General features: G+C 44.2%; 5 protein-coding genes and 1 long non-coding RNA gene across 16 annotated transcripts in view; 3 read left to right on the top strand and 3 right to left on the bottom strand.

Moving 5' to 3' along the window:
* Window positions 1–4,012, bottom strand: part of LOC142585185 (putative helicase MOV-10) — a 91,554-nt gene extending 87,542 nt beyond the window's left edge. The window contains exons 1-2 of one of the 2 annotated variants that reach the window (XM_075695744.1): window positions 3,846–4,012; window positions 3,400–3,531 (exon numbers count right to left, since the gene is read on the bottom strand). In XM_075695744.1, the coding sequence (XP_075551859.1) occupies window positions 3,400–3,527 (128 nt within the window). In that variant the 5' untranslated portion in view covers window positions 3,528–3,531; window positions 3,846–4,012. Of the gene's footprint in view, window positions 1–3,399; window positions 3,532–3,845 lie in introns of those variants that run through there. The other variant, XM_075695753.1, reaches the window with a different exon arrangement.
* Window positions 4,013–4,263: 251 nt separating this feature from the next.
* LOC142585213 (uncharacterized) lies at window positions 4,264–7,526 on the top strand. Its single transcript, XR_012829055.1, has 2 exons — window positions 4,264–4,506; window positions 7,364–7,526. It is a non-coding gene; the product is annotated as an uncharacterized LOC142585213 (long non-coding RNA).
* Window positions 7,527–44,965: 37,439 nt separating this feature from the next.
* Window positions 44,966–53,510, bottom strand: LOC142585216 (uncharacterized). 6 transcript variants are annotated; one of them, XM_075695804.1, is made up of 8 exons: window positions 53,255–53,491; window positions 53,129–53,173; window positions 51,825–51,866; window positions 51,638–51,708; window positions 51,426–51,491; window positions 51,231–51,302; window positions 47,917–48,121; window positions 44,966–47,162 (listed from the first exon to the last, which is right to left on the bottom strand). In XM_075695804.1, the coding sequence occupies exons 3-8, from the start codon at window positions 51,836–51,838 to the stop codon at window positions 47,150–47,152; spliced, it is 441 nt and encodes a 146-aa protein (XP_075551919.1). In that variant the 5' UTR covers window positions 51,839–51,866; window positions 53,129–53,173; window positions 53,255–53,491; the 3' UTR covers window positions 44,966–47,149. The 6 variants fall into 6 exon arrangements, with proteins under 6 accessions (XP_075551919.1, XP_075551908.1, XP_075551927.1 ...); XM_075695820.1 differs by lacking the exon at window positions 44,966–47,162 and adding an exon at window positions 52,184–52,252 and having other exon boundaries at window positions 48,034–48,121; window positions 53,255–53,496; XM_075695793.1 differs by having other exon boundaries at window positions 53,129–53,495.
* Window positions 53,511–58,342: 4,832 nt separating this feature from the next.
* Snapin (SNAP associated protein) lies at window positions 58,343–73,143 on the top strand. The gene is made up of 4 exons (XM_075695876.1): window positions 58,343–58,560; window positions 59,849–59,895; window positions 60,714–60,832; window positions 72,977–73,143. The coding sequence occupies exons 1-4, from the start codon at window positions 58,415–58,417 to the stop codon at window positions 73,070–73,072; spliced, it is 408 nt and encodes a 135-aa protein (XP_075551991.1). The 5' UTR covers window positions 58,343–58,414; the 3' UTR covers window positions 73,073–73,143.
* Window positions 73,144–81,119: 7,976 nt separating this feature from the next.
* GABA-B-R1 (gamma-aminobutyric acid type B receptor subunit 1) lies at window positions 81,120–202,255 on the bottom strand. Of its 4 annotated transcripts, XR_012829060.1 has the most exons (19): window positions 201,631–202,254; window positions 201,136–201,270; window positions 195,720–195,890; window positions 194,494–194,595; window positions 194,328–194,393; window positions 161,911–162,102; window positions 155,396–155,653; window positions 153,515–153,578; window positions 153,360–153,437; window positions 147,839–147,989; window positions 137,705–137,837; window positions 133,380–133,487; window positions 131,811–132,030; window positions 130,004–130,131; window positions 125,722–125,850; window positions 119,045–119,182; window positions 116,875–117,603; window positions 116,045–116,260; window positions 113,644–114,785 (listed from the first exon to the last, which is right to left on the bottom strand). XR_012829060.1 is itself a non-coding variant. In XM_075695846.1 (17 exons), exons 1-17 carry the CDS (start codon window positions 201,913–201,915, stop codon window positions 99,498–99,500), a joined length of 2,616 nt encoding a protein of 871 aa, XP_075551961.1. In that variant the 5' UTR covers window positions 201,916–202,255; the 3' UTR covers window positions 81,120–99,497. The 4 variants fall into 4 exon arrangements, 3 of the variants coding, with proteins under 3 accessions (XP_075551961.1, XP_075551967.1, XP_075551977.1); XM_075695846.1 differs by lacking the exons at window positions 113,644–114,785; window positions 116,045–116,260; window positions 116,875–117,603 and adding an exon at window positions 81,120–99,755 and having other exon boundaries at window positions 201,631–202,255; XM_075695852.1 differs by lacking the exons at window positions 113,644–114,785; window positions 116,045–116,260; window positions 116,875–117,603; window positions 119,045–119,182 and adding an exon at window positions 122,822–122,947 and having other exon boundaries at window positions 201,631–202,255.
* A 13,532-nt stretch (window positions 202,256–215,787) lies between these two features.
* Window positions 215,788–223,047, top strand: LOC142585269 (calcium load-activated calcium channel). 2 transcript variants are annotated; one of them, XM_075695896.1, is made up of 7 exons: window positions 215,788–215,906; window positions 216,048–216,125; window positions 216,265–216,324; window positions 216,402–216,448; window positions 216,526–216,593; window positions 222,036–222,180; window positions 222,901–223,047. In XM_075695896.1, exons 1-7 carry the CDS (start codon window positions 215,846–215,848, stop codon window positions 222,994–222,996), a joined length of 555 nt encoding a protein of 184 aa, XP_075552011.1. In that variant the 5' UTR covers window positions 215,788–215,845; the 3' UTR covers window positions 222,997–223,047. The 2 variants fall into 2 exon arrangements, with proteins under 2 accessions (XP_075552011.1, XP_075552020.1); XM_075695905.1 differs by lacking the exon at window positions 215,788–215,906 and adding an exon at window positions 215,946–215,968.
* Window positions 223,048–225,621: the final 2,574 nt, after the last annotated feature.

Genomic DNA, 225,621 nt, shown 5'->3' on the forward strand with positions numbered 1-225,621 from the left:
TTCTGTGATTGGCTGGCGGAGTCGCAGAGTCCGCGCGGTCTGTGTGCCTTTGTTGCCAACTGTTTTTTTTTTTTTAGTTTTATCTTACTAGAACCTGCGCTCATCACCACTGGTCGCGTATGCTGTCTCAAGGTAGAAGTGCATTGGCGCCCATACGATGTCTTCATTCCGTTTCTCGTTAACACGCATCCTGGCCAATGAAGCAGACGAGGTCTTGTATGCAACAGACGGCGGAGGCGAGAGACGCTTGACGGAATAATCGTACGCTTTGAGCTAGATGCTTTAACTGCAGAAGAAAACAGGTTTGCTTTATCAAGAACGTTAGGTTCAGTGCCTCCCTTTCAGTTGCTTAGGCGAAACGTAAAGTTTTCGTCACGTTACTACAGCGGCTAGATGGGCCCATCTATAGCCACCGTAACGTGACGAAAGAAAACGGGACCATCAGCGCCATTTTGTAAGCGTCGCGCCTACGTTACGCCTCAAAGAAAATAGAATGTCCAAAATAGAGCTACGGTGGCCGTAATACAGCCATAGCGTGTTTCATGCCGTGGTTACAGCGTACAACTTCATGAACCCGATCGCGACTGGAGATGAAAAAATTCTGATAAAAGTGTTCCAGGGAGTTTTCCGCGTTAGCGCTGTATGATTGGACTGTGACCGTAAATGCGATCTTATGACGCTTAACCAAGTGCTTGAATTTATCTCAACGTTACTAGAATCAGCTCGATCCGTCCCTAAAATATACTGATAGTGACAGTCGAATACATTTATTAGTGCAATAGTAAAACAATGGCCTACTTACTTACCGACAACGGCTTATCAGAGTAATAATGATCTAACTGTAATAGTTGGTGTATAGGAGGCGTCCTGCGTTGGTAGTTCAGTATTTAAATACCCATACAGAAAGAGCGTTGACTCACAATGGCGGAAAAGAACTAGGAAGCTAACCAGTAAATATGCCAGACACGAGGACGGAGAAAGACAGAGCATTAAACGACAGGTTAAAAACGCGTAAGGTAAAAATTGGATAAATTCAATGGAAAAGAAGCATAGTGCGGAACTATATCGATACTGGAAACAGCAAATCAGGAAGGAAGCGTTTTATGATAACTCAAGAGACAGTGCCCTACTCTTTGAAGCTAGGCAGGATGCCTTAGAACGCGGAGCTATATAAGAAAGTTAAAGGGACACTAAAGTGAAAAATGATTTCTTCTGCATCCGTAAATTACCGTTCTACAACACCAAAAACACCACTCTTACAACGATAAGACGTTTGGCAAGCCAGAAAAAGCGCAAGAACGAAATACGGGTGGCGACGCCTACTTAAGTTCCCGCAACTGGGGGCTGTGACGTCATGGATTTTGATGGCATCTTCTAGGGCCTACTAATTATACATAGCGGTACAGATTGACTACATTGTGTTCTAAAGGAACCAAATATTGAACATGGCAAGTTTCGGGAACCTTTATTCAGCCAACGCGGCCCAAATGAGAAAACATACTTTGGAATCCCTAACGTCACGCTGACGTACCGGCGATGGGGTTTCGGCCCGAAATTCAAATACCGATACTTGGACCTTCATTTTCTCATCTAATAACCAAACTTTTTTTTTTAAATGACTGCCTGCGGGGTTCTCAAACAATGCTTCATTAGTCTAAACTGATTTATTGTTTCGCTTTAGTGTCCCTTTAACGAAGAAGAAGACACATGTACTGTGTGTGGTAAATCTGCAGAAACAATAACACCTCATACTAAAATGTGATGATATCCATCCCGATGTCGATGCGGGCACAGTCACGCTTCCCGAGGCTGTAGGGTTCAGAGACAATAGACAGTTTTAGTACTGCGTCATGACGATACGTACGCAGCACGCAACTGCTTTGCGGAACGTAGGAGCGCGTGTCGCGTTAGGGCTTTTAGTACTGCGAAGAGGGCGAGCGTTAGAGGCCGGGCGCGTCGGAGCGCATTGGCCGCGTCCGCCAACACGTCGAACCGTAGGTCGAACTAGACGCTGTTGGTCTCGCTAACGTGATGTAACGTGTGTGCGTGCCCGCTTCGTCGAACTATATTTAGGCCTTTAAGAGACTACCTTTATTACCGATGAAATGCAGGAGTCATATCGAGAAAAATAAAAACCCAGTACTTGCTTTCTGAGGCTGGCACGATCATTTGCGACGAATTGCGCCAAAAGCAGGTCCTGCCTTTCACGCAAACAGAACACACTGAACACTTTCTCCAAAGCAAAGTTCCTATTTTTGCTACGCATTCCCACCGCGCAGGATCCGGGAATGGCTTCTGCGCGTTCACTTCATGCAGCAAAGCCAAATCGTATGCCATTGAAAAGAACAGCCTTCCGCTGGTCGCCTTTGACGCTGCCATTTTGGAAAACTAGTCTCGCGCTCTGCCGAACGAACGAGAACCACGACAGCAGCACGCAAGACTCCCTACGTACGCACGCAAGAATCGGATGCGTGCGTACGCAGCGGCCGCGTACGCATCTCGTACCGTTTGTGCTGCGTTCTGCACATGCGCAGTTTGTAGAACGCAGCGATCTTACGTACGCAACGCCGTTGCGTACGCTACGTACGCAGTACTAAAACTGTCTAATGTAAATATGCGGTGGAAATTAGCAAGAGGCGATTGGAGGATTGGTGGCTCAAAAGCAGAGAGGTGACATAAGGTTAGAAGTGTAAGATGACGTATTTAAAGAAAATGGCGAATTTGAATAACTTACAGCATAGTTAAACAAAAATAAAAAGCTGAGCATGGTGGCAACTGCCATCCCCCCGTTTCAAAGGGGACGCTCCTACTTTCCATCCATCAATCCAGTCTAGTCACGTTCATGCTGAACCTGTGCCTGTTGCTGTGCCCGGACTAGATTGAACTACGCCGCAGAACACTTACTACACTAACTACATCTAAAATTGGACAGATCATTATTCCTCTGATAAGCTGTAAGTAGATGGGGGAAAACGCAGCTTAGTTGTCGAAAAGTCGTTAAGCCAACTAATGATGGAAAAAAATCAAATTCAAACTCTCCACCACATGGTACTCTTGGCTACGGTCCCACATTTGCACTACAGGCATGAAAAACCGCTCTTCACTGTATATTAATAGACTTCGCCCGAAACGCTGTAACTTCAGAAATAGTTAATACTGAGGGCGACGCTGTCAGGTGATGTCATTGTTTAAAGGGGTCCATAGTATACGACCACATATCGCGCACTTTAATTCTTTGAAGCCCGGACTGAAGCACAGTTAGGCTACTGGAGGCGCGTCGATGCACACACAAAAATTTAGCCAGCATGGGAATATTTTACACACTGATGTCATTTGAAGCACACGCCTGCCAAACACACAAACATTTAGTCAGCACGAGGATATACTCAAGACACTTACTCATTCATCCATAAGCTGCATTTCACGTGTTCCATGAAGTGTTCGTTGGACTGCAAGTGAGCAGACAGCTCATTTGGACAGTCCCAGCTGCGACTACATATTTTGCACACTGATGCCATTTGAAGCATGCGCCTGCCAAATAAAATAAAAAGTGGGGGTACCGATCAAAAGTGCACACGACAGGTAAGTGCAATATTATCAAATTCAACGCTGCAGTCTCGAAATTCAAAAACGAAACTAAGCCCACCTTTAATTAAAAGCAACCTTTCATAGGTGACAAAACAACCCGTAAGCACAAGCAATGGCTGTATTAAGAGACAATACTTTTAGAGGCTGTGCATGTTCACGCGTTTACAGCTCAGTTAATTCAATTTCAGAAGTACTGGCATACGCAAAGTACTGCGGTGACTCAAGTGCACGAAAGCAAAAACCAGAGGTATACGAACCACAATATCTTGGCAGCCGGTAGAATAGTGCAGTAATAATGCGAAAACTCTGCTACATTCCCAGACGCCGCGAACAACACAGTGGTATAGTTTTTGGATCGCCCTGCGTCTGCGGTGGCCTACTAGCAGGAAGCGGGGAGGTGTTTTGACAGGTGCACGTGGACGTGGTCACATGGATTATACGGGAACTTTCCAACTAAATCAGTCGCGATCATCTTTTTTTTTTTTTTTTAAAGTCAGCACATCAACTGAACCAAAATGTTGTGGCTGCACGTTATCGCGCCAGCTTTATTTTGTCAGAAAATTCGCATACGCGACAAATTCTGACACAAAATTGCTGAATGTGGTTCATTTTTTTGCTCACAGGTGACGCGCTCATTTGTAAGCTTTCAGTTTTGCTTTGAATCGCAGTATGGAAGCAGCGTGTGATGAAAGCGCATCGGCGCTGCACACCCTACGTCTGAATATGTCTGTGCCAGTGAAAGAAAATATGTGCTATCATAGGTGTTCTGTGTGCTATCCGTGTTACTGTTCAAGGTGCAAAGAAGTACGCGTGAGCACTTCACAAAATGATTCGGAATCTTCGGAATGGATGACTTGCGTTGCATTCCTGATGCCTGCTTTGGAAAAGGGAATCGTTAAGTGTGTCACTCGATAACACGTAGTACGTTCACTTTCCACTCTTTTATGATATTTTTAATCGTCTGCATGCATGCTGTTTGCAGAGTTAATGCACACGTTCTTTGTGTCCGCGAAAGCTAATAAGGTGGAAGTGATATGCGAGCATCACATTTTATTAAACGTTGCGCAAGCTTATAACACAACTGTGGCAAATTTACCCTGTGCTTCAACTTCGCGTGCTACTGGAAATTGTGGCGTTCTGTTGCTGAAACTGTGGTGTTGAAAAAAAAAAAAAAAATTAGCGGGGCGCGTCACAGAATCTAAAAGGTCATGCCTTCGAGCACGGCCTTTAACGTTCTCGCTTGTCCACATACAAGCGAAACGAGTTGCAAGCACGTACTACGTTGTGCGCAGGCTGAGGTGCTCTGGAAAAGTTTTGTTTCAACAAATTTAATTTATAGCAAATAAGGAGACATAATATATATAATAATATGACTGGTACGACCGGGATACAGCCGACGAAAGGTGCCCTGAACGTCTACGTTCACCTATGACACCACGTCCGCTATAACCCATGTCGTCTCATCCGTCCATTTGCATGGCGCCTGTCTTTCGGGACCGGTTGCGCTGCGAAGCGGTCCGTATTCCGTACCCACTTACAGCGTGAGTAATTGATATTTCCACGCTATATGCGTGTAATAACAGCTTGAGGCTGTGAGCTGTTTGATGCGTTAGCGCTAGGTACCTTGCGCGCATATTTTGCCTCCTGGCCGCGTCAAATTGCAGCCGGCCTGTAATAGAGCTGCTCATGTGAATTGCCTCCGTCAGGATCGTCAGTGCGTGCACAGAACTATTCAGTAGTCTGGTTCAGGGAAGGATGCGCGAAAGAACGAGAACGTAAGAAAAACACTGGCATGACGAGCTGCTCCATCAGATCGTGTTACATCGCGCTTTTTTTCTAAGACCATCTCGCTCGAGCGAGATGGTGTTAGGACAGCATTGCTACAGCTTTTTTACAGCTTTGCTGCAGCTCGTTTAATCATCACATGCATTCTTTTAATAAAACATCATAATAAAGCATCGCTGCGCGGAAGAGCGTCTCTTGAAGTTTCCCAACAAGAGCCAGAGCCGCCGTGCCTGGTGCAGTTAAGACGCGGCATTAGCTCTGCTATTGCGTGAGACAGGCTTCACTATGATAAGAAAATTAAAAAAGAACAAACGAAATTAATGCAGTAAGTGTGTTCAAACGTTGCCAAGTGTGATAAACGGACCTGGCACGCGGTGAAGCACACCCAACAGTATTGCATTGAAGCATGTCAAAAGTGAAGAGGGACCACTGTCACGGAATATATATGTGTTCCTTAATGATTTACGCGCGCTTCCGCCGTCTCCTGATTCATTACATGCGCCGAGGCGCCTAATACGTGTACTGGCCGGCCTTCAGAGCTGTTTCAGACGTGGATGTGACGCTTTGAACCGTTGGTTTGTCGACCTTGTAAGCCAGTGTTTAAACGGTCATTTTTTTCTGAACTGTTGATTTCTTCCATAATAGCTACGTAATTTCGTAGTTTCCTGTCCAACTGCTTTGGTCATATGCAAGTCAAGGTGTTCGTTTTAGCCGAGCGCAGTTTTGAAAGCGAAACGACGCTTTTGCACCAGTAGTGCCGTCACCCATTTACAACAGTTAATTAATCTCATTTTGTATGTCACTGGGAGACCGCCGCACGCGGGGAACTCACTCGCACGCGTGGAACAGCATAACTAGCTCCGAGGTCAGCGTGCCTCTTGAGGAGCTGCTTTGCATAAAAGGCCAGGCACCCTTGATGGCAGCCTGTGTGATGTTTTATCCCTTTGCTTTATTGTGTACCTGTCATGCTGACATTATTAAATTTTCCTGTACTTTGTAAGGTGCTGACGTGCATAACATTACATTGCAAGGAGTCACTGCGTAATTAGTGTTCAAGGATCAGTGTGATGGCTTTTCTCAAGAGAGGTTGAGGTTATATTGTTGTGAAGGTTTTTTTTTTTAGAGAGGTTGTTTTCTGAGAAGAAATCAGATTCCAGGAAGTAGACCTCAGTGGTGCAGTAATTTTAGGCTGCCTTTTGCTCAAGTGTGCCCTAGACGTAATTGAGTGATTTGCACTTGCAACTGGACAGCAGCTTTAGCTTGGGAGATCAGTGGTAAGACATATTTTATCAAACTAGGCGACACATAGCATTACCAGTGTGAGCAGAGACCTGTTTAAATGTGTGTCACCTTTAACACCTAGATTTCCGACTTTGGAATTCAGAAAAATCTGTAGCACATTTAGATCCTAGATTTTAAATGCTGTATAAGTTGTCTTCTTGCTCACTGCAGTTGCACTCGGCTTCTGTCCAAATGGGAGAGCACTTCTGCCTAGCTCATCAGGGAACTTTCTTATTTACATACCTTCATTTTTATTTATCTCACCTAAAATCAAGATCAAATGTATATAGCACATGAATGTGCTGTGCATCAACCTAACTTACATAGCCATGTTTAACAGCACAGTGCATATAGCTGTTATTGGTTCATTCAAGCTAAGCATTGCTACAGCCTTGAACTATAGATATCATGGTATGAGAGCAGAGAAATGGATATGCAAAGAAAGCTGGGTGCATTGAGACGACATCTTTTTTGTGTCTGTGAAAAGGTGACAGATACACAAAATGGGCCAGAACACATGCGCTTTCATCTTTTCGCACGCACAAAAAAAGCCGGAGGAATAAGTTTTCTTCACTGTGCCATAGAAACTGCATGTTTGCTCTCAAAGGTAATTCCAATTCATTGAATTTGTTCTTGTGCTGTGTTTATTTTCTTGAGTGTGCTTTAGTTTTTAAATGTTGATGTTTCAAACTCGTTTTTATTTTCACAGACTCAACATCCGACATCTTGGTTTGACTTCCTGGTACAGGATACTTGCACTTAGCATGGAGTGATGAAGCAGAGCGGCATACTTTTACTAAATATGCAGATTTTAGCATTGTAACAGCAGTTCATAAAAAAAACATGTGTGCTGAAAATAAAGTGTTCCTACCCACATTCTTCGTTGCCTAATTATGCTTGTATTCCTGCATTCTCTTCAGCAAAACCACTTATATGGGGAATTGATCGTGATAAGTGCTCGTGAGTGTCTTAAAGAACAGCCTTGAACCCTTTCTACTGGTGCACTGGTAAAATGTGTAGATGCACTGAAATTGGAACAGAAGGCAAAATAGCAAAACACCAATGCTTGATGTGGTATTTGTCATACATGTATGTCAGCAATTTTCGCATAAAACACTATACTAAGACAGAGAATACTAGCACTACAAAGCACCCATCTTTCATGTTAGGCATACATTGCCACAAGCTCTTTAAAAGTGGTCACAAGAGAAATGCTGGCTTTAATAAGAAACTATAGATATTAAAGGCAGCTGGGAAAATTGTATTGAGAAATTATGCAATACGTATCATTTACTCAGTTCAGAGAGCTTCCAAAGTTACCATAAGGCCTTGATAGCTGTGAATGAGGGAACAGTTGTAGCCCTATTTGGAGCATGAGAAATGAACATTAAGATCAAAACAGGAGTAACAACTCATAATGCAATTAAAAGTCTTGCTACAACTTTAAAAAACAGGCAGTGAAATGACATTAGTGTCACAATTTCCTTTTCTTTTTACTTCATCTGGGTTGAACATATTGATTGTAATAACACTAGAAAGCAGAGGGGGTGAGGCACAGTAGAAAAGTGCTAGTCTGTTTTTATATTCTGCCTTCTCTACATTCAAAGTTCAGTAAAGTTAACTTGGAAAGCTATGGTGAAGCCATTGCTTGAGCCTGTATGGTGCATAACAGAGGCAATCGCCAACCTAACTGCTTGGGTTTACAGTGCCTTATTTGTAGTGTTTGACAAGTAGCATGACCACTGCCTTTCCGGCTGCCCTGGAAAGGCGGTGGTCCCGGGTTCGAGTCCTGGACCAGGATGAATTTTTCTTCAACTCTGAGATTTTCTTTCAAGGAAGCCGTATGGGTTTCCTTTGTAGCAATTGCTACGAAATGGGTGGATGTCTTATTTTCCCTTTATTACTTATTTGTTGTGTATACCTAGTTAGGTGCTGAGCTACTGGAAGATTGATTAAGGTGACCAACATGCTGAACAAGTAGTTTACTGAGTAAAATACATGGAGAAGGGTGGAAAGATAGGACAGAGCACAGGGGGTGTATTCCGTATCCACCTAGTAGAAATGTCCATTTCATCTGCTGCTGAAGTTCTGATTGGCTGGGCTTGGGTATGCATGAGAAGGAGACAGGCGCGCCCCCAGCTAATCAGCATTTCAGCAGAAGAGGATATGGACATGTCCACTAGGTGAATACTTACAGAGCTATTTAATAGCGTACTTCTGTAACCAGCATGCCTGATATGCCATCCTTACTTTCAATGTCCGTCTTAGCAAAAGTGTGAAAGAAACAGGTTTGTGCGTGAAAAGTTTTCCTGAGCGTGTGTGCCATGAAGCCCGTAATGGTAATCACAGGGAATGGGGGTGGATCCAGAGTAGCACCAAATGGCAAGCCTTCATCGAAACAAATATGGAGGGAAGTGACTGCATGCTCAAATTTGTCAGCTCACAAGTTTGCCAAGACCAAGTGATGTCAGACGTTGCTGAAGCCTACATGGTTGACGAATAACCGCATAAGCCAAAATTATTTAGGTACTGTTTATGAGGACTATATATATACTGGAAATCTCAAAATCATTATGTTAGCACAGAATACCTTCCACTATTTGTGACGTCCTTGAAAGAATAAAAATGTTTGAGTTGTACTTGTGTGGTGCATCAAGTTACATTTAAAAAACACTCGGCAATGGAAACAAAATGCGAAGAGTTGCACTCCAAATATATTGCCACCTCTTTAGGGCTAGATGAACTCAAATAATAATAACAGGTAGATGAAAATTGGATGGGAAAAAAAAAAATATATATATATATATGAGATGTTTTGGCTCCTACACGACAGCCTTGTTCACAACAATTGTGAGCAAAGCTCCAGATGAAGCATCGCTTATTTTTAATTTATGTGGTTGGCGTCCAATTTTAAACTACTTACCACGCCTCTTTCGACTAGACCAGACGGGCTGCCATCAAACTCTTCACTACTTCAATGCAAACAATTAGTGGTTAGCAAATATAACATTTTTATAATAGGAATAGCAAGTATCGAATAGTCGAACACTGATGCATACAGTTACAGCAGGCATATTTATCTTGGAATTAAGCACCGTGCTTGTATTGACTGGCAAAAAATACAGCTAACTCTATCAGGGAAGATTAGGATTACTTTTAAACACAAGTTTACTATTTGTCATTCAAAAGCTGGACAAACAGCCTCTCAAAACCTTTAGAGCCTGGTGGCATACAAGATTTCTTAGAATGAACAGCTGCTGTATGACTAGCTGTAAAAAAGTCCTAAATAAATGGTTGCCCCCCCCCCTCCAAAAAAAAAAATCATAAGTGGTGAAAATGGAAAACAAAAGCTGCTGAAGGACTTGTTTGCTGTAAAGACATGAAAAAAATCACTGGTTATGAAAAATTTACATGACTAGACTGACAATAATATTAAATGATAGATAAGCAGAAATCAGGGGTTGTCATGTAGCCTTCCACCATGAAACCAAGAACAAAGCTTGCATTACCCATTTTGTTTCTGCATTGTCTCAAAAATTTATGTTGTTTCACTTGTGATAATTTGGGATACTTTGTTGGCAGACAGACAACAGTAACAACTTTAACACTTGGTTATTGCAATATATTTGGCTAGTTTTACATAATTAAATATGCCAAACAGTTAATTATTTCAGAATATGAATAGTTAGCATATAACATTCAATTCTTATTCAAAACTTTAAATATTCATCCACCCCTACAAATAATAATTCCTTTACCAGTGTTCATGCCAGTGTTCATATGTACTCGGCATCAACCTCTACAATCCCGAGGTATACTGATGTTATGCATGCCGCGTGGCAAACCAAGTGAATAAAAAAACAAAATATCCTGAAGCATAATTAGATTTGCGTTGTGTGGTAAGTACCAGTCGGCAACAGCTTCGATCTGCTTGCTGTGCCGAGTAATTATACATCACTTACTTGTAACAGATGTAGTGCTTCTCAAGAATCATGTCTGAACTGCACACACTAAAACATAAGCTGGGATATTCAGAGAGAAGTACAGGTATTGTTCAACAAGTGACTTTTAGTGTGCTCAATTATGTAAAGTGTGCTATTGTATGAATAATGTAATTTGCTAATACAAAGAAAGAACAAGCCAGCATCTCTTGCTTCATATATATGCGCTGAACCAAGAAAGTAATTAAGGAAGAAGAACACCAGAAATAAACACAAATACTTGTGTGTGTTCTGGCATAAAATAATTCTCATGTAGGCCATGTAACATGTTTCCCAAAGCACCTTAACTTACCTTAACTTACAGCAGCATAACATGAAGGCACTTTCTAAAAACACACGATTCATGATCATTCACTGTGTTAGTAACCGACTCCCACTGAAGTAGACTGAGAAGATATCTGGGAATTGCTTTCAATAGCTGAAGTAAAATGAAAAGATTGCTGCTTGTAAGTATGGATGAACCAAGTGAATAAGAAATATAGGTTCTCAAACTTCTAGTATTCAGTGACAGCATTTACGAAAAACATATTGCAACTAAAAATTGCAACACATGTGATGAAATAACTGAGCTAGCTAGGGAGAGTTTAATAGACCGATAAATGGGAACTGCAAATTCCCGACATTTCTGAATACTATTTTCACATGTGCTCACCTCATAATTATGGCTTCCCTAATGCTCGCACCTCGTCCTTAATTTCATAATTCCCAGTTCTCGCTGCTTTGCCCATACTGACTGACATCTAGCACAAAGGTTAGGGCAAAAGCAGTTCGGCATGTGCATGTGTTGTGAGGCAAGCTGCCCAGATCTGGTCGCCACATGTCAATTTCTCAGAGTAGGTGAAAGGGAAGCCTTGAGGGTAAGCCACAGAGAAGACGGATACCTTAGTTCAACGATACATGAAAACGCCAGCATGGAAAAATTGGACAGCCCACAGCATCACAGGATTTACACAGTGTGATGCATCAGGGTATTTATGTTACACAGGTCCCAGTCAAGTTCAAAGATTTTCACTTCCTAATAAACTTGTAAGACAATACATGACCAGCAATACTGTCTGGAACCTAAACAATTTTAATAAAGTCATCTAGAAGTCAGGATGGAGAAGTGACTGAATTTTAGATGCTAAAATGAATGAGGTGGAGGCAGATTGTGAAGACAGGTCTTAAAAAATTAACATCCAACATACACTTAAGTTGGCAAAGATTGGACTCAATGTTCAAGAAGAAATTGGTATACATGGACATGGACATGGATACGTAGATACATGGACATGGACATACCATGTCCATGTATACATGGACATGGTATACATGGATTGGACTCAATGTTCAAGATCATTTATTGGTATACATACATGACAGAGAAGCAGCAATACAGCAGAGATAACTGTCATGCAAGAGGAAAGGACGTTAGTCTAAAAATTAACATCTGATTAGAAGAATGGTTAAGCATGGGCTCAGGCTCATGTACAATTCTGTATGGTACGCATGATGTCAGAGCTGCATCGCATAAAGAACTGTGGCCTTACATGCCTCGATTATGAAATGATGTGGGACAAGAATGGATCAAGGATAGCATCAAGAGGGGGCCTCCTCCAAAAGGAGAACTGGAGGGGAGCGGGGCGAGAGGGATTTTCTGCGCAACAAATACAGTCATACGAGTCTGAATTAGAGCTAACATGTCTCTGGGAAGAGAAAAACTTCCAGGGCCCTCCATTTGAATCTGCCAATGGTGTTGGCAAAATTCCAGTGTGATAGGCATATACGATATCTTTTTCATACTGTATTTCCCTTTAAACTTAGGCTAATGTTGGCTTAATAGAGCAGTTGTCAACTGCCAGATAGAAAGTAAACCTACACAACTAAGTATACAACCAGAATATGGTAATATAGCTGTTTGCTGCTTATAATTAGTAACAAAGTCTTTTTTTTTTTTGCAAACTAATGAACTGATATTTGCAAAAGAGCACCATGCAGTAACTTAATTGTGCTTAGTTAAATAGGGCACAAGAATGATTCACTCAAATCTACATACTGCAATTGTTTATATGCATGATTAGTTGTCGAACTTGTTGATGAGGACTTTATATACTGTTGCAGCAAAATACTGGCAATATTACATGACTGAAATGTTGCCATCTCACTTAGTATGTACACGGTCCCTTTGTACATGAATTACGGTACACTGTCAATAAATATGTAGAAGTCAAGTAATTTTACTCCACAGAGCTGGAGACTCTTTTGAAAGGATGCAGGGATGGTAGGAATATCCTTTCCATATCCTTTTTGCTTAGTGAGTTCCTATTAATACAGAGTAATAAAGTTTTGACTTGATGTACAATCAGTATAATATGCTACATTGTTTTATAAAAAGGTTTAAATCACCGCCCCAAACCACATGAACAAGTGAATTACTAGGTGCAGGCATAATGAGGATAAAAAAAAGCAACTACTTTCCCACTGCTGACATAACAAAGTATTGAAAATGTGCCGAAAATTGCCTTTGCATGGTCCCTTTAGTAAAGCTGTCATGTGTGGCAGCATTCTGCAGTCTTATTGAGTGAACTGGAGTAATATTGGGTATAAGCAGGATCAATTGACCCGAGCTCAGTTTCTATGGTTTATTCCTTGCCGCTATACTGGACAGAGTTGGCAAAAAGAATTTGCACCCACGAGCGATGTGGAAACTGTGACTCAAGGAGCTACACAACAAGGTATACACATTCAAATACTGACACAGTTAAACATCGATATTGCTTCGACAAGCATAGATAAGCATCAATATTGCAAATGAAGCATTTAACTTTTCATAACCTCTTCTCCATAGAAAACCATGCATCAAGAACCTCAATATAATGAAGTGTGTTTGTATGCGATTTCCATATAACGAAATTTTGCTTCCGCCGCAAAGGAATGCCAAGACAATTGATCGAAACTTCTGCGGATGCAGATAGTCAAATGATTGAATTACAAGCGGCTGCTTGCAAACGCACCTCTAAAATTGCGCGCGGTGCGGCAAGAACGACCGCCGAAGTGGAGCCACATCATGTTCTGTAGAAAGTCCAAGTGCGATAAGATCCTGTTATGCCCCGCGCACTTTGTGCTGTAGGTGTGAGTGAAAGTGTGCGAGGTTTAGACGAGAAAGATGGTGGTTTCACGAGTGCCACCTTCCAGCATGAGCAGAGGGAAAGAGGAGAAGGGGAGCTCGCTCGCTGGTAACGCAATTAGGCGTGCATGAGGGGTGGAGAGGGAGGTGAGGGGGGTAAATTGGCGTGCTCGCAATTTCTGGCGCGCGTCTCAGGCGCGGCTGCACATGACTATAAATGTGGCTGAGCGTATACGCAGCCGCGCACATTGTTATAGAGGTAATTTGCCGCGTGTGGAAAGAGTGGGCGCACCGAGACTGCGTGGCATCATGTAAGCTGTCTTCCCGCACGTTTTGTATTGAAAGTTGCGTAATCTCGAGTTTTAATGACCCGTTGGAGCGAGAAGCAGACGAAGCATTTGCTCCCCTCTGCAGCGCTTTTCATGATAGCGTCGTTGCAATGCGGCCGGGCGACGCTGTTAGCTGTGGGGGCAGAGTGCACGCAAAAGCATGTCTTCGCTTAATTCGTACCGCCGATGTGAAAATATCAACATGGCATGAAACTGCATCATTCATCGCCGACTCCCAAATTCATCAAAATAAATTGTTTCCTCATTCAAACTTGCTTTTTATCGATTGCCAGATAATTAGAAAAATTGTGCAGCCCCGTTCCATGGAATAAAAAAATTACCGACGATTACGTTACTTCGTAATGCGAAATTTGAGCGCAGCAAATAAGCTGTTTCACCTTTTCGATAGATTGAGGCAAAGAAATCGAGCAACACATGTATGCGCTATCACAGAATTTTTTTTTTATATTTCCCGTACTCCTGGATCATCTCGACGGCGGCGACGGTAAGCTTCTGCTTCGGCGGCACGCACCTCTGGATTCTGACGGCGACGGCGCTGGGCCTCTGCTCTGGCAGCTCGTTTAGCAGCAGCAGCAGCAGCAGCAGACGGAGGACTTCCATCGGTCGTCTCGCTCATGGCTCAGAAAGAACTGGCAGATAATTTCGCAGTGGCGAACGGCAGCGGCAATTTCGGCTCGGGCGGTGCACATATACAGATCCGCCGCCACCGATCTGGCTCTCTGATTGCCACCGCACAGGGCGAACGGCAGCGGCAATTTCGGCTCGGGCGGTGCACATATACAGATCCGCCGCCACCGATCTGGCTCTCTGATTGCCACCGCACAGGGGTTGCATTGGAGGAGGAGCGAAGAAAGGAATTAAGTTCGAGCCGGCGCTTTGACAACCGGAGACTCGCAGGAAGAGGGGGGAGGGGGGCGGCGTGTACACCCAGCGGCAAACAATGGGGGCAGAAGCGCGCGCAGCAAGCGGACAACACGATAAAGGGAGGAGGGAAGAGATAGCAGCGACTGACTGATGCCGCTGACGCCGATAGTGAGTCAACCCCAGCTGCGGAGTTGGTTTCAGGGACAACGCCGCCGATGCCGACACAAACAATATGATACCCTCGCTTCCGCAGCGCTAAGAACCAGGTCTAGCCGTGGGAAGGTGGTCACGTATTCGTCGACGTGCCGGGGCCTACGTGAAATAACCGGCGCGTCGGCAACTGAAGAGCACCCTATCCGCCACACAAGAACAGGGGGGGGGGGGGACCCTTTCCTCCTCTTTCTGCATGGCGGCGACGGTGTTCTATGCAGTCACATTATCTTGACTCTCTAGCGGCGTCAGCGGCATCCAGCGGTATCAGTCGGTCGCTGCTAGCGCTGGGGGGATGAAAGGGGGGCGGAGCTGGTTACGAGGCCGACGACAACGCCGACGACGACGCGAAACCCAGGAACGGACGCCAAAGAGCTGCGCTCTAAAATCGATTGGCGACTGCACTTATTTGCGCATAAAAGGTCGTATTTCAATACAACGAAATTTCGATATAACGAAGCAAATTGCCAATTTTACCTACTTTGTTATATCAAGGTTTAAGTGTATAATGAAATTTTCTGTTCTCTACAAGGGTGGCAATGTGGGCTTGTTGTTTGATCATCATGGAATGGCATATGTAGTGTAGCGCAGCAAAAAAAAAAAGGACACAGGAAGTCACGAAACACAGATGCAAGCGCCTAATTCGTTGCACTACACTACATGCCATTCGATACTCTCGCTGTCACATTTGTGAGTACTGACTGAAAACCTAGAATCAACTAACATCTTGCCTGATTTGCCATAATTAAAAAGAAAAATGTGGGTATAGTAGGTCTAATTGCGTTCTGGTGGTTTTAGTATCACTGACATATAGCTTTTAAGTCTGTTTAATCATTTCTCTTGTGAAGGCAGAGTACATGCTCAATTGCTACAATAAGTGTGAAAGTAGGCAAAAATGACATTTTTGGCTCTTGCATAAATTTTATGGCATGTTTCATGATCAAATCAAGAGGTTTCAATTTAATGAAGTTCTCGATTCAACAAAATAAAACCTCAGATCACAATAAAATTTGTTAACTAGACTTACTGTACTTTATAACCAAAGTACTGTATAACTAAAGCAGCAACAGCCGCCACGAGTGGCGAGCAAAATTGAAATGACATTGCTTTAGTCAAAACACGTCGAGTGCTGCTGCGCAAGTATGCACCACGTGCATTGGGCAAGAAAAAATCTGTGGGTGCTGTATGTTTTCAAAAATGTGACAAATATTGAATCATGTTATGTGATGTCAGGCTGAGTTTACAGAAAGCAGTGAGGCAGTTAAAAAGGAAAGGGCTGATCTGGTACTGCTACGAGTGGCTCAGCAGCATGGTGTGGCCTGGTACCACTGCATTTGGTTGACTAGTGCATGCCAAGCGTGCTGTGGTACCAGGTAACCACTAACTGCAATTACGTTGACATTCCTTATGATCCATGAATCTACACATGAATTGGCTCTAGTCTCACTCGCATGGAAATATGGTATAGTTATTCTACTTGAATAATTTATAGAGCATACTGTTGTACTTATACTGCATGCTTACTTATTCGATCAAAATGACTTTCTTGTCGAGCAAGAACAATATGTTAAAACAACTTTCTTTTTATGCAGCAGCTGTGTTCCAAATTTTTCCTCTTTATGGATAAGCTAATTTTGCACCCTTCTGCAGCCGGGGGTTGCCTGCTTTTCTTACAGAATTTATCATTGTGCTAACGTATTGGTGGTTTTCAGATTGTTTTTCCTATAGGATATATTGCTCTTTTGGGCCTTCAGCTGTTGCTCTCCTTTGTTTCACTATGTTGTTTCTATTTTTCTTTTGCTGAATACAAAGCTAGTCAAATAGTGCTTTGATGTTTCCGTGTGTGAATTTTGTTTTTGTTCATGAGAAGTCTGATAATGTGCCATTTGTGTTCTATTTTACTGGAGAGAATGCAACTAACACTGCGCTATGAGAAGTGTTCCTTGGCAAGTGTTGCTTTTAATGTCTCATTTTATTTATCCTTTAGTATGTTTATGCTTAGCTGTTATGCATATGTGGTGTTTTTGTATTGGTTCATGTGTTAAGTGCTCATTGTGCCTTTCAGAAACCAAGAGATGGCATTGTGTTGTATTTTTACAGTTCAATTCATTTTCATGAAACAGCTGCAGTCTGCCATTGTATTTCACTGCAAATATTGCGTACATCATTACGTACATGTCAAACGGTTGATACCAATAAGAAATTTCACAATAAAAATGCTGGTAGTGACAATTACGGAGTTTTTTTTTTTCGCTTAGTAATAGTGGCACTTTGATTTGTTGTCCCAAACAGTCTAGGACTATCTGCGAAGCTGCGTACACCAATAATCACTGGCTGTAGTAGCGTCTCAAGAAGTCTGGGACAGTCTAGGACAGCTAATTGAAGAGGCCCAGTGCATGCATGCATGGCGAATGAAACAGCCAAAAATAGTACTAGGCACATCCAGTGGATATATATTAGATGTTGCATACACAGCCATGTGTAATACAATGGATGTCCTGTGGATGTTGTGGACGTCTATTAGATGTTGCATATATCCAGCCCTGACATGCCCACAATGTACCACTTACGTGTTCTGGATGCATTTGCGATGATCCATAGTACATCCATACAATGTTTTCTGGATAAATCTGGATATCTAATGGACGTACTGAATGTCCAAGGTGCGCCATATGCACATCTAATGGATGTATCTGGCTATCTGCTGTCGCAAGGACTTTGCTTTTTGTGCTGCAAGTTTTCTTGGACTCCTGCTTCCCTTAAAGTTATGCTGTATAATATGTTTGCAAGATAAAAAACTGGAATATGCTTCATCAATCCAGGATATACCTACAAAAAACAAACTCTCATATTTACTTGAAGCCATACAAAACCAACCAGTACATTTTATTGTAACTGCTTATTTCCGTACTGCAAGCATATCAACACTTAAAACTTGCCTTGATTGGCCAGGCTTGTCAACAAGAAGACTTACCCGTTTATTTCATAAATTTTCAATTGAAACATGTTTTTATTACCTCCTCGTATCTCATTGAGAGTGAACCACAACTTCAAGGTACAGGTGCCAACTTGCAAAACCAATCTTTACTATTCCTGTCAATGGCAGCCTCAGAATATATATATATATATATATACACACACACACAGATGTCACGGCTGATCAATCAATGTAAAAAAACAAATTACCAAGGCACAATGCAACTCAGTGGCTTTACTCAAGATCTAACAAGGCAACCTCGTTATCTTGCAGCGAGATGGATGGCTGGCTAACACATAGTGAGCTTTTCTTTCTAATGTGATAAGCCTCCATTAATTCATGTGAGAGCTTTTCACAGTGCCCGACACTTTCAAAAACTGGATGATCCCCACAGTTGCAACAATGCACAGAAAGGTGTGAATGCACAAAAACCCTTCAAAGAACTATGGTGCTCTCTCAGCCGAATGTTCAAGCATCTTCCAGTCTGACCGATATAATATTTTGTAGGCTGCAAGAAATTGGAATCAAATAAACATTTTCTGGGCAAGAGACAAACTGCATGCTCTGTTTCACTTTGCAGTCCCTCCTGTTCAGACACCCCTTGTGAAGAATGTGCTTGTTTATTGCTTCACATATTCCCTTCAGCTTATTTTTGCACGAAAACCTAATCCTGACCTGGAACTTAGAAGCCACCTTTCTCAGCCTGTGCGACAATGAATAGAGGGGATGATGGCAACTTTGTTCCGCTTTTGCTCCTTAAGCTTCTTCCACCCTGGTTGCACTTTAAGTTCCTTAATTAACTTGTTGCAAGATAAAAAAAAACACTGAAACTGGCAAACCTGTCTCATCGAGCCTTGTCATGAGATTCCTTACACTTTCAAGCATAAGGTGAGGATAGCTTTTGGTTAGGGCATCTGTAATTGCATGAGTGGCAATACTGTACTTAATAAGTTTTGAATGGCTAGGCTTATAATCAAGAAGGGACTTGGAAGTTCTCGGCTGATATCCCCAGCATACGTGATACCTCCTAAAAGTAAGCCTGATATAAGACACTGCAGCACATTTTTTTCTGGAACTTCTAAAGTGAAGTTGAAACCTTGCTCTTGTTCTCTAAATAGCTACAGTACTTCCATGACAGCACTGCGAAAGTTACATTTGCCCATAAAAATCAAATAATCATCCATGTATCTGAAAATTTTAAGAGCAAGCCCACTCAGGTTTTGATAACTTGCTGGTCAACGTAACATAAAGAAATATTAATGAGAACTGGTGCAACACAGGAACCTATGTAGATGCCAGCATTCTGGACAAATATTTTACCTTCCCACCAGACCGAAATCGACTTAAAATAGAAATCAAGAAGCTCCAGAAAATTTGCAACCAGAAATTTACACCTTTCAGCAAATTCCAGCTAATCCGTTTGATCGTCTATGCAGTCCTTAACAAACTGCAGGAGATGCACCTGTGACATAGAATAGTATAGATCTTCTACATCTATACTAAAGCCTGTGTGTTTCCCCAAATTATGCACCTGCAGGAACTGTACAACACTCGGAGAGCTGGGAGCAAGGAATCTGTCCATGATTCTCAGCCTGTCAAGGTATGTTTGCAGAAATTCTGAAACAACACAAAGCCATGATTTATATTCCGACACAATGGTTTTGAAATGGATTCCCTAGCTTGTGTGTTTTGCACTGAAGAAGGCGCATAAAAGAAGACCTTTTTCCACCTTAACATCATTTGAGACTGTTGTCAAACCAAACTGATTCAACTTCACGACAGCTCAAGATTTTATCTTAGCTACATTGGCATAAATTTCATTAAAATTTCTGTCAATGGCCGACGCACCCTGCTCCAGAAAAGTGCCTTCCAACATGACAACAAAATGCCCTTCTTTTTTTCCAAGAAACCGCCAAGTTTCTGCCCCGTACGTTAGCACAGGTAGAATGCAATGATTGAATGAATGTGTGTGGTTTAGTGGCGCAAGGGCCAGGTATGGCCAAAGAGCGCCATGACTGATGTTTTGTTAAGCGCTGATTTGTGAGTTGCGATGGTGGGATGTAACATGGCTGTAACGTGGCCTAGAATCAATCCGTACCATAGAAGCGTAAAATTATATATAGTATAAAATTATGATAGTGATATATGTAGTTGTCTATGGATATGGTACGCGTGATAAGTGATCATGACGCTAAAATGCAAGAATATGGAAATAGCACCTATGCCTCCGGAAGGCCTTCGAGCCCAAAGGCTGGGAGGCAGGTGCTTTCTTTTAATGCAGTTACCGCAGCAGAAGCCTCAGTTAAGAGGCTGTGCTACGGATTTCCTGGTGATATAACATGAAAACTACGTACATCTTTTAAAAATTCGAACGACGATTGATATTTAAAGAGAGGTTCTATACCTATGATCATTAGAGGATGAAGTGGAATTTGTTGCCGGAGTGGTAATGAGAAATGCTTTTTCCTATTAGCGTCTATTTCATTGCATTGCAGCAGGATGTAAAGCACGGTAAGTGGCTCACCACATTTATCACACGTGGGTGGATCGCCGCCGGACAAGAGGTATGCGTGTGCTGTATGTGTGTCCTATCCCGAGTCTGCAAAGTGTTACTTCTGTATGGCGGTTCCTTGATACCGGCGGCCAGTTGCCAAGATACGGCTTGATAACATGTAATTTATTTTCTGTTTCTTTATCCCACAAGCGCTGCCAGAAATCCCTTAGCTTTTTTTCTTATTAAGGGCTTGAGGTCCATTACAGGGACAGTCGTGGAAGTGTCTGCAGCGTTCGCGTGGACGGATGTGGCTAGCTGGTCAGCTAACACGTTTCCCTCTATCTCTCGGTGCCCCGGCACCCAGCATAAGACGATATGCTGCTTGGACGCATAGGTGGTTAGTAATGCTGAGTACAGAGAAATAATTACAGGGTTTTGACATTTCTTGACAGTTTTCAAAGTATTCACGACGCTCAAAGAGTCTGTGTATATAACTGCCTTTGGGATATTAAATTCTTTAATGTGTTTAACGGCGGCCAATATCGCGTAGGTCTCTGCTGTGAAAATACTTGTGTAAGGGTGCAGAACACCGGCATCCGAAAAGGATGGACCGACCGCTGCGTAAAATACGCCAGAATTACGCTTCGATGCGTCTGTAAAGAATTCAGGAGAGGAGTATTTATGCTGCAATTCGAGGAAGTACATTCGGATATGCGCGACAGGCGCGCCCTTTGTAACAGGTATACGAAAGATGTATCACAGTGTATAGGTTGCCACTGCCACGGCGGGGGCCGTATAGCAGGGGGCATAAGGTGGTATTCAAGTAGTGTAACCCTTGTTTCTTCAGCTATGCCTCTAACACGCAGTGAGAAAGGCTGCGCCACTGTGGGCCGGTTGCAAAAAAGTTGAGAACTAGACAAATCGTTTAAGGTGTAATATGCGGGGTGCTGACTGTTTCCGTTAACTCTAAGAAAATAGATGAAAGACGAATATGTTCTCTGCAGTTGAAGGGACCATTCATCCGATTCAACGTACAGGCTTTCCACTGGGCTTGTTCTAAAGGCGCCTGTGTACAGGCGAATTCCTAAGTGGTGGACAGGGTCTAGCATCTTTAGAGCAGATGGAGTAGCCGACTGGTAAACTATGGCTCAATAGTCTAGTCGTGTGCGTATGAGACTTTTATACAAGTTCATGTGACATTTTCTATCACTGCCCCAGGCTGTGCGTGAGAGCACCTTTAAGATATTCATTGTTTTTAAGATATTTTATGTGCTCTACAAAGGTTAGTTTTGCGTCTAAGATTATGCCTAAAAATTTATGTTCCCTATTTATAGGCAGATGCTCACCATACAACACAATTTCAGGATCAGGGTGCAGGCCTCTTTTTCTAGAGAAAACGACACATGTGGTTTTTTTAGGTTCAGTCTGAACCCGTTCTCATCAGCCCATTTGGAGACCTTGTTAAGACCAAGCTGGACCTGTAGCCCACAGATTGCGAGAGAACTCGATTGAAATCCTATCTGCACATCATCAACATATGTTGAATAGAAGATGTTATGTGGTATGTGTAGACGAAGAGAATTCATTTTTACTATAAAAAGCGTGCAGCTGAGCACCCCACCCTGCGGCACTCCAGTTTCCTGCACAAATTTCCGTGACAAAACATCGCCCACTCGGACACGGAATGTGCGATTAGACATAACTTTCGATAAAATTGAACATATTACCGCGTATACTTCAGTGTGAGAGGTCTCTCAATATCCAAAACCGCCACGTAGTATCATAGGCTTTCTCCATATCTAAGGATACTGATACGAAAAACTGCCTATGAACAAAAGCTTCACGGATATGAGATGGTGATTGGTGGATCGACCCTCCCGAAACCCGCACTGGTGTGGGTCGAGCAATTTGTTTGATTCGAGGAAGTGTAGTAGACGACAGTTGATCATTTTTTTCGAGAACTTTGCAGAGGCAACTTGTTAATGCTATAGGTCTGTAACTTGATACAGAGGAAGGATCCTTTTCATGCTTTAGAATTGGAATTATAATAGCCTCCTTCCAAACAGAAGGAATCTCGCCAGAAAACCATATAACATTGTAAAGGTAAAGGAGGGTTTTTTGTGTTTCGGAGGGTAGTTGTTTCAACATCTAATATATTACGCGGTCTGAACCTGGGGCGGATGTATTACCACAGTTTAGTGCTGCCTGCAGTTCTGCTATGCAGAACGGTTCATTGTACGCCATACTTTTAGCACATTTTCTTTGTAACTTTTGCTGTTCTGTTCGCGTTTTGTATTTTAGGAATGTTTCGGAGTAGTGCGAGGAGCTCGATATGCATTCAAAATGTGCACCAAGAAAGCATGTTTTCTCTGTGGCTATTTACTAAAGGTAAAGAATACGTTTGTTGCCCGTTAACTTTCTTCACGCTATTCCACACTATTCTTTCATCTGTGTAAGAGTTGATGCTGGATATAAACTTTGCCCAACTCTCTCGTCTTGCTTGTCGGCACGTTCTCCTTGCCTGCTATTTGACATGCTTAATGTTTTCCAGGTTTTCTGCTGTTGGCAAATCGCGAAGCAGCGCCCACGCTTTATTCTGGTTTCTCCGTGCTTGCCTACATGCATGGTTCCACCAGGGAACACGCCGCTTGGAACCAGTGTCGCTCGCTTGAGTAATACACTTAGAAACGACATCAAGTATAAAAGCTGTAAAATATGTGACAGCATCATCTACGGTTATACTGGACATCTCAGTCCACGTCATGGGAGTAAGAGTTCGGTACCGTTCCCAATCGGCTGAGTCAACCTTCCACCGAGGGACCTGCAGGAGAAGTTGATCTTGTTCTGTTGTACTTAAGATTATTGGGAAGTGGTCACTCCCATACGGGTTATTAAGCACACTCCATTTAAAATAAGGTAAAAGCGTCGGCGATAAAATGCTAAGATCTATGGCAGAATATGACTTGTTAGCCAGGTTAAAATACGTGGGCTCCTTTGTATTCAAGAGACATGCTCCAGAAGAAAAAAGCAGCTGTTCAATAACGTGACCTCGCGAATCACAGCGTGAATCCCCCCACAAACTATGTGCATTAAAATCACCAAGAATCAGATAGGGCTCCGGCAGCTCATCTATTAATGATTCTATGTCGCGTCTGTGAAGGTGATAATGTGGTGGTATATACAAGGAGCAGATGGTTATGAGTTTATTTAAAAGTATAGCTCGAATGGCCACTGCCTCAAGGGCTGTTTGGAGCTTGAAATGCTGACATGATATACTTCTATCAGCAATGATGGCTACACCGCCAGAAGATGCGACAGCATTCTCGCGGTCTCTCCGGAAAGTCATGTATTGTCGGAGGAAGTTGGTGTGCTTGGAAGTTAGATGGGTTTCTTGCACACACAGCACTTTAGGTTTAAACTTAGAGAGAATTTCTTGGACATCATCTAGGTTTCTTAATAGTCCTCTAACATTCCACTGCATAATGTTATGCATGTTGAAAAGAAAATTGTGCTGTGCGTCTCGAGAGAGAGGAGAATGACGTTACTTTACAGAGCCTTTTTTAGGCCCTGTAATTGGTGTTTTGTCTTTTCTGGAGCAGTCAAGAGAACCTCGCCGCTCCTTCGACGCTACCTGCGCCGTTTGGCTTGGACTGGTGCCCATAGCCTCTTGCGAGGCACTGGACACCCGCTCCAGAGAGCAATGTGTGCGTCGCGTAGACTTCATCTCAAGCGACAAAGTCTTCGTCCCCACCGGGCCGGAGGTCGACAGGACCCCTGTGGCCTCTGTGGTGCCCTGGCTGCTGCTGGAGCTTTAAGAGGCAACTGGTGTGGACACTTTGAGAGATGGCAGGGCAGCGTTGGCTGCTCCCACCGTAGGGGCGGGTGGCGTTAGCCTCGGCACGCTAGGCGTGGTCCGGGCTGCTGCCAGAAGCCGTTGTGGTGCCGCCCCCCGTTGCAACACTTCAGCGAAAGATGTTTTGAGTGAAAATAATGAGGAGACCCTTTGTCGTGCTTCACAGAATGTTATGTTCCCCTTAAATTTTACAGTAATTATTTCCTTTTCTTTCTTCCAGGCTGGACAAGCTCTGGAGTATGCAGGGGGACTGCCGTCACAGCTCGCACAATGTACCTCATTATTATTGCAGTCATCAGCAGAGTGACTGGTTGTGCCGCACTTTGCGCACATAAGCTGCCCTTGGCAGCTCTGGGATGCGTGACCAAATCTGACATTCGAAACAATGTCGCGGGTTCGGAATGTAAGGTCGAACATGAAGTTTTACATAGCCGGTTTCAAGAGTCTCTGGTAAAGTAGTTGAACTGAAAGCGAGTATTAAATGCTTTGTTGGGATTTCGTTGTCATTCCGTCTAATTTTGATGCGCTGCACATGGATTACGCCTTGGTCCTTCCATCCATCCAAGAGTTCTTCATCATTTGATGTCATTAGGTCTTCATCTGATACGCCTTTTACTGTGTTCATGATTCGATGTGCGCTCACAGAAACAGGGATGTTACCAAAGGCTACGAGGTGTGCGAGTCTGTTGTGCTGTTCCTTGTCTTTTAGTTCGAGGAGCAAATCCCCACTTGCCATCTTTGTTACCTTATAGCCAGCTCCAATGGTCTCCTTTAGGCACTTGGCCACAAGAAATGGTGAAATTGTTCTAGCTTTTATAGATAATTGTTCGCAGTGACGGACGTGGAATTTCGGAAAAGTTTCTTTGTTTTTTGGAATGAATAGAGTTGCGTCGGTGCGTACCCTTTTCGAGGCACGATCGGGTGAAAACGGGTTCGAGGATCCCATAGAAAAAGTGATTTGTTCGGCAACGGCGTCTGCCACCCACGACGGAGCCCAACAAGGGGACGTGGCAGAACATGTAAACAAGTCTGCACAGCGCCAGCAGTATGCCGTTACTATAACCCAATATGGTATACCCAAGGTAGGACAGCCACACCAGGTTAACCCTTGCCGCCAGGAAAAGTCGAAGTGAATGGAAAGGATGAGAAGACAGGAAAGACCAAAAGTGGAAGAGAAAGACGAAGATGAGGATATAGAGAGACAGGAAAAGGCGACTGCCGGTTTCCTCCAGGTGGGTCAGTCTGGAGGTGCCGTCTATGTGAAGCAGAGGCCAAAGGGGTGTGTTGCCTCCGCCGGGAGGCCTTAAAGGTCCAAACACCCAGCATCGGCTCAACCCCCAGGATCCCCCTCTCCCCAGACACGGCTAAGCCGCGCACGGCTACACGCGGGAGGGTCCAAGCCTCGTGTGCTCGGGTACGTGGTGTCGCAACACACCAAACGCCTGCTGATGCAGACGCCCCTGCGGGGACTGCAATGATTGTATGCTTGACTGTACACAATGATATATATATATATATATATATATATATATATATACACACTTTGTATGCACTATCCAGGGAACAAGAGAAGCCAGACATCATCACTGACCAATTTCTGACTAAAAGAATTAATTTTTGATTTTGTACATCTTGTTTTTACTGTACATGTCCCTCACTTCCATCAAGGTTCCCAACATTTATATCTAAAAAGCTTGTCTTTCACCACATACATGTACCTTGAAGGTATGTGTGTGGAAAGCATTTTCAACCTCTCCTTGCTTTTCTGGCATGGAATAAAATGGCCTTTTGTCTCTAAACCACTTACTTTTAAACCATTCATTTTTCTAGCTTCTACAGAGTTACATTCACATCTTCCATAGTTAACTTCCTCTGTTTTCTTTCTTGCTTCCCAAAGTATTCCGTCATGTCATGCTTATTTAGGCCTTCTGTTAGCAATGGGTATTGTATTTCAAGACTGTCATGCAATATTGCATGAAGAAAACTATTGTTGGATTCACGAATGTGCCCTTGTATAAAGAAAAACTCAAAATTAGTAAATTATTGTTCAGCTTGATATTATGATACTGCCACGTGGTTGTTATTTAACTCTGCAAGAGGCTGGTCTTGCCGTCCTACCAAGAGTGTATTTCATGGGTATCATTCTCTTTCTTTTGACATTAGTTTATGAGGCTCACAGATATGTATCTGTGCCAACAATAACACCTGACATGGTCTCCTAATTTTGTGCAAGATACACTACATTTAATCAGGTAAACGTTGCATGTTTTGTCTCTTGGACCAGTCTTCTCAGTGGTAGGAGGTCAAGACCACAATTGGGGATGGCTGGCTGAGATCTATAGTGTGTGTTCCATGTTACGCATCTGACAAAGAGTTCGTGGTGGCAAGACATGTCAGACATCTTGTGATCTTTCTAATTATTGTGCAGAGTTATCAGCATGATAATATCCTTAATGCTATAAAGAATACCACCAGCAAGCAGTCTATATGCTTATGCCTTTTTGTTGCTTATGGCAACAAAATCCAACATCCTTTGAAGCACTCTCACTCACTGTCTGATGCACAATATGAAGAACGCTGCTTTCTCTAAATTTATTAGCAACAAGAAAGCCACTCTGGAAGCAATTATATACATACACTGCAACACACACCAAAACCTATAAGTGTGGGAAAAACACGAACTAAGCTAACAATAAAAGAAACCAGACATGTGTTACACGTCACTCAAGTATTCACATTCAACCTGAGTTAGGAGAGACAGTTGACTCCCGCACTCATGTGCATGCATCTGGATATGTTAAGGCTCAGCTACTCCTTGTGTATCATAACTATCCCTATGTTTGTGAAATCTGGTGCACAACCACAATAACGACGATGGCTTGACAGCTAGGTTGTTCCCCTTTCGAGGAGTTATGTTCTATAAGGAGGATGCATCAACTCTTCCAGCCAATGTACACATTACCATGTGAAAGCAGCAGCTTATAAACAGAACACCATGCACACAACACAAATTATATATTTGCCACGTGTTATTAAATCTACGTCATTAAAGTACATCAGAATCGGTGCTAAGGCTGGTGCACAATATATGCATTTACTTTAAAAAATCATAAATAAGGCAGGAGCTTGTAATATGATTGAATACTCTTGAAACTGCTTTGATCATACAAAAGTCAAGGCTTTCTTTTTGGCATCACCCCCTCCAATACGTTCCCCCCCTTTTTTTTCAAGTGATGCATCGGTAGGGTTCGTGCCATGCACGTCGACCGTGATTTCTCCTTGATCGCACCTTTTAAAAGCGTATGGCCATGACCATAAAACAAGATAATCGCCACAATAACGCAGTGACCACTGTCCACTTTTTCATATACTTCACCGCAATACATTATGTATGCTTCACCACGTAACATGAATGTATTGCGGCAAAGTTGATTTTATGGAACTGACATTATGTAACAGACCTTTTGTCATACTGCTGTTCACATGAGCATAAGCTCGCAAAACCACAAAACGCAGACTTGACTTGCTGCTGGTTGATTTTCTAGCTAACATTTCGAGACCTCCACATTGTTTACACAAGAACCGGTGAAGTTTCTCGCGCTCGTACGCGCTTTTAAAGGCGGCGTGACCACCTATAATTAGGGCGCTGTCACAAGCGGCAAACGCTGCGACGACATCCACGCAAACCACGTCACTTTCCACAAAGCTGTTGGACAACACGATCAGTCACGGGCACAGGTGAAGTCCGCTAAACACTACATGGGCAGAACTACTACGGCCACACTCGATCACTTCGCCACAAGCTCTCATGGAACGACAGTGAGGAACTTGAGCAACATACCAGCGTGCGACGGCTTTATGTGGTCGGATGTATTCATTCAGCGGCGGACAGCTTGTGTTCACCAGAAACATGTGGCGAGACTGTACGTAGTATATCTTTTTGCACATAAACAACTATGCATGTTACGCACCAGTATATCTCCTTAAACGCTACTCACATGCTTTTTAATTCATGTAAACATCGATGATGTTATAGTAAAGCTGTTTATTTACAGCAAGTTAGCGTGATTAGCGTCGTGGTTTCGCTCGGCCTATGGAGCAGTGCCAATTGACCTTCAAATGTAAATGTACAAGCTAATTCTGAGTCTTAAATAAGACTATATGTATATTGGGATATACCCGCCCAAAGCAAGTGGGCGGCGCAACAGCAATAGCAGAAGCAGACGACGCCGGTCGTCTGCTGTCGATAAGGAGCTCGTGTCGCAGAATAGGCGGTGTCGTCGGCGTTGGAGCTCGTGTCGCAGAAAAGCCGGTGTCTTCGGCATCGTCGGCGTTGGCCGTTAGCGAAAAATGGCGGAAGGCAATTCATAAATAAAAACAAGTTGCAAGATGGGCTAGGTGGGAATCGAACCAGGGTCTCTTGAGTGTGAGACGGAGCCGCTACCACTTGGCCATGATTCTTTTTTTTCTTTATTTCTAGACAATCGACAAATACATCAATACACACTGCTGCCACCCATCTGACAATATTCGGTTTCCCACCGCTGCACATGGAGCTTGCGGTTGAGATTACAAAACTTTCATTTTGGTAAGGGCATCCATCAATAACAACAGTTCATCGTCATACGCTAACTTCTGAAACACTTCCCATAGTTTACTGATATTTTCAGCAAAATAGATGGATGGATGGATGTGTGTTGTTTAGTGGCGCAAGGGCCAGGCATGGCCAAAGAGCGCCATGACTGATAATGTTCTCTTAAACGCTGACTTGTGAGTGGCGATGGTGGGATGTAACATGGCTGTAAAGTGGCCTAAAATCAGTGTCATGGAAGGGTAAAATAGTATATAGCATAAAATTATGATTGTGATACATGTAGTGGTCTGTGAATATAGTACGCGTGATAAGTGATCATGGAGTTAAATGCAAGAATATGTAAATAGCACTTGTGCCTCCGGAGGGCCTTTGAGCCCAAAGGCTGGGAGGCAGGTGCTTTATTGCACCTACCGCAGCAGAAACCTCTGTCAGAGGCTGCGCTACGGATTTCCTGGGGCTATAATATGAAAACTATGTACATCTTTTAAATATTGAAACAGGGATTCATGTTTAAAGAGAGGTTCTATACCTATAATCATTTGAGGATGGAGTGGAATTAGCTGCTGATGTGGTAATGGAAAATGCTTTTTCCTATTAGCGTCTAATTGAGTGCATTGCAGCAGGATATGAAGCACGGTAAGTGGCTCACCACATTTATCACACGTGGGTGGATCGCCACCGGACAAGAGGTATGCGTGTGTGCTGTATGTGTGTCCTATCCTGAGTCTGCAAAGTGTTACTTCTGTGTGGCGATTTTTTGATACTGGCGGCCAGTTGCCAAGATACGGCTTGATAACATGTAATTTATTTTCTGTCTCTTTATCCCACAAGCGCTGCCAGAAAGCCCTTAGTGTTTTTCTTATTGAGGGCTTGAGGTCCATTACAGGGACAGTCGTGCAAGTGTTGGAAGCGTTCGCGTGGACGGATGTGGCTAGCTGGTCAGCCAACACGTTTCCCTCTATCTCTCGGTGCCCCGGCACCCAGCATACGACGATATGCTGCTTGGACTCAGAGGTTGTGCATAATGCTGTGTAAAGAGATAGAATTACAGGGTTTTGATATTTCCTGACAGTTTTCAAAGTATTTACGACACTCAAAGAGTCTGTGTATATAACTGCCTTTGGGATATTTAATTCATTAATGTGTTTAACGGCAGCCAATATCGCGTAGGCCTCTGCTGTGAAAATACTTGTGTTAGGGTGCAGAACACCGGCATCTGAAAAGGATGGACCGACCGCTGCGTAGGATACGCCAGAATTACATTTTGATGCGTCTGTAAAGAATTCGGGAGAGGAGTATTTGTGCTGTAACTCGAGGAAGTACATTCGTATATGCGCGACAGGCGCGTGCTTTGTAACAGCTACGAAAGATGTATCACAGTCTATTGGTTGCCACTGCCACGGCGGGGGCCGTATAGCAGGGTACATAAGGTGGTATTCAAGCAGTGGAACCCTTGTTTTTTCAGCCATGTCTCTAACACGCATGGAGAAAGGCTGTGCCACTGTGGGCCGGTTGCGGAAAAGTTGACAACTGGACAAATCGTTTATGGTGTAATACGCGGGATGCTGACTGTTTCCGTTCACTCTAAGAAAATACCGTATTTATTCGCGTATAACCCGCACCAAAATGTGAAAAAACGCGTTTAAAAAGTGGGGGTGCGGGTTATCTGCGAATTTTTTCCTTGGGAGGGGGGGGGGTCGGCTTCACCGCAATGTGCGGCGGCCTCCCCGTGTAGTCCGCCATCCCCATCGTCATCGACGCTTGTCAAGCCGATGAAGGGCCAACGAAAGGCCAGCATTGTTGAGACTCGCGTTAGGCGCTGTTTAGTGTACTTACCCCAGTTTGCACTGTTTGCCTGCTTTGTTTTGGCATCATGAGTGCGACTCGACGGCAGTGTTTCACAGCGAAAGAGAAGCTAAAGATTATAGCCGCTGCCGAAGAAATCGGCAACAGAGCTGCTGCAAGACAGCATGACGTCGACGAGTCGTGCATTCGCGACTGGAGGAAGAAAAAAAGAGAGTCTCGAAGCAACGAACCGGAACAGGCGAGCGTTTCGGGGTCCGAAGACTGGCGCGTACCCCCACCTCGAGACGCAGCTTGCGAAGTTCATTGAGGAGCAGAGAAGTCGTGGCCACGCTGTTTCGACTGAGATGGCGCAAATGGAAGCCCTGAAGTTGGCCCGGGAATTGAACATTCCACGTGAGTTTCGTGCAAGCCGTGGATGGCTTCAGCGCTTCATGCGAAGACATGGATTTTCTATGCGGCGGCGAACAACCATGTGCCAGCGGCTTCCTGAAGCCTACGAGGAAAAGTTGTTGAACTTTCAACGATATGTGATCGCACTTCGGAAGGAGCACAGCTATTTGCTGTCTCAGGTGGGAAATGCTGATCAAACACCTGTGTACTTTGAGATGCCGATGGACACGACCATGGAAAAAAAGGGCTCCAAATCAGTCGGCGTGCTGACCGGCGGAAATGCCAAGCTGCGCTGCACAGTCATGCTATGCGCTTTGGCTGACGGCACGAAACTGCGCCCGTATGTGATTTTCAAACGCAAGACGCTACCTAGCATTCCACTGCCCCCAGGAATCGTTGTGCGTGCGGAAGAAAATTCGTGGATGAACAGTGGCCTAGTCGGTGACTGGCTTCGAGTAATCTGGGAGCGAAGACCAGGTGCCTTGCTGGCACGCCGGCCGATGCTCGTACTAGATTCCTTCAGAGGCCACTGCACTGATGCGGTGAAGGCTCGCCTTGCCGAGACCAGCACCGACCTCGTCATAATACCTGGCGGCATGACGTCCATGCTACAGCCACTCGACGTGTGCCTGAACAAGCCGTTCAAGGCACACGTGAAGCGGCTGTATGCCCAGTGGATGGCCGACGGCATGTACGCCCTCACACCGACGGGACGCGTGCGAAGGCCTGATATTCCATTGCTGTGCCAGTGGATCGTGGATGCGTGGAAAGCGATACCGGCCGATTTGGTGCGCAAAAGCTTTAAAAAATGTGCGATCAGTAATAGTCTGGATGGTTCCGAGGACGACTACGTCTTTGAGAGTGGCGATGAAGCCTCGGATGGCAGTAGTGAGAGCGGCGACGATTAAGAATCGGATAAGCAGTGACGTGGTGGCGGTCGTTTGAATAAATGTTCTGAAAACGAAATGATCACTGAGTGTGAGTTGCATCTTTCTAGCGCTCATTTTTTTTTTTTTCAGGTAAACGTGCGGGTTATACGCGAGTTCTTTTTTTTTTTTTTCCGCCGAGTTCAAAGTTAGGGGTGCGGGTTATACGCAGGGGCGGGTTATACGCGGGTAAATACGGTACATGAAAGACGAATATGTTCTCTGCAGATGCAGTGACCACTCATCCGATTCAACGTACAGGCTTTCCACTGGGCTTGTTCTAAAGGCGCCTGTGGACAGGCGAATTCCTAAGTGGTGGACAGGGTCTAGCATCTTTAGAGCAGTTGGAGTAGCCGACTGGTAAACTATGGCTCCATAGTCTAGTCGTGTGCGTATGAGGCTTTTGTACAAGTTCATGAGCATTTTCTATCACTGCCCCAGGTTGTGCGTGAGAGAACCTTTAAGATATTCATTGTTTTCATACATTTGTTTTTAAGATATTTTATGTGCTGTATAAAGGTTAATTTCGCGTCTAAGATTATGCCTAAGAATTTATGTTCCCTGTTTACGGGCAGACGCTCACCATGCAACAGAATTTCAGGATCAGGGTGCAGGCCTCTTTTTCTAGAGAAAACGACACATGTGGTTTTTTTAGGTTCAGTCTGAACCCGTTCTCATCAGCCCATTTGGAGACCTTGTCAAGACCAAGCTGGACCTGTCGCACACAGATTGCGAGAGAACTTGATTGAAATCCTATCTGCACATCGTCAACATACGTTGAATAAAAGATGTTATGTGGTATGTGTAGACGGAGAGAATTCATTTTTACTATAAAGAGCGTGCAGCTGAGCACCCCGCCCTGCGGCACTCCAGTCTCCTGTACAAATTTCCGTGACAAAACATTGCCCACTCGAACACGGAATGTCCGATTTGACAGATAACTTTCAATAACATTGAACATATTTCCGTGTATACCTAAGTGTGAGAGGTCTCTCAATATCCCGAACCGCCACGTAGTATCATAAGCTTTCTCCATATCAAGGAATACAGATAAGAAAAACTGCTTATGGACAAAAGCTTCACGGATACGTGCCTCTATGTGTATAAGATGGTCACTGGTAGATCGACCCTCCCGAAACCCGCACTGGTATGGATCGAGCAAATTGTTTGATTCAAGGAAGTGCAGTAGGCGACAGTTAATCATTTTTTCGAAAACTTTGCAGATGGAACTTGTTAATGCTATGGGTCTGTAGCTTGATACAGAGGAAGGATCCTTTCCTTGCTTTAGAATTGGGATTACAATAGCCTCCTTCCAAACAGAGGGGATCTCGCCGGAAAACCATATAATGTTGTAAAGGTAAAGGAGGGTTTTTTGTGTTTCGGGGGGTAGTTGTTTCAACATCTCATATATTATGCGGTCTGAACCTGGGGCGGATGTATTACAACAGTTCAGTGCTGCCTGCAGTTCTGCTATGGAGAATGGTTCGTTGTACGCCACACTTTTAGCACATTTTCTTTGTAACTTTTGCTGTTCTATTCGCGTTTTGTTCTTTAGGAAGGTTTCGGAGTAGTGCGAGGAGCTCGATATGTATTCAAAGTGTGCACCAAGAGAGTTGGCTTGATCTTCAAGGCTTTCTCCGTGGCTGTTTACTAAAGGTAAGGAATACGTTTGTTGCCCGTTAACTTTCTTCACTCTATTCCAGACTTTTCTCTCATCTGTGTAAGAGTTAATGCTTGAGATAAACTTTGCCCAACTCTCTCGTCTTGCTTGTCGGCGCGTTCTCCTCGCCTGTGATTTGACATGCTTAAAGTTTTCCAGGTTTTCTGCTGTTGGCGAATCGCGAAGCAGCGCCCATGCTTTGTTCTGCTTCCTCCGCGCTTGCCTACATGCATCGTTCCACCAGGGAACACGCCGCTTAGAACCAGTGCCGCTCACTTGAGTAATACACTTAGAGGCGGCATCTAGTATAAAAACTGTAAAATATGTGACAGCATCATCTATGGCTATACCGGACATCTCAGTCCACATCATATGAGTAAGAGCTCGGTAGCGTTCCCAATCGGCTGATTCAACCTTCCACCGGGGGACCTGCGGGTGAAGTTGATCTTGTTCCGTCGTACTTAAGATTATTGGAAAGTGGTCGCTGCCATACGGGTTATTAAGCACACTCCATTTAAAACAAGGTAAAAGTGTCGGCGATAAAATGCTAAGATCTATGGCAGAATATGACTTGTTAGCCAGGTTAAAATACGTAGGCTCCTTTGTATTCAAGAGACATGCTCCAGAAGAAAAAAGCAGCTGTTCAATGACGCGACCTCGCGCATCACAGCGTGAATCGCCCCACAAACAATTGTGTGCATTAAAATCACCAAGAATCAAATAGGGCTCCGGGAGCTCATCTATTAATGATTCTATGTCTCGTCTGTGAAGGTGATAATGTGGTGGTATATACAAGGAGCAGATGGTTATGAGTTTATTTGAAAGTACGGCTCGAACGGCCACTGCCTCAAGGGCCGTTTGGAGCTTTAAATGCTGACATGCTACAGTTCTGTCAGCAATAATGGCTACACCGCCAGATGATGCGACAGCATCCTCACGGTCTTTGCGAAACGTAACATACTTTCAGAGAAAGTTTGTGTGTATAGATTTTAAGTGTGTTTCCTGTAAACACAGCACTTTTGGATTGTGTTTGTGGATCAGTTCTTGTACATCATCAAGGTTTCTGAGAAGACCTCTGACGTTCCATTGAATTATTTGTGTATCCATATTGGAAGTTAATAAGTGCTGTGTGTACAGAAACAAGTAGTGATTATGGAGATTACAGAGATTAAATTACAGAGCCCTTTCGAGGTCCTGTAACGGGAGTTCTGCCCTTTCTGGAGCGTTCGAGGGAGCCTCGCCGCTCCTTAGGCGTTTGGTGCGCCTTAAGGACAGGTGTAGTGTCCATTGCCTCTTGTGAGGCGCCGGACACGTGCTCTTGCGAGCGAGAAGTTGCAAGAGAGAGTCCTGCCTTGGAGGGCAAGACCCCTGCGCCCACCAGCCCAGAGGTCGAAGGGGCACCCTGCGGGATTTGGCTGCGCCGGCTGTTGCCAGCGCTGGAAGGGGCCGGAGCGGTTGGGGCAGCCTCGGTTGCGCCCACCTTCGGGGTCGATGGTCCCCCTTGCTGTGTTGGCGGAGCAGCGCTAGCTGCAACCGCCGCGGGGGCAGATGGCGTAACTGCCGACTCACTGCCTGTGGGTCGGACAGCCGCCGGAGACCGTTGTGACGCTGCCCCCTTACGCGCCACATCAGCAAAGCTGCTCTTAGACAGGTATGACACCCGCCTACGTGCCTCTTTGAAAGATATGTTTTCTTTGACTTTGATTGTCACAATCTCCTTTTCTTTTTTCCATGACGGGCAGGACCGCGAGTATGCGGCATGCTCGCCATCACAGTTGACACAATGTGGAGTGTTCTGGGATGTTTCGGAGCAATGTTCAGTGTCACTACACTTGGCACATGTCAGCCGGCCTCGGCAGTTCTGTGAACTATGGCCGAACCTTTGGCACTTAAAGCATCTGAGAGGATTGGGCACGTATGGCCTAACACGAAGTTTGATATAACCGGCCTCGATGGACTCGGGGAGGACACTTGAGCCGAAAGTGAGTATCAGGTGTTTTGTTTGGATTTCTTTTCCATCTCGCCTCATCTTAATTCTTTTGACATTTATAACATTCTGTTCGCTGAAGCCCTCCAAGAGCTCAGCCTCAGTGAGCTCCAGCAAATCATCGTCCGAGACAACGCCGCGGGAGGTATTCATCGGGCGGTGCGGGGTTACTACTACTTGGGTCTCCCCAAATGATACTAGCTGTGGCAGCTTCTCAAATTGCTTCTGGTCGCGGAGCTCCAGGAGGAGGTCACCGCTAGCCATCCTCGACACTTTATATCCTGGGCCAAAAACTTCGGTAAGGGACTTAGATACTAGGAATGGGGAGATTGTTCGTACTTGTTTAGCTGGTTTTTCTGCGTGGATTACATGAAAACGAGGAAAATTGTGGACTTGGCGTCCGAAAAACTGAAAGACCTCTTCGGTGCGCCCTCGTTTCTGAGGGCGATCAGGGAGTTTAGGAAAAGCGTTTTCCATAAGTACAGTTGGGTTTTCGGCCGCGATGCCGACCACCCACCATGGAGCCCAACAGGGGGACGTGACAGGAGCTCCTGCTATAGAAACCCTGCCAACGCCAGCCGTACATCGCTGCTATAACCAAATACAGCATAACCAAGGCTGGCCAGCTACACAAGGTTAACCCTTGCCGCCGAGAAACTAGGAAGTGAGGAGAAGTGATGAGAAGACAGGAAAGATGAAAAAGACGAGAGAGAAAGACGAAGATTGGAGAGGAGGACAGGAAAAGGCGACTACCGATTTCCCCCGGGTGGGTCAGTCCGGGGGTGCCGTCTACGTGAAGCCGAGGGGTGTGTTGCCGCCGCCGAGGGGCCGTAAAGGTCCAAACACCCGGCATTGGCTCAACCCCCAGGATCCCCTTTTCCCCGGACACGGCTAAGCCACGCACGGCTACACGCGGGAGGGTCCAACCCCCATGTGCTCGGGTACGTGGTGTCGCAACACACCAAACGCCTGCTGACGCAGACGCCCCTGCGGGCTTTCAGCAAAATAGGAGTTTACTGTTCTCACATTTATATCACAATTCCTTACAGCCATGTGGTTTCTCCAGATACTGTGAAGGCCGAGAAGAAAGAACATGTCATAAGGTACATGTCTAGCACTGTGCCTAGGTAACGAATACCATGTGCTGTTAATGGCAATTCTTTTTTAATAGTTCTTTGCATAATATCCCAAAAGAAGACCGCACTCCAACAGTCTAGAAAAACGTATTCTATAGTTTCTGGTTTCTTGCAAATTAAACAGTTCGCTCCCTATGGTAAGTAGTCCCCTTTCTTCTACCCATGTTTTCACAGGCAAGGTATTAGTATGTAGTTTAAAAAAGAGTGTTTTCACTCCCCCTGGTACAATCATTCGTTTCACACGTTTTAGCACATCTTTCCTTGGCCTTCGCGGTACATTATTCGATATAATGGTTCTGGGAACATAATACCTATTAAATCCGAGCTTATCCGCTCACGACTCACTGTAGCCAAATATTCTATGGAAAAGTGGTGGTTTAAAAATCTAAATGCTACGACCACCTCACGTAAAAATTTACTCGTTGCGTAACACCCACCCTCCCTAATTGAGACAACAAAGTTACGTAAGACATTGCTCAATTGGACTTGTATAACAGTTCGCAAGAAACTCAGCCATGAGTTCGATGCTTCAAAGCGGGACAAAAACGCATCTAGTGAATGCGGTGTTACCTAGAAACGTGCCGCAGAAAGTTATACTGCGGCGTATTTCGGTAATTATTAGCATGTAAATTACAGAAGTTGCAGTTAAACGCGTAGCAAAGTATGTTTCCGCTACATTTCTTCTGCGCTTGGCGCGCACGCAGACCCATCTTGCGGCAAACACAGAAGACCCCCTCCACACGCAATGTACGGCGCTGGATGGATGGATGGGTAGATGTTATGAGCGTCCCCTTTGGAATGGGGCGGTGGGTTGCGCCACCAAGCTCTTGCTACTATACTGCCTAATATCCTACCTAGGTTAAAAAAAACAAAAAACACTATGAACTACCACACCCAAATTTTCTGATCCCCTATTGCGAACTGTGCTTTTGTTCGTCTCCATTTTTTGTCGTTTCCCTACTTTTCTTCCACCAGTCCTCCAGTCGCCTCTTACTAATCCCTATTGCGGACATGTTTACATTTCCACTGCTCTCGCTGAACCCAAGGGCTTCAAGGAGACCAGTGGTGCCTCAATAAACATGCTCCTAGCTTTACTGCAGCAAGCACATGCTTCTTCCTTTTTATGTCTCGCTTTACAGGTGCGTGTTCTAAGGCATCCCGATCTCGCTTCAAAAAGTAATGAGCTTCCCTTTGAGTTATCATAAATTGTTTCTTTCCTGATTTTGTTTTTCCTCTTAAGTAGTTACTCATGCCAGGTTTCTTTTCCATTGCCGGCACCGATGAGATTGTTTTGGCCTCTCTGGCTTTCCGCTTGACGTTCTTTGTTGCTGTGTTGCCCACCCTACAGGCCGCATACTTGCTGGTAAGCTTCCTAGTTCTTTTCCTCCACTGTGAATCAATGTTTTTCCTGTACAGATACCTGAACACTCTCCCAGTCCATTTACTTTCTTCCATATTCCTCAGTTGTTCTTCATACACAATTTTACTGCGAGCTTCCCTCACTTCAAAATTAGACCAGCCCATATCACCCTGCACAGCTTCATTTGTAGTTTTCCCGTGAGCGCCCAATGTGAGGCGACCCACGGACCTTTGGTTCCCCATCGAGTCCCGATTGTACCCCTGATTTAAAGCAAACAACCGCATTTCCAAAAGTAAGTCCTGGAACCATTACACCTTTCCACATACCTCGGGGCGCCTCGTTTGTATCCCCACAGCGCTCTGTGCTTCACTATGGCTGCATTTCTCTTCCCCTTCATTGCTATTGTTTTTTTTTTCCTGTGTTTCCATATATCTATTGCCTTCGTTTATCCGTATACCAAGGTATTTATATTCTGTTACCCGAGGTATTTCTTGGCCCTGCATCGCCACTGTCTGTTCACTGTTTTCACTGAATACCATAACACCTGATTTTCTAACACTAAATTTCAAACCTAAATTGTTGCCTTCCTGTCCACAGATATTAGCAAGACGGTGCAAATCGCTGCCCCAACAGCTGGCGCGCCACTCGCCCGCTTCTAGAGGACGACCCCATCAAGGCGTCAGCCCCATAAAATGAAGAACCGTCAGCCCCATGATCGCGTCCGCCTTCATGGTGCGTCGCGGCCCGGCTGTCCGTGCCGATCACGACGTTTGGCTCGTGTAGATCGTTCCTCCTGAGACACCGAGTTCTTTAGTTCGTTCCGCTTGCTCAGGCGCACGTTTCGTCTTTGTGTGACTCAAGAGCATGCCAAGCAAATGAGTGGGTGGTGCGAACGGGGTACGATAACGCTATCGCGTTCCACTCTTGAAGGCGAAGCTTAAGCGTCCTCCAATTTTCGATACACATTTAACTTTCTAAGCAACTAGAAATTATTCAGATGTCGCCTGTCATTTTTTAATTTAGATTGTAAGTGAATAATATTCAAAACATTATCTACTATTAGTAAGTGAACATTTTGCTGGTATCAGTGCAACTACCGTTAGAATCCAGGTGGTGCTAGCGTAGCCTGCGAAAATCAGTCACGAGACGTTTATTTGAGCCGTTTATGCGCAGGCTTGAGAAAGAGCGAGCGCGAGAGAGAAAATCTGGGGGCTTTTGCCCCTTGAATGTATGACCATAGAATAAAGAACCAACTTTAGGTATGACTCTGCCTAGGCACTACGGAGGAGGTTTCTTCTGTGGTTTCCTAGGGCGTGTTCTAGGCATTTGTCCCTAGGCATTCCGGCATTGCGTAGTGGGGTCGAGTTTGTTTACGCTCGGACGCTAGCTGCCGGCACTGCGAAACAGCGGGCACTGCAGACGACCGATTTGGTGATCACTGTGTGTGTAGGGACAAGGTTCTGACTGGTGTTGTATAAGTCGCGGGTCGCTTTTTTCGTCGCGACGATAGATTGGATTTGTTACAAGCACTGCTCCAGGAGGGCACATGTAACCGGGAAACTGAGGCCTCAGGAGAGCACCTGAGGTTATAATAAAGTAGGCGGCGCAGGATGTCCAGGGCACCCAAGGGGTACCGTGAGGATCAAAGCTGGAAGCAGGGCGGCCCGTGGAGGCCGGAACGTGCCAGGGGGTGTTCGTATAAAAAATTGGCTGTGCGGACAACTGATCTTATACACACACCCCTGGCACCTGCAGGCCTCGGCGAGCCCCAACCCTGCACGGACCAGTCCGGGTTCTAGCTTTGGTGTCCCCGTTTCCGCTTTCGTGTCCTGTGGAGGCGCCGTCAATAATGCGAAATAATGACACGGTGTGACAATTAGTATAACATACAATTGAATAAATATGATTACGTCCGGCCGCCAACTTGTGACGCTAAGTTCAGCATTAATGTGCCCCGCGACTTCTGCAACACCAGTCAGAACTTGCCTCTGAAGGTACGTCGGAACGACATTCTCGCACCTGCGCTGCTGGTGCTGAGTCACTCATCGTCACCAGCGGCCTTTCAGCCACTTGCGCACAATTGACTCAGCACTCGAGCGCCGTAGGCGCGAGACAGTCTGTCCGACACAGCCATGGCCAAATCGGTTGTCAGTGCCCATTATCTACTATTAACATTATCTACTATTAGTAAGTGAACATTTTGCTGGTATCAGTGCAACTACCGTTAGAATCCAGGTGGTGCTAGCGTAGCCTGCGAAAATCAGTCACGAGACGTTTATTTGAGCCGTTTATGCGCAGGCTTGAGAAAGAGCGAGCGCGAGAGAGAAAATCTGGGGGCTTTTGCCCCTTGAATGTATGACCATAGAATAAAGAACCAACTTTAGGTATGACTCTGCCTAGGCACTACGGAGGAGGTTTCTTCTGTGGTTTCCTAGGGCGTGTTCTAGGCATTTGTCCCTAGGCATTCCGGCATTGCGTAGTGGGGTCGAGTTTGTTTACGCTCGGACGCTAGCTGCCGGCACTGCGAAACAGCGGGCACTGCAGACGACCGATTTGGTGATCACTGTGTGTGTAGGGACAAGGTTCTGACTGGTGTTGTATAAGTCGCGGGTCGCTTTTTTCGTCGCGACGATAGATTGGATTTGTTACAAGCACTGCTCCAGGAGGGCACATGTAACCGGGAAACTGAGGCCTCAGGAGAGCACCTGAGGTTATAATAAAGTAGGCGGCGCAGGATGTCCAGGGCACCCAAGGGGTACCGTGAGGATCAAAGCTGGAAGCAGGGCGGCCCGTGGAGGCCGGAACGTGCCAGGGGGTGTTCGTATAAAAAATTGGCTGTGCGGACAACCGATCTTATACACACACCCCTGGCACCTGCAGGCCTCGGCGAGCCCCAACCCTGCACGGACCAGTCCGGGTTCTAGCTTTGGTGTCCCCGTTTCCGCTTTCGTGTCCTGTGGAGGCGCCGTCAATAATGCGAAATAATGACACGGTGTGACAATTAGTATAACATACAATTGAATAAATATGATTACGTCCGGCCGCCAACTTGTGACACTAAGTTCAGCATTAATGTGCCCCGCGACTTCTGCAACACCAGTCAGAACTTGCCTCTGAAGGTACGTCGGAACGACATTCTCGCACCTGCGCTGCTGGTGCTGAGTCACTCATCGTCACCAGCGGCCTTTCAGCCACTTGCGCACAATTGACTCAGCACTCGAGCGCCGTAGGCGCGAGACAGTCTGTCCGACACAGCCATGGCCAAATCGGTTGTCAGTGCCCATTATCTACTATTAACATTATCTACTATTAGTAAGTGAACATTTTGCTGGTATCAGTGCAACTACCGTTAGAATCCAGGTGGTGCTAGCGTAGCCTGCGAAAATCAGTCACGAGACGTTTATTTGAGCCGTTTATGCGCAGGCTTGAGAAAGAGCGAGCGCGAGAGAGAAAATCTGGGGGCTTTTGCCCCTTGAATGTATGACCATAGAATAAAGAACCAACTTTAGGTATGACTCTGCCTAGGCACTACGGAGGAGGTTTCTTCTGTGGTTTCCTAGGGCGTGTTCTAGGCATTTGTCCCTAGGCATTCCGGCATTGCGTAGTGGGGTCGAGTTTGTTTACGCTCGGACGCTAGCTGCCGGCACTGCGAAACAGCGGGCACTGCAGACGACCGATTTGGTGATCACTGTGTGTGTAGGGACAAGGTTCTGACTGGTGTTGTATAAGTCGCGGGTCGCTTTTTTCGTCGCGACGATAGATTGGATTTGTTACAAGCACTGCTCCAGGAGGGCACATGTAACCGGGAAACTGAGGCCTCAGGAGAGCACCTGAGGTTATAATAAAGTAGGCGGCGCAGGATGTCCAGGGCACCCAAGGGGTACCGTGAGGATCAAAGCTGGAAGCAGGGCGGCCCGTGGAGGCCGGAACGTGCCAGGGGGTGTTCGTATAAAAAATTGGCTGTGCGGACAACTGATCTTATACACACACCCCTGGCACCTGCAGGCCTCGGCGAGCCCCAACCCTGCACGGACCAGTCCGGGTTCTAGCTTTGGTGTCCCCGTTTCCGCTTTCGTGTCCTGTGGAGGCGCCGTCAATAATGCGAAATAATGACACGGTGTGACAATTAGTATAACATACAATTGAATAAATATGATTACGTCCGGCCGCCAACTTGTGACGCTAAGTTCAGCATTAATGTGCCCCGCGACTTCTGCAACACCAGTCAGAACTTGCCTCTGAAGGTACGTCGGAACGACATTCTCGCACCTGCGCTGCTGGTGCTGAGTCACTCATCGTCACCAGCGGCCTTTCAGCCACTTGCGCACAATTGACTCAGCACTCGAGCGCCGTAGGCGCGAGACAGTCTGTCCGACACAGCCATGGCCAAATCGGTTGTCAGTGCCCATTATCTACTATTAACATTATCTACTATTAGTAAGTGAACATTTTGCTGGTATCAGTGCAACTACCGTTAGAATCCAGGTGGTGCTAGCGTAGCCTGCGAAAATCAGTCACGAGACGTTTATTTGAGCCGTTTATGCGCAGGCTTGAGAAAGAGCGAGCGCGAGAGAGAAAATCTGGGGGCTTTTGCCCCTTGAATGTATGACCATAGAATAAAGAACCAACTTTAGGTATGACTCTGCCTAGGCACTACGGAGGAGGTTTCTTCTGTGGTTTCCTAGGGCGTGTTCTAGGCATTTGTCCCTAGGCATTCCGGCATTGCGTAGTGGGGTCGAGTTTGTTTACGCTCGGACGCTAGCTGCCGGCACTGCGAAACAGCGGGCACTGCAGACGACCGATTTGGTGATCACTGTGTGTGTAGGGACAAGGTTCTGACTGGTGTTGTATAAGTCGCGGGTCGCTTTTTTCGTCGCGACGATAGATTGGATTTGTTACAAGCACTGCTCCAGGAGGGCACATGTAACCGGGAAACTGAGGCCTCAGGAGAGCACCTGAGGTTATAATAAAGTAGGCGGCGCAGGATGTCCAGGGCACCCAAGGGGTACCGTGAGGATCAAAGCTGGAAGCAGGGCGGCCCGTGGAGGCCGGAACGTGCCAGGGGGTGTTCGTATAAAAAATTGGCTGTGCGGACAACCGATCTTATACACACACCCCTGGCACCTGCAGGCCTCGGCGAGCCCCAACCCTGCACGGACCAGTCCGGGTTCTAGCTTTGGTGTCCCCGTTTCCGCTTTCGTGTCCTGTGGAGGCGCCGTCAATAATGCGAAATAATGACACGGTGTGACAATTAGTATAACATACAATTGAATAAATATGATTACGTCCGGCCGCCAACTTGTGACACTAAGTTCAGCATTAATGTGCCCCGCGACTTCTGCAACACCAGTCAGAACTTGCCTCTGAAGGTACGTCGGAACGACATTCTCGCACCTGCGCTGCTGGTGCTGAGTCACTCATCGTCACCAGCGGCCTTTCAGCCACTTGCGCACAATTGACTCAGCACTCGAGCGCCGTAGGCGCGAGACAGTCTGTCCGACACAGCCATGGCCAAATCGGTTGTCAGTGCCCATTATCTACTATTAACATTATCTACTATTAGTAAGTGAACATTTTGCTGGTATCAGTGCAACTACCGTTAGAATCCAGGTGGTGCTAGCGTAGCCTGCGAAAATCAGTCACGAGACGTTTATTTGAGCCGTTTATGCGCAGGCTTGAGAAAGAGCGAGCGCGAGAGAGAAAATCTGGGGGCTTTTGCCCCTTGAATGTATGACCATAGAATAAAGAACCAACTTTAGGTATGACTCTGCCTAGGCACTACGGAGGAGGTTTCTTCTGTGGTTTCCTAGGGCGTGTTCTAGGCATTTGTCCCTAGGCATTCCGGCATTGCGTAGTGGGGTCGAGTTTGTTTACGCTCGGACGCTAGCTGCCGGCACTGCGAAACAGCGGGCACTGCAGACGACCGATTTGGTGATCACTGTGTGTGTAGGGACAAGGTTCTGACTGGTGTTGTATAAGTCGCGGGTCGCTTTTTTCGTCGCGACGATAGATTGGATTTGTTACAAGCACTGCTCCAGGAGGGCACATGTAACCGGGAAACTGAGGCCTCAGGAGAGCACCTGAGGTTATAATAAAGTAGGCGGCGCAGGATGTCCAGGGCACCCAAGGGGTACCGTGAGGATCAAAGCTGGAAGCAGGGCGGCCCGTGGAGGCCGGAACGTGCCAGGGGGTGTTCGTATAAAAAATTGGCTGTGCGGACAACCGATCTTATACACACACCCCTGGCACCTGCAGGCCTCGGCGAGCCCCAACCCTGCACGGACCAGTCCGGGTTCTAGCTTTGGTGTCCCCGTTTCCGCTTTCGTGTCCTGTGGAGGCGCCGTCAATAATGCGAAATAATGACACGGTGTGACAATTAGTATAACATACAATTGAATAAATATGATTACGTCCGGCCGCCAACTTGTGACACTAAGTTCAGCATTAATGTGCCCCGCGACTTCTGCAACACCAGTCAGAACTTGCCTCTGAAGGTACGTCGGAACGACATTCTCGCACCTGCGCTGCTGGTGCTGAGTCACTCATCGTCACCAGCGGCCTTTCAGCCACTTGCGCACAATTGACTCAGCACTCGAGCGCCGTAGGCGCGAGACAGTCTGTCCGACACAGCCATGGCCAAATCGGTTGTCAGTGCCCGCTGCACCTGTTAAGGCGTATGGGCGTAAGCCTTTAGTGGCTCATGAGTGTCTCGGCGCAGTCCATGGTGGACGCAGGAAAGCGGTGATCACTGGCGAGGGGAGCAAGGAGAGGAGGCGCCATGCCAGTAGCGCTGTGCGAGTGGGCGTGGGGGTGCGCGTACATCGGCGACAAACCTTGCGTTCTGGCCATATGGCTGTGATTGCATCCCATGCTCGCGGCCACGGCGGCGTCCGTTCGCAGAACAGTTCAAACAACAGAAACAGAGGCAGTCATAGATAGACTTTTGCTTATCGCAGTTTAGCTCAGCTAAGGGCCCATAGATTTTTTTTTTTTACTGCGGCGGCAGCCAGCGTCCAAGCGCAAAGTCGACCCCTCAAACGCCTAAAAACTCCTCCATAGTGCCTAGGCAGAGTCATATATATGGCGGCGAGGAGTTACGGAGTCGCCATCTATCGGAAGCGCCTCGCTGGCGTAGTATGAGGAATCACGCGGCGCGCTCCTCATACCCAGACAACACACTGATGACCTTTGGATATCACTGGGATTTCCTGCTTAGGAGGTGTGGGATGTCCCTGGGATGTCCCATACAAATCCCCAAATCCTCCTAAATGAGACAAAAAACGACATCCACAGGATCATCCATTATGTGTCCTCTCCGGGACATTCTGGGATCATATTTGGATATCCACAGGATGTCCATTAAATGTGCTTTCCGGGACATTCAGGGATCACAGCTGGATGTTATATATTTCGCTGTTCCTAGAAATTACCAGTGCATGCAGCATTTAAAGGGCAGGTACCCATAAATACAAAGAATTATCTTTTTGAAAGTTCTACATTTTTTTCGAACACTTCTTCACTTCAGTCACCTTCAATGTATTCTTCCCGAGATGTAATTCTCATTTTCATAGTTTTTCCCAAGACTGCAGGCTTATGGCTTTCAGTGGTTCTGTTGTTTTCCTCTTTGTTTTTATATTTACCAAATATTGAGAACACTGGAAACATTGCTGAGGGGGCAGAAGCACATCCATCCAGCTACACGGCAATGGGTGTGTGTAAGTTCCCAACATAAAATGGACAACAATGGATCCTGCCCTCCGTGTTTCAATTCCAAGCCTGAAACAAGATCTTGAAGACATTTTCAGGATGAGGAAAAGGTAAAGGAGCAAATGACAAAAACACTGAAGGCCATCATGCTGTAACAGTTCTAGAACAGAATTAAATAATAGAAAAAGTAATGTGACAAGGCAGTGAATTTAGGAGTACACTGAAGACGGGTGAAGTTTAGAAATGCTCTGACAGAAAAACGAATTGTTAAAGCAGTTAGTATTTTTAGATTTTTTGTAAATACACGACACTAATTTTATGTTGGACAAGGCACTATAAATTAGACAGCAGTTCACGACAGTTGAACTTTGGAAATTTTTATTTTTATTGCACGCTTCCCATATGAAAGATGAACACATATGTAATTTAGTCACATTCTCCTCACAGGACCTATTAATACAAAGTTTAAAATAATATTTTGTGTTGTTTCCTGCGCCCAAGAGAAATTTTGATTTCCTGGAACCTAATTTCTTTACTGGTGTGCACAGCCTGCATGCTTAACTTTCATCTAGTAGTGCAGAATTCAAAGTTGTATTTACTTGCTAAGATGCTTTTGTGTACATTGCTGTGCACTTTTTAAGCATTGTACAACAGTGTTCCCAGTTACACCAATAATGCATTTAATTAGTCTTAGCTCTGCTCTCTTAACTCTTAATCCTACACTGCTAGAAGAGAGTTAAGCAGACTGTGCAAGCTGTATGCACCAGTAAAGAAATTTAGTTTCAGGAAATAAAAATTTAAGCTAGGTACAGGAAACAACACATTAAGAAAATGATGGTGCTGAATGTGGCAAACGGCAACATTAAAAGGATGAAGCAGTAGTGAAAAAAATATGTTCATACAGGCCATGCAGAAAATCTGCAACAAGAAAGCCGACTTCAGCATGATCACATTCGGCAGCGAAATCAACAAAATTATATTTTTTGAGCAGCAAGTCACTTCGCAGCATGGCGGAACCACGTCATGGCGGCCCTCTCAACACCCTTTAGGGTGGCATCTGGATGTCTGATGTCATTAGTCAATGTGCCTGCATGCATGACCAAATTATCCTTTCTATAAGTTTTGCACACCACACAAAACTTGGACCAGTATATACTCTACTAAAGAGATAAAACTAAATACCAGCACTAAACTTAGCAAAGTGTGAATAAAAGGTGTATAAGTCATAAGCTGTTACAATGTCGTACATTATATATATTTTGCCATGGAAAATCCATCTAGTTAGGCAATAAAGGATCAAATCTGCCAAAGCAGCATCAATACAGTGAGTATATTGCTTGACACTAGATTTAAAAAGAAGTAAGTGATGTCAAACTTACTACACCTAACTCACCACAACATTAGCTTGCACAGATTGAACTCAGATAATTTTTCCCCCTTCATGTTGGACAGCCAAATGCTTCTCTTAAAAAGGAACAAAAAAAGATACAGCTATAAAGATAAATTGTGATTCAGTTAACATTGAAAGTTTTGCAACCTAAATGAGTTCTTGGTAATAGAAAAGTGCTAACTGGCTTTTACTTTTACTTATATTCTTTAAAATTGTCATAGACAGTTAATGTAAAATCCTACAGCATGTCATGAATGAGACTTAGTGTCATAAGTAACATCAGTATCAATTTCTGTCTTGTAACTAAAGCCCACTGTAGTTACAAGACAGGCAATTTCACACTGAGCCTAGGCCATGAAGCAACATGATCAGGGAGTGGAGCACTGATTAAAACATGCTTACAGCCATAAAATGGGCAAAATTACAAAAATAGACGAAGAAGAAAAATTACCATCTGATGTCGAGCTTGTCTGTCTGTCTCAAGCTTTTTGTCATAGTCAAGCACGTCTGTCGCATCCGAAAAAGGCAAATCAGGGAGGTCACAAGGTTGTAAGGTGCACTGTTGGCATTGCTGAGCAGCTCATTAAGGTATTGTGATTGGGCCTGCTGGGTCTGCTTAATACCACTAAGTATCTGTAAGACCATTTCCATGAAGGCTACAAAAAATAAAAAAGAATAATGGCATTAGTATTATGTAAATTTTCATTTCAGCGCCATTTGCACAATGAAAAATTACCACATTTATTCGAATATAGGTAGATCTTCTTTTTTCGAAACTTTTACCCGAAATTAGCTATCGACCCTATTTATGAACACAGCTAGCCAGAGTACCAAGCTGAGTTCCACCATTACGCCTGCCACAAGGCCAATCTCGAGACTATTAAGACTGGCTTTAAAGAATGCTGCATATTTAACGCGCTCAATGGTGCACGAACATCATTTGGGACGCCAAATCCAGCGAGAATGTCTTCTCTGCCAGTTCAGACGATGTTACAGCTTGTGGTATCAACTAACGAGATTTAGTAGCCGAGCCGTAAATAAAGGTGTGTCATGGTCAAAGAGTTACATTTTTCTAGAAAGATATAGGTCTACCTATATTAAAATCATATTTTAAAAATTTTTCAATGAGTTTACTATATAGGGGTGAAGTATGTCAGTATTCAACCTATTTTTGTGTACATATGGCACTTGATGAGGCAAAACTTGGAAAAAAGAAACAGTGATGAGCACTACTAAACGTACTATCAGGCACAGTTGGAACATAAACAGCGGAGCACATGCCTTCTTTATAGTTTTCGTCACCTAGCACTGGCCTTGTGATAACAGTGTGAGTTAGGATTCACGATTTGTACAATGCTGCAGCCACGCCACAGACCACAAGTGCTTTTCTAAGTCACCGCTTGCACGCTAGCAACCATCGTAGCTCGAATGATGGGGCGCACTCCTAAAGGTGGAAGAAGCGATAAACTGTGCCACTGACTCATGGCGGTGTCACTCCAACACGATGACATTGAGAAAAGGTAGTGTGCCAGCAGCAACATACAAAAGCTTTTCTTACATGCTGCATAGCTATGCCATAGGGTTGGCTAATGAATACTCAGGCTCACACCATTATCGTGAAGCAAAAGCTAGGTGAGGCAAAGTGTATAGAAGCTATGCACTTTGCTGTTTGCGTTTCAATTTACACAGGTGAAGAAGGGTAAAAAGAAGGACACCAACCACTGAATGAATATAAGAAAAGACGTTGCGGCTCCCCTGACGGGATCCTTGTTCACAATGAAATCAAGGACGTGCAATAAATGTTTATATGGCTTTAAAATATGACGTAAGCAGCGCGTGTAGATGGGGGGGAGGGTTCAGCCATTCCGGTTGAAGGTGCTATCTGTCATTTGGATTAGAAGGGATTCCAAGTGGTGTCCTGACATCAAATTTTTTTTTCGTCTTTTCTTATATTCATTTAGTGGTCGGTGTCCTTCTTTTTACCCTTCTTCATGATGCCTCCCGACCAGACAGGCTTCCGTCAAAACCTCGACTTCAATTTACACAGGTACATATAGCAAAAGTGAAAGAAACATATTATTCAATTACACAAGCTTAAGAGATGGAGCTCTAAGAACTTGCTGCTTATCATTTACACTACAGCATTCAACAGGGAACATGTGAGTGCATGCTGAAAAATAAAAATGCAGATATATTAATGACTGGACAGCCAGCAATATTGCAAGAAATTCTGAACCTGTGCTTTTTAGTATGGCTTCATGACAGAAAGGCAGAGTGACGAATGGGACGAGAAAAAGAGAATAGGACTAAGCACTGGCTCCTATCAAGCGCATTTATTCTGCAACCGCAACATATATGCTTTCGAAAATCAAAAAGTTACTAAAAAATCGCCTAAAAACCAGACATGTGTCCTTAATGAAAACGAAACGGGCATATAATCTCTTAGTCACGGAAATAGCCAATTTATTTTTCGATCAAGGGAACTATGCATCACTGTGCATTGCAAAGGGCATTCATGTGTCAGCTCACTTCTTGCTGCAGTGGCTTAGCGGCTACGGTGTTGTGCTGCTAAGCTTGAGCTCGCAGGTTCAATTCCTGGCTGCCACATGCACATTCCGATGGGGGCAGAATGCAAACATGCTCATGTGCCATGCACTGGGCGCATGCTGAAGGACCCCAGGTGGTCAAAATTATTCCCGAGTCCCCCATTACGGTGTGCCTGGCTCATAATCACATCTTGCTAGAGGCATGTAAAAAGCCAGAATTAAAATTTTTTAATGTCAGCCAGCGGTCAGTTGCCTTGACTGACAAAAAAGTTGGCTATCTCCATGACTAAATGATTGGACACGTCATTGTCATATTGCTGTCGTGATGCCGTAATGGTAGTTCCACCTTCGTCATTCTATCATCATCCGACTCTTGCTATGCCGTCATCACATCATCATAATCACATGGTTATCATCACACCATTGTCATCCCTCTGTTGTTTTCCATTGTCATCACTTCAAACATGTCATCTTATTGTTGTTGCCATCGTTGTTGCCGTACCTTCATCACAGTCGTCGCCCTGCACTTGCATCATCCCATTGTCCTCATGCTGTAGTCATCACATTGTCGTGATTATACCATAGTCATCGTTTCAAAATTGCCATCACCTTGCCGCCATGGCGTTGTCGTCATAATACCTTTGTTGTTCTATAGACGTCATACTTCATCATTACGTCTTCGTCACACAGTCTTCATTATGCCGTCATGCTCACGAGCAACCTCGCCAAGTGAGTGCTATAACAAAGTGGGCTGATACCGGGGACACCATATGTCGCCTATAGCCAAAGCAACGATAGTCTCAGAATGGCCACTGTAGATTTTAAATGAATGTGGCTTCAGCAATGTCGTGTGCTGCTATACTGCTTGAATGCTAATCACATTACGGTCGACAGTCATCATGAGATGGGTTCTGCCATAATTTTTGTCATGAAGCTGCAAGATAACTAAATAAGACAGCTTATTTAGGGCTAAGGGCATTACCCTCTGTTTCCAATATATTACAATGAACAACAATCTAAGTTAGTGCTAATGGACTATCACGAATGTGAATGGTACATATAGAATACAAAAGATAACTTGTCTCAAGTAAATATTAAATGAGAAAGCAAGACAAATCAGTCGTCACAAATAAAATACTGAAAATTTCACTTTAGTAACAGTAAAACCCAACACTGAACCCTATTAACTATAACTATTAATAGAAGGTGGACGACATACCGAGCACTTGTGGACCTGCGTGTGACCTTGTAGCTCCAGTCAGATATGTCGATACCGGCCTGTACGATGAATCTGAACATAAACGACACCACAGGTTATGCTACGCCTGACTACAGTGCATTAAATGTCCAAAAACAAAAATTATAATCACTGAACAACGCCAGCATAAAGATTTATATTACATGCGGGACATACCAAGAGGTTGCAACTCTGTGAAGCTGGCAACTTCAGCATGTGTTGAAGCAGCCCTGCATAAAGCACCTGAAACAAAGACGGAAGAGAATAGTTACATACATAGGCTCAATACGCCTGAAGTAGGCAAAGAATCTTAATTGCATTAAAAAAACTAAATATCAAGAGCTACAGCACCATAACAAACACAGCAATGCGATATCAAAATGACACACCAAGCACATGTGGTTCTGTGTGTGGTCTTGTAGCTCCAGCAAGGGGTGTGGATACTGTGTGTATGATGAACCTGAACATATAACAGACCACAGGCATTTGACCATAGCTAATAAATGTACAAAAAATCAAAAAGTGGAAACAATGAATGACAACAACATAATGATGCATATCCCATAAATGACATACCACAACATTTGCATTTGCGTGAATGAGCCGGCAGCTTCCGACCTGTGCAAAGCATGTAAAACAAAACACCATAGATTAAACTCCACCTGGCCACAGAATGCATAAGCAAAAAGCAAAAATAGAACAGCATTAATAGAACATAACATTGCATATGAATTGCACACCGAGCACATGTGGATTCGTGCGTGACTTTGTAGCTTTAGCAAGAGATGTGGATACTGGCCTGTAGGCTGAACCTGAATGTAAAGCAGACCATAGGTTATGCTCCACATGACCATAGCTTAATAAATGTACAAAAACTAATACTAGGAAAAGTGAATGACAGCTGCACAAAGATGTATATAACATAGGTGATTAACCTTGAGTTTGCAAGTCTGTGTATAATCTTGGAGCTTCAGCGTGGGTAGCTACAGACCTGTGCACAGCATCTGAAACAACAGACACCATAGCTTACACTCTGTTTGATAGGAGAATGCACAAGCAGACAAAAATTTAGATATACTACCTGAGACCAACAAAACATTGAACGTGCCAATAAACTGCATGCATGACACACAAAGCATTTGTGTCATGTCCTGTTATGTCTTACGCTGATATTCATTCAAAAAAGCCTCAGTAGCTTGTAAGTGGTCTTAAATTTTTACAAAACGTGCGGAAGCTGGGATGGTGGGCCAAGGGGGTATTCTGTAAGTGTCCACACCCCCTCTCCCATGATCTGTACAATGCATCTTAATCATAATATGCAGTGCTCCAGTGCACAAGTGTGGTACAAAGCAACATTAAACTGCTCCATTGTCTCGGGTCTTCTTTCAATGAAGCAATATGTCCAGTTCTTTCAACAATGTGCTTGTGCTACAATCCGTTACGGTGTCCTGCTCTGTAACGCTTCTGTGGCGCCTGTCAAGCACGTTGTCGAGTTCCAAGGGAAAGCTGTGATTGCTAAATGTATGCTGTCTCCAGACTGGTCCACATCGAAAAATTCCTGCGCACCGCCACAAATGCCGCCACTGGCTGAAAGGAGGTGGCAGCGACAGCAGGAAGATTCCCTGCGTTAATATGTTCGCCTGCAGCTGCCAATATTGCGCGCACATCGGCCTGCACGGCTTGGCTGACGCGACGGTAGGCAGTCGCTATCGACATTGAAGCCATGCTGACGTTGTTCAGATTCTCAATCGCCAGTAAATTGACGTGTGCGTGCTGTTTACGCGAGTGACATTGAGTGTATTGAGACATTGGACTGCACTTTAAAAGAGGCGGACTAACGCTACGAACATGGAGGAATGAAAAATGCGACGATAACTTACTTTCGTATTCGCTTTCCATGGCGCGCTTCCCGCCAACCGTAAGCTCTGAAGGTGAAAAACAAGGCCATCATACGTATGTCCGCTGGCCAGACTGATCAGAAACAGTTAGCAAATGACAACACTTACCTTCGATTGAAACGCAGACTGGCTCCACGAGCCCAACTAAAAACTTACTTGAGAAAGCGCGCGAAACCCCGAACACGGAGCCCACGGGAGAAAATGCGAAACCATGGCAACAAAGCAGCCATAGCCGCCATGCCGCATATTGGCCTCGAGCTCCACCACTGGAAAAGCTGGCGCCACCGTCCGCGTGACGTGCTATTAGGGATCACGTGGACATAGCGGCCGCGTCGGCTGCTTCGGGCGCGCCGAAGCGAGCTGAAAACGAGTTTAAATTCCCTCGTAAGCTGCGGTCCTAATTTAGTGGCGAAATTTTCCCGCTTCGAGTGTCTCCTTTACAACGCTTCAAAGCACTACAATAGGTAGTGGCTGCCTTTGAAGGCGCGCAACATGGTAGGCTACTGCTCGGTTCCGCAGGGCCGGACGCACGTAACGGAGGCCGGTGTCAGCCTTATTCACACGTAGCCGCAGGACAAGAAGCTGCGTGAAGCTTGGCTCGCGAAACATAAAACCGGCAAACAGTCATCGGCTACAACTCGGGTATGCAGGAAGCACAGACGCGAGGAAGATTTCTGCTACGTCGCCCGGTCTGCGATGTTCTGAAAACGCGCACTGAGACGCTCGCCCGAGTCCGCTGCCCGACTAATGTCATGACGGTTTGGTCTATGAACTTGTCGATGCTATAGATGCTCGCAAGTTCAATGGAGTGGAAAGGCAGCGGTAAGAAGCACATTTAAAAAAAGCATGGCATATGGTCATGTTTGTGTTATGAATTAATGCACTGGATTACAAAAAAGGAGCAGCGGGAAATTGCACGCTGAGAACACCGATAAACATACAGTGCGACGCAACTCGAGAAATAATATTGAAAGGTCAAAGAATTTAGAAGAAAAAAAGATTGAATCGTCGCGACGGGACATCACAGTCCCCGTAGGCGTCGAAGTCTCTACAATGAAATTATTTTTGAACACCTCTGATAGCGCCCACGCAACAATGGTTGCTTGTATACTGTCAAATGCTCATATTCTGCGGCCTAAAGCTCATGGCACGGTGCGAAAACGCGCGCGCGGAGAAAGCGAAACAGTGCGCGGACAAGCATGCAGACGCGCAGTCGGTCGCTGCGAATCTGCGCGATCGCTGCATTGAGGCTTCGTTCTATTACGCTCCATTTAGTTATACAAACACTATAAGAACATATTTCACATAGTTTGCTCTCAGCGTTTACCTACCTTTCACGCAAGAAGCCGGTTCGGGAGACTCCATCGCGGCGACCGCGCGCAGTGGCGTTCACTGTACGTATTCGGTAAGGAGATAGCGTCTGTAAATGTTTCTGTGCTTTCAGTTTGCCCAAGATTATTATTTAGACAGTAAGAAACTTCTCTCGTTTCGAAAGTACTTATAGAAATGTCCGGGAGAGCTCGCGCGTGGTGTTTTCAGTGAGCGCTGACAGCAAAACCTATCAGGAGCGCGCCGCATGATCCCTCATACTCCGCCAGCGAGGCGCTTCCGATAGATGGCGACTCCGTAACTCCTCGCCGCCAATAACGAACATATAATACGATCAAAAGTAAAAAGAAGCTATTCGGTATTTTAAATACTAATAATAAAGCTTTTGTTTTATTGTGTTTTTCCTGCCTGTTTGGAATTAGTTAGGGAGTAAAAGATAAATTCAAAAAGAACTGAAATCGAAACTACTCGCAGCTTCTCCGAGAATTTGGCAAGTATAGAAAGCATATTTAAGCAGGTCTGTCGCACGGATGGTTTCAATCCACAGTAATGTTTATCTACGTTGAACTACATTCGTGCGCCATTGGAGTTGAACCACTTTAGTGCGCAAGGTTGATGTTTATATAAATGTGGGACTAACGACCATCGTAGCCTATCGCGCGATATTGTTCACGCACGTACGTATTGCGCTTGCTAATTAACGCGCGAACGGCAGAATTCATATGCAAAATTACAGTAAATAAGCGACATTTTGTGTTCTCGCCTCCATAATGCATATTATGTGTGCAAGGTTATGCAAGTTTAATTTGAGCGCGTACGTGTACTGGGATGGCACATAAAATACTCGTGAAATGAGCATATGCATGTATTGACGTATGCATGCAGGTGCCCATTCAAGTACTATATTCTGGGACGTTTATTGGACATCCGTTCGCTTAAGTCCATGGGACATCCATATTACTTCCTTTTTTGGACTTGGGACTTCAGTACTTACTTGGGACGTCTTTAGCATGCATTTGGTGTTGTCGGGGTAGGTTTTGCTCTCAACGCTCACTGAAAACACTACGCGCGAGCTCTCCCGGACATTTCTGTAAGTACTTTCGAAACGAGAGAAGTTTTTTACTGTCTAAATAATAATCTTGGGCAAACTGAAAGCACAGAATCGTTTACAGACGCTATCTACCGAATACGTACAGTGAACGCCACTGCGCGCGGTTGCCGCAATGGAGTCTCCCGAACCGGCTTCTTGCGTGAAAGGTAGGTAAACGCTGAGAGCAAAAACTATGTAAAATATGTTCTTATAGAGTTTTTATAACTAAATGGAGCGTGATAGAATGAAACCTCAATGCAGCGATCGCACAGATTCGCAGCGACCGACTGCGCGTCTGCATGCTTTTCCGCGTACTGTTTCGGTTTCGTCGCGTGCGCAGAATATGAGCATTTGGCGAGGAGTTACGGAGTCGCCATCTATCGGAAGCGCCTCGCTGGCGTAGTATGAGGGATCACGTGGCGCGCTCCTCATAGGTTTTGCTGTCAGCGCTCACTGAAAACACCACGCGCGAGCTCTCCCGGACATTTCTGTAAGTACTTTCGAAACGAGAGAAGTTTCTTACTGTCTAAATAATAACATTGGGCAAACTGAAAGCACACAATCGTTTACAGACTCTATCCCTTTACCGAATACGTACAGTGAACGCCACTGCGCGCGGTCGCCGCGATGGAGTCTCCCGAACCGGCTTCTTGCGTGAAAGGTAGGTAAACGCTGAGAGCAAACTATCTGAAATGTGTTCTTATAGTGTTTGTATAACTAAATGGAGCGTAATAGAATGAAGCCTCAATGCAGCGATCGTGCAGATTCGCAGCGACCGACTGCGCATCTGCATGCTTGTCCGCGCACTGTTTCGCTTTCTCCGCCCGCGCGTTTTCGCACCGTGCCATGAGCTTTAGGCCGCAGAATATGAGCATTTGACAGTATACAAGCAACCATTGTTGCGTGGGCGCTATCAGAGCTGTTCAAAAATAATTTCATTGTAGAGACTTCGACGCCTACGGGGACTGTGATGAGCCGTCGCGACGATTCAATCTTTTTTTTTCTTCTAAATTCTTTGACCTTTCAATACTATTTCTCGAGTTTTGGCGCACTGTATGTTTATCGGTGTTCTCAGCGTGCAATTCCCCGCTGCTCCTTTTTTGTAATCCAGTGCATTAATTCATAACACAAACATGACCATATGCCATGCTTTTTTTAAATGTGCTTCTTACCGCTGCCTTTCCACTCCACTGAACTTGCCAGTTTCTAAAGCATCGACAAGTTCATAAACCAAACCGTCATGACATTAGTCGGGCAGCAGACTCGGGCGAGCGTCTCAGTGCGCGTTTTCAGAACATCGCAGACCGGGCGCCGTAGCAGAAATCTTCCTCGCGTCTGTGCTTGCTGCATGCCCGAGTTGTAGCCGATGACTGTTTGCCGGTTTTATATTTCGCGAGCCAAGCTTCACACAGCTTCTTGTCGTGCGGCTACGTGTGAATAAGGCTGACACCGTGCTCCGTTGCGTGCGTCCGGCATTGCGGCACCTAGCAGTAGCCTACCATGTTGTGCGCCTTCAAAGGCAGCCACCACCTATTGTTGTGCTTTCAAGCGTTGTAAAGGAGACACTCGAAGCGGGAAAATCTCGCCACTAAATGAGGACCGCAGCGTACGAGGGAATTTAAACTCTCGTTTTCAGCTCGCTTCGGCGCGCCCGAAGCAGCCGACGCGGCCGCTATGTCCACGTGATCCCTCCTGGCACGTCACGCCGACGGTGGCGCCAGGTTTTCCAGTGGTGGAGCTCGAGGCCAATACAAGCAACCATTGCTGCGTGGGCGCTATCAGAGCTGTTCAAAAATAATTTCATTGCGAGACTTCCACGGGGACTGTGTGTGCCGTCGCGACGACTCAATCTTTTTTTGTCTTCTAAATTCTTGGACGTTTCAATATTAATTCTCAAGTTGCGTCGCACTGTATGCTTATCGGTGTTCTCAGCGTGCAATTTCCCGCTGCTCCTTTTTTGTAATCCAGTGCATTAATTCATAACACAAACATGACCATATGCCATGCTTTTTTTAAATGTGCTTCTTACCGCTGCCTTTCCACTCCACTGAACTTGCGAGCATCTATAGCATCGACAAGTTCATAGACCAAACCGTCATGACATTAGTCGGGCAGCGGACTCGGGCGAGCGTCTCAGTGCGCGTTTTCAGAACATCGCAGACCGGGCGACGTAGCAGACATCTTCCTCGCGTCTGTGCTTCCTGCATACCCGAGTTGTAGCCGATGACTGTTTGCCGGTTTTATGTTTCGCGAGCCAAGCTTCACGCAGCTTCTTGTCCTGCGGCTACGTGTGAATAAGGCTGACACCGGCCTCCGTTACGTGCGTCCGGCCCTGCGGAACCGAGCAGTAGCCTACCATGTTGCGCGCCTTCAAAGGCAGCCACTACCTATTGTAGTGCTTTGAAGCGTTGTAAAGGAGACACTCGAAGCGGGAAAATTTCGCCACTAAATGAGGACCGCAGCTTACGAGGGAATTTAAACTCGTTTTCAGCTCGCTTCGGCGCTCCCGAAGCAGCCGACGCGGCCGCTATGTCCACGTGATCCCTAATAGCACGTCACGCGGACGGTGGCGCCACTTTTCCAGTGGTGGAGCTCGAGGCCAATATTGAATAGAGTTACTCTATATGCTACCAAAGGCATAGAGTTTCCTACAAAAATTACTGTAGGAAACTCTATGACCAAAGGTCATAACTCTATGACCTTTGGTATAATATTCAAGAAGCAAAAGCCCCAGATTTTCTCTCTCTGCCTGCTCTTGCTCGCGCCTGCGCACAAACGGCTGGCAATCCCTCAAATGAAAGTCTCGTCTCGGTGGTGTAGGCAATTGGTTTAGACAGAGTATCACAAACATGGATGATAGTGAGAATACAACTTCAATTGATGATCGCAGTGAAGCATATTCAGAAGCATCTGCCAGAGACTGTTTAGCTGAAGGCATAATTGGCCTTCTGCTTCCAACTGTGGAGCAAATAGACGAACGAGTGAGGTCCACAAGGTGCGTGTCGATACTCACTAAATAATGCCGATGTATCATGCGTTATGGAAAAAAAAAAACAATCGTAAATGCCTAGTTAAAATTCGTAGGGCTAAATTAAGTGAATAGATTATTAAGGGCTAAATGTAATTATTCGGCAGTCTTTAATAACGAATTCTTCGTTGGCGTTGCATAATTCTCCTATAGGCGCGGTAGAGCTGCGTCACAAGTTGGCGTCTGTGCGTGATTGTATTTCTTTAAAAGCTTTCATTTACTAGTTGTAACGGCGTGTCATTATTTAGTATTATTGGCGGCACCTCCAGGACACCAAAGAGGCAACGGGGACACCAAAGCTAGAACCCGGGCTTGTCCGTGGTTTCGGGCTCGCCGAGGCCGGAGCGTGTCAGGAGGGGTATAAGATCGGTCGCCGACAGCCAATTTTGTATGCGAACACTCCCTGACACGCCCTGCTTCTAGCTTTGATCCCCCCGCGTCGCCTGCTTTATTACCATGCTTTATCTGCGCCGCCTGCTTTATTAATCTCAGGTGCTCTCCTGAGGCCTCCGTTTGCCGGTTGCATGTGCCCTCCTGGAGCAGTACTTGTAAAAAAAAAAAAAAAAAAAAAAAAACCTATCGTCGCGACGAGAAAAGCACCTCGCAACAACAGCAACACAAAAGCGCCTTGCGATTTCAGCAATAAACTGCAACCGTGCGTGAATTGTGGAACGCTAAAAAGGAATTTCCACCGCCAATAATACGAAATAATGACACGTTGTTACAAATAGTAAATAAAAGCTATTAAAGAAACATACTGAGCACGAGGTTGCGGGATCGAATCCCGGCTACGGCGGCCGCATTTCGATGGGGGCGAAATGCGAAAACACCCGTGTATACTTAGATTTAGGTGCACGTTAATGAACCACAGGTGGTCTAAATTTCCGGAGTCCTCCACTACGGCGTGCCTCATAATCAGAAAGTGGTTTTGGCACGTAAAACCCCATAATTAAAAAAAAAGGAAACATAATCACGCCCAGGCACCAACTTGTGACGCAGCGCTACCACGCCCGTGCGAGAATTATACAACGCCAACGAGGCATTTACCGTCTTTAATTCCTTTGTTGGAAGTTGACCATCAGTTGTTTTACGGGCTTCCATTCAATACAGGCGATTGACTTTCTGCGTTTGTACGGGACACATATGCAGTGTTGGTTCCCACACTATATTTAGCTTTCAAGCCATATGTTTAAAGGCACATAGCTTTAAGGTTGTATGTTCCGCCTTCTAATCTCCTTGTGCACTTGATTTCCAGGATCAGTCAGCTAGAGCTTCGACAACATATTGACGCTTTGGCAGAAGGTAAGACACTAGATTTGCATTTATGACTGTTGACTGTTGGGCTAGTTGGTGTTGCATATTGATCATTATGCTGAGGGGAAAAAATTGCTGGGAAAAAGAGGCCATGAGGACAGGACAGGCTGTATTTATTGTTAAACATGAGAATATTTCTTTCATGATTATTTCTCGGGGTTTAGCGAACAATTATAATCTACTATTTATATAAAAACATCAGCATTTCTTGCAACTTTATCACTATTTGAATAATTCCTCACAAGGAATTTATTTTGGCATTTTGGCCTGGAATCGGCCTTTAACAACTGTGAACTTACAGACAAATGACAGCTATTTTATACACATATGACAGTCATTACGGTGCACCTGTAATGACTTGCCTTGTAATCATGCCCTCGCAGTGGTGAATTTTTTTTTTATTGCATGTATATAATGTTTTCTCCAAAGGCGTGATATGTAATCACGAAATTTATGTTCTTAAAGACTGCATCTATACACCTCCTCATACTTTATTAGTTCACTGAAATTTTCTTCACAATTCGTTGCAGTAACATCAGTATGCTCTACATGACGGATATAAAATAGTTGTCATATGTCTAAGATCACTCTAGGTAAAAATTTGCTCCCGGCCAGAACATCAGAATCACTCCTTGTGTTTTTCACTGTTTTAAGAAACAAGAAGAAAAATGTGTACCACACATACACACATTTTTCTAGTCGCTCTGTAAACAGTGAAGTATCTTATTTGGAGACTGTTTTGTCGTAACATGAAGAAACAGTGGTTGCCTAATAGATATCACAATATGACTGGCATTTACTTGCAGACCTTCGGGCATTGTCAGAAAACCAGCAGATACCCTATGACCTCGACAGCTATGTCAAGAAACTTGTAAATGCGAAAAGGAGGGTAGTGCTCGTCAACAGTATCCTTCAGAACACCCAGGTACATGTGTTCCATTTGGTAATACTTGTGCTGTTATGCTTGTACATGCACACCATCTGTGCGGTCACTGCCATGTTTTTTAACCTAATCACATACCCCCATAAACAAGATCGTACCTCCACTCAGCACTTCACTTCGACTCAAAAAAGTGGATGGCAGCATTGCTTCTCAACAAAAGTGGTCGCTGCATTTCATTGACACTTCATGACAATTATTCAGGAGCGTAGTGTCTTCTTCACTCAATGGGCGGCGCTGTGCTCCACTCAGCAGAGTGGAGCACAGCGCTGCTGGGCTGGGAGAGTGTTCAGGTATCTTTACAGGAAAAACATTGATTCACAGTGGAGGAAAATAACTAGGAAGCTTACCGGCAAGTATGCAGCCTGTAGGGTGGGCAACACAGCAACAAAGAAGGTCAAGTGGAAAGTCAGAGAGGCTGAAATAGTCTCATGGCTGGCGGCAATGGAAAAGAAGCCTGCCATGACTAACTACTTAAGAGGAAAAAACGAAATCAGGAAAGAAGCAATTTATGATGACTCAAAGGGATGCTCATTACTTTTCGAAGCGAGATCGGGATGCCTTAGAACGCGCACCTATAAAGCGAGATATAAGAAGGAAGAAGCATGTGCTTGCTGCCGTAAAGCTAGGGAAACTATGGAGCATGTATTATTAGAGTACGCAGTAGGCAATAGTAACAGGCGATTGGAGGATTGGTGGAAGAAAAGTAGGGAAACAACAAAAGATGGAGACGTACAAAAGCACAGTTCGCAATAAGGGCTCAGAAAATTTGGGTGTGGTAGTTCATAGTGTTTTTTTTTCTCTATTTTTTATTGTTTGACCTAGGTAGGACATTGGGCAGTATAATAGCAGGAGCTTGGTGTCGCAACCCACCGCCCCGTTCCAAAGGGGACACTCATAACATCCATCCATCCATCCAGAGCGGAGGAAGAGCTTTGTGTCGAGGATTGTCTGAAAATGCAGGGGTTAATCTCTTCTTGCATTGTTGCATTCTTCATGCATTCTTGCATTGTACTTATTTTTAATGAAACTTGCTCTTTGTGAATGAGTTTTACAGTTTTCTAAATATAGTACATGCCCTGTACAGGACTTATCTTGGTGGCTCAATGGCTATAATAATCTGCTGCTGGGTACGAGGTCAAAGGCTTGCTTCTTGGCCTCAGCAGCCACGTTTAGATGGAAGTGCGGTGCTTTACAAATTAAGCTACCATGATGACCATCCTTCTGTATGCTTTTTTGGGGTATTTGTGTACTAGATGTAGGTCTGGGAATATTAGCTATACTCCGTTCCATGCATAGCAGTCAACGCTGTGAAAGCTACGCAAGAGGTTCGGTCAAGAAAAGTTATCACTCCGTGCGTTCCGTCCATGCTTCGCTGTGTGCCAACAGCATTCGCTGGCGCGAGCATGCACGTGAAGCTCCTCGCAATGGGTTGCAAATAAAAAATAAAATAAAAATAAATAAAAAGAACAACAAAAATTAAAATGATCTAAAGCAATGCATTAGCAGCCGTATACCACAGTAGGTGTGTTTCTAAGGATTAAAACTTGTTTCATTCAGTAGTGAGTCTGTATAGAAAAACAGTTGCACACAGTTGTGGTCAAAAAACACCGAATTATATCAAAGTGTGAACAAAGCCGCTGCAAGATGTCTCTCTAGTCTCCACAGCAGGCGTCTCTAGTCTGACTGCAGGCGTCTTGTCCTCTAGCACATGAACTTTGAAGCAGGCAGCTTGCCAATAAGCTGTTGTATGTCATTAAATCTCATGGCATCAAACAAGACAAAGGATCAGAGGAAAATTGAGATCTGAAGTGATCGTCAGTGGTTAAGCAAGGGGTGTCGCTTGAGCCAGCATTTCAGCATGGGGACTTGCCTTCATCAGGACAACTGCTTTCCTTGGCAGTGTTCTTATAACCCACTTTCTCTGACCCCCAAGCCTGCCTACTATTGTAGGCGGGTTTGTAAAATAGAATGATTGAAGTTGAAATATTCAATTCAGAAGGGTTGTCTTTATTTATTTATTTATTTGAATACTCTCGGGGCCCGTAGGGCGTTACAGAAGGAAGTGGTAACAATAAATAGAAGAAAAAAACAGAAAGCAAATATTAGGTAACATATTCAAGCCCATTTTAAAGTCACTGGGGTCCATAATAGATACAATGGAGGTGGGCAAGTGGTTCCAGTCATTGCAAGTTTGAGGAATGAAAGAGTGAAAGTGTTGGTTAGTGTAACAACGAGGAACAAACAATTTACAATGATGGTCAATGCAAGATGATATGAATGAAGAGTGGGAAAGTAATTCTTCCTTAAGACGAGGGTTATGGTAGTAAATCTTATGAAATAAGGAGAGACTGTTGTTCCTGTGTAAGGAAAGGGATGGAAGCTGTAATGCTGTTTTCATAGATGAAACACTGGAAAGACGGAAGTAGTTGGGAAAATGAAGCGTGCGCTACGATTCTCTACAGCATCAAGGTGACTAACAAGATTTTCAGTAAGTGGATCTCACACAGCTGATGCATATTCTAGTTTTATAAAGAAGTTTTATAAAGAATGAGTTTAAAAGAAAAGGGGCCATTGAAAAATTATGGCGCTGGTACCCAAGCATGCAGTTACCATTACTGACAATATAATTAATGTGTGGTTGCCAAGACTGGTTAGAATTAATGTGGACCCCCAAGTATATGTAAGTAGTCACTTCTTTGAGAGGGGAACCATTTATGGTATACTTAAAAGCGTTAGGGGAAAGTTAACAAAAATTTTCATTAGTTGGCACTTCGTCGCGTTGAGTTTCATTTTCCATGTGTTACACCTATCGGAAATATTGTCAAGGTCAGTCTGTAGTAGTGATGTGCCATTATCAGAGGAAATCACATGATCTACAACACAGTTGTCTGGAAAAAGCCTAATAGAGGAGTTAATACAATCAAGTAAATCGTTTATGTAAATTAGAAAAAGAAGGGGCCCAAGGACAGGGAGAGATTGGGAGTGATTGTGCTTCCATATCTTCTAAGAAATAGGGGTGACAAAACTGAAAAGGATCTTCATGTGTGTGTAGCTGTTGGAGAACCTAGTGGGCTTAGTTTTTCACGGAAAATGGGAAGTAAAAAGATATAAAGAAAGCTTTGGACAGTGTATAAACAAGCAAAATAAAGGTAGAGAAAAGGATAGAAGAAAACCTGTAAGGTACTGACACAAAAATTCTAACTCAAAATAACTGCCGGATTCGATTGCTGTGAGTTCATAGGTATCATCTGTAAAGCAGCAATAGCCAGTGCAAATTAGAACACATGCTATTTAAATTTCAAAGTTTGTGTGAGCGAAGAATTGGAAAGTGCAGCACCTGATGTGGTCATCAGTGTAGGTCCTATTTGTAAACAATGTTGCATCATGAGCTTTGGCAAATGATTTCGGTAACATGCGAGATCGTTGCCTTGTCTCGCCATTTGTAAGACATTTGAGCATTGTTCGCATTGAGTGCCTTGCTCTGACTGCACACGGAGCATACCTGCCAACTCCTTACCATGTGAAGATTAGCAGGTTACTGGAGCTGTGGTTGGCATTAGCAAAGCTGGTAGACATCTTGTGACGATTTGTTCGACTACAATGCGTTCAAATATTCTTTTTCGTTGTGTCGGTGTTGTTGTCGAAGGCAAATAATAAAAGTATGCTACATTAAAAATTATGTTGCTGTCAGGGCTTTACATCAGTAGTTATGTAAAATATTGGGGGCGAGCTTCACCACTGGAATAGCTGGTGCCACCGTCGGCGTGACGTGGCATGAGGGATCACGTGGACATAGCGGCTGCTTCGGAAGTGCCGAAGCGAGCTGAAAACGAAAGTTTAGAGTCCCATCTGCACCGTGGTTCTCATTGAGTGGTGAGGCTTTACCGCCTTGGGTGTCTGCTTGACAACATTTGAAAGTGCTATAATAGATACTGGCTGCCTTTGGAGGCGTGCAGCATGGTAGGCTACTGCTCGGTGTCGCAGTGCCGGACGTACGCAATGGAGCTCGGTGTCAGCCTTATTCACCCGTAGCCACAGGACAAGAAGCTGCGTGAGGCTTGGCTGGCGAAACTTAGAACCGGCAGACAGCCATCGGCTACAACTTGGGTATGCAGCAAGCACAGACGCGAGGAACATTTCTGCTACGGCGCTGGGACTGCGTAATGTTCCGCGAGTAGCAGAAAACACGCACTGAGACGCTCGCTCGCGCCCGCTGCCCGGCTAATGTCATGACGGTTCGGTCTATGAACTTGTTAATGCTAGATACTGGCAGGTTCACTGGAACAGAAAGGGAGCGGTAAGATGCACATTAAAGAAAGGCACGGCATATGGTCATGTTTGTGTTATGAATTATTGCTCTGGATTACAAAAAAGAAGCAGAGGGAAATCGCACGCTGAGAAGACTGATAAACATACAGTGCGACGCAACTTGAGAAATAATATTGAAATGTCCAAGAATTTAGAAGACAAAAAAAGATTGAATCGTCGTGACGGCACATCACAGTCGCCATATAGGTATCGAAGTCTCTATAACGAAATTATTTTTGAACAGTTCTGATAGCGTCCACGCAACAATGGTTGCTAGTTTACTGTCAAATGCTCATATGCTGCGGCCTAAAGCTTACGGCATAGTGCGAAAATGCGCTCACAGTGAAAGCAAAACATTGTGCGCGGACATGCATGCAGATGCGCAGTCGGTCGCTGCGAACCCGTGCGATCACTGCATTGAGGCTTCATTTATTCTCAGCGTTTGCCTACCTTTCACACAAGAAGCCGGTTCGGGAGACTCTATCTCGGCGACCGCGCGCAGTGGCGTTCACTGTATGTATTTGGTAAAGAAATACTGTCTGTAAACGATTCTGTGCTTTCATTTTGCCCAAGATTATTATATAGACAGTCAGAAACTTCCCTTGTTTTGAGAGTACCTACATAAATGTCCAGGAGGGCTGCCGCGTGGTGTTTTTATGGAGCGCCCTAAGCAAAACCTATGAGGAGCGCGCCGTGTGATCCCTCATACTACGCAAGGGAGGCACTTCCGACAGATGGCGACTCCGTAACTCCTCGCCCCCAATAGTTTGGTCTTCTAGAATATATAACTTGCTGTATTAGTTTTGCATGCTCTCTGGTTTGACACTGCTTCACCAGATGTTGCTTTCAGCATTGCTGCTCCTCCTCCTGGGTGACTCAGTAAACACGCTGAAAAAGGATTACAATGGTGTAGCAATGCACAGGTTTCCCACAGGACTAGCACCAAACTAGCAGATGAAACAGGAGCACACGTGGCATGGTAAACGGTGTTCCAGCATGCATTACAGGTCTGCACACTCAAATGATCAGTGCTGTTTTGAAGCATGCCTCATACGTTGCGATGGGTTGTTTTAAATCGAAACTGCGACTGGTCATAGCATATGAGCATATAACTAAACAATTGTCATGCGCTGGAGCAAATGTGTTTCTTTACCATAATTACCGAGTCAATAGCTACTGATTAACTCATTCCCTACCATGGGGAAAATAGGTGTTTTTTGTAGGTTACATCAGATATTTTTTTTTTCTGAAGGAACTACTGCAATCAATATTTCCATCACCATCATCAACCTATTTTAAGTACACTGCAGGACAAGGCCTCTCCCTCCAATCTACAATTACCCTGCGCCAACCGATTCCAACTTGCACCTGCAAATTTCTTAACTTCATCACCCCACCTAGTCTTTTGCCGTCCTCGATTGCGTTTCTCTTCTTTTGGCACCCATTCTGTAACCCTAATAGTCGACCGTTTATCTAACCTATGCATGACATGACCTGCCCAGCTCCATTTTTTTCTCTTAATCTCAATTAGAATATCGGCTATGCCTGTTTGCTCTCTGATCCACACCGCTCTCTACCTGTCTCTTAACGTTACGCCTATCATTCTTTGTTCCATTGCTCTTTGGGCGGTCCTTAGCTTGTTTTCAAGCTTCTTTGTCAGCCTTCAAGCTTCTGCCCCATATGTTAGCACCGGTACAATGCACTGATTGTACACCTTTCTTTTTAGTGATAATGGTAAGCTTCCAGTAAGGATCTGAGTATGTCTGCCATATGTGTTCGAACCCAATTTTATTCTTCTGTAAATTTCCTTCTCATGATCAGGGTCTCGTGTGAGTAATTGACCTAGGTAAACATATTCTTTCATAGACTCTAGGGGCAGACTGGCAATCCTGAACTCTTGTTCCCTTGCCAGCTAGGCTATTGATCTTTGTTTTCTGCATAGTAATCTTCAACCCCACTCTGTTAAGGTCCTCAATCATTTGTTGTAACTTGTCCCCAGTGTTGCTGAAGGACAATGTCATCTGCAACCGAAGGTTGCCGAGATATTCGCTGTTGATCCTTACTCCTAAGCCTTCCCAATTTAATAGCTTGAATACTTCTTCCAAACATGCAGTGAATAGCATTGGAGAGATTGTGTCTCCTTGTCTGACCCCTTTCTTCATAGGTATCTTCCTACTTCTGGAGAATTAGGGTAGCTGTGGAATCTTCGTAGATAATTTCCAAGATATTTACGTAAGCCTCCTCTACTCCTTGATTACGTAGTGCCTCCATGACTGCTGGTATTTCTACTGAATCAAATGCCTTTCATAATCTATGAAAGCCATGTAGAGAGGTTGATTGTACTCTGCAGACTTCTCGATTACCTGATTGATTACATGGATATGATCCATTGCAGTATCACTTCCTGAAGCTAGCCTGTTCCCTTGGTTGACTAAAGTCAAGTGTTGCCCTTATTCTATTGAAAATTACCTTCGTGAATATTTTAAACAATGCTGGAAGTAAACTAATGGGCCTATAATTTTCAATTCTTTAACGTCTCCCTTTTTGTGGATTAGTATAATGTTGGCATTCTTCCAGTTTTCTGGGATCCTTGAAGTCGTGAGACATTTCGTATAAAGGGCTGCAAGCTTTTCAAGCTTGGTGTCTCCTGCATCTTTGAATAAATCGACTGTTATTCCATCTTCACCTGCCACTTTTCCCCATTTCATGTCTTGCAAGGCCCTTCTAACTTCATCGCAAGTTGTGGAAGGAGTCTCTGTAACCTGTTCATTACTACTTTCAGTGCAGTTATCCTGGCTGTTCTGGGTATTGTACATGTTAGTGTAGAATTCATCCGCTGCTTTTACTACCATATCTTCAAAATTTATGATGATATTACCCTGCTTATCCTTCAGTGCATCGTGCACTGAAAGATAACTTATCTTTCAGTGCACGTCTTGGTTTGGTCCTATGGCAAGTTTTGTTCTCACTGATTTCATGCTGCGTTCATTTGTTACTGCTTCCTCAGTCTTGATAAATGATAATAATAAAAAATGATAAAAACGATATGAAAATGATATGATGAAAATGATAATAATAATAATAACATGCACGATGTGCTTGCTTTGACCACATACATAAACAAAAGTAGAGTGAATGCACTTATCATGCATAAAAGTTTTATTAACAAGATATATGTCATAAAAAAGATATAAATTGCCAGAATCAGGATTGTGGGATAAAATTGAACAAAATTTGTAAATACACGCATGTATCTGCTAAGAAAAAAAAACAAATATAACAAATTATGAGATATAAAAAAATGTATTGCCGTCTAATAGCCACTATCGCCAAAAAAATCAATATTTTTCGTTGAACAGGTATTCCACTACAAAAATGTAAGTGCAAGCACAGCAGTTTGGCATGCTGGGTTGCAGCCACCGATGTTCCGGGCTGGCTTGCGTCATCATTGCTCTCAGAGTCAAGGTCCGACGAAAATGCAACATCCTCAGGCTCGCTGCTGCTCGATCCATCGATAAAATCGGTGACAAGTACAGTGGAATCGCGAAATCTTCGATCTTTCGAAGCGCAATCACCACTCCCGGAGGCGGCCATGTTTGTTTTCTACTTTGGTGACTCCCAGACTTCGGAGTGCGTTCAAAAGTTGATGCCTGGTGGGGGAAAAGCAAAGCAGTTAGAAAACAAAAATGTAGTTCTCCTCCTTCATGTCCTACGGCGCAGAGTGTCCATGAGCGGCACGCAAGGTCTTGAAAGTGGCGTTTGAAACCATCGATAGTGAGCGGCGATTTTTTCTTTCTACTTTAACGATCGCAGAAACTTTGGAGCACGTTCAAAAATCACCGCCTGGGGGTAAAAAGCGAACTGCTTAGAAAACGAAAGAATAGCTCTCCTTCTCCTTCATGTCCAACAGTGCAGTGTGTCTGAGAGCAGTGCGGAAAGTCTCCAAACTGGCGTTTTAAACCATCGTAAGGGGGCTAATGATGTCCAATGGGCATGGTATGGAAAGAGTTAAGCGCGAAAAACAGTGTAAAAAATTTTGGCAGTATGCCTTTAAAAAAATTAAGAGTAAAAAGTACAAATGGGAAATTAAACCATTCAGTAGGAGTACGCATATTGTTGAAAGTTAAGAGAAAGAAAACGGATTGACTAAATACTGTAAACTCTCAATTGTACGAATGTCAGTTCATCGAATATTTCAGAATAACGAAGTTTTTAAAAATCCCCGGCAGTTTTCTTATACATTCTATGCAAAGAAGTTTCACTTAAACGAATTTCGGAACAGTCAATATTTCAGTTTAACGAACTTGCCCAGAGGACCAAGGCTTGCACTGCACTGCACTGCAAGTGCAACTGATGCCCACCCTCATCAAACCGCCGCTCCACCGGCAATGTAACGTCGCTTCTGGGGCAAAGCGGCGGCGCGGAAAACGAACGGCAACGAGGCATGGCCTCCGAGATTGCCCGCACAAAACGAGCAAGCATGTAATCTCGGAGGCCGTGAACAAAGTAACATTGCTGGTGCTTACAACGCCGCCAGAGCAAAGCGGCGATCTGTCACACCACAAACCACGTGGTGTGTGTTTTTTTCCGACCGGCTAGTTGTGGCATCGTCGTCGTCTCTTTCTTTCCAGTCTCGTCGGTTCCGTGTGTGCACACAAACAACCCACGTGGTGTGGTTTTCATTGATATGTACAAATTCCATTTCACCCATTTCTAACACTATGGATGCCATGTCTTTTGCTCCATGAATTGCACTTCAAACTTTTGACTCTGTATGCCATGCCTTGTGTTGGTCTAGCGAATATTCAGTTTTGTGAACTTTCAGTTAAGTGAACTATTTCCTTCGGTCCCTTGAAGTTCACTGAAGTGAGAGTTCACTGTATAATATAATGAAATAAATGAAGAAAGTGCATTAAAAAATAAACTATGAATGAAAATAAATAAATTACTAAAAAAAATACAAGAGTTGTGACAAAAAATTGGAGGGAAGGGGGAGATACTGTTCGCTCTGTTTTGACCAGACGCAAGACTGCAAATTTTAAGCACTGCTGCTTCTATTTTTTCCATTTGTGTAACAAATAGATCTGAGAGCTCCCTTTTAAACATTTATCCTTTTTGGTTGCAGTGCATGAACTTGTGGATGATACATGACTGTTTTGTCTCTTCCAGAGACAGAAATTGAGAAGTCATATCTCATCCACAAGTTAAATACATTGCAAGCGCTGCCTTACACTACAATCACATGAAGACAATGGACAATCAATCCAAGGAAAGCATAGATGAAATTGTTGTTTCTTTTAATTGAAATGTAGAAATTATAAGAAAAAAGGAAAGTGTGTGATGCAGTGTGTTGTTTTAAAGAGAAATAAAATATTTGTTTTTTAATGTGAAGAAACATTTTCAGGCGTACTGGTACTATAGTGCCAAGTCACCAAGTTCATCATTTGCCTCCATGTGGCACATTGGTGCATTTAAAGCTACGGTCCCTAGATAAAAAGCTTCAGTGTAGTGCCATTCTTTCATCCAGCCGTCGTCGTCATCCTCGTACCCTCCCGCCATTGCCTGTGCACGATTGGCTTACTAATGTGATCATATGACATTTACATGTGACAGCACTGATCACTGGTGCCCCCATGAGGTTACAGAGTTTTTTCACATAGCATGATTTGTACCAACATACACATGAATATAATGATACATTGCATGGAATACAGTTTCAAAAGTATTGATAATTATGAGTGTAGTATTACACAAACTAGAACGTATTTGTTTTTGCACATGCGTTCAGAGGTTTGGAAACTTTTGGGGGTGCTAGAGGCTCTCCATGTAGGAGGATGATTAGAGTAGGAGGGGAGTGGGAAAGGGGGAATGGTGCTACGTTGAAAATTATCTAAGGACTTTATTCAGAGGTGAAGTGTGGCAGTTCTAGCAGTTGGCACACTGGTGCAGTTTACTTGTGCTTCCACATGGGACTTTCTCAGGGAGGCTGCCAAAGTGCATATGTGACATACGAAGAATCCAAATAAAGACAGTGGTGCCAAAGTATGCTTTGTTAAATAAAAGAGAACAGTGGATTATCTACTGCAAAAGCATTCTACGATATTGGCTTTCAGATGTGTAGCTGGTCATTCAGGGACTCACGCAAGTGTGTACATTGTTTTTATAGTAAAGCAAAAACAAAGTTAAAGGGGCCCTGAAAAACAGTTCGAACATAGTAAGAAAACGTTGCCATTTTGTTCACGAGGCTCCTGTGAACATGTGAGCCATATAATATTTCACTGCATGCAGCAGGGATCTCACAATTTTGTGCCAAAAGCAATGCAAAATCACTTGCTCTCTCCTTCACAATGTCGTCATGCAGCGTCATCGCAAACAGCTCGACCCACCTACAGTTATTGGCTGATTTCATGATCGCGAGAAAATTCTCAGTAATACAGTTATTGCTCATTTTAGTTAAATAAATGAAAAATATATATGTCTGCAATCTCAAAACCACAGAAAAACCATATCATCTTTGCACTGCCAGTCTATACCTCCGTGGTCTACACACAACTATTGCGCATTGCTGGATCTGCTGTGTGAGGCCTCCAAGATGAAAAGCATAGCACAGATAGCGTGACCGCCACATGGTGCTGTTGCAAGCTGTGTCGCCGCCAAGACATTCAACCTTTGGGCAGGGCCAGCTGGGCATTGCTCCCTTGTTCACCCTTGCCATCTCCCCTGTGTAGCTTCCAGCACGTTAGTGGAAATGAAAGGAGAAAGGTGCTCATTGGTTTGATAAGTATGCCCAACTTGGCTTGCACTTAATGGATTCCAAACATTTCTTGTGGCAGAAGATTCACGAGGCAATATAATTTAATAGTGATGTCATTCTATAATTAGTTAGAAAAGTGTTTCAAGGCCCCTTTAAGGTTTGTAACAACCATAGGTGTGTTAAATTTGTAGTGGCCAGTATGATCTTTCAGTCATTCAAAGCTTACAATCACTGAAAAAGCCTTTGGTTAAATCTGGATCAATGCAACACAGGCTTACATAGACGAGTCATTGTAGGTGCCTCACCAGAGTTCTTGCTCACTTCTGCTGTGAATCCTTGCAAAGCATCCTTGAATCCCACCTCCAGAATGCCTTAATGAAAGCCCAAGTGTGATGAAATTTTGGGCTGTGCAAGAAGCCTAGTTTCAGATAGTGTAGGTGGTAACGTATAGAGCAGCCTCTGTGCAACATTTTTCATTTAAAATATGAGTGGGTGCATCATGAAAAGCTTGCAAAAGTAGATCATTTTAATACCGAAACCGTAAAGAACGCTGCAGTTACCGCTGGCTGGAAGTGATGCATGACTCATCACCTGTGGCTGCCAGCAGTGCGCTCAAAAATCTCGGAGGTAACTTGCAAAAAATAGTGCGACTTACCCCATACAATAGTCAGCAACGTGCATTTGGTAGCATCGTCTTAGAGTGCATGGGCATATGTTTAAACTCTGGGTAAAGTTAGCTGGGACACTACTCATTACCAATTTAGCCATAGTGAAGTTTCGTTGCAGTTCCCCTTTAGCCCATATTTTGACAGATGTTGTTCTTGCAGAAACAGAAAAATTTGATTAAATGAATGCAGCCAGCGCACTTCATAAGTTCTCACTCAGCAGCCCAACAGATACAAGTCGCTTTGTTGCTGACTGTTGCATGAGTTGCTGTTTGAGCTTAACAGTTGTTTCTCTTATTTCTATATATATATTTTTTGTTGTGTGTTTCTCTCAACAACAAAACTGTTTTGTGGAGTCTGCATTCATATTCATTGCTTCCTATTGTTTTTATTTTGAAGGAACGTCTGAACAGAATCAACCAGAGCATCACCCGTGAAAATGAGAGACGTACAGCACTCTTGGAGCCACAAGTTTCTACACCAAGCGAAGGATAGCTCTATGTACTGCCTACTGTGTTATTATATTGCAACATTCCTTGCAATCAGTGGTATTGCAACCTCATGAACAGTTTGCAGAGCTCGTGATAATCAATATCCGTTCCACATCAAAGCATATACCTCTTTAACGAATACATCCTTGTCATTTCTTGTGCAGTGCACAGCATTAACATGAAGACATGTTAACTGTAACAAGATATTTTAATTGAGTACAAGCATACCAGTGTATGTGGACTTGTTCGGCTTTGCAGTCGGATTGACAAATCCACCAATGAAGAGTATGCTGCATTAGTTGACTGTACATGTAGTCATTTTGCATCGTTGGAAGAAACTGAAGATCCTTGTGCAGATAATCATTTGTGTTGTGCACATGTTGAGTTGTGCAGCCAAAGCTACATCTGAAACAAGTGTGGGGCCTCTGGTTTTGCCCATAATACACCAGCCCATACAGCAAACTGCTGTCTAGTTTCAGTTAGAAACAGTTATATTGTAATAATCAGTAGGCTCTCTGAAATTGATGGCACAATATGCACTTAGCTTAGCAGCTTCTCAACAGTGTTTATAATGGAGAATCTTGACAAAAGAGTCTGACATGCTAGGCCAAAGATTACGAGCTCTTGCCTACCACTGTAAGCATTAAAAAGTAACCTGGAAATTCAAAATATGCAGACTTGTGTGCATTTGGTGTTCAAAATTTTTTACTGTTACAATTGGTTAGGTGGACAAATGTTACCTTTCTTTTTTTTTTTTAGCTGTCAGCAGGTGATGCCTTTTAGATTCACCATGAAGCTTTTTCTCTTTGGTCTTGTAGTTGGACAACTGCACATTTATTTTGGCTGTTTATTATTTTCTGTGCTAGAAAAAAAGCATTCATAGTGAAATTTGGAGTGCACACAACAGACAAGGATGCAGAGAAGGTTATTACTTACCAACTAGGTTACTTACCAACTCACCCAACTATCAGTTCTGCTGAATCCAAGAAAATCATGTTTTTGTAAAAAGGAAGGCAACTAACTTTGAGGCAAATTTGAAATATGAAAGATCATTGCCATCAGGGTTTTTCCACGATTTCCAGCTAGCCAACTTGCTTAGTAAGAAGACCCAAATCGTTTCAGACTAGGGGTTCACTCATACTTGAATACATGAATAAGATATGGCAAATCAGTTATGTGGGAATCCCACAAGGTGGAGGAAGCATTATGAAAGGCAAAAAAGTGTCATCCACCTAAATGTAGCACAAAGCTATAAAGGAAAGCCATATGCATTTCTTAGAAAGAATGTGTTGCACTTGAGGAAAAATTCATCCTTGTCAGGGATTCAAACCCGGGACCAACACCTTTCTGGGGCAGTCTCTCTACCATCTGAGCTAACCAGGAGGCTAGCAGATCGCAGCAAGAGGGTGAATTAATTGCCAACTCGAAGCATAAGGACACTGAATATGGCAAATCAGTTCTGCGGAATCCCACAAGGTGGAGGAGGTATCATGAAAGGGAAAAAGTGTCATCCACCGGAATGTAGCATGAAGCTGGTATAGTAAACTTAGCTTCAATCGACGACAGATCAACATGCCAGCCCTTGGCGGTGTAATAGTAAAGCATGTAGCAACAGAAAATGAAAACATACTTATTAAGTCAAAAAGAGCATGCCATCCTTGCTTCTAGCTTTGCTTGCTAATAAATGTCAAGAACTCCAGAGCGCAAATCTCTTCACAAATTAGCGTGAAGGAACGAAAGGTTGTCCGTGGATTTGGGCTTCAGTAGAGTGTATCGTTCGTGCATGATGTATCCTACAGCACTGAAGTTGCCTTCGCTGCTGGCGCTTGTAGCTCGGATCACCAAGATCTTTCATACAAGTTTGCTGAGTTTCAGATAGTTACTTTCTTTGCCTTTCCAATACTCAAGTTCTGATTCTGAGCACGCAGGTACTCGCTAATTTCATCCTGGTCATGCGCTGTGATTGAGCACGCAGGTACTCCCTAATTTCACCCTGGTCATGCGCTGTGTTGTCATCATTGTCGCACCGCTCAGTGAATGGTTCCATGCACTGAATTGTTGCAGGGTGCTCTTTGGACTTGCTGCGTGGTGTTGGAAATTCAAATGATTCTGTCAACTGCCTTGCATGTGCGTGCACCTCATTGCACACTTATAGCGAAAGCATTTGTAGGTGCTTGAATTGAGCCCACAGAAAAGTTGACTTTATGATGCATGGCCAAGTTTACTTTGGCGGTACAAAAATTTCATTTGCATAATTAAATCTTTGATATTTCCATTTTTTTTTTGCTGAAGTATTGCATGGCCTCTCAAGGCTTGCAATTTTTGCCATATGCAGTATGGCAAGTGCAGCATTGGACATCTGTCGGCCTCAAGTGTGCACAAAGCATCTTGAAATGGTCCCAGAAAAGTGATCAGAACCCTCACCGTATTCTTGTTAATGGCTTCTGTGGCATCAGGATTCTTCGTTTCAAGCAGCACTTCTATATTTTCAAATTGGTGGAACACAGATCTGAACATCGCAATTTTGGAGTTCCATCATGTTGGAACCTCCTGTAATACTCTGTCGCTGAGTTGACTGGCTGATCTACTTTATTTGAGGAATTGGACAAGACATTTCACATTCTGTAAGTTTTCATAGATTGAAGTGGCCTCTTCTGCCATGAATTCCTTGGCAAAAGTGTTGCACAGGACAGTGTTCAGCAAATGGGCATAACATCTATGGTAGAGCTGTTAAGCGCAAATAATGTTCATGCCCTGGTCGGTGACAAATATCGCCTTGGCCAAGGCGCCACTGCATATGCCTTGTTTGGCAAACCAACACAACAGCTCTTCCCAGACGTTCTTGCCGCTTTTTTTCTCACTTGGGAAAGCACATGTGAAGAGCACGTGCGAGTGTAGCTTCCATTTGTCATGATGTAAGTGCGGTAGCTGTCATGAAAGAAATTTTTCTGTAATCATCTGTCCGCATGCCTGTCATGATTGTGCACTGGCTCTCGTTTATAGTTGCCAGAAGTTCAGGCATGAGCTAGCGCCTTACATTTGCAGCAAGTTCTCCTACTTTTGTTGCAGCTATTGTAGAATGAGGGAGGATGTCTCCTGCATGTAAAGCTCCATGACGCACACCAATATGCATTAGTTCTTCGGCTAGCTTCTCAAATCCCCACATACAATGTCGTAAGGGCATAAATCTTGAGTGAAAAAGCATGCTATGCAAATGAAAAATTTTCTTTCATAGTTTCTGGAACAAGTGCGCTTGTGTGTTTTAAATACATCACTGAAGGGGCCGCTCTCGGTCTCCGCATTCGCGGCTTGCATCTTCCATCTCGCACTCCGCGTTCGCTCTTCCATCTTTCGCTGTTGTGCTCGTTCATTCAGTTATGCCGTTGCCGCCATCGCTCGCCACAGTAATGGACCATTAAGAGCTGCGGTCAAAAAAGTAGCAGTTTCGCTCGAAAAGCGAAGAATCGATTACGATAGCAAGTTATTAGACAGCTACACTAAGTAAGGATACTAGTTTTGTCGGCCGTATAAACTAGTAAAAATTCGCATATTAACAAGCAGCAGAGGGTGCCAAGAATCCCTGGCTCCGGACAGGCCGCCATTGGAATCTGAACCTTGTAACGTTTAATGTTAGAACGTTATCTAGTGAGGTGAGTCTAGCAGTGTTATTGGAGGAATTAGAGGGTAGTAAATGTGATATAATAGGGCTCAGTGAGAGGAGGACAAAAGAAGCATATACAGTGCTAAAAAGGAAGCACATACTGTGCTACCGGGGCTTAGCGGAGAGACGAGAACTAGGAGTCGGATTCCTGATTAATAAAGACATAGCTGGTAACATACAGGAATTATATAGCATTAACGAAAGGGTGGCAGGTCTTGTTGTGAAACTTAATAAATAAGAGGTACAAATTGAAGGTAGTACAGGTCTACGCCCCTACATCCAGTCACGATGACCAGGAAATCAAAAGCTTTTATGAAGACATGGAATCGGCGATGGGTAAAGTCAAAACAAAATACACTATACTGATGGGCGCCTTCAATGCCAAGGTAGGCATGAAGCAGGCTGGAGACAAGTCAGTGCGGGAATATGGCATAGGCTCTAGGAATAACAGGGGAGAGTTAGTAGTAGAATTTGCAGAACAGAATAATATGCGGATAATGAATACCTTCTTCCGCAAGCGGGTTAACCGAAAGTGGACGTGGAGGAGCCCAAATGGAGAGACTAGAAATGAAATAGACTTCATACTCTGCGCTAACCCTGGCATCATACAAGATGTGGACGTGCTCAGCAAGGTGCGCTGCAGTGACCGTAGGATGGTAAGAACTCGAATTAGCCTAGACTTGAGGAGGGAACGGAAGAAACTGGTACATAAGAGCGCCAATCAATGAGTTAGCGGTAGGAGGGAAACTAGAGGAATTCCGGATCAAGCTACAGAACAGGTATTCGGCATTAACTCGGGAAGAGCACCTTAGTGTTGAAGCAATGAACGACAATCTTATGGGCATCGTTAAGGAGTGTGCAGTAGAAGTCGGTGGTAACTCTGTTAGACAGGATACCAGTAAGCTATCGCAGGAGACGAAAGATCTGATCAAGAAACGCCAATGTATGAAAGCCTCTAACCCTACAGCTAGACTAGAACTGGCAGAACTTTCCAATTTAATCAACAAGCATAAGACAGCTGACATAAGGAAGTATAATATGGATAGAATTGAACATGCTCTCAGGAACGGAGGAAGCCTAAAAGCAGTGAAGAAGAAACTAGGAATAGGTAAGAATCAGATGTATGCGTTAAGAGACAAAGCCAGCAATATCGTTACTAATATGTATGAAATCCTCTAACCCTACAGCTAGACTAGAACTGGCAGAACTTTCCAAGTTAATCAACAAGCATAAGACAGCTGACATAAGGAAGTATAATATGGATAGAATTGAACATACTCTCAGGAACGGAGGAAGTCTAAAAGCAGTGAAGAAGAAACTAGGAATAGGCAAGAATCAGATGTATGCGTTAAGAGACAAAGCCAGCAATATCGTTACTAATATGGATGAGATAGTTCAAGTGGCTGAGGAGTTCTATAGAGATTTATACAGTACCAGTGGCACCCACGACGATAGTGGAAGAGAGAATAGCCTAGAGGAATTCGAAATCCCACAGGTAACGCCAGAAGAAGTAAAGAAAGCCTTAGGAGCTATGCAGAGGGGGAAGGCAGCTGGGGAGGATCAGGTAACAGCAGATTTGTTGAAGGATGGTGGTCAGATTGTTCTAGAGAAACTGGCCACCCTGTATACGCAATGCCTCATAACCTCGAGCGTACCGGAATCTTGGAAGAACGCTAACATAATCCTAATCCATAAGAAAGGGGACGCCAAAGACTTGAAAAATTATAGACCGATCAGCTTACTGTCCGTTGCCTACAAAGTATTTACTAAGGTAATCGCAAATAGAATCAGGAACACCTTAGACTTCTGTCAACCAAAGGACCAGGCAGGATTCCGTAAAGGCTACTCAACAATAGACCATATTCACACTATCAATCAAGTGATAGAGAAATGTGCAGAATATAACCAACCCTTATATATAGCTTTCATTGATTACGAGAAAGCGTTTGATTCAGTCGAAACCTCCGCAGTCATGGAGGCATTACGGAATCAGGGTGTAGATGAGCCATATGTAAAGATACTGGAAGATATCTATAGCGGCTCCACAGCCACCATAGTCCTCCACAAAGAAAGCAACAAAATCCCTATAAAGAAAGGCGTCAGACAGGGAGATACGATCTCTCCAATGCTATTCACAGCGTGTTTACAGGAGGTATTCAGAGACCTGGAGTGGGAAGAATTGTGGATAAAAGTTGGAGAATACCTTAGCAACTTGCGATTCGCTGATGATATTGCCTTGCTTAGTGACTCAGGAGACCAATTGCAATGCATGCTCACTGACCTGGAGAGGCAAAGCAGAAGGGTGGGTCTGAAAATTAATCTGCAGAAAACTAAAGTAATGTTTAACAGCCTCTGAAGAGAGCAGCAGTTTACGATAGGTAGCGAGGCACTGGAAGTGGTAAGGGAATACATCTACTTAAGGCAGGTAGTGACCACGGATCCGGATCATGAGACGGAAATAATCAAAAGTATAAGAATGGGCTGGGGCGTGTTTGGCAGGCATTCGCAGATCATGAACAGCAGGTTGCCATTATCCCTCAAGAGAAAGGTTTATAACAGCTGTGTCTTACCAGTACTCACGTACGGGGCAGAAACCTGGAGGCTTACGAGAAGGGTTCTACTTAAATTGAGGACGACGCAACGAGCTATGGAAAGAAGAATGATAGGTGTAACGTTAAGGGATAAGAAAAGAGCTGATTGGGTGAGGGAACAAACGCGAGTTAATGATATCTTAGTCGAAATCAAGAAAAAGAAATGGGCATGGGTAGGACACGTAATGAGGAGGGAAGATAACCGATGGTCATTAAGAGTTACGGAATGGATTCCAAGGGAAGGGAAGCGTAGCAGGGGGCGGCAGAAAGTTATGTGGGCGGATGAGATTAAGAAGTTTGCAGGGACAACATGGCCACAGTTAGTACATGACTGGGGTAGTTGGAGAAGTATGGGAGAGGCCTTTGCCCTGCAATGGGCGTAACCAGGCTGCTGATGATGATGATGAATTAACAAGCATGGTGTCGCGTGCACAGTCAAACCTGAACACATTTAACTCGATGCCCGCAAACACCCGCTGCCAAAAAAATTCACCAACAATTGCGATATTCCCTGGTGCAGAGTTTGAGCGCAGCTCTATACGTGAAAGAATTATGCGTGTCAATATTTTGCGTTATGATTATACAGGTACACTGTTTACATTATAAAGAAGAGAACACTGTGAGTAGTGTGGCTGGCATAGACAATCTGTCTCGTGCAGCACATTGCAAGCAGAGCGAAGTGTGGCACGGCTGCCTCGCTAATCGGGAGATCGCGAGAGGCAGCTCGTGGCTGTGATTCACAGCAGCTTCCACAGACAGACCTCCGCTCATGCAGGGCTTTGTTTCAATATTTATTATTTTTTTTTTATTTACAACACACTGCAGTCGAAAGACCAAGCAGGGGGGCATAACAAAAGTAGTTTACAAAAGAATTTCAAGAAACACAAAATACATCGTGAAACGGTAGAAGACAGTATAATACATAAATATAATCAAATGTCAGCAGGGCAGAGCAAAAGTGCAAAGCACAACCAAACAGATACACAATATGAAACAAAAAAAGAAAGAGCACAGTTCATATCGTGTGGTCACAAACATAAAGGTACACAGCTGTCAAAGTCGGGATTATCCCCCATCACAAAATTCTTCCAATGGTAATGCATTCCATTCTTTTATGGTCCGAGGAAAAAAAGAATACGTGAAAAAATTTGTGTGCACAAAGTAAGGTTCAAGAGTATGAGCATGTGTGTGTATAGTTTGACTAGAAATTCGGTGAGTTAAGTAGGTTTCAGTTTTAATGTTAAATTTACCAAAATATAGTGAGTGGAGAAATTTCAACCCAGCAATTGCTCTTCGGTGTTGTAAAACAAGGATGTTATTACTAGCCATGAGTGTTGACGGCGAGTCATTTCTTTGGTGAGCATTAAATATAAAATGGACCGCTTTTTGTTGCACCATCTCAAGTTTCCTAATGTCTTTCTTGAGGTACGGATCCCAAATGACACTAGCGTAATCTAATTTAGGTCTTATAAATGCATTATAGGCAAGCAGTTTTATTTCTGAGGTAGCTGTCTTTAGTTTGTGCCTCAAGAAACCGAGCTTTTTAGAAGCGGATGAGCATGTTTTAGTTATATGACTTGACCATGTTAAGCGGTTTGTAATTGTAATACCTAAATATTTATAATTATCAACCTCTGTCAGAGGGCAGTTATCGAGAGAATACCTGTAATTAAAAGGGCATTGTTTGTGTGTAATGCACATGAAGATTGGTTTATCACTGTTTAGTTTCATGGACCAATCCTTACAGCACTTGGAAACGGCACAGAGGTTAGATTGTAGGCATTTTTGATCACTAGGAGTGATAACGGTTTTAAAAAGTATGCAGTCATCTGCAAAAAGCTTTAAACTTATTTTTGATTTATCTATGGAGGTAACAATGTCATTTATGTACACTAAAAAAAGAACAGGTCCCAAAACGCTACCTTGAGGGACTCCTGATGTTACAGGCAGAACACCAGACACGCAGTCACTCACTTGTACATATTGTTTGCGGTCAGAAAGGTAGGAACGAATCCAGTTAACCAGGTTAACAGGTAGGCCTATGCCTTGTAATTTTGCAATGAGTTTGCTGTGCACGGCGAGGTCAAACACCTTACTAAAATCCAAGAATATGGCATGAATTTGATTTCCCTTATCAAGCGATGCGGCGAAATCGTGAATCGTGACCAGTTGTGTTGATAAGTGTTTCCTAAAGCCATGCTGGAAAGGTGACGGATAATTATTTTCTTCAAGGAAGGAGGACATGTAATGTGTGACTGTTTTCTAATAGCTTACATGTCGTGCAAGTTAAAGAAATAGGCCTGTAGTTGCCAACGTTCAGACGATCACCTTTTTTAAACACTGGCACTACATGTGCCGTATGCCAATCATCAGGAATTAAGGAATTTTCGAAGGAAAGACTGAAAACGTGTTAAAATATGTGCAACCGGTTTGGCATACCTACGCAAAAATGTGTTCGGAATATTATCTGGACCAGCTGAGGATTTCGTTTTCAAGTAGCAAACACAGTACACCTTCATATGTTATAAAATCAGGAGACATTACTAAAAGAGAGTTATCATGCGTTGCCTCGTGCTCGGAAGTGGTAAATACGAAACAGAAATAATGGTTAAACTGCTCAGCAATTTTGGGGGCATCATTCATTAGACAACCGTTAACGAATATTTCACAGGGCACAGCATTTGGCTCTTCTAGATATTTCCAGAATTTATCGGGGCTTTTTTTTATCAAGAAGTCAGGCAATGATTTAGTGAAATATCTAATTTGGCATCGGAAAGTTTAGTAACAAGCTTGTCTTTTAGATCAGTAATTATGCTGAGGGATTTCTTCTGTTTTTAGCTCGTTTTAGCCTATGGCGTAAATCGATAATTTCTCTGGTCATCCATGGATTGTTTTTGTTAGTACGAACATATTTGTCAGGAACGAAATTGTCAATGCAATAATGAATAGCCCTGCAGGTGGACGTGCTCGCCTCATGCCGTATCAGTAGCGTCATCGGTGAGCAGTCGACGGCGCTCTAGTCTGGCGCAATCTCGTAGAAGTTTTCGTCGCAGAGCCCGTCCTGCGTTGCACTAAACTTCTCATGCTTTTGCCATACCCTCCTCCCCCGCTTTTCTCCTCGCGCTGTCTTCGCTATCGCTGTCTTTCATCCCCCGCTGTGCTCGTTCGCTCGGTTAAGCTGAGGGACCATAGAGTAACATAGTAAATGTAAAGAATGGACACTATCATAGGCACATGCGGCCAACTTTGGCTTTCAGCGCACCTAGCAGAATCGGCGAAACGCACCAGCCTCCAAGATGGTCGCGCATGCCGCCGAATCTCGGGAGGCTCTAATTTCAGTTTCATTTATTTTTTTTGTGTGTGTGTGACCCATAACGTTGCTTAAATCAAGTGATTTCATACAGGCGCTTGTGCCGCTGTTTATACGTTGTGACTACGAGCACGCAAGGGTGTTTCACTTCATGTTAGTTTCATTTAAATTCACATTTGCTGTTTCAAGCTGTAACTTAGCGTAACAATCATGCCAACTGTTGAGGAAGTAGGACTTTATTGCTTATGATATTGTACGTCTAGTAACTCACACCAAAAGGTGTATCGTAAATAAATGTGCCATGTTCCTTAAATATAAATAAACTTGCTGCACAGTCAAGAACACGAAAATAGCAGACTATTTATTGTAGTAAGATTGTAAGAGGCAGATACATGAAAACAGGAGGAAACAGCGAAATGCAAGTAGTGCGGTCATCACATGGCGCACTTTTAAACGCGATCAAGCCCAATCCGATTTGAATTTCTCTGTCATGATTGGTTCTTTTGCGCAAGCTGCACGATGGAGCCAAAAGCAGTCGAGAATATCGATCCAGATCGGACTTGATAGCGATCGAAAGTGGTGTAATCCGGTGTAATGGAGAATAGTAAAATATTAATGGCGTGATGGCAATAACTTTGCACAAGCAACACACATAGAAGACGTGGTGCAACTATCCAGATAATGAAAAAAAAAACTGCACATACACGCCAGCAATTAATTTGCTCGAAATGGGATTCTTTTAGAAGGGAAAAAATATGACGTTTTTTCTTGTACTTCTGCGAAGGAGCGTGAATTAGGGTAGCAAAATTATGTGAATGGTTGCGTGCCGAAATAAAATGGCTGCAAAAATAATTGAGCAGGCACCAATATCCTCATCTTGAATGTGTAAGCCAGTGTGTCCATCATTAAACAGCTGCAATTAAGCACTTTGTGTTGGGGGTCTTCACCTGCTGTCTTCGAAGCCTTGCAATCGTCATCTGATACTTGGAATTTTGCCCTTGAGTATGCATGATGTCCTTTGGCTGTACAGTGTATTTTGAGGAAATGGTGGAGATTCCTGCAATACGTAGAACGGCAGACAGAAGGTAAGCAATACTGGAGGCTTCAAAGCTATTGAATATAGACTTACTCCATACAGTAGTCAGCAACATGTGTTTGGTCATGCCGTCTTAGAGTGCACAGGCATATTTTTAAAACTCTGGCTAAAGTTAGCTGGGACACCCTATATAGTGCCTAATTGAATGCATTCTAATGTTTACCTGCTGTAAAGTTTGTCAGAACATTGAGCACACAAATGCACAAGGCTGCAATCTGTGTTCATGGAATTGCCAAAGCAACACATGGCAGTCAGAGATGCTTGGCTATGCGAGGGACACTACAGTATTTCTCACTGGTCATCTGCACTAGTTGCAGAATTGTCAAATCATGTGGTGGTCATCATATTCAAGTTGCTGCATGCCTATGTGGGCTTCAAATCATTAACATCTTTGCAATTAGGGTAAACTAGGTTACTGAAGATTCGATTACGTTAGAGCACCCTGTAAGACGTGCTGAATATTTTGCCACATTGTAGCACTGTGCTGCCAAGGTGACCCTTAACAAAGTGGTGTGCACTAGCTCAAGCTGACAGTAAATTTGCTTGGCTGTCTGGTTATGTACTGCAGCAGGTGCAAATGTGGTACATGTTGGCTTAATCTGGACCGCTATCTTGTACGCATTCGAAAAGCTGACGTTCAGTTTCATCTTACACAAGTGTCCTAAGCCACGTTGATATCACGGCCTAGGCCAAGCTAGGCCTATCTAGGCCACTCGTGCAAGGCGAAACTGAACATCGGCTTTTCAAATGCATACAAGATAACGGCCCTGCAGTACGTAATGCCATTTACTTTGTGGCTAACATGCCAATGAAAGAGGTCAGTCCAAGTGAAATTTCTGCAGAGATTAAAAAAAAACACAGTATGGGCTCCTTCATACAATATGTTGCTGCATTTTTATTGATTGGTTGGGTGATGCTTCACTAAAGTAATGATTGTGAATATTTTAGAGAGCATTCTGTTATTGTCTAGAGAATAAAGGCACTGCACAAGAAAAATACCATGGTAATGGTAATGCAATTTATTGGCATCTAATATTTGGCAGTACACAAATCTTACAAAACTTTACGGAACAAACACAAGTGATGTACACTTGAGACACACTCGTATAGCTAGACTGGACAGGGATGTAATATTTTTTTCAGACAGAATCTAGTAACTCGAGCAGTGTACAAAAGAAGCCTGAGTGGTTTGTGCGACACAAAAACACGCACAACCATTGTTGAAAACTGGTACAAGAAACATGCTTTACAAAACATAGGCTTGTAGGAACAGAAATTAAACAAAGCAGCAACAGCCAAGACATCTGGTGCTGTAGCATCCTTCCACAACATGCGTGCAACAATCTTGTTGTCCAGAGTATCAACCATACAGCATCTTAATATGTCTGATGAACATAACATGGAACAATGGTGATGCATGCTGGCATCACAACACTAGCATGTGCACCATCCATGATGTGAGCCATGGCGATCCTGCACTGCCACCTGGCAGTATTGCATATTTGCACATTGTTCTTGGGTACATGATCCAATTTTATTCCAGACTGACGAGTTCTTAAAGTCAAAGGTGCTGTTTAGCATATTTTAGCAGCAGCCTTGCAGCTATCTAGTGATAACCTGCAGCATAATTGACAAATCTTGCAACCTAGCGTGGTTTGTTCATAAATGTGCATGAACTTATCTTGTATAATGCTCTTCTATCATCGCCACAGTAGTTGTACACACAAGAAAGCAACCTGAAACATGCATTCTGAACAGCATGCTACATCTGCTTAATGTGCTAACTTTCAAGCCTCCCTATAATGGACACTACCATCACTGAGAATAATAAAATAAGCTGAGCTGTGAACAGTTCTATGTGTAACAGCTTTTATTTTAAAACAGTGACATCTTTACACTTCAAACAGATTATGCAGAACATTAAAGAGAAACTGCAAGAACCAAACATTAGCTCTTTAATGACACAGAGTTGTTGAGCTCGAGTTTAAAAGCTCAAGCAAGCTGAAGTGGCTTTCTTGCCCAGGGCACATCCACAGAGGCTAAAGGAAGATCTGCATGTGTTTTCGTTGATGTGTGCACTATACTAACACAATACATTCCCACAACTTGTTGAACAAGCATAGTTTGTGTTCACACATCACTGAACCTAGACAACTGCAAATTAGATCTAACCTCACATCAAAATCAACATGGCCTGACAGATCTAAAGCTGTTGCCTCAATTTGTAGAGCACAGAACAACACATAAGAGACGGTGCCGTTGGCAGATGTTCTGAGTAGGTGTAGCTAGGAGAGGATACATATCTCCAGCAAGGAGAGTCTCTTTAAACAACCTGTACATGTGCACTATTCACAGTTATCTACATGATAGGTGGAACAAGTTCCACACTAGGGACCTGCACTGATAACGAGAAACAGCGCACACTACCATGAGTGTTCTCACTGCCTACGCCTAATGCTTAAGCAGGGTATACTGTTCCGCATGCTTATCTAAACCGAACATATGACAAAATAAGTACGGCAAATAAACTTTTACTGAGTACACGAGTGCCACAGCACTGCTACTACTACTACTACTACTACTACTACTACTACTAGTGAATGAGAACCACTAGATGTGCCAACGGTGGACGATTTTTAGATACAGGTGCATGTGTACTGTAACATAACCAGACTTACTTTTCCTGCTCTTTGTCATGCTCTGCACCTGTGCCTTCAAGCGAAAAAAATAAATGAACTGCTTGCATTACCTGTCTCCACCATCCAGCAGCCACATTCTCTACAAGAAGCTCTTCCACTACACGGCATAGAGGTTCATATTGCACGAGAGCGTCCTAGTAGATAGAGTACATGATCCATCACAGTTGGGATTGTATGCCTAACAAGTACAAAAGCCATCATTTTCTTTTTTTGGAAACTTTATGCAGCAACTCTCTGGAAACAAGTGGCATACATACAATCAGAATAAAATTGCACATTTGTTCGCCACAGTGTGACAGCACATACTTCGTGTGCAGCCTTAAAGAAATCCGTGAGGTCATAGTGCATGGCAAAGGAGGTTATTGTACTCTTAGCTCACTGTGGCCGAAAGTCTAAAAAAAAATTTTTTTTTGATGACTAGATTGTAAACATTGTTACAGGACCAGCCACTTTCGTCCACTTGGCAGAAATATCGCCACAGAAGTTGTTCAATGAGTGAATGATGTATTCACCATGTATTTCTTTGAGAGAAAAAAAAAACACCTAAAAATTGAGTTATGGCATCTAGTGCTTAAATAATAAGATGCACAATTAAAATTTTGCACCGAAATGGTTGGTACAGAAGGTGCAGCATACAATTGCCATAAAGTAGCAAAACAGGCATCTTTTGACAAAGTTCTGGTGTATTGTGCATGCAAAAAAATATATATATATACATAATAAAGCGTGGAAGAACACAGCAAAGATTGGATGTATAGTAATGCCAAGGCACTGAACTGAAACAAGAGCAGCACACAGAATATTATTCATAATGCTATACAGGAGACCCTGTAATGTGATTTCAACAAAGCCAACATCTTGACCACAGTCATCCCATCACTAAACCAGCTTAAATTAGTGAGAAAACGGCCAAAACTTGTATTTAGTGCGACTTATAACCTAAAATTCCGAGATTCACATGTGCTTGCCGCTGCAGTGTGAATGTGAAAAAAGCAATAGTTCTAATGTTTGGCAGTATTCACAACAATCAAGAAAAGGTTAGATTAAAAAAAAAAGAAACAGAAGGATGACTTTTTTTTTTTTGTTTAATAAGACAACAAATATGGAGAGTTAACGAATGTTCAAATGGCTAGAAAAAAAAGTTGACTTTTTTTCAAGCACAAATATTCTTGCGCAGATTGCTTTATGTGAATCCTAATACTCTGAAAATTTCCAAAGCCACTCAGCATAGAAATGATTTTTAATATTTAATCACTCATTGCCTGCACTCAAAGGGGCCCGTGCCAGGTTTGGGCATTGCAAACAAAGCAAGCCTGGTGCTTAGATCATAAGGATTTTGTCTGCAAAATATTACACCTCTGCATGCCATGACAAAAAGCTGAATATGCAAAGGCCTCTCCATTCTAATTAGAGTGAAATGTTATCATTAGACAACCACTGAACTCATTTCAATGAAATCTATGACATTTTAAATGTAAAATTCTAGTGACTGTTGCGAGTAAATTTTTTAATTAAGTTCTCAAATATATTTAAGTTCATGTAACACTACACTCCACGAATAAGAAATCACAATTCTGTGAACTACACCCGACAAATCATTTCAACCATACAGTATCATGCCATTTATATAAAATCTGATGCAAAAACTGTTACCGATTTATGACCAGTTTTGCTAAATTTCTATTCTCTAAATAGGGCCTTGCTCTAGACTCATGTATATGCTCCGAGTTTACATAATTTCGATCCCTATTTTGGTCTCGGAGTCGCTATCATATGATGTGTCCGCTTTTTTAAAATTTCCAACCTTAGTCAATTCAGCCAGAAAAAAATGAAGAGAGCCTAAATAAGAAAAACATGCTGCCATCAATCACTACAGTTTCAGCATTTTTTTTTTTTTCAATGTAAAAAATTTTATTGACTACAGTTCGGCAGTTGGCTAATGCGAGAATTTCTGTGTTTCAAGTGTATTTTTTCATGTTCCTTTTTTACGGTGGCCACAGCTGTAAGTGCACATGACACAGGCAGCACATGCTTGGAAGCAGCTTATAGTGTGTGCCAACTAAATCGCCTTGCAACACATGCCCAATTTGCATGGTAATTATTTGTGCAAGCAGATAGGTTAAACACTTTTTTTACCACAGCTGGACACCTCATCAGTACAAAAAAAGTGCAAATGGCAGCAAAACCTATTTTCAAAGGGCACCCTGCACAACAAAATGATTGCTTACATAAAAATTTGAAAACACGAAGTGAAGTCAAGCTCTATCGACATAACATTTTTTCTATCACACTATCTTGTACGACACCAGCCCTACTAACACCACCTAGGCATTCTTCACAGTGTGGTCTAAATTTGAAACAGTAGTGCTAGGCATTTATGCTAACATCTATGGGCCTCAAACATAACATGCTACCAGGCTCAAGTTGTGTGTCTTGCCCATTGAAAGGTAAATGGAATTTAAATGCATGAAATAAATGTGTGTATTTATACATACATTTCAAGCAACTATGAACATAACCCAGGGACTGACTTTTAGAGGTCCCATAAGTAAATAAATACATATGAAACAGATTATAAAAATAATTACATTGTCCATGCCGCCCTTCTAGTGGCGGGATATACAGTATGCAACATGATAGCCTTGGATGCATTGGATTTTTTTTTTACAGCCATGACCAGTTGGTTACCAGCTACAGCTGAAGCTACAATGGGCGAAAAAAAAAAAGAGAAAAGAAATGGCGGTGAGAGGAAATGACTGAAAAAATTTGGAAGCCAGCTGTGTGACAAATCCCGATTACATTAGCGCAAGCTCTTGGGCCAGTTGGTGCACGATGAACTTGAAAAAGGGGGTACCAGTGAAACACAAAGGACGCGCACACAAGGAAAAAGCGTTAGACATGGACAAACGCTGGACTTTCAACAGTACCTTATTGGAATTTGCATTGCTGCACATAACCTCCGACGGACGTACATATTCAACTCCTCCCAAGACGTGCATATTTAAAACCTCGAAAGTACATTACTGCGCAAAAACAGCCGACGCATGCGCAACTTCTACTCCTCCTAAGACCCGTGCATCAATGTCAGTTTTTGATTAATCATCTTTTACCTACCCGATAGGTAGGAGTAGAAGTTGCGCATGCGTCGGCTGTTTTCATGCAGTAATGTACTTTTGAGGTGTTATCTATGCACATGTCTTGGAAGGAGTTGAAGATGTGCATGTGTCGGAGGTTATGTGCGTCAATGTGAGTTCCAATAAAGTACTGTTGAAAGTCCAGCGTTCGTCTATGTCTAATGCCTTTTCCTTGAGTGCGCATCGTTTGTGTTTCGTTGGTACCCCCTTTTTCAAGTAAATCCTAATTAGGCGTGCGAGACTAAATAGAAGTCAAAGGATTTATACCGCATGTTAGGAAGGAAACTTTGGCTATTCTCAACACTGTAATGTAAAATGCTTTGGAAATATTATAGTGGGAGGAGATTCCAGAGGCAGTGGCCCTTCATAGCAAAGGTGTTTTTGAAAGTTCTTTAGAGTGTTTCACAGCTCAATTATTTCTCAGCAGTGTTACCATGCGCTGTTCATGTTCACATGCGTTATATGCAAATTGTGCATGTACAAATTCACAAGTACTGAACATCTCAGTTTCCCAAGGCAAGACAATCTATATGTGATCACGACATTCCATTCAGCCATGCTAGGTCAATATTCACATTTAATGCAGACATTTAATTCACTGATGAGTACAGTAGTGTAATGCATGTGCTGTACATTTGTGTGTGCGCGTGAGAACATGAAATCATGAAAATATAGGAACTAGAATGTGCACACAAACTGCACACACATACACAAAAAAATAATATCTACCATGGATAACGAAGTGTATTACCATTTCTAGCATTGTTGATATTACATATTGCTGCAGTAACTCAAGACTACTATGCCATCCTACAATTATGTGTTGATAAAACAGCCTACATGAACTTGAACTTAGGCCCTCTGCAATACTATTTTCTGCACTGCTGAAAATAATGAAGCTTAATGAATAAGTATGAATGAACTTACAGAATGATTGCATTCTAGCCCATCCAAAATATTAAGCCTCAACGAAACTCTTGAAGTTTCTGGTTGACTAGCCCACATATTAAGGTGTTGGTAGTGCACTTCTATAATACCATTTTCAATAAAACATCAAACGAATGCACACTAATTAAAGAAAAATCAACAAACAAACAAGAAAAGCATGGCAGGTTGCAGACAGTAAAGATTTCTTCAAGAGGTCCATTTTATTCAAATATGTACGAGTATGTGAATGATTAATCCCTTTGCTAAGGCTGCAGTTGAAACTCAGCTCGTATTATGCACAGCCTGCTGAACAAATGTTAGCTGGCATGCTGCCCAATGAACTTGATGGAAAATGACGGAACGCAGAATCCAAATCACATTTGTTTAAACTGTGCAGCCAGCCTCGAGGTGCGTAATGATTTGATGCAACAGACATGTAAATGCCAGTTCAATGAGATTACAAAACTATGATTCCTAAACTTTCAAGAATGCAGGATCGTGACTGTTTTTGAGCACAAAAGCACTTAAAAGTGCATACTATTTGAAGGTGACTTACAAGGATAACTGAAATTTTATGCTGATGCACTTTGGCTCTTCTATGTACTTATTCCACACATTGCAAGAGTAAACTAAATCACAGTTCTCAGAAACACCTAGTGTTTTGTATGTAGTGGATGCAATAGCACTCTTTTATTAAGTTTTTCATCTTAAACAGCTCTTGGGGAAAAAAATAAAGTCAATGCTGCACTTGTGTATAAACTTGAGAAATCAGAAAGCAGCATGTAAACCATCAGTAACCAGTAAACATAAATATGAAATTTGTGCCCCCACACAATCACAATAAATAACATATGCTATAATACCACAACCAAAATTTAAAAAATAATGGTTAAGTAAATAAGGCAATGTGCTCTGCCATGAATAGTTTCAATGCTAGGAAACACATTAAAGAACAGAACAAATGTTAAAAAAGAAGAAAGAAACAAAAACAAAATAACACAAATGCTAGGGGACATATTGTTCTGCTTAGGACATGCCAACATTGTAAAAGCCTGTGTACATTAAAGATTTGATTAATGGAATTGCTTCCTCTTTACTTCATGTGTCAAAATAAACACAAGCTTGCTGTAACAAGTTTGCACAGCCTGTAACTATACGCCACATACAAGTAAACAGTGCAATCCACTTATAACGATACCACAAGTCACTTATAACGATAAGTTACCTTAGTTTTACTATAACATTCTGTATTGACCTTCTACAAATAAACTGCATGTGATAATAAGATTGCTGGGCTACTTTCTGGCAAAATTGGCCAAATAATAGAATTTCGCTTAGCAAAAAATGTGGGCATGGACTGGAGCTGTTCTGGAGGGTGCCCTAAGTATGCCCCGCAATTTAGTACAATGCCATAAGTTCAAAGTACTGCTGTCACTCTCTTGCTGCAGCAGAAACCAGGCACAAAAATAAGCTTTTCTTTTTTTTTTAGCTTGCCAGTGCCTAACACACAATTCCATTCAACTGATGTTTAAATGCCAAGATTGTTACTGTTTGGTTCCTCAATCACAATTTTTTGCAATGCAACTTTTTAGGACTGAGCTATTTTAAATGATGCAGTTTTCTTTTGAAACACTGTGCATGCCAACTAATGGGACAAAAGTGCTGCTATATCGACAGTGCATAGTTATTTCTCAATGGAAGTTTTAGTACTCAGACAATAACTGCTCTGCATGAAATAAAGCAGCAAAAGCACATTTAAATTTTCACACTCTCATTCAAGAACGCTACCATTTGGGTCTCGTGCCCTATTTTTCTCTTATAAAAGTTAAAATCCTGGTTGGCACTCGGAGCATAAGGAAGATCTCAAGTATGACAAGTGTGGCAAGGCATATCATAAACATAAAGATTACCAGGAGCTACTTCCTAGATTAGACAAAATACAGAGAAAAGCTACAATATCAGAAGTGTTTCTATGACTGGATGTTGTTTATTGTTAACGTCAGTCAGGATGTGTTGCGACTGGTAGTGACTGCATTTTTTAATTTTGTGATTAGACTGTTATAAATGGATTGCAGAGTGATGCACCTTCCTTGTGCAAAACATGTTTTTCAGCTCACTTGTTCCTGCTATGCACATGCTGCCAAGTAAGGCAAATAAAATATTTAAAAAGATTTGCTATGAGCCTAGTTGTGACATATCTGAAATGATGAATAGCACAACACACCCTACACATAACAAACACTTGTCCTTTGTCTTTACATGTGATTTGTGTGTCACACTATTTATCACTTCAGATAGTAGGTATCAGCTTTTAGTCCTATATGTTTAAAAATAATCTTTAAGGCATATTTGCAGCCTTAGTATCACGAAAAACACAACAGCAGAGCAGACAAGAATTAAACAATTTTTTAAAATCATTTTTATTGTGTCCACAACTGTTTAAACTGTGCCTCAAGCTAGAGAAATTATTTGTGTGGAAACTAAGGCAGTTGTTTTACACGCAGTGTATTGAGAACACAACTAGCTATTTCAGAAACTATCCTGGCATAACATATTACTGGTAAAAGGAGAAAAAAAGAACCCTCCATATGTTCCACAATGGTGCTGCCTTTATAAACCATCCAGGATTTTCCCACGGACTCAAATTCTTGTTTTGTAACACACTTTGAATGTAAGAACCAATTCATGTCACAGGCCTTCTTAAAAACACCTTAAATGGGTGGGCAACTCACTAAATACTATGGTGTCAGCTGCTTTGGTGCTCGTTATTTAGTCTTTGCACTTTTGAAGATGGTACATGACCATGTACAGGTGCGGCTACTGCTAGAGGGAACAAGGGAGCCCATGGCAGTGCTATGCAGGGCGCCACCACCGACACCTGAAGTGAAGTGTTGCTGCGCAGGTTCAATCAAGGCAATGGGCAGAGTGCCTGGTGCATTCTCTGCTACAGCTCCTCCCGCTCGCACTGCTTCAATGTTCGTATTTGCCATGTTGTTAACGGCAATGAAGTTTTGTGACTAAAGTGGGATTCATACAGGATGGATTGTCGTTGCAGCCAACAGATGAGCATGACGTAGCTCAGTGCTGCCGAATAATGCCACACTCAAAAACACCAGAGACGAGGTGCTACCTGCGTCAGTTGTTGCAGCTGAATTATGTCATGGTCATCTTTGGAATAAATCGGCAATCCGTCCCATCATGTAAATCCAGCCTAAAAGCTAGGTTGTGAACGTGGCTGCATTCTTCTTGATGCAAGAGCGATAAGAAGCGCAGCTACATCCTCAGTGTCGAGAATAAAGAAGAGCTAGAACACACTAACCCTTCACAACGTCAGTAGGTTTATGGAAAATACTGAAATACAGACTGGCGCAATTAGAATGATGCAAAACTTTTGATATGGTCCTGTTCGCCATGACCCTTTATAAAGAACTGCCATGTTTTATGCCAGTTCATTTCTTTGTAGCATGTCGCTACGCAATAGATAGAATGCCAGAGGATGAACGCTGGGGAATTGTGGAGGTGTCTTTCAGAGGATGCTTACAGCGAGCAATTTCAGAAGCCACAGGAAGACCCCTGAAGACCGCTAATAGGATTGTTAAAGCATTCAAATCTGAGCGGCGAATCAAGGATGCTCCCGTGCTCCACGGCCTCGGGTGACAACCGACAAAGAAGATCTTTGCATCGTGGCGACTATGCAGCAACTGCGGCAGCGAAGCCAGGTGCTTCTGTACAGGAAATGAAAGAAACCCTTGGTCTGGCCACCTAAACAACAACAGTCAAGCATCACCTGTTTGAGGTGGGTCTCAAGAGCGGAATCACAGCCTGGAAGCCCCTTTCTTACACCCCAAACAAAGTAAAGCTGTTGCAGTTCACCTAACAGCATTCAGCACGGACAACTAAAGAATAGAAACTTTTCGAATTTATGGATGAGTGCAGTTTTACGACAAATGTGGGATGAAAAAGCCCAGATTTGGCGACCTCACAAAACTTGGTAAGCTATATGGGAACTACAAGGCTGTTTAGAACAAGTTTCCAGTGAAAAATTTAAAGCGTATCTCGAGCTAGGTTGTTACTTGCGTGTGCCGTATGTTCTAAGAGCCTTCCAATTGAACCGCATGCCTATATCTCTTTGCATCGGCACACTTCCTTATTCAAAATGTGCAATCTGGAATAGAATGAAATTGTTAGCCTTCATATGAAGTGCAATTTAATCAAGCGGGCAGAAATTCACATATTCAGAAACACCTCATGGTGGTGGTGTTGCGGCAGATGGGGTTCAGCATGGCATGCTTGGCCAATAATTGTTCTGTCTGGGCTTCTCGCATGTTGTTAGTGAAGACGTATTAACAGGTGTTGACAAACTCCGTGTCGTGATGACAGGTAGTTTACAGTCGCAGGCTCTTACTGATTCCTGCGGGCCCTTTTCACGGAACACTACATCTTCATAGCCTGCATGTGTACGACCTGTCCATTGTAGGCTGTGAAGCAACTGGTTTCTTTCCACGTCAAACTGCGGACATAACCAGATGAAGTGTTCTACGTCACCATTCTCACCATATAAAACACAAAGCCGGGAAGTGGATCATCCAGTCTTAACAACCAAACCTCGGTGTGAGCAGAGTTAGTTGTAATGTGACACAGTAACGTAGCTTATACATGCACCTTAAAGCTTTCCAATTCACAACCTTTAAATCCTCACATTCTTTTTTTCTGTTTTGTCTCGTTTCTCCTAGATACAATCCAGAGTTCCTACAAAGAGTAGCATCCAGTGGAGGAATGGTCTAAATCTCTGGGGAATGTGCCTGGCACCCCTTGCATGGACTGAGAGATAGTTTAGACCTGACAAGTACTGCGAAATATTGAAGGATGTGGCCATTCCCCACCTCAAGCATCTGCAGTTGGCCAAGACTGCCTTCGTTTTAACATGATTGGTCACCTGTGCACACTTCCAAGAAACTGGTCGCCCCAATCGCAAGACTTTAATATTATCAAAAATATTTGTACCATGGTCAAAGCTGTTCTTTTGCGCCAATGCTCACACGGACTGTCAGCAGACAACTTTTGGCAGGATGCCCAAGCTGAATAGGAGCATCTTAAGCAAGGCGCGTCAGTGGCGGATGCTCTCTACAGCTCTCTGCCTCAATGAATGGCTGCTGCGGCTATTGCCAAGGGTGATGCGACCAAGTATTAAGCGCTAGTTGCTGTCGTTCACCTGGAATACACAAACTGGGTGTGTCACTTCTGGAATACTTCACTGTTTCCTGCCACGCTGTATTACTGCACGATTGTCATTGAGAAAAATGCAACCCAGTGCTAATTGCATCATGGTCTCAAACAACACAAGCTGGATGCACTGGTATACAGGAGCGGTATTCTCAGGCAATTACCCTCACGGATTTTGGAGATTCTGCGAGACTCAGTACTGCACACATTGAAGTATACAGCCGACAGTGCTCTTGGTACTGTGTGACTGTGTGAAGCACTAGAAACGGTGTCGGCCTATACGCGGACACTTCTGGTGCCAAGACACTCAAAATCGTGCTAAAGTAAAATATCCACAACAGTGATCATCCAAGAATACCGCCCATCTGTTTACCCTGCAGCTGTTTGCATAGCTTGATGGCTGCTCTGATGGTTGCCCAAGTGGATTTGCCATGGTGCCAGCCAGAGTCCTTGGAAAGTGATAATTTCTATTTATTTTTGAATAAATTCAAAGCACAGAGTTTTGAAATGCCCCTTTGCAAATGAAAACTGCATGGAATTGTTATTCACATTCCAAACTCTGTAGCACCTGCATCAGTGTGCGTACATTTGACTTTGGAAGCACTTTCATGAATACTCAGAGCTGCTAGTGTGCACAACATATATAGATACCAATGCACGCACAGCAAAGGTAGCGAAGTAGAGGAACCATAGCAGACGATATGCCGGGTGCTCAGTCTATCGCTTTAATTGCGTCTGCGCTGCAAGATTTCACGAGGCGCCGGTGGTGGCTTGGCACTCTGCGGAGTGCTGCCAAGGGCTCGCGTGTTCCCACTAGCAGTGGCTGCGCCTGTACACATAAACATGTATCATGTACATGTCAGAAGCCTATGCTGCAGTAGTGTGGGTTCACAGTGCTTTTACTTTGAACACATAAGGGTGCCTGTTACAACTTATACAGCTCTTTTGGAAGGGAACACAGCACTAAGAGATACAGGTGCAATCTGAAGCAACCCAGCTGTGCAGCTGTGGGCACTGTCCCTGCACCAAGGGAAGACAATGCAGCTAGCTAGGACACCGGTCTTCAAGTTTACATAACCAAAGTGAACAAATAGTAAGTCACAAGATAGACTTCATCTTGCAACAGCAGGCATTCAACACGTTTGTTAATAAATGTGATTTTGAATTCAAATGCCTCTATTGTATAATGAGGTGCCTGGTGGACACGTGGGCCCACCATGAATCATGCCTAGTTGGCTTTGCTCAAACCTTACAAAAAACTTCTTTTTTCTTTTAAAAATTTCCTTGCAAAAAAAAAAAAAAATTCAGGTTGACAAGTGAGCCATCACTGAGGAACAGCCACATTCTAACAATTGAACCTATGAACTCAAATTATATGACACGGCAGTTTCTGTTATGAATGGTGTATGAAAAGGGGAGACGTGATAAATGTAAACAGCAGAAACCTAATTTGTTATTCTGTTACCAGTCCTCATGGCACTGGGAGGCAGATAGTACTTGTGCAAGCTATACGGCTGCAGATGTTGAGATATATCTTTCCTAGCATGTTATCAACATCTAGCATTGATGAGTGGTCACTGTTCAAATTCCTGATGGGGGAAGTGCGTTTCAGCACAAGACAGAAAGAATACTCATGCATAGCAGGTGCAGTGGAGATAAATGGACAGAGGACTGACTATCCAACGCCAGTATGCAATGCCAATTTGCGGTGCCAATTGTATAAAATGTTCAAGCGTGGAACATAATGATGCGAAAAGCACTTAATTACAGACTAACAGACAAATGTCTTCTCTATTCATTATATCATTTTGTTCAGTATTTCAACACCATGTGCAGATGAGATGGTGCAGGTGGTGTGGAAAGAATAAAGAATGAGTACAAGTGAGTGCTTGTTGTTATGGCGATTTACTTGGTGGCCAGTGCTCAGGTTATCATATTTCTATCCTTGTTTTCTGCCTCAAGCAAGTAAATGGCCAGTTTCCGTGTTGTTTGAAGAGAGGACTCGAATTTTTTGGGTAACCTCTGAAATTCCAGTAGGATGGTCTGCTAACACCACCATGTGGTGAGAGCACCAATAAGGAGCTTGGAAGGAATGGGTGGAAGCAGCTGTCTTGAATGGCAGCCACCAAGCACCAGCACAAACACATATGTGTTGTGCAAGACTATTGAGAAGAGCCTTTCTTTGGCAAGGTCTGTAGCTTTTGAGCCTTGCTTGAAAGATCTAGAGTAGCTTTTGTAAGTTCTGCTTCTTGCTGTTGAAATGTGAGCATATTCTGATACAATTGGACTGTGCTGCATGCTTTGCAGTAGGCCAGACTAAACTATAATTATGCACTGACTAGTAGAGAGTTAATAAATAGAGTAAGAATGATATATAAAAAAAAGAAAAGAATGAAACATGACACAAAAGAATGCTACAGAGCTCCACAGGCACTGTTTTTGCTGGGTGATGATGTTTAACTGTACATTTTACCTTCTTGTTCTGACTGCCTTCTGTACATTTGACTTAGTTACTTGAAAAGCAAACCTCCTAAACACTCCTCCTTTTCCACTGCTCATCCTTGCTTTTGTGGTGAGGTGAAAAAAAAAAAAAGTTTAATCTTGGTGGTATCAAGCGAGACATAAAATTTGCTCACTATTATTAGTTTTTTACAGGAAGTATTAAAGAACCATTACTGCCTGTATGGAAAAGCTTATTTTTGAGTTCCATTGATATGACTCTGGTTAATTCCATTTTTTGGTTAAATTGATCGCGACCCAAGGTTCCAGCCGGCGCCCATGCATTTCTATGGAACCAAGCTTTCCTTATTTCGATCCTTAAATTGGCCTTCACCAGATAATTCGAACTTGACCAGTCAGCACGCACGTGCCTGACCCCCATGGTGACCCCAATAGCCACTCCTTTAGTGGCCGCATCTGTCTCGGCGAAAGATGACATTGAACACACGTCAGCTCCTGTTGAACAGTCATCACCTCCCGCATATTTTTGGCCTGCCCTAAGATTTTCAAGCAATAAAAGTAGCCCACAATGTCTGATTGCGATATTTACCCGATTCTAACACAATTCTAAAAATTGATGATGTGAAGGAGAGTACAGAGGAATTGCAGTGTTCAATGTGCACTGAAATATTAGAATAATACTTTTTGTGAGCGTAAATTAAAAAAAAAAATGCATATCACCAGTGACAACCAAAACCACTGGTGGCAATGAGTATTTCAAACCTTGGCAGAAAAGGCACAACTCAGTATGAAGCAAAAGGAAATGTGTGCAGTGCAGTCAGGTCAGTCCATAGGATAGGCACATATACATATCCTTTAGGCAAGTTATTCTTTTTCTTTCAATAAAATGAACTCAATACTTTAGCACACTGCTGTTGTCTCCTGTTCCAATATTTTTGCCACCTCTTATACTGCAAGGCAAGTGCCTCAAGCACTGTAGTCTGCAAGATCCATTCTTTAAGCCTCCTTACTTAATAGGATGCCACGAGAATGGGCCAAGCAGAAACAAGTCACCAAAGCACACCAGCACTAATCTCATGGAAGGGGGAAAGACTGCCCTGAAATCAACCCCTTCTTCCTTAACTGTGGCATAAGGCAGAGGAAACTTGAGGGTTGATAATTACATAACCAAAGTCTAAACCACATCTGCTGCTCATCCCCTTCAAAGCATCTCCCATGCAAAGAAATCCATTATGAAAGTTTGTACATTAGCCATTCTGGGCCTCATACTGAATGGCAAACTCCAATGGCCATGCCAGGTATTGTGCAACCTGATGGTATCTCACAGATTAAAGGTATGACTCGGAGAATTCAAAGTCGGAACGGGAGAGGCGTGAGCCACGGCCAACCAGGGAGGTGCCCGTGACAAAGCCAGAATCGGAGACGGGGTCAATGGCCACAGGTTCCTTGGGGGCCAGCAGGCCATCTGCATAGGTGGGAGGCAGTGCAATGCGCACCCTCTCACCGCTAGCAGGCAGAGCAGTCTGGTGGGCCAGCCGCTGTCGCTCCTGCAGCTTTTGGTTCAGCACTTGAATTTGCTCCTCCTTCTGCATGAGGGAAATGAACGGGACCATTTCTCTGCATCATGATATGTATACTATGTGGTTGCTGAACAGCTGCAGTGCAGATCTTTACTGTCGTACATTATACAGTAACCTTGTTGATATGAGATCACTGTATACGAGGAGCACCATCAGCTCGATGCGCGTCGGCATCTCGTGCCGCAAGATCAGCGCGACGCTTTGCATTACGTAGATGTCAACAATAGTTGGAGTGTCAAATTTTTTAGTTACTTCAGATCGTACGTTTTCCCAGTTAGTACGTTTTTTCTTGCGTTTTTTCCCAAAATGGAAAATCATCACACCCAGAGGGTGCGATCATTACTCGAGGAAAAACAAATCTAATTTTTCATGGTCAATTTGGGGACCGCAAGCATTGTGCAAGTAAACATGCTATCTAAAAAAGGCTGTTCCCTTGGTGCATTACTATCACTGCCATGGTGCACCAGATAACTGGAAGCAGTTGTTTTTCTTTTGCAAGCTCCTCAGTTGACCAGACATTCGTTTGCAAGTTGTATTATGTGCATGAATAAAATAAACTAGGGGTGGGCAAATATTCAGTTTTGAATAAAAATAGAATATTGGGTACTCACTATTAGTATTCATAATCAAAAAGTAATTATTCAGTATCTTTAAATATTGAAACTAACCAAATATTTTGCACCAGCCGGCTGTTAAAAGTCTGGTTACTGTTCTGTGTCTGTTAAACAAAATACTGCGATTTATCAGAAGCGAGACAATGACAAATGTTTTTGATGAAATGCATAATACAAAATTAGTAACACAAAATTAACAATACAAATTATACTCGCAGACAACTATCTGTGGCTATGAAAGGAAAGCTATCGGGGTGGAGCCTCTGCATGTGTGTTACCGCACCAAGTAGCCTGGCAGCGTTTGACAGTGCTTTTGGTTGCTCGGAACAGACACTGAATTGATGCAGCTTCCACGTGCGACGGTTTCGCGTTTCCTCAGACATAGAATAGAAAAGCTGCAAAATACGCAAACCTTTAAACTTAGTGGTGTGTTCTGTCTTATTTAACTGTTGCTATTAAGGTGTTTATGCTTTCTCTTTCCCAGCCTAAACCAACGTGGGTTAAAACGTGGGACTCCTTTCAGAAGTGCTCTCACTTGTGCGCTTTTTGCCTCCATAGCTTTCCCTTCATAGCCACAGAAAGTTGTCCGCAAGTATAGTAAACTTTCTTTTCGGTTCTATGAAAGAAGGCAAGCCAAGCCAAGATGATTGCCTGTGATTTTTGCTTGTAGCCTGCCGTCTTTTACTGTTTTTGGCAGCCTATAGTCGGATACAACTTTAGAAAAAAAGGAGGCGTTTGCTCCTCCGAGGCGGAGGCACACGAGCACCCACCAATGGGCGCGCACTCTGGACTAACGTCATCAGCCGGACGGCCGGTGAGCCCGCCGACAGAGAAGATGGCCACCCGCGCTTCGAACTGGGCGAGGTCGCATCAGCTGTGTGCTTCAGCCCCTCGTCAGAGTGAATTCCAGAACTGTTTGTGATGGTCTATCATGCCGGAAATATTACTACGAGCTTACGATGTGGCATTTGTGACACGCGCGTTTATTCTGATACATGATCCGGCGAAGGAACATTGCAGTGAGCATCACTGGCACTGCGCTACGCTTTGCCTGAAAACAGGATCCCGCGGCGAACGCTACGAACACACATCCTGTGTGTTTTTTCCATGTTGTTTTATTTCGCTCCCAAGTGAAGTTACGACAAGAAAAGTTTTCCAAAGTCTGGTGCCTACTGTTAGCAGCGGGTGTGTTCGTGTACTGTGTCGAGTTTTTCATCGGACGGGGTGAAGTGATGGAGCAAAACCATTCTCAGGAGAAATCAGAAAAGTGTTCGCGCATGAAACAAACTTACAAGTGTCTCAAAAGAAAATATTTGCCGAAGAAGCCTTCGATGCAAAGATTTGTCGCCGTCAACTTAGCGTGAACGATCATTGACAGCAGTGAGATAGCCGAGCATCTAGCGACGGTGTCTGAGCGTTGTGTAGCACCGTCGATTGATTGCTGTCCACCAGTGCTCACTGCACGCGCAAGCTGTACTATATATAGAAAGCATGCTGTGAAATTGTGAAAACACAAACGAAAAATATAAATTTTATGCTATTTAAAACCAAGAGCATTTATTTAAAACGATGAATTAAGTATTTTTGTACCTTCCTGCCTGAACCGTATTCTCGCCTAAGGTTTGTAATGATTGCGATAAACGCATTGTTTTATATAAGTACTTTTTCAATAGCAACTGATTCATTTTAAGCTTGGAAAACGAGTAGTAGATACACCGTGTACATGTAAACAAGCGCAAAAGCAATGCAGAGCTGCTCTTTCTACTTTTGTCACTTGCAATGAAGGTAAAGAGCAGACGACGGGCAGCGTTGTAGAAGGCATGGGGTTATTTTTCTGTCTCTATCCGGCATGTGCTGTAGCACATAACAGCTCTACTAAACCAGTCATCAAAACACAAAAGTCTTCATTTATGCCGAGAATTACACGTTTCAGGAGCACGATTTTTCGAGCGGCACTATTTTAGTCGCGGAGGCAATTGGCTGTCGGGCTTCGGTCATCTGGGCGGGGCCTCCCCTTTTTTCTAAAGTTGTATCCGACTATAATCAAGTAGTAGTTTCATCTTCTACACTACAACCAGTGCTGTATATGCCTTGCATCTGGCCCTTTTACTTCAGTTTACAGCACACAAGTCTTTCAGCAGTTTTTTTTTTCCACAGCTTCCGATTTTTTTTTTTTTGGCAGCCATTTATTTAGTGTTGTTGGAAAGCCTCTCATACAGCAGCCATTCATTTTTAAAAAGCTTGTTTGCAACCAGACTCTAAAAGATGTTGCGAGGCTATTTGTGCAGGTCCTTAAACGAGATTTAGTGATCTTTTGTTTAAAACTGATCTTTTATCCCTGATAATTATCTTTCTTGCACTAGTAAGTACATGCCTGGTACTTGATTATACCGAAATAAATGTTCCTGTTGTAAATATATGCATCTCCGTTTGACTGTTCAATATTCGATTTGGTATTGGATACTAAATAAAACCAATCTGACTGGACACAAAATTTACATTTCACTTTGTTCAGAAATGAGAAAATAGCCTATAGTATTTCAGTTTCAGTTTATTCAGGTGAGTCAGTGGTGTACATTCACATTGGAATATGCAGCACAAGGCTACAGAGCGTAAAGCTCTATGGGGGACCTCCTGACCGTAAAAAAAAAGTCCAGCACATATAGAAAGCAGCATCAACTGATTTGATATTCAGTAATTTTTCTTCACTATTTACATACAATTAGATTTGGAAATTTCAATATTCCAACACCCCTAATATAAAGGAATGCAGCTGCATTTCCCCAAACCACAAAATAACATGTGAAGCTCTATAGCTGGTGGCTCTATGCCTTGTAATACTCACTAGTTCTGTGACTAGCACATGATGCTCCACGATTTATGATAAAGCTTTACAGATGCTATTCAGTGTCATTTGTTATATATAATTACAATGCCAGTTACTGTTCACACCTACGGTCTTAGCCATCCTTAGCACATCTCTAGCTTACTTGTGTGTATAAATAGTGAATAAGTACTACATGAGAAAATACAGTTGAACCCACTCGTATCAATCAATCAATCAATCGTATTTTCATTCTGTCAGATACAGAAAGAAGGACTGTGACAAAAAGCTGCTTGTCAGAACAGCTTGACTAGGTCACAGTTCCATAGAAAAATTCAAGTGCCAAGAAAATTCCATTTTTATGACCTATAACCGAGTTGCATGAAAACGCAGAGAGGACAAACTTTAAAACATTTCAATTAGACAGAAAGAAGTACAGTTGGACACACTTACAGCACTACTGGTTTCAACAATGCTTGGATGTAACAATGAGCAGCCGCAGCACCGAGAACTGTTGTGTGTGTTCCATGGTAAAATAAACTGCTTACTACAATGTTCCCATGCCACATTATTGGCTATAAAAATTAAATCTGGCTACTGGGTTTTTGCAGCAAAAAGAAAAGGGACGAGAAATTCATAAGAAAAGAAAGCAAGCTGCTTCAACACACCTGCTGTTGTGCCGCACACCCCACAAGGCATGCCCTTCATCATCCCTCTCCCGTCTGCCTTCCATCTCTCTGATGTTGACGAGGGGGTGGAAGGGAGACAGGAGAGGGGAGCACAAGGCCAGTGGTGTGATGCAATGGAGGCGTGCCATGCGGGGTAAGCGGCACAAAGGCGGGTGGGGCAAAGCGGCTCGCACCGCCCCCACCCCCCTCCCCCCCATCTGGAGGCAATGCAATGAAGGTGTGTGCCTCGTGCGCGGTGCATGGCACATAGGCAAGTGTGGCAAAGTGACTCACTTTTTTTTTCTTATTTTTTTAGTGTCTTGCATTCTCTTTCCTTTCAATTTAATTGCTACAGCCGATAACACGGCATGAGAGCATTGTAGTAAGCAGTTTATTTTACCATATAATACATACAAATGTTGACCGTGCAGCAGCTGCTCATTGTTACATCCAACATACTGTTGAAACCATCATTATTATAAGTGCATTCGACTGTGCATGTAATATAACAATTCATCATTGTTGTATCGCGAAGAAGGCACCGCATGGAAAAGGCTCGAGAAAGAAGACACGGACACCGAATGGCTCCTATCAATGAGCACGATGAAGCTGCCCTCTTTTAATCATCAGACAGCTTATTTACAGTTGCTAACGAAGGTTGCCAACCTAAAACAAGAATAAGCTGCTTCTAGCTCCTTTCTCCTAAAAAAAAAAAGAAAAAGGGTAAAAACGATCTAAACCTCGAACACAACACAGTCACATGTCACAGTCCCGGAAACGTTCAGGCTTTCTTTGGACTCTTGACGATGGTTCTCGCCCATTCGAAACATCCCCAGTTTGGTCTTCACAAAGGGTGTCCTCGGGATCAGGAGCTGATGGCAGTTAGGGCGCATCACATCCCTTTTGGCTGGCAGCTTCTGCTGCGGATTCTGACACACTGCATCCTGGAGCGGGCTGGGGTGTCACTGGGGCTGGGGTGTCACTGTCACGGGGGCGTGTCCACTTGAGTTCGCCCCAGAGAAGGTACTTGACCAACAGGTGCTGGTGGCCCACGTATCTGCCCGTCTTTAACAAGACACACTTTTGATACCAGGGCCAGCTTAGACGCATTCCAACAATGTCCATCTTGAAGACTAAATGCTCCCCTAGGCAGCTGCTTGACGACTTGCAGTGGATGAGAATATGTCAATTCTCCCTTTGCATGAGTTCCTGGTTTTCTAACACGTACAACGTCTCCCTCCTTAATTTTGGGCACCTTTGCACTCCTCCTGGCATCCGTGTACTCCTTCATGCAGCACTGCTTCACCTGTACATGTTCACGTAACTGTTGTATAGTTGCAGAAGGCTGCACAGCGACACCTCTCGACGGCATACCAATATCAAGTCGGGCCCTAGGCTGGCGCTTGTGTAGGAGCTTTGCAGGGGAAACACCTGTGGTGGTGTGTGACATAGCCCTATAAACTGCCAAGTAATCCAGGATAACCAGCTTCAGAGGTCATTGCTCCAGAACTTACACCTGAATAAAATCCTTTAGGCTGTGGTTAAAACGTTCGACTAACCTATTAGTGTGGGGCAATACACTGACCAGATACAGTGCCTAATTCCCCTTTCTTCCAAAAAGTTCTTGAACAGCTTGAACTTCAACTGTGGCTGTTGTCAGTCGTGAGCTCTTCTGGGTGGCCCTCTCTGCTAAAAACTGTTCTTAAAAAGTCTATCACAACTTGTGATGTAACTGTGTTTGAAAAGTGAACATTGGGCCATTTTGTGTGTTAGTCCATCAACGTGATGATAAACTTTGGACACGTTGCTTCATGGATGTTCAGTGGCCCAACAATGTCCATAGCCAACTTTTTACAGAGCTCTCTTGGAAAGGCAACAGGATTCAGTGGAGCAACTAAGTCGTTGCAGACTTATTGGCAGACTGACATACATAGCAGCTGCGTACTGCGTTTTCCACCTGCCTGTCCCTATTTGGCCACCAGTACTTGTCTCGCAATCTTTGTTTCGTTCTTGTGATGCCAGGGTGCCCTTCATGAGCCAAGGAATCTAGCTCAGCCATTAGCACTCCTGGCACAACTACTCTGTCCTTCCTTAAAACCATGCCATCAACAACAGACAGTTGTTCTTGCAAATGATGCAATCGCATCAACTTCTGCGGCAGCATTCTTTTGGCTGGTGTCACGGTGCGGCATTATTCGATTCAGCGAAGCACCGATCAACGGCCGCCAAAAGGGCCGTAGTAATAGGAACCGACGAGCAAGACGGGTATTGCCAGCCACTCGGGCAAGCGGCCGAAAGAAGTCGAAGGCAGGTTTAGAGATTATTGTCTTTTTGTCGTCGGCGCGACCGTGACGCCCCGACAGCTTTTTGTAGGAACCCCTGTGTATTCTCTGCCCCGTGCGTGCATTGAGAAGCTTACTAAGAAGGCGTGGGTGCGAATACTCCGAAGTATGGTGTGTCTGTGCGATCCTGTGTCCACGAAATACTGACAGTGTATGCGGTGCCTCTGTGCAATCCCATGTCCATGAATTGCTGTCAGTGTATGTGTGCTGACAGCACCGTATGGCCGGCTGCCGTCATTTCTTGTGTGTTTGTGAACAAACAACAGAGGCCCGCCACGGACTCAAGGGTGTGTGTGCGTGGTGCAATACGAGTGCATGACCTCTAAATCACCCGTTCCCTCGCTCCTAATTAAAGGGGGTGCGGCCAAGACCTTGGGAGGAGCCGGGATCCAATTGGGTGAACTTAATTGTATTGTCACCAATATCTGCCGTTCCCCACCATAGGGAACTAAGGAAAGGAGAACTAAGGAAAGGAGAAGTTATTTTTTTTTTAATTCGAAAGCATGCCCTTAGGCATAATACGAAGTTATTACGAAGTTAGAGAAGTTATTTAAACGCAGGTTTTAGATTGAGCTAGGCAGTCTACAGTCTAGAAGCTGAGCCTATGATTTGCTGAGAAGCGTCAAGGAGCTAGTACTGTCCAGTATCGCCTGGGCCGGCTAGCCACGTCTGAACCGCGAGTTACTAGTTGACGTAAGAGACGGCAAACCAATGTCTGCAACAAAGCTCATGGTAGTTCCCCTCAGGTTAGCTCAACCTGCTCCAGGGAAGACGTCAGACCTAGACTCCCGGGCAAGCGCATCCACTGCAACGAGATCGACTTGCCAGCGTTCTTCGGGAAAGCTCTGCCTTCGACTCCACGCTTTATGGACTTGCTGCTGCTGCCCAGCCATGCATATGCTATAATTTGTTTTCTTTTGAACTCTGTTTAGTTGGCCACCTATAAGTGTGTTTCGTGTAATGTTAATTTCTAAATTTACTGTTTAATGTTCGTTGTATTTCTTTTGTATTCATCATTGATCTAGATTAAGTGCATATGTGTTAGTGTTCTTGTGTTTTTGTGTTTGTTTTAACCTTTAGTCGATAAATATGTTTGTTTGTTTTTCTGTCTTTCTCCCGACTCTGACTCCTTCGCTGTATTTGCTTGAGTACAAAACGACCAACCAGCTTGTATACCCCGTCGACTTCGTGCCGATGGCGAAAGGGTGGCAAGTCATGACAGCTGGCCATCCTGTTTCGATGTACTTGGTCACCAACTGTAGTGTCTCATCTACAGCTGTTGCTGCTCGCACCTGCTCCTTGGTAATGCAAGACGAAACAAATGAAATCACTTCCTCTTCTGTATCAGGTGGTGTGGCTGATACCGTAGATAACGTAGATAATGTGTCTGCCACGATATTGTTGCACCCTTTTTGACAGACAATGTTGAAGTTATAGTACAGCAACCTGGCAGGCCATCTTGTGATATGCAATGACTTCCTTCTATTGCCTCTTGATGAAAGCAGGGTCACAAGTGCATGGTGGTCAGTCCTGAGAAGAAATCATCTTCCCCAGAGGTACACATGCCAGCGTTCACAGGCAAACAAGCATGCCAGTGCCGCTTGCCTCTTTCACCTCTGCAGAGTACTTCCTTTCTGCAGCTGTAAGTGACCTGGGTGCAAAAGCAATTAAAGCTGGCTGCTTTAAGACAGCACCCAGGCCTGTGTCAGAAGCATCTGTTGCTACCCCCACTAGAAGCTGCAGGTTGGACAGGTGGATTACTTCACATGACAACAAAGAGTGCTTGACCTGCTCAAAGCGCCTTTGCACATTGTCATTCCAGTTGAATGCTTGCCCTTGATGTAGCAGTTTCTTGAGGGGTTCCACCACCTCGGTGTAATGTGGCACAAAACGAGAGTAATACCCAGCAAGTCCCAGGAATGAGCTAAGTGCTGTCATGTCCTTTGGCATGGGTGCGCATTCAATAGCTTCTACCTTTGAATGAATAGGAGTAAGGCCCTCCTTGCTCACTACCTGCCCCAGGAAAGTTCACTGGTGGACGCCAAAAAGACTCTTGTCATTTAGCTTCAGCCCGGAATTAGAGATGCGCTGCAGAATCTTTCCTAAATTCTCGTCATGCTCACTGAACATGCTTCCCCACACATTGATGTCGTCAATGTAACAAAGAACTCCTTTGAATCCCTGCAGAATAGCGCACATCATCTTCTGGTAGGCTGCTGGCGCTGAGGCGGGTCCAAGACAAACCCGCTTGAATCTGAAGAGACCATTGTGTGTGATGAACGTTGTGAACTGACAACTTTTGATTGTCAGCTCCAGCTGGTGGTACACCACTTTCAAATCCAGCTTCGAAAATCTTGTTGCCCCTGCCAAATGGTGCAACAGTTCTTCAGTGTACAGGAGTGGAAAACCATCAACAACAATTGCTTCGTTGATTTCTTGTAAATCAACACATAGGTGTATTGTACAATTTCTTTTTTGCACAACCATGATGGGGGTTATCCACTCAGCAGCGTCCACATGTTCAATGATGCCGCCTAGTTCTTGCGCTTCAACTCCTCCAACACACTGTTTCGTAATGCAAATGGCAGCCTACGTAGTTTTGCAACAAACTTGACGGGTGAATCTTGATTTGATGCTCAAAACCTTTGGCCAGGCCTACTTCCTCAGAGAAGAGATGCGAAACCTTGTTGTGCAGCCTGGCCGGCAGCAGTGTCGGTGATGGTACATTGATCTGAAGACAGCTTAATGTGTCACCTTGAATTCAAAGTTGAAGGTTCTGTATGGCATTAAGTCCCAAAAGCAACATAAAACAGAACACATGTGTGCATTTGCTTGTAGATGACATCTGCAAGGAAGCAACCTGCCACTTGAATTTGCTTACGTGAGTAGTCCAATAGTGTTACATTAACAATGGTGGGTGAGCAACTGGCAAAGCACTTCAGAAAAATTTAATTGTTGAGAAGTGAGACAGAAGAGCTAGTGTCAACAAGAAAACGCTAGCTTACATTGTTAATGCTGACATCCACGTGACTTCGCTTTCCTGGCGTGTCGCCGGTGCCCAGGTTCAGAGTGGTAACCACATTTGTAGCTTCCAACGATCATATTTTTCCATTGTCCTGATGATTGCACTTGCTTTTTGACTAGCACACTGAAGTGAAATGCTCTATCTTCTTGCATTTTTGGTACCTTGCGTTCATGGCAAAGCAGTCTGGCGCGATGGCACAATGCACATTTAAGTCAGAGCGATAGCACGCACCTGAAGCCGTAACGGCAGTTGCACATGCTGGCTTAGGAGTGACTTGGCGCACCACTGTATCAGCACCGAACTCTTTCAGTTTGCCTTGTGTGTGCTCTATGTGTCTGCCAATTTCAACCACTTGACTGAATGTCAAACTGGAGCCTTCAAAGAAAAGGTGCTCACGTAGCTGCTGCGATGCTTCTCCTTCCAGAAGCTGGTCACGCACTGCCTTTTCCGTTCCGTCACCGAAATTGCAGCATGCGGCAAGCCTATGTAAGGCTACGGAGTAAGCCTCGATGCGCTCCTCCGGCAGTTTGAAAACGGTGCCTCTCCATCAATTCGTTCGCTGTCGTGGTGAAATGCTTGTCTAGCACTGCAAGTGCCTCTTTGAAAACATCAATGCTGTCTTCTGTGGCATCCATGCTGCTGTCTGCATTGTCTGACACCAGAATGTAGTACACTCGCTGCTCCTCTAGACCAAGTGCGTTGAGCAGTATCGCTTTGCAGCGCTTCTTCGACAGCTCCTCTCCGCCGAGGGCTTCCAAGTAGTTGAGAAACGCTCGCTTCCACTGCCTCCACGGCACACTGCAGGGCCTGGCGTAACACGTAACAGTGGAGGTGAGTTGCAGTTGAACATAGTGGCTGCTGTCCTTCTTAGTTGATCCTCATCACCGTTTATGTTGTATTGCAAAGAAGGCGCTGAATGGAAAAGGTGCAAGAAAAGAAGACACAAAGGGCGAATAGTTTCTATTAACAAGCACAATGAAACTGTCCTCTTTTAATCATCAGACATCATATATACAGTTGGTAACAAAGGTTGCCAACCTAAAACAAGAATAAGCTATTTCCAGCTTACCGACACAACAATCACTGTCAGCCATAAATCCACTGCAGGATAAATGTCTCTCCAAGAGATCTCCAATGACCATTATCCTGCATCAGCTACGCTTGCAGGATAATTCTGTCCATGTTACGCTTGCAAATTGCTAATCTCATCACAACACCTAATCCTCTGTCGTCCTCGACTATATTTCCTTTTCTTTGGCACCTGTTCTGCTACTCTAATAGACCAATGGTTACCTGTCCTGCATTTCACATGACCTACTCATGTATCCTACATTTTCTGTTATGTTCCTCATTGCAAGATCCTTGGCTTCCTTTCAAGTTTTTTTTTTATCCTAAGTTCCAGCCCCACAATAACACTTATAACCTCCAAAATGGCACTGTTACAAAAGTACTCGGCTGCTGAAGGAGGAATCGCAAATTCTCATTCATTGGTCACCACAGTTGCATTTTAACATGGACCAAACTACAAAGACACCTATTTCCAATTTCAGCGTACTGCAAGATCCTAAAAGTCAATGTGGAGCCTTCTACTCTGGCGTATCTCAAAAACATTTTTATTATGATAGTAAAACTGCATGTTGTATGTTACTAACCCCCAAATACAGAGATCTAACTTGGCTCGAACTTTACTTCTGGCAGACTGAAGACAGCTTCACCGCTCGTCTTAAATCGTGCTCGACCTTGTGGACGACTTGCGGACGACTTGGCTGAGTCGAAGTCCACTCAAGTTTAAAGTCTGCTCCCGGGCTAGCTTGAAACTGACTTCGTGCGTTATTCCAACATGGCAGCCTCCCAAATGGACGTCACGCAGAGGTCAGCTGCTTTTGAGTTTGCTTGCCACGCCATGGATACAGCATTTTCAGAGGTGCATCCCTTGCCAAAAATTCCGCGCCCTGCCCAACGTGACCGAGAGAATTCGATGGAGTTGCACAACGATGAACAATTCCTCGGTCGCTACAGATTCACGAAGAACGCCATGCGACAATATTTCACTATGTTGCCTATCCGGGAAAGCGGGGACAACAGAGGACAGCCTGTGCCTTCCATGCTGTAGCTGCTGATGGCTCTGAGGTTTTACGGCACTGGCACGTTTCGAACAGTCACTGGGGATCTGGTTCGCATTCCTCAGTCAACAGTGTGCCATGCAGTTGGAAAGGTGACTCTGCTCATCGTGAAGCACCTGCACCCAATGCTGGTGCGCTTCCCGCAGTCAGCGAGATTTCCCAAAGTGATGCGAGATTTTTATGAAGTGGCTGAATTTCCTGGTGTAACCGGATGCGCTGACTGCACACACATGCGCATTAAAAGCCCCGGCAGTAAAGACACGGAGGTCTTCCATAACTGCAAGGGATTCTTCTCCATCAACGTGCAGGTAAGCAATGAAAATTGAAACGCTCTGAACAGTTTAGCTCGCCTGTATTTTGTGCACCGCACGTGTTGTGCTTTCTTTTTTTTCTTTTTATTATTCTTGCGGGACATACATTCATTAGCTCGCTTGTATTGAGCGCTGGCGGAGTAAATAAGAAGAAATATTAATGCAGCTAATATGTAGGGGCCCGGAGCTTGTAACTTCGTCGCATGTTTTGCTGTGCTCGAGGTCCGTCATTTTATTTTAAACCCAGTGATTGTATTAGAATGTACCTTCGTCTCTTATAAAGTGCATCACTAGAACGTTGTAACACTTTGTTTTCTTTTTTGTTGTTGTTTACTGCTTACCCATTAATGCGGGTTTTGCGGAAGTTCTTGAAAAAATTACCGACGATTACGTTACTTCCTAATGCGAAATTTGAGCGCAGCAAATAAGCTGTTTCACCTTTTGGATAGATTGAGGCAAAGAAATCGAGCAACACATGTATGCGCTATCACAGAATTTTTTTTTTATTTTTCACACGTATTCCTTTAACAAAAACTCCACTAACAGTTCTTGACAGTCATGAAGGAAGCTTTGTGGTCGGAGAAATAGACTGATATATGTTCGACTTGGTACACCAATGCCTGATTCTCAAAGACGAGATCTATACAAGTGCCTCGCGAGGTTGTCACAGCCGTGGGGGAAGCAGAGGCTAAGCGCCGCCGCCGAGAAGACCCTGCCGTTCGCGCCGCCGAAGCGGAGGCTCATTGCCGCCGTCGAGAGCAACCAGCAGTAAGCGAGGCTGAAGCAGAAGCTCATCGCCGCCGCCGAGAAGACCCTGCAGTTCGCGCCGCCGAAGCGGAGGCTCATCGCCGCCGTCGAGAGCAACCAGCAGTAAGCGGAAGCGGAGGGGGGCGGCGTGTACACCCAGCGGCAAACGATGGGGGCAGAAGCGCGCGCAGCAAGCGGACAACACGATAAAGGGAGGAGGGAAGAGATAGCAGCGACTGACTGATGCCTTTCACTGATACTCTTTCTGCATGGCGGCGACGGTGTTCTATGCAGTCACGTTATCTTGACTCTCTAGCGGCGTCAGCGGCATCCAGCGGTATCAGTCGGTCGCTGCTAGCGCTGGGGGGATGAAAGGGGGGCGGAGCTGGTTACGAGGCCGACGACAACGCCGACGACAACGCCGACGACAACGCCGACGACAACGCCGACGACAACGCCGACGACGACGCGAAACCCAGGAACGGACGCCAAAGAGCTGCGCTCTAAAAAGACTGCCATCTGCATCTTGTGATTGAAAGACATTCTTATCGACAGTGATTGAGTGCAACAACATGCATCTGTACTACGTGGGTAGTTTATCCCGAACTCACAAACTAAATGCGCCTTAATTCTGCTGACTGGTATGCTGCTGGTTTGATGCAGGCTCATGCATCAGGTTTGATGTCGCTGGATCACAATTGCAATTTTTTGACATTGTTGCTGGCTGGCCAGGCTCGCTGCATGATAGCCGAATTTTTGACAATTCCCGCTTGTGCGTGCTCTACGAGGAGAGCAGGGTGTCCGGAGTGTTGCTGGGAGATGTGGGGTATGCATGTCAGCCATTCTTGCTGACACCACTCTGAGACCATGGCCCAGCACACACACCAAAAGGAAGGTAAGTTAACATGTTGGTGACACTGCATGACGGAAACAAGGAGTATGTTGTTGAGGTGTGGCATCAAATTGTAATACTTGTGGGGTAACATGTAATAATTCTTTATACAAACAGGTACCAGAAAACCCACATAAGGACACGCAACATTGTTGAAAGGGCGTTCGGCATCTGGAAGCATCTTTTTCCTTGTCTTGATAGGGGGCTGCAGCATAAGGGAGGAAACGTTGTCCCCATTATAACAGCCTGTGCAGCACTGCACAACTTGGGCTATCTGCTGAAGGAGTCGGAGCCTCCCGTTCACAGAGTTCTCCCAAGCCCCTCCACCATGACAGCGGCAAAGCGAAAACTGCACTTACCCACCTGTTGATCGCCTCACTGACAGCTTTTTCAGGAATGCAAGCACAGCAGCTGCTCATCCAGAAGAGCTTCACTTAGGTAAAAACTGCAGATTTCTTCGCAGTGTGCCATACATCTGAAGTCAAGCATGATTGCGAAGTGCAGCTACGTGTACTACTACCGACATCCAATCTTCTTTTGCAAGAATTAGAACGTGTTTAATTTTCTTCTTAGCTTGGGAGGCTGTTGAATCGCAAACCAGTTGCACCTTACAGAGCTGTTTTTCCTTTAAAATCATCAAGTTCAAGTTGCTGCACTTGTTAGTACATTCACTTGAATTAAATTCTTCGAGAATGCTGCATTGACCTTTCAGAAAGTGAATACGATTGAGGAAACATTTGCTGCTGCCATGCTCTGTTGCTGCTGTGGCTGCCGAAGCTGTGTCACACTTTTTCTGATCTTCATTGTTCCAAAACGTGCTGCCTGATCACCATGCATATCAGTGGTCCAATTGATTGCTTGACAGGCATGCAAAAACTTCTCAGGACTGCTACATGCGGCCATGCACTTTTGAACAATGGATACATCCAAACGTACTGTTGCGTGGTTTCAGCACATCACATTTTTGCGGACAGACTCTTTTATTTATTTTTCAGGTGTCGCAGTACACCGCAGCCTACGGAGCTGTTCTTTAATTTCTTTTTCTATTTGAAGAATTTTGATGTCCAGCTTTTGTTTCTCGAGCTCATTTTTTTGCTTCATAAGCTCAAGCTCTTCTACTTGCTTTTGAAAGGCCCTCTTTTCTGCTCGTTCCTGCAGCATGGCAGCGTGGTCCTCCTGAAGCAGTCACACATGGACAGCGAGCTCCCACCTCAGCAGCCCTGAACGGATGTCGTTTTCAGCATTCTTCTTTTCCAAAAGGGCCATCCGCCCCCTTGGAGTTCTGCAGGCATCACCAGTGGCAGTTACTGCAGCAAAACTGCAGCTGACAGCAGCTCCAAAAGCATTGGAGCTGTTGGTGTGGCCTGCTGCAGTAGTGTTTTGGTCGGCATTGGGCTGCACGATTGAAGAGGAGCTGTTGTCCTCATTTGGTCCAGTACCTGCTGGTGGCTGTGATTGACCAGCAAGGCTGGCAGCATCCCACTGATCATCTGTAATAAACGAAAGGTGGTGTAACATTACTTATGGAGCACTATATGATGCAGGTAATGAAGTTTACCACTGCATGCAGAGAAGAGCTATACATTTCTGGGAACTGCATATTGAAACTGTTCACAGCTGCAAAAATTATACAGTTGAGAATGCCTAAAACAGATGAAAAGACAATCACCAATTAGATGAGAATGTCAAAGCATGTGCACTTAATATGGTAATGATTCCGAGGATTCCAAACTGGTTGCCGAGGAGCCCTGGGGCTTTGAACACACGTGCCAGTGTAGCAGTGATTATCCACCTTCACAATTTGTCCAATTATTTCAGAAAGCTAGGTGACCCTTTTAAAGCGAACTTCTTTGCTCCATGCAAACAAAGTAATTTGTGTCGTTTACGATACGGTGTTGATTGTATGAGCAGGCATAATTAAAAACACAGAGTACAGCTTGCCAGTTGTATCTACAACACGGTTTACAAGCTGATGCTCTCGCGTTGTAAGCTCTATATAGATCAGATGGTTCACTGCCTTAACGATCATGTCCATGAGTATGCAAATCATGAGAAAAATACTCTTGATAGTTGCCTGGTGATTAACTGTACAAGCTGTGGATTCAAGCCTTCATTTGATGCATGTACTATTCTCGGTAAGGATCGCAACCGGCTGAGACCTTAAATTATTGAAGCCAATGTGATTTTAGGTCTTGGCCAAAACTGTAAACTCCGTCACTGCTTCTGACTAATAAAGAGACTGACTTCCTCAAAAGGTGACTTACGCTGTCACATGATGTCGCTTAGATGTACATTAACTGTTCTTTTTTTTTTTAAATGGAGGTTGTTGGAAGTTAGCGCTCTGTCTTTTCTTGTATCCTTCTGATGATCTTGAGCTATGCACCATTCTTTGCCACTCACTACCACCTCACCAGAGCTTAACCCCTACTTTCTACTACAAAACAACTTCACGCCAATGGCATGCATGTCAGTTGAAAAAACAAACATGTGCAATGTGCTGCCCAGTACAGAAACAGCTTAAGGTAGGTAACCCTTTGGCATCCCACCGATGCATTCATTGTATAGTTTTACAGTCAGACAACCTTATTTACAGTGCCTCTGTACAGTAGTGTTTCCTGTCACCCTGGGGTTTTAGTGCCCACTGGAAATGCAGCGTACAGCGCTCTATGCCTATGCAGAAATCACATTTTGCAGCAAAGAAAATGCCTTTCTTATGACTCAAGTGCATTTCACTTGCAAAACACCCTACCTTGAAAGTCATTCTTCTGGTTCATTTTCCAGTCCAGCTCATTTTGCACATCGGCCATTGGTTGCAGTAGCCTCACCACAGGTAGACTTTCAACGGGGGGCTGGTATTCAGTCCCATCTGAATCGAAAGGGTTATCTACCCCCGTTGCTATGTGGCCAGAAATCGATCCCACCAACTGGTGGATAGGGTCCACGGTCAAAGGTGCCGGTTCACCTCCTAAAGAGAAATAAAGTAGTTCAGCACAAAATGAAGGCACTTTCCAAGAGCTGCTTTAACAAACAACTGTACTCCGCCACTGTTTATCTTTGGCATGTAAACTGGTTTAACAGAACTGTCACACACACACACACACACACACACACACACACACACACACACACACACACACACACACACACACACGCACGCACGCACGCACGCACACGCACGCTCATACACACACACAAAAAATAATAATAATAACAAAGGAACATGCAGAACACACCAGCCCAGCCTCATATGTGCTACTTTACTAAAGGGGCTGCTCAAGTATCCCTAGCAGTCCCTTTGGCGCAAGAGACTGCTCGAGAACTGTTTCAATGTGTAACACAGGTTCCATGTACGTGCAATCTTTGTGATAAGAAAAACACACTTTGCGGAAAGCATGATTACGAACGTATTTTCTCATCTCCAATGACTACACATGCCATCACTAGTTATTAGTGCTCACGACCATATTTACGCTCAGCATGCCGAACTGTCATGCACTCATCCAGCGAATACAAAACATGCGCACGAGCATAATAAAAAGTAGCCCAAATGAGCCAGTCATGCAGAACATGTGTGCTTACCAGTTTTGTGGTGCTCTCACTTTTCTTTTGCAGCTTCCTCTTTCCACTTTTGCATCAGGTTGTTCCAGCATTTTTTCAGTTGGAGATGATCGCGCCGTGTAATCTCGTAGTTGGCATTATATTGTTTTGCTATTTCTTTCCATGTCTCATTCTTCTTGATCAATGACACGACATCAGTTTTCTTGCATTCTACAATATGCTTGTAGTCGTTCACAAGTGCAGTCAGTTGGCTCTTTTCGTCTTCTGTAAAATGGGGTGCCGTCTTGCGTTGTGGCGCATTCTCTTGGGAGGAGAGCGTACGTGAGTGCGACATTTGAGCGTCAAAGCCTGTTGACAGGACAACAATTTCGTACCAAATGCGGCGCCCGGCCGTCGTGCGAGCCCCACAACTTGTTTTCCTAACAGATGACACTTTCCTAGCAGACGACACGCGCTGACAATTTGCAATGTCTATCACAGTGCCACACTCTCCCTCTCGTTCTCGACAAAGCTTCCATGCGAAGTAGACAAATTGTTTGCATGTGTCATTTTATTTATTTTGTTTTTTATCAGGTGTTGTCACCCATATGGGTCCGGATAGGGGACTCTACGGCGCTCGGTACTCCTCGTTTGCAGCACATGTTGCTGTTTTTTTCTTGTTTATGACTCCGGCCTAGCGTGTTCGAATAGTTTGGTCTTTTCTTCAAAGAGTCATGTAGCCTGACCAGAACAAGGGCTGCCGCTTTTCTGCTGGAATGAAAAGGGACGCGCGAGCTCCCTCAGAAACCGACCATATGCCTCATCTTGGCCACTTGCATCAGATTGCCAGCCCAGACGGCACACGAACGCCTTGTGGCAATCGAGAACAAAAGCCGTTGAAAGACCACCATACGAACCAACCATTTCGTTCGCTTCTCTATGGCCTTTTCTACAAACGCTCAACAAGACCTTTAGGTTAAAAAGAAGCTGAAAACGAAATAAATGTGACTATAAAAGTTCTTAATTTGCACACAAATACACTGTCGTGTGAAAGTGGAGCACAGACTTGAAAAAATGGTGAAACCTGCAACTCAAAAAGTGCGCCAAAACACCAAAACTTGAAGACCACTTAAACCCGCTGGTAACGGGTACTTTCCGCAAGCAACACCGTGCATTGCAGCGGCGGCTGTTGCCAGATGGAATAAATTTACCCAAACTATACTTCAGCACTTATGCCCTGATATAAATTTGGAAAGATACATACTTTTTTGCTGTACAACGCGCCTTACGCTAATAAATTTATTGTTGACCTCGAACACAGACGAGCAACCTGCTTTTGCATTGAAGCACAGTCTTGACTTGACAAAGCAAGTCAGCTTGAGCGTCTATGAAACGCGAAAGCCGACTTCGGCGTTTTGAAGTCCGCTTCTTGCTTCGGGCCGACTTCGTCAAGTCCAAGCACAATCCAAGTTACATCTCTGCATTCGGGGTAAGACTTCAAAATAAAGAATCAGTATATGTATATGTGCATGTGCTGACCTTACACTGAACTTTACAGACTACTTTGTAGCTAATAACGTCTAACAGGCATTAAAGCTACTTTTTGTACTTTATTCGTTGCAACGATGGGAGAAAAATTATGGAAACCAGTGTGATAAAGAATGCCAGTTAAAACATTGCAAGCAATGCATGATTTCAGCAGCAACAAGCTGCATAGATTGCAGCATTGTGTGTTTCTGATGATACCCACTTCCTTTCCTCCTCTATATTTTGTGTTGAGAAGCCACTGCACTTTCTTGCCCTCTCACTCTATTCAAGCAAACTTTCAGTGCCATCCTTCAAGCCCTCACTATTTCAAATTTGCTTATGCTTCATATAGCACCACCCCTTTCACTCTAAACATTTGATCTGGCTAAAGAGTGACAGTACGATGACCTACGTAAGTGTAAAAGCCCATGCAGAACTACAGCGAATCTTACAGCCTGCTGACAAAGCATATGGCAAGAAACTGCAAAAAATGTATTGTTTCGACTCTTTGTTGTTATCACTGAAACAAAAAGACAAGTACTAAATATTTGTTTCGATTGTTAATCAAATATAGCTGCAAGCCTACATTGCTGCTGTTCATTGTTCTCTTGTCCCATCTTTTCATGCAGCCCTCGGTTTAATGCACAACTTGCCAGAATCCTCTGTAATCCTCCTTGCCACGTACCTCAGCGATCTGCTTCTTGAGGTCCTCGTTCTCTGCAAGCAGCCGCTGGTGCCTCTCTTCCTCCTCCTTGCTCGTGATGGTGTCCATAAGGCTCCGCACGTCCGCACGCTCGCGGGGCCGCCGCACCAGCTCTATAATCTAGACACAGCAATGCACATATGGTAAAAACAAAAGGGACACCAAAATGATGACAAACACCACACCAAAATTTAGGCAGATGATTGATGTGACATTTGCATAAAATGCACTACTGCAGTACTTCTGGTGCAGTGCTGGTGCCACGCAATGCCCAAGCTGAAATGACAGCCAAAAGGTATTCTTTGTAGTTGCTGCCTTGAGTGCCTTCAGCATTTCAGCTGAAGACATCTGCAGAAGAACTCGTGGCATGACATAATCATTGATATAATAATAATAATAATAATAATAATAATAATAATAATAATAATAATAATAATAATAATAATTTGTTTCAAACACACATACACTTGACAGGAAATGGAAAGCGAGGACCAGGATGGCAACTGCCACCAGAAGGGGCACAACGCCTGCATACTCTTCAGAAAGGAGGAGACCGAAACATAGAAATGGAAGGTAGGAAGAAGGGTAGGAAAGAAAGAGCATGCCGCAAGTACAGAAAAAAAAAAACACATTCCGTGTGATTGTCTCTCAAGATGTTAAAACAAGCAAGTCACTATTATGGTATAGCTAAATAAAGCTGGTAGGCCAAATGCAGGTAGACAGTGAAAATAGGTACTTCCTTAAATAAAAATGAGCTGAATGTGCATCAAGAGCTTTTGCCCCACCTCCACAATAGCATATGTTCCTTATGCTGTCCATATATCCAGCTGCAGAAAGAACTCAACAATTCTCCAAAAGCTGAAATGAATCTCATGCTTTGTTTGATGTCTTTTATACTAATGCCACTGTGGGCATCCAGCCATCAGTGGAGTATATGGGGCAGTAAAAGCCATCAACAGCTTTTGCTACCATTGTCATGAGCTTGACTATGGTCACAGTATTCACCACAGCTTACATAGGGAGCTTTTGAACATACATTGGTTTTTCACAGGCTTCTGTGAATATTGGTTTATCGATTCAAAATGAACAGTAATGAGTACCAAATAATATTGATGTGGATAGCTCAAATAATAGTTGTGGGTAGTCTATAAAACTTGACAAATAATTCAAAGCTGTTTCATCTGTTAAAAAAAAGGAGGTTCACACCACCAGTCGTTGTGGTGTGAACCTCTCTTCTTGTCCTTTGTGTTTTTGACTGGTTTTTTCGTTCAAGTATGTACCAACTGGCCCAGATTTCAACCCTTCTGCAAAAAAAAGGAACCCTTCATTTGCAAGGCAGAGACGGTGCTTCATCTCAGGAATTTTATCTGCAATGTGTTAGTTATTGTGAGACTATCATGTAAAGCTCAAGCTATTCTACAAAAAAGTGTCGTTGTTGATAAAAGTTGTACAATGGACATCTTGGAGTACTAAAATTTAAGTTTTTTTTTCTAATGTTCACCTTTGCTGTACTCTGCAGCAAGCGGGTGCCAATTATTTTTGTAAATGAAATGATAAGAAATTCAGACAATCTTGCAATTTCTTTTAATTTGATCTGCCAGATATGTTTACCCAGTGATCAGTGTTGAATTCACAGAAGCAGACTGTATTTGTTCAGGAGACTGCGTTAAAGGGACATTACAAGCAAATATTAAGTCAAGAAAAAGTATGGTAGATTAATACTCAAAAGCATCTGAGGTATCAATATTACCGAGAAAAGAGCTTTAGTAACTGAGAAATGGAAGTAAATGTAGGGCACATTTTGAGACTTTACCAGGTCATTCTAGTAATACTAGCCCGATGACATAGCAACTCCTCATTATAATCCTGCCAGTAGTACTCAACCACTGATAATAAAAGATAATTGCATTGTATTATAAGACAGAAGAAAATGCAACTTGTCCAGTTGCATTCGATTCTTAGAAAAAAGAACTAACTGAAGTTACCCTTGACAGTGAAGCGGTGGATGGTCAAAAGGTTCAATTTTCGCTCGACTTTGCACCACCCGTGCTCTCGTGTTTTGGTATGTTCTGTATCACATAGTGCTGCGATTGCTTTGCTGTCTCACAAAGCTCACACTAAAGAGTCAACCCCATGCACGCAATATTCAAGTGACAGTGACGGACAGACCCTGTAGTACTTTCACGTCTTGCTGTGGAACTATACTAGCTGTTACTGCCAATACTGCAGAAAATTCCTAAGAGTGCACTCAAGATAAAATGTGATTTCTTACAAACCAGATTATGGGGAATGGTGGACATCAGGAAAGAGATTAAGCGTTATAATATTCTAAATAATTAGGTAAATACATTAAATAATCTAATTAATTAGCACAGTTACGTGGTTACTGACAATGTAAAATTTGTAGCTACTGTCTACGTGATCTCACATTAGTTTTGAAATCGCGCCAGACATCCTTCTCGTAGGCCCTGCACCACAAGAAAGTTTCTCACTTCTTTGCGGGGAAATTGAAATTGAGGGCTTGAGAAGGAAAAGAAACCATGTGTACAAGAAACGCTAGCTGCTGACGTCTCCCGGTTTGCACCATGCAAGGCAAGCCATCTTTCTTATTTCAACAAAGTGATCACGCAGCTCGAGGCGGGCACTTCCCACACCACGTCATCGATGCAGCAAAACTAGCCTTAGCACACTAGGTGCTTGGCCATGCTTTCCTAGAGCTCTGCTTGGTGGCACATGTGGTATAGGGACGATTTTTTCATTCTGTCTGTCTGTCTGTGTGTGTACGTGTGTTGTTTGTGTGGTAAACACACTAACTCCTTTGTTTAAATTTTTTTCTAGCTTTTTTTCGCTTGTGCCTGCCGCTTCTGATAAAGTTATAATCACGCCCTTTGTGACTGTTTAAGTTAACACCTATAGCTTGCAAATTATATGTGATGGCCAATTTTTTGCACTGTCGACGAAAGCCAAGGACACGTTATGAGCCATCATCAGCACGTCAAAATAAAAGAGATGGTTCCTCTCATGTGGCACAAATGGGAGATGTCAGTGAACGTCAGCAGCAGACATTTCTTGTACATGTGGTTTCCTGCACTCCTCAAGTGTTTAGTTTCAGTTTCCAAGCGAGACACTTTCTCATGGCGCAGGGCCTAAGGAAAATACTTTTTACACGATTTCAAAACTGTTATGCAATCACATCATCACTAGTTATGAACTTTACAATGTTGGTAGTCGTATACTGTGCTAATTAATTAGATTATTTAACATACTTAACTAATTATTGAAAAAATTAGAACACACAACCTATTTCAGATGTCTGCTATTCCCAATAATCCGGTTTGTAAAAAATCAAATTTTTATGCTGAGTGCTCTATGTTTAGGAATTTTGGGCACTCTTCACAGAAAGACCCTAAATACATGAGCGTGATATCGCAAAAAAAAAGGTAGCAAGGAGTTTTCATTGTTGTCTGAATAACACAGTTGTATGCTTGTTAACAAAAACAACCCTCTCAAATGTGTCATGACGGCAACATTTTAACCAGAGGGTACTAGATCTAGATTTAATATGCCATCATAGCTAGTAAAAATGCATTTTATGCTGCCAGTGGTAAATGCTGTGGCATCATCTGATAGCTAGAAATCAAAACACTTTTGGGACTCCATGGCCTTCGAGATTGTGCGTGTGCATGATCTCGGATAATTAGTACTCAGTGTGAGATCAGACAAAGCGAAGGCTCATTTGACCATTTATTTGATGCTCGCAAAGAAGAGCAAGTATCAAGACCGAATACAAACTGAAGCGAACGCAGTGGTTGCTGTCGTGCTGCTACCCAATCACGCAGTAACGGGCAGGTCACAGTGTGGACTTCTGGGTGACCAGTGAAATTTCTGCAAGCAGCAGAAAATGCTGCATCCATGTGATGTCTTGAGATCCTGTTGGCTGTGCTTAATTCACTCGGTTTCTGGCTGTGCTGTCAAATTTAACGAAAAAAATCTGCAGCGCTGGTGGGCAGTCACTGTTTTACTAACTAACGGCAGTAAAGGGCAGTGATGGCATATCCGGTTTGTGAAAGATCACAACTCCTAACTTGTGGTGGGTGATTTGAATTGCGCTACAGGAATGCAGACCTTTTAGATAAAATTTTTCCTTAAAGGGCCCCTCACCAGGCCACATAGCAAGTTTTAGTTATACGCTGGAAGTTATGTGCCCTCTTGCGATCATTCTACCGCAATTATGTTTCAAATTAGTTCACTAATAACCGGGATAGAAATATTTCGGTGCCGCAAACCCATGATTTCAGGAGGCGAGTGTCACTGCCAACAAGGACACTCTTTCCATTTGCCCCATCTAGCCTCCGCAAGCGAAATTCCTTCCCTGCGTTCTCCCATACCGGAGCTGGAGGATCATGTGATGCATACGTCACAGGCCCCGCCTTCATTTTTTTTTCTCTCTCGTGCTTTTTTTTCCTGTGCAGCGCATTTCTGCTGATGGTCGCGCGCGTGAGCTATTGCATTTGTCTTGTTTTGCGAGCTGTGCACAGGAACACCTGACTCGCAGTATTAGTCAGTGTTACATGAACACTGAGGCAGACGCAAGCGAACCATAGAGCATGATCGTGCACTGAAAAACAGTAGAAAATGATGTACTTTCGCTCTTAGCGCACGCGACTGCACGGCATGGGAACAAGCAGGCAAAACAGAAATACGTCTCTTTTGCTGCGGTGAGAAGTAAAACCAACACACACAGACATTCAGTTTGTGTGTTTTATTATTTCTCTAAACTTTAATTCGTCTACTGAAGCAACAGATTACACCAATAACAGATGTTGCCTTGAATAATTCTCAAAGTGTCACAGGTCACTATGAGTGACGTCACAGCATATACATGTATGTAGGCGCACTTGCTGATGCACGTCATCCCCCCCATCCTGGAGCGCAGAGCCCGCGAAAAGGAAAAATGGCATTTAGTTTGAAATTTCAGCTCTTTCTGCGGCGCGTAGTGGTGTAATTCTTAGCAGACATGATTGTGAGCGCACATTGTATGCACCGCGCTTGTCTCAAAATGGTCAGACCTGGTGAAGAACCCTTTAAACTAAGCATTTTCTTGGCATAAAACATGTGCTGTGGGGTTTATGGAATGGCATTTTAACAGTCCACGTTGACATGATATATGCCTTTAGGTTCCTTTTAAATATGAGGCGCATAGCTAACCATATACAGGTACACAGTATAATTTTCTGGGTAATATGCCAAGTTTTAGAGCTCCATTCCACCTTTGCTTCTTATTCTTATACTTTGTGACATTGGAGTTGGCACACAAAGACATCTCGTTGTGTGCCTTGTTAATGCCACTGCAAGTTAGTCATTGGAACTAACACCACTGGTGGTCTGCACCCTGATTATAATATTCATTCGCACTGAGTACTTCTATAGTCCCAAACATCAATGTGAAAGACTAAATGAAATATTTAACTGAATACTTGAAAATTTTTAATACTCAATAAAGCCTACTTTTTAAGAGCACTACAGTACAGTGTAAACAAACAAATCAGCTAAGAAAATCTAGTTAAATTTACATTGATATCATCCCACTAAATTACTAATTCATGAAATCAAGCGAAACAAACGAACAAACAAACAAACAAATAAATAAAATGAAATTATTTTCATGTCTTAAATCTACTATAGCTTGGAAGTGTGCATCAAACTGAAAGAAAATGAAGCTCTTGCTGCATATCAGCTATATTTATTTTGGTGACTGATGATGCTTTTACCTTGTTTAACAATGCTTGGTGCAAGGCAGCAATTTATTGAAAGGACAGGACATAGTGAAGGGCAGACAGATGCTTGCCTTGTTTATTTACATCCTACACTGTTCCATCATATGCATCAACTAACAAAGTTCAGTATATTTCCGAAGCACTTCTGAAAATTTGAACCAGAAGAAGGGAAACTGAGGGGATTTTTGTTAGTCAGAACCATATGAAGTCAACAGATAATGAAGCCTTTTAGTAAGCCCTCCTGCTCATAAGCTATTACTCACAACAAAGGAAGGTGTCTTCAAACTTACACTGACACTTAACCGAAATTTCACTCAGCTGAACTGAAACCAGAATTCACAAGCTGAGACTAGCATGACAAATGGTACACCTGGCAAGCAGAGGTGTTTTTCAGTCTGTGCATGATGTACTTAACAGTGCCTGTTGATAGCTGGAGCAGGTAACATCACACAAAACAATATTGTTTGCTGCCACTGACATAATTATCAAGATATGCTTTAGCAGTTCCTGATTGAGATGACACTAGAATTTACCAGTCGCAGTGCTAGCTTGCTCTGGTTATTCTTACTGGAAGTTTTGATGCTCACTCAGAGTCTGCGCTTGTTAACTATGCTGCTAGAAGCATGTGTTACATGTTCGGGTAAAGCATGACAGCAGCTGCATAGATCTCACTAGAGTTACCAACAATGATCAAATGCCAGAAATTTAAGGTTTTTCGCACAATCTCGATTATTAAGTAAGTGCATTTACTGAGTTTTGCTTTCATGTTAGTGTTACTATCATGTGAATTACGTACACAAGCGCTCTTGCTAGCATTTATGACTGCATGCCATGCTATTCTGACTGATTTCCTGTTGAATTCACACTAGAAGACAAACACACCTTGGGTACAAAAATGAGTGCCATGGAGAGAAAACTGCAGAAGATGATGGCCAGGGCGACAAACGCAAAGGTGGCGTCCTGCTGGCTGCCAATCACCAACGTGACTGGTGCCGTGATCAGACATAGCACCTGGCCATAGAGGTGTGGAAAGAAAAAGAAAAGGTAGGAGCATTATCAAGGAATCTATTCCACAAAATTACAGCATATCATCACCTCCCATTCAAGCATACCTCACAGCTTATTAAGCTATAGTAGCTGCAGGCTGCTGCTGTTATGCAGGTAATGTGAAGTGAAGCACTTATCACACGCATGAAAGCATGTTTCAACTTTATCCATGTACTGCAAGTGTGTCAAATGCTTCACTGATCAAGAAACAGTATTAAAATGAAGAAAGTGCTGGCTCCGCAAATTATGAATTTTTGTGAAAATATCTGAGCTTACAAAGCCGTATATAAATACTTGAACAGATACCATAGCTGCTAGACTTACAATAAAGAGAGAGAGAGAGAGAGAGAGAGAGAGAGAGAGAGAGAGAGAGAGAGAGAGAGAGAAATTTTGAGCGCTTAAACATAGCAACTGTGCTCTCAGTAAATAGGCACATGAAAATCATTCACTGAATTGGATTCTAAGTCACTGCTAAAACAGCAGATATAAACACACTGTGGCAAAGTTGTACTTCCTGCACACCTTTACCATGTTCAGTTCAGCTCAAGGTCACCCTTTGCATTGATTTAAGCCACAATAGAACGAACAAAGAGCAGAATGTGAAACGTGGCACTTCCATAAAAAATTTATCACATTTTCACAGCTTAAGACAGAAATCAGCTTCTTTTCTCTCCGACTGTAGTGCAGTTCAGAAATATTTTCACAACGGCTACTTTCTAGTGCTGTAAAAAGATATTTTATAGTACAGTAGAGGTCATTTGTGGCACATAATGCTAAATCTGTGAAAAAGCTGTTGCATCTGCATTGTAAAGGCACCATGCTATCAGAATGCACCAATTTTACTGCCGCACATTTCAACTCCAAAAGCTGAGGTAATGTAGGAATGAAATGCACTAGACTAATACTGACAATGCAACCAATAAGTCTATTGGATCAGTTTTTTTTTTTTTTTTTTTTTTGCAGGGAAGTTATTTTGAACATAAGCCCCCATATTAAAGAAACTCTTACTTAAGTGACATTCGTGATTGGCCATTGCTGCAGCGATCATTTTGCTATTACTCATATCACTGTCTTGAGTGGCTGGCGCTTCAATGATGGCCAATTAAAAACCTTCTAGTACGTAAAGCCCACACTCTATGTAGCCTTGCCTACGTGTGCCAGGTCGCATCTATGCATGTGTGCATGTTCCCAAGTGCCGCAAGACAGCACGGGCACAGAGAAGCACATGCAGGTACGGACATTTGCACTAGTCAGATATGGGTGCTCACCCTGGCATGTGTTGTCATGCGCCTTATGCCACGTGGCCAACAGAGACCAGTTAGGGAATGAAGCTATTCGAGCATCTCACCAGCGAGAGGGCTCACCATGGCAGCTACAGCGTGGTGCATATCAGCTTTTTTTCCAAGATTATGCTATGCAAGGAACAACTCCCAAAAGAAAACAACTCTAAAAAGAAAACAAATATGTTTAATGGCTTTGATAAGTATTTAAAAGCACTATAAATTAAGCTGAATCAAAAGCAATGTCTGCCAAGGCATGTAGCCAAGAGTGAGCTTGTGCTACCACACATTCTTTGTAGAAGCTAACTGCCATTCCTTGTTTGGTGCGGCTTGTGTATAGGCACATAGAAGCAATGAATTAATGTGTTGTTTAGTGGTGCAAGGGCCAGGTATGGCCAAGGAGCACCATCCATACAGAAGCAAGCAAGTGAGCATACATACCGTATTTACTCGCATAATGATCGCACTTCTTTGTAAAAAAAAAAAATAAAAAATTGAAGAAAATTCAGGGGTGCGATCATTACGCGGGTTAAATTTACCATGAAAAGAAAAGTTTATCAGATTGCACTCAAGTGCGGAAAAGCTAACATTGGACAGAGTGGCAGGTGTATCAATATCAGACTAAAAGAACACAAACAATCACTTAATAACCCTAATGCTTCACATCTAGTGTCGCATTGTTTCAATTGCAGTTGTAAACCCTTATTTGAAGACACAAAAGTCCTCTCAAGACACAAATGCAAAACCATTGAGGCATTTCACATTAAAAGACCAGGAGAGACTTGTGTTGGCCCCGTATCAATATTTCTGTTAGAAAGCAAATTTCAATATTTTCTCAGCACATGTGTCAATCTCAAGTAGTGCCCTTTGCTGTTTGGTTTTTTGGCCACCCTACCTCTTGATATGTTTCACTGATAGTCTTTAGGCCTTCTCATGCTCGTATACTGCGGTATTTGAAATCACTTATATATATGTTGATAGCTTCAATAAAGATTTAGTTGAGAGCGTGGGGATGCGCGACTCTCACGCGTCCCCCGATATGTTGTTTTCTCGCATAGCTCCCGTCTCCTGTAATCCGGCTTCACCGCGTGGCTCGGTGCAAGCGGCAGTCGATCTCGTTGAAGCGCATTGCGAGAGATGGCGCGAGTGTGGCTCTGCTAACGCAACCTAACAGCGGGGTTACTTGGGCACAATATGGAGAAGGTCAGAGTCGGCAAGCGGCGCGGACGTTCTGCGCGTGCGCCGATCCCTGCTTTTGCGAGACCGTCTCGCGAAGCCTACCCCGGAATGGACGAACATGATCGCCTGAACGCGCAACCGTTCGCGTGACTGCACGAGCGAACGACCAGGCGTTGGTGTCCAGCATGGGGTGAACATATTCGCTCGCTATGCAGTCGCAGTGAGTCGGACTTTTGCGATTTGGCGCCCGCCCATCGGCATGCTTTGTGGATAGCAACTCGGCTAGCAGGCATTAGTCTATGAAAGGTGCAATAAATGCCCTTGTGATTGTTTGCACTACTGTGTTGTCGTTCCTTTGTCCCAAGAGCACAGGTCAGAACCCCACAAGAGTTAGCGCTCGTCCTGTCTTCTAGTCTGTGTGTATGTCACTTCGCGCTACAATCCAAGAAAAAGTCGTAAGAACCGCCAAAACTGCCAATTTGCCCCGCACACAAAGAATGTATACTTTTCCTGCGGAGCAACCACTTAAATGGATCAGATAAAATTGACCTTGCGGACAACGCTCTGTAGTTGCCCCTAAAGAGGTGCAGCGTGCAAAGCTTAGGGGTTCCTCCCAAAAGTCGCATTTGGCAAATGTGGGCGCAGGCAGGTGGTTTGGCGCACGATGGCACAATTGGCACAGTGCTTCCATGCCTGTACAGTCGAACCCATTTACATCGAATTATTCTATATATCGAACAATTTCTGGACACGGTATAGTTACAATGAGTATATATAGCAAAAGTCTTACATCGAACAAAACTAGCAGCGACTCCCGATTTATCGAACATCAAGCAGCGGAAAAGTGCTCCCTGAAGTTGGCTTTCCCTTGCGTTGGTGGGGAAACCCGGTGATGTGGCTCCATCCAACCACTCTTCCTACTATGACTAGGACTCTAGCTTGTCTACCACAGAACACCTATACAAACTGACCCTACTATGACCGCGCTGCCTCGGATGGGCCATTGACACCCCCCCTGCAAAAAATGATCCTGGCCCGCCCGCAGCGCTAGCTCAGCCAATCAGAGGCTCTTGTGCCCTCGTCGTGCAAGATGGCGAAAGTGTTTCCCAGACGAAACCGCAAGTTGCAAAGGCACTAACTGGCTTCCTGGTTCGTTTGGCACCAAATATGATGTGGGAAAACACATTTCTGCAGAGTTTATTGGCACACAGCGCTAAGCAGTACAAACATGGCGAACTCAATGTAACAAGCCTAACATCTGTATTCTGCCACTCTTGAGCTGATCTTACTTTATCCTCCTTGAGGCGCCCTGCGAGCACAACTTACAACAAATGCAACACAGCACAGAAAAAGACACTCTTCGCTGTTGCACATCCAGCTGAAGTCCCTTGACAGTGCATTTTCGGCACCAACTGAGCTTGAAAAGCTTGTCCATAAAAACAAGCCTTCCAAAGGCTCATAAGAATAACTTTTTGCATATTTTGCACAAATGCATGAGAAGTGATGCATAATTACCACATATCAATCCATACACTCTACCCTCATAATACTATAATTTTATTAATGGTCTGTGACGAACCAAGAATGAATCCTCTTAATACTTCGAAAGTTCTTGGTTCGACCAACAACCCGAGTACTAGAAAATTTCAGGTGCTCACCACAACGTTGTATATGCTCATACCAACGAGGCGCGAGTCGTTCAGCTGCTTGATCTTGACACTCCGCGTCTCATATGCAAGGAAGATGCCAAATATGAGCAACAAGCCCTTATAGCTGTACATCACGCCTGTGGCAAGAAAAAGAAGAAGAAGGATGCAGTAAATTAGCTCAGTATGCTTGTGTGAAATACTTAGGGACCCCAAAATGGTTTTGACTGTTCTGTACAAAGGCACTCATTTGGTAGGGTAGGTGAAAGGACAAATTTTAGTGCTCCACATAAACTGTGTGATTTATTATTAAGTTTTAAACATCTGCATTGGTACATATCACAGTGACACCACTCCTTGCATCTTCAACTGCCTCTACACATTCTATGTATAGAAAGAATGCAAAATGAAGTGGATTGTTAGAAAACACGGTCCCAGGGACATATGCATGGCCATAGTGAAAGCGAGGCATGCCACGTGAGCTTCCACAGGCAAACGCAGTGGCGCACCCCCCCCCCCCCCACCTTCCAGAAGAACGAAGCGAATGAGAAACATGCAGTAATCAACTGTTAGATGACTAGATGAGATTCTATCAGTTCTTGCATGTCTTGCAAAATAAGATACACCCACAGCAGTACAACCAGTTAGCAAGCGCTTGCCTGTAAATAAAGTAATCACATGCCTACAGGAGAGCCTTTCAAGCAAGCATCTCATGGTAACGCTTTTATATGAAAGAAGGCAGAAATCAGTTTTCCTGATACTCGTAACTTGAAATGACATGTGCAAGAATGCCTATTTTAAAGCATGCAAGGGCGGGCATGAGCATGCAGCAGTAAATTAGGTGAAGCGGGAATACTCCCAAACTATCATGGTGGCGACCGCCATAAAGCAAAGCGAAAAAACTGTTTTGGCAGAAACCGAGGGCCAGCAGCACAATAAGAATTTTTTCTAGAAGTCACGGAAGGTTGTAGCTAGGGTTCCTTGATGACCTCCTTTTCGAGGGACGAGGAGCACATTGGACCTCTTCAGTTATCCGTCCGTGACAGTTCTGGACTGCCCGAGGCAGTGCTCTCAGCCAATGAGCACTGAATATGCACCTTCTCAGACAGTCTGGGACTGTCAGGGACAAATAAAGAGGCGCATTGAGAAAGCCTAGTTGCAGCACCCCCGAAGCGACGCCAGGAGGCACATCATTTCAAAAAGGTACATTTTTTTTTCTAACATTCCATCGCCACCATACCCTCGAAGGGTTAATGCCTTCAAGCAAAGTGCCCACACACACACACAATAGTCTAGTGCAAGTTATGATGGTGGCCTGGGAACTTGCACTGAAAAAAGTTTATTGGCTCCTTGTAGATGTACTTGAATATGTGCAGTGCGCTAGCTTATTCTAAGTATAAGAAAAGTGATTGAACATATGCAAGCACAAGGTGCTTCTATCTTTCATGCATTGCTGAGATCAGTGATGAAGACACTGCTAGTGCATGGGAACATGTTTATCTAGGAGTAGAGGTCTCTTTGACCTAACCAGCTGCATTAACTCTCTCTCTTCCTTAAATATTGAGAGTTGAATATATGAAAAGCTGCTGCTAGGCCATCTCCAACACAGCCACGTGTGTTTACCTGCCCTAGTACCTATTGATAAGCTTACCAGTGTGCAGTCTTTCCAGAAAACATGCTTTTCTTTTAGTTTTTAGGTACAGCCACAACAAGAGGATAAAAGAAAAAGGACATGATGACTGCTGCTCCCAGCCAACTAGCAAGGCAACACAAAAATATATCTGCACTTGGATCAAGCAACACAACAGAAATCACGCACCGAGCCATATGGCATGATTGCGTGACTCGCAGTGCTCGAGGGCAGGCTCAATACGAACATCCTCATCAGAGAGGGCAGGTGGTTCAAGAGGAAAGACTTCGAGGTGGCGCTGCATGGGGTCCACCAGCTGCCAGGCAGACAGGATCACTGCATCCACCAACACGAGGCCGCCCACCATCCCATACAGCTTCCAGCTCTCCACATGCTGGAATGACAGGCCCTACATAGCATGAAAGATTTTGTGTTTCCTGCAATAGCGCATGGGATACGTGCACCACAGGGGCTATTGAGAAGGAGTGCTCAAAGGTTGCCGGATAGTGGCAGTATAGCAAAACTGTCTATGTAGGACTTGCACAATGGGACTGGAATATCAAGTGCTTAGTGTAAGTTATACCACATAGGCTCGTGTAAGGGCTGCACTTGTGTAAGGGTCGCGCCCCTAACTTGGCAGCCCAAAATTTGGGACAAAAATGTCCAACGGAAAAGCAAACGCATTCAGTGCACTCGCAATAGAGAATTTTCGCACGATGTGTACTTCCGCGTGCCGCTACTAGATGGCGAGAGCTGCATGTTGACCTCTGATGCACTGGTACATTCGGTGATACGGGGTGCGCACAATTTTGACCAAAACGTTCGGTCCTTCGTAAGGGCCACACCTCGTCAAAATTGTGAAGGAAAAGTGCGGCCCTTACACGAGTCTATATGGTAGTCACATCTGAACGCCACATACTAGGCTGATACAGATAAGAAAAGCTTACTGAGCTTTAAAAATAAGTTGAATTGTGTTGCTCAAGTGGTTCTTGAGCGTTCAAAAACCAAGAAAAGAGCTTGACCATCTGGTGTGTAGTATACTCTTGCATGTATGTCATCAATGAAATATCCCATGAGAACGAAAACCCAACAGATTAACCTAATTTTCTATTCAAATACATACGGAATGAGTAAAGGCTCTGATTAGAAAACCACAAAGCAATATTAACTTTAATTTTTTGCATTCAAAAGAAACATCAAAGTATAGTCACTGATGGTCACAGAATATGATTTCAGTGGTCAATTGAAATGCCAAGTTTCGCACTCCATAAACCTGCAACAGAAACAGATACTGCTATCCTGTGAACAGCATTTAAGAGTTTAATGGACAAAATCAACATGCTATGTTGAAGTTTACACAATGGTTACATGTATTTACCAAGAGTGACATTCGCAATATCACTGATATAGTTTCTACTCACTGTATACAAACAGCCTAGTCATGACAAAGTGCAAGTAAGTGGTACCTACTGCTTTATGGTGCATCCACAGCACTATTTACCATAGGAATGTTTTAATAAAGATTGCAATAGAAATGATATTCCAATAATTACTAGATCTGTCACGTAAAAGGCTGAACTGCTTATGACCAGCATTGAATTTTAAAAAGTTGGTACTAGGGAAGGCAACTGCCCGCAGTAAATTAAGACTATTCGTTGTAATATAATCCCTTGCCCATGCAAACATCACTTCAGACGGCTGCACATATATCTCCCGCTGCTTGGTAATGGGGATTTTTCAGTTCCTTCTCAAAGATACCTTGCTTTCGGACTTGGACTTTGTCGTAAGACGGTGCACCCTCCATATCTTTGAGAACATAGCACCAAACGATAGTGTGAACCCAATGGCCAGGAACCACGAACGAGCCTGCAATGAATGACAAGCAAGACTATCAAACCAGGTTCTCTGTGTTGGCCTACTACTGCCAGTTCCAACTTTTCACTCTTTGAGGTCCTGTACCATTATCAATTTCCAGTTCCATGTTATTTTTATTTTTTATGTGTGATGTTTCAATTTCTTAAGAAGTGTCCACACCCTGCAAATATTTACTGTTTTAAATAAAAAAGAAGAACAGCTGAGCACGAGTGGCAGCCACAGGCGCTGCTCACTCAGTTGCTGCCAAATGACGAATGAGTCAGGCGTCTGAGTCTAATTCCCATTGTTGTTTTGCTACATTTCAAGTGGTGCTGAAACCTGCCCTGTGACATTTACATCTAAACGAGTGAGCGCCATACTCTGGAGCCAGCACAGTACCAATGAGACTGCTATATATGCCCTCAAAGTGTCAGAAGTCCCTGCTGTAACCAGTGCACCAGCGGATGGCACGATCATCACCATGATGACAAAACTCAGTCTTGTTCGCACTGATGCAAGCCCTGAAGCAGATACTTTCCGAGAGAACGAGATAAGCATTCTCATTGACTCCGATATCTACTGGGATGTTGTAACCAGCCAGATAGCTTGATCATCGCCTCAAGTTACTGCAGTGGAAACCCGTTTTGGATGGACGGTCCAGGTAACCCTCCACAACTTCTCCCAAGGTTCAAATGTATAGAGCAGATATCTGGTCTTTGGTACTGGAGAGCCTCCCAGAGATTATGCGTCATTGAAAGTTGACAGTTATTTGATGTTGCACCTGAATACAGTTAGCATAAAAGACATTACCGAGGAAGGTAATGAATACAAGTACAAAGCTCCCCTCGTCATGGAAGAGCCCGTGACACCACCGGAGCTCTTTCATTGTTTACCAAGCTTCCAAAAAAGAGTGCTGCAGAAAACAAGCTGTCACCAAAAGCGAGTCCAGAGTGAGTCCAGAAAACAAGCCGTCACCATGCCTCAGAAGGATGGCATGGAAGGCAGCAAGGGCAAGGAAAACGAGGGAAAGGCAAAGAACAAAGGAGACCAAGAGACACTAGAGTGACAAGATTGCCAATGATGGAACGCGGCCTAAAGTAGCTGTTGCAGAAATGCCTAAGGAACCCAAGTCCAATAGAAGCGTCACGAAGTCTCCCAAAAGCAAGAAATGTCACCTCCTACAAGGCTGTCCAAGCATAACAGATAAGGCTCAAGGCCATTGCCAACGATGGTTTCATGTACTTCGAACGGTAATTCAACTACAGGTACCAGCATGACAATATGCAACTACATCAAAACGCAGGTGTACAAGCGCTGCCCTTCAGGAATGAACGCCGCCGCATGACAATCCAGCAAAGCTCAACACAACAAGAGATACACATACTGCACAAATGCAATGTCAAGCCACAAGGACGCCTGCGATGTAAGGCCATTGCCGATGCACCAACGAGTCGAAATGTGAATGATAACAAGGCAGCATCAGATGTATTACAATGCCCACAACATACCCTACAGACGAAAGGAGACGTCTTTGGAACTAGAAGAGCAAGGCAATGTCAGGACCTGACGCTGATCTTTACCACTCAAGCCAACACAGACACTGCAACTCTGATCATCACCTCAATCGATCACCACCTGTATCGCTGTTCAGGTTGTCACTTGAACTACTCCTGTCATCAGTTGAACTGCCGCTCAATGCACTAGCTCAGCATCCGCGGCTAGCGTGCAGTATAGGCACTGAGCCCATGCAACACTGTACTTGCTTGAAACTGACCATTGCATATTTATGGGGCCGGGAGTGTGTTTCAAATAAAGAAGAAGAAGAGGCGCCGAGCAAGAGCGGCGGCCACATGTGCTGTTTGCTCAGTTGCTACCAGATGGCGAATGAGTCAGGCGTCCAGGTCCAGGCCCAATTCCCATTGTTGTTTTGCTACACTTACATTCTCTGCCCATTTATTTACACAGAATTAAGTGCATGTGGGCTGCTAAAGAAAATAACCAATGTGGCCTTGGTCAAAAGCAAGGCCACATGCGAGCATAGAAGAGCACTAGTGCACATACAAGTTTAGCTACTGTCATATTGCACATCTTGAAATAGCAAATCATTATCCTGGTTCAGAGTCTGAGATGCACATTATCGTCACATATTATGACAAAATGCGATAACATGATGCTGATTATCGGACCTTACAAAAAAAAAAGAAGAAGAAGAAAAATGTGAAGACAGCGGAACAACCTCTCAAGCTGCAGGGAAAATGTTCCGGACTATTGCATTAATGCTTTTTGATGCATATAAATACATGTTCATGAGAGTACCACTGGAAAAAATTGAAGCATAAACAGAAGGAAATGGGCAAGCTTATTGTTTCCAGATGACATCAGGGTGATTATAGCTTAGAAATGGAGTTTCAGGACTATACTACACATGTTTAGCAGCTGTTTATGCTTCATGCTGCACCATGAAGGCGATGTTTGTCCTGCCTATATATTAATTTGTGTTCAGACTACATTCTAAAGGTATTATATATATGAACTATGTTCCTTAAAGGATAAGCCAACAAATGTTGCAAGTGCTAAGAATTATTTTGATTAATGGGACCAGCAAGCATCCGGAATGCATCCTCAGATTATTGTGCTTATGGAAAGATTATGCTTCACAATGATAAGAACAAGCATAATTTTATCACTTAAGTATGGAATTACATTTTTACATCGGCACTGAAATTGACGCAAGAGTGACGCGGGGCACTCTCTGTGATGAAATGTGTCATTAGGCCTTTCAAAACAGTGCCAATTCTACATAGATATTTAGGCCTCTGGGGTTCGTTTCAGGTGCTATAAGTACACAAGGATGGTTATTTCCTAATATTGTAAATTATGTCTATTTATCTATGTATTTGGAATTTGCAAATAATTTTATTGAAGAGTGGTGCTGCCTGTGCTCTAGAAAGCGGAGCCATTCATTGACAGAGTGCCACCATGGTTGCCTCCGAGTAACGGGGACAGATCTCGAAGGCTATGCTTTTGCACTGAAAGTGATTGTAGACCCAGAAACACATCACGGCTGCCATGTCTTCGATCACAGTTTCTTCCCCAGCAGTAAGTTTTACAAAACCAAAAACGTCTGTGACATCTCTACATCATTAAAATGTTGCTGTGGCTCTTTTTATGGCCGCAGTTGCAGTGTTTGATTAAACAGTTGTTCTGCCACCTGTCCTGCACGTTTCTGTCACTATCACTATCAGTTATCACTGTTGCCAGTGCATCTACACAGTAAGTAAAAGATTTTGCAGATAGAAAAATTATGTTTCATAAATTTCCAGACGTTTCCCGAAATAACTACCACGGGTTCAGATACTTCAAGTAGCAGGCTTTCCATCGTGCCAGAAAAGGGGAATGCTTGAAAATCAGTTGCCACTCCCTTTAAGTCAGGACCTACTCTTTGCTACATTAAAAACACACTAGGAAATTACAAGGTTAGAAGTTATTGTGGAACAAAAGGCTGTAATTTTTCTGTGAGCAAGCTCTAGCAGCAGGTTACATGTGCACTTACAGAAAGACTGTCAGAACATTCAACAACTCCTTAGCTCAGATACCCGCATATCACTTTAGGAGGATGACATTACTTTATGTCATCACAAAAGGTTCATAAGCATTCGACTGCAAGCATCTTCGGACAGCTTACCTCTTTGCCACTCAATTATACAAACACGCCGCTTTGAAGAAAAGGCATGGCCAACCACAGTTTCTAGAACGATCTGTCAAAACTGCCAAACATTTCAGACTGCTAGTACTGTCATTAAGTGCAGTTATGTAATAAAAATGCTGTAATGTGTATGTTGCTATGCATCTCGGCAGTGAAGCTGGAAGCTTTCCTAGCACTGCACAAATTTACATTGATCCCTCTTCTTGCTTCATATTTTTCTGAAAAAGCTTGTAAAATCAGAACTAAAGGTGAACTTATTTGATTCTTTCATGCTTGAGACTTATGAATAAGGTTGAAAAAAATCAAAGCTTGTTTATTAGATTGAATATTTTGTAAAATACTTTCTACCATACCACATAGGCCTGCACTGTGTTTCTTCCTTTTTGTGCCTTGCAGTTCTACATCATACACAGACTCCCCAAACTGAGCCACTTATTAGTGAGCTAATACACCAAATGAACTGGCACCGAGACAATCGAGCAACCTTTCAGACTGTATCCAAGCAATATCAAATCCATCGTACCTGGCAGATATGTGCATATCTGAACTCGCTGACAAATTGCCCGTCCAGGCCAAGCAGGCAGACACACACCAGGCACAGGATGATGCCGATGAGCATGATGTTATTGCACATGGGATGGGAAAGCTGTATATACCTGCATGCATGTGAAATTACATCAATATGGCAAGGGTGACAGCATGTTCAGCAAATCATGGCCAGCATCGTTGAGGTCAAGCAGGGTTTGTTCGTGCAATTAATTTATCTTGCAATCTATGAACCCTTGGTGTCAATGAGAATGCTTGGAAGGTCTGCAAAGCCACTGTGTTACATAATGCTTCCTCCTTTTATGGATAGACATCAACGTTAGACAGTGCCTTTTGTGCTGTCCAATCTATAGCGATATCACACACAAATAGCATGCACCTTTTATGTTAGGCGTTTAGAAACACACTGTTGCAATATGAACAGTAAACATAGCATGTCACAGACAAGGACAAGTTAAGAAGGAACTGGGCACATTGGACTGCAATTTGAATGCAGTATGCAGCATGTTGCTTAAATGATTTTTGGTGTAGATGAATAATGCAAGTGGAATTTATGGCCAGACCCAGTGGTGTCACTAGGGGGGGAGAGGGAACGGGAACCACCCCAAGTGCTGCGCTCAGGGGGGGGTGCAGCTGGGCAGTAAAAAAAAAAAGAGGCGGGGGGTGAAATAAAGACTTATTCGTCAAAGTGAGAAGGCACCGGGCACCCTTCGCTGAATGGAACAGTGGCATATGCAGAGCTTATAGAAAACAAATAGTTTTCATCAGGCAAACTATTTACTTTGTTTATTCTGTGAGAAGCGTTTTTTTTTTTTTGAAGTAATAAAAATGCATACTCCTGTTTTTATGCATGTTAATGCAAAATAAGCATGCACATATGCACTTTTGGTGTGATGTTTTGGTGATTGGGAGTTGTGTGGTGCACTTGTTACTTTGGACATTTCAAAAAGAAATGAAAAATAATCAGTTCATAGCTACAGAACAAACTACGCTGAAGTGCCATGAGGATAAAATTGTGTTTTGTTGCTTGAAACGAGAAGGCAGGTCACTTCACCAGGTGCCGCTGACCCTAGTGACACCATTGACCATACCTTTCTATTATTTTCATTGATGTGCAGTAGAACCTTGTTAAAAAAAATATATATATATATATATATATATATTTATTTATTTATTTATTTAATATACCTTACAGGCCCTATGGGGGCATTGTGTAAGGGGGGTACAAAATCAAGGGGGAAAGAAAAGAGTAAACAGCCTTCTAAAGTGTAATACAAAAGATACGCCTCAATGCAGGGCTCATTACTACCAAAAACATGTAAAATGAACAACTGAAGTAATGAAAGGCCACAAAGGTATGCTTAAGGAAATAACACGAGTAAAACTCAACGTAAGGTACTAATACTATATATATATATATATACACACAACCTCGATCTTATGAAGCTGTACTTGCAGAGAGTCACAGGCCTACGTGGCACACGCAGCATAAGCTGGAGGAGTGACTCCATAGGAGCTCCATCTGCCGCACCCTGTACTACAGGATCTTCACATCGTTTGCATGAAAACAATCTGAACTGTCCGCCCGGCATTGAAGGTGAGCGGCGGCTTGTCCTGCTCTCTGCACAGCAGTCTGCTGAGCCTGATGTTGCCTGGTTGCAGCTGCATGGGTAGCTCTGCAATTCGCTTTGTAAGCAGCGGTTCGCACGTTGCAAACAGGTGCCGTAACGTGTACCGAAGAGTAAACACAGATATCCCGGCTACGTGGCGCACATATCACATCCCTTGACCAATGGAACAGTACATTGCTGTTGATGATGATAATGATGGTTTATGGGCGTCCCCTTCGAAACAGGGTGGTGACAAATAGTCCCCTAGCCAGCTTGAGTTAACCAGGTCCAGCTACATGCAGCATGCAACTGCTATATGTAACTGCTACATGTCGGTACACCTAGTGAAATATAACAGAACTGCAATGCAAGGTTTGTACGTATTGACACTACGCAGCGTGCATGTCACATCACCTGTTAAATGGCATGATACGATATGAATGATGATGATGATTTAATGGCATTCCCTTTGAAATAGGACGGTGACAAACAGTCACCTAGCCTGCATGAATAAATCAGGTATGCCATTGATGTTTTTCATTATATTGATATTTATACATCTCCACAATTTCCTTTTTCTTCCTCAAGGCTTCTCTATCTACCTTGTACCGCTACCTATGCAACTCCTACCTGGTGTGCCACCTGGTGTAATAATATACAACTGCAATGCAAAGGATACATGTACAGACGCTATGCGATGTGCATCTCACATCGCAAGACAAGTGACACGATACAATGATGATGATGATTTATTGGCATCCCCTTTCAAACGTGGTGGTGACATAGTCAACTAGCCAACTTGACTTAATCAGGCACACAATATATATTTTTTCTAGCATTCTTGTATACATTTCCTTAAACTTCTTTTTCTTCCTCAAACCTGCCTTGTACTGCTATCTGTGAATTTGCTACATAGCGTTCTAGTAATCGTGTGCAACGGCAATGCAAAATGTGCATGTATCGAAGCTATGCGGTGCACATGTCACATCACGTGTCTCCTCATGCACTAGAATGCGTTTATAGGGCATTTTACCGCTACATAATAGCAAGCACTGGCAAGTAGCTGACTCCCGCGCAGCGGGCCCGGGTTTGATCCCGGCGGGAACTGGCGATTTTTTTTCTCATTCCTGGCGACAGCTGCTATGGTCACCAGATACCAGCGGCGGAGGTGGCGACGGGCACCATCATCAACTGAAACGGCTATTGGAACCATCCTATAACAGCTTACGCAGTAAAACTTCCATAAATATGTGAATTTAAATAATCTGAGGTTTTAAAGTTTCCACAGTAAAAATAATACCATAAATTCCTAGGACATTCCTGGTGGATACCCTTCATTGAGCACTTATAAAAAAATCGCAAGAAGGTCAGGTCATAACAGCACAGTTATGAGCGTCAGTGCATGCGGTGCATATCGCACAGAGAGCAATTCATCGGCTTGGCTCATGGCGTACGTCCGAGATATGCAAGTGTTGTGTTGCACGGCCTTAAATTTTGGATGTCATGGTTCAACGTGCTTAGTGCCTGTAGCCATCATCAGACGGTACCCAAAAATTAAAAACAAAAGTGTAAAAAGATACAGATATTCGTCCTGATTAAAAAAAAGATGATACAGTTTCGTTAGAAAGGCGGAGCATTGATAACGATAGCAAAGAGACAACTATGTGAACTAAGGTTCATAGTTTTGGCTAAAGCACGCTGGCGGGCTAGTTGACAGGGTTACATGATAACACAGTGCAGCACAAGTGAATGAGGACAGAGAAGAATATGACACACACATAGCGCCTGGCCTTTGCACTTGCCGCAGATTACCTCCAAGATAGGGTGCGTGGCCCGCGTATGGACAACTATGCGCAGCCGTGGTAGGGTGGCTAGACTAGTTCTAGCCAGTTCTAGACACCATAGCCATGGCAAGAATAGAGGAGTAGATGCACACACTAGAGATGAAGGCCAGATAGGGGCGCGTATCCCGCTTTCTCCCCTCCCACCTTCCTATAATGCGCTCTATCATGTTACTGCGTGTTCACCCCCTTCCCGCCTCCCCTTGCACTAAAGAAATCATCTAAATTGTCAGCACTCGAGAGGCTTATTAAAGTCACACTTCAGCAGAGGGGGGCAGCGACCTCATAGGGTAGCGACCAGTATAGTGGGCGCACATTCACACACGCTCATATAATATCAGTAAAGCGTTGAGTCACAGGACCCGGCAAGGGAACAGGTCAAAGAATAGATCAAAGAACATAGGAAAAATACCAGGATTTTACTGAAGTTTCGGCCGGGGACTGGCCTTCACTCCGACAGAGGCCGGTCCCTGGCCGAAACTTCAGTAAAATCCTGGTATTTCATTTTTTTTATGTGCCTCTTTTCTTTGACCTGTGTGTGTGTGTGTGTGTGCGTGTGTGCGCATGTGTGTGGAAGTTTTTCTTTTCTTAGTTTTCTTTTTCTATAACTCGGGAGGTAAAAGGTTACTTAAAGAAACCAAGGTGAACCTTCACTAATTCACAAGCAGGTAGCTACACACTCAGGTGGCTCATGAAACAGTATGCTGTGCCAAGAATCTTAATCGAACAAGGCTGGTGACCATCATGTGCAGTGCCTTGAAGAAATGCATGCAGAAGTACAACAATACCTGCTTTCCTGTTCTTGCTCGTGCCGCATCAACCGATCAATCATAATTAAATCATTATTAGAAAAATTGCGAGAGTTAGAATTGCATCACACCAAGGCACTCCTGGTAATAAAATCACCTCCAGCACTTGTTGAATAGGTGCTACAGTGCAACAGCTGACCTGCCGAAGGGAGGGGGACCGAGCCCCCCCTTGAAGAACGGTGGGAGGTCCCCCCCACTGCACCCCCCCCCCCGAATTTAACCACTGGCTCTTGCGTTCCTTCAAGCGCTCTGAGCTCTCACACGAGAGTTTCTTTCGTACGCTTGCCCGATCCAAAATTTCCCCAAAGAGAAATGTGTGGACTTTCTGCTGAGAAATCTCACCTCCATAAGGACTTTCTGCAGGGGAATCTTGCCTCTCTGCACCTCAATATGTGCCTGTGCATAAATACTTAGGAGGATAACTCGCTTTGCTTTGTCGGCCTCCTAAACTTACATCCAAACGGGATCATAGTGGCCGATACAGGGTGTGTAATGGCGAAACATCAGTTTTATACTGTCAGTGGTTGGTTTATGTCACTTTCCAGTACATCTTAGGCACTCAGCCAGTGGCACGGCCATCGGCAATGGGGGAGCGCGTGTCACATGGGCAATCTCTGCATATGTGCCGCCCCGCCATGAACAAGAACTTCAGTATACAGTCGACTCCCGATAATTCGAAGCCGCTTAATTGGAATTTACGGTTAATTAGAAGTGAAGTGCTGGTCCCGTCAGTTTTCTATGTAATCCTATAGAAGAAATCGCTCGATAATTCGAAGTCCTCATCCAGTAATATTGTTTAATTGGAAGTTAATTTTCAGCCGGGATCCTCGAGGTGACCGTCATTCTTTGGTAGAATGTGCAATTTTTCAAGTGTTGCAACAGTTCCGTGCTCCGCGTTGGTGTCATCGCCACCGCAGCCGCCCGCAACGCCATCCTTCTTGGAGCGGCGCGATTATTCATTGCTACGGCTGCCGTGGCCTCCGCGATCAACTCCGGCGGGAGGCGAAGCGGCTCCCGCCGGAGGCTACCCGCGGCTGCCGCGCGTGGCCGGAGCTGATCGCGGAGGCCACGCGGGTGCCATAGGTGCACGCAGCGCTGCATACTGGCAGTGGCGAGATTGTGCGAGATTAGTCTTGCAGCGTGCGCAGCGTATGCGTGTGTTGGTCGAGCGCCTTTGTGCGGGAAGTTCGTAGGCTAGGTTGTTCCACGAGTGATTTGGAATTGACTGTACCTAGTCGCGCAGTTTATAGCCATGGCAAACCGTGGCTCTTATCGCACGCTCGACCTGGCAACGAAAGTCGAGGTTTTGAAGGAAGTTGAGAAGGGAGGTGCCGCCAAACAAGACATAGCGCGGAAGTACGGGATCAAGCCGAACACGCTCTCTAACTACATCAAGAACAAGCGCACAATAATGGATGCATTTGAGAATGACAAGTTCAAGACTTCTCGGAAGCGAATGTGCACCGGCGCTTACCCAGAGTTGGAGAAGGCTCTGCTGGTTTGGATTAGGGAGGCCAGGAGCAACAAGCTTCCTCTCAGCGGAGACATCGTTGCGATGAAAGCCCGAACGCTTGCAGCAATGTTGGGGATCGATGACTTTGTTTCGTCAGATGGATGGCTGACACGCTTTAAAGATCGCCATGACCTGGTTTTCAAGAGCGTGTGTGGTGAAAAGGCGTCCGTTAACCAGGAAACATGCGCCACGTGGAAGGATGGAAAGCTGCGTGAATATCTCGCCGAATACAGACCGGAAGACATCTTCAATGCAGATGAGACTGCACTCTTCTATCTGCTTCTACCAGAGAAGACCCTGACATTCAAGGACGACGACTGTGCTGGGGGCAAACGCAGCAAGGAGAGAGTGTCGGTGCTGATCGCGGCAAACATGACTGGCACGGAACGATGTCGGTTACTTGTGATCGGGAAAGCCGCGAAGCCGAGATGTTTTAAAGGCGTGAAGACGCTGCCTGTGGACTATGAGGCGAACAAAAAAGCGTGGATGACGGCCGAAATCTTCAAGAGCTGGATAAGCAAATTGGACCGCAAGTTTGCTGCTTCGAACCGCAAGGTGTTGTTCCTTGTCGATCACTGCAGTTCTCACGTGAATGTGCCAGCCTTGAGTGCAATACGCCTCGCATTTTTGCCTGCAAACACAACGGCTGTTTTGCAGCCGATGGACCAAGGCATCAATCATCAAGAATGTTAAAGTCCTGTACAGGCGGCACCTCCTCGAGCGCATGATTTTGTGTATGGATAGCTCCACAAAGTACGAGGTGAGCCTGCTTAGTGCCATCCACATGTTGGTGCAAGCATGGGATCAAATGAAGAAAGAAACAATCGCAAACTGCTTCAGGGCTTGCGGTTTTGTGGCAGCTTCTTCGGAGGATGTCTCTGAAATTTCAGTGGAGGAAGCGTCAACAAGCGAGCTTTACGGCACTGATTTTGGTGATGCTCTCGGGGACGTCAATTTTGAAGATTACGTCGCCGTAGACAAGGCGGTCGAAACGTGCGGTGCGCTGACGGATAGCGAAATTGTAGAGATTATTCGGCCCCAGGAAGCGACCCAGAAAAGCGACGATGACGTTGAAGGCGAGCCGCAACCTAAGGCTGCCGATGAAGCTGCGGGCCTTGCTCTTGCGGAGCGCTTCTTTGCCGCTGAAGGTAACGCGGAAGAAGCATTCCGCCACATCTACAGCCTGCAGAACTTGCTTTCAGCAGTGCGATTCGGCAAGAAGAAGCAAAGCAAGATGACCGACTATTTTTCTTAGAGAAAATACTCGATTTCGCCACAAATAAAGTGCTGTTTTTTGTGTTTTGTACTTAATTGGAAGTTCGTTTAATTCGAAGTTTTTTGCGGTCCCCGTGAACTTTGTATTAACGGGAGTCGACTGTAACGCGCAATTGAATATTTAAGACTAAACGAATTCACAGTAACATGTCATTATTCACTGATCTGTGGCCGCAACGAGGCATGTACCTAAGCTCCCACCCCAACACTATCTTATTCTAGAGTATTTGTCTGCTGCCGCGTAGTGCAGCTCTGCGAGGAACAATTGGTGCAAAGCACGCCCTCCTCTGTTGTACTGCAGTACCTAGGGAAAGGCAGGTTTCGAGGGGCAAAAGTACCCACATGGATGGATGGATGGATGGAATAACTTTAATGAAAGGTCCTGCGAGCTACGGGCCCAAGGTCCCATAGAGCGGGCTACTCTCACGTTGGGACCGGGAGTTGTAACTCCCTGGACGCATCGTACCCACATGTCTCTTGTGCAATTCAAGCATGTGCACAGTGGTCGAGCAAATACGAGAAAGAAAGTCTCATAGCTCCCACGTGCTACATGGCCTCCGCAAGTTTAATGCAACAAATGGCACAGCGGTGTTTCCTGCATAATGTGTCCTAGCGCACACTCTTCGGCGACACTTTTGCTGCTAAAGCTTTTCATGCAGAAGGACGCTTGCAAATAACTTCTGTCTCAGTTGATATTTTTGTAGTTTTTTGCTACATTTACCAGCCATATGGCTACAAGTACATGCTTGAAATGGCCGATAACTTCATTAAATCTATATTTTGTCATAAGATTACTTTGTTAAATTGAGAAAAAAATATATACATATTTCAATGGAACTAAGATCGGGAAATCAAAATGCTTTGTTACATCGTGAATTTTGTTAAATCAAGGTTTGTCATAGCGAGGCTTAACTATACATTTTTGTAATCTCATCACTGAGATTTTACTGTAATGTCCCCAGCACACCCTCCACTGTCCATGAATCTTCTATGCATCATACTAGCACGACCACATAACGGCTCTCCCAACATGTTCACATCAGTGGTTAGCATGCTATAACATACCCACATCAATAAGATACACCTTCAAGATAGGTGCAATGGTAGGCCGTAATGATGAGGGTAAAAAGCATAAATTTGGAAGACTGCACGAAAGAGAAAAAGAGCAGCGAATAAGGTTATGCGGAACAAACTAGGCTCACAGTCTGTGCATGAAGGGGTAAAGAATATTAGAGAGTTTTAGAATAGGGGCCCCAAACATTCTGGGGCCCCAAAGAAATAGCGTTGAAGCAACTGTGCATGCACAAGACACAAACTGCGTTTGGGTTTTGCATTGGGAATGCTATTTCACCAATTTAGCGGGAGCCCAAATAGCAGCCCCAAAAGCTTTGCTTCAGCAAACAGGGCGGCACCCATTGAAGTGACGGCTCTAACCTAGCATCAAACTGGGTTCGATTCGTGGTAATGCATGAAGTTCGCAAGCTAGGAGAAGTGACTGCGGTTATTGCTTTCTCTCAGCTAGCATGTTATGAAGATTGATTCATTAGACGCCGGTGATTCCGAGTTCGGTTGTGGATTTTATGGCTTGTAGGCCTAACACAGCTAAGTTTGGCCGGTGAAGGCACATAAAGTTGGTTTGCTCAAAACTAAGCGCAACTAATTGTTTGCTGCTTACAGAATGACCTCTAAATTGTAATTAAATGCGAATACACGCAAGTCAAAATTACTATTCCTATCATAAAATGGTATATTTTATTTACTCATTTCTAATAGCTTTTCTTTGATGCCGTAGTGGCGCTGTCAGTGCAAGACGCTATCCGCTAACGCAAAGCCCTATTCTAAAACTCTTGACTCCTGTGTGCCCCAATGCTAACACCTGCAAAGCCCTTTGGGGCCCCAAACTATTGAGGCCACTATTCTAAAACTCTCTATTGAAGATATATAATAATAATAATAAAGAATAAAGTAGGAAAAAAATAGTACAGCACCCTAAAGCGTTGTTAGCTCTTGCTTCTGTGGTAGAGCTTTGCCACATTAGTGATGAACAAGGACTCTGCTCATGCCCGGTACACCATCCCCTAAGTTCCCCTAGATACCCTAAATGGCTATGTGATCTGACCTGCCACAGTCTTAAGGGCCGGTGTACATACAGAGATGCTCAGGGTATACGCTATCAAGGTAACCAATTTGAAGAATGAAGAGAGCAGAGACCTATGTAGACTTCTGCTAGCTATACACTTTACTTTGTTCAGTGTAGTCGATTGAGTTTAGATGTTCAAAGAAGTAAAAAAATTGCATTTGTGCCATATGTTCTAAACTTGGGAAAATAAAATCTCCCCCTGTTTTCCTTTAGTAGTGCAGTAACCCGACTGGGAGCAAGATTCATTGCATAACAATAACAACTGCAGTAACTACTAAGACAAGGAAGCCTTCTTGATGAGATGATGTTTCATGATGATTGTTGTAGAACACCTCTGTGCCCAAAACTTTTGATTCTTGTAAGCAGAGGGGAGGAAGCAACCAAAAAATAAGAAGAAATGGATTGCCTTCATTGCAAATGACTTTCTGTGCATTCTCAGGATGCTGAAGACACGGTGGCACACTTATAACTAACAGGAGTTGGAAATAGTAGATGCAGGTAGAAGGCATTGTTTAATTTTTTCTGAGCCACTATAGTCTGTAATTGTTTGTATTGACAAGATTGCTGCATGTGTGTTTGCCAGTAGAGAGAGAGAGAGACAGGCAGATGGCTGAATAGACAGAAGAAAGCAGATGGATATCAATTGTGGGAAAAATGGTCGCTGCTGCCAAAGTGCCCCCCCCCCCCCCCCCATTGAGGAGAATTTTTGGCTACACCACTGCTACAAGGTCAGCTAATGCAAGGCAAAAACAAGTACATATTGAACATATTGGGAAAAGGACACACACACTTAAGAAAGGCAAACAGTATAGGGGGGAGACATAATAAGGACAGAAATTGCCAGCAGGTATCATATGTTGCACAACAAAAAGGGGGGGGGGGGTTACAAAAGGAAAAGGCAAATGTGCCTGTTCCTTTCTCACCTGGAGTGCCTGAATATCCAATTGAATATGAGCAGGCCAACAGCCCAGACAACACCGATGAACGCCACTGCACACATCCCAGCAAAGAGGCTTAGTGACACTTTGCGGTGTACCCGAACTATGATTGTACGATCCTGGGGTGGCTTCCCATCTGTAAATTAGACACACAGCGTTACTGCTTATGGCTGTATTCATTAAAGCATGAGGTGTTTTGTGCTATTACGTTGAGCACTGAACCACTCCCTTCAGATGAAAAGAGTTGGAAAAAAAAATGGAGTTAATTTCTGTATACCCCAAGAAACAACAAATAAAAGCTGGGGAGGAGGAAGGGGAGGGGGAAGGAGCAAGCTGTGAATGAAACTGCACAATTGTTGCAGCACCTGACAGATGTAAATACAAAGCTGTATGTTGCACAGGGGAGTGCTGAAATCTGAGAGACTTTTTGTACTTGCTACAGTCACAGTCAGGCTGGACTGTGCTTCGCCCCTCTTCTTGCTATGTAGGAAAGAAAAGCTGCTGTTGCTTGACATGGCAAACTGCCGGTGCACTCAGACTTCCTACTTGAAAAATTCACCTGCTGGTTCACCAGCCAACAGTCCCTTTTCAGTGGTACAATATTCTTGGGAATAATGTTTGCATAATTTATAAGCATTGTGCAAAGTTCCCTTCAAGAATTTTGCACTATCCAAGAGGTCTTCACCACACCCGGCTTTGTGCAGCGCATCCGACACAGCAGGCCTTTGTCACTCCCTCTCCCATCTCCTTTCCACCCCTCCTAAGTCGAGGAGATTGGAGAGGGATGTGCGAGGCTGGTGAAGAGATGCGACGATGGCATGCCGAGCAGGGTGCACGGCAGAAAGGTGGGTGTGATGAAGCAGCTTTTTTTTTTTTTTTTTTCAAGATAATGCAAAGAAGGTGTGTCAAGCAGAGTGTATGAAACAAAGGCAGATGTGGTGAAGCAGCTCACGTTTTAACAGTGAAGCTGTATATGGCTAGGATTCCGTGCATTTTTGTTCTCCGTGAACAAAAACTATCATCATCAATGGCTCATACCCCTGTAAGCATTCATGCTCCCATAAGCAAGCAAAAAATGCAATGCCTCATAGCCCCGTAAGGCAGAGCCTACAAGCACTCAGCAAAAGGAAGTGAACAGTGCATAAATTCTTTCTAATAATGCATACAACATACAGAACAGCATGTCGAAAACTACTGCATGTCGAAACCCCACCTACCATGCATGCGTGCGTGCACACACACACACACACACACACACACACACACACACACACACACACACACACACACACACACACATGAACAACATAAACATGCAGCATTTGAGAATGTGGAACCTCAAGAAACGCAATCCTCAAGCAATCCTTAGCAATCCTCAAGAAACGGATCACTGGCTTACTACATTTATATTTACTACACTCATTAAGACGCCATTAGCACTTCCTAAACTCTGACAGTTCTCATAAAGGAGCCAGAACGTTTGGATTACATCTGACTAGCTTTTCCTTACACATCTTCAACCCACATAGCTGTACAACCCAGAATGATCTTGGCTAAGGCGGTAACACATCCAAATTAAAAGACGAATAAAACAATGCAAGGACACCTAAGCACTTCTTACAACGATGCTTCTTGCAACGAGTTTTGCACTACAAGTAATGGTTATGAGTTTTGCTGTGAGGTATGTTATCGAGTTTTGCGATTAAATTGGTGAGAGTTATTTTTTTTTTAAAATACAGTTTCTACATTAGCATGTTGGCTGTAGACCGGAATCATTTAGACGATATTGCCAAGAAATCAAGGACACTGCATGCCACTGACGTCCTGCGCAATGAGACTGAGGAAGCAGCAGCGGCCACCAAGGCCGGCAGGCGCACGCAGCAGCTAAGCCCAGTGAGGGTGAGAGAGAGAGATAAGGACCGTGTCAGCTTCCAAGAGTGAGACGGTGGCATCCACACGCGCACGTCACGTGACTGCTTCGCCAACGGCAAACCATCTCGTTCCGCAGCTTCATGTCATCATATCTGCACCGTCGAGGTGTAATGGTGACGTGCCATCACGGCGATGCCATAGCCATAGAGGTAGGGTCGAAATTTACTAAGTGCCCAGATTATAGCCAAACATTCCTTCTCCGTAACGGAATAATTCTTCTCTGCTTTGGTGAGGGTGCAGCTTGCGTATGCAATGACGTACTCGTCAAATCCAGGTTTGCGCTGTGCGAGCACAGCGCCGAGTCCAACACCGCTGGCGTCGGTGTGCACTTCGGTCGGAGCTGTCGGGTCGAAGTGACGCAGTATAGGCGGCGAGGTCAGCAGACAACGCAACTCTTCGGGTGCCATGGGGACTTGCCAATAGCCGCTGCGTAGGTCGATAGAAGAGAAGAACTCCGTGCCTTGGAGACAGTCAAGGGCTTCGTCAATTCTCGGAAGAGGGTAAACATCTTTACGAGTTATTTTGTTAAGACGACGGTAATCGACACAGAATCGAATCGATCCATCCTTCTTCTTAAAGAGAACAATGGGAGATGCCCAGGGGCTATCCGAAGGCTGAATGACGCCGCGCTTGAGCATGTCAGCTACTTGGTCGTCGATAACACGGCGCTCTGTCGTGGATACACGATATGGTCTTTGTCGCAGTGGCGCACTGGTACCCGTGTCGATGCGATGACAAACAGTTGACGTGCGGCCCAAGGAAACATGCTGGCAGTCGAAAGATGAACGGAACTTGTCGAGAAGGCGTAGAAGCTGGGCGCGTTGAGAAGGAGTCAACGCGTCGGCGATGGAGCTATGTAAAACATCGGGCGAAATCGGCTCCTGCGCAGGGTTACAGGTCACTCCGGCGACCTCATGAGTGGCGATGGAACCAGTTGGCATGTCAATGATGGTAGCAGGGTCGACACACTGGGCACGGCCAATGCACTCCCCATGAAGCAAAATGAGAGGACAGGAAAACCGGTTGGCGACGAGCAGTCTGCTGACGCCGGCATGAACGTCCAAAAGAGTGAAAGGCAGCGGGGAACATCTGCGGCAAGCGAAAATTGCAGATGGCGTAAAAAGTACGCTGGCATTAGCAACAATGTTGCATGACACTGTGGCAAGGGCAGATGAGTGTGGTGGAATTGTAACGTTTTCGGCAACAAATACTTTATCTTCAGGTTCACGAGCGTCAAGGAGTGGGGCATTACACAGCATTCGAAATTCCACTTCAGCACGAGAACAGTCGATGATGGCCTTATTAGTGGAAGGGAAGTCCCAGCCCAAAATAAGATCGTGAGAACAAGAACACAGCACCAAAAATTCAACGATGTAGAGGAGGCTGTTGATCACAACGCAAGCAGTACACACAGCTGCAGGCGTAATGCGGTCTGCGCTGGAAGTTTGGAGTGACACATTGGACAGTGGCGTAGTAACTTTTCTGAGCAAACGGCAAAGCTTGGCACTAATAACTGAAACTGCGCCACCAGTGTCAACGAGGGCGAGTGCAGCAACGCCGTCCACATATACATCAATAGCATTAGTTGGAGAAGGGAGAGGCCTTGGTCTGTTCGTGGGTGATGCAGTTCTTGCCTCTTGAACTGCGACGATTAGTTTTCCCATTTCGGCGAAGAAGGACAGCGACGCATCGGCGAAAGCGAGCGGCGTCGAGGCGATGGCGAATGGCGGTCAACGCGAGGGGGGGTGGCGAGGGGAGTGGTCCGGGTAGGAAGACATCTGGCCAGGGTTCTGAGACGTGGAGGATGACGGGTATGGGAAGACGTAGGTTGCAGCGTCGAAGCTACGCCGGTAGGACGTTGTGCGGTGATGACAAAATCGTGCAACGTGACCAGGTAGACCACAGGCAAAACATATGGGCCGGTTGTCAGGAGTGCGCCATTATCCACTGCTGTGTGGGTACCGCGGCTGAATGAAGTGAGGAGCTGGATGCAGTGGCACGACTGATGGGCACGGGGCAAAGGTCGGAGTTGGTGGCCACACGAGAGCCTCGGCGTAGCTGAGAGGTGCAGTCACCTCGGGAAAAGCAACGGGAGTCGGCACCGGCGGAGTCTCGCGGACAGAAGGGAGAGCTGCGCACACTTGCTCGTGGATGACCTGGCAAAGGTTGGCCAGCAAAGGCGAAGGTGGTGGCGTGGCTCAAGACAGCAGCAAAAGCTGACGAGCGACCTCAGCATGGACGAACTCTTTTATTTGGCAAAGCAGGGAGTCCATCTCAGGAGCCGCGGTCAAGCTTGCGAGGGTTTCGTCGGACGCAGGGGGGCGCCGCGTGAGCAGACGCTGTCTGCAGAGCTCGTCGAAACTCTGGCAAAGCTCAATGACCTGAGAAACAGTGCCTGGGTTTTTGGACAGCAGCATATGAAAGGTATCGTCGGAAATGCCCTTCATGACGTGACGTACTTTGTCCGCGTCCGCTATTGTCGGGTTGACAGGCCGACAGAGGTCGACGATGTCCTCTGTGTAGCTGGTGAACATTTCACCAGTTTGCTGGGACCGGCTTCGTAGGCGTTGTTCAGCACGAAGTTTGCGCACGCCAGGGCGGCCGAAAACTTCTGTGATGCTGGTTTTGAAGCTAGCCCATGTGTGGAGACCAGCTTCATAGTTTTTGAACCACAGCTTGGCGACGCCCGATAAATAGATTGCATTGCCGAGCTTGAGGGGATCGTCCCATTTGTTGGTGTTGCTGGCGCGTTCATAAGATTCCAGCCAATCTTCAACGTCTTTCTCATCGGTGCTGCTGAAGATATCTGGATCCCGCTGACACTGGGCACTGGCACATACGATGGCTCGAGTAACCGGTGGGGATGTCGGGCTGGGGTCGTCAGGCATGACGGATGGCAGAGTTCGGGTGCGTAATTCCAGGTTGGGGGAAAACCGCAGCGCCTCCACGAGAATCTAATACGAATACGGTACAAGAGAGCAGCAGGCAGTGTGTCTCAGCCAGAGCAGCTCAGGCAATCTCAAGCTCGCACCTCCCGGACGACTGGCGATGTGTCTGCAGCGCCGGGCATTCCTCTTCACTACAATATATATATATATATATCATACCATTACTGTTTCATTTATGCAAGCACCAAAATAATTTATTTTTTTGGTGCCTGCACTTTTCCTGCCAGAAGAAAAAGCATGCCAGCCAGAAGTGTGCCTTTAGTCCCAAAGTAACATCAATTTATTACAATGAATGAATGAGTAAGGCAGCGCCCATGTCGTTTGCCTTGCCATTTGTCTCATGTTTCAGTGCTGGCTTACTCAGAATGTTGAATGAACTAGGCCTAGTCTGCACCTTGATTTCAATTTGGCAAGAGCTGAAATTAGTTGCATGCCTAGTTATGCACACTTGAAAGTTCGCTGTAACCTCCCTAGGCGCATAGTATTTAAGCATGCAACATGATAAAAACTGTCCAAGTTACGTCTCTTAGCAACAGCTCTGTAATGTAACTGTTTTTGCAGGTACAAATCCCTATGCTGGCAAAAGATAGGCACGAGGTTAGAACAATGTTGATAAGGTGGCTTACCTGCCCACTTTTCTTGGTTTAATATGGTCAAATTGTCAGTCTGGGTGTCAAAATAACCAATCTTGACATAGTTTCCATCTGGTGGTTAACAAAATTGATATAAAATCAGCATGCCAATTTTTGCAGTCATGCAGTGGTGTGTCCTATGCCCTTACCAATCATTTGTTCAATGAGTGTCCATGCCATGCGATCACCTTTTGCAGAGAAGGCAACAAATCCCTGAAGAAGTATCAGAGAGCACAATTGGTCCCTTATATCAGAAAGAGTTGCGTGCCCTGCACACCGCATGTCAATGATAAAGCAATGTCAATGCGTGAAAATACACACCATGGCTGCTTTATTAGTTTAACTGTCATCTCTCAGGTTAATGATATCAGTAATTTCAAGGTTTAATCTTTTAAAATATCCTTTTAATGTCACAGAACTTTAATCAGTAACCTCTGTTGTCTGTGAACCTTAGCAAGGGTTGAAAATTAATTGACACTCTCGAGTCACCTGTGTGCTTTCAATTATAATTGTCACCACAAGGAATAAAACAGCACACTTACGGCACTTCCAACACCACCTAGACAGTAGAAGGCCTTCACACACTGCTAAATGATGTCATGCTACCTGGCCCGACTTTCATAGATTCAAATGGGTGTGTTCTAAATGCAGCCATGCCAATTATTATGTCACTGCTTTTGTCACACTGCGCTTTGCCTTTGCAGTGAGAACTTTGGACCAAGTAGCATGATGTCACAAAACAGTGTGAAGGCTTGCCATCTGTGGTGTTGGCACTTCCCACGCAGTTTTTCGGGAAATTTTACAATTTCTCCATAAGCAAACCATCCCAGGTCAAGTCAAAAATAAACCTGTGGCAATAATAAAGGATGGTCAATGTTGCCCGAGGAGCAAACAATTTAGAGATAGCAAGGTTTAGTGTTGTGCTTGCGCTCCTCGGATAGTGTTCTAATGATACAAAGAGGTAACACATTGGCGTGCTGCTGGACAGAAGGCAAGTGCTGCTGCACAGAAGGAACAGCATCCTGGCAGCTAGCTACCAGATGCCTCACAATGCTGGTGTGATGAGGAGCACTGTCAGTGGTGTTGCAGGCATTGCACTGCAGGCATTTGCCAGCGCCCAACAAAAGATTAGATAATTTAGTTTGATGTTTACTGTCTGTTTTGCTCAGACCAGTGTAAGCACATGACTGCTCAGCAGGAAAACCAGTGTGCGTTTACATAACTCTCATGCCAGCCGTGGAAAGCAGAGCACTGCTCTGGCTCAGCTGCCAAGTCGATTGATCGGCTCGTGATAGTGCGTCCACTTGGCTTTGTCGTTTTTGCAGCCAGACACACTGTGCGTTACTTGCATTTTTGAAGACCTTTTAACCCTCTGCTTATGCACATGTGCCTTTGATACTGGGATGGTATGATGGCAGCATGAACGTGCCTCAAATGTCCATATAATTGCTATCATAATAAAAAGAGCTAAAAGAGAGCTGTATTAGTAAGGAAAGAGTGACTAGACTAAGCCTCATCGCAAGCAGTAATTACAAGTTCAATTTGCAAAGCAAAATGACATGTACCATGCAATCACAGAACTAACAACTAATAGGCCAAGTTTTCTTTACCACTTGCTTTCTTGTCACAGTGTTTTCTGCCAACATACATTTTTCCGTGAACAGCAAGTGAAGAAAAAATATAGTTTGCTTTGTGCTGTGAACATCCATGCACTGCTCTGTCAAGGTTCTTTGATGAAACAGGTTTTGTCTGTCTGATATTACTACTTCAGAACAGCTACTTTTGTGTGCCAAACACACAGCTGGCATTATCTAAAAGATGAGAAGAATATCATGGTCATACGAATACAGATATTCTATTTGAATCTAATTCTGATTCCATTTCTTTTACCCTTTTACCTTTGAACTGAGCGAGTCTTTGCTTACAATAACACTGGAATCAGCCAGTCAAGGTGGCGGGTGATGATAACAGAATAGAATCTCTTTATTACTCAGGCCCATGAGAGGCAAGAGCACAAAAGATGTTCTCACCGAGACACCAAGAAACTGGGTGGCATTCATGGCAGACCAAATTTCATCTGCAATCTTGTGGTTGGTGTAAGTAAAGTCCTCAATGCTCATGGAGTATTCACGCAAGGTGTTGATGGTCTTGTTGAGTGCCAATGCAATGGCCCAGATGGCATCATATGCTAGCGGGGCTTCCTGATGCCCTTCAGGCTTGTATCCCTGCAGTCCTCCATTCTGCTCCGCTAGTGCTCGCTCATACCGCTCCAGGAACTGCTGCGAGCTCTGCACACAAGAGAGCCAGTGACGCACATCAAGTGAATGACATGCTGCGGCAACTGTTCTGCTACTCAACAAACGTGCAGGTTTATTTTGCATTCTGTTAAACAGCAGCAAACACTGTCAGTGCCGATGCTTTGGCTGCATGACCATACTGCTTCTGAAAAACGACCATGAAGTAATGTGCATGCAAACACAGCTGCATTCCAGAGAAACCACAAACAATGCAGGATACAGGTTCTTTTGTCTTAAACAGTTCTAGACAAAGCACAAACATATAGGTCAAGACAATGACTTGTTTTACAGTAGACTTCCATTAATTAGATTTTTTGGTTAATTCGATCTTGACCGACGGTCGCAGCTGGTGCCAATGCATTTATATGGCCACAAACTTTTCTTATTTCGATCCTAAAATTGACCTTCACCAGATGATTTGAACTTGACCAGTCAGCATGCAGGCAATAGCAACCCTTTAGTGTCAGCGTCTGTTTCGGAGGAGCTTAGCAGACAGTGAATGAGTTGAACACATGTCACCTCTCATTAAAAACACCTATGTTTGGCCTGGCCTAAGAAGATTTTAAAGCAATAACAGTAGCTCACAACTGTCTGATTATAGTAGTTACCCAACTTGAATACACATCTTTCTTCTTCTCTAAAAAAAAAATTGTGCCAAAAATTACCTGCTCACTGCAATCGGACATGAAACCAAACCCACATTCGTGGTGTTTGTAAGCTTTACCGCATACCACTGCTGTACTGCGGCGAAGCTCAATTTAAAAAACATTTCACAAAGCTGACGAGAAAACTGGCCGCCATTCTGCAATACATATAAGACCTTTGCCATATTTTTTTTCATACTAAAAAGTCCTTAATTAAGAGGAAATGAGACATCCACCCAATTGTAGCAATTGCTACAAAGGAAACCCATACGGGTTCCTCAAAAGAAAAGCCTCGCAGGTGAAGAAAAATTCGTCCTGGTCCGGGACTCGAACTCGGGACCACCGCCTTTCCGGGGCAGCCGCTCTACCATCTGAGCTGACCATGCGGCTAGCAGATAGCAGGGCAAAGTCGAATTTGTCAACAACTCGAAGCAAAGGCAAGAGTTTGACGTAATAGTTCTGCAGAAAGCCGCAAGGTGGAGAAGTAATTAATTAAGAGAAAATGAGACATCCACCCAACCGCAGCAACTGATACAAAGGAAACCTGTTTCCTTTGTAGCTGTTTCTACAAATGCTACAATGCTTCGTGCCGTAATCGGTGTCACGGCACGAAGCTCTCGATAGGGGCCTGTGTACCGAGAGAGCAGCTTTTGTGAGAGCCCAACGTGTTGAGAGCGGGACCATAGGAGCACCAGAGAAACAGGCATAAAGAGAATGTCCTGGTGTCATTGTTTATACAAACGCCATTGGTTCTCTTGCAAGGTGAAAAGCTGAGCATGGACAATGCGACGGGCATGGGCAGCTCGGGTAATGGCATCACATGCATATTCGCTAGCTGGGGAAACGGGAGATGGAAATGGTGTGTCCAGAGATAGCATACATTCTCGACCATACAATAGAAAGAACGGAGAGTACCTGGCAGTGTAATGGCGTGACGAATTGTAGGCGAATGTTACACAGGGCAGAGCGACATCCCAATCGGTGTGGTCAGAAGAAACATACTTCGAAAACATGTTTGTAAGGGCCTGATTAAGACGTTCGGTGAGACCGTTGGCTTGCGGGTGGTACGACGGTGTCAGCTTGTGGCACATTGAGCATGCGTTCAAGTCGGTAATGACTCGTGAGAGGAATGTGCTGCCATGATCAGTGAGCAGTTTGCGTGGTGCTCCATCTTGTAGAATGACATCGTGTAGCAGGAAATCGGCACTCATCTGTGGCGCAGCTTGTTGAAAGCGCTCGCATGACGGCATAGTGCATGGCCTAATTGGTGCCAACTGCGACTCACTTGCTGCCACAGGTGGATTAAGGAAAGGGGCCCAACAAGCACAATACAACATGAAAAAATGGTTTGGACTGGGTGTCGAGAGGCTGCAGGTACATGGCAGGTAGGGTTGACGGTGTTCTGCGGCGTTGGCATTTCTTGCACGCAGTAACGTATCATCAGACAGCACAGGAAAGACTTGGCCAAAAGAAGTGTCAGCGGACCCGATCGTAAGTGCAAGAGACGCCGAGGTGTTCGGCAGTGGGTTTGTTATGAAGTTCATGGAGAACCGTGGAGGGCGGGTGTTTGGGAACAATGAGGAGGAGGAGTGAACATTATGTGGGCATAATATGCCATCCTGCAGGACGAAAGAGTATAGGGACGCATCGGAAGGTGAAGATTCGAGCCAATCAATGATGGTGCACAAGGAGACATCACGGCGTTGCTTGTCGGCGATGTTGAGGAACAATGAAATCGAAAAAATGCGAACACTCACAACGGCGTCAGTGACTGCCGGTGGTCAGTGGTTCATTCACAGGGTAACGAGACAAACAGACTGTATCTTGATGCAGGTGACCCAACTGCAGGTGACCAGTTGCTGGACACTGCATCCGCAGTGTCCAGAGACCCAGCCACCTCGTGGGAGCCATCAGAGACGATGGCCTGTATTACAAAGAACTGCTTGCCGTATACATAAGGGCAGAACTTAGATGCAGCCTAGATAAGTATCCCTGCTTTGTAATCGAGTAGTTGCACTCTGCAGCTGTCAGGAGTTGGCTGGCAAAGGCAATGACACGGTTGTGACCACGTTGGTGCTGAGCTAAGACTGCGCCGATTCCATGACCACTTGTGTCTGTACTGACCTCTGTAGGAGAAGACGGGTCAAAGTGGCCAAAGATAGGTGGTCTAATGAGTAGGTTGTTGAGGTTAGAGAATGCAGCAGCTTCAGTGGCACCCCAGGTAAAAGGCACAGCTTTCTTTAGAAGGTTAGTAAGTGGTCATGCAATAGTTGCAAAACCTTTCATGAGGTGTCGAAACTAGGAACAAGGCGCTACAAAGCTCCGAATGCTTTTCAGTGACCAAGGAAAAGGAAAAGAATTAACAGCACAAATTCTTTCCGGGTCTGGTTGCATGCCGAAAGCATCAACATGTCTCAGTACAGTCATTTGTGGGAGCCAATGTGGCATTTCGACGAGTTCAGTTGGAGCCAAGCTTTACAGAAGACATCAAGAATAGCCGAGAGGGTGAGTCTAAAATGTGGCAGCAAATACAATTACGTCATCTAGGTAGCAGAGACATGCGGTCATTTGAATCCCGGAAGCAATGAGCCCATTATTCATTCGAATGTTGCTGGGGTGCTGCATAGACCAGAAGGCATGACTCTGAATTGGTGGTGTAAACCAGCAGGAGTGACATATGCGGTCTTCCCTTGGTCCTTCTCGGCCACTGAAATCTGCCAGTAACCAAACTGCAGGTCCATTGACAAAATGTGGTTGGCACCATGTAGACAATCGAGAGTGTCATCAATATTTGGTAAAGGATAAAAGCCTTTTTTCGTAACCCTGTTAAGGGGACGATAATTCATAGAAAACTGCCAGGCGCCATCTTTCTTTTTGACAATCATGATGGGTGATGCCCAAGGGCTTGACAAGGATTCAATAATGCCTTTCATAAGCATCTTGTTGATATGTTTTAATGATCTGGCGTTCTGAAGCAGACACCCGATATGGTCGGTGACGAACCAGAGTGGCATCACCAGTATTGATGCGGTGCTTAAAAAATTAAGTTGGCCTAAATGGCAATTGTCAATGTCAAAATGTCATGGTAGGTATCCAAGAGGTGGCAAAGAGTGGCAGATTGTGCAGGTAATAGGTCTGTCATGATCATGTGGACAAATGTGGCATCGAGGCAAGGAACATGCTGCAGAGGTTGGGGACAATCAGAGCAGAAGTCAACTGCAAATGCAGTTATGTGGCAGTCCTCTACAGCACAGAACATTGCCAGAGACATACCTTTGGAAAGGACTTGCTTTGTCAAGCCAAAGTTGATGACAGGCAGGCACAGCCGGTTAGCAATCATGGTCAAGACAGAGTGAGACACAGTAACATTGCACATTAATGACACATCCGCAATTGGTGTGACGATGTACTGACCATTGAGCACTGGGGTGAAGGAGACAGCTCAACGAACATTAGGGCTTTAGGAGGCAGGCGGACAGAGCCGGTAGTACTCAGGCTGCTCAGGGCCTTGGTAGGACAACAGGAGGAGCAGGAATTTCCAGGAAGAGGGTATCAACAGAAAAGTCTATGAGGGCAGAGTGCATTGTGAGGAAATCAAGCCCAAACATAACGTCGTGGGGGCTATGTTGGACAACGGTAAAATGGACTGTAGTGTGGCGGTTAGCAATTCTGATTGGCATAGCCAGGTGAGGGGGGTCGAGCCTCCCTCCCTCTTTTTTCAGGAAGAAGGCTTTAAAAGAGCAACATAGATGAAAGAGAAAGGTTGAATGCGAAAGCAAGTCGAGGGCTAGTGGCAGTCCAAAAGGAGGGGGGCTGGTTGTCACGGGGGAAATCCCCTCTCCCACACACACAAAGAACATCTTCGCCGTCGTGCCAAGAACAAACAGGCAAAAGGTGCAGCTTCCTACGCATCTACGTCAGCTTGCATCTGATTGTGAAAAAAGTGGCTAAATTTGTGCTTGTTAGAAGAAATAATTTTGCTGGCTGCACTGGTGATGGCTGACACATGAACCTTGGTCAGAAAGGGAGATGGTGTGATGACGAGGGTACGGAAGTGGAGAAAGCACAGAATGGGGAGGAAAAAAATACAGAGGGCCTATTTAAAGCAATCACAGTATTTACAATACTGAATATTAGGGCAATTTACTCAGACATTTTGCCTCCCATGCAGGGGACACACTGGCTAGTGGGCATGAATAGGACACGCAGACAATTAAGAGCCCATTTCGAGAGGCGCAACCCGACGGACTATTGTATCTAGTAAGATGCCAGAAATTTTCAGGGGCCTTAGCTTCTTTCAAGGCCGCTTTTGAGGCGTTTTCATAGCGAACACACAAATTTGACCGCGTTGCTGATCCCCCCAGGCACATATGCCTATGACAGGCACATAGCGAATATGAGGACAGAGAGAAAAACTTTATTGAAGAGAAAATCGACAAGCATGCAAAATGCCGTTTGAAGCTACCGAACACTATTCTTTGATGAAAGAATGATGACTTTATCATTCTTAGGAGTACAATCAGCCCTTGCTTTATGGCTATCACCAGATGCGCAGACAAAATGCACTATCGATGAAATCCTCAGGGGATAAGAGATATGCAGCCTGACCTTGCTGCTCGCAGAAAGATGTGCTGCTTGCAAGTATATTTGAAATGTAAACAGAGAGGCAACAAAAAAAAATTTAGCAGTAGAATAGTAGCAGTAGCAGGGGAGGGAGGATCCCCTCAATCCAATATTTAGGACTGTTATGTTTAGGACCACACTCCTTGCATCAAATGGGCGCAAGGAGTGCATCCCTTCCAGAGAGAAATGTAGGAGAAAGGTGTTGCCTGGTGCCTGTAGCAGGCAGAACATTGCTGCTCCAGCCAAGGTGCACCTCTATCTCATTACGGACTGTGTTAACCATAACTGTTGAAAGGGAATCGGCAATAAAAGGTACACACACAGAGAAAGAGGCGACAAGCGCATGCTTAAAACTTGGAGACATTGTTGCTCCCCATCAGGCCTTCGGGTCATCAAAGAGCTTCTCATTTCTGGTACTTGACGGAATCATTGACCACGCTGCACAGAAGAAAAGCATTCCGAAAATACTGCGATATGCTTGCATAGGAAACACGTAATAATCACCTCCTCCCCATTTTATTTAATTTCCTTGACTGACTTTCATTACATAAATAAACTTGGAGAGCTTGATGTTGGGCTAACTTGCACACATTGTTAAGAATGAAAATTAGCTAAAAAAAATGGAAGAAGAAAGAAAGACCTACAGAACGCTGATCTGCACAGGTAAAACATATTAAAATATTTTACTGTTTGCCTTATTAGATCTTGCTCTTTCTAACCATTTTCTTTTTCTGGACCAAGAGCAAGAAAACATTTCTTTTAACTTTGAAAAAGAATCTACAAGAAAGCAGTATTCAACAACAAGCATTTGCAATTTTTAAAAAATTTAAGCAGTCTTCAGAAACAATATGCTAAGTGTATTTTACTTAGTTACGTATGTCAAATTAATGAAGCTTAACAGCTTTATGCCATAGTCTTCTTAGTCAGGCTGAGAATCTTCCAGCACCCCAGGCATGTAACATTAGCTAGCAATAAACATACCATTCCCGAGATGGTCTCCTGGTTTCCTTGATTGAGCATAAGAGCTTCAGTGGTGAAGTGCCCCTCAAGGGCCTCTTTCATCTGCTCTGTAGTGCAGTTGTGGCCTTTGTCTTGGACTGTGTACCAACCATCCTCGTACCATCCAATTAGAAGCCACACATACTGCTTGCCAAACACATTCTGTTTATATGCCTGCATACCAAAAGGGATCATAAAGAGTTACTCAACAACTTCTATATTAAATGACAACAAATGACAGCTGCACAACTTATCAAACAAGCTTCCATATGAAAACTGTCACATTATTTGCTTAATTCTGATGAAAATGTCACTCATAGAAAATTGTTAAAAGATCTCGTCAGACATTTGTTGCTTGGTCAGCTTGTACAGCCAAGCACTGTTGGTGCTTGGCTATAAAGCAATAAAGCAATGCGAAGCTCGTGCTTGTTGGCAAGACTAGTGTATTGCTGTTTGTGGCATGCCGCTTTACCGAGCAGCTTGGGTGCAACACTCACTCTCCTTGGCCGTGCCACTTTTCTCTCTGCACAAACTACCTCTACAAATAACATGGCACCACACCTATCACGTGACACTGCTTGCACATTTGTAGCACTTCCACCTGCTGCCTTGGAGATGTCGGTGGAACCTTGACGATAAGAGCACACAGGCCTCCCTAGGTAACCCTGTGGCCTCGAACTGCCGCTAAATGTACTTTGGCACACTAGGAACACTGACAGCATGCCTTTGCACCCATATATGGCTCCTAGGCTGCACACCCCTCACCTAAAGCCCATTTTCCACTGTAATGAGAGTTTTAATTCATTCTAGAAAATTAATAAAAGCTCTTTGAAACGTGAAACTTGCACATAGCATCCCTCATGATGTATATTTTAGATATTGGGCACACTTTAGTGACTCTGGGCACGCTAATCCTTTTGAGGCTGACCGCAAAAAACAACCTCCAGATCCCAGCGTGAGTAGCCATATAATGATTTGCATTAAAAAAAAAAAGACTTCGTTTTACTCTTCGCATGTTATTCTTACATAGTCACCATGATCAATAACTAATGCTATATAGAATGGGTGCTAAAATGCAGCACATAGAATGGAATAAGATTTTTTTACCAAGTAGTTAGAACAGTGCAAGTGAAAACAGGGACAATAGAGGGCATACACAATGCACTAACCCCCACCACCCCTCAATAAAAAAAAAATGAAAAAAGAAACATATGTCTGACAGGAATGACCTTATCTGATCGCATTCCAATTTGCCGGTAACAGACACTCCAGTTCTTTTTCTGATAAAGAACATTCTTTCATGTCCTGAGTATCGACGGCCTTCAATTCAGCCAGGTCAAGAATTTTGCTATCTGCTGATTCCTTTGTATCTTTACAGGACCAGCATGCAGTTACAACTGCTGAAATGGCTTTCCTTTTGTGTTTTGCAATGTTATGGTATTCTATCAGTCAAGTGTCTGGGCATTCACCACGTGAAAAAGAAACATTCCACACCACTGCAACAATGTGTACAATTGAGCTGGTTGATTTGTTGAAGACCAAACAGTGCAGAGACAGAATAGGTGAAAACAGTAAGTAGCATTGCACCTTGTTTGCTGTATTTCTACACTCTAATCAGTAAACAAATGCCAATGCTTGATTGAGCAGTTATGTTCTCTTTTACCTTTCTGTACACTTGCTCTGCACAGTTTCACCAGCTTATCAAGTGTGGACAAGATTACAAGCATATTCACCTGTTGAGCACTATTACGTTTCTTTAAGCTTACACAAAATTTTGTGAATGTATGAGACTATATTCATTTTTCGATTTCTTTTGCTTTCCTTGACCCAGAAAGGGGTTGCAACAGCTTGTTTCCCCCCCTCCCCTTTTTTTATCTTGTCCCTCTAAGAATGCTATTTCTAACCAAAAAATAAATAAGTAAAAACAAAATGCAGTTCATATACTCTATGGATACTACACTCAATCTCACAAGCTGTTTGCAGCAATGCCAAAGCTACGAGGCGCACACAGGTGATATCCTTACACAGCGTAATATAGCTTTAGGCTTAACTGCTTGATTATTGGCAGAATTAAAAAGTTATATTTTTGCTTGGTACATGAAACGTTACAGTGATACATGACACGGTAAGACCTCCGCGTATGCACATCGTATATCGCAATTTACTGTGGTGGTAAGCAGATGATGCAGCGCAAATGAACACATTTGGAGGGGCATGCGGCTTTCCTATTGGCTAAGGAGTTCTGCAGCTTCCACAGTGCTGTAAACGACTTGTGAGATGGAGTATAGGCATGTTTTGAGAGGATGGGCCAAATAGAGGTTTGCTAGAGCTCTTCATAGCAGTGTGCAGTGAGAAGACTAATGGAGCAAAAAAGGGTTGTCAGCTCACAATTCGTACGTCAAACAAGCAGCCATGGTTATCGGAAGAAACAAGTCTAAAGCATCAGCTATAAGGGGGCACATTTGCAATGCCTCTTCATCATGCATAAACTGGGGTTGGTGCATTTTTCCATGGCCACACAATGAAGACATTGCTATTAGGGTTGAAATGTGTACCATTAATTAATCCTTGATGTTAAGCAAGTACCCTCATCAAGCATTCTTTGGCCGAATTTACAGCAATGTATTCACTGTCAACACCCCTACACCAGGGGACACTATGCCAAAAATACATCACAAGTAAGTTTCAGGAAAATAGTAACAGATCTTTATCATACGAAGATCATGTTCAAGTTATGTTTGAAGTATTTAGTTAGTTATTTAAATTGGATTTAACGGCACAAAAGCAACTAAGGCTATGCTGCGCCAGACACAGGGTGATAAATTTTCATTAGTAAATGCAGCATAGCCTGCATTAATTAAAGCTTACTTAAAAAATCTGTTCTGTCTAAAAAGCCTAGCACATCAGTCTGAGGTATCAGTGCATCTTCTCCTAGCATCAACATCGGGTGGAATGGGATGTGTGACTTGCAAAATACGTGGAAGCACTTTTGTCTATGCATTTCAAAATGTGGACACATGATTAGAATGTGTAATACTGTCAACAGTTCATGGCATATGTCCCATGTTGGTTGTTCCTCCTCTCTCAATAAGTAGTTATGTGCGATTTGTATGTGACCTATCTAAAGTCGACAAAGAATTACTTCAATGAAGTGTTCCTGATGGTAGCATGTCTTCCACTCCCAAAGGACAGGTTTAATCAGTTGAAGTTTATTGTTGTCTTTCGACTGCCATTCGCATTGCCAGTTAAAGAGCAGTGCCTCACAAACAGCTTGAATTCCATCCCTGACAGGTATGTTAACTTTTGAAACATGTATATTTGTTGCCCTTGATGCACATTCATCTGCTTTCTCATTTCCAGGGATCCCAGCGTGGCTTGGGACCCAGCAGAAACGAACAGTCTGGTCTTTATTTAGGTTTGTTAGTATATGTAGGATGTCGCCTATGATGGGTTTGTACTCTGTGTATTCAAGGCCTTAAGTGCACTTAAAGAATCTGTGTAAATTATAAATTTTTTGTGTTTGGCATTTATAATAATTTGTACTGCCATCCATAAGGCATAACACTCAGCAGTAAAAACTGTTACAAACTGTGGTAGTCTTACTGTGTGTCCCCGTGTACCTTCAATTACGCTGCTTTCAACATAAATGGACATCTTCGAGCCATCGGTGTAAAATTCTGTGTAAGTGTTATATGTGTCTTGGGCTGTGCAAAATTCCTATAGTATGTGTTCATGAGGCATATCTTGTTTTTTAGATGTGTCAATGAAAAACCTAGAAATTTCATGAAATCATTCCAAGGAGCTATTCTAGTTGGCCTTTGCATGAGAGAAAGTGCTTCAGCAGAGACATTGTAGTCGTGGCATTTTTCTTCAAATCTAAGTATGAGTGGTCTTAAGAGTTTTTGGCTTGTTTGTGTAGTGTAGTCGTTTGTCGCAGTGCATGATAATGTTATGGCAAATATGATCTGGTGATGAGCGAACTCTTAGAACGTATGTAACCACGAGTTGTGTTCTTTTGTGATCTAAAGACGGCTCGTTACTCTCAGAATACAAACTGGGAATAGAATGGGCGAGGTCCTATAGGCACAAGTTGCTAAGCATAATCCTTTATTATGCACAAGATCTAACCGTTTAAGATACGATTGTCTGGCTGAACCATATGCTATGCATCCATAGTCTAGTTTGCTACATACCAGAGAACAATAAATATGTAGGAGACATTTACGGTCAGAGCCCCAGCGTTTCTGGCACAGGACTTTTAGGACATTGAGTGCCTTATTTATTTTAACCTTTAGGTTATTAATGTGTGTGAGAAAATTTAATTTTTTATTGAATATGACCCCTAAAAATGTGTGTTTTTGTTTAAGTGGCAGTATCATTTCATTAAGTTTCAGGATGGGGTCCGGTTGTAAGCCCCTCTTCTGAGAAAACATCATGGCAACAGTTTTTTCCGATGAAAAAAGGAAGCCACTTGGCCAGGAACCCATTGTGTCAATTTGTTTAGAGTGATTTGGATCTGCCGTTCCTATGTTATGTTAGATGCGCAAAAAGCAATTTGGAGATCATCAACGTAGAGAGAATGCTTAAGGGTAGATGGTATGACCTTGCTAACAGAGTTCATCTTAACCACAAACAGTGTTGTACTTAAAACACAGCCCTGAGGCACACCATTTTCTTGGGTGAATACATGTGACAGCATCCTGCCAAGACGCACCTGAAATGTTTGATCGGACATAAAGTCAGAAAGGCACTTCAGCATTTTGCCCCGAATCCCCAAGTATGCCAAGTCCCTCAAAATGCTGAATTTCCATGTGGTGTCATATGCCTTCTCCAAGTCAAAAAAGATACTAGCCAGGCAGTGTTGTTTGTGTAAAAAGGCATTGCATATTTCATGTTCTAATCGGACCAGGTGATCAGTTGTAGAACAACCCTTTTTATAACCACACTGATGTTTGTTTAAAGGCTTTTCTGTTTCAAGGGTAAAAGTTAGTCTGGTGTTCACGACATGTACAACTTTGTCAAACAACTGGTGAGAGCAATGGGGCGGTAGCTGCTGGGTGAGGTTAGGGGTTTTCCAGATTTTAGATAAGGTATAATAACGGCATTTTTCCATGTTCTTGGAATTTCACCAGTTTCCCAGACCTTGTTAAAGAATTTTAGTAATGCTTTTATCGAGGTTTCTGACAGATGGGCAAGCATGCTAAAGAGCATGTGGCCCATGAAAACTGCAGTTTTCTTTCCAGCCGAAACTACATTCAGTAATTCTGGGAGTGTGAGGGGAGCATTGTACGGTAGATCAGATGCACCTGTTGTTGGTAATCTCTGTTCTTCAGCATAGTTTTTCTATGTTAAAAGTGTATCCATGTAGTTGGCTGAACTTGATACTCTACAGAAGTGTTGCCCCAGAATGTTTACTTGTTCTTCGAGTGTTGTTTGTGTACCAGGACTTGAGAGTAAGGGAATTGTGTAGGATGAGTAATCCTCTCTAAATTTCTTTACCTGTTCCCACACACGTTTGGAGGTGAGTGAACTATTAATTGAGGAGATATATTTCTGCCAAGAGAGTTTTTTTATTTGTCTGTGAATTTATCGTGCACAGGCTTTTTTATGTTTGAAGACGAGAAGGTTGTGGTAAGTTGGGTATCTACGAAGATTGCTCCAGGCCTTATTCTGTTCTTTTTTTTTTGCAACAGTACATTCCTCTGTCCACCATGGGTTTAGTTTCTTTCGATGTTCTTTATTAGATTGGGGTATAGCTCTTTCAGCTGCCATGATTATGCAATTAGTAAATGCTTCATTAATCTCATCGACACCTAGATGGGGGCTGAAAAATGTTCAAGTCTGGCTGTTTCTCTGAAAAGTGGCCAGTCTGCCAGTTGGATTTTCCAATGACGCAGCCTGCAGTTGATGATGGGTAAAGTTGATGCCACTTTGATTATGGTAGGTAAGTGGTCACTGCTGTATGGATTGTCCAACACTTCCCAGTTAAAATCAATGAAAAGAGAAGGTGAACAGAGAGCTGAATAAAGACAGCTAAAGTTACGTGATGTAGGTGAAAAATAAGTAGGTACTCCTGAATTTAGAAGACAGATGTTGTTAGATAGAATAAAATATTTATGAGTTGTCCTCTTTGGTCTGTTTTCTCGCTTCCCCAAAGAGTACAATGGGCATTGAGATCAGCCTACAAGCGTAAAAGGGTCCGGTAGCTGCTCAATCAGTTTTTCAAGTTCTTTCACATTTACACTTTCGTGGGGTGGTAAGTACAAAGAACAGACTGCTATAGTTTTGAAAGAATGAATAGTCACGGCAACCGCTTAGAAACGACTGTCCAGTTTAACCTTTTGGGTAGGAGTGCTGCCTTTCATGACAACGGCAACTCCTCCAGACAGTTGGCTGGTGTTTTCCCAGTCTGTTTAAAAGACGGAAAAACCTTTTAAAAATTCTGGTTTTGGGGGCCTAGATTTGTTTCTTATAAACAAAAGGCAACTGGGGACAAGCTATTTATGATGTCTGTTATGTCACATAAGTTATGTAGCAGACCTCTGCAGTTCCACTGTATAATAAAAGCCATGGTGGAACAGAAGTGAGAATATTTAAATAGAGATGGATCCTTAAATACAGATTATAGGTGACATATGTTTAAAAATCAACTATGGATAAGAACGGTAACTGTCGGTTACCTGTCCTTTCTTGGAGCGGTTACCGGGAGTTTATCCCTCTTTGCGCGCTCGAGAGAGTGCAGGTCCTTCGGTGTCAATGACACCGGTGTTTTGGTATCGACCTCCGTTGCTCTATCAGAAACGCTGGAAGACTGAGTGACTGGTGCTGAGGCAGGTGCCTCAAGCCTTGAGGTTCGCATTGTCTTAAGACCTTGCGAGACTGTGGCCTCCAGAGCCTTTGAAAGCAATGAGGCAGCACAGGCTGCCACCACCAGGGGGGTAGGAGGAGCCACCACAAGGCTACTGTTAGTGGACCCTGTAGGCTCGTGGGGCCTATGTGGTGCTGCCCCCTGATGCACCACATTGGCATAGCTGAGTTTAGGTAGGTGCGATGGACATTTCCTGGCTTCACAGAATGATATCTTTTCCTTTACTGTGATTGCCATGATTTCCTTTTTCTTTTTTCAAACGAGACACGACCGTGAGTAGGCAGGGTGATCACCTTTGCAGTTTATGCAATATGGAGGAGAATTACAATTTTCGGAGTCATGATCGTTGCTGCTGCATTTTGCACATGTTGCTTTGCCTCTTCATAAAGGAGAAGCATGGCCAAACCTTTGACACTTAAAACATCGTCTCGGATTGGAAACATACGGCCTGTCATTGACCTTCACATAGCCAGCCTCAAGGGAACTGGGCAATGCGCTGGTGGCAAATGTAAGAATGACATGCGTAGTGGGAATTTCTTGATCGTTTTGTCGAAGGACGATTCTTTGACTTTTGTGACTCCTTGCTCCTACAAACCCTCAAGGAGTTTCTCAACACTCAAATTTATAAAGTCTTCCTCAAAGATCATGCCCCTACTCATGTTTAATGAGCGGTGGGGCGAAACGCGGCTGCTATATTACCTATACTGGTGACATCTGAATGCTTCTCAACTTGCTCTTTCTCTTTCAATTCTAGGAATAGATCTCCACTAGACATCTTTGAAGCCTTGTAGGCTGGTCCGAATTTTTGCGTGAGGCTCTTTGCTACCAAAAATGGGGAAAGCTTCTTCGTAGAAGAGTTTCCTACCCTATATATGACGTGGTACTTCACATAAGTTGGGGCACTGCTTCGGAAAGTAAATTGAAATGTTGCATCAGCATGCCCTCTTTTCTGAAGGTGATCTGGTAAGGGGGGAAACGATTCTGCCATAAAATTTCCTGGATGTTTGGCGGCTATGCTAGCCACCCACCACCGAGCCCAACAAGGGGACACTACAAAACCCAAAGAAAACGCAGACGCCAGCTGTACATAGCTACTATAACCTAATATAATAGACCCAAGGTTGGATAAACTACACCAGGTTAACCGTTGTTGCCTGGAGAATTGGAAGTAAAAGAAAGTGAAGAGAAGACAGGATAGATGAAAAGCGAGACAGAAAGACGAAGCTTCGAGGGAGAGAGAAACAGGAAACGGCAACTACCGATTTCCCCCGTGTGGGTCAGTCTGGGAGTGCCGTCTACGTGAAGCCGAGGCCAAAGCGGTGTGTTGCCTCCACCGAGGGGCTGTAAAGGTCCAAGCACCCAGCATTGGCTCAACCCCCGGGATCCCCTTTTCCCCGAACACGGCTAAGCCGCGCATGGTCAGACGCAGGAGGGTCCAACCCTTGTGTGCTTGGGCACGTGGTGTCGCAACACACCAAATGTCTGCTGACACAGACGTCCCTGCGGGGGTTTGAAGTAGTGAAGCTGAGTTTTTTTAAGTGAAACTTCATTTGAAGTGTCCAGACTTTATTTGAATGCGCTGTTGAGGCTGCCTACATAGGATTTCTAGAGCATACTCACGGACAACTTTTCTTGGCTATGAAGTGAAGGCTATGGAAACTAAGCGCGCCTCTTTCACTGCTGCTACAAGTAGTCCCGCAGTTTTGCTCACGTTTTCTTACGTGGGAAAAAGTAAATACCTTTTTGTTTTTTACAGCACCCAATTTGAAACAATATGTAACATTCACCAGTCGAATATTGGTATTTTATTGTACTTTTAGTTTGCTCTTTCAAGCTTTTTCACACCCGAGACCATCGCACGTTTTGCACATTCATCAAACGCCCGTGATGCCCGTGTCTTCTGGAGGGTGTTCATCGTTTGCTGTCCCGCCAATCAATTCCCTTCAGGTGCTGTTGACTAATTTTAGCAACTAAAGACTGTTGAAGCACATAAAAAAAGTTTTTCCAGCATCTGCATGGAAACCAAGTGAGCAACTCTGGAAATCGCAACCATCGGCACGTACAAACGAGTGAGAGAGCTGACTGCTACGCTGGCTCTACAGACGGCAGCGTCGGTGGCGCGTCGTCATACGGCTGCTGCGGAGCTCCGACACAGGCGATGCTGGATGGTACATATCGTATGTGAATAAACATTGATTCCCGCCAAGTTATTGTACCTGCCTTGACTAGAGATGTGCGAGGTTGGCGAAACCGAAACCGGTGCCGAGTGCGCTCGGACTACATTGCGTACAAATAGTCATGTGCAAAAGCTCCGCCCCCGTAGCCTTTGCTTCATAGCCAAAAAAAGCTGTACGCGAGTATAGTATGTGTTGCTTTCCTGAGTTCATGAAGTACTGCTTTTTGGGACTGCACAAATTTTCTCTGATGACCATGTCTCTCAAATCTTTTGCCCTTTTTAAAAACCCCTTTTTACCCTTTCACTCTGCCTACTCCAACTTGGCAAAAAATAAGAGTAGCAAAAGGTAATCTGATAAATTTTCTATAAAATATTATGTGCATTGCATAGGGAACAGAAGGCTTAAATACATATTATGAATGGCTACATTTAATGAGAAGGGGGAAAACTGTAGTACATTTCTATGTGCCACAAAAAAAAACCACATGGTATGGTATGGCTTCTGCAAGCTCACATTTCAAAAAGCATGTTATATTGCGTAAGCCCTTTTTCTTTATTATAATGATGACAGCTTTCAATGGAATAGCAAAATTTCATCTGACAAACTTTCTCTATAAAGTTATGTACATTGCCCAGGAAAAGAAGGCTTAAATACATAGTATGAATGGCTACATTTCCAGACAAGGAGGGAAAACTGTAGTACATTTCTATGCCACAAAAAGCCCTTCATGGTATGGAATAGATTGAGCAAGCTCTCTTTCAAAAAGTATGTGATATTGTGTAAGTCTTTTTTTTATTGTGATAATAGCTTTCAATGGTCGCTGAACATTATCATTAATGAGCTTAGTGGCGAGGCCTGCCCACATTTATTAAAATTCACAGCTCATTTCAGATAGAAGATAGTATAACTATCAATGAGGTGCTCCAGGGCAAATAACTTGCCCATAAAGCAATAGTGACATTTCATTGCCAGAAATAGACATTAAAAACTTAATGCTAACATTTAATGACCAGTGATGATACTGGTATCTTTAAAGTGTCAGGCCTCTTGTGCTTGCAGCTGCCGTTTATTGTTTCCAACCAGAAATGCAGCGTCTTACAGCCATTTTCATTACTTTCAGATAGCTGTCGCCAGTGAACACGAGTTTTATTCCAAACAAGGCTCTGCTTCAAGCAAAATTTGAATGGCTTGGCTTTTGCAACTTGTTTTTATATTTATAGCATGTTGCTATGATTCGAGGCTACAACATCATCTTGCTGTGCTAACATAGTAACAAGATAAATGTAGCATCTAGTCATAGCAACATGCCATAAAAACAAGTCATTGCAAGCTCAAACCTTATGTGTAGCTGAAAGCCAGACAAAGAAACAGTTTCCATTGTTGAATGTGGCACCAAGGTTTCATATTAATGTCTTTTTTTTTCTTTTTTTTTAAGCTGGCTTTGAAAAGCATAGATGCATGTGGTATAATGAATGTACCGTATACTATACCGTACAGACAAATTGTTTAAAAAAAATGGATGTGTGCATTAACTTTCGTTAAAATTGAACCTGGAACCTAGCTTTGCAGTAATGCTAAATTTAGGTTTCAAAAAATTTGCTTGCACCAGAATTTTTGAATGTTGCTGTTTTATGCTTTACTACTGTTGTGAATGTTGAAGAAACATTTCAAAAACCTCCACAAAGACACTTTAGACAAGTATGAAGGTTGTGTAAAATAGCCAGATAGTTTTGTGGGGTGACCTACTGATGAGATATGGACATGCTGAGGGCTGAAAGAATTCATTACAGCTACCACAGCAAAGTAAGCATGGCACGATGACTGAAGTTGACAGAGAAATGAAATTCTACCTTTCATTGCACAAATTTTGACTTTTCTCATGGCCAGCCGAAAATTGGAAATACACTTCACAGCAATGTCACAACGAACTGAGGCCTTACCGATTGCTTCGTGAGAAGCACCCAGCCGCATGGGGCAGAAGTGATGGAGCCAAAATTTAGACCAGGAAGACTGGCATTGCTACAGTACACCATCCCTTTACCCTGTGTTTTGGGTTCACGTGCATGCCAATATGCATGGCTTTCGCTAACTTCGATTGAGTGAAAAGCCAATGCTTATGGCAAGAACTTTTCTGTTTTTTCTGCATCTCGGTACATGTTCTTTCTGTCTGTTTCCCATTTAAGCTCACAACATTTACTCCTCGACTAAATTCACATTGTAGGTGTAGGTCCCATCAAAGTAAGCCCTAACATGTGCAGCAAGATGCACAGTAGAAAGGGAAGTTGTGGTGCACATACTGATATAAGTCACTAGCAGGTCTTCGTGTCTATATTTCCCCTTCCTATTTGGTCAGTACCTCAAGTTGCCACAATGCTGTTAAGCATTGTGAAGCCGAATGTGCCCACTCACTTGGAAAAATTAAAAAAAAATTATTTCCTTGTTCAAAATAGAATTTGGCATGATACCTTTCATCTGACAGATTCCTCCACTGGCTAAAAAAACTTCTCGGTATAGAAGGATTCAAAATGGCTGACAGATTTGGAGGAGGCAGGGAAGCCAGTCAAGGCATTGTCTGTCTAAAGTGCCTGCATGGGCAATGATTTCAAAGGCTGGCACAGGTAACTCTACTCCTCCCACTTCTGACACTACTGCCTCAGTCGGCTGCTCAACAATATATTTACATATCTACCATGACTTTATTTCAAACAGCACAAGAAAAATCAAGTAAGGCAGTGGCATTACCATTGTGTGCTACAGGCCAATAACAAGAAAAATTGCTAATCACTTCATGTGATTAGCTATAGCTATCGCTTACGTGTGAAAGTAAACTGAATAACTGAGCAACTCTTATTGGTAGGTAACAAAATTCTCAAGCAGAAAACAGTTCTAATTATTTAAAGGTGTAGAATTAATCAAATGAGATGCAAAAGTACCTCAAAAATTTTCTGATATTTTAAATAATTTAAAAAGCAACTTCCTGCAAGAGCCCCCACACATCCTACACATGCCACTCATGCCTTTATTCTGACAAGACTTCCAACTTAATAACCGATCTTCATCCACATAGCATTACATATTGTGGGAACCCTAGGGTCTCAGAGGTGTACCGACCACATCGGGTTCGAGCTTAGCGAGCCACAGGGCCACGTCAGCCGTCGCCTAGTGCGCCACTGCACACGCGCTCAGGCCACAACGAGGCTATCGAGCGCTACACATGCAAGAGAACACAGTATTGCCCCGAGTTGGTGGAAACTGTTTATTGTTTCCAGCAGCACCCAACACTGCACAAACGCCCAGTCCTGGGGTTCGCGGGAACCAAAGGGCTCCCGTGCCAAGGACGAGAATACAGACAGGGGCACCTATAGCACATCGCTGCACATGCAAAGGCTCCAGTGACACGCCACTGAGAAAAGTCCTCAGGGCTCGATGCTTTCTCTCGTGATAACCAATGGGCCAACTCATGAGATCTCGCACAGTCTCCTTCGACTTGGGCCTCCAATAAGTGTGGCCTGGCGCAGTTCGACCACACGCAAGCACTAGGCCCCGCTATTCGGCTTAGCGTCCAGAAAGGATCAACACAAGGTACGCGCTCACCGTACGGGCAAAGGCACCATGCACGAGCTCATATCTGAGACACAAAGGGGCCGGTGGATGAGAGGAAAGCATGTACACGGACGTCCACTCTTAGTGTGAAAACGGTGCAGCGTGGCTGCACTGCTTTGCTTTTTCCACCAGCGGCAAGGACGATAACACCGTAGCCATGCGCCATGTTCTTTGTGTACCAGCGAAAGCGTGCGAGGGTGAGCCGGCGAACGTGGCTCAATCTTGCGCGCACGAGCGAGGAAGGTGGGGCGGATAAAGCTTTAGGGGTGAAGCATACCCTTTCCTGTCACGCGCTAAGGCACAGGGGTGAGGTGGAGGGAGGGAGGGGGATGGAGGGACGTTCTTCTCCAGTGGCTGCTGCTTACGATGCAGCCAAGCGGCTGCCGTATCATGAAAGCGATCTGCGACGTGGCCAAAGTGCGCGCCCGCGTGGGCCTCATCTTCAAAGTGATCTACGATGTTTGCAGAGTGCGTGTAGTGCTGGTAGCTTCGTATGCGATGTGCTTTCTACGTTTAGTTCGCATTGAAACGAGAGCTGTATGAAGGTCAATTGGCTCGCTGCTAATGCCGCGTTTCCTCACTCCAGTGTTTTTCAGCGAGTTTCTGTGGTCATCGAGCGAGATGTGTTCATGCTTACTTGTGCGCGCGTGACACCGTGCTTGTTAATTTAGTTGGTAAGCGAATGTTTACAAGTTTATACGGTTGATAAAACTACCATCCTTACTTCGTATAGCTATCAACTAATTTGCTATCGCAATCGATGCTTCGCTTTTCAGGCAAAACTGCGGCATTTCTTTTTTTCTCTGCCCCAGTCAGCATGACGAATGCGCGGATTGAGCAAGAGCCATCTCGACGTCGGGCACGTCGGAACGCGTTGGCCACGTCCAGTTACGTTCGCTGTGCCAGTGCTTCGAAGTATTTATGTTAAAGCCAACGTGAAGTATTTATGTTCAAGCCAACGTGACAAGCGTGTGTGCACACGTGCTCACGCCACGTTGGACTATATATGTGCCTTAACCGAGCAATTTTTTTCCTCTGACTTTCATTAGTTCAAATTTTGTATAATTCGAATTTTCGTAGCATCCCCGCAGAATTCTAATTAACGAGCTTTTACTGTAGCACATAAGTGCGCTGCCACAACGCTACGGTAAAGCACACTTCACTGACTGCAGCTTGTGCAGTTTCCGCATACAACAACTGAGCGGTTTTTTTCAGAGCGCCGCGTTCCTGCGTTTCATGTCAGTGTCGTCGTTCGGTGTCCTTTCTCGGCACAACCAAGTGAACGAGCACGGCGAAGGATGAAAGAGCAAATGCGGAGCACAGCAGGGGATGAAAGACAGCGATAGCGAAGCTAGCGTGAAGAAGAACGTGGAGGAGGAGGGCGCAGCGAAACTATGACCAGGGATAGCGCACTCTCAAGTTCAACAAATGGCCACAGAGGGCAAAAAAATCGACCGCACACCGCTGCTAATAAAACAAGCATAGTAGAAGCACTCAATAGATGCCTGCGTTAGTTTCAACATTTCCTGATAGAGGCGCCGTAGTAAGCACAATTTTATCTTACAGGGTGTGAGACCGGGCTAGTTAGTATTCCATGCTGAAGTGACTAGCGCAAGAGTAGACACAGGGCACAAAAGGGCGACAAGGACAAGCACAATGTCCTCGTCGCCTTTTTATCTTACAAACTTCCTCCTACAATTATCAAAGCATTTTCATTACATAAAAAAGAGCACAAAGTTATCATTTCTAATTAGATATTGCACTCTTTATTAGTAGGTTTATTGTTTTTTGTCATTATAAACGTAAACAGTGTTCAGCATCATCCATCTTCCACGGGACCTCTGGCTCAGATTTAAAATTTTTACGGGAATTTTGAATGCACGGCGGCACGGATTCATTCATTCGTACACTTAAGCTGGCTGCTTCTTTGTGGCTAAAACTATTTCACTGCATTTCGATGTCTCACATTATTTAACTTGGGGTGAAGCGACGTGTTTGCAAGTGGACATGTAAGCCCAAAAGCTAGGTTTCGGTCTTGAGCCATTCGGAACACATCTGCATCGAAACGGGAGCTGGATTTTGCTGCGGCTGACAACAGCAATAACGGTGAGTCGTTTAACACCGCTGCTTGAATTGTTATATAATATTCGTCTTATTAACTTACAGGTGGAGACAAGTTAACGAACAAGATCCTACATTACATATGGGCAGTCAGGATCCTCCGTTGCTGTTTCCTAAATAAACCTTCAGTTGCGAGGCCATAGTTATACACACACAACCAGGAAAGAAAGAGAGAGTGATACCGGAACGCGTCACATTTTTTATCTTATTGTAGCCGTGGCCATAGGTGACTGAGTAGCCTTATCAATATATATATCAAACTTTTTTCGAGTTTGTCGGCAACTTCTTTCATTTACAAAACCGAATAATTATTTGGTAAAATGAAGTGAAAGTACAGAATTTAATGTATTAAGACAGTTGCAAGCATGATAATTCACCCATATTTCGCACTTTTTAGTTTCAAATGTTCTTGCTGTTCAGTTTGGTTTACCGTAGGGCATTTATTTTTGCAGTAGTGAAGCGGTGCATCACGTTCGTGCAGAAAAATAATGCATCAGTTCTAATAGCTCCATGACTTTTATACATTTGCTTGTGGAATCAGCATTGCGATCTCCTTTAGTGTATGAATGAGTGCATAAATGTTCTCATTTGTGATCTTAATAATGCTTAAGCTGTTGACATACCCGCCGTGGTTGCTCAGTGGCTATGGTGTTGGGCTGCTGAGCACGAGGTCGCGGGATCGAATCCCGGCCACGGCGGCCGCATTTCGATGGGGGCGAAATGCGAAAACACCCGTGTGCTTAGATTTAGGTGCACGTTAAAGAACCCCAGGTGGTCAAAATTTCCGGAGTCCTCCACTACGGCGTGCCTCATAATCAGAAAGTGGTTTTGGCACGTAAAACCCCAAATATTATATATATAAGCTGTTGACATGCATTGTAGTTAGGCAAACACCCATTTTATGGACAGTAGCAATATTTATTTAACACCCTAGAACAGAAAGTGTACATTTGCATGTGTTCTGTAGTCGCAAACCATTACAATATATGTCACACCTTTTCGCATTTCATATTGCGAAATTGTGCTTTTTCAATTTCTGATGCAGTCAAAATTTCTGTTCCAGACAAGCAGTAATGAGGACAGCACCAGTATAAAGCAACACACTCCATACACTAAAGAGGAGCTGCTGTCTGCTACAACAAGGCCATTGTGTGGACTTTGGCTGCTACTACAAGGTAAACAATACCTGGTTCAGAAATAAATACAGTATGCTTGATATATGCCATATTGGCTTGCTAGTCTCGAGATACATGTCATTTGTTTGCAGCAGATATGAATCTTTGTTCATATTTATGGTTCAATATAATTGGTTCGAACATGAAAGAAAACATTACACGAGTTTCGCTAATCTGCGTTGTATATCATGTGCCACTGTTCTGCCCCAACAGAGTCTGTGCCAAGCCCATCTTGGTCATCACAGGAGCTTCCATCTACACCAACAGGAAGGGGCTGGAGTCGAATTTGCAAGGCTTTTCCACCATGAGCAAAGAAGCGCATGCAGGAGAATTTGGATGAGATATCAAGTCTGCAAAGGACTGTGTCAAGACTGAAAAGAGCTTTAGCCACCATTCCACCAGCACTGACATTTAGCCGAGTCATCCAGGTAACTCATAAAGGTCTTTCTAGAAATTCTTTGTGTTCAGATGCACTTGCAACCTCTGACCAAGCACGGACGACGCTGGCCAAAAGAGTTCTGTCAGTTTGCCCTTAGTCAGGTTCCTGGCCATGTCAATTCCATTCGTGCCAAGCGTAATTCTTTTTCTATAAATGCAAGCTTCTTCATTGCCCATTCTCGTTGGAGATCATTCATCCTCATCCAAACATAAAGGTCAACCGATTCTTCGCTTACACTTAATACCAGTCACTGTCTAGTGGCGTAACATATTTGTAGCAGTATCTTCTAGTGTATGTTGTCATGCACAATTCCTCTCTTGAAATAGCTGATGCAGCACCAGCACGTATCTTGTATTAACCTACGCACCGTGTGCTATGCACCATTTTACTTTTCATAATGTTTTTTGGTACAGCGGTGGCGTAGAGATAGAGTATCTATCTTGCGTGCAAGAGGACCGTGGTTCGAATCCCGGTGCCGCGCAATTTTCCACCTGATGAAAAAAATAGAAATCCGCATGTTGATAAAATTGCATGGAATACCACGGAATACCAACTAGCCCGTACCCAAACCTTGGTTCTGCATAAACAGGACCAGAACCGGTAAAGCACTCCCACACCAGAGCAGGATTGGCCACACTAGTTCAGTACTTGGCCACAACCTCCTATATGAATACAACAATCAAACCCCGGCCTTCAGTCACCAGCAGCTGCGAAGCAACTGACCATGGCGGCGGTCAGATCTGTGATGCAGCAGGGGGTGCTAAGAATACCTGGGTCCGAACAGGCAGCCATTGGAATCTCAACTTGGCAACGTTTAATGCTAGAATGTTATCTAGTGAGGCGAGTCTAAAGGTGCTATTGGAGGAATTAGAGGGCAGTAAATGGGATATAATAGGGCTCAGTTAAGTTAGGTGGACAAAAGAAGCATATACAGTGCTAAAAAGGAAGCACGTACTGTGCTACCGGGGCTTAGCGGAGAGACGAGAACTAGGAGTCGGATTCCTGATTAATAAAGATATAGCTGGTAACATACAGGAATTATATAGCATTAACGAAAGGGTGGCAGGTCTTGTTGTGAAACTTAAAGGGCCCCTGAAACGGTTCGGACAAATTTTGTAGACGCGTAGGGTACAGCTTAAGTACAACATTCACACCAGAATTTAAGTGAAGCGTTACGTATTAATGGAGCTACAAGCGATTAGAAGTTACCCTCCTCCCTAGCCATGCTTTTCCTCCTCAACTCGTTCGCCGAGCGAGCGGGGCTAAGCTCCGCCTTCACTGGTTCTGCATCACGATGCGACGTCACATCGTCCACTTCCGGTTGTTTTGGAGCCCGCCCCCGCCCGCGCGACACCTCTCCGCTAGCCGCTTGGCCGTCGACCCCAAGCGACAGCTATCGAAGTAGCGTGCATTGCGAGCATTCTGTCGTAGCGCCGAACGTGTCTGGTATTCCGGTAACCACAGGCAAGTCATTTCGGCGAATGGCTGGAGGCATAAACTCAAGCTGATGAAGGAACTTTAGCGTAGACGTACGTGAGCGGCCTGATCGGTCGCACGGTCCAGACACTTGTTGGCGCAGCGCTTAACCAGCCAAACAAAGCGCTAATATTGCTCTAACCAAGTGTTAAATATTTTAAACATTTATAAAATCAACGCGTTGATGATTACACTCCTGCGAAAAACACACACCAGCAGCAAAGAATACACTTCGTTGCTGCTACTGTGTATGGTCAAGCGGCCAGACCCTGTCCTCTTGCGCTTGCGTTTGCCCTAATACCGGACTCGCGAAACGCTATTGCGTTAGTAATCTTCCGGTGTAAGGTGGACGGCCACAAACGCGCAAATCCTGGCACCGATCGGATAGCGGCAGTCCGATGCGCAGCAGCCAGTTCGCTCGTACGCTGCCTTGCAGAGGGACATGATGTCGCAGCTTGACATATTGCCAGTCGCTACGTTTGCAGTCCACAAGGTAACAAAGTCGAATCATAGTGCTCGTGAAAAGACTGAGACCGGCTCTGACCGCGGAGCTCTCGTCAAAATGGAGTACGTTGTAACACAAGCAGACGACACTTGCTGTGTGCCGGAAGTGCTTAAGTGTACTGAAAAATTGTTCTTGTGCACTCTCTTTATGTTACTTTCTTTTTATAAAAACAAATTAACTAACATTACAACTATTACGAAAATCATTTGTTTACCATAAAGTTGGAAAAATTATCGATCACGCGCCCTGGTCAGCCAATCGTATAGCTCGCCCCACTGACGTCATATGGGTGACTTCGGTCATATGGTTAGGGGCGGCTTAAAATTCTGCCGAGCAGTGTGCTGCGATCGGCAGCGATGTGCATTTTTAAAACCTTATAATAAATTACACGCTTTACGCGGAGCACTTAGATGTGTCAATTAATGATCAGAAGGACCTACTCTAACGACTCAGTACGTTTGTAGAAAATTGTCAAAAGCGTTTCAGGGTCCCTTTAATAAGAGGTACAAATTGAAGGTCGTACAGGTCTACGTTCCTACATTCAGTCATGATGACCAGGAAGTCGAAAGCTTCTATGAAGACGTGGAATCAGTGATGGAATCAGTGACGTGGAATCAGTGGAATCAGTCACAACAAAATACACTATACTGATGGACGACCTCAATGCCAGGGTAGGCAAGAAGCAGGCTGGAGACAAGTCAGTGAGGAATATGGCATAGGCTCTAGGAATAGCAGGGGAGAGTTATTAGTAGAGTTTGCAGAACAGAATAATATGCGGATAATGAATAGCTTCTTCCGCAAGAGGGATAGCCAAAAGTGGACGTGGAGGAGCTCAAATGGCGAGACTAGAAATGAAATAGACCTCCTACTCTGCGCTGACCCTGGCATCATACAAGATGCGGACGTGCTCAGCAAGGTGCACTGCAGTGACCATAAGATGGCAAGAACTCGAATTAGCCTAGACTTGAGGAGGGAACGGAAGAAACTCCTCAAGAAGCCGAACAATGAGTTAGCGGTAAGAGGGAAAATAGAGGAATTCCGGATCAAGCTACAGAACAGATATTCGGCTTTAACTCAGGAAGAGGACCTTAGTGTTGAAGCAATGAAGGACAATCTTATGGGCATCATTAAGGAGTGTGCAATAGAAGTCGGTGGTAACTCCGTTAGACTGGATATCAGTAAGCTATCGCAGGAGACGAAAGATTTGATCAAGAAATGCCAATGTATGAAAGCCTCTAACCCTACAGCTAGAATAGAAATGGCAGAACTTTCCAAATTAATCCACAAGCGTAAGACAGCTGACATAAGGAAGTATAATATGGATAGAATTGAACATGCTCTCAGGAACGGAGGAAACCTAAAAGCAGTGAAGAAGAAACTAGGAATAGGCAAAAATCAGATGTATGCGTTAAGAGACAAAGCCGGCAATATCATTACTAATACGGATGAGATAGTTCAAGTGGCTGAGGAGTTCTATAGAGATTTATACAGTACCAGTGGCACCCATGACGATAATCGAAGAGAGAATAGTCTAGAGGAATTTGAAATCCCACAAGTAACACTGAAAGTGGTAAGGGAATACATCTACGTAGGGCAGGTAGTGACCGCGAATGCAGATCATGAAACTGAAATAATCAGAAGAATAAGAATGGGCTGGGGTGCGTTTGGCAGGCATTCTCAGATCATGAACAGCAGGTTGCCATTATTCCTCAAGAGAAAAGTGTATGACCAGCTGTGTCTTACCAGTACTCACGTACGGGGCAGAAACTTGGAGGCTTACGAAAAGGGTTCTACTTAAATTGAGGACGCCACAACGAGCTATGGAAAGAAGAATGATGGGTGCAATGTTAAGGGGTAAGACAAGAGTATATTGGGTGAGGGAACAAACGCAAGTTAATGACATCTTAGTTGAAATCAAGAAAAAGAAATGGGCATGGGCAGGACATGTAACGAGGAGGGAAGATAACCGATGGTCATTAAGGGTTACGGACTGGATTCCAAGGGAAGGGAAGCATAGCAGGGGGCGGCAGAAAGTTAGGTGGGTGGATGAGATTAAGAAGTTTGCAGGGACAACATGGCCACAATCAGTATATGACCAGGGTAGTTGGAGATGTATGGGAGAGGCCTTTGCCCTGCAGTGGGCGTAACCAGGCTGATGATGATGATGAATGTTTTTAGCCTTCAATGCTTGCAGAGCAGAGTGGCTTCTTTCTTGAATGCAAGCTTTCTCATTTTTTCATATTCCTAGTCTCGTTGATGATTGCTCTTCTTCCTCGATAGCCTGGGTCTTTGCGCAAGCTACACTGAAGTGATTGATTGCAGAATCTTGTTTTGCTGCACCCCTTGGTTGTGGTCGCAATGTTATGTTTCTCGGATGTGGGGTCTGGTCAGTTGTGTTGGTAAGCAGTCTCTCGAGGAAAGCATTTGCTCCTGCGGTCCACACAGCAACATCTACTCCCAGTATACATGCACCTTAACTGGTGCTCCCCGTTGGTTCTTACCTCCTGCAGCCATGGGCAAATTGTGCTTGTGGCCTTCATCAACCATGATTTGTGGAGAACGGAGACCAGCATACATGCTTACATTGTTCGAATTGTATGAAGTTGATAGCCACATGCGTGAAAAGGCCCACAAAAGTGGCTGCCGAAGGTGATGCCCACGGGACCGATTTGTCCATATTGAGACAAAGTGGGGCACCAAGTGCGAGCTGCTGGAAATTGTGCTCGCGCGACGCATTGAAGAAGAGGAAGAGGGGGGTTGGCTCGCGACCGGGGAGAATGCTGATGTTTGACGTGTCACCTTGAGTATGCCATGTTAGGACGGCTTAACGCTCTGCGACAAGAAACCTGGCAGAAGAGTCTTTTCCCACATCTTATTTTGGTGCCGAAAACCCGGGAAGCCAGCCAGCGCCTTTGCAACTTGCGGCTTCGTCTGGGAGAGACCTCCGCAGCCAGACCATCATGGAGTGCATCAAGAACAAGTGGACTTCTCGCCGAGCGCAGAGAATCATTACCGAGGTTAACGAGATCATTCAATCCAGACAGTTCGACCTTTCTGCCCTTCGTGTCTTGCATAGCCGGTTAAAGGCGACGAAGTTGGAGTTATCCGTACTCGATGCCAAGTTGGAAACTTTCATGACCAACGAGCAAGCCACAGCAGATTATGATTCCGTCATGGAATGTGAAGACGCAGATACCAGCGCTTTGGCCTTGCTCAAGCACAATATCGACATGCTCAAGGTTTCCTCCTCGCCTCTGACAATTCAGCCACAGACCGCATCTGATGGGAACCAAACGTCTGCTTCCTCGACAGACACGACATGTTCACAGCGCGAGTTTGGCACTAGGTTACCAAAGTTAGAACTTGTACGTTTCGACGGAACAATAATCCGATGGCAGCCATTCTGGGATGTGTTTCTTCATTCTGTTCATGAGAACCCGCGGCTGTCCGACACGGATCGCTTCCATTCCCCGATTTCGCTACTTGATGGAACTGCTGCTCAAGCGGTCGCTGGAATCCAAGTGACAGAATCAAGCTACAGCGATACACTTGAAATATTGAAGCAGCGCTACGGCAACCGCAAGTTGATCGAGCAGAAACTCTGGGAAAACCAACGAATGCTCGGGTCGGTGACATCTTCAAACAATGTTACAGCCTTGCGGCAGTTTCAAGACGACATTCAACTCAACCGACGAGGAACCGCAAACCTTGGGGTGAGCGCTTCATCATACGCTTCGATGCTAGGTGAAATACTTCTGAAAGCTATACCTCAAGATATGGTAGTAGAGTATTACAAGCGCGAGAGCATCAAGTCCACTATGCCATCGGTAGGCTCAAGCAATTGGAGGCGAGGACTTATGGACTCGCCATCTGTCGGAAGTGCCTCCCTTGCATAGTATGAGGGATCACGTGGCACGCTCCTCATGGGTTTCGCTTACGGCGCTCAATAAAAACAACACGCAGCAGCCTCCTGGACATTTATGTGGGTACTCTCAAAACGAGGGAAGTTTTTGACTGTCGATATGATAATCTTGGGCAAACTGAAAGCACAGAATCGTTTACAGATGCTATCTCTTTACTGAATACGTAGAGCGAACGCCACTACGCGCGGTCGCCGCGAAGGTGTCTCCCGAACCGGCTTCTTGCATGAAAGGTAGGAAAATGGTGAAAGTAAACTATGTGAAATATGTTCTTACAGTAGGCTGTCTGTATGAACAAATGGGGCATAACAGAATGAAGCTTCAATGCGGCGATCGCACGGGTCCGCAGCGACCAACTGCGCGTCTGCATGCATGTCCGCACACAATGTTTTGCGTTGGCTGCGAGCGCGCTTTCGCACCGTGTGTGTGTGTGTGCGTGCCGTGAGCTTTAGGCCACAGCGTATGAGCATTTCACAGTACACTAGCAACCATTGTTGTGTGGACGCTATCAGAACTGTTCAAAAATAATTTCGTTATAGAGACTTCGACGCCTATGGCAACTGTGATGTGCCGTCACGACGATTCAATCTTTTTCTGTGTTCTAAATTCTCGGACATTTCAATATTATTTCACAAGTTGCATCGCACTGTATATTTATCGGTCTTCTCAGCGTGCGATTTCCTTCTGTTTCTTTTTCGTAATCCAGTGCATTAATTCATAATACGAACATAACCATACGCCATGCCTTTTTTTAATGTGCATCTTACCACTCCCTTTCCGTTACAGTAAACTTGCCAGTATCTAGCATCAACAAGTTCATAGACCAAACCGTAATGACATTAGCCGGGCAGCGGGCATGGGCGAGTGTCTCAGTGCGCGTTTTCTGCTACTTACCGAACATCGCAGTCCCGGCACTGTAGCAGAAATCTTCCTTGCGTTTGCGCTTGCTGCATACCCACGTTGCAGCCGATGGCCGTCTGCCGGTTCTAAGTTTCCTGAGCCAAGCTTCACGCAGCTCCTTGTCCTGCAGCTACGTGTGAATAAGGCTGGCACTGGGTTCCGCTGCGTACATCTGGCACTGCGGCACCGAGCAGTAGCCTACCATGCTGCACGTCTCCAAAGGCAGCTACTGCCTATTATAGTAGTTTCAGATGTTGTCAAGCAGACACCCAAGGTGGTAAAGCCTCACCACTTAATCTGAACCGCAACGCAGATGGGACTTTATACTGTCATTTTTAGCTCGCTTTGGCGCTTCCGAAGCAGCCGACGTGGCCGCTGTGTCCACGTGATCCCTCATGCCACGTCACGCCGACGGTGGCGCCAGCTTTTCCAGTGGTGGAGCTTGCCCCCAATAGTGAGCACTCACCGGAACAGGAGTCAAGAGTGCTTGCTGAAATTTCTTCAGCTAGAAGTCGAATGTAGAGAGAGGTGTGCTGAGCCTAGAACACCAAGGCTGAACGAAACACGTCCTAAACACAGTCCGAGCTTCAATATGTCGTCGACTCCTGCTGCAAGGGTTCTTCACAACAAGGCAGAAGTATTAATAGAACCATGCTTTTGTTCAGCCAAAGACCACAGGACCGAACGATACACCAGTGACGTTAGCCTCGAAGACAAATGCAGCATGCTCAGGAAATATGGTCGACGCTTCAAGTGCACAACGGCATACTTTGCACATGACTGTCGTCGCAGGACCCAGTGTACCGCATGCAAGGGTCGTCATGCTTCCACGATGTGCAACGCTGGAGTAAACGAAAGATCGCGTTCTTCAGCACCACAAAAGACACCGGATGTTGCCATGCACGTTCCAATGAACAGTACACAGCCTCGACTCACTACGAAGATTCTCCTACAGACGTTCCGTGCCTAGCTGACGACTCCGACCCACTGCTGTTACGTCCGCGGTGTTTTAGACAATGGCAGTCAAAGAACATTTTTTCGGGAAGATGTCTGTAAGAAGCTCAATTTATCTCTCATATGAGATATGGAGCTGGTGATTAGCACGTTCAGACGAGCTCGGTCACAGCATGCTCAGCGGGCTAAGGTAGTCAGCTTAACACTTCGGAGCCAGCTCGAGAATGTATCAGTACAGATAGAAGCAAATCTTCGTGCCTTTTATCTGCGGAGACATGATCGAAATCCCGCCAGATAACCATTTGTTCCATGCTATCGTCGCAGAGGACAAGCCACTAGCAGACGCAGTGGTTTTCCCTGGCGTAACAGGTGAACCTGTAGCGTGTCTTTTGATTGGTTTCGACCAGATGTGGAAGCTCATGCCGAATTCAAGTGAGGTGAAATGGGATATCGAAAACTGATCTCTGGTAGCGATCAACACGAACATCGGATGGGACTATTCAAGAGCCCTTGGCATTCACATGGAAAGTTAGTCGGCAAACGAGCAGTCATATATGTGTTTTACACATAGACGCAGACGAGAATGAAGAACTTTCCTTCCCATTGCAACGATTTTGGGAAGTGGAAGCGATTGGTATGGGGGTGGATACGCCATCATCCAAACAAGAAGAGAGGTGCGAGAACTCACCTGAGGTGTTACTCGACGAAAGAAAACCAGCAGTAGAAGTGGTTCTGATGGCCCTAAGTAGGACTCCTGAGCCTATATTTGATGTCACGAAATATAGTCACTGGAAGACAGTCCTTAGAATCACGACTCATCACGAAGAGGTTCATTCACAATGGCCAAGCACCTTCTAATACTAGAAGAGAAGGTTCACCATCCGCTCAGGAGATTTCTGAAAGCGAAGATATGTGGCTGAGGATATTACAAGCAGAAAGCTTTGGAAATGAGACTGCTGCACTAAAAATGGACAAAGCTCTCGACAAGACGTCTACCATACGAGACCTTCACCCGTTCATAGATGCCAAGGGCCTTATCAGGATCAAGACTCGTCTTGACAACGCAGCTGCTTCAGACAACGTAAAATGTCCCGTACTCCTACCCGCAGATCATCGCTGTACGCACCTCACCGTGGACTGCGAACATCGATGCCTTCTTCACAGTGGTGTCGATGTTACACTCACCGAGTTGCGTGAGAAGTTTTGGGTAGTACACGGTCGCCAGTGTGTTAAAAAGGTGCTTGGCCAGTGCGGGGTCTGTGCGAGGTTTCTTCTTAAAGCGGCTTCAGCTCCTACAGCCCCACTTCCGATTGACAGAGTCTCGAGGTCTCATCCATTTCAAGTCATGGGCGTCAACTTCGCTGGTCCAGTGTTTGTGAAGGAAAACGGCTCTGTGAAAACATTCATTGTAGTATTTACCTGTGCTGTTGTGCGAGCTGTTCACTTAGAACTTTCCAATGACATGACTGTGAATTCCTTTTTATTGGCCTTCCGTCGATTTATTTCGCGCCGTGGTTTGGCAGGTGTAATTTATTCTGAAATTCCTTTAACATTTAAGGCAGCCAGTCGCAAACTTAAGCTGACATATGGACTTCTACGTGATGTCAAGGTATAGAACTTTTGTGCATCTAGTAACATCACATGGAAGTTCATTGCTGAGCGCGCTTCAAGGTGGGGAGGATTTTAGGAAAGAATGATTCGAACAGTTAAACACTAGGAAAACACTAGGAAAAGGATGCTTCAGCTTCGAACAGCTCCACACTCTACTAACAGAGGTCGAGGCAGTGATAAATTCTAGAACGCTCAAATACATTTCTGATGATGCTACCGAAGCGGAAGTACTAACTCCTTCACACTTTTTGTCAGGTAGATGTCTCACTGCCCTTCCACAAGCACAAGTTAACGAGAACTCTGGAGGTCACACAGACACACTGCATGCCTGGAGATGTAGACAACAAAGACTAAACGACTTTTGGCAGCGCTGTTATAAAGAATACATCTTGACACTGAGAAGCATGCACAGCAGGTCACGGAAGCCCGACAACTCTTTACAGAATTATGACCTTCTCATTATTAGAGATAACATAGTACCCATTACGTTTTGGAATTTAGGTAAAGTTGTTAAAATCTTTAAGGGGAGCGATGGGTACGTCAGAGCATGCAAAGCCCGACTAGCAGACAACACAGAGTTCACGAGGCCGGGTCAACTTCTTTGTCCTCTGGAACTGTGCAAGTGACATTATTGGCCGCAGAGGATGTTGGAAACCGTTCTCGCGCAGCGCATCGAAGAAGAGAAAGAGGGGGATTGGCTCGCAACCGGGGAGAATGCTGATGTTAGGCTAGTCACCTTGAGTACGCCATGTCGGGACGGCTTAACGCTCTGCGCCAATAAACCTGGCAGAAGTGTCTTTTCCCACACGAGCCACATGTTAGTGGCCCCCAAAATAAAAGAAAAGTGCAGCTTGGAAAGGAGTCAACGCTAAAATGCTGGGTAGTCCATGTCGCTGTGTAGGCTGCGGCAGCAGATGCCAGCGTCACCCGATTGCTTCGCAATGCAAGTTGCTCATCTTTAATGGCGACTGTTGCTGCAAACAGGTGGGACACTCTGTCCAATCTGTTTCCGCTGCTGCTTGTCGCTCGTTACCAGACCACCACGTGCGATGAAGGCAAGCACTATGCCTGCAAGTAGGCGGCTGAATGTATCGTAAGAGACCCATGTACGTGAATGCTCACTGTTGCCATATGGTTCGTAGCCAATGTATAATGTATTGTCTGAACCTTATGCGGTGATTGATTGCTGTTGAATTTTGCTGTTATCTCACTTGGTTACGGTTGCCATGTTATGTTTCTCGGATATGGCCGCCTGGGCAGTTGCATTGGGACGCAGTCTCTCGAAGTAAGCATTTGCTCCTGCAGTCTGCACAGCGACATAGACTCCCAATTCACACACACCGCGATTCGTGCTCTCCGTTCACCCTTTCCTGCTTTAGCCATGGGCAAATTGTGCCTGTGGCCTTTCTCGGCTGTAATTAGGCATGAATGGAGATCAGCATACGTGCTTACATGGTTCGAAGTGTATGAAGTTGATATTCATATGAGTGGAAAGGCCCGCAAAAGTGGCTGCCGAAGGTTATGCCCATGAGAGCGACTTGTCCATATTGAGACAAAGTGGGACACCAAGTGTGAGCCAGACATAAGCCGCCCCGAAAAAAAAAGAAACGTGCAGGTTGGAAAGGAGTTAAAACTAAAATGCCGGGTAGTCCATGTCGCTGTGCTGGCTGCAGCAGCAGATGCCTGCATCGCCCAATTGCTTCGCAAGGCAAGTTTCTCATCTTTCACGGCGACTGTTGCTGCAAACAGATGAGACACTGTCCAATCTGCTTGCGCCGCTGGCTGTCGCTCGTTACCAGACCGCCATGTGCGACGACGACGGTGAACCGTTTACGAGCTCGCGTCAATGATTCCAGCGTATCTCGACATGCAAATTTTATTTCTGCTTTGCATGAGAATGTGCACTGCTTGTCTTTTGCCAATAAAAGTCACACATTCTGTTCACTCACTTGTGGCTTGTTTGTATGGGCGTCAGTAGAGGCTCTTTGGTCTCTTGGCAATTAGAACGCACCAGCTATGCAGCAGCCAAGGCATTGAGGCATGCCGCATAGGCGGCAGGGCGAGCACAACGCGTACCAGCGTATGCCACCGGTGAAAAGCGGCCATATTGGATTTTGCTCTAAAAAAACACACACACACACTTCCGTTTTCTAGTTGAGAAGCACCAACTGGTGTCCACCTATGTAAGTTCCATGTGCTGCCACTGCTTATTTTCGTACCACTGCAGAAGGTCCAGTTTCCCTTCTCTAAAGTTGGTTCTTTATTTACGCCATGACGTGTAAAGCGGAGGAGGAGGGTATGGCAAAAGCGTGAGAAGCGTAGTGCCATGCAAGAAAGGCTCCGCGGCAACGACCGCTACGAGATGGCGACAGAGTAGGGTGCCGTTGTCTGCTGTCTTCCGATACTATATATGGAAACAAAGCGCTACATGAGCGGAGGTCTGTCTGTGATGGCTGCTGTTTAGGCGCCCATGCATCACCCACCCGCTGCCTCTCGTAATCTCCCGATTGGCGAGGCACTCGCGCCACACTTCGCTCCATTTGCGATGTGCCGCACGAGACAGATTGTCCGCACTAGCCATTGCGAAATGAAAACACGTATAGAGCTTTACTCAAATTTCACATTAAAGCGACATTAAAGGCAAATATTAAGTTAAGCTGAAGTGATAGATTAGTGCTCGAGAATCACTAAGGCGTCAATATTATCTCAACAGAACCTTAATGATCGAGATATTGAGGTAAATGCAGGACATGATTAGAGGCTCCCACGGGACATTCAAGTACTTGCCCAATGACGAAGGCACTCATCAGTTAAATTGACACTAGTACTCAACCAATCGTTGCAAAAAACATAATTGTATTGTATCATAAGATGAAATAAAATGGTACTTGTCCATTTCTAGTGCATTTTTAGAAAAAAGAACTAATTTTAATTACCCTCGACAACGACGCAGGACGTTGAAAGGCTTTGTCTTCGCTCGACTCTGAGCCACCCCCGCTTTCACGTTTCAGCAGTTTCGTTATCGCATAGTGCTGCGCTGGTTTTGCTGGCTCGCAATACTCGCACAAACTGCCAGTAGCAGAGAATTCAACTTTCATGTCATGTCGCGCAATGCCTAAACGGTCTACGCCACTTGACCAAAAAGCAGCTGCAGCAGCGAATCCACCGCTCTGCTTTGACTCGGTGCCGCCGTCTGTTTGGCACTGTTTTACTCACCGACGGCAGCAAAGGGTGATGATGGTGTATGCAATGTCACCGCTCTCCCGGTTAGGTGGCGGGAGATTTGAATTTCGAAGAAGGTATTCGGACCCTTCAGATGCAATTTTCTCGTAAACTAAGTTCTTTTTGGCATGAAACAAGTGTTGGGAGTTTTTTGGAATGGTATTTAAACAGTCCATGTCGACTTGCTATTTGCCTTTAGTGTCCCTTTAAGGAGTGTTGTAATCAAAAGTGAGTTTTTTTCAGTGCCACAATCCCAGTTACATGCATGTATTGTTGCAAACTTCTCAGGATTGGTTTCATTTGGTTTATGGGGTTTGACGCTGCAAAGTTACTCTCCCTATGAGATACGCTGTAGAGGAGGGCTCCGGATAATTTCGACCACCCGGAGTTTTGAGATATTAATTACCGAACTTTGTGGAGAAACGTATTGGGGTTCCAATTACTTTTGTGTTTCAATGCATAAAACGACGTCTTGTCTAGAAAGTAAGCATGAAGGTCGTTTTTATGGACAAAGCTTCATTTACCACAATGTGGGACCAGCAGCAGCGAGTCTGGTGGCCCGAAAATTGCAAGTAAGCATAATTTACAGAAGCTCTCGTATCCTATGAAGTATTAACTTGCATTTTGCACACTATTATTGGCTGTCCAAATGCATATTCAAATTTGTGTAAAAAAAGACAGGCATTCGATAAGCCACACTGCACTTTGGCACCACACTTTGTGCATGCTCCAATGTATATCACATGTGTACTAGTTGGTAAGACGTGCAGATTTCTGAAGCCAGAGTGCAGCAGTACAGTACATGCCACGAAACGAGTGCCTGTGAAATATTTGTAAAGTACCACAGCACCCGCACTCAGGAGATAAATAAGTTGTTTGCACTAGAATAATAATAATAATAATAATTGAATTTGAACGTCCCAAAGCTGCACATGGCACAAGACAGATGCGATAGAATGGAAAATAATTATAATTTACATTATGCTTATCGGGCCAAACATTTTAATGAAGCACTGAGCAGACAAATATGATCAGCTATGCGTGCTACCAGTACAATTGTTTTAGGTTTGGCCAAGTTTATATAAAATATGACCGAAGTATACTTACATTGAATGTAATAAAACAGACGCAAACTTCTGAATCCCGTAGAATATTTTGCTCCTTTAGAAATAGAAGCAATTAGAAAGCCAATTTACATGCACTGTGGCATATGTAGAAACAGTAAAACGTCCTATATGCTTTAGAGAGCACAAACAGAAACTAAAGCTTTGCTTCATAATCCTCGTTACTTCCAGAGTGCGGTCAAGTCCTAAGAATGCTCCGCCGTGATGGCTCAGTGGTTAGAACATTCAGCTGCACTGTGCCATGATAGCCAACTATGATCCCAGCAGTAGGTGCCGCATTTCAATAAAGGGGAAATGCAAAACCGCCAGTGTGCTGCACGAGGTCAGTGCACATTAAAAAGCTCCAGGCAGTCAAAATTATCTGGAGCCGTCCTCTACAGCGTCTTCATAGCCAGAGTCGCTTTGTAGCCTTAAACCCCATAAACCAAATCAAACCAGTCCTAAGAAGCTTACAACAATACATGCATTTAACTGGGATCGTGGCACTGAAGAGAGGAACTGCTCAGTTGTATGAGGAAACTACACAACACGCTGCAGTGAGTGAAGTGCACTTTTCAGCAAGGCCGTCACAGCGTGCTCAGGTGCTACAAGAATACAGTTAGTTGTGCTTCCCCTATTGCATCCCCTTGCCCCTCCCCCAGTACAGGGTAGCCAACCGGAGATAACCTCTGGTTAACCTCCCTGTCTTTCCTTTGCCTTTCTCTCTCTCTCTAGATGTGCTTCACAGCAAAGCAAGCATGGCATGCTCGCGCACTTTAGCAGACAACACGGTACCCTGCCTCCAAGCCCAGCGCACCTGCGCCCCTTAGCTTCAATGCGCGGCCACGCCCTGTGCGCTGGCACTTCATGGAGCTTGGCCATGCTGCACCACGTTCGTACCAAGAGTGGACGACCCGGTACGTACCCAGTGATGGTCCTGAAGAGAATACCTGCGCTTCCGTCAGCAGGAGCAGACAGCGGCTACCCCCGCAACGCAAGTGCCCCCACCGCAAACCATAGCGAGTGGAGCGCCACCAGCGACAACCGTCACGAATGGAAAGGGGGAGTGGCATAAGGATGACAGAACAGGTTACTGCCCATGCAAACGTGCCAGGGCGCCAATCCCCAAAGGCGCCAATCCCCCCAATATGTACCAGTGTGTGAAAAAGTCAACTGCCTCCTTAAAGCCTTAGACATTTTCTACTTTAATCTTTTATTATTATTTTTCCAAGCATCAATAGCTTCAATAATGCCATACCCACATCACCTGTCTCGAGATTTCCTGTACTGCGTATGGTAATAAATGCAAGACTGTTGAATACTGCATTTACTCTATTCTAACATACACTTTTTATGGAAGGAATTACTAAAATATAACATGTGCATTAGAATCGAGTACAAAACCAGTACTACAAAAGTGACAAACAACCATCATTGGTATTAAAAATTTCTGTAATCCAATCCCCACATCACTATAATTCCGACTGCCAAATTACAATATCTTGTCAAAAACACCATTTTGTAGTGTCTGACTGGCTCTGAGAGCCAACTGAGCTCTGTGAACCATCTTGAGCCAACCACAGCATCTGTGGTTGGCTCAAGATGGCAACATGGTGGAATTTGTGAACATAGTGCAGAGCTACAGCTTCTGCAATCAGCTCAAGATATTGACATAGCGAATTGGCTCAAGATATTGACACAGCGGAATCCGTGAACCTAGCAGGTGGCTACAGCTTCTGTGGTTAGTTCAACAGGTCAACATGGCGGAATTTGTGAACAGAGTACACACCTACAGTTTCAGTGACTGGCTCAAGACTTCAACATGGCAGAATTCATGAACATTGTGAAATTTTCAAGTGTCCAGAATGGACCTGTAGGAGCTGTAGGAGCTTTGTGCCTGCTCTGCAAGTTTATCAGGTTGCCGTTGTCTGCAAGGTGTTTAGGAAATGCAGCATTTGAAATGCCATAGATGGCACTGAAGATGTGATGCTCTGGGGCTGTTGATAATGATAAGGAGGCGTCTGACAGTGATGATGAGCGATACCCAATCAACTGTAGCCCAGATGCAATAAATTTCTTTTTCGAAGTAAGCACAAATCACCATTACTCTCTCCTGCCATGAAAAACTTTTGAGTGGAATGACAAGGGCATTGAATCTTTCATTACTCGCCATGAAAATCAGGTGCATGTTACACATGAGAGCATGCTAGAACTGAACCAATACGGTACGTTTTAAATATTGCAAGCAAGCACAATGTCAAGATGAAAATGTAGGTCAAAATAAAGCTAACTAAAGTGCACTTCTAGGTACACAGTTGCACATACCTCACAAAATACTCGTCTGGCTGCAGCAACATAAAACATGCCAACAATGATCCGTGCATCTTGCCTCTGTAGACAGAAATGTAAAGGAAACACTTCTTTATCACATACACACTACAAAAGGTACAGGAACAAGCAACCTCTGAAGCAGCAAAAGCACAAGACTCACCACAAGATTCTTGACTGCATCTGTGGGATCAGTTAGAAAGCTTTGCCTGGTAACAATTTCAATGTGCGCTTCTTTACAACGTGCTTCTAAGTCTTCACCTGTCTGCAAAAGTGAAGCAAGTAAATGCCCACAAGCACATCAAACTTACTAGCAAAATACCACGTCCTATGTAAAACAAGTGGCTGGCCAGGAAATAAAATATGATAAAAAATAAATAAATTGTGGGGTTTAATGTCCCCTAACTGCACAGTGGGTTAGGAGGGACACCGCAGTGGAGGGCTCCAGATTCATTTTGACCACCTGGGGTTCTTTAATGTGCATTTAAATTGAAGTACAGTACATTAGCATTTTTTTACATTTAGCCTCCACCTAAATGTGGCTGCCACAGCTGGGAATCAATCCTTGTTCTCAGCAACAGAATTCCATAGCCACTGAGCCATTGTTGTGGGTCAATTCAAATAGGAAACAGAATATAGCAATCATTCTTTGTACAGAAATGATAATGAAAAAGAATTGCTTTTTAAGAGATCTGCAATGTGTTGTCAATAGATTCAGTAAAAATATTGTCCTACCATTGAGACTTACAAGTGAGGGACACAGATATTTGTGTACAAAGGTGCAGTGGCTGCACTGACCGCTTAAGTACTATTAAGAATTGTGCACTGAAACAAGCACTATGTACACTATTTAAAAGGTGACGTAAGAGCATTCTAAAATTTAAAAAAATGTTAAGAAAATTTTCGAAATGAAACCACATAAGCTCTCAAGCCATCATCCCATGTACAGATGATAGACTGAATATTCATACAGAACGCAATTTCACAAACTAGAAAAGGGCAGACCAGCCCACTTTTAAGATTTTTTTCTCCATGCACAATAGTGAGGAAATAAAGATCAGCAAGGCTACAGCTCTGATTAAAAAGAAAAAAAAGGAAGGAAGAATCAGAAAGGGTAGGAAATTTAAAAAAAAATTATGAGGTTTTACGTGCCAAAACAGCAATCTGATTATGAAGCCCACTGTAGCGAGAGACTCTGGAATAATTTGGACCACCTGGGGTTTCTTAACCTGCACCTAAATCTAAGTACACGGGTGTTTTCGCATTTTGCCCCCATCGAAATGCGGCCACCATGGCTGAGATTTGATCCAGAAAGTTTGCACTGTACATTAAGCCACTTCAATCTAATTTCATACTGCCTTTCAAAAAACATAGACCAACACCACTTACAGATATAAAAACTTCTTCAGCTTCTTGAATGATAGCAATTCTTGACCATGAGAACTTCTGAAACAACTTGATGCGCGTAGGATTGTGAATAGTAGCTGATGGATGAGTCCTGAAGAATGTTGGAAAACGTTTTCTATTGGAGAGTGCAGGTGAGCTAGACCCATACGATATCTGCAAAGAGAAGTTTGGCCATGCAAATGCCAAGTCATTGCAACTATAATATATGCAAATACAAAGTAGGCCACAGAAACGTCAAGTCATAACAAATTTAAAGCACAAGAGCAAACTACAGACACAGAAAACGGCTGGACATAGAAGTATGCCAAGTCATCATGTAGGAGATGCTACATTTTGAACAGCCATGAATAGACATTCCTGAAGCACCCTGTGAACTGCATCTTTATTTTGCACTAAATGGCTGACAGTTAAGTCTGTCTTGATGGACTAAACAATTTTACTCAAGTCTGAAAAGCACCGAAACTATTATGCTTGAAAGGTCAAAGCCATGGCTGACAATTGTTTTCAATTTCTAGGAGCCTTCCACTAAAGAAAATCCTGATAGAAAGAGAAACATCCCCATGACCATAAGAAGTATCATATTTAAGCTTTCAATACTTACCACTTTTAAATACAAAACACAGAGAAGCATTCACAAGGGAAAAAGAATCTAAAAACAAAAGTTCACTAGTTTCTGGATGCCTTAGACCTTCAAAAACTTTTTTCTCATTGTGGCTGTTTGCAATGCTATCACAGCCACTGTGCATCTCAGTAAAAAAAGCAATGAACTGCTCATATCATGTGAGGACAGTGGCAGAGTGCTTGAAGAAACTACTTTATTAACAGTATGAATAGTAGAAAAAACAGCTTGTTAAAACATACGCTCCAGTGACATTCCTTGCTTAACCACTGCTATTCAATTCAAGCCTCAATCTTCCTCTTAACTTCTGTCTTGTTTGGCTTAAGAACTGTGTGGGACACCTAAATATTTTTTCATCTAAGAAGCAGCTTGCAGTAGTGTTGATTTTGTTAACCACAATAACCCCTGTTCTTTCCATACTATATTAGAACAGCACATTAAGGAGCTTGTGTCATTATAAATCCTTCCCACATAAATACTGAGCAATAGCTGGCTCTCATTTCATCAAAAGATATTTAATTTACGTAAGTTGAGGTCCACCTAAGGCCCAATGAAAATGTACAGAAGTTAGGTGGCTTTCACTCAAGCTGTTTGGGCTGTTTCATCAAGCGTAAGTTTCAAAAGTGAGAACCAATGCAAGTGCTGAACTTTCCATTTAACAATAATAATACATCCATTTCCGATCACTGATTCCTTAGTGCTTTTGGTGTGTTATTACTCATACTTGCTAATAGAACGACATCTTCTGCAGAAAATTTAGAAAAGAGCAGCATTCAAAATAATTGCTTCTATCTTTGTGTGCATCTGATATTGTGCTGTTTATCACATACAAATTTGCGACAAACAATGTGGTTCAGGCAAAGCGCTATTGTCCTCTTGACAGCAGACTTATGCAGCTTGTGGGGCAAGTTTATTAACAAGTCATGCTCCTATGCAAAAGCCTTAATGTACAGCAAGTGCATTACATTGCGATCAATCAAACTGAACACTGCACTGCACTCGGGAAGGATCAAACCCCAAACTCCTTGTTTCCATGACAAATGCTAAATCAATCTAGTCACACGTAACAGGCAACACATTCTAGCAGCAAGGGCTATATGTTGGGTTTGGTGCATGCACACAATGGGCAACAATGAAGCCAGTGCCCAATGGCCTTGTGTCACCACAGTGTGTCACTAATTTTGCTGTGGCACTTAGAGAGCAAGGCAAAAGATAGCATATGCATGCAGTGTGGTTGGAAATAAATATCACTATCTAGACTGAATGAATAGAAACAGATATCCAAACTAGCAAAAGCACACAGCACACAAGAAGTACACTGCAGTGTTTCATCCTTGAGTGCTTTGTCTGCTTTCACTGGTTCACACCGTTGAACATGAACCAACTATGCCAGTCTTCAACCCTTCTGCAAGGAAACAGAGATATCGCCCATCTATCATGAGTGTGTGATACACAATGCTTTAAGCACAATGTGGACAAAGTGTATGGGTAATACAGAATGTTGTATAGATAAGGAAAGCAGTATAATACTCAATCACATGAGCACTTACAATCGTGACAGAGGCTGAGTGGCATCGATCATGATTCAAAGCACCCAGTGTGACTGGGATATAAATCCGAAGTATGCACTTGCAGGCAATGCGTAATCCTGATTTACTGAAGATGAAGTAGGGGGAAGTACTACATTGAAACATGCTATTAAGCAAAATGCACTGTGATATGCCACCTACGTGTGGAATTTGAGCACGATAAGCCATCAGTTTAGCTCCGACATTTAGCATGTGCATTTTTTAGTAATGGCTCATATATGACAAATTTAGTTAATTGCATCTATACACGCTATAGGGGTACATTAAAAAGGCCAGGAAGTGAACATGAACTGAATGAAACTGTGGTGCATATGAAAAGATAATGTTCAATATATGTAAAAAAAATAATGTTTCCCCTTTAAATGACAAATTATACTGGGTGTTTCAAGGAACCTATATCAAGCTTTTTTTTTTTTTAAGGGTGGTGCATTTTAGGTGATTGAGAGCAATGGCATACCACAGATATCCACTGGTTAACCTCCCCATCTTTACTTTTATCTCTCTCTCTCCAAGTAAGATTACTATTTTTTTAAATATGATTAGTAACCAAATTAGCAAAGTTCAATTATGAAAAGCTTTAGCTATTAATTTAAGGCATTAGTGTGACCATAAATGTTGTAGAGCATGCTCAATAACACCCAATGAAGTTGTTGCAATGATGTGATCTTTTACACTTGAAATATTTTTAAAAAATGACGTTACTGCGTATTTGCACCTTTGGTTTGTGGCATTATCAGTCATATTTCCATAGAATGTTTGTTTCTATAGAATGCCGTATGTTCGTTTGTAAAAGGAAGCAACTGGCCCTGGCATCCAGGAAGCCAGGTCAGCATGGTCTGGAACGATAAGGGATAGGCCGGTACTGAAAGCAGATCGAAACATGCTCATGGGCCTCTGTTACAACAGGCATGTGGGCTTGTCTTTGGAAGAACAGTTAAGAACACTGCATATGAGACACACAAGCACACGGTGCTGTCTTCTTTTTTTTTTTCATGTTTCATTTCATTTATTAGCTTTCTTCAGGGCTTGGAAAAAAAAAGAACTATGTCAAAGATAACGTCATGGAAACAACTTCAATTGGTGTTTACTGTTGGGCTAGTTGGTACATGACGTGCTTGTCTCTCTTCCTTGTCCCGTTTCTTGAGCTGTTTATGTCTTTAGCCTTACTGGTTGTTATAAAGCATGCTTTACAGCTTCTGCAAAGACTGCTCTTATAGCAGGACCTAAGCTTAACTGAATTTCTATAAAGCTGGCTTTGAGGTGCAAAAGCTTGCAAATAAAAATGGGTATTTATCTGATAGCAAAAGGCTTTAGTTACACTACATAAGAAAATCAGTAAACCTGAAGTCATAAAATATAACAACCACATCTTCGCTTATATATCACACTGCTTAAAGACAAATTAGAACAACATAAGTAATGTTGGGGTTTACATGCCAAAACCACAATATGATATTGAGGCATGCCAAAGTGTGGTAGGGCAGGTTTATTTAAACCACCAAAGGTTCTTTAATGTACACCTAAATCTAAGCACCCAAGCATTTTTACATTTCACCCCCCGTGAAATGTGGTGACCGCAGCCGGCATCGAACCCGCAACCCCGAGCTCAGTAGTGCAATGCTGTAGCCATTAAGCTATTGTGGCAGGTAATATAAGTCACAAATATAATATAGGTCAGCCACCACAGTGGCTTAGCGGCTATGGCGTTGCACTGCTAAGCATGACGTCGTGAGATCAAATTTCAGTCACGGCAGCCAAATTTCGAATGGGGCGAAATGTAAAAAAAAAAAAAAAATTAAATTATGGGGTTTTACGCGCCAAAACCACTTTCTGATTATGAGGCATGCCGTAGTGGAGGACTCCGGAAATTTCGACCACCTGGGGTTCTTTAATGTGCACCTAAATCTAAGTACACGGGTGTTTTCGCATTTCTCCCCCATCAAAATGCGGCCGCCATGGCCGGGATCTGATCCCGCGACCTTCTGCTCAGCAGCCTAACACCATAGCCACTGAGCAACCACGGCGGGTGAAATGTAAAAACACTCGTATCCCACGCTATAGGGGCATGCTAAAGATCCCCTGGAGGTCAAAATTATTCCAGAGTCCCTCCCTATGCCGTGCCTCATAATTAAATCATGGTTTTGGCACGTAAAACCCCAGAATTCAATTCAAACCTCAATTGATATGTTTAGCATGGGTGCACTGACAACAGTTCTTCTATTGAACTCTGCAGCATGACAGTTCTGCTGCTATTTAATAAGATTTAGATATTCAATCACTTTAGATTGCCAAAAGGCAATCTAAAGCGACACTGTAAATGGAGAAAAAATCTCCACTGGCACACCTCAGATGAATGCACCAAAATGGAAAGTTTACCTGTCACAGCAAAGATAATATAGTTAAAGCTTTCAGCAAAGGATAAAATTTTGAGGCATTACTGACAAACTTTGTTGTAGTTGAAAGAACATGAGAAATGGTATACCAACTATGTACAAAAAATAGTGACAGCAGCTAATTGTAACCTAGTAGGGCACTAGTGACCTGTGCTTGATGTGACATTTCCTTACTGATAAAAGAACCTAAACAAAACTAAAGAACACTCGGCCATAGGGGAATGAAAAAACAAAAAGAAGCCCTAGTATTTTAACTTCAACTACCACCTAGAAAAAAAGTCCTTCCATTGCCACCAGTTCATAGTGGGAATTGTTCATGCAGAGGTCAATGATACCAAAAGTATAATGCCTACCGAAAGTATGAAGCACAGGGGACGAGGGTGGTCAGCTGCATCTCACACGTATTGACCAACCTCACACCATTTACCAATTGAAACACACCACTCAGATATTTAGAAATGTCTTTCATCATTGTTTGGCAGAATTTTCCAAAGAATGATTAGTCCATATTTTATAAGCAGTGGATCCACTAGCAAAAATATAATGATGCAGCAACATGTCTTTACAATTTGTGCTATAACAAAAGCACCTAGAAATGACGTGAGAAGTGTTAGCACATTTAGCAAGTTGCATGCATGCACTCTGCTCTCAAATTACACGTATTTACAAACATGCTTTGTGCTGTGAGCAACGACTGGCTCTGCCAAATCTGTGATGTTTTCTGCTTTCTGTTCAAATTCAGTTTCGAGCTGTCTAAGCACTACATGATAGGCACAAAAAAAAAAAAAAGCACTTACAACTACCAAGTTCCACATTTTAGCAGCTTCTGCTACCGTAGAGCAGACAATGCTGCAACCTCCAAGCAGCATCAATTTCTGCGGCTCATTGTAGAGCAGGTCATACATGACTGTCGCAGCTAGGCCAGGATTGCACTGCAAATGAGAGCAGCAAAATGAGGAAGTTGTTTTTAAGGTAATAATGTCTCCTTGAAAACAACGAACAACGTGCAGCCAGCCACATTTACAGCACAGATTATATTGCTCGGCAGAAACACTACACGCGCAAGACCGCGGTGAACAAACACTGCATTCTCAAGACAACTCGTAACCATAACAAGGGACGTGATTTGCGCGACAGCTAGCTGAACGATTATTAATGCACCATTTGCCAAATCAAATGCCAGTGTGAATTAAACATCTGCCAAAAGAGCAGCATTGCTTGAAATGTCAAAGGTCGCCCGGCTGCGCGATGTGTTTCGGTGTCTCGACAAATATATGTCAAGGACGACGCACCTGGCTGTCCCTCCAGTCAATTTCGAGCTTGTAGCCAATCAAGAGATCCGATCGCTTGTTGACGTCTTCCAGTGCCATAAGCGCCGCTGGAAGACATCCTTGACCGCCGAGCCAGCCACCATGGCCCTTCATGGGGAACACTGCAGCTATGTACAGACTCTTCAGCTTTTGCACTCCTGTCTCGACTTTTTCGTTCGGTTGCAAAGGGCTCGCGTATTGCAACAGCGCGGCCAAACACATCAGCGCGGCCAGGAAAAGGGCAGAAGTTCCATCCATCGCGTTCATTCCTACGGTTGCCTCTCTTGGTGTATCGATCGCCGCGCAGGGCTACCGCTCCGTGCTGTTCAATGCCGCGGCCACAAACTGGGTGAGTGGATCACCGAGGCCGCGCTCGTGAGCGTCCCTGCCGCTGACCGGGGTCGCCTCGGACTGCATCCACACGATCGAGACCACGGCATTGGCTAGACGCAATTAGCGACGACGAAAACAACTTGCTGCCACTGCCGGCGTATAGGCACAACAAGCAAAACAAGCACACTTGTCGGCTGACGCCACCGCACACCCCCGTCACTGCCCCCACCCCCACCGCATAACGCGCAAGCCGAGCACCCTGCCGTCCGAGCGCGGCGAGAAGCGAGAGAGGACTCTCGCTTGCATAGAGAGAAGCGGGGGAGGGAGAAACCGTTGCTGGGCAACCGTCGTTTCCTGATGCGCAAGATGGGTTCTGTTTTATCACCCTTTAAAAAAACAAAAAACAAGTGACTTATACAAAGATACAGGGCTCCTCCTTTCACCTTGTTCACGTTTTGCACATCGTCTTATACAAAGATAAGTGGCAGAAAAATTTTTCACAGGGACGAATGAGGCTCATCAGATCTCCTGACTGATTTTGCTATGTCGCCGACGTGGGGATGCCCCAGTTGGTTCTTTATTCGATGACGCTGCCGCCGCAGGCGTTGTTCGCACAGTTTCGCATATGATGTTGTATAGACTTTTCCTTTATAGCAGCCACATGCAGCCATGCGGCTGCCATGCCACTTGGCTACGCTCTGGCGTATGCTCTTTTCCTTTATAGCAGCCACATGCAGCCATGCGGGCCATGCCACTTGGCTATGCTCTGGCGTATGCTCTGGTGCTAGTGTCTACGAGAGTTACACCAGGCCCCGCACACTCTCAAGTTCAACAAATGGCCACAGAGGGCGAAAAATCAATCGAGGCGCGTTTCAGCGTAAGCGCGCAAGTGGAGCTACTGTAATTTGGTCGAATACTTTAATTGGTGCTTTCTCTGCTAGGGGCGCTGAACATGCTAATTTTCTTAATTTACACAAACCATTGACATGAACAATCGAGGTGTCTAAGGATGTTTTTTTACCTCAGGCAAATAGGCAGTTGATTTTTTTTTAAATTTGATTGTTGAAGCTGCTTTTTAGTCATAGCGTCAAGGTTTTTGTACTTGATTAACCACCGACAGCCGACAGCCTATTGGTATCGATGTGTTTCCTGGCCGTTGGCGTTCGAATACTACGGCGGTAAAACATTTTCGAAAGCATGCTGGTTTCGTCTGCGAGTCATTACACAGACTTGCTGTAAAGAGGTCTACTCTTGGCAAAAAATAGTGCCTCATTTTGTTTAGGCGTTGATTATCATAATGAATGCGGCGGAGGTTGACGGAATACGCTTGAAGGTACGTTTTTATGCCGTTGATCTCCATAACACCGTAAGTACGCAAAGCGATGTCACAGAACACCCGATGCATCATTGTGTGTTCTCCGTCATCGCTTGTTTGCTGTACGCCTACTAATTCTTCACTTCTTCTTCAAGTGTTGCATCCTCCTTTTGTCCTTGTTCTCTTGTGCTTCACTTACAGTATGTCGTTCCGTCAGCTGTAATGCGCATTTGCAAAACCAATACGTTTGATAAGACGCAGTGGTTATCATAATTTCACTACACATGTATTAAGCTGGCACATGCGGTTCAGATACAGATACCTGTATGCGGACTTGCACGACGTTGATGCGGAGATTAGGATAATTATGACACCCGTAAGGAAGAGGCAGCTGACGGCCGTAAGCTGTTGCGTTCTTTTCGCCAAATTACCCGGCCTGGTAGGGCTCTAAAGATGCTGTATAAAAGTGACACGCGGTGACAGAGAAGTTATGTTTAGCAGCCGACTGTACGTTTTGTAGCTTAGGTCTTCTTTCTTGTGCGTCTGTGCTACCCTTATTAATGAGCCATTTCTTGACTATGTTCTTGACTATGTAACCGCGTTTGTGTGGATCCGTAGACGTGTGCTTTTTGTTGTACTTGTAAAATGCAAATAAAATATTTTCAAGCTTACTCAATCTTTGGTGTGTGCGTTTATTCCAGTCGAGGCCATCGTGCCACCTGGAAACCGCACTCTGTCAGTAGCCCTACACGAAATGCAACAGCTGGAGCGCGGCGGCACAACTCGGGGTAACGGCGGCGTAATAAACGAAAAACCGCTCGGGATGCCCTTAAAAGTCAGTTCAGAGTGTGCCTTAACTCGATATGACTCAGCGCTACATATATTCTGCTGCGCCTTGATCGTGCTCCCGCCAGTTTGGTTGCTGTGTGGCAAACGTAGCGCCTACATACATATGTAGGCGCTACGTTTGCCACACAGCAACCTAACTGGCGGGAGCACGATCGATGCGCATCAGCCAGAACCCAGTAGGTAAAGCGACCATACTGTGCAAAACCCCGTTTCCGTTTCCTGTTGTACAGCGCCACCCGTGGTCACATACTTTAGTTCACGACGCCACCGCTACGCTTATTTCCGTAGCACTGTGGAAGGTACAGTTTCCCTTCTCTAAGTTTGTATAGGTGTTCTGTGACCTAACTGGCGGGAGCACGATCGATGCGCATCAGCCAGAACCCAGTAGGTAAAGCGACCATACTGTGCAAAACCCCGTTTCCGATGGATGGATGGATGTTATGAGCGTCCCCTTTGGAACGGGGCGGTGGCCTGCGCCACCAAACTCTTGCTACTATGCTGCCTAATATCCTACCTTGGTTAATCAATGAGAAACAAAAAAAAAAAACACTATGAACTACCACGTCCAAATTTTCTGATACCCTATTGCGAACTGTGCTTTTGTACGTCTCCGTCTTTTGTCGTTTCCCTACTTTTCTTCCACCAATCCTCCAATCGCCTCTTACTGATGTCTACTGCGGACCTGTTTGCTTTACCATTGCTCCCGCTGAACCCAAGGGCTTCAAGGAGGCCAGTGGTGCCTAAATCGACCGCTGGATAGACGTCTTCACATTCTAATAAAATATGCTCCGTCGTTTCCCTAGCTTTACCGCAGCAAGCACATGCTTCTTCTTCCTTCTTATATCTCGCTTTATAGGTGCGTGTTCTAAGGCATCCCGATCTCGCTTCGAAAAGTAATGAGCTTCCCTTTGAGTTATCATAAATGGTTTCTTTCCTAATTTCGTTTTTTCCCCTTAAGTAGTTACTCATGGCAGGTTTCTTTTCCATTGCCGCCACCCATGAGATTAATTCAGCCTCTCTGACTTTCCGCTTGACCTTCTTTGTTGCTGTGTTGCCCACCCCACAGGCCGCATACTTGCTGGTAAGCTTCCTAGTTCTTTTCCTCCACTGTGAATCAATGTTTTGCCTGTACAGATACCTGAACACTCTCCCAGCCCATTTACTTTCCTCCATATTCCTCAGCCGTTCTTCATACTCAATTTTACTGCGAGCTTCCCTCACTTCAAAACTAGTCCAGCCCATATCCCCTTGCACAGCTTCATTTGTAGTCTTCCCGTGAGCGCCCAATGCGAGGCGACCCACTGACCTTTGGTTCCCGTCGAGTCCTGATTGTACCCCTGATTTAAAGCAAACAACCGCATTTCCAAAAGTAAGTCCTGGAACCATTACCCCTTTCCACATACCTCGGAGGACCTCGTACCTATTGTATCCCCATAGCGCTCTGTGCTTCATTATGGCTGCATTTCTCTTCCCCTTGACTGTTATGGTTTTTTCCTGTGTTTCCATATATCCGTTGCCTTCGTTTATCCATATACCAAGGTATTTATATTCTGTTACCCGAGGTATTTCTTGGCCCTGTATCTCCACTGTCTGTTCACTGTTATCATTGAATACAATAACACCTGATTTTCTAACACTAAATTTCAAACCTAAATTGTTGGCTTCCTGTCCACAGATATTAGCCAGACGTTGCAAATCACTTTGCTTGTTTGCGAGCAACACAATGTCGTCCGCATAAAATAAACCTGGGAGTTGCTGCTCTATTACTGTACCTGCCTGTTTGTATGATAGATTGAACCCGATATTACTTCCTTCTAGCGCCCTCTCCATCCTCACCATGTACATCATAAACAGCAGCGGAGATAAAGGGCACCCCTGCCTCAGTCCCTTGTTGATATGAACTTTCTCCGCGCTCCTCCTCCCTTCCCATTCAACGCAAACAGTATTTTCTAGGTAAATCTCTCTGAAAAGCTGTATACAATCGTTACCTAAGCCTTCCCCTTCCAGAATTTTCTGTTGTACAGCGCCACCCGTGGTCACATACTTTAGTTCACGACGCCACCGCTACGCTTATTTCCGTAGCACTGTGGAAGGTACAGTTTCCCTTCTCTAAGTTTGTATAGGTGTTCTGTGGTTACACTCCCCTGCACGGTGCTCCCCCGCAAGCAGGCAAGCAGGGCGATATGCGGATCAGTAGGTCGTGATGCGGATAGCATATCTATAGTTAACACAGTGAACTAGACATATGGAACTAGAAACCCTAGAAAACTGTAGCATATTTATGGCGGATAGCACGGCCGCACACGAGGACATACAGCCGAAACCAAGGAAGGAAGGAAGAATATGAAACTATATGGAAGGAAGGAAAAAAATAGTATTTTTCAAAAAGAATTTAAAGTAGGCGAGCGTGGTCGGGCCCTTCGTCCAGGGCTCCACTGGCGCGAGCGGCTCGCTGGGCTTGGTCCAGGAGAGCCACTTGGCTCTCCTTTCCCTCGTCCGCAAGCCATGCCTCCCACTGCTTATTTAACGTGAGTGAATGTGCATTTATGTATGGGCTAGTAATAGTACAGACCGCCAAAACCAAAAACCCCGCTAAATCCCAAACTAAACCCAAGTTAAAGAACCATTTATGCCTGCGTTAAACTTGGAATGTTCGCAAAATTTCATTTCATATGTTGTAGCATTTCTTCCTTTCTTGTTTTTTTTTTCGTTTCTTAGTGTTGTAGCGCTTGTGGGTTCTCGGGCCACCCAGATGTTCTGTGGTGCCACTGTCTTCGAACGCCTGGCACCACCGGCGGCACTTGGCGGCGCTCAGACCTTAGCGGCCTTAGCCTAGAAACATTACCTGGCAAGCAACAATGTAAACATTGTAAAACATTTCTACTTGCTACGTTCTGTTACAGTGGCTACAAGGGGGAAGTGTGAGCAGCGCGCCGCTCGCCGTATGCGGTCCACTGAGGCCTTTGAGGAGGATCCGACAGGCGGCGCTCGACGACGTTTGCACGTCAGTCGATGGGCAAGGCGCGGTGGCATACGCTGGCGTGAGCTGTGCTGCACGTGTTTCTCTCGGCTTTGCCGGCAGTTGTGTGAGTTATTTCTTGTGCGCTGTATGTGTGGTGATGCCCAGAAAACAGAGCCACTGTTTTGTGCCTGGGTGCACTACTGGCTACAAATCGTGCAAGATGAAACTGTCGCTGTTTGGTGTACCCAAGAATGAACTGGCGTTGGCGCAGTGGCAGCGGGCTATACCGCGTGCTGACAAACAACTCGAGAAGAACTCTGCGGTGTGCGAGCTTCATTTCGACACAAGGTACATTTCAAGGTACTTTGAGCACACAGTGAATGGAGAGCTCGTCCGAATCGAAAGAAGCAGGCCTCTGTTGCTTCCTGGAGCTGTGCCCACGCTTTTCCCAAACCTACCAAAGTATTTATCGAAGCAACTGCCGCCTGACAGGAAGCGGCCCGCAAAGCCTGAACCCACAGCTCCAGCCAAGAAGAAATGTGCAGAAGACAGTGCCGTTTCTGTGAGTGTGGGCTTCGAGGAGGTTCCGTACTGCACAGCTTCGTTTCAGGACCTCACTTTACCGTCGTGTTCGTGGGGCATGCACACGTTGAACCCTTCGCCGTTGACTGTGGCTTACAGTGTGTGCAAACCAGGGAAGGATAAACGGGTCCTATATGCAAGCAAGCTGGTTGTGTTTTCACAAGAAGCGAACTGTGTGAAACAAGATGTTTTTTTAAAGGGAGTGCGCCAGTCGGGGCTGTCATCCACCGATCCTACATCTCTTTTGAAAGAGGTCGACAGCATGGAAGTCTGTGTTGGAGCCGGCACAGTCGATGAATTTCCGTTTGCGTTGGGAAGCAAGAAATTTCACTTTTTTGACGCAATCATTTCAAGCATAAAGTGTCGTGGTGTAGCGCATGACAGTAGGCCATGTGTGATGTGCAAGCATCTAAGAAAAGCTCTTTTGAACCAGCGATCAAAAAAGCGTCGTAGCCAGAATTCAGCTCCCAGACTCTCAAGGAAGAAAAAACTTCAAACGCAAACTGTTCGGCGACTCAAGGCCAAGTTGTCAGTCTACACACAAACCATCAAGGATCTTGAGAGGCAGAGTGTAGAACTGGAAGAGAGCGTCCTGGAAGACAGATTAAAAGCTCTTCCACCTAAGCAAAGGCTCGCGGTACTGCAGTGTTTTCAGGCAGCTCGTCGCAAATCACTGAGAGGGATGAAATACAACCCAGATTGGCTACTCGAGTGCATTATAATGCGCATGAAGAGTCCAAGACTCTACGAGCACGTCAGAAGAGAGGGAATACTAACACTCCCGAACAGAACCTGCTTGAAGACATATATGCGGAAGTATAAGAGCGGGTTTGGCTTCAACTCCCTTGTGCTTGCAGGGATTGGCAAGAAAACGAAGACCATGGATGAATTCAGGTGCCACGGTGGCCTGATAATAGATGAGATGAAACTGTCGGAGTGTTTCAGTGTAGTTGGAGGGGGAAAGATTGAGGGACTTGTGGACTTAGGAAAATTCACCCCCGAAAGTGAGAAACATGTGCCTTGTGATCACGGTCTAGTGGTCATGTTTCAACCTCTAAGCGGTTCTTGGCATCAAATACTTGGTGTTTTTGCCTCAAGGGGCAATGTGAAGGCAGCTCTGTTGTCGAAAATCGTCCTAGAAGCTGTGATTCTTGCCGAAAAAGCTGGCCTGAAGGTTGATTTTGTGACAGCTGATGGCGCTTCATGGAACCGCTCTATGTGGCGCATATTTGGAATATCTGGTTCCTCGAGCTGTGTGAAGTCGTCGGTTGCTCATCCTGTTGATAAAGAAAGACGTCTTTTTTTTATGTCAGATTTTCCCCACTTGATAAAATGCGTAAGGAACGGTTTCCTGAAGTGCTTCTACAAAACTCCGGATGGTGCTGCCTACATTGAGCACATCAGGGTGGCACACGAGGAAGATAAATGTGCAGTCACCCTCAAGGTCATGCCAAAAATTAGTGCATGCCACGTGAAGCCCAATAATTTTGAGAAAATGAGGGTGAACTTAGCATTCCAACTTTTCAGCTCAGAAGTCGTTCGTGGCCTTTTCTTTTACAAGAATGAAATTCAAAGGAATTGGGGTGACCCAGCAGCAACTGAGGCATTTGTCAGCACAATGGCCAAGCTAATAGAGGCGATGACAGCACGTATTCCATCCGAAGCTCTAAGACTTGGGTCCATTCAAGAGAAAAACATCAAAGATTTCATCGAGTACCTTAACAAATGGGAAAGATCCTTGGCACCTTCCAGAGTAGGTTTTTTGTCAGCAAGCACAGCTGAAGGACTGAGGGTTACCCTCCATGCAACATTAGATCTGTTAAAGTATGTCCATGACAAGCTTGGGTACAAGTACTTGCTGACAAGCCGCCTTTGTCAGGATAGCCTGGAAAAACTGTTTGGCGTCATACGTCAGTTTTCCGGCTGTAATGACCACCCCAACGCAACCCAGTTCCTCATCACTGTTAATTGCCTAAGTTTTTATAACTTAGTGAAAGCGCCGAGCAGCGGAAACTGTGAAGGAGGCACCCTGCAGTTTTTGCTGGGTGAGAAGGAAGCAGGCGGTGAAGTGGATGAACTTCTTGACAGAGGACAGATAGAAGATGCTTCACAAAGGCTCCAGAAATCTGAGCTTCTCTCTGACCATGTGTACAATGAAAAAACGAGCGACAGCCGCCTGGTGTTTTACATTGCAGGGTATGTTGCACGAAAGACCATCCTGAAAACTCACTGCAAAGACTGTTTTGATCAGCTTCTCGTGAATCCGGAGAATGCTAACAAAGAACTCTCGACATTTACCAAATTTTGTGACAAAGGTGGTCTGCTCTACCCATCCCACGAACTTTTCTCGTTTGTAGAGGCGTTAGAACTCACCTTTTCTATGTGGTTTAGCAACAACCAACTGCACTATGACAGCCTTGATCAGCTGACATGCTGTCTCAGGAAGAACAATGTCTTGATTGGCTGTGAACTTCATGGGCTGAGTATTACCAACCACATCACCAAGTTTTTCCTGCTAACACGCCTTCATTTCTACATGAAATCCCTTAACAAAGAGAGGGAATCATCGCGGGAAAAAAAGAAGCACTTGAAACTGAGGCGGGTTACCTAAGGACTGTTTGGAAGAGGTTTCACTCCCAAGTACCAGGAAATCATTTTATTTTGCCGCTACCAGAGCAGCTTAGCAAAATAAAGCTTTATTCAGAAATTTTGCGCATTTGAACATGTGGTGCTTTGTCCGAGTACAGCAGAAATCAACCCGTCGCGAAATAATCTACGCTGTTGGGCGATCCAACATGGAAACGGTAAGTCTGCTTTCTCTTGACATTCTGCTCAATTTGGAATTAACTCAGTAATATTTCCGGCTCTCTTGTACAACCAAGTGTCCAGCAGAACCGATTTCTGTAATATAGTGAGAGCCATGGAAACATGACGAAAGAAAAACTGCGTCCGCCGCGTATAAAACACGCGTTTACCAACGCTGCAGCCGAAGAATCTGACGTGGATGGATGGATGGATGTTATGAGTGTCCCCTTTGGAACGGGGCGGTGGCTTGCGCCACCAAACTCTTGCTACTATGCTGCCTAATATCCTACCTTGGTTAATCAATGAGAAACAAAAAAAAAGACACTATGAACTACCACGTCCAAATTTTCTGATACCCTATTGCGAACTGTGCTTTTGTACGTCTCCGTCTTTTGTCGTTTCCCTACTTTTCTTCCACCAATCCTCCAATCGCCTCTTACTGATGTCTATTGCGGACCTGTTTGCTTTACCACTGCTCCCGCTGAACCCAAGGGCTTCAAGGAGGCCAGTGGTGCCTAAATCGACCGCTGGATAGACGTCTTCACATTCTAATAAAATATGCTCCGTCGTTTCCCTAGCTTTACCGCAGCAAGCACATGCTTCTTCTTCCTTCTTATATCTCGCTTTATAGGTGCGTGTTCTAAGGCATCCCGATCTCGCTTCGAAAAGTAATGAGCTTCCCTTTGAGTTATCATAAATGGTTTCTTTCCTAATTTCGTTTTTTCCCCTTAAGTAGTTACTCATGGCAGGTTTCTTTTCCATTGCCGCCACCCATGAGATTAATTCAGCCTCTCTGACTTTCCGCTTGACCTTCTTTGTTGCTGTGTTGCCCACCCCACAGGCCGCATACTTGCTGGTAAGCTTCCTAGTTCTTTTCCTCCACTGTGAATCAATGTTTTGCCTGTACAGATACCTGAACACTCTCCCAGCCCATTTACTTTCCTCCATATTCCTCAGCCGTTCTTCATACTCAATTTTACTGCGAGCTTCCCTCACTTCAAAACTAGTCCAGCCCATATCCCCTTGCACAGCTTCATTTGTAGTCTTCCCGTGAGCGCCCAATGCGAGGCGACCCACTGACCTTTGGTTCCCGTCGAGTCCTGATTGTACCCCTGATTTAAAGCAAACAACCGCATTTCCAAAAGTAAGTCCTGGAACCATTACCCCTTTCCACATACCTCGGAGGACCTCGTACCTATTGTATCCCCATAGCGCTCTGTGCTTCATTATGGCTGCATTTCTCTTCCCCTTGACTGTTATGGTTTTTTTCCTGTGTTTCCATATATCCGTTGCCTTCGTTTATCCATATACCAAGGTATTTATATTCTGTTACCCGAGGTATTTCTTGGCCCTGTATCTCCACTGTCTGTTCACTGTTATCATTGAATACAATAACACCTGATTTTCTAACACTAAATTTCAAACCTAAATTGTTGGCTTCCTGTCCACAGATATTAGCCAGACGTTGCAAATCACTTTGCTTGTTTGCGAGCAACACAATGTCGTCCGCATAAAATAAACCTGGGAGTTGCTGCTCTATTACTGTACCTGCCTGTTTGTATGATAGATTGAACCCGATATTACTTCCTTCTAGCGCCCTCTCCATCCTCACCATGTACATCATAAACAGCAGCGGAGATAAAGGGCACCCCTGCCTCAGTCCCTTGTTGATATGAACTTTCTCCGCGCTCCTCCTCCCTTCCCATTCAACGCAAACAGTATTTTCTAGGTAAATCTCTCTGAAAAGCTGTATACAATCGTTACCTAAGCCTTCCCCTTCCAGAATATCCCACAAAATGCTGCGGTCTACGTTGTCGTATGCTCCTGTAATGTCCAAAAAGGCCACATACAACGGTCTGCTTTCTGCTTTTGATATTTCAATACACTGAGTAAGAACAAACAAGTTATCATCCAAACGCCTACCTATTCTAAAGCCATTCTGAAGCTCTCCCAAAATGCCATTATTTTCTGCCCATGCTTGAAGCTTTAATTTGATTGCCTGCATTGCTAGCCTGTATATTACCGATGTAATGGTCAACGGTCTATACGAGTGAATTCTGTCTTTCTCCCCCTTACCTTTATAAATTAAATTCATTCTACTTTGTCGCCAACTGTCTGGTATTCGTCTATCTTTTAAAGTTTTTTCAACTGCTTTCACGAGAGCTTCCTTACTTTTTGGTCCCAGTTCATTTATCAGCCTAACGGGAACCTCGTCTAGCCCTGTGGCTGTGCGCTTAGGAATTTTCTCTTCCGCTTTCTTCCAGTTTAAATTTGTAAGCACTAGCTCCTTTCCCCCTTGGGTCTCTTTCATGCTCTTTTTTTCTTCAAATACAACCTCGTCCTTGCCTTTGAAAGATTCGGCTGTTACTTTTTGGATGTAATTTATTGCTGCTTCTTCTTCCAGTCTGTTTTCATCTTCATCTAGGATATGTTGTTGTATTGTTGTTGACTTCCTGCCTAATGATTTTATGTGATTCCAAAATATTCTAGGTGCGGCCTTCTTTTTCTCACGTATTTCTGACAACCAACTTTCGCTTTCACCTTTTAATTTTGCTTGTACCAGTATTTGAACCATAGACTTTTTCTCCCGGTATATTTCCCATTTACTGGTTACTTCATCCTGTGGCAACTGCGCCTTCTTTGCCTGCCTGTGCTCTCGAGATGCTTTCTGTCGTTCGGCGATCGCTTCTCGTATCTCCTTGTTCCACCAGCTTTTCGGTTTCTTTTTTCCTTTCCAATGAACATGTTGTTTCTCTTTCCGTAATTCTGTCGTTACTACACTTAGAAGCTCACCATATTCCCACCCCTTACTTGGCGACTTGCCAATTTCTTCCTCCACTCTAGTGACTATATTCGCTATTTGTTCAGCGTTCAAATTTGGACTGGCCATTTTGCTTTCGTTGCTCTCTTTCCCAACTACATATCCCATTTTCAAAATGATGCGTTTATGGTCACTCCCTATGCTGCTAAACCCTTCCTCATCGATGACCATTTCTCTCAACTTATCATGAATTCCTTCTGTCATCAGACAGTAATCAATGGTCGATTGCCGGTTTCCCACTTCCCACGTGATCTGTCCTTCACACTTAAGCCCTGTATTCACGATCACGAGGTTATGTTGCTCGCAAAGGTCTAGCATTGACTTCCCGTTATTGTCGGTATAGCCATCTAAATCCTGTATGTGGGCATTCATGTCACCTAATAGGATTATCTCAGCACCATTCCCGAAACCCCTAATATCAGCGCTTATGCATTCCACTAACTCTTTATTCTTCTCTGTGCAATCTATTCCGGTCCACAAATACGTAACTCCAAGCCAAGTTTCTTTCCCACTCATTGTACCTGCTAACCAAAGATGCTCTTGACATTGTGAATTTACTCTCTTCCATTTGGCTCCCTGATGGATGAGCATTCCGACTCCCCCTCCCTTTCTTTCCGACTTAGTTCTGTTGCACCCTTCCCATACATAATTCTCAATAACTGGCGGCTCTTCTGAGTCTCTAAGGTGCGTTTCTGTAACCGCATACACCCCTATTTGTTCTCTATGTAACTGCTCCTCAATCTCTGCCCACTTTTCCTTTCTTCTGCCGCCCTGCATGTTTATGTAGCCTATTGCATGGCGAGCTCTTGTTCTTGCTTTCCTCCTTTTTCTGTTATCGACGGCAATGCTCTTCTGATGTTCCCCTAGGGGACCTTCTTTATTACTACCTACTCTGACCTCCTGAGCGCCCGCGGGCCCCCTAAAAAAGCAACAGCGCGACCCCCAAGTCGCCAGCCCACTTCTCGTGCTAGCCTGTAATTGAAGTGGATCCCATCTCGTTTAAAACCACCACAACTTCTCACTTCCCTGTTTACTTCGACAACCTCGAAGCCTTTCTCTCGGCTCATTTTCCATATTGCCTCATTGGCAGCCATTACGGCTCTTTGTACGTGACTGTCACGCACAGGCACCTCCGGCACCGTGCACACCACGATCTGCGCCTGAGGGGATAGCTCGCGCAAGTCGTCCACCCCCTTCGCCAAGCGCTGGGCTAGTCCTGGCCCTTTCCCTTTCAGGACGTCATTTAGCCCACCTGCTACTACGACAAGGTTGCGCACGTGGGCATTTTCCGTGAGCTTTTCTTTTGCTCGCTCCATGACAGAACCCAGTGTCTGTCCTGGAAATGTCCCTACCGCCACTCTTTTGTCGCCTTTCACCCTCTCTACAATTGCTTTTGAGCACCCAGCCATGTTTGAGTCGCCAGCGATAATCACCCTTTGACTCTCTCCTACCTCTCCCTGCTTCCCGGCTTCCTGTGGCTGCAGCGTCGCCTCACTCGGGGCGTGTTGCGCTGCTTCGCTATAGCTACGCCGATTCACCGGCGGCGAGCTGGCGACCGCTTGCTTTGGCTCCCTGCCTCCCACTTCGCCCTCGCTTTGGTGTCCTGACCCGACATTATCCGCTGCCCGAGTCTCAAGAGCGTCGAGCCGCCTTTGCAGTTCGGCGCTCCTTTCTTTCGCCTCCCCAAGCTCGGCCACAGTCCTCACCAACTGCGCGGCCTGGGCCGCCTCCACCTTGACGAAATTTTCAACCTTCGCCTGCAGTTCTATCCGCTTCTCCTGCTCCTCCCTCAGGTTTGCCTTAAGCTCTTCAAACTTAGCCGCCCAATTCTCTTCCAGTTTTTGGACGGCTTCCCTGACGCGCTCGCACGACCTGCACGTGAAGCTAGACCCCACCGCGTCTGCTAAATTCTGAAATTTAGTCTCGTCGAGGAAGCACCAGCGCAGGCACTCGTCGCACTGCACTTGCTCCCCGTCCCCCGCGGCCTTCATGTTTTTCGAGTTCATCGCTAGGCCTACGTCCCTAGGCCCAACGAGCAAGTTCGCCAAATCACTCACGCAAACCCGACCTCGACCGCTATCCCAAACAAAAACAAAGAATTATCACTCCCTACTCCATGTGAGAATCCGAAGAGCTAGCTGAAAGAACTACCCCCTAGGCCTAACGGGGGAGCCGCCAGACCTAGACAAAGCCGGTACGTTTCCTACTCCTACCAAAAATTCAAAATTTGCGCCCCTACTCCATGCAAAAGAAAACACTTCAAAACACTAGCTAATAAAGATAAAAGAGTACTTAGCTACGAACGAAGTCGCTGAAGCCTCGTCCACAGGAGCGTCCGCGAGCCACGACCGTTCCCAACGCGACCGTCCAATGCGACGTGTATGCGCGCTGCAGCGCCATCTGCCCCTTTCCTTCCAAAGCGCTTCGCCTGCCCGGGCGCGCTCCTCACACTTCCCCCTTGTAGCCACTGTAGTTCTGTACAGTTTCCGTTTTGGTAGGCTGATTCGGTTGGTCAAGGATTGGTTCCAGAATGTGGTCAGACACCTTATTAATACTCGTAATTTCCATATTCACGGCCTTGCTGAGCGAAGGTACGTTATGTTTCAGCATACGGAATCCACCATAACAGTAGAAACGACGTGTGCCATGCGTGGTCGGTATGCGCCGAAGCTTTGCTCGCGAGAAGCTTGCCCTTGCGTCTGCTCAAAGCCGGTTTTTGCTGTTCCTTGAAGGTTTGACATGGCTGATGGTGTACAGAACCGACAAGTACCAGAAACTAAAGGCCGAAGTGGAGAAACAAAGCAAACGACGTAAGTGCGCTTTTTACGTGCGTATGTAGTACAAGTTTGTCTGCTTGTTAGCAGTCAATCATCGTAGGAGTGCACCTGGTGACGAACTGTCGTGATGCTCGTTTATCGGCAATTAACAGCAGCATGTTCGTTATTGCAGTGGAAAAGAAAAAAGAGGCCCACGGTGAGGCAGCCGCCCGACAACAGAAAAAGAAAATAGGTAAGGGTTTCATGCCTCTTGATTGCACTTTACCACTATGCTTTATTTTTGTTGTTTAATAATTGTGTATGATACAGAGCGGGAAGAAGAGAAGTTGAAGAACAATAACAGGGACCTCTCACTCGTGAGCTATCTTCCGTTTCCATCTCTTATTTTGGCGCTGTAACGCTTGGCTTGAACCACTTGTCTGTCTGCTTGCAGGTGAAAATGAAGTCAATGTTTGCGATAGGCTTTGCCTTTACAGCACTTCTCAGCATGTTCAATTCAATGTGAGTGCATGACCTTTTCTTTTCTTTTGTAAAAGCCAACGAGGCTGTGGTGTCAAACAGCACTAGCGTTGTGCAAGCTAGCCGTCTCCGCCATGCTATGGTGGCATATAGCAATGTATTTCGCTGTAATGCACCAATGCCGTTTCATGCACCTGTATTTTTGTGGACATGTGTCTAGGTGGTGTCACGCCAGCAAAGTGTCTGCATTATTTGAGTCATATTATAAGAAGCCAACAAACACTGACACCGAGGACGACATAGGGGAAATTACTTGTGCTTAATAAATGAAGTAAACAAACGATAAATTAATGGAAATGAAAGTGGATGAAAAAACAACTTGTTGCAGGTGGGGAACGATCCCACAACCTTAGCATTTTGCGTGCGATGCTCTACTGATTGAGTTACCGCAGCGCCGTTACCCCATCCACTTTCTTGGGTATTTATGTTATGTTTCCTATTAGAACCCTGGGAGTGTTAGCCAGTGCCACCACTCACAGACCTTGGCAGCGGACATGGAACATCCTTTCTGCCGCAGGTGTCACAAGAATGTGATCTTTTTGGGTGAAGGCAACCGGTCAATAAACCCACACGTGCTACCTGAAGGCATCGATGTTGCCGGATTCGAGACCCTGGTTATGTAATAAACGAGAAGAATGGGGGTTACCCGAGGTGCCCGATTTTTATTAGTCATATCATAAGAAGCCAACAAACAATGACACCAAGGACAATGTAGGCGAAATTACTTGTGCTTAATAAATGAAATAAAGAAATGATAAATTAATGGAAATGAAAGTGGATGAAAAAACAACTTGCCGCAGGTGGGGAACGATCCCATAACCTTCGCATCCACTTTTTTCATCCATTTTCATTTCCATTACTTTATTGTTTATTTCATTTATTAAGCACAAGTAATTTCCCCTATGTTGTCCTTGGTGTCAGTGTTGGTTGGCTTCTTATGGGTTTCTATTATAAGAATTTTAAAGGGAATTAGGATTACTTTGTTATACCCATTAGTTCATTATAACCCATTTCAGTATAATGAGATTTGACTGTGTATCTTCTGTAGTTAATGGTTAACGCATTAGTTAATCTGCATTATTGAAGTGTTTTTTTAGCAGTGCTTTCACAATGGCTTGCTTGCACACACTGGAGGGTTGTGCAGAATTATATGTTTCTGCAAATGGGTAATCTATTGTAAAGAAACTGTGAACTGGCAAGAGACCGACACTGACACATGGGGAACAAAAAGAAAAGCCAGACAGTTGGCACATACAGAAGGGAGGAAGTGAACAAGTGCTAGCCTTACAACTAAGGGCCTTCCACAGGAAAAAGCAGCATGTGCACAACACCATTTGGCATAGGAGAGCACAGAGGAAGCATTGTGTGAAGGCTCTTTGTTAACGGAAACAATGGTGCACTCACACATCTTTCACGGCCCAGTTTTAGAGTCGATGCCGGTCCTTGAAAATGCTTGAATTTAGCAACCATGTTTTCAAGGGCATGGAAGTCCTGTAATTTTTAATGAGCCTTGAAAAACTTTGAATTTAGTTTATGAAATACATTTGCCAAGAAGTCATTAATTGGGAGTCAGAACAGATTCACGAAAAGACGAGTACAGTTACTTGGGAAAATGCCAGAAAAGCTCAATGCATTGCTGTATACGCCTACACTTGCACATGACAAGACAGCCTTTATTTTGACCTGTGTCAAGATGAAACTAGTCAGTGCCTGCAACCCTGCACTAAATCCACATTCAACAGCTGCAATGTAAGCAGCATGTTTGTCCTCGCAGTCCACATGCAGTGGTTCTCAAGCAGTTGACAATTGCTGTCCTCGTCGATTGAACAGGAAGTGGCGGGCAGAAAGTACTCAAAAACCACCCACGACTGTCTTGCTATTAGCACATTAAAAGTGACCGTCAAAGAGACTTATGGAATACAAAGAGTTTCTTCAGGAATGCAAGTGCAGTTGAAATTGTTTGAAAGGAGTTCAGAGAACTCAGACAAGTTAAAAAAATTTTTTTTTATTACCTCTTGAGGAACAGCCCATTGTACACTAAGCTCTAGGGGGTTGTGAAGCTTTTGTTAACCGTGCGATAGCTGTAGAGAACTTAAAGGAACTTTCCTATGATAGTGCAGTGTATAGCATGCAATGCAGTCCCCAGAGCAGGTGGCATTCTCAATGTTCTAATCAATAAAGAACTTAGGATGGCTATTTCATCTGTGAGGCAGCATTACTGTGCCCTTCTGGGATCAAAAGAGAAAGCAACAGCATTGTGTTGGTAGGCATGACCTCCCCTCTAGGCAATTAATTACAGGGGGCAAGCAAAAGGGAATATACTAAGGTCTAAATTCTTCGTTCAAAATGATGTTTCGTAGAATCACTTGCAACTTTGAATATGTACAAACTGGTCCTTGAAAACTAGGGGTGTTCAAATATTCAGAACTTTCGAATAACAAATCGAATAGTATACTATTCGATTTGGTCTTAGAATGGACTAGTGACTATTCGTAAATGCGAATATTTTTTTAATACTTTTCGAATATTTCATTATATGAACTGTGCCCAAATGAAAAGAAAATTGGAGCAAAAGTACTGTGTATTTACAGCCCCACAGTAATAGACATAAAACATGAAAACTTGCGTAGTGGAGCAGGCTACGTCACTTGGATATCCATATTTTTCAGGCTGTACAGCGATCGTTTGCACTTTCTGAAGAGCCCTGTGCACGTGAAGGAACTACACTTGTTTGCACCTAATGCTCCATTTGTGCTTTTAATAAACGCTTCATAAAGTACAATGTAATGACAGAAACTTGCTAACTTCGTAAATACTGTGATGTGAACATCGCTTTATATTAATTGTGATAATGGCTATTCATTATTTGAGAACTATTTGAAAAGCATTCCATACTTGATTTGATTCGCCTCTGGCACTATTCAATTCATATTCAATTTGTTCTCCAAGATCACTATTTGCACATCCCTATTGAAAACCCCTGAATTTTCGTCCTCTAAGCGAAAATAAACCCAGCAAGTCACTCATGTGATAAGCTTCGACACTGAGGCAACTCTCTTCTAGGGTAAAGCCCCTCCATCCACGTGCCACAGTGGCAGTGGCGCGTGGATGGAGGGGCTTTATTCTAGGGCACTGGTCGTGCAAAAATTATCAGTACAGTATTTTACCTTTTGTATAAGTGGACTCTTATTGTGGATGTACTGCCAGCAAATACGGCTGTTGCTATAAAAACAAAAGGTTGAGAAACTGTCATTGAGGATAGTAAAGGGTGTGATGACCAGTAGTAGTGAAGCTTTAGCAGCACAACTCATTTCAAAAGTATGAGCGCTAACATTTTAAAAAGTATCTGAGCATTATACGAAGTGTCCTAGCTAACATTGGCCAACCCATATTTAAAAACCGGTTACGAGATACACGAGCCAACAACTTAGCAAAAATCTTCCCAAAACTGGAATATTGCTTATGTTTAATTAGTTAATTTGCAAATAATAATTATTAGTTGTAATTACTGGTCAAATGCCATATGTTACTTCGTGTTTGAAAACAGCAGATCGAACAGGTTACAGCTCACATTTTTCTTAGTTACTTTCTTGGCATTTCAACGTTGTAGTAGCACAAAATATGCAAACAAAACAAAAAATTCAGTGAGCGTGAGCCTCAGATGCATAAAAACAGTACTGTGAAAGGGTGTTTCAAATAACTCTACGAAATGGGCTGACTTAGCAGCCGTGTGAAAGTGGCAAGTCATTGGATTAACTGTTGGCTGCTGCCAAGATCAATCGTACTTATCACTGCCCTAAGCCAGTGAGCACTGTTCATGCTTATAGCATTATGCAGCTGCTTCCTCTTAGCATCAGCCAGCAGTTACACCAGCCTTGTCGCTTCTATATGGTAGGCAAGTTTGCCATTTAGACAAGTCAGTTATTGTGTCACGCACAAGCACACTCGCTTCACCGTTTTTTAATGCGAAAGCATTATATGCGCCATTATGCAAAAATCCTGTCGGCATCGGCTTGACCGACAGATAGTACCAAAAATGGCCGACAGTGCAGAGTCAAAACACGTTATAAAATGCTCAGATCGACGTCAAATTTCTCAGGGAGGTCCCTGTAAACAAAGTGAATTAATAGCTTTGAAAAGAAGATTTCGTAAATTTCGGTCTGGGTGAGAATCTAACATGGGCCTCCGGGGTGCGAGGCGAGCACGCTTCCCCAATGCCACGGTGGCTCCACGGTTCTGGCTGACTAAAGGGTGTGCCTAATGCCTGCATCATTGCACACGTCATGTCGCAGCCATCTAGCTGACTAAAGATGTGGCCTAGTGTGTGTGTGGGGAGGAGGTGGTGGCGCCACGTCATGCGTGTACAACACGAGCGCGTTAGTGGCGTTCGAAATCTACGAACGGTATAATGCTTTCGCATTCCCACACGTAAGCGCTCTTGTGCGTCTCTGCTGGATATTTTCTTTGGCATTACACACCAGCTTTGAAATGCAAAGAACTGCAAAGAGCTGTAAAGAACTGCAATGCAAAGTTTGATGTTTGAACTTGCACCATTAGACCAAGAACTATTAAATTGGCTAATCAAATTTGGCTGATTAGCAAATAAACATAAAAGAAAAGACACTGCAGTTTTCAGAAGGCCCCCTGCCAACAAAATACTCTTGGTCCCATCCTCGAACCATGTACCCTGTTCTTTTAATAGCTTGGCCCATCCGGCTTTAAATAATGGTGCTTCAACAACACTACTGCGCCTTTACTGGTGGGTCGCTCTTGCAGCTTCGTTGTGGCATTAAAGGCTGATGCCATGGCATCTTGTGACAACAGCAGGCAAGAGCTGGTTTCAAGGTTTGGAACATGGTGCACCAATTGATGTTGCCGCCTGTACATGGATAAACTACTTGAGCAATGGTCTGATGCCTTGTGATGCAGCCATCAGTGTTGCGACCATGCAAGGATGGTACGGGTAAGCCAATGGAGCAGGGAGATACTCTAGAGGGTATTGTCAGCCAGCTGATAAAGAGTAGTTACTAGAAGGTAGCGCCACTAAGGGAAGCTTTAGCCAGTCATGTCCTCACAATTCCAGCAAAAGACGGATCAGTGTGCGACACATGTTAAGACATGTTATAAAGGGCGACGCAAGATAAACCAAACCCATGACATGAACTGTAAGGTGATAATATACAAGAAATGAAAGATAAAATTTTGATTAAAGAAAGCCTACTTACACGAGTTCCTCCATCTCTACAATTCTATACATGTACTGCCATCTTCCAGCCCTTCGTAGAGCAATGGATGCCAGGCAAATGATGTTTCATGTATGAATATTGCTTTATAGTTCATGTGTTCACTTGCTTTGGGTTTGGTCTATCTTGAGCCACCCTGTACAAGACCCATGTAATTAAGGCAGTGATGTGCTTGTTTCAGCTTTGATGGCCGGGTTGTTGCCAAATTGCCATTTGTGCCAATTTCCTGGATTCAGAGCCTCTCACACAGAAATCTGCCTGGAGAAGACTACACAGATTGTTCCTTTATCTTTCTTTACATCCTCTGCACTATGTCCATCAGACAGGTGAGTGCTGACCTGCAGTTCATTGGTAGTGAAATGTGTAGCCTTCTTGCTTACCAATGTTTTCGAGACCACATCCGACTGCTTTATTCTTCTTGTTTGGCGGGGGGGGGGGGGGGGGCATTTTAGCATCATTTATTTTAGAGAGTCCCAAATAAATTTCACTTTCAGGCCTCCTGTTGTGTCCATAATGCTCAATACCAAAAGTGATCGACTGCAATGCCACATTTTTAATGGCTCCCAGACTTGTACTGAGTTACCAGGCTGAGAAAAGAGAGCCATCAATATAGGCAGTATAAACGTTTGTGTGGTGCAAACATTCATTCTGTAGTAGTCCCATCACATTAGCAGTTAGTGCAACCTCACAGGGCCTGCAGTTGTATGAGTGAGCAGTGGTTGGAGATTTTTTTTCTGCGGCCATTGCATAATTGGCAAGTAAAAATATCCGTCATTGACCCAATTTACGTTTGTCAGACTTATTTTTATGTAAAAAAAAAAGTTGAGTATATTGTGTGCAAGCCAAATTTTTTCAAGCATGCAGAGTAAATGCTCTTAATGCTCACTTAATGCAGAGTAAAAATTTAAATGTGTAGTCTGCAGCGTGTGCAGTTCAATGTCCTGGAAGTATGGGCTAGGTTTGAAAGTACAGCATAAGTATTGTGGTAAGAGAAAGACAGAATTAAAACTGTGTATCAATTTGCATTTTTTAAAATTGTTTTTCAGAATACACAGAAGCTGCTTGGCTTTGCTCCCTCTAGAACAGCAAATAAGCAGAGTGGTACCCTCTTTTCACCAGGGCCTCAGCAATTGACCAGATAACAAACTTGCCTGCCCAAAATTGTGGAAATAAAACTTTTTAAGTGTGATGAATACCTTGTGTGCGAATGGCTCATAGAATTGCTAAGTTAGAGAGATTGTGCATCTATTTTATCAGTAGACAGTTGCTACGACAGCACTATAGCAGAAAATGGAGGTGTTGCAACAAAATTGCAATTCAACAGGAAAAAATTCATACTGCTAAAGCAAAATGAGCGCAAACCTTTGGTCACCGTTTGTGCTTATGGCTGGATATAATAAATATTGAGCTAGACTGGCATTTGAACGAATACATGCTGGCCTAGCTATATAGTTAAACCTCGATATAACAAAATTGGTAAAATTGGCGATTTGCTTCGTTATATCAAAATTGCATTGTGTTGAAATTTGATTTTTTATCCAAATAAATACAGTAGATTTTTCTTGCCCAGAAGGGGCCGTAAAATTTTTCAAATTACTGGGCAATCAAGAAAAGTAAACTTGAATGAGAAAAAAATTTCATTTTGTTGAATTTGAGAGTCTGCGACGAAAGATATGGTTTCATGTCGTGTGAGCAATATCTTAATGTTGGCGGTACAAATTAAGTGAAGCCAGCCACACTTTCACATCCACTCCACCTCCGCGGTTGATAAGTGTCGACGCTGTCATGAAGAGCGCCAGCAGCAGGGAGCAGTCTGCCTCTTGCTTAGAGTCTCCAAAACTCGACACTATGCAGCTTCCATACAAAATGCCCTGCAAGACAGCGCATATGATGCCACGCCATCTTGGCATGCCCACTCTTTGCAAACGCAGCATATTGCTTCTAAAACGGTGCTCAGCTGCACTGACAGCCATGCACAGCCACGGCTGTGCTAGAAAAAGATATGTATAAAAATTATGAAAAGTTAATACTTCATTATATTGAAGTTCGTTATATTGAGATTTAACTGTATTCAGTTAAAGTTGTCAGGCGTATCTTAATTAAAGGGGCCCTCCAACACAAACTGGCCGCGACACCAATGGTATCGCCATGCAGTGATGGTTAACAGCAATGGATGTGGTGTGAATGTTGCATTGTCAGCCCAAGTGCACACACAGAAATGTCTATTACAGCTGTTAAAAGTTCGAGATTGGGTTTTCCTGTGCCGGTCCGTTCTTTGTTGCACTGTTGTAATCAGCATCACCTTTGTCATGTGGTAAAAAAATAAACCTTCACCCACCACTTTCACTGTGGGTCAAACTCTCGCCCCTGTGGCATTTAAAATGAAAAACAGCTCAAAACACTGGACTCTGTTTTCAATAGCAAACTCTTCCTTGTGGCAATGTGCAGTTGAGATGGTGTAAAACAAGTACGTGTTGAAATGCAGGTGCGTTAACCGCTGCGCAGCTCAGGCGTTATGGACAAGAACGGCACCGAGAGCGGCGCATGCGAAGCTAAATTGGTGGTACCCCTCTCCCATCTCTCGTTCGCGCCGCCTTGATTGCCTCCTGCGCGGCGCGTGTTTGGGCACGTTTCGTGCCGCGCGCGGTGTGTGCCTACGTGTGTGCGCGTGGACATTTCAATCGAAGGGCGATGTACAGTCTGTTTCACATTTAGAGGAAAACTCGGAGCGCATTGCATCGCGATACGGCGAGCGCTTGAGTCAGCCGGCGGCAGCAGCTCGCGCAGGTGCTCGAGGGGCGGGATCTTGAACGGCGTCGTCTGCTACGGCGGCGCGCGCTGGCCGCATTGTCGGGAAACGTTCTACTGCCAGATGCAGGGCGCCGATCTCACCGTTACTGCGTGAAATGAGCCGGTATTCTTTACTAAGCGTCGTGCGACGCCCACTGATACGCCTTGAAATTAAGTTCATCGCTGCAGGGCAGTCATAGACGACGCACTGATTCCATACATTCTTGACGGCCCGTTTCTGGAAGGCGACTATATGTATATTCTAACGCGATAGGTCGCCGATCCACACTGCTCGTGTTGTGCAAGAACTGCTGGAAGAGTGCGCAATCACTATCATGGAGTGGCTGCCTCAATCCCCATGCGCTAACATCATTTAAAATGTCTGGGGCTCGTTGAAAGTATCGCTGGCGCACCATCCCCTTTATTAGTCGCCCGAGGATAGGCTTCGATCCACCATCGTCAGCGACTGAGACATGCTGCGAATGAACACGTCCCTGATCAAGTCATCTTACACTTCACTGCCTTCCAGGATGAGCGCTGTCATCGCTGCCGCTGGGGACATGACGAGATACTAACTGAAGTTCCGCGCGTGACGTCTTCAATTCCCCGCCGGCGGGCAGGGTCTGTCTGGTGTAGTGAATGATTGTCGAGAAAAATCACTTCCAGCTAGCTCATTCACTTAACCTAAAACATTCCTTTAGTCGTATCCGTTTGTTTCATCGTGTTCGACCCCCATAGTTATTGTTGAGTGCTTCGTTTTCCTTTCGAGTCAAGCAAAGACTGAGCAAGTTGCGCGCACATCTTAGTGCGTCTTGTCGCTGCTTATTACGGTAGCACACACAATGAAATATACGTGCACGCGCTGAGTACCCCGGCCTTTCGAAAGAACAAACGAAGCATGCTGTCAAAAGAAGTTTGTGGAACTCCATTATCGCCAATGAAGGCTCAGAGTTTGGCGACGCACAACGTTTAGTAAA

This window comes from Dermacentor variabilis, chromosome 1, assembly GCF_050947875.1.
Source record: "Dermacentor variabilis isolate Ectoservices chromosome 1, ASM5094787v1, whole genome shotgun sequence".
Lineage (NCBI taxonomy): Eukaryota > Metazoa > Arthropoda > Arachnida > Ixodida > Ixodidae > Dermacentor > Dermacentor variabilis.

Bases quoted from the DNA above. Each gene is read 5' to 3' on its own strand.
- Snapin (XM_075695876.1), top strand. From the start codon at position 58,415: ATGGATGATAGTGAGAATACAACTTCAATTGATGATCGCAGTGAAGCA. The intron at 59,896-60,713 runs GTAAGACACTAG...ATTTACTTGCAG, and splicing joins TATTGACGCTTTGGCAGAAG to ACCTTCGGGCATTGTCAGAA. The intron at 60,833-72,976 runs GTACATGTGTTC...TTTATTTTGAAG, and splicing joins GTATCCTTCAGAACACCCAG to GAACGTCTGAACAGAATCAA.
- LOC142585269 (XM_075695896.1), top strand. From the start codon at position 215,846: ATGTGGTCAGACACCTTATTAATACTCGTAATTTCCATATTCACGGCC. The intron at 216,325-216,401 runs GTAAGGGTTTCA...TGTATGATACAG, and splicing joins ACAACAGAAAAAGAAAATAG to AGCGGGAAGAAGAGAAGTTG. The intron at 216,594-222,035 runs GTGAGTGCATGA...TGCTTGTTTCAG, and splicing joins CTCAGCATGTTCAATTCAAT to CTTTGATGGCCGGGTTGTTG.
- GABA-B-R1 (XM_075695846.1), bottom strand. From the start codon at position 201,915: ATGAACGCGATGGATGGAACTTCTGCCCTTTTCCTGGCCGCGCTGATG. The intron at 194,394-194,493 runs GTGAGTCTTGTG...TTCTGTCTACAG, and splicing joins ATGCAGTCAAGAATCTTGTG to AGGCAAGATGCACGGATCAT. The intron at 153,438-153,514 runs GTAAGGGCATAG...GTTAACCACCAG, and splicing joins ACTCATTGAACAAATGATTG to ATGGAAACTATGTCAAGATT.
- LOC142585216 (XM_075695793.1), bottom strand. From the start codon at position 53,199: ATGATGGCCTTGTTTTTCACCTTCAGAGCTTACGGTTGGCGGGAAGCG. The intron at 51,867-53,128 runs GTAAGTTATCGT...TGCTTTGCACAG, and splicing joins CATGGAAAGCGAATACGAAA to GTCGGAAGCTGCCGGCTCAT. The intron at 51,492-51,637 runs GTGTGTCATTTT...TCTTTGTTTCAG, and splicing joins CACAGAACCACATGTGCTTG to GTGCTTTATGCAGGGCTGCT.